A 288,358-nucleotide genomic window follows, 5' to 3' on the forward strand; every position below is an offset into this window, starting at 1 on the left:
TGTTCACCAAAAATGGGCCGGCATCTAAACTTACATTCTTGCATTTCAAATAAAGATACCAAGAGAATGAAGAAAATTTGATAATATGAGTAAATTAGAAAGTTGCTTAAAATTTCATGCTCTATCTGAATCGCAAAATAAAAATTTTGGGTTCAGTGTTCCTTTAATAAAAACGAATATCCAAATTAATGCACCAATAAGATTTAAAGAAAACAAAAAAATACTGATGAAATTCGTCTGTATTTATTTACTTTAAATTACTTTTAAAGGCTTAATACTTACCTTAACATGCTCTAGAGAGTGCGCTAACCTGATCTTGTTCTTCACAGGTCACGGCCACACTAACATGTGGCTTAGCGTTCTCAGTTTAATGCAGGTCCTAGGAGCCGGACGCACTAACGGCTAGATTTAGAGTTCGGCGGTAGCCGTCAAAACCAGCGTTAGAGGCTCCTAACGCTGGTTTTGGGCTACCGCTGGTATTTAGAGTCAGTGATTAAAGGGTCTAACGCTCACTTTACAGCCGCGACTTTTCCATACCGCAGATCCCCCTACGCCATTTGCGTAGCCTATCTTTTCAATGGGATCTTCCTAACGCCGGTATTTAGAGTCGTTTCTGCAGTGAGCGTTAGAGCTCTAACGACAAGATTCCAGCCGCCTGAAAATAGCAGGAGTTAAGAGCTTTCTGGCTAACGCCGGTTTATAAAGCTCTTAACTACTGTACCCTAAAGTACACTAACACCCATAAACTACCTATGTACCCCTAAACCGAGGTCCCCCCACATCGCCGCCACTCGATTAAAAATTTTAACCCCTAATCTGCCGACCGCCACCTACGTTATACTTATGTACCCCTAATCTGCTGCCCCTAACACCGCCGACCCCTGTATTATATCTATTAACCCCTAACTTGCCCCCCACAACGTCGCCGCAAGCTACTTAAAATAATTAACCCCTAATCTTCCGACCGCAAATCGCCGCCACCTACGTTATCCCTATGTACCCCTAATCTGCTACCCCTAACATCGCCGACCCCTATGTTATATTTATTAACCCCTAATCTGCCCCCCACAACGTCGCCGACACCTACCTACACTTATTAACCCCTAATCTGCCGAGCGGACCTGAGCGCTACTATAATAAAGTTATTAACCCCTAATCCGCCTCACTAACCCTATCATAAATAGTATTAACCCCTAATCTGCCCTCCCTAACATCGCCGACACCTACCTTCAATTATTAACCCCTAATCTTCCGATCGGAGCTCACCGCTATTCTAATAAATGTATTAACCCCTAAAGCTAAGTCTAACCCTAACACTAACACCCCCCTAAGTTAAATATAATTTTTATCTAACGAAATAAATTAACTCTTATTAAATAAATAATTCCTATTTAAAGCTAAATACTTACCTGTAAAATAAATCCTAATATAGCTACAATATAATTTATAATTATATTATAGCTATTTTAGGATTAATATTTATTTTACAGGCAACTTTGTAATTATTTTAACCAGGTACAATAGCTATTAAATAGTTAAGAACTATTTAATAGTTACCTAGTTAAAATAATAACAAATTTACCTGTAAAATAAATCCTAACCTAAGATATAATTAAACCTAACACTACCCTATCAATAAAATAATTAAATAAACTACCTACAATTACCTACAATTAACCTAACACTACACTATCAATAAATTAATTAAACACAATTGCTACAAATAAATAAAATTAAATAAACTATCTAAAGTACAAAAAATAAAAAAGAACTAAGTTACAGAAAATAATAAAATATTTACAAAGATAAGAAAAATATTACAACAATTTTAAACTAATTACACCTACTCTAAGCCCCCTAATAAAATAACAAAGCCCCCCAAAATAAAAAATTCCCTACCCTATTCTAAAATACAAATATTACAAGCTCTTTTACCTTACCAGCCCTGAACAGGGCCCTTTGCGGGGCATGCCCCAAGAATTTCAGCTCTTTTGCCTGTAAAAAAAAACATACAATACCCCCCCCCAACATTACAACCCACCACCCACATACCCCTAATCTAACCCAAACCCCCCTTAAATAAACCTAACACTACCCCCCTGATGATCTTCCTACCTTGTCTTCACCATGCCAGGTTCACCGATCCGTCCTGGCTCCAAGATCTTCATCCAACCCAAGCGGGGGCTAGACATCCACTGAAGAAGTCCAGAAGAGGGTCCAAAGTCTTCCTCCTATCCGGCAAGAAGAGGACATCCGGACCGGCAAACATCTTCTCCAAGCGGCATCTTCTATCTTCTTCCATCCGATGACGACCGGCTCCATCTTGAAGACCTCCAGCGCGGATCCATCCTCTTCTTCCGACGACTAGACGACGAATGACGGTTCCTTTAAGGGACGTCATCCAAGATGGCGTCCCTCGAATTCCGATTGGCTGATAGGATTCTATCAGCCAATCGGAATTAAGGTAGGAATTTTCTGATTGGCTGATGGAATCAGCCAATCAGAATATAGTTCAATCCGATTGGCTGATCCAATCAGCCAATCAGATTGAGCTCGCATTCTATTGGCTGTTCCGATCAGCCAATAGAATGCGAGCTCAATCTGATTGGCTGATTGGATCAGCCAATCGGATTGAACTTGATTCTGATTGGCTGATTCCATCAGCCAATCAGAAAATTCCTACCTTAATTCCGATTGGCTGATAGAATCCTATCAGCCAATCGGAATTCGAGGGACGCCATCTTGGATGACGTCCCTTAAAGGAACCGTCATTCGTCGTCTAGTCGTCGGAAGAAGAGGATGGATCCGCGCTGGAGGTCTTCAAGATGGAGCCGGTCGTCATCGGATGGAAGAAGATAGAAGATGCCGCTTGGAGAAGATGTTTGCCGGTCCGGATGTCCTCTTCTTGCCGGATAGGAGGAAGACTTTGGACCCTCTTCTGGACTTCTTCAGTGGATGTCTAGCCCCCGCTTGGGTTGGATGAAGATCTTGGAGCCAGGACGGATCGGTGAACCTGGCATGGTGAAGACAAGGTAGGAAGATCATCAGGGGGGTAGTGTTAGGTTTATTTAAGGGGGGTTTGGGTTAGATTAGGGGTATGTGGGTGGTGGGTTGTAATGTTGGGGGGGGGGTATTGTATGTTTTTTTTTACAGGCAAAAGAGCTGAAATTCTTGGGGCATGCCCCGCAAAGGGCCCTGTTCAGGGCTGGTAAGGTAAAAGAGCTTGTAATATTTGTATTTTAGAATAGGGTAGGGAATTTTTTATTTTGGGGGGCTTTGTTATTTTATTAGGGGGCTTAGAGTAGGTGTAATTAGTTTAAAATTGTTGTAATATTTTTCTTATCTTTGTAAATATTTTATTATTTTCTGTAACTTAGTTCTTTTTTATTTTTTGTACTTTAGATAGTTTATTTAATTTTATTTATTTGTAGCAATTGTGTTTAATTAATTTATTGATAGTGTAGTGTTAGGTTAATTGTAGGTAATTGTAGGTAGTTTATTTAATTATTTTATTGATAGGGTAGTGTTAGGTTTAATTATATCTTAGGTTAGGATTTATTTTACAGGTAAATTTGTTATTATTTTAACTAGGTAACTATTAAATAGTTCTTAACTATTTAATAGCTATTGTACCTGGTTAAAATAATTACAAAGTTGCCTGTAAAATAAATATTAATCCTAAAATAGCTATAATATAATTATAATTTATATTGTAGCTATATTAGGATTTATTTTACAGGTAAGTATTTAGCTTTAAATAGGAATCATTTATTTAATAAGAGTTAATTTATTTCGTTAGATAAAAATTATATTTAACTTAGGGGGGTGTTAGTGTTAGGGTTAGACTTAGCTTTAGGGGTTAATACATTTATTAGAATAGCGGTGAGCTCCGGTCGGCAGATTAGGGGTTAATAATTGAAGGTAGGTGTCGGCGATGTTAGGGAGGGCAGATTAGGGGTTAATACTATTTATGATAGGGTTAGTGAGGCGGATTAGGGGTTAATAACTTTATTATAGTAGCGCTCAGGTCCGCTCGGCAGATTAGGGGTTAATAAGTGTAGGCAGGTGTCGGCGACGTTGTGGGGGGCAGATTAGGGGTTAATAAATATAACATAGGGGTCGGCGATGTTAGGGCAGCAGATTAGGGGTACATAGGGATAACGTAGGTGGCGGCGGTTTACGGAGCGGCAGATTAGGGGTTAAAAGTGTAATGCAGGGGTCAGCGATAGCGGGGGCGGCAGATTAGGAGTTAATAAGTGTAAGGTTAGGGGTGTTTAGACTCGGGGTACATGTTAGGGTGTTAGGTGCAGACGTAGGAAGTGTTTCCCCATAGGAAACAATGGGGCTGCGTTAGGAGCTGAACGCTGCTTTTTTCCAGGTGTTAGGTTTTTTTTCAGCTCAAACAGCCCCATTGTTTCCTATGGGAGAATCGTGCACGAGCACGTTTTTGAGGCCGGCCGCGTCCGTAAGCAACTCTGGTATCGAGAGTTGCATTTGCGGTAAAAATGCTCTACGCTCCTTTTTTGGAGCCTAACGCAGCATTTGTTTGAACTCTCGATACCAGAGTTAAATTTATGGTGCGGCCAGAAAAAAACCCGCGGAGCGTTAACAGCCCTTTTACCGCCGAACTCTAAATCTAGGCCTAAGTCTCCTACTACTGTGTCCATGGCTCTAGCAAGAAGAGGATCAGGTTTTCAAACATAACGAATATTGCAGGGAATGAATATTCAGAGAAACTAATGTCCTCGAATATTCATTACAACATTTTCTTCCCTGCACATCCCTGATCTATCCATCTATCTAGCTATCTATCTATCGAAATTTCTTGAAATACATAGTGAATCTTGGGCAATTTATTTTTCTCGATGTTGGATCGGTTTAAGTGCTAATTTTGCTTATATCGTAGCTTATGTGAAGACAAGTTGTTGTTGGTCTAACCTAAAACCCAAGTAAAAAAAAATCAAGCAGTTTTGAGTTGTTGTCAACTCTTTACAGTCATTATATTGTAATAAATAAATATTCCAGTTTGTTATGACATTTTATAGTTAATAATTGAAGGTAGGTGTCGGCGATGTTAGGGAGGGCAGATTAGGGGTTAATACTATTTATGATAGGGTTAGTGAGGCGGATTAGGGGTTAATAACTTTATTATAGTAGCGCTCAGGTCCGCTCGGCAGATTAGGGGTTAATAAGTGTAGGCAGGTGTCGGCGACGTTGTGGGGGGCAGATTAGGGGTTAATAAATATAACATAGGGGTCGGCGATGTTAGGGCAGCAGATTAGGGGTACATAGGGATAACGTAGGTGGCGGCGGTTTACGGAGCGGCAGATTAGGGGTTAAAAGTGTAATGCAGGGGTCAGCGATAGCGGGGGCGGCAGATTAGGAGTTAATAAGTGTAAGGTTAGGGGTGTTTAGACTCGGGGTACATGTTAGGGTGTTAGGTGCAGACGTAGGAAGTGTTTCCCCATAGGAAACAATGGGGCTGCGTTAGGAGCTGAACGCTGCTTTTTTCCAGGTGTTAGGTTTTTTTTCAGCTCAAACAGCCCCATTGTTTCCTATGGGAGAATCGTGCACGAGCACGTTTTTGAGGCCGGCCGCGTCCGTAAGCAACTCTGGTATCGAGAGTTGCATTTGCGGTAAAAATGCTCTACGCTCCTTTTTTGGAGCCTAACGCAGCATTTGTTTGAACTCTCGATACCAGAGTTAAATTTATGGTGCGGCCAGAAAAAAACCCGCGGAGCGTTAACAGCCCTTTTACCGCCGAACTCTAAATCTAGGCCTAAGTCTCCTACTACTGTGTCCATGGCTCTAGCAAGAAGAGGATCAGGTTTTCAAACATAACGAATATTGCAGGGAATGAATATTCAGAGAAACTAATGTCCTCGAATATTCATTACAACATTTTCTTCCCTGCACATCCCTGATCTATCCATCTATCTAGCTATCTATCTATCGAAATTTCTTGAAATACATAGTGAATCTTGGGCAATTTATTTTTCTCGATGTTGGATCGGTTTAAGTGCTAATTTTGCTTATATCGTAGCTTATGTGAAGACAAGTTGTTGTTGGTCTAACCTAAAACCCAAGTAAAAAAAAATCAAGCAGTTTTGAGTTGTTGTCAACTCTTTACAGTCATTATATTGTAATAAATAAATATTCCAGTTTGTTATGACATTTTATAGTTAAACTAATGTTCTAACTCTTATTTACTATGGGCTAGATTACAAGTGAGATGCAAATGTTTTTGAGCAAGCAATATATATTACGCTAGTGCAATCGCGATTTATTTTTCAATCCTTACCACAATCTCAGAGCTGTGGTTAACGGTTTTCCAAAACTAAAAAGTTGCAGAAAACCCATTAAAAATACATTATAAAGTACAGTTACATTCATAATAACGCTGTCTAACAAAATTATTTTAAAAAAGTATTGCACAAAAAAGTTATGAGAGCTCAAAGAAAAAAAAAACAGTCAAAGTACTTAGAGATACATATACATATATTGCTAAAGATGTATTTGTATGTATATAGATATGTTTCACTGTGTATTTACTGTAAATAGTTCACATTCCAATGTTCTGCACATAGTAGAATATGTTATATGTGTATATATATATATATATGTGTGTGTATATATATATATATATATATATATATATATATATATATATACACATATAACAGGTAGATGACGGCACTCACTGGTCTTTTTAAAGTGTACTTTTAGTACTTTTATTAGAAAAAAGCGTGATGTTTCGGGGACACACTCCCCTTCCTCAGACGAGGAACATATATATATATACTTTTTTTTCAAACTTTCTTTTCTCCATAGACTTCTATGGGGGAATACATAACAGTTCACGCGATATTGGATGTTAAGATTTTTGTGCTAGTCAGGTTACCGCTTGCGCAAAATGCTTTTTTTTTTTTTTTTAACTTGTAATATCAGCGCAACCTGACTAGCGTAAAAAGCTTAACTCTAACAGTGTTTTGGCGATTGCAAAAATGCAATATACCGCACACTTGTAATCTAGCCTGATGTGTTCTGCCACTACTAATATACATGCATACAAAGATATATATATATATATATATATATATATATATATATATATATATATATATATATATATATATATATATATATAAATAATGGTACAAATATAGTTGAACTCACAAGATGCACTCCTGTTCCTTTCTATAGCAGAATGTGATTGGCAGCTTCAAGTGTATGCAATTCCTGATTGGTTCATGCCCTTTGCCTTGTTTAGGAGCGGCAAAGCACAAGATTTACTAGGTTTTAAATCCTTTTGTAGGAGTTAAAAATGAGGCAGTGAGCATTTATTTATCAATAAAATACTCATGTACTGTTTAGTGCCCCTTTAGAGCCCAGTGAATTCAGTTTGATTATTGTAAGAAGAAAAAAAAAAAGAGAACAAAAGTATTCTTCTCCCTCTGACTTCATAACCCCCTTGCTGATGTCCCCATTAACTTGTACAAACAGCTTGTTTTGTATATTTTAGTATATTTGTGCAACAGATGTTTAATGCCTTAATGTTTTATTGTTACCCAATATACAGTACGCTGCTAATGGAAACTGGATGTCAAGAGAGGTTGAGCCAAGACATTGCTTTCAACTCAGTAGGACACCACAGTCCAGTGACAGAAGCCATCCCTGGGGGTATAAGACAGTCCCTTATAATGCTGGGAATCACAGGGGTTAAATGAGATTAGAACCCTTGAATTAGCCAATTATGAACAGCAGAGATGAGGAGCCACATTCTCATTCCTCAATGGGGGGGCCCAGCACAGTAGCTTTATTTACTTATCATTTGCAAATGAACACCTTTAGGGGCTAATGATGATTTAGTTTATTTTACCCTGCTACCTGGGAATCACAGGAGCACTAAATACAGGCCCTGAATATTCACAGATTGTCACGCAACTCGGAAATTAAGCTGACTTCAAGAAGATGTATTCCCTATTTTACAAAATTTCACCCCTTGACTGCCAGGAAATCATTTACATCTTTTTCTGGTGACCAATGGGGATTAAGCCTTTCCTGTATATATCCAAATCCAGATTACATTTTGTCAGAAGCAATATGTGTGTATATATATATATATATAAATGAAAATGTCCCTTTAAAAATGTAAAACACATAAGAGCATTTTATTAATTAACACATCATGTGCTCTTCTTTTGTTTTAAGTTGTTCATGTTTACTCCTCATGAGGTTACATTTGCATATTGCACACATGTATAAATGGGTAACATATTGTTCGACAGAGAAAACTTAACACTTTCCATGCAAGATAAAAAAAGTATGATATACGTATCGAGAGTATAAAAATAGATAAAATATTGAAAGTACCATGCATTTGAATAATATAATTCAAAGTGTAATCCTTTAATTATAGACTTTTTTTTTTTTTAAACAAGATAAAACACAAATATGCAAAGCTGTTACAGCAGTAAAATGTAACCAATGTCACTTATGGGGTGGTTTATCCCCATCTCATTAATAGGGTGACCAAATAATGTTAAACTTTATTATATTCATCACATTTTATGAAGTGTGTAGGGAAGAGAGTGGATGGGGCAGGTGATTAGGGAAGGGTTGAAAGTATTGTTGGATAAACAGAAGATCTTTGCTTTGGGGATATAAAAGTAGAATACAAAGAGAGGCTGGGGGATGCAGAGGGGACCTCTAAAAGTGTAATGCAGCAGTTTACCAGTTATCAATAACATAGCCCACAATGCCATGTAAATAATGGTGGAGAATTGGTGAGTGGTTAGGAGCATGATGTAGGTGGGGATATGATCAGATCTTAGACCAGCATGCACTGCAGCTTCTGTCAGCCACACACAAACCTCTTATTATACCCCATTGCCTGCAGCCAGCCAATGATATGCCCATTCCAGACTTCAGAACATATCCACAACACTGTAGTCCCTGTAATCCATATGCATACATTAGGCCTCAGATCAGACTCAATGTCCGATTTAGGGCTAGATTACAAGTGACGCGCAAAAGTTTGTGTGAGGCTTTTTGCAATAGTTTGCGTGCCGGTTAAATTGCGCTCATATTACTAGCGCAATCTATATTTACACTGGAATCATTACTGCGATTTCAGAGCTGTGGTTAACTGTTACGCAAGTCAAAAGAGTGTCACAAAACACATCAAAAATACAATACAAAGTACAGTTACACTCATAATAACACTATCTATTAAAAATTATTTTAAAAAAAATTACAAAAAAATTATAAGGGTTCAAAGATATGAGGTCTTAGTTGCTCACAACTTGAAATCTGTATAATGAGCTGTTCTCGTCATGCACACAGAAATGGATATGCATCAGATATCAAACATTGCACTGCAAAGGATCCGCACATAAAACAAAAGTTTTAAAAGCAATGAATAGCTATTAAAGAACTCCTGCCCATATTAAGCAATTACTTAGCAGGAGGTGTGTAAAGGTTCTGAATTCCATAAAATGCACTTCAGCCTGCTTGAAGGCAATGGAAAAACTACAATTCATAATTAAATTACAGGGAAAAAAGGCAAAATACATATGAAAATGCATTGCAAAGATTTTTTTTTCGTGTGCATACTTAGTAAAGCCTCTAAATTGTTATATTTTAAACCAAACACTGCCAAAGGGTATATTGTAGTCCTAAATGTATCATCCATCTCAAATCATCAGCTTATGCAAGACCTTCACCTGCCATATCCAATTTGTTTGATTCACTGTTTTCAATATGTTTTTCTGCCTTCCCATTTGTTATCTTCTGGTAAACATTTTTAGTTTTAGTAATTTTTGTTGTTGTAAGAGGTTAAATGCATCTATGTTCGCTTGCATATTTTAAATATTTTACCCCGAGTGCAAAGTGACATTTTCTTTTCAAACGAACCTTGCCAGATGTCCTAGCCAGATGTGAAGTGCTGTATTACTATATCTACCAATAATTTCAGAGTAACAGAATAAATGTTTGGTTTTTATGTATGTATTTATTTATTTATTTATTTATAGGAATGAAATTCTCTCTGTAGCGCTGTATGGTGTTACCATGGATGGTAAACTTACTTACAAAACAAAGTTATACACAGCATATGTTTCCATGTTGCACATTTTTGCTTGCATCCAACACGGTTAAGACATTGCTGAATTGAAGAAAAAATATAAAGGGAGAAAACAGCTCATGGAAATAAAAAATGAATGAACTATATAAGTATACAAAAAGTCAGTTTAAAAGCACAACATGTTATATTGGTGTCCTGCGTTTGCTAGAATATAGTGTGAAAATGTCACATGGGATTGTGAATGATTTCACATGTCTGCAACAGCTATATTAGCAAACTTTTGCATGGTGGGGGTTATGTATTTAAGCTATTAAAAATATGATGTTGTTTCTGATGAAGGGGAAATGATGTCCTTAAAGGGACTCTCTACTTGAAAAATGTTATCACTTAAAAATATAGATAATCCCTTTATTACCCATTCCCCAGTTTTGCATAACCAACATAGTTATATTAATATACTTTTTTACCTCTGTAATTATCGTCTATCTAAGGCTCTACAGACTGCCCCTTATCTCAGTTCTTTTGACCGACTTGCAATTTAGCCAATCAGTGCTGAGTCATGAATAACTCCACGGGAGTGAGAACAGTGTTTTCTATATATGGCACACATGAACTAGTGCTGTCTAGCTGTGAAAAGCTAATGAAATGCACTGAGCTAAGAGGCAGTCCATAGTGGCTTAGAAATTGTCAGAAATGTAGTGGTTTAGAGGTTATAAAGTATTAGTTATTAATTACTATATTACTAAAACAATGTTGGTTGTGCAAAGCTGGGGAATGGGTATTAAAGTCGTTATCTATCTTTTTAAATGATAAAGCAAAATCAAGTGGACTGTCCCTTTAAAATTCTGACTTACAAATAACTGTTTACAAGCAGTGTTGAATCTGTTTGGCTATGCTGCAGAATTGGGTTTGAAATGTACACAAAGACCAATTAAAAAATGAATTATAAATTTCAATGCAGGCATTTCTTTAAATGTTTGTCCCTCCTAGGAAGTTGCCGACTTTGCCTTATAGCAAATACAGCTCTGGACACCTTATCTTCCTTTAAAAGTGAATTGCAACTAGTATGCACTTTCCCTATCACTGCATAATTCATGGAATAAAAATGATTTTACTGGCCATCATAGATCTTGATAGAAAGTTATATGTTTTCAACTTTAAACAGCCTTTATAACTTTGATATATTTTTTTATATAAGGTCTTATTATTTTAAGGTTTAGATGTGTACCTTGTACCAACAGACAATCACCTGGTTCTTGTTTACACTTAACCGCAGAATGTCGACTTGTTACCTGTTCACAGTTTGGATATGCTAAATAAATGCTGAGACTATGCAAACAGAGATCATCACGAGAAATCACATTTATGTCAGATTCATTTTAAGGGCAGCAATGTGTTGTCAAATATAATGAAATGAGGGTGGACTCCAGTTTATTTTGCCCTCCTCAAGTTTCTCTATGTAAGTAAATAGAAGCAGGAATTTTGATGGTAAATAAGAGCAAGAAATCCCATGAAGTTTGCCAATATTTATTCAGTCTACTCCATAATTATTATTGTTTAAAAAGATAGATAATCCCTTTATTACCCATTCCCCAGTTTTGCATAACCAACACGGTTATATCAATACACTTTTTACCTCTGTGACTACCTTGTATCTAAGCCTCTGCAGATTGCCCCTTAGCTCAGTTCTTTTGACAGACTTGCATTTTAAACCAATCAGGGCGGACTCAAATAACTCCACTGGAGTGAGCACAATGTTATCTATTTGACACACATGAACTAGCACTGCCTAACTGTGAGAAACTGTCAAAATGCAAGATAAGAGGTGGCCTTCAAGGGCTTAGAAATTAGCAAATGAGCCTACCTAGGTTTAGCTTTCAACAAAGAACACCAAGAGAGTACAAAGCAAATGTAATGGTAAAATTAAATTGCAAAGTTGTTTAAAATTGCATGCCCTATCTGAATCGCTAAAGCGTAATTTTGACTAGACTGTCCCTTTAAAGTGAAGGTGTAAAGAGACAGAAAATGTAGAAAAAGCATATTAAAGGGGATAGAAAGGTAAACATTGAAATGTACATCAATCGAAGCATTTTGCAATATACTACCATAAACAAAAATATTTTTAGTAAAAGTTCTGACTGTTTCCCTGGCATACAGACATATACTACATGTGATTAGAGCATCAGGATTCACACATCATGCCTGGGAGCTGGCATTAGTGTATATTGTGTTAGTGCAGACAATTTGTGTCATACAAGCCACTGATGACTCTTTGAAAAGGTGTCACTCACAGCATGAAACAGTAATAGCTTTAACTAGAAGTGTTTTTGCTAATTGAAGCTTTTTGTAAATAGTATGTATGTGAATTAGTAAAAGTTACCAAACTAACATTTTAATATTTTAGACCACCTTGGGTCAAATTTTATTCACTCTCCCCTCAAGCAGCTTTTCATTTTTTTATTATATTAAAAGATGTTCTGGATGGTAATGTCAATAACAAGTCATACTGCCAAATACATTGACACAAATAGAGACAAATATTGCTGCCTTAGTTTTCGTAAAACATCCTCTGAGGCTCCATGAGTATAGTGTCTGGCGCATGAAAATATGATTGAGATTGAAGGATGGGGAGTAGATGAATAAACGTGAATGATATGTGTCACTTTGGTAGCTGGTACTACAATGTGTATATACATTATTCAGTGTAATGCTTAAGAGACGTGTATTTTGACTATTCAGAAGCAAACAAATGGCGAATATGGCGGCCACCAGCGACATTAAGCTCTTTTCGAAGCCGGATTTCTTCTTGTGAAAGTTTAATAAACAAAAGATCTGTGCAAATCCAAATATTAGTTTGTTGTACTTGCACAAGAAAAGCCGAATACCACTGGCCATATTTGACGTTCGTTTGCTTCTGAATAGTCTGAATGCACATGCCTAAAATTAATATATGTTTGTTTATTTATTTATTTTTTTAATAGGTCTGTCTTCTCTTTAATTCTTATGCTATTCTTACTAAATTGCCTCACTGTATTTATTCCTTCCATCAGTACTGGAAGTCTATTCAACTGATCAAAGGTAATTTCTTTTTTTTTTTAAAAAAGTACGATATATGTCCAGTTAAAGGGATAGTAAAGTCCAAATTAAACTTTTATGATTCTGATAGGGCACGTATTTTTAAACAACTTTCTAATTTACTTTTGTGATCAAATTTGCTTTGTTCTCTTGGTATTCTTTTTTGAAAGCTAAACCTAGGTAGGCTCATATGCTAATTTCTAAGACCTTGAAGGCGCCTCTTATCAGAATACAATTGACTGTTTTTCACAGCTAGAGGGCGTTACTTGTGTTTCTTATAAATAACATGCACGTGGAGTTATTTAAGAGTCAGCACTAATTGTCTGAAATGCAAGTCTGTCAAAAAACCTGAGATGAGGAGGCAGTCAGCAGAAGCTTAGATAAAAGGTAATTACAGAGGTAAAAATGATATTTCTATAACAGTGTTGGATATGCAAAACTGGAATGGGTAATAAAGGGATTATCTATCTTTTTAAACAATAACATTTTTTGTGTTTACTGTCCCTTTAAACTTCTAAATCGTTAAAGGGGCATGCATTTTATTGGTATAGTATTGTAGCTATTCTCCACCTTCCTCTAGTTATGGGTGCCATAATGTTGAAATGTAGCTTCCATTGCATTCCAATGCTGACGTGTTTGCACATGTGCAGCAATTCTCCTTCAGATACCTGCAGTGAAACCTAAGCTCCAAAATGGTGACACCCATAATTTGAGGGAAGTGCATGAAATTTGTTTAGTGTCCTTTAAGAGTAAAACCTTATGAGGTTTTAGAAAGTATTCAAAAATATACTTTGGCCAACTAAAAGAATACTTTACTTACTGCATTGATAAGTGCTTAAAATATGGTAACTCTTTATTTTGGTGCATTTACTTACATAAGTTAACTAAATTCACTAAGATTATAGAAAATATAACTCACCTTGTCCAAATTTACTATCAGGGTTGGGGGTATCCAATTACATATAGCAATATGTTTGTATATGATATATATATATACCTATTTTGCGCTTACTGCTAAAAGTGTAACATGACTACACCTCACCCCTTAAAAAATACAGATATAACAATCAAATTATACCTCAAATTGAAGATTGATTTATGTTCAGTTTCAGTTGTAAATCCTTTAGAAAACAGAGGTCTACAAACATATGTGCCCCCCTCATCCAATCCTAGGAAGAGTCATACAAAAACATTGGCCTCCATTTTAGAATAAATAGAATTCCAGAGATGGGAACAGGCAGACATGTGACTGTTACATTGAAGTCCAATCTAGCCCCAATTAAAATGCAGAGTATGTTTGCATGCACTTGAATGAGAAATCCAAAGCATATTACTTGAAGGTATGATTAACTCCTAGCATCAGGTACTTGACATAATATATTATAGGTTTTTTTTCTGCATTGAGGGGTTGACATGGAATCCAAACATAGTTGTTTTCTTTATTTTTTAGTTGGAAATAACTTTGTTTCTGTGCAAATTTCAGTTTTTCACTTTTATCATTATGTAGTTAACTACTTTGCTGGTAGTTTATAAATGCTGAGATGTTGCAGATAAACATATAATTTAATATGGGCTTTTATTAACTGAAACCTATTACATCATACGCATCAGGTTAGTTTTATTTATACTGGCGCCATATTGGCACCATCCTCTACCTTTCCCATGAGGCAACAAGTGCACATTGTTGGTTTTTCCATTTTCTTTACAGCTTTATACTTGCGTACTAGATCTGTATTTGGACTATTTAGAAGAAAACAAATATGGCGGCTGCCAGGGGTCTTCAACTATATTTGAAGCTGGATTTATTCTTGTGAAAGTGCAACCAACTAAGATCTGTGCAAACAGTCTAAATGCATATGCCTATTGCTTACTACTGTTTGCTCTGCTGGTTGAGAGTCTGGCATTCAGTTGAATCCAATGTTTTTTTACAAGGTCAGATGTGTCAAATGCAAATATCTACTTGGGTTAAAAAAACCATTTTGGCACAATTGCACTCAGAAGAAATGATAACTTTGAAAATGGTGTATATTGTAAGGTGCACTGCACCAGACTCTCAAAAGAAGAAGTATGAAATAATCACTCTCGAATCATGCTCACTTGTCAATACAACCACCTGCAATAAAGGTTATTTTCTATATGGGTCGCAGTTTCTTTGCCTTTCCAACCCATAAAAACAGTTACTGTTTGACTTGGTAACAGAACTCAATTTATCTAAGAGAAATCTCATTAAACTCTAAGTAAAAAAATCAAAACAACAAAAAAACTATAAGAAACCGGTGTACTGCAAGCATGCCAAGGGGCTTTTTGCTGAAGTGTTACCAAATCCTCACTGAAGTGAATGAGAATGTAAACTGAATAACCTTTATTTACTCACTAATGTGTTTGAATGTATAATCTGCATTTAACCATTAGCAACAATCTTATATATGTGTTGAGATTGGGTACATGATTTAGTTTAAAGGGATACTAAACCCAATTTTTTTTTTATTTAATGTTTCAGATAGACCATGCAATTTTAAGAAACTTTCTAATTTACTCATATTATCAAATTTTCTTTATTCTCTTGCTATCTTTATTTGAAAAACAGGATAGTAAATCTTAGGAGCAGGCCCATTTTAGGTTCAGCACCCTGGATAGTGCTTGCTTATTGGTGGCTACATTTAGCCACCAATACGTAAGCACAACCCAGGTTCTGACCCAAAAATGGACCGGCTCCTAATCTTTACATGCCTGCTTTTTAAATACCTTGCAAATGAATTATATGAAGCTAATATTTATTACAGCTGTTATTAAAGAGTTAAAAAAAAATATGTTCTCACTTGGTAATATGTGACACACCTGATTTTAGATGTGTAAGTGTGAATAATGTATTCCCAATCTGTTCAATTACTCATGAGAAAGTTTGCAAAAGACTTATACCTATCCAGATACAGATACCACTTTAACAAACACTAGTTATTATTTCAATTGCAGAACTTACTTCCTAATTATTTATAGAAAATTTGGCAAAACCAGCAACTTACCCCAAACTTAAATCTTTATCAAAAAAGTGTTGATTTTCTTGAGGGTACTTCACTTGGAATAGAATAGAATGTATTTCTCATATTCACACAAACACACACAAGTATATGTAAATTATGCAGTTAGTGTCACTTAAGGATTAGTTCATTTTAGGATTAAACTTTGCATCTAAACTCTAAAACCCAAAGTATATACTACCTTAGGTCATGTTTTATCTTAATTATCATATTCATTATATTGACTAAATCTGTAGAATTGCGACCTAAATACTGTAGGTTATGTAATTGATCCCATAGGTATTTAAGGTAAGATTTTAGACATAACAATCTCACTAACCCATCTTACTTTGTGGAGCCTGAGAGATGGATTTACATTCAAAATTCTTATGAAATGAAGAAACATTTGCAAGATTTGTTTTCTAAAAAATAGAAGTGTACAATGACACTGTGATAAGGTTTAATTAAGGCAGAATACATTATGTATACTGTGGCAAATATAAGTTTCTGACAACCTATATATAATGTCATAAGTGCAGATGTTTTGCACCTGGCCATACTATTATTATGAAGGGGCGTATTGCATTGGTCTATTTCATTTGTCTAACACAGAAAGGTCTAATCTCTATTGAAGTTACCTTGCAACTTCCACCTCACCCTATATACTTGGGATAGTGAGTAGGGATAAATAACAATACTAATAAGAATACAGAAAATGCATATAAATACTTTTACTGCATGGCTATAGTTGAAGTTTTGGAAAAGCCTTGGCATTCCTTCCAGATTGATTAGAATATCTACCTAAAATAGACTACACGTAGAAAGAGTCAATTCACACATAATGCATATTATCTAGCACATGAAATCAGTGTAAAAATATTAATTCAGATTACCAGTATTATTCTCCTTTACACATAAATCATATTTTCTGGAGTCCTATAAGGCTCAGCGCAAGGATATTTTTCTTGGGATCTCATTACATTAGTTATATTTAAGTCTTATAATAATAAAATATTATTCTGGTAAATATCAGAGCAGGACATAGGTGACAATACATGTATTGACACTGGACTGAAGAACTTACAATTTAGCAGCTTTCAGAACTATTGAGTCAGACATTTCAAAACAAGACGTTTGTGTAAAGCTGCCACTATTTTATTAGTTTCAACGATAAAAAAAAAAGTAATTATGGCTACATTTACATTATGAGAGATTTACTGTGTGTGGTTATAAACCACTGCAATAAATGATAAAAGCAATAATTATTAATTATAGGAAATTTAAATCCAAAGCCATAAACACAGAAACTGTGTAAAAGACAAAATCAGAAAGTAATGAACTATACAATTTTGGAAGAAAGTTAAAACTCAAAAGAATATTTAAGAAAGTAAAAAATAAAAAAATTCAGTGACTTTAATACATTATAATAAAGCAAAAGCAATTTTCTTACAAAATATTAGACATCAGATCCCCTTATGATGTATTAGAGCAGATGCAGACGAACTAAAACACTTAAGTTTTGAACAAGAAATGAGATTAAACTGGATTGAAAAGGGAGGTGCAGGGGCAAGGGGGAGGAATATGCTTTCTAAGGTAGATTTCTGTCCTGCTGCTTAATGCGCATGTGCAGAGCTTTAGGGACCTTGCCCAGGTGTATCAAGCTCACACAGGTAACAGTTAAAGCTACAACTTCTGGAGTTAAATACTGCCAAACCCATCTCTCATGGCTCTACTGGGGAGATCAGACTGGCAGGTATGTTTCATCTTATTTTATTTACTTAGAATGTAAGAATTATATTATATAAACAAACTGATTTACTATAGACGGTAACTTTTTATTTTTTGCTTTTCTAAATGATCCTATACAAAGTAATCATTGCTGAGGGGATTTGGCATGGTGGCTTACTTGCAAATGCAGATCAATTTAAATGGTGTTAAATCTTTTAAGACAAAAAAATTAATTCTTTAAACATATAATATATTTTTACTATCTACTGGGAGGAGGTGGGTGAAAGTATCAAATATAAAATGCAATATATGAATCAATAACCTTTTATTTTTTGTTAATTTATATAGAGATTAACACTATTCCTATACTAGAGAGTGTGTGTATATATATATATATATATATATATATATATATATATATATATATATATATATATATATATATATATATAAATATAAAACCTGCCGCAAACTATATACATATATATATATATATATATATATATATATATATATATATATATATATATATATATATATATATATATATATAAAACCTGCCGCAAACTATATATATATATATATATATATATATATATATATATATATATATATATATATATATATATATATATATATATATATATATATATATATATATATATATCTTGCGGTGTGTGTATATATATATATATATATATATATATATATATATATATATATATATGTATATAGTTTGTGTAGTTTGCGGCAGGTTTTTTTTTTTAATATATATATATATATCGGTGTCTGTCAATGAGGCAAAAAAATATATGGACCTATTTCTGTTTCATAGACCTTTACAAAATCTGTGCAATAGATAATCACTGTACCTGTATTTTATTGTAAATGGAGGTATTTATTTGTAAAATGGAATGCACTGAGTTTTATTAGACATGAAATCCTAAATCCTATATCTTTTGTGCTAAAATCCTTCTGGTGAGTGAGTAGATGGAATGGATTTGTGTAAAGTAACTTGACTTGTGGAACCGCTTCAATTTTAAGTTCTGTTTGGTAATACAGCAAATTAATAAGGATTTATTTGTTATAATACTTTGCATTGTGAAACAAATTTGAAAAATCCCTACAGCATCTATTTCCTGGAATAATCACAGCAGTTTGGCATTTCTGCAGTTCTAACTAATAACATGATCTTGTACCGTCTATATGATATGTACTGGCAAATATATAAACTCAATCGCATATATTATGAGAAACATGTATGTGTGTGTATGTATATATGTATGTATATGTGTGTGTGTATATATATATATATATATATATGTATATATATATATATATATATATATAAGAATTGTGTGGAATATATATATATATATATATATATATATATATATATATATATATATATATATATATATATATTCCCTTTAGGGTTTTTTTTCAGAATGTGCAATGTACCACAAGTAAAAATCTTAAGAACCTAATTAAACCCATATTATTGCAAGACTAAAAGTATAAAAAACACATTTAAACTTTGTAAGGGAATTACTGTAATCCCTACATGGATATCTCCCAAGAATAGGCATAAGAAATACAAAGTAAATACAATGAAGTAAAGTTTTTGAGGATTTTCTCCTACACACCTGCTAGTAAAACAATTACAAGGAAATCATCCCTAGATTAGGGTTTCTTTATATCTCCTGTATATACTCCGGAAACTACTGACACTTTTATTCCGTTTATTATATTTGGTGCAGTGCAGCATTAGAAACCCTCCTTACTTGAGATATAGCATCAGCCCTTTATCTATGCAGTTTAATTGCTGTATTTAATTAAATGTATTGCATTACTCCTGGTTGAACTGTTATATTTTAGGGTTTGTGACAGTAATTAGGTAATCCTAAATCAAACCCACACACTATATATATATATATATATATATATATATATATATATATATATATATATATATATATATATACTATCTGCATATAGAACTACAAAGAAAATGTAACAAAAATAAAATACTATTGGCCAATTTATATATTGATCTTTCAGATGTAAAAAAGACTTTAAAAGTGGCCGTTTATTATGGCACAATCTTTTGCACTTTAATAAATCTGATATTTAAAAAAGTTCTATAAAATACACATACATTGTTGTGTGTGTGCGCCTTATAATAGAGTGCTTTATATAATACACGGGATTACAATTAAATGATTTTTCAACAATTAAAAGCACATAATGAGGTTACACTTATTTTAAGATCACATGTTCCAGTTGATATACAGAAGTAAAATTCTTACCTCTCTACAGAGATAAAAACCCAGAAAACTATGTACAATTCCTCCAATCGGATTTTATTTTGTTTGCTTAATGTTATGATTTTGCATTGACTTTTAATGTTTGTCAATTTATAAAATATATCCCTTGGGATGTATTTCTTCTCTAAAATGAGTTACCTAAAGTATGTGAAACTAAAGACTTTATTATATTGCAACATATTTCTATATATTGATCATTATTCTTCACATTGTTTTACAACCATGTTAAAAAATATTGCTATTAGAACTGTTACCTACTAGAATAACAATACATTAATAGTAACCCTGATCATTATATAACTTTGTCTGTATCACTGTAAAACGCCACAACAAAGCAGGTCTTTTTAAATGTTTGGCCAGTCCAATAGCAGGAACTACTACTTTCCGTAATACAAATTTTAAAATGGGATTTAAGGATTGCAGTGTATATATATATATATATATATATATATATATATATATATATATATATATATATATATATATATATATACACACTTTTTTTTTTAATAGAAAGTTTTATATTGATTTTTAAATTTACTGGCACATGACCAAAATGTAGGCGCTCAGGCATATTTTTCTTGACTTAGAGCTCTGAGCTACTTTTATTTCTTTAAATGTATTTATATTACTCGTCCTAATGACGCCAAACCCTTTTTGAAATCATCATCCCAATCACTTGCTGTTACAAGCAAGTCACAAAAAGCAGTCTGCATTTCAAAGACAATCTCTATAGGGGAACAACAGGGGTAATTTAAATGCAGCCCCACCAAAAATGGTAATGCAGATTAGTTAGAGGTAAGTGAAAATCTGAGGTGATTATAGGTTTAATGATACTGATGTGAATCAACACTTGGGAAGCAAAAAAACAAACAAAACTCCAGCTACTGCAAGTAACTCACTTTATCTACCCCAGTTAAACCTGTACTTTTCTTTTAAGCTTTTGTTATATAAATAAAAAAAAAAAAATCAGTAATAAAAAAACAAAGTCATTACAAATGTATTACTAATAATCTTCAACAACTTTTAGAAAGCTTTTCATAAACAATAAAATGATCCTTTGTATAAAGCAAGGATTTGAACTAGACATCTAACTATACAATTTAGTACAAACCCACAATTTGTTCCTTCAAATACAAGATCCGGGGATTCCAACGCCTTAGGTATAATAATATTATTTTATAGTTTTTTGTTGATATAAAAAAATAAAAAGCTCCTATCAGATTGTTCTGAAGTGCAAAAGAAAATGTTTATTTTTTTTTAATCTGTTTACAAACAAATAACCTGCAGAAATTTAGTAATAACATATTACTATTTCTCATGAATACCCTTCTATTTAGATTTTTATTTTAAAAAGTAGATTTATTAGTAATTGCATTCATTCAGAGGTGGTATAGGCCATTACGACAAGATAAAAACCTATAAAATTGGTTGGGATAAACCAGACCATCCTCTATTCAAAAGACTAAACTTCAAAGAGAGGGTGTGACAAACCTGCTTATCTACTCTACGTTCTATCTGGTATATGCAATTAATCGGTTATTATGGTGCTGTATATGTTAGATAGAATCAGGTAAGATATGTAATGGGAAGAAAAAAAAATAATAAAAAAAAAAATATATATATATATATATATATATAATATACACACACACACATATATATATAATTAATTGCCAGAACCTGCAACAAGTTAAAGCCCCCACCTGTCAGTGGGTTTACTGGATTACATCACAGAAGAAAATAGGTTGACAGCTTCTTTTTTTTTTTTTCTTCCTGAGGGAGCTGGAGAGATCATACCCAATGTTATATAAAATCACATTTAACAGCTCTGTGTGTTTGCTAACAGGGGCCCTATTTAAATCACCCATTATATACCCACAAATCATAATTAACTGGTGGATGAGGATATTCAATAGTAACCAGACTTGTCTCTGTAAATTGCTATACCTTTTAGATCTCACATCTTGTTGCACATATATATATATATAGTTAAATAATCTTTTGTATTTTTATAATAAAAAAAGAGTAACCTTTTTAGTTTAAGATTCGTACCTATACGTCATATCTCGCTTATCTTTAAAATAATGCAGAATTTCATTGTAATTTTTTTTTTTTTTTAATAAAATGTATAGTCATCTGCAAACTTCAATTATAATGAAAATAAAGCTTTGTCTTCCATTATGCTCCTCACCGTATTTTATCTGAAGAAATCAAAATTGTAATAATACTGCTAGAGGGTACGAAAAGTATCTACTCCACCTGCACCATATTCACACCAGAAAATAAGAAATACTTTGTAGCTATGCTGATTGTTATCAGGTGTGGCTCCATCGTTTAAATAGAGCAGAAAGTGGTTTGCGTTTAGTAAAGAGGGATCAGTCACACAGTTGTGGTCCTCAGAGCATAAGGCTCTGGCTTTGCCAGGCACTAAGAAATAGCCACCTCAGGTTCTGAAATGTTGGATGACGTTGACACATTAAAGGTCTGGTAATTTATCATTGTATAGTTTATGTGCTTAGTATTGAGACACTTGGATCTTAAATCGTATACTACAATGCAAAATAAAGTACGTTAAGCCTAAAGAAATCTGCTGTAGACTCTCACTCCTCCAGGTCCCCCATTCATAATAAAGAGATCCCTGGAACGCTAGAGAATAAAGCAATATTCGAACAGAGGCGTGGTTTATGCTCCTAGCCTTCTTATTGGCTAAGCCATGCCCAGTCTATAATTAAACCCACAACTCTGAATTCCTCCCTGGGGAGGAGTCATGTTAATACGACCATTAAGGGCGGATAGGGAGCTCGGGAAATCACTAGCAGTTATCAAACAGGAATCATTTTGGTTATGAGTCTTCATGTCTGATACCTAAGTCCTGGGGAATACACAGTGAGCTTGGATCTAATTTACTTCAGTTGGATTTTTGTTTTGGTAACTGGATACGGGACACCATGCTCTGGAAACTTGCAGATAATGTTAAATATGAAGATGAATGTGAGGTGAGATTATTCTTTTTGATAACGAAGAACCCTATATTTGCCGATGGTCAAATACTGGTGCACTCGCTCTGCAAAACCTATAGACACCGAGACAATAACCAGCAGATGTTTTGTAGATGTGATACACGGATATCATTTCGTAATTACTTTTTAAACTATTTAGTATCATCACTTTTAATAGAACAAAAACGCCAGCAAACCAGGAATTGTTATTGACTAACGTATTTATGCTAAATGTAGTTTAAAAGTTAGAATTCAAGTCTTTGTAAATATATTACGGTGTCACATGATGTCTATTAGTTTTTCTTTACACGGTATAGTTTTGATTTTTACCAAGCAGTGGTTGCAGGCAGCAGCAAAAGCATGTAGATGTTGTTCTATTCTTGACAGCTAGTGGGCGCTAAAGACAAGACTAATCATTTTCTAGGAAAGAATAGCGAGAATTAGCAATATTTAAACTTTTTTTTTTTTCTGCTCATTTCTTTGCATAACATGCATACTTCAACTTGAATACCCTTACTGTACAATTTTATATATATATATATATATATATATAATCTCAAAATAACAAGAGTATTGCATTGAGCAATGATACTTTTTTATTGGACTAACTATACATTTATAAGTTTGACAAGCTTTCGGAAGAGTTCCTTCCTTTATCAAGTCTAGAGCAATACTGACCATATCTATAGATCTAAACATACATTTTGTTTGTTATCCGTGAAGTCTTCCATGCCTTTTAAAATATATCGTTTTAGGGAACATACATTATTTATTAAATCAGGACATTATGTAGCAGCATTTGGTTTAATTTGTATTTTCTTTTTACATTTTTTTTTTTTTTTAAGAAAAATAATAAATGCTCAGAATAAAGTGTGTGGAATATCTGGCTTCTTCTCTGCTGTATTCATAGTTATTATTTGGCGTTTCTCAGCCATTATTCGGAACCACCAATTTCTGTTCATTTGTCATGGTCTGCACGGTTAGTTGCTCTGGCTCCTGTAGATTAGTCTCAGTGATCTGAAATCAATGGGAGGCATTTGACTTGAGGGAATCAGCATAGCGGACCTCATTGGGATTCTTTTCTCCTCTGATTAGTTGGCCCTGTTGTTTTAATAACCGTAACGATGTAATCTGTTAAGAAACTACAGATAAACTCATTTAAGACACTTAGCTGAGATTGTCAGGTATTGAAGAGCATGTTTCTGTACAAGTGATTTCAGTATCCTAAGCAGAACTCCCTGTATGCAGACAGGGTTTGTGTGTATAGGGCAGGCTAGATTGTCTTCAGTTCTACGGGTTGGTTTATTTCTTTTTGTAACCAGTTGTATTTGCAGCCCGTGGGTTGTTGTTTCTGTGACTAAAACACTCTGTCAATATCAGAGTTCAATGTCAACAGTAGATTTTTTTTTTTTCTTCTAAATATTCGGCGTCTTAAAATGAGTATGTTTAGTATTTTAGTTTTTGAAACTATTTTGCTTCATTGCTGTATATTAGTGAACTCGGTTTAATAAAATGTCTACAAAACGAATGCTTATCTGTTCTATAAATTATGCATGCAAACGTCATAAACTGGCATTAAAGTTTCCTTAATACTTTCTATATGATTGTGGTAATTTGGTACAGTCCATCACAAACTAAGTGTTTTTTTTTTAATGGTAAAAAAGCCAAAACATTTTAAGCTTAAACTTTTTTTTTTTTTTTGTTTGTTTTGTTTTTAGGACAGGCACGATGGAAGCAATAATGGCAACTCAAGACTACCCCATTTGTCAGCAGTCAGCCAGCACCTATACAGTCCAGCTCCCCCTCTGTCTCATTCGGGGGCTTCAGATTTCCAACCCCCCTATTTCCCACCTCCATATCAACCTTTGCCTTACTCCCAGTCTTCCGACCCTTACGCTCACCTAGGAGACCCATTCTCCATTAATAGCATCCATCCCTCTCACTCTAATCCCAACCAACAGCAGTCATGGCCCAGCAGACCAAGTCAAGATCCCACAGGGATTTCACATCATTCCAGATCTGGTCTAGTTCATCATATACCTTCTCTTGAAGCTGGAACAGCAAGGCTAGGGAGAGATTCATACAGAAGACCTGACATTCTGCTTCAACATGGACTGGATTCTTCTAATCTTTCGGACAATCTTGGACTTCCAGATATTGGCCAGCAGATGGACGATGTGGTAATGACACCTCTATATAATTTTAGTGTTTGGGGAACTAAGGATGAGCTTCCCAAGAGACATGCTCAAAGAAAGGGCCAATTTGGGAAATGGGGGGGGTTATGTTCATTTGCTTTTGATAGTGGAGGTGTTGAGCATTTATTAGGGACTTGCTGAATAAAGTGATGTTGGCTTCTTGTTTTCTACTACCTTTAGGTAGAATTTTTTTTTTTTTAATCAATGCTATATTATCATGACATTAAAATGTCTAACATTGTGTAAAAATGTGTGTGTATTAAATACAATGGACCCAGCACTCTTCATATGTGTATTTATTGGTGACGTTTCAGGGAACAATCTTCCTCAGACTTAGGGAAGGTTGTTACCCCGAAACGTCACTCGTACATAGATAAAGAGTAAGTGCTGGGTCCATTGTCTTTTTTTGAAATAATATCCACTCACGTTGTTTGGAATGTAGTGAGAGTGCACATAACTGAATCCTATTTATTTTTATGTAGTATGCATAAAATTAAGTGGACCCTATTTTATGTTTAAAATGTGTATACTAAACTGTTTCTGTAAAGCCCCCCCCCCCCACACAATTTACCCAGGCTTATACAATATGATTTTTATTTTTTGGGGGAGGGGGGAGTTCTAATCAAACAAACATGCACTTTCTCACCATTAGTTTGTGTTAATCCTCAATCTAGATGTATAGCAAGTGCAAAACCTTACTTTCCAGCTATTTTCTTTCTTATAATTTTATTAGCCTTTATTGCAGCATGGAAACTTGTAACTTTGAATCTAATAGCATGAACATATCAATATTTTTTTCCAGAGTATGGATGAACAGAATCTAATAATGCACGACCAAACAGTTATTAAAAAAGGTTAGTTTTTTTTCTAATTAATATTTAATTTTTTTTCTAATTATGTTAAAATGTGGTTTGCCCAGTGCAATTTGACACATGGATGTAAACTGTATATGTATGTACATAAAATATTTCTATTTATTGCTTGTAACTATTCATAATGTTGCTTTAAAATGGATGTTTTTGCTGTGGATATGCTTATTTTTAATTTTTCAAACTTGTACTATTTAATTTTATTCCACATTACCATTAAGTGTATAATATGTATATTCAAAATAAAATATTTTTTTATAAGGGAATAAATCATAATTTTCCTACACACACTATTATTGTGCTTTAATACTTAAATAGTATTAATTTTTATTATAGTCCGAAAAAATAGAATAGTGTTTTAAATTGCTTTTATGCTTAAAGTAATTTTGCCAAGTTTACTGCATAAAGGATTGCTTCCTTTGCTGGTTCACAGCAGAGCTTTGCTTTGTCAATACATAACGTATAAATAAAATATATACATGCACACATTTTAATAGCAAAGTTATTGTATAATGAACTAAGGATCTAAATCTTCATGTCAAATTTTATTGTGCTTTATTTAAAAGCATTAAAATATTATACAACACAATTGGTTTTTATAAAATATCCAATTGTATTTTCAGACATTTGTGCATAATACATTTTGCACGGCACACAATTGAACCTATCTTTTTTTTTTTTAAACAGTGAATATGTTGATGAGGGGAAAAAAAAATTAGATTTAAGAAGGTACTTACAATGTTCATATATTTTTATTTCCCCTATATAAATTAAATGGTTTTGGTCACATTTTCTGAAAACAAAGACAAATTGCTTTTTTTTTTTTTTTTGTTTGTTTTTGTTTTATGGTATATAACAAACTTCAGCAATTGCCATGCCAATCATACTTAGCATGTGCATCACTTTCTGCATGGATAACTTTATTATTACTCAGTTTTGATGTTGACAAGCTGCATTATCATGAAGGAAAAAAAATAATCTCCCACACCATTATGCAGATTTTAGATCTAAAAAGCTTGCCTTCACCAAATTTATACTGCGCTTGCCAATTTTTTTTTTTTTCATCAGTGCTTATTTGATTTGAGGTGAAGGGGGGGCACTGCAGTTTATTTGTACTTCATTTATATGGCTTTTGCATTCTTTGCTTAAATACACCTGTAATATTTAAATGTGTTAATTTATTTAACCTAGGGGGCTACATGTGATATTTATCACCACTTCCATGGTTAGTAGGCAGTCCTTTTTGTTATTTAAAAAATAAATAAATAACATTTATAATATATAGTTCAAACGAGTAGTGCTTTATCAATATAAATGTTGGTATTAATAAGACATAAGATAGATAGAATATATATATTTTTATATATAGCTTGCTTCCCTATAAATAAATAGGAAGTTCACATTGTGGCTTCTAGGCCGTAAGAGGGACAGCCCTGGTTTGTTAATTGTGTGAATCCAGGATGTTAAAACATATCTTAAAATGCTATATACATTTCAGTGACAGAGAAAATGACATTTGAGGTGGTAAGCTTAGAGTTTAAACCTGTATTAGATTTCAGAAAATATGTAAACAAAGGCATCTGTGTAAAAACAGCAGGGGCACATATGTAAGGAAAATAGATACCTCAAAAACTACTTTAATTTGAAGCCAAATGTAATTGAGGGTCAGATTTCATTCTCCCCCTACTTCAAATAGGTTTTAGTTTTCCAAAACATGAACCTGTTTAATAAAATACTTGCTGACAGTCAATTGGCCATCTGAGTATTTCTGTTATGAGCTGAGGCCTGAATGAGTCTATCAGAGGCAAGAGGTGTCCTAAGATGTGTTATTGTTAAAACAAAGCCAATATGTTCTGGTGATAGCCCCCATTGAAATAAATTAGAAAAAGGTGTTTTGTTTTAATAGTGAGATCTTTTTAAAACAATTTACACTAGATTGTAAATGCTGAGGTTTTAAAGTTGGTGAGAAAAAGTAGCAGATGACAATGTAATTTTATTAACTGGTGTAATTTCCGTAGGTAAACACAACCTTAATATGCCCTATCAGAAAGATGGAATGCTGGGTATGGCTATGAATCCAAATGAAGTATTTTGCTCCGTACCAGGAAGACTCTCTCTGTTAAGCTCTACTTCTAAATACAAGGTGACCGTTTCGGAGGTCCAACGCAGACTTTCTCCTCCAGAATGTTTAAATGCTTCTTTACTGGGAGGTGTTTTAAGAAGGTACGTTATGATTATTTAAATTGTTGTTTCTCAATTCTTGTTTGTCTTGCATTGCTTCCCTTTTAGTTGTTTGGCACAGGCTCCAAAATCTTTACTGTCAGCTCTTGATTGTTGTGGAAAAAACCCATCTGCACTGGATTCTTATATTTTAATCTGTAATAATAATTCAAATAAGAATACTAATTTTAAAATACAAACAATAATAAAACAAACTTTTCCCCTCAGCATTGTATCTTTTTAGCAATGCAATTTACGTTATTTATATGCAAGAAATATTTTATTTGTTGTTTATTGTCAATATATTTAGGGATAGGTGAATGTAATGAATTTTAACACGTTTGTTCATTCGTTTCGAATGTTTGTACAACATTCTAACATTAATTTAATGTAATAGTAATTTAGAAAGCTTTCTTTAAATGTAGTAATCGATTAAAAAATTTCTTGTTCGATTTGAACTATGCAATATTCAAAAAAGTTGAATCAATATATTTTTAATAGTATTTCTAATGCTCTCTTTAAATGTAATATTTGAATTATGCAATATTCGAAATAGAAACATTCAAATTGATATATTTGTAATTTATGTATCGATTTACTAAATTCCCTATTTATTAGTTATTTGTACAATAAACACCACATGAACTATTGAACAACTTCTGGATAGTATTTGTCAAATCAAATGTTACATTTGAAATTTTGAATGTGGATATTCAATCGAATTATGAACATTCAAAAACAGTAAATAATATTAGATTACCAAATCTTAATGGATTTTCATTCTTATCAACATTAGATTGTCCAAAATTAATGTCCACAGGACTATTCGTTCTACCAAACAAATTACACTTTCAGCACATTTGCCAATCCCTACCATTTAAACAGAACTGGGTGATGTTTTTTTTTTAAGCTGCTTTAGGATAACAATAGGAATATTTTTAAAACTTATCAAATACAATAGGGATTTTTTTTTTTTTTTTTTTACTCCAGTTGGGAAGTATGTTAGTTTTTCTCTATTCAAAACTTTGTGAGCATCTAATTTAAATATGGGCTCATTTGTATTAAAATGTGGTTGTGGTTTCATTTCTCTGGCTCCAGACACCTTGTTGCATGACAATACCATGAAGGCAACTATTTCTCATTAAAATGACTAAGGTCATACTTGACTTAGATTTGCTTTGATGATGTTATTTATTGTTTATAAACATCAGGCTATGCAGAGCTGTGTCTGTGTGGTGTGTTTTTATTTTTTTTATTTATTTTTTTTCTATTCATGTTTTGAGCTTTTCCTTATTTGTGTATTTTCCAACTGGTTAAAGCAAGCTTATGTATAAACACATAATTGAACCACAAGGTGCCTTTAGAACCTGTAAATATGTAGACAATAGTTTTAAAGTTTCCCAAGTGTTAGTGTATTCAGTATTCGTAGTACTATGCATACAGAGGAGCCAACACACAAGATTTGTATACACAAATAAGTTTTTTTTTTTTTACACTCCTAAACTGTAAATGTAAACATTTGAGACTCAAGGCTTTCAGTAGTGTGCATTTGTGCCCCTTCTTAATCTATATATTAAAATGATATATTTTAATTAGATTTCCAATACTTTTTTTTTTTTTTTTTTTTCTCAAGGCCTTTATAATTTGGTGTTGATTTTATTAAAGTAAAACCCGTCATTCACCTATATAAAGACACTTGAAATTGTATGGCCGGGACCATTAAACTCTGGGGTTCACAAATTTTTTTTTTTTATTTTTTTAATAGGTCATTGAAGCATCAAATTTTTCTCTGTATATTGTAAATATATTTCATGTAATGTTTTTTAACCTTTTCAGGGCAAAATCAAAAAATGGTGGCAGGTCACTACGTGAAAAACTTGAAAAAATAGGTTTAAACCTTCCAGCTGGAAGGAGAAAAGCTGCAAATGTGACTCTTCTTACATCGTTGGTGGAAGGTCAGTTTTTTCATATCACCTTTTTGTATTTTAATCACTTATTTTTTAGCATTAGGATGTTGACAGATGTGTACAGAATGTTTGCTTATTTCAGGAAGTAATTATACCCATGCCTCAGCCACCCAATTTACATTTCATTCTGTAGAGGTTAAAGAAGCTTAAAAAAAGTTGTTTCCTCATTTGTATAATCTTGTGTGTTTTTTATTTTTTTTATTTTTTTATTATACTTTAAATATAACGCAATATACCATGTATAACTCAGGGCAGTCTTTTTTTCTTTTGGGGATAGTGGGTATGCTGATGAACTCAAAGGGTAAATTGGGATATTTCCAGTTTTAGTCACTAGAGCAGGGGTGTCCAAACTTTGCTCTCCAGAGGTTTTGGAACTACATTTCCCATGATGCTCAGCTAGATAAAATGCTGGCTGAGCATCATCGGAAATGTAGTTCCAAAACCTTCTGGAGAGGAAAGTTTGGACACCCCTGCACTAGAGAGATTATTTGTCCCAGGGTGTCATTATTTTTTCCCTTTGTATAGTTGCATACAGTTATTGGTCATGAATGTGTTAAACAGATTACATGCTTCTGAGTCATTTCCTTTCTTTCCATTATAAATTCAAAGCATTTTATTTTCTATTTTATTTTTTCGATCTGGAGAATCCTAAAAGACTAGGGAAAATTCTTCCTGTTTACTGTAATTGTATTAATTAATTTGGCAGATTTATTTACCTGATCTACTATGCAACCTACTGGTCTTTCTGGCTAATTATTTAAATGTAGATATTTTTATTTTATATTTTTGTTGGGGGTGGGGGGGGCACTAAATATATTTAGAAGTTGGGAAAAATGTGTTATTGGTGGATGCTCACAAAGTCATAATTAGGTTTATAGTAACCTAGCCTCTCTAGTATTTAAAAAGAATGTGTGAATGCAGAAAATCGATATTGGAGGCACAAATTATTTTCATGGATATGTAAGAGCAGGAGTTAAATGTTCAATAGTTTTTGCTTGGACAATTAAGTTAAAGGACCAGTCAACACATTAGGTTTTGCATAATCAACAAATGCAAGATAACAAGACAATACAATAGCACTTAGTGTGAACTTCAAATGAGTAGTAGATTTTTTTTTTTTTTTTTTATAACAAATTTCAAAGTTATGTATATTTCCACTCCCCTTGTACCATGTGATAGCAATCAGCCAATCACAAATGCATATACGTATAGCCTGTGAATTCTTGCACATGCTCAGTAGGATCTGGAGACTCAAAACTTGTAAATATAAAAGACTGTGCACTTTTTTTTTTTTTTTTTTTTTTTTTTATGGAAGTAAATTGGAAAGTTGTTTAAAATTACATGCTCTATCTGAATCATGGAAATTTAATTTAACCTGAGTGTCCCTTTTAAATATGCTTGAAACATAGAATGCCTGTTTTGTTCATAACTGCTACTGTAGTATTCTTGTTCACCAACAGAATTGGTTAAAGGGACAGGGCTGGCAAGTATATTTATCTAGAGTATCTCTTGCATTTATTAAAAAAACTATTCTCTTCCCCAGGTGAAGCTGTACATCTTGCGCGTGACTTTGGCTATGTATGCGAGACAGAATTTCCTTCTAAAGCAGTAGCAGAATATTTGAGCAGACCACACATGGAGCGTAATGATATGGTGAATCGCAAGAACATGCTTCTCGCAGCAAAGTAAGACCTATGTTGTGTTTTGGGTATTTTTTTTTTTTGCACTGGTGGCTTTTGTGCTCCAAACATTGCAGAGAGACTTGCAAGTTTTGCTTCTAAGATGTGGATAATCAAACTTTGGTAGTTACCCATCTACCATTCTAATACTAAGTATTTATTTATGTATTTCACTTTTTCTTATTTGTATAATTATGTAAATTTAGAATATAAATAGATGGGGTTAAATTATGCAGTTCTTGGGTTAAACAAAAAACATTTTACATGTATAACTAAAGAGAGAAGCGCTCAACCTGGGAACGAATAATAGCTTGTTCTATGGCTAGTTACCACCCAAGAAGCAGCCTCTTTTTGCTCAACATGTGCCTTTCACAGAGAAGAACTTTCCTGTAGTAAATCAATCTGATCCTGACTAAACAGTGCAGTCTAGTCCCGATATACCAGGCAAATTCCTCTTTGAACGAGAGAAATGGCAAATGCCCAGACGTATGTTTCGGCCTAGTGTGGACCTCATCGGTGAGGTGCAGCCCTATCCCTCTAGGCACACTGAGCAATGGGTCCACGTCTGGCTTCCCAGAACAAGTCTCCCTAAGGGTCATAAGAGAAGCGCTTGTTCTATGTTTAGTTGCCACCCAAGAAGCAGCCCTTTTTTTTTTTTTTTTTTTTTTTTTTTTTTTTTTGTGTGAAAGGCACATGTTGAGCAAAAAGAGGCTGCTTCTTGTGATAGTTTATTTAACAGGAGTAAAGGAGCCAAAAAAATTTAAAATAAATTAATTAAAGGGACATTAAACGCCTTTAAAGGGACATTAAAAGGCTTGTGAGGAAATCAGTGCCTAGCAATTGGTTGCTGACCAGCATCTTTCTGGTTGCTATAGACTTTCCCAACCTTCATCCCACCTTGAAACACCAGACATTACTATCTAGTGACTGTTCTTACCCGAAATGTTGCTACAGTACTGTAGTCATTCCCGTAATCCGTTGGACTTGGTTCTCTAAGAACCACAAGTTTAAACAGTAAATATGTAAAGTCAAAATATAAATGTCCTGATTCAGACAAAGAATGTAATTATCACATTTTCTTTCTCTTGGTATTTGTTGAAAAAGCATACCTAGGTAGACCCGAGGCCCAATATTTTAAAAATAACATTTTTAAACTCTTTGTTGAATACTTGTGCTATGAAATTTGTTTTTTAATACTTAATATATTTGCTTAAAAGTAAAATACTAACACAATGATCCATAGTGCATGATATTAAATTCTTGCTTTTCCATGTTTAATCTGTAAATGTGTGTTTTTTTTTTTTTTTTGTTTTTTTTTTTTGCATTATCAAACTTGTCATGTTATAGAACTCCCTTCAAGTAGAAGAGGTAGATTTTATGTTGATTATTTACACTTTTAAATATTATTTGGGTTCTTGATATAAAAGTTATAATGGAACAAAATAGCTGATTTGTTGTGTCAACTTTTTTTATTTTTTTCCCCTTCAAGGCAAATCTGCAAAGAATTCACAGACCTCCTAACCCAGGACAGAACACCTCTTATGAACAATAGACCCAATCCCATATTGGAACCTGGAATCCAAGGGTGTTTAGCTCACTTCAGCCTCATAACACATGGATTTGGAAGTGCTGCCATCTGTGCTGCTATGACCTCCGTCCAAAACTATCTAAATGAGTCTTTGAAAATTGTAGATAAAATGTACATGAACACTGGGGATCAGAGCCCTGGAGAGAACAACAAAAATCTTGAGAAAATGGATAAGCACAGAAAATGAACTCTTGGAACTTTTTTTTTATTTTTAACAAAAAAACAAAACAAAAAAACTTAATGTTTTTAAATTTTTGTCCAATTTTCAAAGGGTTTTTATGTTTTTGTTCTGAACTTTACTTGCTTCAAATGGTTTTTCCCTGACACAAACTATCTGGATCCTGTAACCATAGGCCAGGAATTGGCCTGGGTTTCTAAAAAGCCTTTGTGGTCCTCTTCCCACCACAATCATATCTAATGGAAGCTGCATCCCTTCTTCAGCGTTCTTGGAAAGATGCTAAATATAAATTTTTTTTTTAACTTGCTCACACATTTCATGCAAAATCCTTGATCATACTTCGTGCAACCTTCCCAGGAGTTTTGCCAGCAAATATCAGATGCAGATTTGAAAGAGGATTTATTGTGAATTTTGCCAGAAATAGTTTTAATTTGTTTTTAAAACTGACTTTTATAACCCTTTTTAATTAAAAATGTTGGAGGTCTTGTCTATGCTTCCTTATATTTTTCTTTTCCTTAACTGACCAATTAAGGTAAAGAGAACACATTTCAAGCTATCAAACTCAAGGTCATATTTATAAATATTTTTTTTTTCTTTTAACATTTTATACACTGGTCAATAAAAGGGGCACTATTTCTATATAAATTAGCAGTTTAGGGCTGCCATTTTGTCACATGGTAGTTTTCTATTGACTCATTAAAGGACATTACTCCACAAATGTTAATACTTCTAAATTAATGTCTTAGAAATGTCAAACCCCCTCTCCCCAAAAGAAACTATCAATAAAATTGATAGGAAACCTATATATTTTTTTTATATTTAATTTCAATGACCTCTGCTTCGACCTCCTAACAGGTTTTTTTTTGTTTGTTTTTCGTTATACTTTGTGCCATACCAATTAATATCATATTTAACCCCTTTCAACCTTTTTGTACATTAAGTATTTGGAACTGTCATTTGAATGTTCTTAACTGTTCACTAGTATGTGTCTAGTGTGGCTGACAATGCTCTCCCCCCCCCCCCCCCCCGACCACAAAGCTGTTCAGGGAAAACTGTTTTATGAATGTACATATTTATTTATATGTAATTTAAAGGGTTTTGTACATAATGGTGAAAACTTTTTAAACCAGAGGTTATGGGGAATATTGATACATTTTTAGTCTTGTACACAGGTACAATTAGGGTATTTAACAAATGTGCCACTAAAATTATTTTCTTCTTTAACCTTTTACAAAAGATGTGTGTGCAGAAATTGTATTGGTGATGACAGAAGGTTGGGATAAATGAATATTGCACCTTTGTGGTAATTCACAGTTCTTTACTTGTATATTTCCCAATATGAATTTGTTGTGTATAACCCTACAATAAACATGTTTAATAAAATGAGGTAATTTGTTTTTGAATATATTTAGATTATACATATCATTAAATGAGGTTAATTTTAAGTATAGGAATATCTCTTGCTCTTCCGTTTTAAAAGTGTTTGTGTGTTTTTGCTTTCTATATTATTGGTTTATAAACGCATTGTTTTTTAGAAAAAATGTTCCCCCCACTTAAAGGGATACTAACCCCAATTCTTTCATGATTCAGATAGAGCATGCAATTTTAAGCAACTTTCTAATTTACTCCTATTACTATTTTTTTTTTTTTTTCTTTTTCCTCATGTTATCTTGATTTGAAAAAGCAGTTATAAAAGATTAGGAGCTGGCCCATTTTTAGTTCAGCACCTTGGTAGCGCTTGCTGATTGGTTTGCTACACAAATCAGCAAGTGCTACCCAGGTGCTGAACAAAAAATGGTCCGGCTCTAAAGCTTACAGTACTGCTTTTTCAAATCAAGATAACATGAGAACAAAGAAAATTTGATAATAGGAGTAAATTAGAAAGGTGTTTAAAATCTCATGCTCTATCTGAATCATGAAAGAAAAAAAAAAATTGGGTTTAGTATCCCTTTAAAGCCTGTATTCCTTTATCTTGATTTTTGTCCCCACAGTTCCTGCAATATGTATTTGTAAATCCTGCTTTTCAAATTTTGGTTATTTTTTAACCAAAAATGAAAACGCAGCATTTAAAGGAACAGTAAAGTCAAAATTACATTTTCCTGATTATAACCCTTTTAACAACTTTCCAATTTACTTCTATTTTTTTTTTCCAATTTTCTTTTGTTATTTAAAAAAAAAAAAAAAAAAAAAAAAAAAAACCCACCTAGGCAAGGTCAGGAGTATCAATGCACTATTGTCAGCTAGCTGCTTATTGGTGGTGGTTTATGTATGCCTCTTGTGATTTGGCTCACCCAATTTAAGCTAGCTCCCAGTAATGCATTGCTGCTCTAACAAAGGATATCGAGAGAATGATATCTAAATCATGAGAGAGAGAATTTTTAGGGGTTCATGCCCCTTTAAATATATATATTTTTATTTTATATGAACAATTTCAGCTTTTTAAATAGTTTGCATTTCCAGTAAAAAAATATATAAAAAAAAAATATATATATATAATATATATATATATATATATATATATATATATATATATATATATATATATATATATATATATATATATATATATTTATTTCTGTAGAGATAGGTGCACTCCCACTAACAAACTTCATATGCCAGGGTGCTAGGAGTGGTAAATAGAGCTAATAGACAAAGCACTCTCTGGTCTTATGAATTGTATAACACAATTTTATTACAGTGACGTTTCGGTGTATTCATCCCTTCATCAGGCTGATGAAGGGGCGAATACCCCCAAACGTGTCTGTAATAAAATTGTTATACATTTGATAAGATCAGAGAGTGCTTTGTCTATTGGCTATATAAATCTATAATTTTGTTCATTTCATAAAATTATGAATATATCTATTTTCTAAGATAAATATTAAAGGAACTTGTTAAAACGATAACTCTTAATGCTGATGGTCAAGGCACATTTGGTTTACACTTGTGTCTGAGCACTTTTCATTTGAAAATGGCATGTTTTTATGTAGGATGTTTGTGCATATTAGGACTTACTAGTTTAGCTGCAAATCGTGAAGAGAGAAAAAAGATTACAAAGGTGAAATAGAACACATCTACTGCAAATCTTTAGTGAGTTCAAACTCTGCCTTTGAGTATTTTAATTAGGAATGGGTGAATATTTTGCAACATTCAAAAAATGGAACCATTTTTAACAGTTAGTTTTGAATGTTTGTACAGCATTCTTACTTTAGTTTAATGTAGTAGCATTGGAAATACTATTACAAATATATTGATTCAAATTTGAGTATTGCATAATTCGATTCGCATTAATTGAAACATTTGAATAAAATATTACTTTTAAAGAGTATTTCTAATGCTATCTTTAAAATTCAAATTGAATTATGCAATATTCAAATTTGAATCAATAGATTTGTAATTTTTTCTAATGCTCTCTTTTTAACCTTTTAAAGCCGTTATGCCGTTCCATTCCGTCATAATTAGACTGGGCTTTAAAGCCGTTATGACGGAATGGAACGTCATAACTAACGGCTGTCCTGAAGCCTTCTGTGCTTCAGGGATTTAATCGTGGTCTGGAGGGCGTTCCTAGGATTGTAGGGACGCCCCCCAGATGCGATCCAATAATTGAAATCTCGCGATCGTATGCACGATCGCGTAGTTTCAATTTGTCTACATCGGAACAGTTGTTCCGATGTAGGCACTTTAACCCTGTCACGAAAGGGTTAAATGTAATATTCAAAATAGAAACATTCAAATTAATATATTTGTATCGATTTATCAATTTATTTTAAATTCGCTACCACATGAGCTATTGAAGTTCTGAATAGTATTTGTTAAATCGAATGTTACATTTGAAATTTTTAATGTAGATATTTAATCCAATTATTAACATTTGAAAATGATAGTAACATTTTGAAAACCGGAAAAAAATATTAGATTACCGAATTTTAATGGAGTTTCATTCTTACTAACATTCGATTGTCCAAAACAAATGTCCACGGGACTATTTGTTATCCCAGATGAATTAAACTTTCAGCACATTTGCCCATCCATAATTGTAAACAGGCCAGAATATGGCTTAACCAAATTAATACAATTATGTCTTCAAGCAGTGATTCTGGGCTTCATGTACTAAGAAGCGAAAGCTGCACTGTAGCCCTTGCAGGGCAGGTTCGCATATACTTCCCGCAATGCAAGAAGCAGCTATCATTAGACCACTGATTCTTACACTCTATGCCACCTCTGAGGTGACGAGGGAAAATCACGAGAGATCGCTTGCTGTCAGGAGTTAATGATCCCTTCTCTCAAGCGATTTGTTGCCTGAGAGAAGGGGTGTGAATTACATGCTCAATAATACATATGGGCAGCGGATCCTGTTTGTCCACTGCCTGTATGTAGCCAATGGCGAGTGGATGCGAGTTAAGAAGATTGCTCGCTTCTTCGTACATGGGGGGCCTCTGAAATGTTGATCTGCAGGCAACCTTGGATGCTGGGTTAAGAATCCATTCTCTAAAAAAGAAATATGAATCATTATTTGCCTCGTTCTATTTGTTAAAATGACCATAAAATGCTCCCTGACTTGTGTGATGGGAGAATCTAGCTTTTATGTCATACTACAAATTGAGTAGTTTCACTGTATCTAAAATACTCCAGAGATTTTTTTTTTTTTGGTCTGCTGTAACACATATTGATGGAGTTTAAAATATTGTTAAAGCAAATGCAGTTGCTGAATTTTGTATTTTACTCTGTTGCTATTTTTAATTTTTTTTTATAAATCGGTCTTATCTAGTTAGTCAAATGCTAAAATATCGGTCTTAGTAAATCTTCCCTATTTCATAAGCAGATGATTCACTAGGCTGAATAAACAGAGGTAACACATTAGCTAGAAAATGTGCATCAGTGTCTGAGCAACTTGCATTTTATGTATTTGTCTTTGTCAGCTTTGTAAATTCTTGTTTGTGTGTTTGAGCTATTGTCACATGTGGGTGTGTCTCTAGATCACATTGATGCAGGTCATGTATCTACAAGATACTTTGTGCTAACAACTTATTTGCAGGATAAATTCCTTGCTATAATTTTACTGCTTTCATAGGGTAAGGGGGCTGCTTGGACCCTCTACAGTCCATTGTATGAAAATGGCCTGATATATTTTATAAAACACATAAATATACATATTTTTATTTTCTATTAAAAGGTCAGTAAAGTCAAAATAAAAAAAATCAGATAAAGCATGTCCTTTTTAAACAAGTTTTTTTCAATTTACCTTTTATCTAATTTTCTTTTTCTCTTTGTCTGCTGATTTGTGGCTGCACATATGGCTCTTGTCATTGGTTCACCCAACATGGTTAGCTAGCTCCCAGTAGATGCTTCTTCGGCTTGGGATACAAAGAGAATAAAGCACATTAGATAATAGAAGTGCATTGAAAAGTGGTTTAAAATGATATACACTATCTGAATCAGGAAAGAAAGATTTTAGGTGTCATGTTCCTTTAAGAAGATTGCTATTTAAACATATCTTATGATAGGTATGTATTAGAAATTAGTTTTTTTGTGTCTGTTTTTTAAATTGGTACATTTTTTATTTTCCTTGTGAGTTTTCTGTTTCTTTTGCTGACAATGCAGTTTTAAATATACAAAAAAAATCTGATGTTTACTATTGAAATATCTCTACATGATAACAAATAGTAAAATATTCCGGAAGGATTTGCAAAAGCCAACTAATGTGGCAATGTGACTTGAATCATTACTTGTAATTAATGTGTGTGATGGTTATTATATTGATAAAAGTTCTCTTTCGGGTTGGATTTTGCTTATTGTTGTGATGAAATGATTATGGTGCAACTCTCATCAGTTCAGTGATCATACAAATACTGCAAATTTCATTAGAAGTTTTCGTTATGGGCTCAAATTCTAATGGATTCCAAATATTTGAAAGTTGATTAATTTCTGTCTATCTGCATATTTTTAATAAATACTGTTCCATTATGTGGCCTGTAAGTAAATTTAGTTGCGTTTTCCAAACAATATTGTCATTATTAACGTTAGAGTTTAAAAGTATCTTACTGGTTACATTTGAGATTTATTTCTTTCTCTCTGGGCCCGGCAGTCTAAAGGTCTCCGCATTCATTCACATTACGAGGGGCTGTTGCCTTAATTCCAAGAATCACTAGAAAGTCTTAGTCTTTATGTTGCACATATCAGCTTAAACATAGCACAAATATTTTGTTTTTTTACAATTTAATTACAGGGGGTGCAAAGTGTGCTAAAAATTAAGATCATATTGCCTTAAATATAAAGTGCAATATCTCTAAAAACTAAACCTGCACAACCATTTGTTTTTGCTGCACTAATCATCAAACTCAGCAAAAATACATGCTCCATTTGTATTAATAAATTAATTACATGCATATCGATTGAGAACACGTGGCTTAAAATGTGTAATATCTCAGAAACCAAACTGGCACAGATGTTAATTTACACTGCACAAACAATTATATATTTGTATTTGCAATTTAATTAAAATATAGTGCAAAGAGGACAGAGATTGTGGTCACATGGAATAGAATGTGCAATATCTTCAATACCAAACTGGCACAAACATTCAATTTTGGTGGCACAAATAAGTGGTATATTTCTATTTATGATTTTAATTACATGAGATGCAAAATGGGAGGAGATTAAGGTCACGTAATTTATTGAGAAATATCTTCCATACTAAACTGGCACAAACATCCATTTCTGAGGCAAAAATCCGCACAAATTAATGGTATATATTTTTTTTTAATATTTCCAAAATAAATCTGAAACTATCATCAGAAATGTTAGTTTGTCAGTACAAACAAATGTATTTATTTTTTTATTTACAGTTTCGGTTACATTGCATTTAATGTGTAATCTCTATAAAACTAAACCTGCATAAAAGTTTTTTGTTTTTGCGGCACAAATCAGCACGAATAAATGATATATTTTTATTTACAGTTTCATTACATGGGATGCAAAGTGGGCCAAAAAAATATTGTGCAACTTCTCCAAATCCAAACTGGCACAAGTTTGTTTTTGTGGCAGAAATCTGCACAATCGCAGCACAAACATCTGGTTTATTTGTATTCACGATTTAATTTCATGGAGTGCAAAGTTAGTGGTTATTGAAGTCACAAGGATTAAATTATAATGTATTATATCTCGGAAAACAAACCAGCACAAACCTTTTTTTTGTGTCTTAAAGGGACAGTCTAGGCCAAAAAACTTTCATGATTCAGATAGAGCATGTAATTTTAAACAATTTTCCAATTTACTTTTATCACCAATTTTGCTTTGTTCTCTTGGTATTCTTAGTTGAAAGCTTAACCTAGGAGGTTCATATGCTAATTTCTTAGACCTTGAAGGCCACCTCCTTTTCAGAATGCATTTTAACAGTTTTTCACCACTAGAGGGTGTTCATGTATTTCATATAGATAACTTCACGTGCATGAGTACAGTGTTATCTGGGAGCAGGCACTGATTGGCTAAACTGCAAGTCTGTCAAAAGAACTGAAATAAGGGGGCAGTTTGCAGAGGCTTAGATACAAGGTAATCAGAGAGGTTAAAAGTATATTAATATAACTGTGTTGGTTATGCAAAACTGGGAAATGGGTAATAAAGGGATTATCTATCTTTTAAAACAATAAAAATTCTGATGTAGACTGTCCCTTTAAATCGCCACAAATACAGGACAAACAAATGGTATATTTGTATTCACAATTTAATTACATAGGGTATTAACTTCACCCGACTAAGGCCTAGTCTCCATTGAGGTGGTAAAGTTTGGAAACTGGTGGTAACATAAAAATAATCAATAGACTTTAATGGCGATAAATGTTTTTACCACCTTAATGGAAACTAGGCCTAATTTGTTTAACATATGGTTTAGTGTAATAACTACCTAGGAATGTAACATCCTATGGGGTTTTTCTAGAACCTTTAGAGGGCTTGGTCTAGGTCATTGGTTTTCAAACCCATTCTCAGGCCTCCCTTAACAGGCCATATTTTGAGGGTATCTGAACTAGAACACAGTTGAAATAATCAGCCGATTAGTAACCATGGTTCTTTTACCTGCTCTCATCCAGGATAATCCTAAAAACCTGGCCTGTTGGGTAGGCTTGAGGACAGGTTTGAATATCAGTGGTTTTAGGGTGTGTTGGCAAAGAAGGGTGTTGTCTGAGTTAAGGCATTTTCAAGAGACATAATACCCATATGCCAAATCACTTGAAAATGATGCAGCATAACTGTAAAAAGCTGTCAAGAAAATATCACCTGAATATCTCTATGTAAAAAAAGTAAGATATTTTACCTCAAAATTTCTTCAGCTTACCAGAGTAAGCGCCCGGTGTAGAGTTATCCTTCAGGTACTGTCAGCTACATGATGGGAAAAAAAACAGCCAATCACCTACATCATTTTTACTTTACTATAATCTCATTACTTTTTTTTTTTTTTTTTAACTGAGGAGGGAAGTAACATGCTAGATGCATGCTGCCTTTAGAGTCCTGGGAATGACATCCTGATTGGCTGCTTAAAGCCCCTCTACAAAAGAATGTGACTACTGAGGAAATTTCAGGGCAGAATATCTTACTTTTTTCGGAGAGATGTTGAGGTGATATTTCCTAGTCAAATTTTTACACCTATGATGCATCACTTCCAAGTGCTTCCCTATTTGAATATATTGTCTCTTTGAGAGAAAGGGAGGGCTTATCTCTTTGACCTGTTTCCTGGATCACATCACTGACTTCATTGCAGTGTACGACGAGATCAGCAGCAGTTCCGTATCATCTCAGTTGAATCTATGCCGAAGTTAGGGCTGTTCCTCCATCTCTGCCTACTTCTGGCATCTCTTTTCATATCAGTTCTTTATCTGTGACCTCTGTTGCAGTGGGTTATTCTTCTGCTTTTTCTGTCATGGTTTCCTCTGTTTCTACTTCTAATTTTTCTTCTTTCTGCAGGCTGCAATCTTCCCACCTTTTAAATTATTCCTGTCGCCCTACAGTGTTTATGGCCCCATCTTTGCCATGTGGAGTCTGCTCCTGGCCTAGTGCTACATAACCAGCTGTAAGGGGAGTTCCTTGGAGAGTGGGATAGGTGGGTCTCCTAATGTTTCAGTTGTGGTGTGGGCAGTAGCATCAGCATTTACAAGTGTAGCTGAGGGTCCAGGAGGGTGGCAAGCACAAGATGTTGCTGCTCACATGTGGCCTGGTCAACCAGGGGTTTCCTGGCAAATAGGTTGCACCTCTTACAGTAGCAGTAATAGCCCACATCAGGGTTCCATTAGTAAGGGAGGGGCTAAGAGTTGTGGTGATACAGTGGAAGGGATAAAAACTAATTCTCCTGGGGGAAGAAAAGTATTGGGAAAGGGAAAGGTGCAGCCTCAATGCGGGGGTGCATTGGTCTCCAAAGGTTAAGCATGCAGCAACTGCTGGTAAAAAAGGGACTCAAGAAGCTCAGGTGTTAGCAGCAGCACAGGTTGCAGCAATGGCGGATACGTATCACTGAGCAATTCATTCTCTGTGTGTGCATTTACAATTAAAGTAGTGGTGGACAGGAAAATATGTTAAAATATTCAAACTGCTCAGGGTGGCTAAAAGGGACAAGGAGCAAAGCAAGAATGGTACTGGAGACAAGAAATACCCCAAATCATATTAGGGGTGGCAGAGATGTTTCCATGTCTTCACTTCTTGTTACCTAGAGGTAACAAAAAATGTGCATGGTGCCTTGGAAGGAGCCCGGCAAGTTTTGGTTAACACAGCATCTTTCTTACCCTGGGGGCCTCAGTGAATGAAATTATTATGCTCAAAGGTTCTTCGATGCAGTATCAGTCATTTATGTATGCTCTTAACCTGGAGTAGAATGTAGGCCCAGGTGTCATTATTATTAAGTTACATGGGGTACTCCATGTCTTGTGCAATCTTTGTTATTCAGCACATTCCTTCACTGCATTGGTATATGGAGTTTTTTAATTAAAATTAATTTTCATTTTGCCCTGGAATGAGCTTTACCTAGCAGCAATCAAAAATCTATCTACTGCTGATAAGTTCTAATAAGAACGAAACAGCTGTCCAGTAGTGATTTTTGTATTTTCTGCACTTAACCTATTAGGGGACTGCTGTGTGTTAACACGGTATCTGAAGCAAAAACCCTGAGCTATTGCATATCTAATTTGCATACCTTACCCAGAATCCTCTGATGCATTGGTAACACGGACAAAAATTGTTCATTTCACAAAACGGTAATATAAAAGAGAGATTTTAAGGATAATCATCCACAGTATTGATTTATTATGTCATTTGTGGCAATATATACATTTTTAATAAAACTATAAAATGAAATTGGTGTCCATATAAGATATTTATTTCCCTTCATAATGGACAAAAATTGTTCATTGCACAAAACGGTATTCTAAAAGAGTGATTTTAAAGATAATCATCCACAGTATTGATTTATTATATACAATTAAATTGGTGCCCATATAAGATATTTATTTCCCTTCATATTGGGTATTAGCTGTTAGTGCTCTTATATCTTCCCCCCATCTTGCTAAACAATGTATATGGAGTTTGTTTTGGTGAAGGCAATCGGGGATACTTGCCCAGATGTGCTAATTGCCTATGCAATAATATATGTATATGAAAAACTCCTCTCTTTTTCATAGGTTTTTCAACATGACAAAGGCCCAGGTTGGGGCCGAAACGTTGGAAAATAAATGTTAAAAAACCTATGAAAAATAGAGAAGAGTCTTTCTTGTATACCTATATTCATTTGTGACTCAGGCTCTAAGAAGTTATGGTAGAGTGCTAACCTTGCATGGAAACATATATATATAATAAAAGTATGTGAACCCTTTGGAATTATATGGATTTCTGCACAAATTGGTCATAAAATGTGATCTGATCATCATCTAAGTCACAACAATAGACAATCACAGTCTGCTTAAAGGGACACTGAACCCAATTTTTTTCTTTTGTAATTCAGAAAGAGCATGCAATTTTAAGCAACTTTCTAATTTACTCCTATTATCAATTTTTCTTTGTTCTCTTGCTATCATTATTTGAAAAAGAAGGCATCTAAGCTTTTTTTTTGTTTCAGTACTCTGGACAGCACTTTTTTATTGGTGGATGAATTTATCCACCAATCAGCAAGGACAACCCAGGTTGTTCACTAAAAATGGGCCGGCATCTAAACTTATATTCTTGCATTTCAAATAAAGATACCAAGAGAATGAAGAAAATTTGATAATAGGAGTAAATTAGAAAGTTGCTTAAAATTTCATGCTCAAGCTGAATCACGAAAGAAAATTTTTGGGTACAGTGTCCCTTTAAACTAATAACACACAAAGAATTAAATGTTGCCATGTTTTTATTGAACACACCATGTAAACATTCACAGTGCATGTGGAAAAAGTATGTGAACCCTTGGATTTAATAACTGGTTGAACCTCCTTTGGCAGCAATAACTTCAACCAAACGTTTCCTGTAGTTGCAGATCAGACGTGTACAACGGTCAGGAGTAATTCTTGACCATTCCTCTTTACAGAACTGTTTCAGTTCAGCAATATTCTTCGGATGTCTGGTGTGAATCGCTTTCTTGAGGTCATGCCACAGCATCTCTATCGGGTTGAGGTCAGGACTCTGACAGGGCCACTTCAGAAGGCGTATTTTTTCTGTTTAAGCCATTCTGTTGATGATTTACTTCTATGCTTTGGATCATTGTCCTGTTGCAACACCCATCTTCTGTTGAGCTTCAGCTGGTAGACAGATGGCCTTAAGTTCTCCTGCAAAATGTCTTGATAAACTTGGGAATTCATTTTTCCTTTGATGATAGCAATCCGTCCAGGCCCTAAGGCAGCAAAGCAGCCCCAAACCATGATGCCCCCACCACCATACTTCACAGTTGGGATGAGGTTTTGATGTTGGTGTGCTGTGCCTCTTTTTCGCCACACATTGTGTTGTGTGTTTCTTCCAAACAACTCAACTTTGGTTTCATCTGTCCACAGAATATTTTGCCAGTACTGCTGTGGAACATCCAGGTGCTCTTGTGCAAACTGTAAACGTGCAGCAATGTTTTGTTTGGACAGCAGTGGCTTCCTCTGTGGTATCCTCCCATGAAATCCAATCTTGTTTAGTGTTTTACGTATTGTAGATTCGCTAACAGGGATGTTAGCATTTGCCAGTGACTTTTGTAAGTCTTTAGCTGACACTAGGATTCTTCTTCACCTCATTGAGCAGTCTGCGCTGTGCTCTTGCAGTCATCTTTACAGGACGGCCACTTCTAGGGAGAGTAGCAGCAGTGCTGAACTTTCTCCATTTATAGACAATTTGTCTTACCGTGGACTGATGAACAGAAAGGCTTTTGGAGATACTTTTATAACCCTTTCCAGCTTTATGCAAGTCAACAATTCTTAATCGTAGGTCTTCTGAGAGCTCTTTTGTGCAAGGCATCATTCACATCAGGCAATGCTTCTTGTGAAAAGCAAACCCAGAACTGGTGTGTGTTTTTTATAGGGCAGGGCAGCTGTAACCAACACCTCCAATCTCATCTCATTGATTGGACTCCAGTTGGCTGACATCTGACTCCAATTAGCTTTTGGAGATGTCATTAGTCTAGGGGTTCACATACTTTTTCCACCTGCACTGTGAATGTTTAGATGGTGTGTTCAATAAAAACATGGCAACATTTCATTCTTTGTGTGTTATTAGTTTAAGCAGACTGTTATTGTCTATTGTTGTGACTTAGATGATGATCAGATCACATTTTATGACCAATTTGTGCAGAAATCCATATCATTCCAAAGGGTTCACATACTTTTTCTTGCAACTGTATATATAAATATATACTGTATATGCACACACACTCTCAAAGGTCACTTTGGTCTTAAAGGGACAGTCAACACCAGAATTTTTGTTGTTTAAAAGATAGTTAATACCTTTATTACCCATTACCCAGTTTTGCAAAACCAACACTGTTATATTAATACACTTTTTACTTCTGTGACTAACTTGTATCTAAGCATCTTCTGACCGCCCCTAATCACATGACTTTTAGTTATTATCTATTGACTTGCATTTTAGCCAATTAGTGCAGTGTCTGCCACGAGCATGATCACAATGCTATCTATATGGCCTACATGAGCTTGCTCTCCCCTGCTGTGAAAAGTAAATAAAATAGAGGCGGCCTTCAAGGGCTTAGAAATTATCATATGTGCCTTCCTAGGTTTGCTTTCAACTAGAATACCAAGAGAACAAAGCAAAATTGTTGATAACAGTAAATTGTAAAGTTGTTTAAAATTACATGCCCTGTTTGAAAAATGAAAGTTTTTTTTTTACTTGACTGTCCCTTTCATGACAAGCTTTGTAATATAAACTCCCGATACTGAGGTTTCAGTTTTGGAGGTTTTTGCTGCATGTTTTCAAAATAATCACAAACAGATTCAACTGATAAAAGGCACCATCCGCAAAACACAAAATCTCCCAAGAGCATGTTTGTGATTGTTAAGTTGTAGTTCATGCGATCAAAGCTGGGCACCTGAAAAAAAAGACAAATACAATAGGCATTTGGCATCTTTAACGGTTAAGATTGATCCTTTTGTACAGTGTGTAATGACAATAATCATTTACCTTTTAAAATGTATTCTAAACCATCATGATAAGAGTCAAATAATGTAAATGTCATTTATATATGAGCATAATAAGTATACTAGGTATGAGTGCTCAATATTCTTTTTTTTTTTTTTTTAAAAACTTTACCAATATTATTATTATTGTTAATATTTTGTAACTTTTGTCAGGATTTTCACCTGAAATCAAAAAGTACACTGTGAAGAATGTGGTCGCAACTTATAAAAGTTCTCATACTGTTGATTGGAAATATCACCAGAAGTTCCAAACTCAGGGCTGGATTAGGAATAAAAAGCAGCCCTGGAAAAATTGAAGACCAGCGCTATTTTCTGTTGAGTACGTAGAATGGACATTTTGCATTTATCTTAAGAGGATAACTAGGATACTCCTTTCACATTCCCCCCCCCCCTAGAATTAACCCCTTAAGGACCAGCATTGTACGCTGGTCGCTATGCCCTTAAGGACCAGTGTCGTACCCTGTATGATGCTGGTTGCTATGCACTTAAGGATCAGCAACGTACCCTGTACATCGCTGCAGTCCTAGGCTTGTCTCTGCAACGATCTTAATAAAAATAGCGAGATCACACTATTTCTGCATGCTCCATGAGTGGGGCACTGCACGAATAGATTTGCAGAGTTACCGATACAGAGAGGGCCACTCTGTAGCCCTCTCTGCATTGGACAGCGGTTGTGTCGATCGTTGGTGGGTGGGAGCCCCATTGCCGGTGCGAGTTACGGATCCTGTTAAGTGTCCATGAGCATGCAAGGAGGCGGAGCGCGCGTGCACAGTCATCAATGTTTTCACTTTTCAGCCGAAGGAGGGAGATGGGAAAGGAAAAACATTTTTGGAAAGGGATCCGGGAGGGGGAGGGGGGTAGGGTATTGATGGGAGAAAGCTACACTGCAAAATATAGGGGGTTTATATTTTTTTAGAAAAAAAGGGCAAATTTGTTAGTAAACTGGGTACTGGCAGCCAGCTGCCAGTACCTAAGATGGCGGCCAATAGGTCGAGGGGAGAGGCTTAGAGAGCTGTTGGGGGGGGGGGGTATCAGGGATGCTGGGAGGGATCAGGGATCCTACATTTCATATAAAATAAATTAAAAAAAAAAAAAAAGAAAACCCAAACACCTTTATTTTTATACTGGCAGACTTTCTGCCAGTACTTAAGATGGCGATAACAATTGTGAGGTGGGAGAGGGAAGTGAGCTGTTTGGGAGGGGTCAGGGAGGGATCAGGGGGTGGGATGTGTCAGGTGGGAGGCTGATCTCTACACTAAAGCTAAAATTAACCCTAGAAGATACCTAATTAACCCCTTCACTACTGGGCATAATACAAGTGTGGTGCACAGCAGCAATTAGCGGCCTTCTAATTACCAAAAATCAATGCCAAAGCCATATATGTCTGCTGATTCTGAACAAAGGGGATCCCAAAGAAGCATTTACAACCATTTTTGCCATAATTGCACAAGCTGTTTGTAAATAATTTCAGTGAGAAACCTAAAGTTTGTGAAAAAGTTAACAATTTTTTTTATTTGATCGCATTTGGCGGTAATATGGTGGCATGAAATATACCAAAATAGGCCTAGTTCAATATTTTGGGTTGTCTACTATACTACACTAAAGCTAAAATTAACCCTACAAGCTACCTAATTAACCCCTTCGCTGCTAGGCATAATACAAGCGTGGTGCATAGCAGCATTTAACTGTAAAACAAATATATACCCATTTCAATTATTTATTTTTACCAGTGAAACCAATATAACATCTCAACATTCACAAATATACATTTCTGACATTCAAAAACAAAACAAAAACAAATCAGTGACCAATATAGCCACCTTTCTTTGCAAGGACACTCAAAAGCCTGCCATCCATGGATTCTGTCAGTGTTTTGATCTGTTCACCATCAACATTGCGTGCAGCAGCAACCACAGCCTCCCAGACACTGTTCAGAGAGGTGTACTGTTTTCCCTCCTTGTAAATCTCACATTTGATGATGGACCACAGGTTCTCAATGGGGTTCAGATCAGGTGAACAAGGAGGCCATGTCATTAGATTTTCTTCTTTTATACCCTTTCTTGCCAGCCACGCTGTGGAGTACTTGGACGCGTGTGATGGAGCATTGTCCTGCATGAAAATTATGTTTTTCTTGAAGGATGCAGACTTCTTCCTGTACCACTGCTTGAAGAAGGTGTCTTCCAGAAACTGGCAGTAGGACTGGGAGTTGAGCTTGACTCCATCCTCAACCCGAAAAGGCCCCACAAGCTCATCTTTGATGATACCAGCCCAAACCAGTACTCCACCTCCACCTTGCTGGCGTCTGAGTCGGACTGGAGCTCTCTGCCCTTTACCAATCCAGCCACGGCCCATCCATCTGGCCCATCAAGACTCACTCTCATTTCATCAGTCCATAAAACCTTAGAAAAATCAGTCTTGAGATATTTCTTGGCCCAGTCTTGACGTTTCAGCTTGTGTGTCTTGTTCAGTGGTGGTCGTCTTTCAGCCTTTCTTACCTTGGCCATGTCTCTGAGTATTGCACACCTTGTGCTTTTGGGCACTCCAGTGATGTTGCAGCTCTGAAATATGGCCAAACTGGTGGCAAGTGGCATCTTGGCAGCTGCACGCTTGACTTTTCTCAGTTCATGGGCAGTTATTTTGCGCCTTGGTTTTTCCACACGCTTCTTGCGACCCTGTTGACTATTTTGAATGAAACGCTTGATTGTTCGATGATCACGCTTCAGAAGCTTTGCAATTTTAAGAGTGCTGCATCCCTCTGCAAGATATCTCACTATTTTTTACTTTTCTGAGCCTGTCAAGTCCTTCTTTTGACCCATTTTGCCAAAGGAAAGGAAGTTGCCTAATAATTATGCACACCTGATATAGGGTGTTGATTTCATTAGACCACACCCCTTCTCATTACAGAGATGCACATCACCTAATATGCTTAATTGGTAGTAGGCTTTCGAGCCTATGCAGCTTGGAGTAAGACAACATGCATAAAGAAGATGATGTGGTCAAAATACTCATTTGCCTAATAATTCTGCACTCCCTGTAGAAATAAATCAAAATTTGGTAATAGCATGCTACAGATAAAAACTAAATATTTTACTTTGCGATTTTATTTTGAAACTTATCAATAGATATGTGTATACAATAAATAATAAACATTAGCTATTGACAAAGAAAATATATTTGAGCAAAATCGTTGTAATAATAATAAAATTTGAAAATCCACAATACTTACTGTATCGGCTACAAGTAAACAATGAATCGATGTGCATGAAATGATTTAATTTTTACTTTGGCGTAGCCATGCAATTTTGGATAATCCTAGTACGCATGCGCAAAATAAATCATGTATGCGCATTGTGTATCAGTAAATATTTGAGATTGATGACATACGGCAAAGTAATTTAGTTTGCGCATGCGCATATGGAAGCCCGACGCTATTGCCTCCCATAATGACGTAGCCGCCCAAGCTGTAGACACGCATTTCTGTTGGACGTGTCAGAGACAATGATTTATTGCTGCGAAGAGGGCCGGCGGGGGATCGTGGGGAACAGAGTGGTAAATAATAGATTTTATAAAAATTTTAGATAGGATTGTTTAAACGAAAATATGATAATAAATTGAATGGATTACAAACTACTGATGCTATAAGGGAGTTTACCATTCCTTTAAGGGTAAGAAATTGAAAAATGGTCTGGTCCTTAAGGGGTTAAAGGGACATAAAACAGTATGAACTAACATAAGTTTCTAAATATATAATACAGCCAAAGCTTACCTGCAAAACGGTTTCTTTTTTTAACCCTCAAATTTCAACAATTACACCTAACACTACACTATAATTAAATTAATTCCCTACATTAAATTAAATTAATTACAATTAAATAAAATAAACTAAAGTACAAACCCCCCCCCACTAAATTACAGAAAATAATTAAATAATTACAAGTTTTTTAAACTAATTACACCTAATCTAATCCCCCTAACAAAATAAAAGAAGCCCCGCAAAATAATAAAAAGCTCTACCCTACACTAAATTACAAATAGCCCTTAAAAGGGCCTTTTGTGGGGCATTGCCCCAAAGTAATCAGCTCTTTTACCTCTAAAATAAAATACAATACCCCCCCAACATTAAAACCCACCACCCACACAACCAACCCCACTCTAAAACCCACCCAATCCCCCCTTAATAAAACCTAATACTAGCCCCTTGAAGATCACCCTACCTTGAGACGTCTTCACCCAACTGGGCAGAAGTGGTCCTCCAGACAGGCAAAAGTCTTCATCCAAGCCGGGAAGAAGAGGTCCTCCAGACGGGCAAAAGTCTTCATCCAGACGGCATCTTCAATCTTCATCCATCCGGAGCGGAGCGGGTCCATCTTCAAGACATCCGACGCAGAGCATCCTCTTCTGTCTTCATTCGACGACTAAATGAAGGTACCTTTAAGTGACGTCATCCAAGATGGTGTCCCTTCAATTCCGATTAGCCAATCGGAATTAAGGTAGAATTAAGGTAGAAAAAAATCCTATTGGCTGATACAATCAGCCAATAGGATTGAGCTTGCATTCTATTGGCTGATTGGAACAGCCAATAGAATGCAAGCTAAATCCTATCCAACATGATTTTTTCTACCTTAATTCCGATTGGCTGATAGAATTCAGCCAATCGGAATTGAAGGAACGCCATCTTGGATGACATCACTTAATGGTACCATCATTTAGTCGTCGGATGAAGACAGAAGAGGATGCTCCATGTCGGATGTCTTGAAGATGGACCAGCTCCACTACGGATGGATGAAGATAGAAGATGCCGTCTGGATGAAGACTTCTGCCCGTCTGGAGGACCTCTTCTTCCCGGCTTGGATGAAGACTTCTGCCCGTCTGGAGGACCACTTCTGCCCGGTTGGGTGAAGACGTCTCAAGGTAGGGTGATCTTCAAGGGGTTAGTGTTAGGTTCATTAAGGGGGGATTGGGAGGGTTTTAGAGTAGTTTTGGGTGTGTGGATGGTGGATTTTAATGTTGGGGGGTATTGTATTTTTTTTTACAGGTAAAAGAGATTATTACTTTGGGGCAATGCCCTGCAAAAAGCCCTTTTAAGGGCTATTTATAATTTAGTATAGGGTAGGGATTTTTATTATTTTGGGGGCTTTTTTTATTTTGTTAGGGGGATTAGATTAGGTGTAATTAGTTTAAAAAACTTGTAATTATTTTATTATTTTCTGTAATGTAGTGTTTGTTTTTTTTGTACTTTAGTTTATTTTATTTAATTGTAATTAATTTAATTTAATGTAGGGAATTAATTTAATTATAGCGTAGTGTTAGGTGTAATTGTAACTTAGGTTATTATTTATTTTACAGGTAAATTTGAATTTATTTTAACTAGGTAGCTATTAAATAGTTAATAACTATTTAATAACTATTGTACCTAGCTAAAATAAATACAAAGTTGCCTGTAAAATAAAAATAAACCCTAAGCTAGCTACAATGTAACTATTAGTTATATTGTAGCTAGCTTATGGTTTATTTTATAGGTAAGTATTAAGTTTTAAATAGGAATAATTTAGTTAATTGTAGTTATTTTATTTAGATGTATTTAAATTATATTTAAGTTAGGGGGGGTTGGGGTTAGACTTAGGTTTAGGGGTTAATACATTTAATATAGTGGCAGCGAAGTTGGGGGCTGCAGATTAGGGGTTAATAAATGTAGGTAGGTGGCGGCGATGTTAGGGACAGCAGATTAGGGGTTAATAATATTTAACTAGTGTTTGCGATGCAGGAGTACGGCGGTTTAGGGGTTAAAATATTCATTATAGTGGCGGCGATCTCCGGTTCGGCAGATTATAGGTTAAACATTTTTATTTAGTGTTTGCGATGTGGGGGGGCCTCGGTTTTGGGGTTAATAGGTAGTTTATTGTTGTTAGCGTACTTTTTAGCACTTTAGTTAAGAGTTTTATGTTACAGCGTTAGCCCATAAAACTCCTAACTACTGAATTTTAAATGCGGTACCAGTCTTGACAGGAGAGGCTGTACCGCTCACTTTTAGGAAGACTCGTAATACCGGCTTTATGCAAGTCCCATTGAAAATATGGGATACGCAGTTGACGTAAGTGGATTTGTGGTATTTTTAAATCGCGGAAAAAAAGTGAGCGGTACACCTGTACCTGCAAGACTCGTAATACCAGCGTTAGGAAAAAAGCAGCGTTGGGACCTCTCAACGCTGCTTTTTAAGGCTAACGCAAAACTCGTAATCTAGGCCATTGATTGCCAACAAAAAAGACTGAAGGCAAATGGTTAAATCCTGATAATGAAGGCTGGAATGCTAACAGAAAACTGTTTTAAAGAGACCAAAATACTGTAACTTAAATTCACAAAAATTTGAGTATAAAAAAAAAAAGAAAGATTTTAGGAGCTTGATTGCTAAACTCCATTTCTATTTGTTGTGCTTGTGATTCATTTCTCATGTTTCCTGTAGATCTTGTTAGTTGAACAAAATATTCTGTATTAAATACATATACAGTACATATGTAAATGAATGTCCTACCCACTACTGATGGACTATACAGTAGCAATAAATATAGGTTTAATGAATCTAGACAATGTTTTGTATTTACATCTAAAATGCACTTGCGGTACACAGTACAATTATTACAAAATTGTCTTGAAATACTCGCAAATATATAGATCAGTTTTGCATTTAGGGGTCAAATTTAGTAAGCGAAAGTCTACAGTCAAGGTGTAATGTAAATGATCCCTTTAGACCGGATTGAATGGAAATAAAGTTTACATGTGTCAACCGAAACTCAATCTCTTTTGTTACAATACAATAGTATAGTGAAAATGAGTAAGAAACTTATGTCAGTCAGGGATTGTGTGTCTATTGTACATGTGTATAGTGTTTTAGAAATATGTTTTATACTGTAAAATAGTATATTATGTATTTTAACTATGTTCGTTATTTGGCATTTTCTTTTCTTTTTTAGGAACATAATTTTGTGTACTGGATATTAAATTCCCAATAAAGACAGCAGCCGAACAACTTTTTAGTTTTACAATAGTGCGTTTTTTTTAAACATTGTTTTTAAAAAGAAGATGGCTTTTTTAACATTGTATTTTTATAGCCGCTTCAAATTCACACAGCACTGAATTTGTTTAGTTCTAATATCACGATGGCACTGTAATATTTTAATAATACGATTTGGTACAGTGCGATCGCCATAGTACAGTGTGAACTTACCACACATACCACAATATGTTACATTTCTTTAATTATCAGAGACCTTGTTGTTTCTTCTTTGTTTATTGTTGAACCTGTCCATGCAAAATATATAATATATAAATAATATGAAGTCCTCCAAAGCTTTCAATAAAATAAATCATGTCCATGTCTGGGTTTGTTTTAAATCTAAATCTGTTTTTTGGTATAAAAGGACAGGAAAACATATGTTTATATTTTATCTTGTGGCTTTGCAGTCACACATGGTTGAGAAATTTGTATATTTATACATAAAACCATACACAGTTCAGAGTGTTTGATCATTTTCCCATCCAGGGATGATGAGTGCTCATCTAATTTGTCCTGTGTCAGCTTTGAAACCAGGAATGCAGATTACATTTTTTTGGAAGAGTAAAGGCAGTTTAATAAGTTAGGTAGGTAGGAGGAGCAAAGAGATTGAATTTGTGTATTTAGTTAAAAAAAATGGAGGGGGTTAATTAAGAGAAGTGCAAACTGAAAAAAATACTAATTTCCCAATTGATGTTTTTATAGTAGGATTAAAGGACTACACTAAAGTGTTAAACGGATATAAACCCCAGTGTAATTACAAGTCTCTTATGTAGTGTTTCACTAAATTAACATGGTGTGTGACAGCTTTCTAAATACATTAAAGGGACAGTCTAGGCCAAAATAAACTTTCATGATTCAGATAGGGCATGTAATTTTAAACAATTTTCCAATTTACTTTTATCACCAATTTTTCTTTGTTCTCTTGGTATTCTTAGTTGAAAGCTTAAACTAGGAGGTTCATATGCTAATTTCTTAGACCTTGAAGGCCACCTCTTTCAGAATGCATTTTAACAGTTTTTCACCAATAGAGGGTGTTAGTTCACGTATTTCATATAGATAACACTGTGCTCGTGCACGTGAAGTTATCTGGGAGCAGGCACTGATTGGCTAAACTGCAAGTCTGTCAAAAGAACTGAAATAAAGGGGCAGTTTGCAGAGGCTTAGATACAAGATAATCACAGAGGTTAAAAGTATATTAATATAACTGCGTTGGTTATGCAAAACTGGGGAATGGGTAATAAAGGGATTATCTATCTTTTAAAACAATAACAATTCTGGTGTAGACTGTCCCTTTAACACAGTGTTTGCTGCAACAGTTTTTGAATGGCTGAAATGTTTCCTACCACTTGTCTTATTTGGAGAAGTCAAAGCAGACTGGTTAAGGGAGTAGACAAAGTTTGTCAATGTACTTTTTTTTAGTAAAACTTGCATTGTTTTGTAGAACCTTATCTAATCCCCCTGCTGAGGCTGATTAGGGGCATCTATGTAGCAGGGTTAGGCTTGAGAATTTGGCAGTATGGACTTTTCAGATCAAAATTACAGGAAAATTGGGAAAAGAAAATAAAAGGTTTTATTATTACTACCCATTGTGTTTCATGTCCCTTTAAGTTATCCAGTATATATGATCAAACTTTTAAAGCAAATATCTATTTTCTGCCTTTATGAGCTATTAGTTGAACATATCTCTCGATGTTATATCTTAAAGTGACACTCAATCAAAAATAAACTTTCATTATTCAGATAGAGCATGCCATTTTAAACAACTTTCCAATTTACTTCCATTAACAAAATGTGCACAGTCTTTTTATATTTAAACTTTTTGAGTCACCAGCTCCCACTGAGCATGTGCAAGAATACATGTGTATGCATTTGTGAATGACTGATGGCTGTCGCATGGTACGTGTATGCATTTGTAATTGGCTGATGGCTGTCACATGGTACAGGGGGAGTGGAAAAAGACATAACTTTTAAAATTGTCAGAAAAAAAATCTACTACTCATTTGAAGTTCAGACTAAGTGCTATTGCATTGTCTTGTTATCTTGCATTTGTTGATTATGCAAATCTACTGTGTTGACTGGTCCTTTAAGTGTTAAAGAACTTCCTGAAAATCAGGAAATGGAAGAGAGCACATACAAAGATGAATGCATGGATTTAACAGGGATTTTAGATTTACAACTAATCCACACAGATCTGTGATAAACCACTTGTCACAGCGATTTCAAATACAACAGTAGTATTCCAATCCATTAGAAAACAATCTTCACAGTCTTCCATTAGGTCTTCGGATTTTAAATGAAACCAAAATAGATACACATTGCTTTAATATTGTGGATGCTATTTTAGACATTTCTAGAGCATTTTCACAAGATTTCATAATATAAAACAAGGTGTTGAGTTTAATGGTCACTTCTCAAGAAAGATACAATTTCATATTTTCTAGCAATGATTATAAAATAAATCAATTCCTACCTTCTTATAAAACTTTAAATCTTATGAAATGTTTAGCTTAAATAAAATAAGAAGACGACTGAGGAAAACAACGTAACACTTTATTATTTTTGCTTAAACATTGTGAGATGCCCATTCATGTTCTCAAATGCAGAGGAAATGGTTTGTTGCATCTACAAAGAGGGTGGTGACCTGAGCTCTAATTGGTCAACAGCTACTAATGCTTTATGCATCAAATATTATTTAGCGCATTGCAAAAGATCTGCATGCAAAATAAAACAATTATAAGCATTTAAAACAAATTTTGTTAAACAAATATGCAATGATTGGGAGGCCAAGGACACAACCAATTGAAAAGCCTCTTGAATAAATATTGTTTATCATACTTCATTTGCTGTGGCTAATAAAAGGCATATATAAATAAGCTCCTGGATATATCAACCAATTACTGTGCAGCAAGAGGGTCAGGGTGGTGAATTCCACCGAATGTGCTCCACCCTCTCTGGGAGGAGTAGGAACACTACAAATTTCAGACTTAGATTACAGAAAAAGCAGATAAAATAAAATATTGACTGTGCATTGAAAAGTGTTGGTAACCATATGTAATTCCGTTTGTTGTACAATGATCCTCTTGCTGCACAGGGAATGGTCGATATGTGCAGGAGTTTGTTTATATATGTCTTTAATTGGCCACAACTGTCACTTTGTGTTTTCAACATTCTGTTTTCTTGGCTTGATTCTTTTACATAAGTGAGCTTAACTTTCACAAACAGTTTTCTGCAATTTAGGGAAATCCATTCAAATGCAGAAAATAATAAATGTTGCTTGGATAACTATTTGGGAGAAGTTTTATAATGAAATGCATATGTGTTTGTCAGGCCTGCCAAAATATGTGTAACTACCAGGGATGCAGGATCTAAGATCACAATTTGGTCCATAGCTCCAGGGATGTGTGTCTGGATAAATATTAGTAGCCATACATTTTATAAGAATGCTTTAACATCCATAGTGTGTCGTTACGATATCGAGATAGTGAGAAAGTGGAATTTATTGTCAAAACCACACAATTCAGACAAAGCAATAGTGTTACAAATTTCCATATATAAATTAAAGCAAAAAAGCAAATGAGCTGCCACTGTGTTGAAGTCAACTATATCTGTTTATTGCAAGGTTGCCATACACATTAACCTTATACAGTTATTCTCACTAATCTGACGCGTTTCACACATGCACACATGCACTTCCTCAGCTTAGACACACTCCTTCAAACCATTGTTCCCAGCACATAGGTAAATGTAGTGTACATGTGCATAAGTAACAGCTTGTTAAACAGAAGTTAGGAGTGCTGTTATTGTATATCAGATATATAATATGTGCACTGGAAGAAACAACAAATAGATTGACATAAAAATAATACCAGCATGAGCGTTGCGCATGTATAATAAAAAATTAAATAAGAAAACAGTTATGGTTAAAATTTGTGGCATTCCTTAAAAATGTTCTGTGGACCAAGGGACAGTATGTTAAACAATTGGACAATCCCATTAAAAAAGGACATCTGGTCACCCCACCTCATTGATGCACTATAAAGCTTTTCTAAGAGAGCAAATTCCACACTTTCAAATAAGGCTATGACGCAGTTGGTATGTAGTATCATTCTTAACAAGCTGTCAATTTCGAAACGTCTTTTATTAGTCAGCCTCATTTGACGTTTTTTGGTGCCTCTTCCCTTTATTCTTCCAGTTTACCAGTACTGTCGCCCAAGTATTAAGTTTACCTTGTGGGTGTGCTTTCTTTGTAAGTTTGTTGTCCAGATTCTTGAACCTATTGCCTCTTTGTTGACTACTGTGTTTCCTAACAATTCTGCTCCTGCTTTGAAGTATCTGGTTCCTTAGTTTGTCCTTTCTCCTTACTTTGCCCCTGGAATACAAATTGGTACCTTTGCTTACTGTTTGGTTTGGCCCTGGCCTGTTGACTTCACCTTGACCATTTCTATACCTGTTTCATCACTTCCTGGCATTATCTACTGACTTGAAACAGAGTTATTTCTATTTAATTTTTTCCACTGGGCTCTTGTGCTATCTTTACCTGTAAGATTTCCTACTATCATTCCACCTGACACTGGATCAGAAGACTACTGGCCAGGTTACTGATAGGAGATTTTATTATATGCCCAATACTGGACCTTCATAAAACACACTCAGCTAGATTACGAGTTTTGCGTTATGAGTGAAAAAGCATTGTTATACTTCATAACGCTGCTTTTTCCCTAACACCGCTATTACAAGTCTTGTAGGTATAGGTGTACCGCACATCTTTTTGGCCGGCACGCAACGTCAGTACTGCACTTTAAAAAAAGTCCTTTTTCAATGGGATTTTCATAGCGCCGGTATTACAAGTTTTGCTGTGAGGCCAAAAAGTGAATGGTACAGCCTATACTGACCAGATTCCTACCGCCATCTGAAATCAGTAGTTATGAGTTTTACGTTACAAATCTGTATCATAAAACTCATAACTAAAGTGTTACAAAGTACACTAAAAACCCATAAGCTACCTAATAACCCCTAAACCGAGGCCCTCCTGCATCGCAAACACTATAATAAAAATATTAACCCCTAATCTGCTGCTCTGGACATCGGCGACACTTAATTTGTTTAATTAACCCCTATTCTGCCGCTCCCCGACATCGTTGCCACTATAATAAACCTATTAACCCCTAAACCGCCACACTCCCGCATCGCAAACACTATTTAAAGATTATTAACCCCTAATTTTCCGTCCGCCCACACCATCACTATAATAAACCTATTAACCACTAAACCACAAGCACCCCCATGACGAAATATAATAAAATAAACTAATAACCCCTAAACCTCTGGCCTCCCACATCACTAACTCAAACCCTAACATAACCCTAACCCTAAGCATAACCCTAACACCCCCTAACTTAAATATAATTAAAATAAATCTAAAATAAACTTACAATTATTACCTAAATAATTACTATTTAAAACTAAATACTTACCTTTTAAAAAAAACTAACGGCTAGATTACGAGATGTGCGTTAGGGTAAAAAAAAGCAGCTTTAAGAGGTCCTAACGCTGCTTTTTTACGCCCGCTGGTATTACGAGTCTTGAAGGTTTAGGGGCACCGCACACTTTTTTGGCATTACCGCAAAATTACTTACGTAAACCTCATAAAGTCTTTTTTCTATGGGACTTCCATAGCGCCGGTATTACGAGTCTGTCCTGGGAGGCTAGAACTAACGGCTAGATTACGAGATGTGCGTTAGGGTAAAAAAAGCAGCTTTAAGAGGTCCTAACGCTGCTTTTTTACACTTCCATAGCGCCGGTATTACGAGTCTGTCCTGGGAGGCCAAAAAGTGAGTGGTACACCCTCTCCTATCAAGAACCCTAACGCATTCAAAAGTCAGTAGTTATGAGTTTTACACTACAACGCCGTAGCATAAAACACATAACTAAAGTGCTAAAAAGTACACTAACACCCATAAAATACCTATTAACCCCTAAACCCCTCCCGCATCGCAAATACTAAAATAAAATTTTTAAGTCCTTATCTGCTGCTCCGGACACCGCCGCCACATACATTATATTTATGAACCCCTAATCTGCTGACCCCAACATCGCCGATACCTACATTATATTTATTAACCCCTAATCTGCTGCCCCCAATGTCGCCGCCACCTACCTACACTTATTAACCCCTAATCTGCCGCCCCCAACATTGCCGCCACTATAATAAACATATTAACCCCTAAACCGCCGCACTCCCACCTCGCAAACATTAGTTAAATATTATTAACCCCTAATCTGCCGTCCCTAACATCGCCGCCACCTACCTACATTTTTTAACCCCTAATCTGCTGCCCCCAATGTCGCCACCAATATAATAAAGTTATTAACCCCTAAACCTAAGTCTAACCCTAAACCTAACACCCACTAACTTAAATATAATTTAAATAAATCTAAATAAATATTCCTATCATTAACTAAATAATTCCTATTTAAAACTAAATACTTACCTATAAAATAAACCCTAAGCTAGATACAATATAACTAATAGTTACATTGTAGCTAGCTTAGGATTTATTTTTATTTTACAGGCAAGTTTGTATTTATTTTAACTAGGCAGAATAGTTATTAAATAGTTATTAACTATTTAATAACTACCTAGCTAAAATAAATACAAAGTACCTGTAAAATAAAACCTAACCTAATTTACACTAACACCTAACACTACACTACAATTAAATAAATGAACTAAATTAAATACAATTACCTAAATTAAATTAGCTAAAGTACAAAAAACAAACAAACACTAAATTACAGAAAATAATAAACAAATTACAGAAATCTAAACTAATTACACCTAATCTAATAGCCCTATTAAAATAAAAAAGCCCCCCAAAATAAAAAAAACCCTAGCCTAAACTAAACTACCAATAGCCCTTAAAAGAGCCTTTTAAATAAATGTATTACCCCCTAAACCGCCGCTCCCGGAGCCCACCACAAGCTATAATAAATATGTTAACCCCTAAATCGCCGCTCCCGGTCCCCGCCGCAACTATAATATATGTATTAACCCCTAAACTGGGGCTCCCGGTGCCCGCCGCAACTATAATATATGTATTAACCGCTAAACCGCCGCTCCCGGACCCCGCCGCCACCTACATTATACCTATTAACCCCTATCCTGCCCCCCCTATACCGTCGCCACCCATAATAAAGCTATTAACCCCTATCCTGCGGATCCCAGACCTTGCGCAACTAAATAAATAGTTTAACCCCTAAACCGCCGCTCCCGGACCCCGCCGCAACCTATATTAAAGTTATTAACCCCTAAGCTGCCCCCCTTACAACGTTGCCACCTATAATAAATGTATTAACCCTATCCTGCCCCCCCTACACCGCCGCCACTGTAATAAAATTATTAACCCCTAAACCTAAGTCTAACCCTAACCCTAAAACCCCCCTAACTTAAATATTAATTAAATAAATCTAAATAATATTTCTCTTATTAAATAAATTAATCCTATTTAAAACTAAATACTTACCTTTAAAATAAACCCTAATATAGCTACAATATAAATAATAATTATATTGTAGCTATCTTAGGATTTATTTTTATTTTACAGGCAACTTTCAATTTATTTTAACTAGGTACAATAGCTATTAAATAGTTATTAACTATTTAATAGCTACCTAGCTAAAATAAAGAGAAATTTACCTGTAAAATAAAAACTAACCTAAGTTACAATTACACCTAACTCTACACTATACTTAAATAAATTAATCCTATTTAAAACTAAATACTTACCTGTAAAATAAACCCTAAGATAGCTACAATATAAATAATAATTATATTGTAGCTATTTTAGGATTTAGATTTATTTTACAGGTAACTTTGCATTTATTTTAGCTAGTTAGAATAGTTGTTAAATAGTTATTAACTATTTAATAACTACCTAGCTAAAAGAAATACAAAATTACCTGTAAAATAAATCCTAACCTAAGTTACAATTAAACCTAACACTACACTATCATTAAATTAATTAAATAAATTAGTTACAAATAACTACAATTAAGTTAAATTAAATAAAGTAACTAAAGTACAAAAAATAAAAAAGCTAAGTTACAAAAAAATAAAAAAAAAAAGTTACTAACATTTAAAAAATATTACAACAATTTTAAGCTACTTACACCTAATCTAAGCTCCCTAATAAAATAACAAAGCCCCCAAAAATAAAAAAATGCCCTACCCTATTATAAAATAAAAATTGAAAAGCTCTTTTACCTTACCAGCCCTTAAAAGGGCCTTTTGCGGGGCATGCCCCAAAGAATTCTGCTTTTTTGCCTGTAAAAAAAAATACAGCCCCCCCAACATTAAAACCCACCACCCACATACCCCTAATCTAACCCAAACCCCCCTTAAATAAACCTAACACTACCCCCTGAAGATCATCCTACCCTGAGTCGTCTTCAGCCAGCCGACCCACCGATGGAACCGAAGAGGAGATCCGGAGCGGAAGAAGTCATCATCCAGGCGGCGCTGAAGAAGTCTTCTATCCGATGAAGTCATCATCCAGGCGGCGCTGAAGAAGTCTTCCATCCGATAGAAGTCTTCATCCAGGCGGCGTCTTCAATCTTCATCCATCCGGAGCGGAGCGGAGCCATCTTCAGACGAGCCGACGCAGAGCCATCCTCTTCTTCCCGACGACTAACGACGAATGGATATTCCTTTAAGGGACGTCATCCAAGATGGCGTCCCTTCAATTCCGATTGGCTGATAGGATTCTATCAGCCAATCGGAATTAAGGTAGGAAAAATGTGATTGGCTGATTGAATCAGCCAATCAGATTGAAGTTCAATCCGATTGGCTGATCCAATCAGCCAATCAGATTGAGCTCGCATTCTGTTGGCTGATCGGAACAGCCAATAGAATGCAAGCTCAATCTGATTGGCTGATTGGATCAGCCAATCGGATTGAACTTCAATCTGATTGGTTGATTCAATCAACCAATCACATTTTTCCTACCTTAATTCCGATTGGCTGATAGAATTCTATCAGCCAATCGGAATTGAAGGGACGCCATCTTGGATGATGTCCCTTAAAGGACCAGTAAACACAGCAGATTTGCATAATCAACAAATGCAAGATAACAAGACAATACAATAGCATTTACTCTGAATTTCAAATGAGTAGTAGATTATTTTCTAACACATTTTAAAGTTATGTATATTTCCACTCCCCCTGTACCATGTGATAGCAATCAGCCAATCACAAATGCATATACGTATAGTCTGAGTTCTTGCACATGCTCAGTAGGAGCTGGTGACTCAAAAAAAGTGTAAACATAAAAGACTGTGCACATTTTTTTTAATGGAAGTAAATTGGAAGGTTGTTTAAAATTACATGCTCTATCTGAATTATGAAAATTTAATAAAGCCTGAGTGTCCCTTTAAAGGAATATCCATTAGTCGTTAGTCGTCGGGAAGAAGAGGATGGCTCCGCGTCGGCTCGTCTGAAGATGGCTCCGCTCCGGATGGATGAAGATTGAAGATGCCGCCTGGATGAAGACTTCTATCGGATGGAAGACTTCTTCAGCGCCGCCTGGATGATGACTTCATTGGATAGAAGATTTCTTCAGCGCCGCCTGGATGATGACTTCTTCCGCTCCGGATCTCCTCTTCGGTTCCATCGGTGGGTCGGCTGGCTGAAGACGACTCAAGGTAGGATGATCTTCAGGGGGGTAGTGTTAGGTTTATTTAAGGGGGGTTTGGGTTAGATTAGGGGTATGTGGGTGGTGGGTTTTAATGTTGGGGGGGTTGTATTTTTTTTTTACAGGCAAAAAAGCAGAATTCTTTGGGGCATGCCCCGCAAAAGGCCCTTTTAAGGGCTGGTAAGGTAAAAGAGCTGGTAACTTTTTAATTTAGAATAGGGTAGGGCATTTTTTTTATTTTGGGGGGCTTTGTTATTTTATTAGGGGGCTTAGATTAGGTGTAAGTAGCTTAAAATTGTTGTAATATTTTTTAAATGTTTGTAACTTATTTTTTTTATTTTTTGTAACTTAGCTTTTTTTATTTTTTGTACTTTAGTTAGTTTATTTAATTTAACTTAATTGTAGTTATTTGTAGCTAATTAATTTAATTAATTTAATGATAGTGTAGTGTTAGGTTTAATTGTAACTTAGGTTAGGATTTATTTTACAGGTAATTTTGTATTTCTTTTAGCTAGGTAGTTATTAAATAGTTAATAACTATTTAATAACTATTCTAACTAGCTAAAATAAATACAAAGTTACCTGTAAAATAAATATAAATCCTAAAATAGCTACAATGTAATTATTAATTACATTGTAGCTATCTTAGGGTTTATTTTACAGGTAAGTATTTAGTTTTAAATAGGATTCATTTTTTTAAGTATAGTGTAGTGTTAGGTGTAATTGTAACTTAGGTTAGTTTTTATTTTACAGGTAAATTTCTCTTTATTTTAGCTAGGTAGCTATTAAATAGTTAATAACTATTTAATAGCTATTGTACCTAGTAAAATAAATTGAAAGATGCCAGTAAAATTAAAAATAAATCCTAAAATAGCTATAATATAATTATTATTTATATTGTAGCTATATTAAGGTTTATTTTAAAGGTAAGTATTTAGTTTTAAATAGGATTAATTTATTTAATAAGAGAAATATTATTTAGATTTATTTAATTAATATTTAAGTTAGGGGGGTGTTAGGGTTAGTGTTAGACTTAGGTTTAGGGGTTAATAATTTTATTACAGTGGCGGCGGTGTAGGGGGGGCAGGATAGGGCTTAATAAATTTATTATAGGTTGCGGCGGTATAGGGGGGGCAGGATAGGGGTTAATAAACTTATTATAGGTGGCGACGGTGTAGGGGGGGCAGATTAGGGGTTAATAAGTTTAATATAGGTTGCGGCGGGGTCCGGGAGCGGCGGTTTAGGGGTTAAACTATTTATTTAGTTGCGGAGAGGTCCGGGATCATCAGGATAAGGGTTAATAACTTTATTATAGGTGGCGACGGTATAGGGGGAGCAGGATAGGGGTTACTAGGTATAATGTAGGTGGCGGCGGGGTCCGGGAGCGGCGGTTTAGGGGTTAAACTATTTATTTTGTTGAGGAGAGGTCCGGGATCATCAGGATAGGGGTTAATAACTTTATTATAGGTGGCGACAGTATAGGGGGGCAGGATAGGGGTTACTAGGTATAATGTAGGTGGCGGCGGGGTCCGGGAGCGGCGGTTTAGGGGTTAATACATTTTTTAAGAGTTGCGGCGGGGTCTAGGAGTGGCGGTTTAGGGGTTAATAACTTTATTGAGTTGCGGGGGGCTCCGGGGGCGCCGGTATAGGGGGTAGAACAGTGTAGTTAGTGTGGGTGCTTAGTGACAGGCTAGCAATAAAGCTGGGAAAAAGCCGAAGAGCAGCGAGATCGGATGAGTGATAACTATCACAGTCCGCTTCTCATCGCCCCGTACTTGGTGCACGGCTTTTTGACAGCTTTATTGATAACTTAGGCAAAATTTTGAAGGTCTGCGGCGGCGATGGTAGGCGAGCTTAGGCGGGCATATTGAACCGGCGAAGGCAGGTAAAGTAGATGGGTTGATAACTACCCCCCACAGCATCCACTGCAGCACTGTCACATGGGGGTCTACATTTCAGCCACACTCCTAGGTCTGGCAATAGACAAGGAGGTGGTGTTGGTATTTTACTTTCCTCTTGTTGCACCTTTCAACAAATACAGCCCTTCTCTTCAATCACATTTTCTTCATTTGAAGTACACATGATTCGGTTATTTTCTCCTCTCTCTATATGTGTTGCATTCATATACCGCCCCCTGGCTCCCCAACTCAATTCTTAGAACACTTTGCTGCCTGGCTTCCTTATTTCCTTTCCTCAGACACCCTGCCCTCATTCTTGGCGACTTTAACATCCCTCTTGACAATCCCACTGCCTCTTCTGCAAAACAACTTCTTCAACTCACTTCCTCTTCTGGCCTGTCACAATGGACTGACTCTCCTACTCACAAAGATGGTCATTCCCTTGACCTGATTTTCACCTATCGATGCACTATCTCAAATTTAACAAACTCCCCTTTTCCTCTCTCTAACCACCATCTCCTAACTTGCAACATCACTTCCCTACCTACAACTCCCCCTCCCTCTACCCCTCACACCAAACTTCACAGAAGCACTAAGTCACTAGATCTGCAACAGCTCGCTAGCTCTATCAAACGTCTTGTCTCATCCATCACCTTCTTTTCCTGCCCTGACCAATCTATCTTCCACTATAACTCCACCCTTACATCGGTCATTGACAATCTGGCCCCTCCAACCATAGCTCTGAAATCACACTTTCATCCTCAGCCCTGGCATACTCCTCTGACACAGTACTTATGCAGATGTTCCCATACTGCTGAGCGACACTGGAGGAAATCTCGGAGTTCAACTGACTTTCTTCACTACAAGCTCATCCTGAACTCCTACTACTCTGCCCTTAATCTCTATAAGCAACAATACTTCTCTAATCTCATCTCTACTCTTTCCTCTAACCCAAAATGTCTGTTCTCCACGTTCAATACTCTTCTCCGCCCACCCCCACCTCCTAATACAACCTCTCTCTCAGCTCAAGATTTTGCCAGCCACTTCAAAAACAAAATTGACTCCATTAGAAGTGAAATCAGCTCACAACATACTACCAATATCCCACCCCCTCAAAAGCTCACAATAATCCAAAACCCAAATATAAAAAAATGCAGCTCTTTTGCCCCTGTTAACAAGGATGAAGTTTCTGCCCTTATACTGTCTTACCACCTCACTACCTGTCCCCTCGACCCCATCCCCTCACAGCTACTCCCCTCCCTCTCTTCTACCCTCACCCCCATACTCACACACATTTTCAACCTCTCCCTCAGCACTGGTATATTTGCCTCATCTCTAAAACATGCACTGGTCACACCTATCCTCAAAAAACCTTCCCTCGACCCAACCTCCCCATCCAACTACCGCCCTATTTCCCTACTCCCTCTTGCCTCAAAGCTCCTAGAAAAGCTAGTATACGCATGTCTATCCCATTTCCTTACACTAAACTCTCTTCTTGACCCACTGCAATCTGGATTTCGTCCCCATCACTCTACAGAGACAGCAATTGTCAATGTTAACAACGACCTACTTACAGCAAAACCCAAAGGCCACTTCTCTCTGCTTATCCTCCTTGACCTGTCTGCAGCCTTCGACACTGTTGACCACCCTCTTTTGCTCCAAACCCTCCAATTCTTCTGCATCTGCGACACAGCTCTCTTGTGGTTCTCTTCCTATCTAACTAACCGTACATTTAGTGTAGCCTTCTCCAGAGCATCCTCTGCCCCGTTACCACTTTCTGTTGGGGTACCTCAAGGCTCTGTCCTCGGTCCCCTTCTCTTTTCTACACGTCATCATTAGGTTCCTTAATAAAATCCCATGAGTTTCAATATCATTTGTATGCCGATGACACCCAAATCTACCTCTCTGCACCAGACCTACCTCCTTCCTTACTAACCCGTGTCACTAACTGTCTTTCTCATATCTCATCTTGGATGTCCTCTCACTACCTTAAGCTAAATCTCTCCAAAACTGAACTTCTTATTTTTCCCCCTTCTTCCAATGTCTCCACCCCCAAAATTTCTATAACTGTTGATAGTTCCATCATTACTCCTACCCCGCATGCCCGATGTCTTGGGGTCACACTTGACTCAGATCTTTCCTTCACTCCTCACATTCAGTCCTTGGCTAAAGCCTGCTGCTTCCACCTTAAAAACATCGCTAAAATTAGACATTTCCTTACACAAGATACAACTAAGATTTTAATCCCCTCTCTCATCCTTTCCTGCCTCGAATACTGCAACTCCGTCCTCTCTGGTCTACCTAGCTGCCGCATAGCTCCTTTACAATCCATTATGAATGCCTCTGCCAGGCTCATCTTCCTTTCTCATTGATCTTCATCTGCTGCTCCTCTCTGCCAATACCTTAACTGGCTTCCTCTTGCCTCTAAGATTAAACACAAAATCCTCACTCATTTCAGAACTTGTCTCCAGATACTCTCCCTCCCGTCCCCTTCGATCAGCTCAGGATCTCCTCCTCTCTTGTTACTTCCTCACATTCCCGTCTACAGGACTTCTCTAGACTGGCCCCCATCTTGTGGAACTCCCTGCCTCACTCCACAAGACTCTCCCCTAGTTTTAACAGCTTCAAGCATCCCTAAAAACTCTACTATTCAGGGATGCTTACAACCAACACTAACCTTTCCTAACTCCATTGCTTTCCCCTTGAACCCCATAGAATGTAAGCCTATGAGCCCAGCTGTTTGCAGATCGCCTTCATAAGAGCCGACTACAACAATGAAACTCTCGGCAGGGCCCTCTACCCACTTGATCCCTGCAAAAGTTATCCTGTATATTGACTATGTTTACAGCACTGCAGAATCTGTTGATGCTCTATAAATACCTGATAATAATAATAATAATAATCCAGACGGCATCTTCTATCTTCATCCATCCGGCGCGGAGCGGATCCATCTTCAAGACATCCGACGCAGAGCATCCTCTTATGGCGACGACTAAAACAGAATGAAGGTACCTTTAAGTGACATCATCCAAGATGGCGTCCCTTAGATTCCGATTGGCTGATAGAATTCTATCAGCCAATCTGAATTAAGGTAGAAAAAATCCTATTGGAACAGCCAATAAATTGCGAGCTCAACTGCAAGCTCAACTGCGAGAATGCGAGCTCAACTTCTCAACTTCTGCCCGACTTGGATGAAGACTTCTGCCCGTCTGGAGGACCACTTCTGCCCGGCTTAAATGAAGACTTCTGCCCGTCTGAAGGACCACTTCGCCCGACTTGGATGAAGATGTCTTCCGGTAAGTCGATCTAACTAACTATTTAATAACTATTCTACCTAGTTAAAATAAATACAAACTTGCCTGTAAAATAAAAATAAATCCTAAACTAGCTACAATGTAACTATTAGTTATATTGTAGCTAGCTTAGGGTTTATTTTATAGGTAAGTATTTAGTTTTAAATAGGAATTATTTAGTTAATGATAGGAATATTTATTTAGATTTATTTAAATTATATTTAAGTTAGTGGGTGTTAGGTTTAGGGTTAGATTTAGGTTTAGGGGTTAATAACTTTAATATAGTGGCGGCAACTTTGGGGGCGGCAGATTAGGGGTTAATAAATGTAGGTAGGTGGCGGCGATGGTAGGGATGGCAGATTAGGGATTAATAATATTTAACTAATGTTTGTGAGGTGGGAGTTCGGCGGTTTAGGGGTTAATATGTTTATTATAGTGGCGGCGATGTTGGGGGCGGCAGATTAGGGGTTAATAAGTGTAGGTAGGTGGCTGCGACATTGGGGGTGGCAGATTAGGGGTTCATAAATATAATGTAAGTGGCGGCAATGTTGGGAGCAGCAGATTAGCGGTTCATAAGTATAATGTAGGTGGCGGCAGTGTCCGGAGCAGCAGATTAGGGGTTAATAATATAATGTAGGTGTCTGCGATGTTGGGGGCGGCAGATTAGGGGGTTAATAAGTGTAAGATTAGGGGTGTTTAGACTCGGGGTTCATGTTAGGTGTAAACATAACTTTTATTTCCCCATAGGAATCAATTGGGCTACGTTAAGTAGTTTTACGCTGCTTTTTTGCAGGTGTTAGACTTTTTTTATTGCTATGGGGAAATAGTGCACGAGCACGTTACACCAGCTCACCTCTGACTTAAGCAGCACTGGTATTGGAGTCCGGTAATTAACAAAATTTTGCTCAACGCTCACTTCTTGTCTTTTAACGACGGGTTTCTGAAAACTCGTAATACCAGCGCTGCAGGTAAGTGAGCAGTGAGGGAAAACTGCTCGTTAGCACCGCATAGCCTCTAACGCAAAAATCGTAATCTAGGTGTATGCTAGCTACAAAATAACGAATAGTTACATTGTAGCTATCTTAGGTTTTATTTTTATTTCACAGGTAATTTTGTATTTATTTTAACTACGTAGACTAGTTAGTAAATAGTTATTAACTATTTACTAACTACCTAGTTAAAATAAATACATTGTTACCTGTAAAATAAAACCTAACCTGCCTTGCAATAAAACCTAACATTACAATAAAATAAAATAAATTAATTAAATGCAATTATCTAAATAACAAAAAATAAACACTAAATTACACAAAATAAAAAACAAAATGATCAAAAATAAAAACTAATTAAACCTAATCTAATAGTCCTATCAAAATAAAAAAGCCCACCCAAAATAAAAAAAAACCCCTAGCCTACACTAAACTACCAATGTCCCTTAAAAGGGCCTTTTGCGGGGAATTGCCCCAAAGAAATCAGCTCTTTTACCTGTAAAAAAAAAATACAAACAACCCCCCAACAGTAAAACCCAGCACCCAACCAACCAAATAAAATCTAAATAAACCTAAGCTAACCATTGCCCTGAAAAGCGGGTCCATCTTTAAGACATCCGGCACAGAGCATCCTCTTCTTATAAAATCCGCTGGAAAATGAAGTTTCCTTTTAAGTGACGTCATCCAGGATGGCGTCCCTTACATTCCGATTGGCTGATAGAATTCTATCAGCCAATAGGAATTAAAGGGGAAAAATACTATTGGCTGTTGCAATCAGCCAATAGGATTGAGCTTTCATCCTATTGGCTGATCCTCTTGGCTGATTAGGTTTCTGGCCAATGTAAAATAGCTAAATGCCCTTTTAAGGGCAATGCCCATCCAAATGCCCTTTCTAGGGCAGTGCTTAGCTTAGGTTTATTTAGATAGGTTTTTATTTGAGGGGTTTGGTTGTGTGGGTGGTGGGCTATTGGCAGTTTAGTGTACGCTAAGGATTTTTTTTATTTTGGGGGGGGCTCTTTTATTTTTTTAGGGCTATTAGATTAGGAGTTATTCATTTTTATTTTGGATAATTTTGTTTTTTATTTTGTGTAATTTAGTGTTTATTTTTTTGGTAATTTATATAATTGTATTTAATTTATTTTATTTAATTTTTTTGTAATGTTAGCTTTTATTGTAAGGCAGGTTAGATTTTATTTTACAGTTGACTTTGTATTTATTTTAACTAGGTAGTTAGTAAATAGTTAATAACTACACAATACAAACTTACTGGTGAAATAATGTAACTATTAGTTATTTTGTAGCTAGCTTGTAGCTTGTAGCTAGCTTAGTTTTTTAAAAAAAAGGTAAGTATTTAGTTTTAAATAGGAATTATTTAGGTAATAATTATGAGTTTAATTTAGATTTATTTTAATTATATTTAAGTTAGGGGGTGTTAAGGTTAAGGTTAGGGTTATGCTTAGGGTTACATTAGGGTTAGGTTTAGGGGTTAATATATTTATGTAGTGTTAGTTATGTGGGAGGCCAGAGGTTTAGGGGTTATTAACTTTAGTATAGTGGCGGCGACATTGGGGGCGGCAGATTAGGGGTTAATAAGTGTAATGTAGGTGGCGGCGATGTTAGGGGCAGCAGATTAGGGGTTAATAACTTTATGTAGGTATAGGCGTTGTTAGGGGTGGCAGATTAAGGCTTAATAACTGTAATGTAGGTGGCGGCGGCGATGTTAGGGGCAGCAGATTAGGGGTGTTTAGACGTGTTTTTTATGTTAGGGTGTTAGGTTTAAACATAACTTTTTCTTTCCCCATAGACATCTATGGGGCTCCGTTACGGAGCTGTTGTTTCCGCGATCGCAGGTGTTAGGCTTCTTTTTTGCCGGCTTTCCCCATTGATATCTATGGGGAAATCGTGCACAAGCATGTCAAAGCTGCGCTTGTATTTGGGTGAGGTATAGAGCTCAATGCAACCATGTCGCCCACACAAGCCTGCTTTTTGTAAACCTGTAATAGCAGCACTATAGGGAGGTGAAATACCGCCGGTTTTGTGGCGCTCATTAATTTCTCTATAGCGCGCAAAACTCGTAATCTAGCTGACTATTAACATGTGGGTGCCAAAAGTATAAAATAGGCTAAATTCAACAACATACAGTATATTATCACTACTTCACATACAAATTAGAATATTTTATTAAACACAATATTCAGCTCATACAAATAATCTATTGTATCCAATAACCACTCCTAGTACATAAGTAAATTAAAAGTCAATATCATGCATCATATACAAAATAATTCATCAAAAATTAGTTTATAAAAATTTATTTCATTCAGACATGTAAAAATAAACATCCTCAATTAATCTGTCAAAAAAAATACGGTATCCAAATATACAAATGTGAAGTGCTCTATATTAGATTTTAAATTACTCCATTGAGTGAAATGTTTCTCAAAACATAAAGGGATAGGTTACAAGTGGAGTGCTAAAGTAGCAAGGGTCATTATTAGCAATATCAAGACCATGCTAACTTGCGCTTGTATTACAAGTTAAAAATAAATGGGTGCCCTCAAGCGCAAATGCTCATTGGGTTAGGGCGACTGAAGACTTAGCGTAAAGTGTAAGGGTTAAAAAAGTGAACCAAACACAACAATAATACATTAAAATAAAGTGTTACGCACATATATATAGTTTATGATAAAAATGAATCATATAAATATTTTTTTTATAAGGGTTAAAAGTATATGGTATATGATAAGGTGTTTGACTGGAAATGCCTATAATGTGTGAGTGTATATATATATATATATATATATATATATATATATATATATATATATGTGTGTGTTTATACATGTGTATTTATGTGCTTTCATATGTATATATATATATATATATGTATACATATATACACTTATAAAAACATATATACACATATACAAAAAGAGAGAACCGCTCAACCTGGAAATGAACAATAGTATAATAGCTTGTTCTATGGAAAGTTACCACCCCTAGGAGCAGCCTCTTTTTGTTCAACATGTGCCTTTCACAGAGATGAACTTTCCTGTAACCTATCAGTCGGATCCTGACTAAACAGTGCAGTCCAGTCCCAAAATACCAGGCAATCCCCTTCTGAAAAAGAGAAACTGCAAAACCCCAGATGTACATTTCAGAATACTGTGGTCCTAGTCATTGAGGTGCAGCCATATCCATCTAGGCACACTGATCAATGGGTCCATGTCTGGTTTCCCGCATCACCCTTAGGGAGACTTCCATCAGGGTCATAATTTGCATATGCAAAACGAGGCCCACACGTAAGTCTGGGGATTTGCAGTTTCTCTTGTTCAGAGAAGGATTGCCTTGTATTTTGCGAATGGACTGCACTGTTTAGTCAGCAATTGACACACCCACCAGCTAGGAATATGGAGTCCTGAATGGGAACAAGTTATGGCAACATGTTTCAACTCCTGATAAACCGCCTTAAGTAAAGAAGCACAGAAAAGTAATCCCTGTGTATATTTGCTGCAGTCCTGAGTAGGTGTACAAAACATCAAAGCAGTGTTCTGAGTGGGGTAGCAAGTTACATAAATTGCTGTGGAGTATTAGCGTAAAATGCTTACCCTCAGTCTTTTTTATGTTCCATCAAGCGGTTCGGGTTGCCGGTCTCACTGGGCACGTTAACTTTTGCTATAACTGCTCCAGCTGTAGTTCCCCTCGCCGGTCCTGCAAAGCCCCTTTCCTCAGCTTCACACGAAACTCACTGCCAAGCCGTTGCTGTGACCTCAATCTGGAACCGGAAATCCTCTCCGTTCATTGGCCTATTCCGCTTCACACGTCAGGATCAGGTATAGGTAGTCCCACGGACACTCCGTGTAGCTGGTTCAGCTCCTGTACTCACGGAGGTAAGCGGGCACCATCCGGTTGTGCTACACTCCGGGTAGTCAGGTTAGCAAACTTTTCAAACAGGAAATGTAAAGGAGCACCAGCCGGGAGCCTCAAATATAAACAGTTCAAATTTTATTGCAAAAGTTGAATAAAATCCTGCCTGTCACACAGACCATAATAAAGTACAATTGTGAAGTCAGCACATGAAGCACAAGCTGACGCATTTCGGCTGTTTCCATAGTCGTAGTGTCAGCCTATGGAAGTTAATCTCACCCCTGTGAAGGAGAGAAGGAATTTTAGGACCACAACTGCAGTTTAGGAGTGTTGTGAATGTATCTGTGATTCTGTATAGGTGTATGGAGGCAGCAAAGGACAGAATCATGTGATACAGTACACTTTTAATATAAGGATAGGTGTGTCAATGGCTGAGACCACAGAGCGAATAGCCCCACTCAGTATTGACAAACTGGTTCCCACAATATAACATAGATGCAATTGCAAGGTTAATAACTCTAAGAGCTAATTTCTGTAGATTATCTGTCAGCAGAATTAGTAGACCAAATCAAACAGAGAAACCCAACGACAGACCTCAGCCAAACCGGGCTGTAATCAATAAGTATGAATGGACCAGTGCAGAATCCCCGGTAATGAGTGACACTTCAAATAGCACTTATGCAATTGAGTAACTCACCCCACTCTAGCCAGTTCGATTATCCACTTGACAGTGTCGCTGCCCAAAGTACAGCCGCCTCTGTGCCGCTTCCGAAGATCCAGACTTCAATTGAGCGGCTCACAGGGCCTCAGCTGTATTCCGTGTGCTCGTCGGCTTGAGTGTGGGTGTGTAGCTATACGTCACGGGTATTCCTCCAATGGCAGGAGTTCTTTTCCGGAGGTGCTGCAAACTGTGATCCGCTCCAGGCTGTAGCATCAGCTGATGGGTCGGTAAGGACTGGAGTAATCAGCAAATTCAAAAGGAGACACCGACATCCATCTTTCTTGTAGGTAAAATCTTGTAAACTTTATTAGGCAATGTTAAAAAGAAGAGACAACACAGCAAATGTACTAAGAGTCAGACGTGGGCGCAGCACACAGGCATACGCGTTTCGGAAAGAGATTCCGTAGTCACAGCCTGACATGCTACCCCACACACCTGTTTAAAAACCCCATGGGCTAATATAATAGGTTAAAACAGGAACTACCCCCATAGACTCTAGCCAATAGGACAGTAAATAACATATACAGCAGTAATCCTAATTAACACTTCATTATCTCAGTGGCCAGCATATCTGCTATATACAACAAAAAATCATAGTAAATATAAATGCATATGAATAGAACTAAATGACAGTCACAATCCTAATGCGAAAGTGTCAATAATATTTAAGATGTAGCACAGGGGAGATGTCATAGCTACAGCATTATTTGAAAAAATGTATTAATATAGTAGTAAAATAAATAAATAAATAATAAGATTGAGAAAGAGCATAATGGGCAAATTAGTATGATGTAAATGAATCACATGAATATGTAAAGGGATTTCATCATAGGAGGAATAGATGATCATAATACAGATAAAATGAGCAAAAAATGTATACCGTCGTATACAAAAAGGGTATATAAGTGTCAGAAGGGCTCCATGTGCTTAATATATAGATACTGTCATGTGAGCTATTAGATAATAAATACAATCATTGGTGTACAGAGCAAATATTAGCAGAATATTATTCCCAGTGATTAATAATATCAAATCTGGAATTCAGACCTTTGGGTAGTCTGCTTTCAAGGGTAAATATCCAATATGCTTCCCTTCTTGCCAATATTGTATCTATATCACCACCCCTAGGGGGCCTAAGGATCTTTTCTATAGCACACCATGAGAAATATCTTAAATCGTTATTATGAAAAGAGCCAAAGTGCATTTGAATAAGAAGGCATCCTAACTAAAGGCTTGAGACATGTCAGGAAGAGAGTAACTTATGATGGTTATCGTAACTTACTGCGATATCAGAATGAAGGATGCGCAATTTGAACTTTCTACAAAAGTAATGGGTGAGCGGTGTCCCGGATACAGAGTAGTTCCCCTGCAGGCTCTGTACACAGGCAGCGTGTGCGATGGCGTGTGACGTCACCGCTTGCCGGTTCCGGTCCTGAGTGTAGCAGCGATGTGAGCGGCGTCTGTCTCTAAGATAGCAGTTGCAAGGCACTTGTGGGTGAGAAGCTGGATTCAACAATCAAGCAATTTGGTATGAGCAGGAGGGAAATTTAAACTGCCTGATGGGGAGGGGTTATGTAAGTGTGAAAAGACACAGCTATACAAAGGATAGAGCAAAGAACTGAGGCAGTCATGACAGGACCCCCCCCCCAAGGATCAACTCCGGGGATCGAGTCCAGGGCGATCAGGATATCGTTCATTCATTCATGAAACCTGGCCACCAATCGGGGGGCAGAGAGGTTGGAAGCCGGTTCCCAGGAGTCCTCAGAATCAGGGTAGCCCTTCCAATGAACCAGATACTGGAGCTGCCCTCGAAGGCGTCGGGAGTCCAACACATCTTGTACCTCATACTCCAGGGTGGTATCCTGTAGATGTGGAAGTAAAGGGATAGAAGGATCATGGTGACGAAGTTGTCTATAAGGCTTGAGAAGAGATACATGAAAGGTAGGATGGGATTTCAGATTCGCTGGTAATGCGAGGGTTACGGCATTCATATTCACAATTTTCACAATAGGGAATGGTCCAATGAAGCTGGAAGAAAGTTTCCTGGATGGAATGGGTAAATGCAGATTTCGTGTCGATAACCATACATAATCACCAACAGCATATGTAGGAGAGGGAATCCTTTTCTTGTCAAAATGAAATTTATACCGATCTTTAGCAATACGAATATTTTGAGCAGTCAATGAAAAAGATTCACTAATGGTGTTGATGAGGTCATTCACAACAGGACAAGTGTTGCCAACCACAGAATCCCATTCAAAAGAGGAATGGAAGCCGTAGTTAACAAAGAACGGTGTGGAGTTAGTAGAGGAATGAATGGAGTTGTTGAAGGCAAATTCTGCGTATGGCAAAAGTTGGGTCCAGTTCTCTTGTTTAGCTGAGATGAAACATCTTAAGTATTGTTCAATGCACTGATTTGTCCTTTCAGTCTGGCCGTTTGTCTGGGGATGAAAAGAGGTACTGAGACGTCTGGAAATACCCAGTGAGTGGCAGAGTTGTTTCCAGAAATGGCTGGTGAATTGACTACCCCTGTCGGAGGTGATACTATTCGGGAGTCCGTGTAACTTAAACACATGGTGGATCATTAAGGATATGGTTTCAGAAGAAGTCGGGAGCTTATGGTAGGGCACAAAATGTGCCATTTTACTAAATAAGTCCACGACTACTAATATGGTATTATTCTTTTCTGAGATAGGCAGGTCGACTATGTAGTCGATAGCTATGTCCCTCCAAGGACGGTCAGGAGTCGGTAAAGGGATCAATTGTCCGTACGGGGGAGTCCTCCCCTTTTTAGTAGTTTCGCAGATCATACAGGTCTTAACGTAATCGGCGATATCGGAGAGGTAAGTAGGCCACCAAAAGAATCTTGAGACTAATTCTTGAGTTTTCTTTATGCCCATGTGTCCAGCAGATGGGGAGTCATGTAACGTCTTTAAGACTCTTGGTCTGAGACTGTTGGGTACATAGATTTGTTGTTGGTGATAATACAACCCATCCGTATGTAAAACCAAGACCTGTAATGGTTTATTTGAGTCAGCCTGTTGTGCCAATTTGAACTGATTGTTTTGTTCTATGGTTAAGGCTAAGAACCTATCAAGAGGAATTAAGGGTGAGAGGTTTGGTTGTGACACTTGGTCCACCAAGTGTCTTGAGAGGGCATCAGCCTTCTTGTTCTTGTTTGTAGGACGATAGGTGATAAGATAATTAAATCTAGCCAAAAATAGGTTCCATCGGACCTGCCGAGCACTAAGAGTCCTATTTGATTTTAGATATTCCAGATTTTTGTGATCTGTGTAAATCAAGATTGGAAGAATGGTGCCCTCCAGAAGGTGTCTCCATTGTTCCAATGAAGTCTTGATGGCTAACAGTTCTTTATCCCCAATTGGGTAGTTAATTTCGGCTGAATTAAGAATTCGTGAATAGAAGGCAACAGGGTGCAAAGGGTCCTTAGGAGTCTGCCTCTGTGAGAGGATAGCTCCTAAAGCATAGTTAGATGCATCTACTTCTAAAATATACTGCAATTCAGAATTAGGGAAATGAAGGATAGGTGCCGTAGTGAAGGCCGTTTTTAAGAAATTGAATATTTGTTGTAATTCGTCGTTCCATCGAAACTGTGTATCAGATTTAGTCAAGTTAGTTAATGGTCTAGTCAAGTCGGCAAAATTTTTAATAAACTTCCTGTAGAAATTGGCGAAACCCATGAACCTTTGTATATCCTTTTTACTTTTTGGGGAAGGCCAGTTCTGGATTACCGATATCTTATCATTATCCATCTGGATACCTTGTGGTGATACAATATAACCTAGAAATTTAATCTCTTTGGAGTGAAATAAGCATTTTTCTAGTTTGACATAAAGAGAGTTCTCTCGCAAGCGTGTTAATACTAAGGTAACATGTTTGATGTGTTCAGTAAGTGAGGTAGAGAATATGAGTATATCATCCAGATAAATTACCATAAACAAATCCAAAAAATCCTTAAAAATGTCATTTATGAAGTACTGAAAAGTGGCCGGGGCATTACAGAGACCAAATGGCATCACAGTATATTCAAATAGGCCATAACGTGTACGGAATGCTGTAAGCCACTCATGACCCTCCTTGATTCGAACCAGGTTGTATGCCCCTCGGAGATCTAATTTAGTGTATATAGTAGCATCTTGTAATCTATCAAGGAGTTGGGGAATTAAAGGTAAAGGATAGCGGTTTTTAATGGTACGCTTGTTTAGTTCTCTGTAATCAATAATGGGTCTTAAGGATTGATCCTTATTCTTGACAAAAAATATACCAGCCCCAGTTGGGGAGGTGGAAGGACGTATAAAGCCTTTCTTCAAGTTGTCAGCCAAATAAGTTTTAAGGTGTTGTAACTCAGGTTCTGAGAGGGGAAAAACATGGCCGTAAGGTATGTCAACTCCTGGCAGGAGATCAATAGGGCAGTCATAGACCCTATGAGGGGGTAAATTCTCTGATTCTTTTTTATCAAAGACATCAGCGAATGTAATATATTCTTTGGGGACATGGAAAGGAACATCTAGTAATATTTGTTCCTGATGGAGACACATATTGTTACAATATGGAGAATTAAAGAGAACTTGTGAAGTTGACCATTGTATAGTGGGATCGTGTTGTTTAAACCAAGTGATACCAAGTATAATAGGATATAGAGGTGAGGGTATAACATCAAAAGTAATAAACTCTGTGTGTTGGTTATGTGTGGTGAGCCTCAAAGGTATGGTATGGTATAAGATGGGTCCTGAAGTTATTTCATTACCATCAATAAAACGAAGTACACTAGGCACCATTTTCTTAATGAGTGGTATTTTATTTACAATAGTGAATTGGTGATCTATATAATTGTGGCTCGCGCCAGAGTCAAGGATTGCTTGTGAGTTGAGTCATTGCTGATCCCACTGTAATAAGATAGGAAGGGAGCAATGATTAGACTGTATTTGTTTAGCAGATAAACATATATTTGTGATGTTCATCTTACCCTTCCTACGCTGTAATTGAGTGCAGTCCTTTACAGTGTGATCAATCCCTCCACAATACATACAGAGATCTAGAGCTTTTCTTCTTAGTTTCTCCTGTTGAGTTAATGGACCTCTGATGAAACCGAGTTCCATAGGAATTTCAGAAGCCTTTGTAGGTGGTTTAGGTGGTGGTAAGGTAGTGGTTGTATGGGTAATATGTTTAGTGGATGTTTCTGAGTGTGACCTTTCTGAGCGTCTCTCTCTGATGCGTCTATCTAAAGTGATGCTAGCATCTATTAGGAGTTCTAGGGTATCTGGGAGGGGTTGTCTGGCTAGTTCATCCTTGAGAGTATCTGAGAGGCCTAGGCGGAATTGATTGCGCAAAGAGAGGTCATTCCACTGTGTATCAGGGGACCATTTCTTGAACTCTGCGATGTAGTCCTCCACAGGCCTTTTATTTTGTCTCAGAGACCTCATTGCTGTCTCAGCAGACAGCTGTTTGTAGGGATCATCATAAAGCTGTCCCATTGCTTTAAAGAACTGATCTAATGAGTACAGCAAGGGGTCATTGGTCTCAAAAAACATATTCGCCCATATACGTGGTTCGCCACGTAGATAGGAGATTGTGGTGAGGACCTTCAAATGATCATTAAAATATGTCTTTGGTTTTAGTTGGAAGTATAAGGAACATGAGTTTCTGAATTCCCTGAATTCTGAACGAATACCACTAAATGTTTGTGGAGGATTAGGTTGAGGTTCACTAGAGCCAATACGTGTAGTGAGTGTATCAATCTTATCATTTATGTATTGCTTCAGAGCAGTGTTTTCTAACTGTAGTGTATTAAATCCTTTAGTGAGGTCATCTACAGTTTGAGTTAATTTCTCTACATGAGATAGTAGGGCTGCTGGGTCCATACTAAGGCTTGATTGTTATTGTCAGCCTATGGAAGTTAATCTCACCCCTGTGAAGGAGAGAAAGAATTTTAGGACCACAACTGCAGTTTAGGAGTGTTGTGAATGTATCTGTGATTCTGTATAGGTGTATGGAGGCAGCAAAGGACAGAATCATGTGATACAGTACACTTTTAATATAAGGATAGGTGTGTCAATGGCTGAGACCACAGAGCGAATAGCCCCACTCAGTATTGACAAACTGGTTCCCACAATATAACATAGATGTAATTGCAAGGTTAATAACTCTAAGAGCTAATTTCTGTAGATTATCTGTCAGCAGAATTAGTAGTACATATAACTTAGGCAAAACGTAGGAAAATTGGGTAAGAGCTGTTTATGGATCAAACACTGACAACTAATGTGAATCAGGTAAATATGTGAGCATTTGAATAAGAAGGCATCCTAACTAAAGGCTTGAGACATGTCAGGAAGAGAGTAACTTATGATGGTTATCGTAACTTACTGCGATATCAGAATGAAGGATGCGCAATTTGAACTTTCTACAAAAGTAATGGGTGAGTGGTGTCCCGGATACAGAGTAGTTCCCCTGCAGGCTCTGTACACAGGCAGCGTGTGCGATGGCGTGTGACGTCACCGCTTGCCGGTTCCGGTCCTGAGTGTAGCAGCGATGTGAGCGGCGTCTGTCTCTAAGATAGCAGTTGCAAGGCACTTGTGGGTGAGAAGCTGGATTCAACAATCAAGCAATTTGGTATGAGCAGGAGGGAAATTTAAACTGCCTGATGGGGAGGGGTTATGTAAGTGTGAAAAGACACAGCTATACAAAGGATAGAGCAAAGAACTGAGGCAGTCATGACACGTAGCTGCTGGTTTCAAGTTCTAAAACACCATTTTTAAAATAAACATGCTGCCTCTGATTGGTTAACCGGTAATCAGGTACTCGATCACACATTCTTCAAAATGTTAACTCTTACTGTACTGATAGAAACCTGCACTAAGGGCTAATCCTAACTAAGGATATCAAACACTTGATGCATTATATAAACACTTAAGAACTAAAAATGATTCTATTCTTGTGAACTTTATTATTGTGTATCTTAACAATACCTGGGCTTAAACCTTTTAACACATTACTTAGTGATTGCTTTTAATGATGCACTGTCAGTGGTAACTGGGTGGATTGCGTGCTAACTAATTTCTCTAACTGACCCCCAACTGGACAGACACTGACCTATTTTAAGGGTACACCACCACAGTGGATAAGATTATCCCAAAATCGCTACTGGCCAGTGTAGTCTAGCCCATTTGTTATAATAATAGATGTTTTTTTAACGATAATAGTGTTAGTGTACAACATTTGCACTAAGAGTATTTACTCTATTACTGGGGACTCAAGTTTGTTTAGCAACTCTTTTATGTAATTGACAGATAATATAAATCCTATACATGTTGTGAAATGATACAATGTCAATGATCACCACTAGTGTAGGTAATGCTTTACACACTCTTACTATGACATCACTATAGATATTCAGCTGAGTGGACCAAAGGGTGACCATGAGGAAATATATTAAGGGGAGAACACTGTACAGAATTAGTGGGGTCTCTAGGAAATGTGAATATTTAAAGACCAGAGCAATGCATTTTTTTGAAGAGATTTGAAGTACTGATGTGAAACATACTACTAGTAAGGTGGATACAACATTTTTTGATTTTTTAAATGCTTCACTGCCAAAAATTAATCAGATCGTAATCTGAATTTAGCCCCCCTGGGTATCTAGTTTTCAACTTAAATATCCAGAAAACTTCTCTTTTACCCAGGTGTGCCTCTCTATCTCCTCCCCTTTCTGGGGGTGTAACCCTCTCAATACACGTCCAGCTGAATGAATCCGAACTTTTATTGTGTTTTTGTGCAAAATGCTGCACAAGTGGAGTGCTCGCTATTCCCTTTTTAATGTTGGAAAAGTGTTCCCTAATCCGGGACCTTATCTCACGTGTCGTGAGGCCCACTAACTGTTTTTCACAAATGTTGCACGTTATCAGATAGATCACAAAAGTTGACCTACAGTTAAGACAAGAAAATTTCTTAAAGACTTGCCCTGTTATAGTGGACTTGAAATTGTCCCCTGTGTCAACTTTCGCACATGCCACACAAGATCTGTTGTGGCAGCGAAACATGCCATGCGTGGTGAGCCAAGATGATTCTCTCCTTTCCCTCGGGGGTAATTTGGTGGGTGCAATATAATTGCCAATCGTTTTTCCTCTCTTATATGCAAATTTACAACGTGACGCTGTGAAGTTTGCTAGGGCATCATCAGCCCTCAGGAGGGGGATATGTTTTCTTATTATCCTACAAATCTCATTGTATTGTTCGGAATAGTCCGTAATGAAAAGGATATTGTCTTGACCTTTTAATGGTGTTTTAGACTCCAACGCCTTTTTTCCCATCAACAAATCTGTTCTGTCCAGGGCCTCTACTGTATTAAATGCCTCCTTAATCATTTTATTTCCATAGCCCCATTTTTTTCAGGCGTTTGGACAATCCAATCGCCTGTTGTCTGTAAGTGGACTGGTCTGAACAGTTTCATTTCAGACGAATGAGTTGGCCTTTGGCCACCCCTTTAAAAACACTTTTGGGGTGGTTACTCTTGGCGTGCAGCAGTGTATTACCAGTAATTGGTTTCCTATACACATTGGTTACAACTGCCTTGCCATGACTTCCAGACAGAGTCATGTCCAAATAATTAATCTGTTCCTCATTCCACTCATGTGTAAAACCCAAATTTAAATCATTTGAGTTTAAATAGTCCAAAAAAGAGTCATCCTGATCACCTCGCCAGATGATCAGCAGGTCATCGATGAACCTTTTATACAGCACAATACTCGAGCCGAAGGGATTTCCACCTCCATAAATGCGGCACTGCTCCCACCAACCCATGAACAGGTTGGCGTAGGATGGGGCAAACGTAGCCCCCATCGCAGTGTCGCAAATCTGTTCGAGGGGGTGTTCTTCCTCCAGATTTGCGGCACTGCGATGGGGGCTAAGTTTGCCCCATCCTACGCCAACCTGCTCATGGGTTGGTGGGAGCATGGGTTCGGCTCGAGTATTGTGCTGTATAAAAGGTTCATCGATGACCTGCTGATCATCTGGCGAGGCGATCAGGATGACTCTTTTTTGGACTATTTAAACTCAAATGATTTAAATTTGGGTTTTACACATGAGTGGAATGAGGAACAGATTAATTATTTGGACATGACTCTGTCTGGAAGTCATGGCAAGGCAGTTGTAACCAATGTATATAGGAAACCAATTACTGGTAATACACTGCTGCACGCCAAGAGTAACCACCCCAAAAGTGTTTTTAAAGGGGTGGCCAAAGGCCAATTCATTCGTCTGAAACGAAACTGTTCAGACCAGTCCACTTACAGACAACAGGCTATTGGATTGTCCAAACGCCTGAAAGAACGGGGCTATGGAAATAAAATGATTAAGGAGGCATTTAATACAGTAGAGGCCCTGGACAGAACAGATTTGTTGATGGGAAAAAAGGCGTTGGAGTCTAAAACACCATTAAAAGGTCAAGACAATATCCTTTTCATTACGGACTATTCCGAACAATACAATGAGATTTGTAGGATAATAAGAAAACATATCCCCCTCCTGAGGGCTGATGATGCCCTAGCAAACTTCACAGCGTCACGTTGTAAATTTGCATATAAGAGAGGAAAAACGATTGGCAATTATATTGCACCCACCAAATTACCCCCGAGGGAAAGGAGAGAATCATCTTGGCTCACTACGCATGGCATGTTTCGCTGCCACAACAGATCTTGTGTGGCATGTGCGAAAGTTGACACAGGGGACAATTTCAAGTCCACTGTAACAGGGCAAGTCTTTAAGAAATTTTCTTGTCTTAACTGTAGGTCGACTTTTGTGATCTATCTGATAACGTGCAACATTTGTGAAAAACAGTATGTGGGCCTCACGACACGTGAGATAAGGTCCCGGATTAGGGAACACCTTTGCAACATTAAAAAGGGAATAGCGAGCACTCCACTTGTGCAGCATTTTGCACAAAAACACAATAAAAGTTCGGATTCATTCAGCTGGACGTGTATTGAGAGGGTTACACCCCCAGAAAGGGGAGGAGATCGAGAGGCACTCCTGGGTAAAAGAGAAATTTTCTGGATATTTAAGTTGAAAACTAGATACCCAGGGGGGCTAAATTCAGATTACGATCTGATTAATTTTTGGAAGTGAAGCATTTAAAAAATCAAAAAATGTTGTATCCACCTTACTAGTAGTATGTTTCACATCAGTACTTCAAATCTCTTCAAAAAAATGCATTGCTCTGGTCTTTAAGTATTCACATTTCCTAGAGACTCCACTAATTCTGTACAGTGTTCTCCCCTTAATATATTTCCTCATGGTCACCCTTTGGTCCACTCAGCTGAATATCTATAGTGATGTCATAGTAAGAGTGTGTAAAGCATTACCTACACTAGCGGTGATCATTGACATTGTATCATTTCACGACATGTATAGGATTTATATTATCTGTCAATTACATAAAAGAGTTGCTAAACAAACTTGAGTCCCCAGTAATAGAGTAAATACTCTTAGTGCACATGTTGTACACTAACACTATTATCGTTAAAAAACCATCTATTATTATAACAAAAGGGGTTGACTACACAGACCAGTAGCGATTTTGGGATAATCTTATCCACTGTGGTGGTGTACCCTTAAAATAGGTCAGTGTCTGTCCAGTTGGGGGTCAGTTAGAGAAATTAGTTAGCACGCAATCCACCCAGTTACCACTGACAGTGCATCATTAAAAGCAATCACTAAGTTATGTGTTAAAAGGTTTAAGCCCAGGTATTGTTAAGATACACAATAATAAAGTTCTCAAGAATAGCATCATTTTTAATTCTTAAGTGTTTATATAATGCATCAAGTGTTTGATATCCTTAGTTAGGATTAGCCCTTAGTGCAGGTTTCTATCAGTACAGTAAGAGTTAACATTTTGAAGAATATGTGATCGAGTACCTGATTACTGGTTAACCAATCAGAGGCAGCATGTTTATTTTAAAAATGGTGTTTTAGAACTTGAAGCCAGCAGCTACGACTACAGCAACAGCCGAAACGCGTCAGCTTGTGCTTCATGTGCTGACTTCACAATTGTACTTTATTATGGTCTGTGTGACAGGCCCGGATTTTATTCAACTTTTGCAATAAAATTTGAACTTTTTATATTTGAGGCTCCCGGCTGGTACTCCTTTACATTTCCTGTTTGACAAGTCAACTCCTGATAGCCTTTATCAATCCTTATTGGATTTAGTGATAATAGTCATTTTATACTTCCTTTGCAACTTATTCATTGGATCGCCATTTTACTATTTAAACATACACGGTCCACTTTAAAAAATGCTAAATATTTATTTTTTTAATAATTATACAAAACACATATGTATAAAGAGTGTTATAAAATATTGATCTATTAAAAAGGTGTATCAAAACAATTAACATACTACCAAATATACTTAAAGGAACAGTCTACACCAGAATTGTTATTGTTGAAAAAGATAGGCCTAGATTACGAGTTGTGCGTTAGGGTTAAAAAGCAGTGTTGGCCAGTCCCAACACTGCTTTTTAACGCCCGCTGGTATTACGAGTCTTGCATGTACAGGTGTACCGCTCACTTTTTGGCCACACTCAGAAATACCGCAAATCCACTTACGTCAATTGCGTATCCAATATTTTCAATGGGACTTGCATAGCGCCGGTATTACGAGTCTGACAAAAAGTGAGCGGTAGACCCTCTCCTGTCAAGCCTGGTACCGCATTTAAAAGTCAATAGTTAAGAGTTGTACACTATAACGCCGTAGCATAAAAGTCTTAACTTAAGTGATAAAAAGTACACTAACACCCATAAACTACCTATTAACCCCTAAACCGAGGCCCCCCACATCGGAAACACTAAAATAAATATTTTAACCCCTAATCTGCCGCACTCCCGCATCACAAACACTAGTTAAATATTATTAACCCCTAATCTGCCATCCCTAGCATCGCCGCCACTTAACTACATTTATTAACCCCTAATCTGCCACCCCCAACATCGCCACCACTATATTAAATGTATTAACCCCTAAACCTAAGTCTAACCCTAAACCTAGCCCCCCCTAACAAATATAATTTAAATAAATCTAAATAAAATTACTACAATTAACTAAATAATTCCTATTTAAAACTAAATACCTATAAAATAAACCCTTAGCTAGCTACAATATAACTAATAGTTACATTGTATCTAGCTTAGGGTTTATTTTTATTTTACAGGCAACTTTGTATTTATTTTAACTAGGTAGAATAGTTATTAAATAGTTATTAACTATTTAATAACTACCTAGTTAAAATAAAGACAAATTTACCTGTAAAATAAAACCTAACCTAAGTTACAATTACACCTAACACTACACTATCATTAAATTAATTAACTAAATTAAATACAATTAATTACAATTAAATAAAATTATCTAAAGTACGAAAACAAACAAACACTAAATTACAGAAAATAATAAAGAAATTACAAGATTTTTAAACTAATTACACCTAATCTAATCCGCCTAACAAAATTAAAAAGCCCCCCCAAAATAAAAAAGTCCTACCCTACACTAAATTACAAATAGCCCTTAAAAGGGCCTTTTGCGGGGCATTGCCCCAAAGTAATCAGCTCTCAACATTAATACCCACCACCCATACAACCAACCCTACTCTAAAACCCACCCAATCCCCCTTAAAAAAAACTAACACTAACCCCCTGAAGATCACCTTACTGGGAGATGTCTTCACCCAACCGGGCCGAAGTCCTCAACGAAGCCGGGAGAAGTCTTCATCTAACCAGGCTGAAGTGGTCCTCCAGACGGGCAGAAGTCTTCATCCAGATGGCATCTTCTATCTTCATCCAGACAGCATCTTCTATCTTCATCCATCCGGCGCAGAGCGGATCCATCTTCAAGACATCTGACGCGGAGCATCCTCTTCTTTCCACGGCCGACGACTGAATGGAGGTTCCTTTAAATGATGTCATCCAAGATGACGTCCCTTCAATTCCGATTGGCTGATAGAATTCTATCAGCCAATCGGAATTAAGGTAGAGAAAATCCTATTGGCTGATGCAATCAGCCAATAGGATTGAAGTTCAATCCTTTTGGCTGATCCAATCAGCCAATAAGATTGAGCTGGCATTCTATTGGCTGTTCCAATCAGCCAATAGAATGCCAGTTCAATCCTATTGGCTGATTGCATCAGCCAATAGGATTTTTTCTACCTTAATTCCGATTGACTGAATTCTATCAGCCAATCGGAATTGAAGGGACGCCATCTTGGATGACGTCATTTAAAAGAACCTTCATTCAGTCGTCGGCCGTGGAAAGAAGAGGATGCTCCACGTCGGATGTCTTGAAGATGGACCCGCTCCACGCCGAATGGATGAAGATAGAAGATGCCATCTGGATGAAGACTTCTGCCCATCTAGAGGACCACTTCTGCCCGGTTGGATGAAGACGTCTCCTGGTAAGGTGATCTTCAAGGGGTTAGTGTTAGGTTTTTTTAAGGTGGTATTGGGTGGGTTTTAGAGTAGGGTTGGTTGTGTGGGTGGTGGGTTTTAATGTTGGGGGGGGAATTGTATTTTTTTTTCAGGTAAAAGAGCTGATTACTTTGGGGCAATGCCCCGCAAAAGGCCCTTTTAAGAGCTATTTGTAATTTAGTATAGGGTAGGTTTTTTCTGGGGGGGGGGAGGGCTTTTTTTAATTTTGTTAGAGGGATTAGATTAGGTGTAATTAGTTTAAAAATCTTGTAATTTCTTTATTATTTTCTGTAATTTCATGTTTTTCTGTACTTTAGATAATTTTATTTAATTGTAATTAATTGTATTTAAATTAGGTAATTAATTTAATTGTAGTGTAGTGTTAGGTGTAATTGTAACTTAGGTTAGGTTTTATTTTACAGGTATATTTGTCTTTGTTTTAACTAGGTAGTTATTAAATAGTTAATAACTATTTAATAACTATTCTACCTAGTTAAAATAAATACAAATTTACCTGTAAAATAAAAATAAACCCTAAGCTAGCTACAATGTAACTATTAGTTATATTGTAGCTAGCTTAGGGTTTATTTTATAGGTAAGTATTTAGTTTTAAATAGGAATTATTTAGTTAATGATAGTAATTTTATTTAGATTTATTTAAATGATATTTAAGTTAGGGGGGGTTAGGGTTAGACTTAGGTTTAGGGGTTAATATGTTTATTATAGTGGCTGCGACATTGTGGGCGGCAGATTAGGGGTTAAAGGATTACTTTCTGTTATAATTTGTAAGCTAAACAACTAACATATTAAAGTTAATAAACATTAATTAAAACCTACTGACCTATATTATCTCCAAAACGAAGTTTCATAACGTTCTAAAAGTTATATCTTTTATTCGCCGATGATGTCACGTTATCCTGCCCACTATTTTCAGCACTGAGTGTTCAAAATACTTAAACCAATAACTTTGCGTTTAAAGCGCCATTTTGAAACCTAGGTATTGTAAACGGATTGGTACAGAGCAAAGGATACCCACAGAGTGGGTTTGGAAAACAATTAAATTTGCAGACAAGATTTCTGATATACGGTAGAGATATGTTAATGAAATGCTATTGATAAAAAGCGTATTTGGGGTAGTTAGTTAGTAACAGGCATAGAAAATATTTACTTACAGTGGCCCTTTAATAAGTGTAGTTAGGTTGCGGCGACATTAGGGACGGCAGATTAGGTGTTAATAAATATAATGTATGTGTCGGCGATGTTGGGGGCAGCAGATTAGGGGTTCATAAGTATAATGTAAGTGGCGGCGGTGTCCGTAGCAGCAGATTAGGGGTTAATAATATAATGTAGGTGTCAGCGATGTTGGGGCGGCAGATTAGGGGTTAATAAGTGTAAAATTAGGGGTGTTTAGACTCGGGGTTCATGTTAGGGTGTTAGGTGTAGACATAAATGTATTTCCCCATAGGAATCAATGGGGCTGCGTTAGGAGCTAAATGCTGCTTTTTTGCAGGTGTTAGTTTTTTTTTCAGCCGGCTCTCCCCGTTAATTCCTATGGGGAAATCGTGCACGAGCACGTTACACCAGCTCACCGCTAATGTAAGCAGCGCTGGTATTGAGGTTAGATGTGGAGCAAAATTTTGCTCTTCGCTCACTTTTTTGCGGTTAACGCTGGGTTTCTAAAAACCCGTAATACCAGCGCTGTCTGTAAGTGAGCAGTGAGCAGAAACTGCTTGTTAGCAACGCACAGCCTCTAACGCAAAACTCGTAATCTAGCCGATAGATAACACCCATTCCCCAGCTTTGCACAACCAACATAATTATATAACTATACTTTAGAACCTTTAAACCTCATAATGTCTTCTTGTTTCTAAGCCACTAAAGCCAGCCTCTTATCACATGCTTTTTTATTTGCTTTTCACAACAGGGGAGTGCTAGTTCACGTGGGTCATATAGATAATATTGTGATCTCTCCCGTGGAGTTGTGGCTGACACTGCACTAATTGGCTAAAATGCAAGTCAATAGATAATAAATAAATAACCATGTGATCAGTGGGCTGTCAAAATACTGTATGCTTAGATACAAGGTAATCATGTTGGCTATGCAAAACTGGGGAATAGGTAATAAAAGGATTATCTATTTTTTTTTCTATTTTTTAATTTTTATTTAATTACATTTTTATTAAAGGTACACTGAACCCAATTTTTTTCTTTCGTAATTCAGATAGAGCATGTAATTTTAAGCAACTTTCTAATTTACTCCTATTATTATTTTTTCTTTGTTCTCTTGCTATCTTTATTTGAAAAAGAAGGCAGCTAAGCTTTTTTCTTGGTGAATTTATCCACCAATCAGCAAGGGCAACCCAAGTTGTTCACCAAAAATGGGCCGGCATCTAAACTTACATTCTTGCATTTCAAATAAAGATACCAAGAGAATGAAGAAAATTTGATAATAGGAGTAAATTAGAAAGTTGCTTAAAATTGCATGCTCTATCTGAATCACAAAGTGTCCTTAAGGTAATAGTTGCTTAAAATGTCATGCTCTATCTGAATAACAAAGTGTCCCTTTAAGGTAATAGGCATATAAAACACATAAACAATTAGAGTATACGAGTCATAGAAAAATATTACAATGATAAGAGCAACATATGAAATACATCTGAAAGAAACCATAAGTCATGTAACTCCTATAATGTCGCTCAAATATTCAACATAGTCGTCAGCTGTGATACCTTTTTTTTTTTTTATATAGAAATAATATTGGAACCTCCTGACTAAGTAGTTCACCAACTAGAGAGATATAACAAATTAAAACATTGAGAACCAGCGTATGAAGTAGATTGCCATTTATATGTCAGAGCTGGCTATCATGATGGGGAATTCTACGTAGAGAGTATAGGGATAATGTTAACAACCTTTATAGTAGTCTAAACTAAATAGCTAGCTTCTTATTATATAGCAAATTTCCTCAATGGGGCTGCTTTAAAGGACATGGAAATCAAAATGCAGAAGATTATCTTTTCTTTAAAGGGATATAAAATGCATTTTTATTATGCACTATTGTTTGCATTTAAATGTGTGTTCAAAACGTATAGTTAAAGTGAAGTCCATTACAGCAATGCACTACAGGGAGCCAATGACAAGAAGCATATGTGTGTAACCACCAATCACCAGATAGCTACTACTAGTAAATTGCTGCTCCTGAACCTATCTATATAGACCTTTTTCAAAAAATAATACCAAGAGTACAATGTAAATTTGATGAGAGCAGTACATTGAAAAATCTCTTGGGAGGAAATTGGTCAATCTTTTACCTGTGTAGAGAATTTGTAGGATTTTTACGGAGATAGTAGATAATTTCAGAACAATTTATAAGCAGTAGCCCTTAGTCTTTCAATGCTGGGGAATGTGGCCTCACTAGAGGCCTGAGTATAAAGGTCGGATTTCAAACACATATTTTAACAGAATATTAAAGGGACACTGAACCCAAATTTTTTCTTTTGTGATTCAGATAGAGCATGCAATTTTTTTTTTTTTTAATTTTTATTTATTATCACAGCAAACAATGTTACAACACATAAGAGAAAAAAGGAATATGATTAATTTTTACAAAAAGCAAAGAGAAGTTTGTTTACATCCTTTTAACTTACTGACAAAAATACATAGAAAATCGAATTGCTGATTTTTCATATTATCAAGCCAAGTCTACCTACTACCTGTATGGAGACCTGACTTCATAAAAAAGGAAAAAAATAAAAAGGAGAGAAGAAAAGAAGAAGAAAGAAAATTTTTTTTTTTTTTTTTAAAAAACAAAGGGGGACCACACACCCTCTCAAGAGGTTCCTCCCTCCCCCCCCCTCCCTACCACAATTCCAATTGAACCAATTCAGAATTCCTAAATGGAAAAATCAGATTCTCTATTTCGTTTTCTGGGTAGCTTTTTATGAAAGCTGCCCATTTCTTAAAAAATATTTTTATATCCGCCTCATTGTTTATATTAGTATCTCTTTGCTCTAATATGCATTGTTTCTTGAGGCAATTTTTGATTTCTGACAGCCCTGGGGCTTTATGGCTTTTCCAGGCTTTAATAATTGAGTATCTAGCTGCCAGGATTGAAAGAGTTATTAATTTTTCCTGGGGATGTTGCCCTTCCCCTTGTTTAATACAAAACACAATTTGTATAAATGTGAGATCCAGAGGGGGAACCTCCAATGTGTTATTAAGCCAGTATTGTATTTTCAGCCACATTTGCTTGATTTTCGGGCAGCTCCAAATCATATGTTTTAAATCTGCCGCTGGGAGGGCACATTTTGGACATTTGTTAAAGTTTAAATTATTTATTTTATAACCCTTTTCTGGCGTAAAATATACTTTATGTAGGATTTTAATGTGTGCCTCTCTCCAGGTGGCTGAGAGTGTGGCCTGGTAAACTTTACTGATAGATTTTTGGATAAACTTTGGATCTATGCTATTAGAAGCGACTGATCTATTCCATCCTAATGCTAGCTGCTCTAAAATAGGAGTTCCCTTAGTACCGACTAAGGAATTATAGCAATAGGTAATTGAAGTGTATCCACCCTTTGTTAATGACAACCAGTTTTCTATTTTACCCATGTCCCAATCCCAGCCCAGCGTCCTGACTAATTCTGAGGTGTAATGTCTTATTTGTAGGTACGCGAAAAATTGGTTATTAGCTAGCTTGAACTCACATTTTAATTCCTCAAAAGATTTTAAACAATTTGTGTCAAATCTAATAAGCTGTTGCACTCTCTTTAAGTCTAGATCAGCCCATTTATCAAAGATTGCTGAGTTCAATCCTGGATAGAATTCGGGGTTCCCTCTAATTGGGAGAAATTGTGAGGCTTTACAATTAACTTTAAAAAGTTTAGCAATTTTCCACCATGCCTTGATAGGGTTAAGGTAAGTTTTAAGTTTCTTAATTTCTGTTGGTAGTGTTTTTGGTTCGCAATGGATCAATCCTATCGGAAGGAAAGGGAAGCATATATTTTCATCTAATATATTATTAGTTACGTAGTTTTTAATACAGACCCAGTCTGTTACTGTACGCGCCAGAAATGCTAAGTTATACAATCTTATGTCCGGAAGAGCTAATCCTCCGGATTCTTTCCCTATTGAAAGTTTAGATATAGAGATCCTAGATCTTTTCTCTTGCCATATGAAATTTCTGATTGCCGAATTGAGAGACCGAATGTCTTTTTCAGAGATAAAAATGGGGATGTTCTGTAACACATACAGAAGTTTCGGTAGGAGAATCATCTTATATAATGCGATTCTCCCAGATAATGAAATTGGGAGATTTTGCCAAGTTATCAATTTTTCACGTATAAGCGACATTATTGGTGTTATATTGAGCCTATAGAGATCTGATGGTTTGACTGGGACATTGATGCCCAAGTATTTGAATGATTTTGTTACCTCTTTAAACGGGCAATTGCTTATTGAGTCAGACCCTTTTCTAAGCCAGAGAATCTCTGACTTAGAAGCATTCATTTTATATCCCGAAAAGGTTCCAAAGTTTTCTATTATATGTATTAGTTTGGGAATGTTAGTTTTTGTATTCGCGACATAAAGAAGAATATCATCAGCGTATAATGCAATTTTTATTTCATACTTGGATATTCTAACCCCTTGCAGGGACTGCCTAATCATAATTGCCAGAGGTTCTATAGCTATATTAAATAGAAGAGGGGATAATGGGCATCCCTGCCTCGTTCCTCTCTGAATTTCAATTGGTGTTGATGTGAGGTTATTGACTATTAGATTTGTACGAGGTGTTTTATAAAGATTTTCTATGAAATTGCAGAACTTACCCGAGAATCCAAATTTCTCTAACAATGAAAAAATATGAGAAAAATACACTGAGTCAAATGCTTTTTCTCCGTCAATTGTAACTATGGCAAGGTCGGGGTCTCCTATCTTTTCTTCCTCATTGTCTGGCTTATTGAAGAAAAATTCAGATATAGTCAATACTTCTCTAATTTTTGAGGCAGAATTACGATTCTTCAAGAACCCTGCTTGATCTTTGTGTATAATGTGTGTTAAGCTACCTTGAAGTCTTTCTGCCAGTATTGAAGCCAGAATTTTATATTCTGAATTTAGGAGCGCGATAGGGCGATAGGACTCTTTTTGAGTTGGGTCTTTGCCCGGTTTCAATATTAATGTTGTATATGAGGCTGTAAAGCTTGCTGGGACAATTTTACCTTTAACATAAAAGTCGTTAAATAAATCACATAGATAAGGGACTACTTCTGGGGTTAAGATTTTGTAAACCTCATTAGGTAATCCGTCTGGACCTGCAGCTTTGTTAGGGGACATCCCAGATATCACTTTACTTACTTCTTCTTGTGAAATTGGCTCATTTAATTTAGTGATTAATTCCTCCGACACTATGGGGCAATTAATTTTGCTCCAAAATTCCCGGGACTGGTCTATATCTATTTTTCTTAAAGAATATATATCTTTATAATAATTTGTAATGGTCTCTAATATATCTTCTGACTTAGTGCATATCCTCTCATTTTGTTGTAACTTATCTATTAGTGGGGACTTTTTTTCACCTTTAACTAAGTTAGCTAATAATTTACCTGATTTGTTTCCAAAGCGGTACATTTTTGCCCGAAATCTAAGGTCTTTTTGAGTTTCTGTAAGAAGTATTAGGGCATCTCTTCCTTTTTTAGCTTTAATATATTTGGCCCAATTAAAAGATGACTTTTTTAGGAGGAACCGATTATAGGAGTTTATCACGAAGTTGGTGGCTTCTTTCTCTCTGTTTTTTAATATTTTGGTTAACTTAGCTGCATAGGCTGTAATTTCCCCTCTAATGACTGCTTTTGCAGCCCCCCAGAAAATTTCCGGTCTGTCAATGTATTCTAGATTAAATTGGATATACTCTTTAAATTTGTCATTTAAGTGTTTTTTAAATTTTAGATCGTTGGCCAGATAATAGGGAAATCTGAATCTCAGGAGTGCTTTGCTTGGAGGGTTTAATTGAATCTCAAGAAAGATGGGGGAATGGTCTGAAATAACAATAGGAGTAATTCCTGCTTTTACTTTTCTTGTACAAAGTCTCTCATCTATTAAAAATAGGTCTATTCTAGAGAGTGTTTTATGCACTCTAGATAGACAAGTATATTCCCTCAAATCGGGATTCTGGACCCGCCATATGTCTCTAACTGATAGATTCTGAGATAAATTTTTAAATATTTTTGTTTCCAATTTATCTTTTTTACATTTAAGTTGTATACTGTTGTGTCTCATTCTGTCCAGCGGGGATTGTGGGGCCATGTTAAAGTCCCCTCCTATAATCAAAAAACCTTCTGAGTGTAGCAAGGCCATAGATTGCATTGCGATCCAAAAGTCATAATCCAGTTCATTGGGTGCATATATATTAAGTAAAGTGTAAATTTGTTTAAAGATTCGAATTTTCACCATTAAAAATCTCCCCTCTGGATCTCTTCTAGTGTGTAGTATTTCAGCATCTACCCTTTTGCCCATCAGTATTGCTACTCCCCTCTTCCTTCTAACACTGGGTGAGGCTTCTACCTCTTTAATCCAGGACCCCCTTAGTTTCATTGTTTCTTCCATGCTCAAGTGCGTTTCCTGTAGAAACATTATGTCAGCTTGCATCTTGCGCATGTGAGAGACAATAGCTTTCCTTTTGATAGGAGTTGTTATTCCTCCGATGTTCCATGAAATTATCTTAATCTTGTCTATTGGTTTTGTCATCTACCTTTAATTTGTTGGGGGATGCTCGTAAATATAAAAAAGGGAGGAGGGGACGGAGGAGGGGGGGGGGGAGGAGGAGGGAGGAGAGGAGGAGGAGGAGGAAAAGAAAAAAAAAATTAAATAAATAAAAAAGGATTAATAATAAGGGTAGTTGTAGAGTCTCAACTAAATGAAAGGAGGGGGAAACCTGCCCCCCCCCTTTTTTTGTTTCCCCTGGCTTCAAGGGGATTCCATACTGATATTTGCAAAGTTATTCTTACATTCATACCGTGCCTGCATACTAAATGATAACATAAGTTTTTACAAATTATTCTGCCCTACAGTCCCTCGAATGAAAGAGATCTCATCTTTCTGTTTCTAATTCAGTGAGGAAACTCTCTGCATCTTTTGCATTATCAAAAAAGTGAGTGTTATCAGTGGTAGTGACTTTAAGTTTAGATGGATAAACTAACATTGCCCTGTACCCTTTTTGTATTAATTTTGTGCATATGGGTGCAAGTTCTCTCCTTTTTAAGGAGGTTTCGGCTGAAAAGTCTTGGAACATAAATATTTTGGCTCCCTCTATGATGATAGGTTGTTTCTTCCTATATTGTTGCATCATGTTAGTTTTATCTAAGAAATTCAAAAAACGTGCTATAACTGGCCTTGGTCTGTTTTTGGATTTGTTATCAGCTTGTAATGGGCCAATTCTATGGGCTCTTTCAATTATTATTTGTGTGTCTGTAATTTCTAGGATTTGGGCTAAGGTTTCTGTTATAAATAGTGTTAAATTTTCAAATTTCTTTCCTTCGGGAATTCCTATTATCCTAATATTATTCCTCCGGGACTGATTCTCAGAATCCTCTAGTCTAGATTGTATTTTCTGGAGTTTGTCCTCTGCTTCTTTTAGTCTAGAGTCATGGGTTACTGAAAAATCCTCTAAATCTGAAATCCTTTGCTCTGCCTCTTGCAGTCTGTTCGAGAACTGTCTGACTTCCTGTGATAGCATTGCTATGTCTTGCTTTATTTCTGCTCTCAGACTGTCAAATTTGGGCGTTAGGGCTTCTGATATACTGGAAACCAGGTTTTGCATACTAAAAATCTCATTTGTTAAATTTACATTTGATGCAGAATGTACATCTACTATGCTTTCTGGTACTCCTTTGGACTTTTTGTCTCTGAGTTTACCTGCCATACTTGAAGGGGGAGTTTTATGTGAGGGGTTAAGAAATTTATCCATGTGCTGTGTGGGAAAAAAATAAAAACAATGAAGGAAGAGGTGGTGTATGTGAAGGGGAAATCCTGAGTGCTTAAAAGGAAAGTTTTTCCCTTTTTTTTTTTTTTTTTTTTTTGGGCTAGGCGAGTGTTTTGGGGGGAAAGGTGGTTAAAGAAGAAAAAAACAAAAATTTGTGATTGGTGTGTGTTGTAGGTAATTTAAGGGGGATTTACCCCAGGAAAAACAGCCGTGAATTTTTTTTTTTTTTTAAAGGTGTAGTGCCAAGCTTTGGCAGTTTTTGCTCAGAATATATAAAAAAAAGGAAACCAAGAGAGAAAAAAAATGCGATTTAAATAGGTGTTTTTCTTCTATCCTTAAGGTTTAAGGCTTCCTGCTTTTCTAAGTTACTAAATTTTTACCCTTTCACCCTGTATAAGATTACTTATTTTCTTTTATCCTGAGTCAGTGACAGGGATAGAGTTCAGAAAAAGCTAACTACGAGAGCAGATCTCAAATTGATATATAACGTGACATTGTATTGTTCACCAGTATTTGTTATTGATATTCAGTAAACCATGAGAAAAAAAAAAAAAAAAAACACCAGGAAGACTACCAAGATATATTCAGCTGTAACCTTTAAGTCTCTGCCTAAAGAGATAAGACTCCGCATGAGAGAGATTTAAGATCAGACTTTCTCACTGACCAGGCTTAATTACTCTCTCAAAGCTGAGCCGGTGTGGTCTATAGACTTATGTAAATAATTATTAGAGAAATGGTTAATTGTCCACAGTGCTTAAAAAAAAAAAAAAAACATTCAGGGAAACAGTTTTTTTTTCTATGCCTTTAAACAACAGGTTTTTCTGAAAAGACCTATTATATTAATAACATAAAGCAAGTCCTTCTCACTTAAATGATTTTGTGAGTTTATAGTACTTTATATTCTTTTGTCTTAGTTCTTTGGGTTTTCTTTCTTATTTCTGCTTCTTTTGTTGCAGCTTAAGATTAATTAGAGATCTTAAGGAAGATCCTGGTGTTTATACACCTTGTTAATTGAAGGGAAATCTTTTCTTATCTAAGATATATTTTCTCAATAATGGAAGTTCTTTTCCTTTCTTATTTTACTTGTTCCCTTCCAAGTCTTTTCCCTTTAGCCTTTTCGTTATGTATCCAATGTACTCACCCTACCCATCTCCGGCATTTTCAAGTGTATTACTTCTTGCAGGCGAAGTCTAGGCTATGGACTCCTCTCTCACCGTCCAGAAAAGGTAACACCGTGCGGGTTTGCAGGGCACTAGAGCGTAGCTTTTCCTCGGCCCACCTCCTCCCACGCAGCACCGGTGGGGGGGGAGGGGGTCTATTGATAGATTTTCGTGTCGGGTCCTAGAGCCGGTCTGGTGGAGTGAAAAGGAAAAAAAAGCAAAGACCAAACACTAACCCTCTTACCGGGCTTACGGTCTCTGGTACAGCATTCAATCTTTCCACCAGACTCTGGAGCAGCACTCACCTGCTATCGCCTCCTCCCACGCAGCTCCGGTGGGGGAGGAGGGTGTCCTTTCAGTTCCTTCGGTTCCTCCTTCAGGTTTGCTCAGTGCGGTCAGGTGTATGTTAGTCTCGCACAGGTGAAATATTCAATGAGTCCGCAGAGTTTTCGCCAGGAGGGAGGGTGAGTATCCAAACAAAATCCTAGGAAAGGAATAACAGCTTGTTATAGGCAAACATAACTTTTCCGTTGCAGGCTTTGCAGTGAAGTAATCTTAGATTTAATCAAGCCGTTGCAGCCACTTGTTATAGGCTGTTGGTATACTTTACCACAGTCTTGTTTTTGCAATCTTTACTTGCTGAGGTAGCGATTTGGTGGCAATAAGGGATTTGAATAAAACCACTGTCTCTTTTTTTCTTTTTGTTTATTCTCTTCCGATGTTGCAACACAGGTTATTAGACGTACAATCCCTTCAAAGCCAGGGGGGTCACAACCAGCAGGCTGGATTCTGCTGGAGGTTCCGGCAGCGTGTGTACTTTGCTGGCTAGGTAGCAGCCCTTCACCTCAGGGCTTGGTGCATGGGAAACATCACCAGGTGCTTAGAGCTGGAGAACAATCACTCAGCCACCTGTGCTGAGCTCCTCCTCCGGAACAGGTGTCTAGAGGATGCAATTTTAAGCAACTTTCTAATTTACTCCTATTATCAAATGTTCTTCATGCTCTTAATATTTTTATTTGAAAAGCAAGAATGTAAGTTTAGATGCCGTCCCATTTTTGATGAACAACCTGGGTTGTCCTTGCTGATTAGTGGATAAATTCATCCACCAATAAACAAGTGCTGTCCAGGGTCTGGACTTTCGTTTTTAAATAAAGATAGCAAGAGAATGAAGAAAAAATGATAAAAGGAGTAAATTATAAAGTTGCTTAAAATCGCATGCTCTATCTGAATCACGAAAGAAAAAATTTGGGTTCAGTGTCCCTTTAAAGAAATATGGATAAGTTGTATTTTAGAAAACAAATGATTGATAGCTCAGCCATTTTATTTAATTTCTGTCATCTTGTCTTATACCCTTTCATGTTAACATCTCCAGATTATTTTAGTATCTTTCCATTGGCTTAAGTGGCTGTAGTGCCCAAATAATTTCAATAATTGTGTGATTACATTTTACCTTCACCACTTTACAAAATAAATACAGTAAGTTAAGAAAAAAAGAAAGAAAAATGGAAGGAAAATCTACTGTCAATATTTGAGAAAGGGCTGACTCATGACATCTTTCCTTTTCAATGAAGCTGAAAGAAATGTTTTTAATAGCAAAAACGACACACAAATGCAGGATTAAAATGGCAATGTCTAAAAAAACCATTCAGTAATAGCAACCTACACATGAACTGGCTGTTTTCTGTAACAGTGCTTGGATAAAGAAAGTCTCGAGCTGCAACTGCAGCAATTAGTGATTCATGTAAATGAACAGTTATCACATTGTCAAATATTTCTGCTGGAATAATCTTACAAAACTATTGACAGGACACAATGTTGGGCCTTTAAATCCATTAAGCATTGCAGATATCATTGCAGCAACTTGACATTGGTGCTTTAACACTTTAGCAACATTGGAATGGGGCAGGGGGGCAATAAAAAAAAGGTAAAGGGCTAGAGATAGGGCTATTCCCTTGTATGATAGAAAGAATTGAAATGGATTCTGTAATAATGCATTGTAGCCCTCTCTAGCATAGGAGTCCTGAGGGAGTGGAAGATGCGGAAACACCCCGGCGTGAGAGTCTGATCCTGGGGATAGACAATAAAAGCACATCACTTTTTCCTTGTACATCTTATAGGGGCATGTGACTTCTCGATGGAAAGAGAAATATATCCTTGGCTACCAGTGGTTAATGTAAATGTGGCAGTTGCTTACACACCAGATTTGGAGTAATAAAAGTGGAAGGGGGATGATACTATGTCTCATTCTCTGCAAACATTGAATCCATACACACAAGAGACCTCTAATATACATATCATATGGATATATTACCTCCGTGGTTCTCCCTAGTTTTTAACATTTTCTTGCAGGATCTTTTTTTGTTTGAATGTCTGCAACTTCCTTTCTGTTTTATCTCAAGATCTCTAACATTTTGCATCTTTAAGATGACTGTGCCAATCTTGACATAGATATGTTTGGCATTCATTTGCCTTTAAATATTGCCAAAATTGCAGTCTTTATGCCAAGTATAGTGTGGTTTTTCTGCAAGTATTTTTATATCACTGACCCTCTTTGTTTGAGTTTCTTGGACTTCTGATGTATTATACTTTTATTGGACTTGACTGCTCTTTGTCTTTGAGGCCTATCCAGCCTTTTTCTCTCTCTTCTTTTGACCCCAAAATCCCGTGGTTACCAGCCATTTACCTGACTTCAGCTACAACTCTCTGGGTCCACACACACCTACACACATGCTCAGACACAATGTATTCAAGTGTTAGAGTCCCAAATGAGAAGAGACTTATATGTCAAATTAGTTGTATGAACGCACTGTTACCCTTTATGTATCACAGGGTTAATAAATAAAAAAATGTGGTACATATTTAGTCCACTAGACACTATATTCAGAGAAATAAAATAGGTTGGTAAAAAAAGACTGCATCACCCTTCCTATTAAAGAAAAAAAAGATAAAACCTAGTTGAGACCTCACATTATAAGGAGTTGAGTCTCTTTTCTTCAAATTATGGGTCACAAGACCACTTAGGTATCATATGTTTGATGTAAAAATACAAGTTGCTTATCTTACTATATACTAGAGCAAGAGATTATTACTGTCCAAATAAGAGTAACAAAATTCCTCTAAATACTCTATATGTGACAGCTTAACTTTATACAAAATAAAACAAATGTTTAAGCCTTAGCAGTAATGTACATACTGAGAGTGACTTATGAGATAAAGTCTTCTTTATTATTTTCTGTGTTAGATATTTTAATTGTAGCTTTTTTAAATTGTTCTCCAACAAATGCCTCAGATCTCTTGTGCTATGGTTGGTCTTCCTCCATGTATGTTATCTCTCATGTAACAAGAAGTCAGGGTGGGATATATATATGCAAACTTATAGTAAATCTGTATTGCAGTCATAAATCTGTATTGCAGTCATACATGCTAATAAAACTAATGATGCAGATGTAATAGCATTTCAATAGGCTAAGGGCCTCATTTATCAAAACCTGGACGGACAAGGTTTGCTTTTGCTAAGCTGTCCGCCCAGGATCACAGAAAGTGCCACCTGCACACACAGTAGCCAAATGGCGCGCGAGTAGGGGTTGTCAATCATCCCAGGTGTGATTTTAATCTACAAAAGCAACAGTTCCAGTGCACCCGGTAGCAGTGAGACACAACACAGAAAGTGAATGCAAGGTAGATACCTGTTTATTTAGATCATGTTAGGATTACTTCATACGCTATAAATATCAAAAAGGCTAAATCTCCAACAAGTTAACAGCAAAAGACAGGCAGCAGAACAGGGAATAAGAAAGGTCAGACGCGTTTCCTTATGTTACTACATAATCATCCTCATTGACCATGCCTATTACCCACAATACCATGCTTTATATACAAATCTGCTGATCAATCACAGCAATTAAAGGCTAATTAATATAAAGCCAATCCCCAAAAAAAAAGTAGGATAATGTGTAAACTGTGCATATATAATACAAATAAATGCGGCACTATAATAAAAAACAACAACATAGTTAATATGTGTACAAACTCATTAAAGACATATCTTCCTGTCAAAATAAAATAAAATGACAGGTACATATATGTGTAAATTTAAATACACTACTTATTATTTATGTTAATATAGTACCACAATAGAATAAATCTGAAATTTGAACTAATGCACAAAAAACAAAAAGCAGAAGAATTGAATAAAAATAAATATGAAAATAAAAATATATTGAAACTCTATTGATCTACAAAAAGTTTAACGTCCCAATCAAAATTTAAACCTGCTGGCACCCTAGTGCCCAACTGAAAAATCCAATATACCTCTCTTTTACTGAGTGCAATGCCTCTGTTACCACCTCTTGGGTGTCTGGGAATCAGTTGGATCGCTTGGAATGTCAGCAGTGAGCTATCGGAATTGTGATGCTTTTTGAAATGCAGGGAGATGGGAGTAGTGGACTCTGGATCATCAATTAAGCGTAAATGCTCAAGAAAACGATCTTTTAGCGCACGTGTCGTTTGTCCTACATACTGTCTGAAACACCCCGTGGAGGTCAAAAGATATATAACATAGCAAGAATTGCATGTCATATATTCACAAATGTCAAACATCTTTTGGTTGTTAGTAGATGTAAAACTAGTGCCAAAAGACGCATAGGCACAAGACTTACATCTACTGCTTCCACATTTGAAAAAAACAGGTTTAATAGAGAGCCAGTTTCTTTGTGGTTGTTGCCTTGACAACATAGAGGGAGACAGTATGTTCCCAAGGGTCTGTGCCCTACGAGACACGGAACAAACACCCTCTTTGACAATATCAACCAAGCTGTCATCAGTGGTCAGAATAGGAATTGCCTTCCTAATTATATCACAAATTTTCCCATACTCCATGCTATAGGAAGTGATAAATTTCAATTGTTTAAATTTATCAATATCCTTTGATCTACCTGACACGAAAAGGTCTTTTCTGTCTAATAGATCAACCTCAAGTTTAGTTTGTTTTAAAATATCAAGTGAATACCCTCTCTGGGCTAATCTTTCAGTTAATTCACTGGAATGCCTCTCATAGCTCATATGACTTGTGCAATTACGCTTCACCCTCATGTACTGACTTTTTGGGATAGACTTGATGGTATGCTTAGGATGACAAGATTTGGCATTCAGAATTGTATTGCCAGCTTTGGGTTTATGGAACAATTCTATGTCAATACATGATTTCTGAACATTAGAATGTAATTCAATGTCCAAAAATGGAATCGAATTTTTACTACTTTCCATAGTAAATTCAAGATTCAATGAATTGTTCTGTAGATACGCTAGAAACGAGTCAAGGAGATCCACTGGACCTTTCCAAATCAACAGAATATCGTCGATATAGCGACCAAAATAATGTATATAATCTCTGAAGGGGTTCCCATCTCCATAGACGTGGGACAACTCCCACCAACCCAAATATAGGTTGGCATAGGAGGGGGCAAACTTCGCCCCCATCGCTATCCCACGCCTCTGGAGATAGAATTCCCCCTCAAAAAGAAAATAATTGTGGGTCAGCAAATAGTCAACTGAGACCTCTATGAAACGTTTAAGAGCGATATCATATGAAGAAAATGTATCCAAAAAAACCTTAATAGCCAAACCACCTTTGTCATGAGGGATACAAGTATATAAAGAGACCACGTCAATTGTGACAAAAACAAAATTTTCCTTCCAAACTATGCTTTCAACCTGTGTAATAACATCAGACCTGTCTCTAATATAACTCATAAGACCCATAACAAAGGGTTGCAAATACCCATCTATCAGTTCAGAAAGAGGCTCATTTAATGAGCCTATTCCTGCCACTATGGGTCTACAATTTTAATCTACCAGCTAGGAGCTGGCATACAGGTAGGTTCGGAAGCATGACTACTGCTTCTTCAGTATCAATTTCAGGTTCGCTCATGTGAGGCTGCAGCAAAGGGCTTCCAAAGTGCATGCAGGTTGATAAACAGAACCCTAACTAACTATATATTCAGATAAGCAATGTTGTTTTATATCCACTTTCTTAATGTTATTTAAAATTGGTTTAATTGGCAGAAGATGGGTGAATATCTTCATTGTCTAGTTCTAAAAAATTCCATAATATTCCCCATGTCATTTGTTTAACACCCTTAAAGAGACACTGAACCCAAATTTTTTCTTTTGTGATTCAGATAGAGCATGCAATTTTAAGCACCTTTCTAATTGACTCCTATCAATTTTTCTTCGTTCTCTTGCTATCTTTATTTGAAAAAGAAGGCATCTAAGCAATTTTTTGGTTCACTACACTGGGCGGCACTTGTTTATTGGTGGATGAATTTATCCACCAATCAGCAAGAACAACCCAGGTTGTTCACCAAAAATAGGCCGGCATCTAAACTAACATTCTTGCATTTCAAATAAGAGAATGAAGAAAATTTGATAATAGAGTTGCTTAAAATTGCATGCTCTATCTGAATCACGAAAGAAAAAATTTGGGTTCAGTGTCCCTTTAAATGTATAATTATGCTTCTTTAACTAAATATTTTATCAGATATTTTGAATGTGTAGATATCTCAGAATTTTTTATATATTACAATTGAGTCATATTGTATACCATATTCAAATATTTGTTTTGGATTTTTAAATTTTTAAAGTAGAACTAATATATAAATATTTAATTTTGCTACTATGAATTAATATTATTTTCATTTAAATTGCACATCCAAATTCTGTTAAAAGTGATGCCAAATTAAAAAAAATAAATAATAAAATCTAAATAAATCTTAAAATATTTGCCTGCCATTCTAAATCAGTTTGAAACAAACCTAAATTTAAGGCTTTTTTGAACATTTTCAAAATATTCACCAATGCAAAAAGCATGCACATCAATAGACCACTCAATCTTCTTTGTTAAAATTTTTGTTGTAAATGTGGTTCTTGTTTTCCCTTTCTGTCTAGTTGAAACAACATTTGAACATTCATTATGAATCAAATAACAAAAAATCATGGCAAAAACAATAGCTCAAGAGATCAACATTTCCAAACGCCCTAGAGATTAATAATGTAATGTATACGAACAATAAACGTTAAAGAAATTTTGAACACATCAACAATTACTCAATAGTATTTAATAATTAAATAATAAAAAATATAGTATACAGTACATGTCATCTGATATTGTGTTTTAAGTCAAATAGCATAACAACTTCCTGTTTAACAACCATAAGTTAATGTACTTTTTTTGCTAAATATCAGTGTTATAGAAACCACACTTATAAAAGAGATGGCAGGTATACTATATCACATCTTTGCTTGTATTGAGATACAGCTAAAATGACCTTTTTTATGCAATGTATAACCCACCCCATAACAATCAAATACGTGCAATTCAATATCTATTATCCCAACTTGTATTTTTTTTATTAACAGTAAAATGTACTATTACACTATTTGCATGGCACAATATCCAGTCTATTGTAAATTTAATAATACTCGCCAGTACTTCTATTTCCTTGGTGAAATTATCTAAAGCCACTTTTTACCCTGCAAACAGGGTCTGGTTAAGGGGCGTATAATGACATTTTTTATGAATGGTTTATTTATTCATTTTTTTATGATTTTTAAAATTACGATTTTCATTGTGCACTTTTGTAATGTATGTATCACCTTCCCATACAAAAATGCAGTTTACACAACTAAGCGAGACACCCTGTTTTAATGGTTAAAAGAAGCACTGGCGAGCATTCTCACCAGCCCAGAGACCTTTAGATCACTGGGCCCTTAGTCTTAAACTGATTTACTGGATATTCATTCATAGGGTTTGGGCCGCAAAAGAGCTAACTGCCCTTTTAAGGGCAATGCCCATCCAAATGCCCTTTTCAGGGCAATGGGGAGCTTAGTTTTTTTTAGATAGTATTTTATTTGGGGGGTTGGTTGTATGAGTGGTGGGTTTTACTGTTGGGGGGGTTGTTTGTATTTTTTTTTACTTGTAAAACTATTTAATAACTATTCTACCTAGTTAAAATAAATACAAACTTGCCTGTAAAATAAAACCTAAGCCAGATACAATGTAACTATTAGTTATATTATAGCTAGCTTAGGGTTTATTTTATAGGTAAGTATTTAGTTTTAAATAGGAATAATTTAGTTAATTATAGGAATTTTTATTTAGATTTCTTTTAATTCTATTTAAGTTAGGGGTGTTAGGGTTAGGGTTAGACTTAGGTTTAGGGGTTAATACATTTAGTGTAGAGGCGGCGACGTTGGGGGCGGCAGATTTAGGGTTAATAAATATAGGTAGGTGGCGGCGATGTTAGGGACGGCAGATTAAGGGTTAATAATATTTAACTAATGTTTGCGAGGCGGGAGTGTGGCGGTTTAGGGGTTAATATGTTTATTATAGTGGCGGCAACATTGGGGGTGGCAGAATAGGGGTTAATAAGTGTAGGTAGGTTGCGGCGACATTGAGGGCAGCAGATTAGGGGTTAATAAATATAATGTAGGTGGCGGTGGTGTCCGGAGCGGCAGATTAGGGGTTAAAATTTTTATTTTACTGTTTGCAATGCGGGAGGGCCTCGGTTTAGGGGTTAATAGGTAGTTTATGGGTGTTAGTGTACTTTTTAGCACTTTAGTTATGAGTTTTATGTTACGGCGTTGTACCATAAAACTCTTAACTACTGACTTTAGAATGCGTTAGGTCTCTTGACAGGCCTCCCAGGACAGACGCGTAATATCAGCGCTATGGAAGTCCCATAGAAAAAAGACTTTACGAAGTTTACATAAGTCGTTTTGCGGTAATGCCAAAAAAGTGTGCGGTGACCCTAAACCTGCAAGACTCGTAATAGCAGCGGGCGTAAAAAAGCAGCGTTAGGACCTCTCAATGCTGCTTTTTTACCTTAACGCACAACTCGTAATCTAGCCGTTAATTTCCAGACCATTCTTTAGTCAAATTTGAGGTTCTTCACCTTTTCTAAGTTTCAAACTCATTTTAAAATTTGATAACAGAATCCCTTCCATAATTACATAATTCCAAGAACATTTAAAAAAAATAATTGCACTGAAATTAATTTATCGATGAATTATGTCTGGAAATATATATTGCAAAATGTAGTTATAGCAATGTATTAATTATATGATAAGAATATTAAGAAAAAAAGAAATAACTTCCATTTTCATGATTCAATAATTAGATGTTACTAAAGATAAAATAAATTATGCAAATATAATCTTAAAACATGATAATAAGAAATGTTATCTATGGAATATATGTGATTGATAGTCTTTATATGGATTTATTGGAAGTCTCTTTCCTTTTACTTGTTTTTCATTTTTACCTTTTGCTGCTACTATTGTGGGTTTAATCGATTTAACACTTTAATACTTAAATTGTATTTCTGAATGTTTATTTGTATTTTTGGTAATAAATACAAAAATCATAAAAAATCTGGAACCTGTATTAATTTTGTTTGCCAAGTATATAATTGATGAATACATAGGCCTACCCTGTTGGGATATTTTGGGAAACTTTGACCTGTCCCCAAACGTAAATCCCCTTCTTTTAGGGGAATTACTAAAATTCTAATATAATTGATGAATAGCTGTCAAGGTGCGTTCCATTAGTATTTTTGGTTTTTATTATAACAAATACTAAAAAGTGAGCTTTGCAAACGTAGCAAATGAAATTGTTGTTTTTATAACATGCTTAACAATACATGGGTAGATTTGTGTAAAAGATAGAACACCCAAATATCTCCCCATTGTTTAAGTTAAATGTCATATAAATGAGGTCATCTTTCACGGGATCTGCCTCATTGATGCTGTCAAAATCAATAAGGAATTTTAAAGTCCGCTAATCAGAAGTAGCCATTAAAATAACGCTGCTGTGTTTTCTTGCAGAACATTGACAGTGAATTGTTACTCTATCGTTCACTTTGCAAAACTCTTCTTACAATGGAAATGTTGCATATTTATCTAATCCTTGTCTTCTCTTGCGTTTTGACTGCTTTACCAAAAAATAAAATAAAAAAAAAAATCCAAATTTTTGCGAAGCATTTATAATTGTTACTGAAATTAAAGTTCCCATCATATGGCCAAAAATAATAGTCAAACAGCCAATCTGTGAATGAACTCTTTTCTGAAAGTAGCTTTTTCTCAAAAAGCCTAAAGTTAATTTAGAATCTTTTAATACGTGTCCTCTTAAAATGTAACAGACATATTTTAAAGAAGACATCAAATTATTTTCTATTGTCTTGAGAAAACTCATTGGAAGGTAGTGATTAAATGTTCTTGGATTGATGTAGTTGACCGACAACACTTATACCAATGAATGACTATAAACAGATTAATAAGTGACTATGGCATGGTGAGTTTTTTTCTTAATTGAGTCAGCAAAACCAGATGTTTTGCCAAACTTGGCAGGTGCTCCATGAGTTTAGATACTTTCAAATTGTTCCCTACTCTTAAAGTTTTCTTTTGCAAATAAACTGTCTATTATGTCAATTTCAATAACTTGTTTAATTAAAGTGGGATGATATTATCATTGTATATGTGACACAAAAACAACAAGAGCTCTCGGCATTGAGAGATGATGGCTGTTTTATCAAGCTACATGGTGAAAGGAAATGACATTGCTGCAAATTCCACCATGACCAGATTAAAATATTACAATACTTTAGAATGGAAAACTTAATTTGACAGATACAAGACTTCAGCTTTCTTCTACTTCAAACAACAAAGTACCATGCTTTCCTGGAAATATATCTTAAGGCAAATTCTTGTAATCTTGTAATCTGTGGCTATTTTTGTTTGGCAATGTGGAATACAACTCCTTTATGATGCTTCAAATCAAGGGTTTTATACTGGGATCAAATTCAATTTTCAAATTGAGCCTTACTTAAAGATCCACTATATCAGCTGTATTGTTTGGTTATTCAGACATATAGTTGCTGTTTAACTTTGGTGTTTTAAGATAACATTTGGAACAACTTTGACACACAAAAAGATATTTGGCTTTTGTGTGCTATAGTGTTAAGCCGGAAAAGTGAACCCTAATGAAACAATCTACACTGTACTTGCTTTTCTGTTTTATTTTCTAATGTGTAATTTTCAGATTACAGGTGTGTAATGTATACAAAAAATGGAATAAGTAATTCATACGTATCACAACTTACTATAGAGATTACTACAGAGATTTTCTGATATATTGTTGATACACGAGGTAATTAATGATTTCCTGTCATTTGCCTCTATTACCTCTGTGATTACCTTGTATCTAAGCCTCTGCTGACTGCCCTCTTATTTCAGTTCTTTGACAGACTTGCATTTTAGCCAGTCAGTGCCTCTCATAAGTAACTCCACAGGCGTGAGCCCAATTCTATCTATATGGCACATATGAACTAACACCATCTAGCTGTGAAAAACTGTCAAATGCTTTCATCTGATATTCTTTCTTTCTTTCTTTTTTCTTTTTTTTTTTTTCTAACCGAAGTCAAGGGGGCCGATTTATCAAGCTTTGTATGATGCCCTTGTTTCTGTGCGAGCCTTCAGGCTCGCCGGAAACAGAAGTTATGAAGCAGTGGTCTAAAGACCGCTGCTCCATAATTTGTCCACCTGCTCCGAGGCCTCGGACTGAAATCAACCCGATCGAATATGATCGAGTTGATTAACACCCCCTGCTAGAGGCTAATTGGCCGTGAATCTGCAGGGGGCAGCAGTTCACAAGAACTGCTTGGGCAATAATAAATGCTGACAGTGTATGCTGTCGGCATTTATCGATGTGCGGCGGACATGATACGCTACATCGTATCATGTCCACTCGCATTATGATAAATTGGCCCCAAGAAATGAGATTGGCAAAGTTAAACACTTCTGTAATATCATATCCAATATCAATAAAATGACCGCTGCAAATTTGGACACTGTATAAACATATTTATTCTTATTCAATCCTTAAAATTTATTAATGAGGAAAAGGAAGAAAAAATATTCAGGCAAAAACATGCTGAGAAATGTTAATTTTATAAAGAATGCAAAACATATCTAATCACTCACATAGCATCTTCTGTATCATTCTCACTGTATCTTCCTATACAAACAAATAACCACAAATATAATTGTATTGTTTATCATCACTGGAGGTTTTTCTGTATAAATATGAATGCACAAACTTTTCACATGTCTGCTTTGTGTCTAACAAACACAAGGGAAGGCATTTGAGTAACCTCATCTGCTCTTTCTCAGATTAACTATCACAATACAACTGTATGTGTTAGAAGTAAAATAAAATGACAAATATATGTCTGATAAATACAGTGATATGATCTGCATGTAACAAAATATTTATCTCTTCACAGATGTGCTTGTTTTTTTATTGCAGTCACCTGACATCATATATCATCTTGCATTGCACACACTACAAAGTGAATTAGGTTAATGATTGTCAGTAGATCTAGCGCACGTTTATACACCTACTGCTTCCTTCAGTAGGTCTCCTAGTAAACCTTATGTTAATCAGTTATATAAGTGGGTGAAGCGAGCGCCAGAAAGGCTGAGGTGAGTGTGTAAAAAAAAAAAATCACAATTTAATTGTACACATTATTAATATAAAACACAAATATTGCTCAAATTCATGGATCCATGAATCACAAATAAAGATTGTCAACAAAATTTGCATAAATTTAAAATATGGTTGGACATAAGCAGTATATAAGAATGACAGCAACAACCTGTGAAAAATATAACAACTATCTTCACATAGAAATGGAGATAAAAGTGGCTAGTGCATATATTGTTGAAAAAATGTCCCAAAGTCAATTAAACCATGTAGAATTTACTGTAGCAATTTACAACTAATCTGGAATCCTAATAATTGAGAAACTGAATAATAATTTCAAAAATACTGAAATTAGATTGTATATAACAACAAATGATGATTACATTACAGTTAAAGGATTACTTTCTGTTATAATTTTTAAGCTAAACAACTAACATATTAAAGTTAATAAACATTAATTAAAACCTACTGACCTATATTTTCTCCAAAACGAAGTTTCATAACGTTCTAAAAGTTATATCTTTTATTCGCCAATGTCACGTTATCCTGCCCACTATTTTCAGCACTGCGTGTTCAAAATACTTAAACCAATAACTTTGTGTTTAAAGCGCCATTTTGAAACCTAGGTATTGTAAACGGATTGGTACAGAGCAAAGGATACCCACGGAGTGGGTTTGGAAAATAATTAAATTTGCAGACAAGATTTCTGATATACGGTAGAGATATGTTAATGAAATGCTATTGATAAAAAGCGTATTTGGGGTAGTTAGTTAGTAACAGGCATAGAAAATATTTACTTACAGTGGCCCTTTAATACATATGGTGGCATGTGTCAGTTTTCCTAAGGCACAAAATCTCAATTTTTCACTCACTACTTTATATATGGATCGTGGGACTAGCCTGCCTGGCAGTGAAGTGGTTAAGCAAACTGTATGCGCACATTTCCAAGAAACAGTTGCATCGTCATATGTTTATCATACAAGGAAACATACTGTTGAACATCTTTATTTATCCCAACCACAGAGGGTAGAAATCCCAAGGCAGCTTCATTCTTTGCTCTGTTTTTTGTCTCAAGACACTTCCCCAGATGAGGCGTATTTTCATTTTTTTGTTTTAACTTTTGCTGATTAATTTGTTTTTTCTAAACTAACAATTGTTCATCTTTTCATAATTGTTGACAATGCCTCAAAAAATAAAATAAAAATATAGCTGTGTTCTACCATATTGTGATCACTCCAGTGGATACTAGAGAGGTGAAAGACATGTAGTATAAAGGTTCCACATTCTAAATTAAAAATAGTATAATAATTACTACTATGCAATGCATCTGGGGAGAAAAGTCCACTGGTGTCGTGGAACTATCAGTAAGCTATGGGTCCAACTTTAAAACAAGCATTGCAGGCTATACAAACAAAATACCGTTTGAAAAATCTTTTGATTAAAGAGACTCTCGGTTTGGGATAAAATAATCAAATCTAAATTGCAAATCTCCACTATACTATCTGCTTTACTAAACAATATGAAATAATCTCTTTGAAATAATACCTTTTGGAGCGCCCCCACTAATAATAGAACTCAATAGCTGAAATTTAGCTGCTGGCAGCTATAGGCTGCCTGCATATAATATTGCACAAGCTGCTGCTTGTGAAATGACACCCCTGTGATTGGCCCACACAAGCAGGAGATGTCAATCGTCATGGTTGGACTTGTCCGGGGTGAGCTTTTATATATATATATATATATATATATATATATACTGTATATATATGTATTTACAATACAAATAACATATTCCTGTATGTGAAGAACATTGGTATGTGAAATATCGCGCAAGCGATCAGAGTTAGGTTACTCTCTCCATTGAAGTCTATGGGGTGAATGAGTTAGCGCGGTCACAATATCTGAAGTCCTCAAATTAGCTTGCGTCAGGTTTCCCTTGTGCGCACACTTTTTACTTTCAACTTGTAATACATGCGCAAAAAGCTTACTTCTTGTAACGTTTACGCTTGAGCGGGAGCACTAAATAGAGTGCCACTTGTAATCTAGCCCTAACTATTTCACTGATATATATATATATATATATATATATATATATATATATATATATATATATATATATATATATATATATATATATATATATATATATATATATATATATATACTGGCATTCAAAAGTTTGGGGTCACTTAGACATTTCCTTATTTTTCATGAAAACATAGATGTAATGAGTTTGAATAGGAAAAATAGTCATTGACAATGTTAGAAATAAGGATTTTTTAGTGAAAGGTGCTGAGCCCTAAAAACTGATGTAAAATTGTATCTTCAGATGTAATATTTATTTTTACTATTCTTTGTGTGCACAAGAAATCTGGCCTTTTTGATTACACAATTAGCTTATGATGTACAAGGACTCACTTCCGTTAAATAACATGCAGCTTGTCTCTGTTTATTAATGTTTTTGGGCTAGATTACAAGTGGCGCAGTTTAATGCATTTTCGTGCTAGTCGGGTTGTGCTTGTATTTAAAAGTTAAAAAAACACATGCTCTCTCGTGCAAACACGATTGCATTTTCGTAATTGCTCTAACCCAACATGAAAATATAAATATTTCATATTACAATGTTCTTAACATAAAGGAATATGTTCTATTTATTCATAAATAAATATTTCTACATATATATATATATTTTTTTTATATATCATTTTTATTAGATAGTGTTATTATGAGTGTACTTTGTAATGTATATTGATGGGTTTTGTGCAAATTTTAAGTTTAGGAAAACAGTTAACCACCGCTCTGAGATTGCGGTAAGAATTGAAGAGTAAATCGCGCAACTAATATCAGCACAATTTAAAATGCTTGCAAAAACACAATATCACTTGCGCAAAATGTTTGCGCCTCACTTGAAATCTAGCACTTAATGGGCTATTTTAACACTTTAGGTCTCAAGCTTTTCATTCACAAACACTTCAACTTTGGTTTTGTTTAAAAGAAGCACCTTTAAATGTGGATGTTAATATCATTTTAATGTTTTCAGTTAGCATTAAAGTAAAATGATTATGTACTGGATTAAGATGTTTCAATACAGTAAAATATACATTTATATGAACAACACATATCTAGTTAATTAAACTATTTGCCATTTATACTGCTAACATTTTGCATTTTAACTCTGTATTGAGTGAATCTATAACTTATTGCTATGTGTCAGGTAGTGCAGGAGTTAATCCTGTAAATAACCCACCAATTACAGTTACATATAATGTGCAGCAATGCTCATCATAGGCAACAGATATTTGGACATTTCACAAGAGGAACAGATGGGGGAAGGACTGTTCTTTATTTTGAAATGGTAAACACAGGCCAACTTGGTTCTACTTGGATCAGGAATAAATTGGCAGGCTCAATACGGTGAAACTTCTGTCCGTGCATCTGAGGGACTGAGGACGAGCAGATGACAAATGGTACAAACAATTCAGCGTCAGATAACGACAGTTTCTGTTTTGATTATAATTTTTAAAGGCAGTTTCAGACTCGAGTGTATTTTTAGGAACTGGAAAACTGTCACCCAAAGTTAATATAATTGTTCAACACATGTAATAGGGAGGTTTGAGTTTCCTAACCTGAAAATTTCCCTTGATGGCACCTCTCATTTGTATGACATAAATGGAACAAGTTAATCTTAGATGTTAATTCCAATATCTATCTGTAATGAAAGATTCTAATTTAAACAGACAACTAAAATACAAACACTACTGATATACAAGACACATAATATGACATCTAAAATATCACCGCATAACACATAATGAATTGCAGAGTAAGTTCGACATAAGCATAGTTCAACCTTTTTATATCTCATTTCATCTGTGTTTTGCTTGTTTAGGCAAAGGAAGTAAACTCTACTGTGAAAAATGTGTTTTATTTCTTAATGGGGAATATAAATTAACCTTTAACCACAAATAGTGGAAGATAACTTTATGGAACATTTGACTGCATTTGATATGTTAGTGGTATGCATTGAATTCAATGCTACAAATTGAAGCCAATAATAAGTCCCAGTTCGACAATGGGACCCAATCTGCATTTGACAGGTTAAAGGGACAGTCTATTAAAAATTAAACTTTCATGATTCAGATAGGGCATGCGATTTTAAACAACTTTCAATTTACTTTTATCATCAAATTTTCTAGGTAGGCTCATATGCTATTTATAAGCCATTGAAGGCCTACTCTTATCTCAGTGCATTTTGACAGTTTTTTTTTATATTTTATTATTTTTTATTGAGGTACATTTCAGACAAAAGAAATGTAAAAAAAATTGGTATGATGACATACTGTACATCAGCAAAATCACAGGAAAAAAGAAATAAAGAGTAAAAATGATATACATTAAATGCTTACCTAACATATTTCCAGCATAACATGAATTGCCTATTGGAATATATACCTTCTAGTTAATTTATGTGGCCACTTTTGGACCACCTAGAACTAAGGGGAATGTAGGAGTTCAGAAGGTAAACTAAATCAAAAGGAGACCACTCTTGAGTCTCAATTGGTGTACCTCTTTTTCTTTTTTTCTTTCTATGCTAACACACTGTAAAACAAATCAAATATTTGATCCAACATAAATATATAAGGAACTCAACTGAACTAATCATCGGATGCAGGCAATCACTAAACAGACCACTCAAAAGAAGACTTCACTTTTTTTTATAATATGAAAACATTTAACATCATATGCTTATATTGAGCTGTGCATGAATTTAACAACTCTCCCATGTGGGAATGTGCTTTTCTTGGTTCCCCTGGAATTTGTCTATCTTTATGCTTCTGTTTACAGGCAGATAATACATACTAGAAGTGCAAAATGATCTTCAGTGTCATGTTTACTAAAAGTTATTATAAAATTATTTTATGGAGAGGGTCTACATGCAAATTAAGCAACACAGAACAGTGCCCGACCCGCTGTCTTGGCCGCCGACAGCCGGTCTAGAGCAACACTGTGTAAACTAGCGCCTAATAAATTATATTGAGTGGCACCTCACTGAGTAGAGCATGGTGAATAATTTGTTATATATATCAGTAATCCCCATGAACATTGTATAATACTATACCAACAATACAAATTTTCCTAAGGTTATGTGTACCAGCACATGAAATAGTAATGCTTAAGGCTTAATACTGACCATCTAGAGAGAACAATGGAAAGCAACAAAGGAAAAAGAGAAGCTCTAAACTAGCGCCTATTAATTACATTTTGATGCATGGCCTCTTAATGATGTAGTAAGAGTATTATAGATAATTTGTTATGCAAATATACCAGTAGCCCCTGGATGCAATCTAGAAAAATGCACATGGACATAATACTATAACAGCTATCTTAATTTTCTTAAGATTGTATATAACTACAGCTGCAGATGTATAGCTCGTGTCTTAATACTGAACATCCAGAGAGATTTTTTTTTTCTTTTTTGCACAGTCCCCTAAATGCAACAACAACAAAAAATGTACATGGACCTTGTATAATACTATAACAGCAGTTTAAATTTTCCTAAGGTTATACATAATAAAACATGAAATAATAAGGCTTATGGCATAATACAGGACATCTAAAAAGAATAATGGAAACTATAAAAGAGAAGCATTATGGAACCTTGGAGTTCAGGTGTATATGTCCAGGTCTTAACCGTGTCATCCTCCAGGACTAAGCGTGAGTGCTGCAATTTAACCAACTCCTTCTCTCTGGGTGCCCAATGTGTATAGGCTGTAGCGGTTATCCATAAGAGCAATGCTGGCACAAGCTAGATGTGATGTAAGCATCCCTCTCAAAACTGTGAAGGAAAATGCCCTACAGATTAAATAAAGATGCAGGGGTAGTTCCACATCTCCCTTTACTACGTGAGGAGCTAACGTCTGGTTCTGGGAAAGGTTGTTGGGGCCACCCGTAGGTAAAGTGGCATGAGAGTCATAAGGCCAGACCATGCTGGCGTTGTAGATTGTAAAGTCAGTTTGCGCATCTTGCTGGGCTCTCTCTGTTTGAAATGTAGCTAATACATCTTCCTCCATAGTAGCAGAGCGTTTAGTGTGACTATTTGTAGAGCCCATATACGCCACTGTATCGGGACTTGTAGCGCTGTTGTTGTTAACCCAAAGCTCCATGGCGTCTGTAGTGCCTCCCTCATACTCGGCTTGCTGTTTCTCCGATGGACATCTAGGTGATCTCTTAGATGATAAAGTTTGCAAGGTTGCCACAAGTATTCGTTTCAGCTCAAGGAAATGTTCATCAAGGAGCTCTAGAATTTTTACTTCCCACGCGGTACTCGCCATCTTGAGTGCCTGCCTCCGATAGCGAAATAGCAATTATCTTTAGTTCCAGTTTATTTACGGGTGCTTATGGTCAATGCTATGATTACATAGCTTAAGGTAGCATGACTGGGTTGACCAGTAGATCTGGGGGGTATCCGCAGACTAGTTTTCAATGCTAGAGGTATCTGCCACCATGGTTCTGTTTCTGGCCTGCTTCATTCAGGAGACTTAGCTGCAATATTCTCCCGGAATGCTTCTCAATTAGTTCCAAACAGGATTCTCTGTTAGAGAAATGTTAAGGATCAAGTATCTGTATTGTAACTTATAAATTGATTTTGCAATAAATCTGTTTTTTCTCCTGTTAGCCTCGGGAGCTCTTCAAAAACACGTCTTCTTGCTCTGGCAGCTAGCCCCGCCCCCCGGCATTTTGACAGTTTTTTATTGCTAGGTGGTGCTAGTTCATGTGTACATATTGATAACATTGTGCTCTCTTCCGTTGGGTTATTTATGAGTAAGCACTGACTGGCAAGTGTAAGTCTGTCAAAAGAACTGAGAACTAAGTCTGCAGAAGCTAAGATACAAGGTAATCACAGAGGTAAAATGTATATTAATATAACTGTGTTGGTTATGCAAAACCTTTAAGCACATATAGAAAATTGTACATATGAAATGAAGTTGAGGATAGTCATTGCTATGCTGTACAGCACCCTCTAATATCTGGGACGCTCATTGACCAACTTCTCTATAGCATATACCCAGTGTACACATTACTCTGCATGAACTTGAGCAGGGATAGAACACTGACATCTCTTTTAGAAGTTGGCCAGTTGCTTAACTCACTTTATAAAAAAAGTCAACTCAAGCGGCAAATAGCAAGTTATGTTCTGAATCCTTCAGTGCTGCACAATTTTTTTTGTATGTGTTGATATCTTCAGCTTATGACTAATTGTACTTTTAAAGAAATATTTTTTCTCAACTTTAAAAGGACTAGATTACAAGTGGAGTATTAGTTAACCCTCCCGCTTGAGCGTTAACTGCACTAGAAGTAAGCTTTTTGTGTATGTTGGGTTGTATTATGAGTTGAAAGTAAACTGTTTTCCCTTGGGTACAAACCCAAAGCGTGTAAAAAGCCGAACTTAGAATATTGCACGCATAATAACCTATTAGAAGTTAATGGAGCAAAAAAGTGGTAAAAAACCCCAACACCCATTTCATGCGCAAAAACAATGGCATATTCTCAAATGCGCTTACCGTCATAAAAATATTAATATTTCACATTCCAATGTTCTTCACATAGCAGAATATGTTCTATTTATTCATAAATACATATTTCTACATATATCTAATGTTTTTTGCATAAATATATATTTATACCTATATATATATATATATATATATATACATATATAGATATATACAGATATATTTAGGAATATCTATTTAGAAATACACAAAACATATTCTGCTATGTGCAGAACATTGTAATGTGAAATATTTACAGTAAATACACACTATAACACATTATTAAATATACAGTAAATATTGCATAAATATGTTTTTACATGTTTTCATCTACTTAGTTGCAAAGGGCTCCAATGCACTTATATATATGTCCATATATGTGTACATCTATATTTATGTGTTTCTATGTGTATATATGTCTGTAAATATATATATTTATACACACATATAAATACATATGTACACACAAATAGACATATTTGTGACTGCAAAATAAATGTCTAGCAATATTTGGTGATTAATGACATTTGATACCAGCTCAGGCATTGTGTATATATTGAGATGTGAATGTGGGTCTTTATATGTCATAGGAAATGTTAACATAAAGAAAATGCTTATTATTGTGTATTCACTTTATATGTATTGGCACAGATACCAGATCACCAAGGCTACCCCCACCCACCCTTCTGCCTGGCTGACTCCTTTCTACATTAGATTTGGCCATTTCATGACTTACGGGATCTGACTAACTCTTGCTATATGTTGTTTTTGCTGTGTGTACTTGGTCAGGAAAGAGATGATCTGTGAGCGGGAAAACCCTTATAGATTGGCCGGGCTCCTGAAACTACTGGCCGGCCGCACTGCACCGGATACCCGCCTAACCCTTCTCTGGCTGGCCGGGCTCCTTGAACTCCTGGTCGGCTGCATCACACCGAACATCTGCTAACTTTAAACTATTCGCTCCAGCGGCCCTTTGCCCCAGAGCTCCGCTCTTTTGGTAATTGGTTGCCCCTAGGGAGGACAAGAGGTGGGGAAATTGCTGGAGGGGAGGTGTTTTGGGAACTGGGGGTTTTGGACACCCCTACCCCCCTATCTTTACCGGGCTGTAACTCTGGTCCACCAGTAACAAATCATTCCGCTTTTTGGACTGTGGCATCTGGTGACCGAGAGCTTTCAAATGACATGGAAGTGCTGCCGCTCCCCCAGGATCACCCCGAAACCACCACCTCTGTGTCCTGGGACTCTGTGGGACTGTGGCTGCTATGGCAGGTGCCAGCCTGTATGGAGGGGCGGGAATGGCGGGAGATTTGGGAGTAAGATAAGACCTTGGTGTGTGTATATAAGCAGGGTGTGTTTCCTCAATAAAGTGTACTTCTTGTTTCACCTGAATGCTAGTCTGTCTAGTTATTTGGGTGGGCTCTGCTATAATCACTTTCTTCGCTACATAGTGGCCTGTTCCAGGTATAGGAAGGATCCTTTTGGTGGAGATACCCAGTCGGAGTAGCTGGGGTCCGTCACATGTATGATACGAATGCAAGGAAGCTTCCTTTGAAAAATAAGTAAACTGAATTGGTTGGAAAAGATGCCAAATCAAATGTCCTTAAAATCTATTGGTAATTATAACAAAGAAGGGTGCCTATGTAATTGCTTAAAATGCGAGTGGATGTCACTTGAAATGCGTTGTAGATTTAGCCGATAAACAGTCTGGCCAGGCAAGTACTGCAACTTTATCCTTTTAAGCATTTTATGATTTGTTATTTTTTGCCAATACCGATCTTTTATGTTATTTGCTTTTATACAAATTGGTTTCATTATTCTGACTTGTGTTGATACCTAGCAAGGTTCTCAAACTCATTTGAGTCGCTGGACATTTTCCATACAAGTACAACTCACGTGGGCTGCACACTACCTACATATCTTCTCATTACTAAACAAAGCAGTGGCATTTTCTATAACTGCATACATTTCAAAAGATTGTGTTTTGTACCTCCTAATTAACTTACTCTGACTTGATGAAACATGCTCTAATGCTTTTAAGAAGGTGACACACACGCTCCATCGGGTTGCTCTTCCATAGAGTCTGTGCTATTTTTTTCTATAGCATCCCTGTTCCGGGCACATTTACATTTTAGCATACGCATGCGCATAGTATAAAATTTCCTCTGCATTATAAATAGTGGATCACAATGCTGTTGGCATAGCAACCCACTGTCTATATAGTGATAGACATATACCTGTTGTATAGAATATAAAATAAATATATATAAAATATAAATTTATCAAATATAAAGTAAGTGATTTTAGTAAAAGAGAAAATTATGGAAAGGAATGGACAGAAATGATGCGTGAAATTAGTGCTGCCATAGTAATGAACACATATGAAGAAGTGCTGCATGTGTCAAATAAATCATTATGCACTTATCTGTGTTTGTGTTTGCCTTTTTCTTTTTAATAACAATGTTACTCGTTGAAGACTGAGGGGTTTTAACGTATGCGCATCCCTAACAGTAAACACACTCGCTCTTTAAGTAATAAGCATATTATAATTATTATTTTTCATGGAGGTGGCGTGTGCTGCACAACATTAGGCCGAGGGCCGTATGAGGCCCGTGGGCTGCCAGTTTGACACCCCTGATACCTAGTATATTTACTTTCAACACACACTTACAGAAATACTCACACACACACTGAAATAACACACTAACAGAAAATCTTACTCTCATAGAAACAGACACACTCACAAAAATACACTCACAGAGAGAAACACACACTTACAGAAATACTCACACACACACTGAAATAACACACTAACAGAAAATCTTACTCTCATAGAAACAGACAAACTCACAAAAACACACTCACAGAGAGAAACACACACTTACAGAAATACTCACACAAACACTGAAATAACACACTCACAGAAACTCTTACTCTCATAGAAACAGACACACTCACAAAAACACACTCACAGAAATAAACAAACTTATATAAATACACACAAAAGCAGTCACAGACACTCATGAACTCTGACAAACACACACACATATACACCCAGTAAACCTGGTGTTGCAATCCCTTGGGTCACCAGTGGTTTGAAGTACTCTGCTCTAAATTACTCACTTACTTACTTCTATGGGGGTGCACTGAAAAACTTATTTAAGCTATTGCTTGAGCACTAAGCCAAATGTGCTTTAACCCAAAGGTGTGGGAAACCAAGTGTTTACTTAACCAAAGATCAAATAGTAGAGTTCTTCACTAAGTTTTAGACTATGCTTATATATATAATTCAAATAAATGTTTTAACAATGGATATGGTATATGACAAGGTGTTGGACTGCAAAGGGCTCACACAAAGGTGTATATGTATGTGTGTGTATTTGTATGTGTGCAGATTTTGTGATCTATGTACTGCATTAGTTAAAAACAAACGAAAAAATATATATTCCAATCAAATCAAATCACTAATTGATTTCCAAAAAGTTGAAATTAGCAAATGATATTGGAACAAAATGTATTCAAAAAGAAGAAAATCTAATGAACACATAAAAAAACAGACATGGTTCAGATTTTTTTTAAATAAGGGATTCAAGGATTTCAGCAACCTTGATGGAAGCAAAAATATTAGTGGCCAAAGTTAACATAAAACATATAATAAATGTAATAATGATGATGACTGTGTCTAATTTGTTCAGTGCAGTTTTTCCACTTAAACATTAATATTAATTCATGACGTATAAAAATAATAATTTTATTTTGAGTCATTTTACAATTAACAATTTTGTTTTTAATTACAAACACATTGGCCTAGTTTCCATTGAGGTGGTAAAGTTTAGAAACTGGTGGTAACATAATAATTCTCTATAGACTTTAATGGAGATAAATATTTTTACCACCAGTTTCCAAACTTTACCACCTCAATGGAAACTAGCCCTTTATCTGCAAACATAAATTAACATTTAGATTGTGTATACTAATTTTAGTTAACCCTTTTAGTGTGGATAACAACCATGTGTTGTCATTCGGAGGGTGCGCTTTAGGAGCTCATTGCGCCCCCTGCACTTACCCCTACATAAAAGGTGGCCAAGTGTACGGCATCACCGGGGGAATCTGGGAATTCCAGTATAGGCTGTAGCTTGGATCTTAAAGAAACTGGATTTTAAATATACAAACTCAGCTCCCTAAAGCCCTAGAAACACCCAGAATTGCCTGCTCATTCAAATGATGTGTTTCTTGATTATGTGAAATGAAAAAATGATTTAATAAAAGAAAACACATATGCAAATACACATATTCTTATAATAGGCCATCAAAAAGGCCTAGAGACCCCTCATGACATCTTGTTATAAAGTCCATGAGCCCCTCTTTATAATAAAGCCTGTATATAATTTTAATTGCTAGGTGATCACCTGGTGTGAATAAATATGCATAATTTTAATATAATTGGAATCCCTACCTGCAAAGCAGAGTAATATAAATACACCCAAAGGCATTGAATTATATGAGGATAACCCCTTCTTGATTGTCTATAGAGTTTGGAATAAAAAACATTGCTTGTAACCTTGATGTTAAATAGTCAGTTTCATTGTTGTAATAACAAAGCACTAGGCAGTGGTATTTTACTAGAAATCATCACAATGTGTATAATTCATCTTTTTAAATGGGTTTTACCTTTTATTTTATTTTATTTTAACTTAATTTGCAGTGTCTATTACTTGCTCTCACAGTCCTACAAGGAGGCAGTGGTCTCTACAAGAAGCTTATCTAGCATGATGTCATAAAACTTGGTTTACAGACTAGATAAACAGGGAGTCGGATTTTCTCATGCTCAGAACTGGCAGAATCAAACTTAAGTTTCAAAAATGTTCCACTCTTATCACATTGGAGAAAGGGCAGAGGCTTAACTAGAAACCCCAGGGCCGAGGTGCAATAATTTAAGAACCCCCCCCCCCCCAAAAAAAAAGTGAATTGGATTCATATCTATTTTTTTTTATATTTAACACAGAAAAAATATGTTAATCAGATTACATGTCTGCAAAAGGAGGTACCCTGTGCCCACAGTCTGTGAGATGGTCTGACCCCCTATTACTGTCTATTGTGACACTGTTTAACCCACCAGTACTGTATATAGTGAGTTAGTGACACAGTCTGTAATCTGCTGGTGAGATGGCTGGCCTGACCCTACCTGCCCCAGTACTTTATAAAGTGATCACAGTAGTCTGTGACATGGACCAGCCCCCCCCCCCGTACTGTATATAGTGGTACTGTAGAGTGACACTGTTTACCCCCTCCCCCATGCTGTAGTAACAAGGTCTGTAATTTGTTAATTTGCTGGTTTAACAAACATACACATACATGCATAAATACACACACAGTCACATACATACATACACACATACACATGCACACACATAAACACCAATGGGTAAAACAGAAAGACTAACCCCTGTAGTCAGAGACACTAGTGAAGCATCATGTCACACTCACATGATATCAGTGCAGGCAGTGGCAGGTCAACGTTTTTTATTAAAAAAATAAATTAAAAAAATTTAAGCTTGGCCCCTACCCTTGGGGGCCCAGTCGCAATTGCGACCTCTGCACCACCTGTAGTTTCACCCCTGAGAAAGGGTCTACAGTGAGAAATTCTAAGTGGTAATTTTGCAAGGAAACAAGTTGTTTGTTATTTTTACACAATCTGTTTCTTTTAATGTTTACTTCAATTTAACATATTTGTTTTTACCAAAGGAGCACTGTTCAATATCCCTTTAAAAGTGTATTAAGCACTTATAATATGCCTTTAAAAAGGTATAAAGACTGCCAAGACCCCTTGATTTAAAGGCCCTCTTTAAAAAAAAAAAGATCCCTACTTAGGTTTTAATAGCCAGATGATTACCATGGTAATAGGGATCTCTGTGTGGGTATAAATGTCCATTTTTTGAGTATAGGCTCATGGGAGCACTTATGTCCACATCAAAGTTATATAAACATAACTTTTTAAAAAATAATCCAAGCACTCCAGAGGCGAAGGGCTAAAACATTTTTTTATTAATGCATATTAAAAATACAAACATGCAGAAGTACATGGGTGAACCCCCTGACGTGTTTCACGCTGCACTAGGGCTTAATCATAGGTCATATATATATATATATATATATATATATAATCATAACCTAAGGCCCCTATTTATATGAGGATAACTCATTCTTTTAACTAAACTGTTTAGATACATACACACAATTGTTTACAACCTTCTTTTTTACAATTTTAATGAAAATATACATTTTTTTCACACATTTTGTTGTTGAGTTCTTACATGACATGATATATACATAAAACAATGGTATAATTGGTTCCTCTTTAATAAATATATTCTTTATAATTCTGGCCTCTTTGACAGGATGGAGCCCAATGGCAGGGTTAACAGCAAATAGCAAGTAATGTCATGAAATAGTTTATACTGGGGAACAAGTACAAGAAAGAGTTAACAGAAGAAAACTCTACAACCCAGTATAACTGATGTTCAGTTGCAGGCTGAGACAGAAAAAAAGCCAAGTACTGGAAGATCCACATAAGTGCCAAGGACTGTAGTACCCACTTCTGGGCTAAATAAAGGAAACGCTACTCCTGGGCAAAGCGAAGCGAAGGAAATGCCTGCTTCTGGGCTAAGCATAGGAAAGGGACCATTCTGGGCAAAGCAAAGTAAACACCTGCTTCTGGGCTAAGCAAAGGAAATATAAGGTGCTGAATACAATCTGCAAGCAGGGGCAATGTCACCAGCAGCAACAAACAGGAAGCAGGAACAGGAAAGACCCCAATGCCAAAGCAAGGAGTAAAGGCATAGGTTGCTCAATGTGTGATTAGAGAGCACTTCCCTAGTTGGCTAGCATAAAGAGGGGTGTAGCTGAGAGACACACATACTGATAAACAAACCCCTGTAAGTAAACATCCTTCAGTGGCACAGACAGAGTAAGCTGAACTCTGAACTTGGAGTCCCTGGTTCAATCCCATGCACGGCCCCGCAAAGGGAGTTTGCATTTTAGTATAATCAGAGCTTATGTGATCCTAACAGTAACGACACCCAATGGGTGACCTCCAGGCACCCAAAGCCTTTTCACAGCAGGCAAAGTCTTCAATGGGAATGCAGGTGCCATCTGATGCCTTCACACAACCAGAAGAGGATATGCCCTAGAACTAAGTGGCACAGTAAACCAATAGCAGGTGGTTAAAATGTGATGAGTGCAGAGAGCTATTAGAAACATAGAAAAATAAAGTTTGATGGTAGATAAGAACCAAAAAGGCCCATCAAGTCTACCAATATCACATGTTACTTTTTCTTAGGATAGCCTTATGCATGTCCCAGGCATTTTTGAATTCCTTTACAGTCTTTGTGTTTACCACCTCAAATGGAAGTTTATTCCATGAATCCACCACCCTTTCTGTAAAAAAAAATGCTTCTATGTCCACTTTGACAGGGTCTTCTCTAAAGGAAAAACCATCATCTGTCAATTCCTTTGTCAATGCAGCTTCATCAGGGAATGTTACAAAACAAGATCTTTCTTGTGCCAGCTTTCTCACAAGGAAATTGACTCGAGTAACGTTTTACTCACACAAAATATAATGAATATCTTCCTCAATAATGTCAGGGAGTAACTGTGAAACACAAACAGTTTAAGGAGGATCAACAGAGCAGTTCAGAATTTTTGAAGTAGTTTGAGTAGATTGATCATAAGAGCTGGCAAAGGTAAGTGTTCTTAGGTGTGACAGATAAACAGGAACTAGTAGTCTGTAAGTTTTCCTCTTCCATTTTCTCATCAGTGGAGTAAGATTCATTGTCAGGATCCAAAAAGTTAACCCCAGGATTAACGTCACATTCTCCATCCTGTCTCTCATTTACTTCACAGCTGTCAGTCTGTGACATCGCCTTAGCCAGCTGCTCAGACTGCTGTGGCAAGGAATGGGTGTCAGGTGTGATTTGATCTTTATATGATGTAGCAGCTTTTACAGTTATCCTTTCATTAGTCTGCTGCATTGAAGATATTCTTGGTTTATTTAGGTCTTTTCTCTCAGATGAAGCAGCAGAGTTGGTTGTCGTCATTATTTTGGCCTTTTGATCTGGCAGCCGTGAATTGGGTATTTTAGTAGGCCTAGCTCTAGCTTCACTCTTAGGTGCTGTAGCAGGTTTAATAAAGTACTCTTGTTTGTGATTCTTTGGAGGTTGAATAGGGTAGGCCTGGATGAAGTGTCCTAAACCCCCACAGTAAAAACAAAGTGATTTGAACCTCCTCTGAGATATTTCTCCTTTAGAAATGGAGGAGTGTTTGCTACCAGGTGACATTGGTGATGTGTTTTCACATCAGCAATGTGCTTGGCTTAACTCAGGTGCTGAGACTGTCCTGTATAGTCTGTCTGTAAATGGGTAACATTGTTGCTCAACTTAACTGTCTGGGAAGCAGTTGGCGCAAAGGCTGTATCATAGAAGATATCTTGAGAGATAAGTCCTGAATACTTTTAGCGAACATTGCCTTTTGCTGATTGATGGTTGGAACCAACAGAAACTGTCATAGCTTGAGCCACCCCTGCAAGCTCCATAAGTTGTTTGCTTTGGCATTCTGTCATGATTCTGGCCTCTTTAAGAGGATGGAGCATGGTTAGAAGGAACCTGGGCAGATTACATAGCAATAGACTGGAGACTCAAATATATACAACAGTCCTGTTTATTAGGAGAATGTTAAACAGGCAAATAGCAAGCAATGTCCTGAAATAGTTTCTAACAGGTACAAGTAAGAGTTAACAGAAGAAAACTGAGCAACCTAGTATAGATGATCAGTTGTAAGCTCAGGCAAACAAAAGCCAAGTATTGGAAGTTGCACTTAAGGGCCAAGGACTGTAATACCCTCTTCTGGGCTAAACAAAGGAAATGCTGCTCCTGGGAAAAGTAAAGTAAACGCCTGCTTCTGGGCTAAGCAAAGGAAATACAAGGTACTGAATACAAGCTGCAAGCAGCAGCAAAGGCAGTGCTGGAGACAGTGCAAACAAATAGGCAAAGCAGGCAATAAGGTACTGGAGCTGGGAAACTGCAACAGGGAAAGTCCAAGCAATAGTACTAACTCCAAATGCAGAGACAAGGTCAGGACAGTTAGGTTCAAAGGTAGGCAGCAAGAATCCAAACTTAACAAATGTCACCAGCAGAAAGTCCAGCAACAAGCAGGAAGCAGGAAAGGTTCCAATGACCAAAGCACAAAGTGAAGGCATAGGTTGCTCAATATGTAGTCAGTGAGCACTTCCCTGATTGAATAGCATCCAGAGGGGGTAGAGCTGAGAGACACACATACTGATGATAATAGTCTTCCACAAACCCTTGTAGTAAACATCTTCTGGTGGTACAGGCAGAGCAAGCTGTACTATGAACCTTGTATCCCGGGTTCAATTCCAGGCAGGACCCAGCAAGGGAGTCACCAGTGGTGTCCCCATTATGCAGTTTGCATTTTAGTATTAACAGAACTTATGGGATCCTGACACTATGCTACTGTATCACTCCACAGCAAGTCCATACTGCTTGATCTCTCCCAAGTAAACCTGTGTTACTTGGTCTCTCTGTATCAAGCTTGTATTTCCTGATTTGTCAACATTAAACCTGTGCTACATTATTTCACCACAAATCTTTGCTACTTTTTTCATGACAAACATTTCTACAGCTAGATCATGCTATCTCAGCTCTCTATATTAGACCTGAACATATACAGCACTCTCTCTAAATAACAGATCTGTGAATATGATCTTGTCCTAACATGAAACGGCTTTGAAAAATCTGCGTTCACTAGATGTTTTTTCTTCTTTCCATTATGGCTTTCTATATATCAATTAACATACCTGTAGGGTTAAGACCAATTTTTTTGCAAGTCAGTAATAATGTGAAGAGTATTTTATGCTTAATTAATCATGTCTAAATTTGTATCCATATTCATCTATCTAATAATATTAATTTATATCTTTATCTATCAATCATCTATTTATCTATCGATCTATCTATCTATCATCTATTTATCTATCTTTCTTTCTATCTATCATCTATGTATCCATCCATCATCTATCTATCTATCTATCTATCTATCTATCTATCTATCTATCTATCTATCTATCTATCTATCTATCTATCTACATAACATTCTGGATACTGAGTTATAGAGCAATGTAAATAAACTGGAACTCATCCAAACAAGAACTAATAAAATACTCTCAATTTTAATAATAACACAGAAGAATTTATTGACATAGTAAAGTTCAGATGGCTAAGGGGGTTCTGAACTATTACTATTGTTTGCATATTTAGGTCCAGATTACAAGTGGAGTGCTCATTTATTGCGTGCCTGCAAACGAGCAAATTTGCCTGTTTACGGGTGTGTGATAAATATCCAGCCATTACCAGTTGTTGGTTATTGCTACTGCAAGCTTGCAGTAGCAATTAGCACTCAAAAATTAACCAGAGATCAGACCTCTATTTCATTTCTTAAAGGTGCCCCAATTGGCTCCAAATTAAAGTACAGTGCCTTGCAAAAGTATTAACCCCCTTTGCATTTTTCCTTTTTTGTTGCATTACAAACTGGAATAAAAATGGATTTTTATTTAGATTACATTTAATGGACATACACAAAATAGTCCAAAATTGCGAAGTGAAATAAAGAAAATAACTTGTTTTAAAAAATTATAAAAAATTAAAAATGGAAAAGTGATGTGTGTGTATATGTATTCACCCCCTTTGTTACCAATTACCTTCAGAAGTCACATAATTAGTTAAATAAAGTCAACCTGAAAGGTCCCAAAGTTTGCAACACCACTGGTCAAGCAGTACCATGAAGACCAATGAGCTCTCCAAATAGGTCAGGTACAAAGTTGTGGAGAAGTACAGATCAGGGTTGGGTTATAAAAAATCATCTGAAACTTTGAACATCCCACGGAGCACCATTAAATGCATTATTAAAACATGAAAAAAATGGACCACAACAAACCTGGCAAGAGAGGGCCGCCCACCAAAACTCCCAGACCAGGCAAGGAGGGCATTAATTAGAGAGGCAACAAAGAAACCAAAAGATAACCCTGAGGGAGATGCAAAGCTCCACAGCCGAGACTGGAGTATCTGTTCATAGGAACACTTTAAGCCGTACACTCCAGAGAGCTGGGCTTCATGGAAGAGTGTCCAGAAAAAAAGCCATTGCTTAATGAAAAAAATAAGCAAACACATTTGCTGTTCACCAAAAGGCATGTGAGAGACTCCCCCAAACATATGGAATAAGGTACTCTGGTCAAATGAGACTTAAATTGAGCTTTTTGGCGACTTCCGGTCAGGGTGCGGAGTGAAGTGGTTGGTGTAACTTCGCAATCTGAACTAATGGTGCATGCCAACTTTCCCGAAGCACAGATTTCCTTGTTCTGGATGCGGTATCACCATGTCGGATACTTGGCATGAGACACCAGTGCTACGGTAGTCCGCAAGATGACATTGGCTTCATGGTTGAAGCACTACCGCCTTTGAGCGGCATTCTCGAGTGCACTGATCTGGTAAATCAGTTGTGCAGTGCAAAGCTACTGACACGCCGCGAATCCACGAGCATGAAACGAGGGACAGGCAACTCCCGTGGCCTTCGTGCTTCCAGAGATTCAACAGATCCAAAGTGGCCAGACGCTCTGTTTGCTGAGGTAGCAATGTGACGGCCTTGACAGGTATGCAAAAAGACATTGAAATGGACTAAAGTGAGTTCGAAAAAGCTTTTATTCTGTTCCTTGCTGTCTGCTGGTGTCCGTGCTATATACTGCAGAGCAATAAGACAAGCTTGAATAAAGTGGATACCTCAGTGGCTCATAGATTTACTATTCTTGAACTAAACATTATAGTAAAGACCCTATAGTCTCTCAAGACCCTTTCGCAGGGTAGGAGTAGTATCTTGAAATTTGCTGCCTCCTTTCTGGCTTATCTAACTGGGTGTTGATTAAAGCACACCGACTATCCATTAAGTTGGAACTGTTCCTTCTACCACTGATTCAAGTTCACCTTATACATTCCTACATGAGTAATGAAGAAAAGTAATGCCTTTAGAATTACAAAGGGGCGCTGAATAGGTCCCCCACAAGCCTCTTTTATTGAATGGCATTACGAAAGAGCAGTTGAACTGATCAGTATAATAAGAGATCAACATCTGTCTGGAGGCCCTATAAACAGTTGACTTTACAAAAAATTTTAACAATATGCACAATATTTGCGATATCACGTATCTAACCTAAAAGTGTAACTGAGACCTTTTTACTCTCGATGTTAGGAGAAAGATCACCCTTCACCAGCTGGGAGATTAGACAGTCACTCTATATTGATCTGTTTAATTAATACAGAATCTCATGTTGAATTTAATTTTTTCTGTTTTTGTCTAGCAAATTGCTCACTTGTGGAAGTGAGACTCTAACTACTCCCTCTTACATCATTGTTATATTACAGTCATAAATGATGGTTATTGCATGAAGGTATAGGAATCAATATACGCTATTATATGAGATGTAAAGGTTAACATCTGATTTGAGGCCCTAAAATACAAACAACGATATAAGGATAAGAGCACTTCTAGTAATAATTGCTGTATTGTATACTTGAGCCTCTGTTTTTTTTCTACTATTATCAGTGTTTGTGCCATTGTTACACTATAGTTATAAATTATGGCGACTGCTTGAAGGTATAGGAACCAATTTATTCTATTACAGTAGAGCTAAAGGTTAATAATTGATTTTTGGCTCTATATACAAACAATGACATAAGGACAAGAGCATCTCTAATAATAATTGCTGTGTTATATACGTGGGCACCTAACTGTTTCTTCTACCACTACCAGTGTTTGTACCATTGTTACACCATAATCACAAATGATGGCTGTTGCTTGAAGGTATAGGAATTAACACATACTATTATATCAGATTTAAAGGTTAATATTTGATTTTAGGCTCTGTATATATACAATGATATAAGGATAAGAGCATTTTACTAATAATTGCTGTATTGTTTTTTAGCCAAGATTGTGGCACAGATCTATGCCATCGTTGACATAAAGAAAAGAGCAGTATATAAGTATTAGAACACCAGCTCAGAATTTAGTGATATTTTGGATAACGAATTTACCATACACTGAAATGCATTGTGGAGGCAGTGTATTATTTGCTGATCTTTTTTCTATATAATACACTCTACAGTTTTCTCTTATTTTGGGTCATAGGTTTTAATGACTATTATTGTCACTACTTTTAACACTTTATTGTCACACAGGAGGAATATTGTATGAAGGTGTTGAACACAGAATACGAAAAGAAAGGAAAGTTTCCTTTTTTGTCCCACTGTTGTATTCTATAAACACTATTCACTTTATCACTTTTTTTCTCTTTCACTGTTGCTTTTGGTAATTACTACAAAACATATGGAAATATTTATTTCACAAAACAAAAGCAACTCTCCTGCCATGTCGCCCATTTTAAAGAGAAAAAAACTGCTAAATTGTCTGAGACTATTATAGCAACCTCCCAATAACAACAAGAAGCTAACAGTTTAAATTATGGTATACAGTACCTGAACTGGTTGCTCAGATTCCAGGATGATTATTCTCCAACTAGATTGTGTAAAGCAATAGATTAAGCAAGACATCAATGGTTTAACCATTGAGGTGAGACAATTTGCAGCAAGAATAGATGAACTAGAAACTAGAGTTTCTGATGCTGAAGGTAGACTTAACATGTGTGAACAGTCTTGTCAGGGCCATAAGAACAAAATTTCACTATTGCAAACCAGGATAGAAGACCTAGAAGACGGATCTAGGCGCTATAATCTCAGAATTATTGGTCTACCAGAGAATCCTGAATACCTAGATTTAATACAATTTATATCAGATAAACTACCTCGACTACTAAAGAGGCCAGTTTCATCTCAACTAATATTAGTGGAAAGGGCCCATAGAGTAGGGCAGATACATAAAAACCCAGATGGTTCCAACAAAGCCAGGCCTACTGTGGCAAAATTTCCAAGACAAACATCAACTTTCTGAGATATTATAGAAAAGTAAACCTTTTTCTGATAGACCAATATAAGATTTTAATCTTCCAAGATTTTTTGGTTGAAACCACAAATAAGAGAAAATAAATGTCTCCTTTTTGTTCTAGATTGATGAAAGCAAATTTTAATGTGAAACTTTTCTACTCTGCTAAGCTGATCTTGGTTGTAGATGGGGCAACTAAACTATAAACAATGCTGCGGAGGCTCAAACCTTTTGAAAGGATAATGTAATATATATGGCCCGAATGCAGTGGATACTAAGTTCTGGGATGACCTGTCTTTGAAATTAATGATATATAGAGTACAAAATGTATTAATTGGAGGTGACTTAAACTTAATAGCCCTACCTAATTTGGCTAAGAGAGATAGGAAAACCTGTTTCCTTCAAAGATTTTTCAACAAAGTAGGGGTACATGACATTTTGCGGGTCTGAGCAGGCGGACAGGAATCGCCGGAATTCAACCCGATCGAGTAAGATCGGGTTGATTGACACCTCCCTGCTGGCGGCCCATTGGCCACGAGTCTGCAGGGGGTGGCGTTGCACCAGCAGCTCTTGCGAGCTGCTGGTGCAATGCTGAATATGGAGAGCGTATTGCTCTCCGCATTCAGCGATGTCTTGCTGACCTGATCCACACTGGAAAAATCAGATTTAAGCAATAAAATCTGGGAAAGACAGATTTATATCTAATCCAGATATTCAAAGAATTTTATTTTAAATTCTTCCAGAACCTTTATAAAGCCGATTTCCCTGATTTAAAACTTAAAACTGAATTTTGGGATAAGTTAACTATCCCACTGTGAGATTTGAACTGGGATCTTAGACCTCAGCTGCAGATTTGTTTTAGATAAGTGGTTGTTGTTTCACTTTCTTTAGGAGCGTAGCTATTGCTCAGGTACGCTCAGGTAATAAAGTGAATATAATCATTAGGTGGTAAATACTCAGGTCTGCTATTTGTCAGATGGTATAGAGTTCTGAGGTAGTACTAAAGGTAGTACCTGAGGTTATTGGATGTCAAATTAGTACAGAGGAGGAATGGTAGTAAAGTATATGCTAAGTTAACACAAGTCCAGCACTGTAGGGGTTACTGGAGAGACTGTAGAAACAGTGCGCAGCTCCTACCTCTGAATACACAGTGTGTATCTGCCTGTCAGTACTTGCTAGCATGATGGCTGTGTGCGCAGCTCCTACCTCTGAATACACAGTGTGATTCTGTCTTATGCAAGGAAGAGGTGGAACAGCTGAAACCGCAGTTGGAAGCTGCACAGAGGTTATATCTGATAAGTTATCTTTGCAAAGGTTAGAATAGTAGATAAATCCTTTAGAATCTGAGGCTCAGAGTAATTTGTAAAATAGGACGTCCTATACTTGTAATCCAAGTTAGGGAAAAGAGGAAAACTAAGTTAATCCAAATGCACAGCATGCAATTCAGTAACTAACAAATTACCAAGCACTTGTCTGCAGGTGTGCTGGTGCTGATATAGGGAAAAGGGGTGGAGTTACTAGGTGAGCAGAAGTTTAACCCTTACAGGACCCCCCTCTCAGGCAAGCCGTCCCACGGCTTGCGGACGGGGGCGATCAGGATGCCTCTGATGGAACAAGGCAACCAATCTCGGTGCATGAATGTTAACCGAGGGTTCCCAAGAATCGTCCTGACTGGTGTAGCCCTTCCAGCGAACCAGGTACTGTATGCCACCGTTATGATGTCTGGAATCTACGAGTGCTTCAACTTCAAATTCATCAGGTAAATCTTGAATTGGGTCAGAAGGAAGTACAACACTGGTGTCCCTCATCGGTCTAGCAGGTTTTATCAGTGAGACATGGAATGTGGAATGGATGTGCAAACTAGGAGGTAGACCCAGAGTGACAGCATTTTCGTTTACCAATCTAGTTATGGGAAATGGTCCTTTGAACTTCCTGGCAAGTTTCTTAGCTGGAATGTTCAAACGTAGATTTTTGGTTGAAAGCCAAACGAAATCCCCAACAGAGTATACTGGAGATGGCCTTCTCCTCTGGTCATAATATTTCTTTTGAGAATCTTGAGCCTGTTTGATGTTATCTTGAAGAGTCCTAAAGACCTCCAGCATGGAGTTAGTCAGCTGATCTACCTGTGGAGAATCTGAGACAACACCTGGGGCTAATGAAAATGTAGGGTGGAACCCATGATTGGCGTAGAAAGGTGACATCTTAGTACTGGCATTGCTTGCATCATTATAGGCATATTCGGTGAGTGGTAAATATTCCTCCCAATCATGTTGATGTTGTGAACAGTAACACCGGAGGTACTGCTCAAGCCATTGGTTTGTTCTTTCCACCTGTCTGTTCGTCTGTGGATGATAGGAAGACGAGAAACGATGGTCGATGTGAAGGATTCTGCAAAGATGTCTCCAGAAATTAGACGTGAACTGTGTCCCTCTGTCCGAATACAGTGTTGAAGGGATTCCATGTAGTTTGATTATATGCTTGACAAATAGAGTTGCTGTCTCTGATGCTGTAGGGAGTTCTTTGTCACCAATGGGATAGTTTCTCTCAGCAGGTGACATGACTTTGGACAGGTAAGCTACTGGATGGAGTGGGGTGGCTGGTGTCTCTCGTTGTGACAGTACAGCTCCGATGGCGTAATCAGAGGAATCCACCTCGAGAGTGTAAGGTAGATCAGGATTGGGAAACTTCAAGATTGGAGCTGTAGTGAAGCGGGACTTCAATTCTAGGAATGCATTATTTGCTTGAGGAGTCCAGCGGAATTGCGTAGATCCGGATAGTGTTGAGAGAGGTTTTGCGATTTTCGAGAAATTCTTAATAAATTTGCGATAATAATTCGCAAAACCTAGGAAGCATTGGAGCTCCTTTTTTGTTTTGGGCTTTTTCCATTCAATGACTGTCTGTACTTTATTTTGTTCCATCTCAATTCCTGCAGGAGAGATATGGTAACCTAAGAATGATATTTGGTTAGTGTGGGACACACATTTCTCCGGCTTGGCGTACAGATGATGTGTACGTAAACGGGAGAGGACCCAACGGACATGTTTAATAAGTTCGGATATATTTTTTGAATAGATTAAGATGTCGTCTAAATATATCACGATACATACGTCAAGGAGATCCCTAAAAATATCATTGATAAAAAATTGGAACGTTGCTGGGGCATTGCAAAGCCCAAATGGCATCACAAGATATTCGTAGAGGCCGTACCTGGTACGGAACGCAGTGAGCCATTCATCACCATCTCTAATGTGGACTAAATTATAGGCTCCACGTAGATCAAGCTTTGTAAAAACAGTAGCGTAATGCAATCTTTCTATAAGTTCGGGAATTAACGGCAGAGGGTACCTATTTTTAATAGTCCTCTTATTAAGTTCCCGATAGTCTATTATGGGACGTAGAGATGAATCTTTGTTTTTAACAAAAAAAAATCCCTGCACCAGCTGGGGAGGTGGATGGTCGTATAAACCCCTTACATATGTTTTCATCCAAATATGTTTTCAGGTAATCCAATTCTGGCTTACTTAAAGGGTACAAATGACCGTAAGGAACTACTGCTCCAGGCTGGAGATCTATCGGGCAGTCATAGACTCGATGCGGCGGTAGTGCCTAAGCCTCTTTTTTACGGAATACGTCAATGAAATCGGTATATTCTTTGGGTAGTGTGTGTTCATTTTCCTGTAGATGTAAGAGTATACCCTGATGCGGATAGCAGGTTGTCTTGCAATATGTGGATGTGAGATCGAAGGACAAGTCCTTCCAATTAATGTGTGGCTGATGTTGTTGCAGCCAATTTAGGCCTAAAATTATAGGGAACATTGGAGAGGGTAGAATATCGAATGAAAGATATTTGGTGTGCCCTGAAGGTGTTTGTACCTGTAAAGGTATCGTCTGCTGTGTAATGGGACCTGTGGAGATATTGGTACCATCAATAAGGCGAATAGACACAGGTTGTTGCTTGCACACAAAAGGAATTTTATTGACAGCTACAACATCCTTATCTATATAATTGCCATAGGCTCCGCAGTCTACTAAGGCATTAGTCGTCAGTCTGTTTTGGTCCCACTGTAAATGGAGAGAGAGATAACAATAAGTGGAATTGCTCTGACAGGTATGTGCAGTGTGAATGTGATGGAACTTACTTTTTCTTGGTTTTTGAAGTACTGGACACTCTTTTACGGTGTGACTGGGATTTGCGCAGTACATACAGAGGTACTGTGATCTCCTTCGGTTCCGTTCTTCTGAGGTAAGAGGACCTCTAATCACACCTATGTCCATAGGTTCGACTGAATTCTTGCAGGAAGTTGCTGGTCTTACATAATTCGAGGGTTTAGATGAGCTTTCTGGCGTACCCCTCTCACTTCTCCTTTCTCACAGCCTACGATCTATTTGTATCATTAGCTTAATTAATCCTTCCAAGGTATCGGGAAGCTCTACTCGGGCTAGCTCATCCTTAATAGGATCTGAGAGACCAATCCTGTATTGATTTTTTAGTGCGATGGCGTTCCACTGCGAGTTGGTTGAATACAGTTTGAATTCCGTGATATAATCTTCAACCTGTCTTCGGCCTTGTTTGAGGCCTCTCATATTGGATTCTGCAGTTAACTGTAAGTTAGAATCAACATAAAGTTCATCCATTGTAGCAAGAAACTGAGGGAGGGAGGATAGGACTGGTTCATTGGCCTCATACAGTGTATCCGCCCACACCCTAGGTTCGCCACGTAGGAAAGGTATCATAGTTAACACTTTGATTTTATCTGTACTGTAGGTTTTTGGCTTCAATTGAAATAACAGAGTGCAAGCAATTTTGAAATGTCTGTAATTCTTGCGATTACCTGAGAAGGTATCAGGCAGCGAGACTTGAGGTTCTATGATAGACACTAAAGTGGATGCTTTTTGAGTGAGGGAGTCCCTTATTATTCCTCTTAAGGTCTGGTTCTCAACTTGAAGCTCCCTGAGCCCTTGTGAGAGCTGGTCCACTCTCTGAGAAAGATTATACACCACTTGTGGCAATTCTGCTGGGTCCATCTTTATTTGGCTTGGTAATATGTGAGATTTGAACTGGGATCTTAGACCTCAGCTGCAGATTTGTTTTAGATTAGTGATTGTTGTTTCACTTTCTTTAGGAGCGTAGCTATTGCTCAGGTACGCTCAGGTAATAAAGTGAATATAATCATTAGGTGGTAAATACTCAGGTCTGCTATTTGTCAGATGGTATAGAGTTCTGAGGTAGTACTAAAGGTAGTACCTGAGGTGATTGGATGTCAAATTAGTACAGAGGAGGAATGGTAGTAAAGTATATGCTAAGTTAACACAAGTCCAGCACTGTAGGGGTTACTGGAGAGACTGTAGAAACAGTGCGCAGCTCCTACCTCTGAATACACAGTGTGTATCTGCCTGTCAGCACTTGCTAGCGTGATGGCTGTGTGCGCAGCTCCTACCTCTGAATACACAGTGTGATTCTGTCTTGTGCAAGGAAGAGGGGGAACAGTTGAAACCGCAGTTGGAAGCTGCACAGAGGTTATATCTGATAAGTTCTCTTTGCAAAGGTTAGAATAGTAGATAAATCCTTTAGAATCTGAGGCTCAGAGTAATTTGTAAAATAGGACGTCCTATACTTGTAATCCAAGTTAGGGAAAAGAGGCAAACTAAGTTAATCCAAACGCACAGCGTGCAATTCAGTAACTAACAAATTACCAAGCACTTGTCTGCAGGTGTGCTGGTGCTGATATAGGGAAAAGGGGTGGAGTTACTAGGTGAGCAGAAGTTTAACCCTTACACCCACAGATGCCACGAGAAGTAATCCAACAACTAATTCTCCCAATCCCAATGCAGGAAATCGTAGATGGGATTAAGTTTTCTAAACTAAATAAAGCGTCTGGTCCAGACTTGCTGCCAGCTGAATTTTATAGAATCCTGCAAAGCCAAATTTCACTGACACTACACAAATTATTTAATTTCTACTATACAGCAGATACATCTTGTTCACCAAAGTTTGTGGCCTCAAATATCTCACTGATCCTTAAAATAGAGAAGGATCGTAAAGATCCGACCTCATATAGGCCAATTTCTTTATTACATTTTGATTATAAATTGCTTACTTCAATAATTGCAAAGCGACTGATGCCACACCTCTATAATATTATCAATGAAAATCAGGCAGGTTTCATGACTATTAGGAAACCAGTGAAAAATATTCAAAAAGTTATGCTCACATTAGATTATTTTTTGGAATAAGACTATACATAAAAAAGAGCCCAAAGCTTTTGACGAGGTTATTCTTACAGTGGATGCCGAAACAGCTTTTGATTATATTTGCTGGGATCATTTGTTTTGTGCCTTAGAAAAATTCAGATTTTCAGATCTTTCACTAATCTCATTCATTTAATTTATAGGAATCCAACTTCTTCTATGATAATTAATGGTGTAACTACTAAAACGACTGCAGTTACAAAGAGATACAAGGAAAGGGTGTCCTTTATCTTCCATTCTTTTTAATATCTCTCTAGAACCCTTGGCAATTCTCCTTAGAATATCACTTAACAGGCATTCAACTTGGAAATCAGAACTTTGTTCTAGCTCTATATACAGAGGATCTGTTACTATTTCTTAGTAATCTACAGGTTAGTCTACCGAAATTGTTAAAGGACATTAAAATTTTTGCTGCATTTTCCAGATATAAAATTAATTTGAGGAAGTCAGAGCTGTTATGGTTAAAAAAACTGCCACACTATGATATAGACCACCCATTTAGAGAAGTTAATCAAATCAAATATTTGGGAATTATACTTTCAAGGAATCCCCAAGAGTGGTATGAGCTATATTTTCCAAAATTTTGCATGGAATGTAGAATTAAATTAGGAGATTGGATGAACTTGACAATATAACCCTCATCATGTATTATGTTGGTGAAAATTATATTACTGCCAAAGCTACTATACTTACTTCAGAATATTCCGTTATTCCTACATAAATCGGATATATGCCTTTTTAATCAAGAATGCTCTAAATTTATTTGGAAAGGGAAGAGACCCCGAATTGCAGTAAAGAAATGAATGTCCCCCAAAGAATGAGTCGAATTAGCCATCCCAAATATTAAATATTATAATCCTAGCTAAATTTGCTGTTGACTGGATCTCTGAAAGGGAATATGTCACATTCCTACTCTGTGAATCCAGTTTAATTATTCCATTCAATTTGAAAGCTATTCTGCATTGCCCAACCTCTAAATTGCCTGCACAAGTGACTAAGCTGGTAACAATCAAAAATATTGTGCTGGCTTGGCAGAAATTATGTAAGGAGATAGATATATCTCCCTTTGTATCCAAATTTATACCGATTAAAGGTATTCCTGAATTTAATCCTGTGTTTACATATAAGGTATTTGAAAGATGGAAGGGGAAAGGATTGATTTGGATTAAACAATTGGTCACATTGGATGCTTCAATTAAATCCTTCCATGACATTGCAGTACAATATGGGCTTCCCAAAGAGGACCATTTTGCGTATTTACAAATCAGGCATTATATTACAGAGCTCAAAGGGAAATATGGAAGGGACTGGTCTTCTGGCCCCTTGAGAAGTTTAATTAACCAATGTCAGGAGGGGTCATTGTCTATCTCTCCATTCTACCGCCTCCTGAATTCTACGGGTAATACACCTCAGATGGAGAAAATATTAAATAAATGGCAAAACTTTTTTTGCGAGAAGCACATTTAAAAATGATCCATGCCATTTATATTACTCCTTCCAATCTGTCCAAATGGTATAGAAAGCCGATCTATTGCTGGAAATGTAATGCCAATCAAGATGATTTATTACACTGCTAAATAAAGTAATAGAGGCTGAGGTAACTAGGAGCACAACATGTAGCCTTCCTAGTCAAATACTAGTCAAATACTCTGAACAATGTAAAAATTATAAACTACTCAACACTATATTATTACTTGCACAAAATCTTATACTGAAGAATTGGAAAGCAACTTGTGCCCCAAAATTTGCTGGTTTTAAAAAAATTCTTACCACCCAATGTATGGTGAAACAATATGCCCTTCAAAACCCTAATGACTTGCAATTACATTTTTTTTTTTCAATAAATGGCTCCTGGTTATTCAATCTATGCCTTTGACTATCCAAAAGCAATAAATAAGACCTATTAGCAAAACAGCCTTTGTACTGCAGAATATTTATGCTGGGCATTTCCCTCAATAGAGTCCAGAATAGGACTAAATATGATGCCAAGGGATATCAGAACCTTAAGATGCTTTATATTATTTAAAGGTATATATACTCAAGAAATTTTAATAAAAACCTTTGAAACCCAAACAAACCAAAAAAAATTGAGCTTTTTGGCCATCAAGGAAAACGCTATGTCTGGCGCAAACCCAACACCTCTCATCACCTGAGAATACCATCCCCACAGTAAAGCATGGTGATAGCAGCATCATGCTGTGGGGATGTTTTTCATTGGACTGGAAAACTGGTCAGTATTGAAGGAATGGTGGATGGAGTTAAATACAGGGAAATTCTTGAAAGAAACCTGTTTTAGTCTTCCATAGATTTGAGACTAGGATGGAGGTTCACCTTCCAGAAGGCAAATGACCCTAAGCAATCCTTTTGAGAATCTGTGGTATGAGTTAAAGATTGCTGTACACCATCAGAACCCATCTAACTTAAAAGAACTGAAGCAGTTTTGCCTTGAAGAATAGGCAAAAATCCCAGTGGCTAGATGCCAAAATTTTAAAGATGTACCCCAAGAGACTTGCAGCAAAGTATTCACTTTGGTGGGTGAATAATGCACTCTCAAGTTTTCTGTTGTTTTTTTTTGGTCTTATTTCTTGTTTGTACCACAATAAAAATGTTTTGCATCTTCAAAGTGGTGGGCACGTTGTGTAAATCAAATTATACAAACCACCCAAAATCCTTTTTTACTCCAGGCTGTAATGCAACAAAATAGGAAAAATACTTTTGCAAGGCACTGTATAGTTTATTTTTTTATGCAGTTTTTGGGGGCTAAAGTTGGTGGCGTGGGTGTTTGGGAAAAAAAAAAGCACTGAAAAGTGCATTTACATTGCAGTCTATGGAATCTGTGTGCTCCCTGTAATTACATATGTATATGCTTATTAACACATAAATATATACGTATATAATCATATACATATACATTTATATTTGCTGCCCATTGCTACACAACTTACCCCCTTTGCTGCCTATGGTTGCACGCTTTCGAGAGCGCAATGCTTCCGTGCACCTCTCTTGTAATACCAGCGCACATTTGCGTACTTTGGTTTTACTAAGTTGAGCACAAATATCAATTTCGTGGATATTTTGCACTCAACTTGTAATAAAGCCCTTAAAGGGACAGTCAACGCCAGCATTTGTATTGTGTAAAAAGATAGATAATCCCTTTATCAGCCATTCCCTAGTTTTGCATAACCAACACAGTTATAAAAATACACATTTTACCTCTGTGATTACCTTGTATCTAAGCCTCTGCAAACTGCCCCCTTATTTCAGTTCTTTTGACAGACTTGCATTCTAGCTAATTAGTGCTGACTCCTAGGTAACTTCACGTGCGTGAGCTCAATGTTATCTATATATAATTGGTGATAAAAGTAAATTGGAAAGTTGTTTAAAATTACATGCCCTATTTGAATCACGAAAGTTTATTTTGGACTTTGGACAAACATATTTGGTCTGCAGTATGTGACTCACCTTATTGTATTTGAAGAAGGAATGCTCATCTGAACAGAAAAGAATTGCTATACCAAGTTTGAATCAGGAGTGTTAGGAGCTGATAAATAGGAAAAACTACCAGAACCTCTGTTTAGTGGTATTTAATGGCCATTCTCTTGTTTGGTAGCACTAGAGGTACATTTGACCTGTAGCTAACAAAGTGTAAGATTTTCAAACTGGAGAGCGCATTTGGTATAGGTGATGCAGTCGTACTGTAGGCTCTAAAATACCCGGTTTATGCACAATGTGAAAAAAGAAGCTAATGAAAACCTCACAATTAGCAATCAAGCGCTCCTAATCCAGTGCTAATGAAAGTGCAAGCCTCTATAATCTTACACAAGGGAACTCACCCAGCACTGATGTCTCTCTTTATGTGCTATATAAACACCCATATGTTAGTGACTTAGAGGAGTAGGGACAGGGACTCCCTGCAATGTGATTGACCACAGAAATGGAGCAGATGCTGATGTTCCCACTCTCTGACCTCTTTGTTATATGAGGGCTCCAGCTGCCAAGGGGTTAAACAGAATTTTTTTTATTACAACATCCAATTAATTTATCAAAGGTTTATGAAATTTATAGGGATACCTTAATCTGATATTATCTATAATGCTTATTTTAGTACCAGAATTAGTACTTGTCATTTTTTCCCAAGACATTAATTTCCCTGCCTAATTCCTGTTATATTCCTTGACATCTCAATTTAAATGTAATTCTATTAATCTTCTGCTACCAGTTGCCAGATTATTATTATTAGTGCAGAAGTACTGTTGATCTATCACTATAATGCACCATACAATTTGCATGTATCCTTTTCAAATTGTTATGATATATTGTTTAAAAAAGATGGTCAAATGACTAATTCCAATGAGATATGATCATTTGCTTTATATTTTCCATTTATAGTGTAGTGATTTTTCCACTTTTCCCTGAACACACGGCAATTTTTTACCTTCATTTTTTTCCTTTGAAGTCTGTAGATGTACAAACCCATATTTGACTAAATGTACATTTCTATATTTGATAATATTGTTTTTCAGTTTTAATTTAAATGTAGTGCTTAGTAACAAATACTTCAACTAACTTATTCTTTGTCTACCATTAACCTTAAAAAAATCAATTTTAGCCTCTGAATTTCCTATATGATTCCCATATAGTAGTCTTTTATCTATTGTTAAACCTCTTCTGCCATTTCTGGGCCTATTTTTATATTTTCATTTTTAAAAATGCCATTTATAGAGAATGTATAATTTGGTAGGATTTTTATAAATGTTAATCAGTAATGGAGCTGGAACTGTTTAATCTTAAATCATAGTTTATATTAAAATAATTTGATTGAGGAAACTTGCTATTTTTTCTATTTTACACTCAGATTTAATTTTCATGGTAGTAATGTATATTGCTGAGAGGACTTACTGTGAAAATTAAGTATTTTTATTTCATAGATATGGAAGGTATTTTGTATAGTAAATTTGTAGGGGCCTATTTATTATGTGTCTGTCCAACATGATCCGATCAGTGGGTCATGTCCGACAGACATCGCTGAATGCGGAGAACAATATGCTCTCCGTATTCAGCATTGCACCAGCAGCTCTTGTGAATATATTGACATAATGGCAATGTCAGACGGACAGGTTATGGAGCAGCGGTCTTTAGACCGCTGCTTCATAACTGGTGTTTCTGGAGAGCCTGAAGGAGCTTGATAAATGGACCCGTAGTCTTTATTTTTGCAGAGCACATTTAAAATTGATCTCGAATTAGAGATGTGCAGCCATAATTTACTGCCTGTGAGTAAATGCCTAACTACCGAAAGTGTGTGGAAAAGTGTTTAAATATGCTAGAAGATTTTCTTTTTATTCCCAATTCAAACAAATAATCAACATATGTGATTAACCACTTCCAGGCTTTAACTCTATAAGAATATTTATGTAAGAGTCTGCTTGCCTTTTGACTAGGCCTATTGGATACTGCTCTGAGTTGAGTCCCTTCTTGCCTGAATAGCTGCGTATCGTGAAAGATATATAATGGACCTGCGCCAGACAACCCCCTATAAGCCTTAAGGGTGGTGGCACCTAGTAGCCACCGAGAATGTATACTAAGATAAAAGGTGGTCCCTCAGGCGCCTCTAGACGGAGGCAAGGGGTATAGGAATAGTGATTAGGACAATTCAGTGAGAAAGTTACTTAACACTCAAGATGAAAGTTACTTCATGTAAAACTTATGGTGAAAGTTACTTCATATACTATTTATTAGAAACTTGTTAAGCACGATTAAAATGGTTAATGAACACTGAGATAAAATTGGGAACAAATGGTCACAAATAAATGAAAGTACACAAATAAACAAATTTAGGTATTACAGTACAATAGTAAACTTCTAAAATCACATAAAAATAACATAAAAAAACCTTCATGGATCCATGAGGAAAAAATGGATGATAAAACCATATAAAAAATATACAGAGTACAACCCCAAACAGTGATGGGTTGAAATATGAACTGTCTTGGTAAACCAACATTTGGACAGATATATAAAGGCAGGAAAAAACCTAAATGTCACTCAAAGGTGAAGGGTACGGCTGTATGGTACAGAGCAAATTCACAATATGACATACAAAATAGCATACATAATCCGTGAAGAGTGTATAATCTGTGAAAAATTGACCAATATGAATACAAAATGGAAAAAATGGAAAAAAACACACAGTCCGCTGGAAGTAAAAATATATAGAGATGTCAGTGAGTGATATCCAATGAAATAAAAAATATCCAAATAGGTTAAAATGTGAAAAACAAGTCCGCTGGAAGTAAAAAACAAGTCCGCTGGAAGTAAGAAAATATATTTAAAAAAAAGTGTCAGTGAGTGATGTCCAATAAAGTAAATAAATATCCAAATAGGTTAAAAAAGTGAAAAACAAAAATAGACACGTAATGTGGAGTGATATCCAAAAAATGTCAATATGTGAGATCCGGGATGAAAAAAGTGTGAACACCACAAAAAGTTTAAACACTCAAAACCTCAAAAAACAAGTGATGTGCGCATACTGTGGAGCAAAGTGTATCTAAATATATAGATAGGTTTTCGGTGCTTGTAATCCTGGATTAGGGTACAGACTCCCTATATATTGCAAGTAGAAGGTAGAAAATATGTAGGAGCGATGTGCATCAACCTAGAAGGAAATAAAAAACAACATAGCGCAATAACGTCTCAAATGAAAAATATTGAAGGAATATTCAAATTTAATCATTTGAGACGTTATTGCGCTATGTTGTTTTTTATTTCCTTCTAGGTTGATGCACATCGCTCCTACATATTTTCTACCTTCTACTTGCAATATATAGGGAGTCTGTACCCTAATCCAGGATTACAAGCACCGAAAACCTATCTATATATTTAGATACACTTTGCTCCACAGTATGCGCACATCACTTGTTTTTTGAGGTTTTGAGTGTTTAAACTTTTTGTGGTGTTCACACTTTTTTCATTCCGGATCTCACATATTGACATTTTTTGGATATCACTCCACATTACGTGTCTATTTTTGTTTTTCACTTTTTTAACCTATTTGGATATCACTCACTGACACTTTTTTTTTATATATTTTCTTACTTCCAGCGGACTTGTTTTTTACTTCCAGCGGACTTGTTTTTCACATTTTAACCTATTTGGATATTTTTTATTTCATTGGATATCACTCACTGACATCTCTATATATTTTTACTTTCAGCGGACTGTGTTTTTTTTCCATTTTTTCCATTTTGTATTCATATTGGTCAATTTTTCACAGATTATACACTCTTCACGGATTATGTATGCTATTTTGTATGTCATATTGTGAATTTGCTCTGTACCATACAGCCGTACCCTTCACCTTTGAGTGACATTTAGGTTTTTTCCTGCCTTTATATATCTGTCCAAACGTTGGTTTACCAAGACAGTTCATATTTCAACCCATCACTGTTTGGGGTTGTACTCTGTATATTTTTTATATGGTTTTATCACCCATTTTTTCCTCATGGATCCATGAAGGTTTTTTTATGTGATTTTTATGTGATTTTAGAAGTTTACTATTGTACTGTAATACCTAAATTTGTTTATTTGTGTACTTTCATTTATTTGTGACCATTTGTTCCCAATTTTATCTCAGTGTTCATTAACCATTTTAATCGTGCTTAACAAGTTTCTAATAAATAGTATATGAAGTAACTTTCACCATAAGTTTTACATGAAGTAACTTTCATCTTGAGTGTTAAGTAACTTTCTCACTGAATTGTCCTAATCACTATTCCTATACCCCTTGCCTCCGTCTAGAGGCGCCTGAGGGACCACCTTTTATCTTTGAATAGCTGCGTATTACCTGGTTTTGCTTGCTGAGTTGGGCTTCTAGCAGTTGGAAACACTTTTCCCAGACTAGCAGTACTGGACTGTGTTTATAAAATCTGACTGTTCTAGCAATGCAGTACCACTTGATACTTGGTTGTGCATTTATGTAACTAGATTGCTCCATCATTGTAGAATTTCACGCTCCTGATAACCTGTTATTAATTTCCTGAACAAAGATTAAAGGGACAGTCTACTCCAGAATTACATTTTTAAAAGATAGATAATCCCTTTTTTTTAACCCATTCCCCAGTTTTGCATAATCAACACTGTTATATTAATATACTTTTTTATCTCTGTGAATACCTTGCATCTAAGCCTCTGCAGAGTGCCCTTTATCTCAGTTCTTTTCACAGATTTGCATTTTATCAATGCTGACTCATAAATAACTCCACAGGAGTGAGCACAATATTATCTATATGACACACATGAACTAGCGCTGTCTAGCTGTGAAAAACTGTAAAAATACACTGACATAAGAGGCGCCCTTCAAGGGCTTAGAAATTAGCATATGAGCCTACCTAGGTTTAGCTTGCAATAATGAATACCACGAGAACAAAGCAAATTTGATGATAAAGTATATTGGAAAAGTTGTTTAAAATGTTATACCCTATCTGAATCATGAAAGGTTAAAGGGACACATCAACTCCAACATTTTTATTGTTTAAAATGATAGATAATCCCTTTATTACCTATTCCCCAATTTTGCACAGTCAACATGGTTATATTAATATAATATTAACCTCTGTGATTACCTTGTATCTAAGTCTATTTTGACAGCTTCCTGATCACATGGCTATTTATTTATAATCTATTGATTTGCATTTTAGCCAATTAGTGCAGTGTCATCCACACCCCATGGAGGTGAGCACAATGTTATCTATATGGCCCACATAGTCTTCTGTTGTGAAAAGCTAATAAAAAGCATGTGATAAGAGGCTGTCTGTAGTGGCTTGCAATTTAACATGCAGAAATGTAGAGGTTTTAATGTTATAAACTATATTAATATAACAATGTTGGTTGTGCAAAGCTGAAGAATGGGTAGTAAAGGTGTTATCTATCGTTTTAAACAATAACAATTTTGGTGTTGACTGTCCCTTTAATCTTGACCTTTAAAGGGACAGTTTATCTTAAATGTTATCCCCTTTAATTTGTTCCCAATGATCCATTTTACCTGCTTGGGTGTATTAAATTGAGTACAAATACTAAAGTATTGGACTTTGGTATACAGACACAAGATTAGGAAGCATGTGTCTGTGCAGAAGGTGATAAAATACAGAAATCTGATTTCCCTGCACATTCAACCCAGTTAGGGCCATATTAAAAGTGGAGTGGTATTTAACACTCCCACTCGAGCGCTAACCCCCCTAGAAGTAAGTTCGTATTACAAGTTGAAAGTAAACAGTTTTTGCTTGTGCACTAACCCGATGTGCTTAAAAAGCCAAACTTAGAATATTGTGTGCATGATAATGTATTTCCCCATATAAATCAATGGAGCAAAAAAAGTGGGAAAAAACCCTAACACCCGATAGTGCGCAAGCACAATTAGATTTTCTCAAGTGCACTAACCCGATATGAAAATATTAATATTTTGCATTCCAATGTTCTTCACATAACCGGATATGTTTTATTTATTCATAAATACATATTTCTACATATATCTGATGGTATTTTGGTACAATATATATCTATACCTATGTGTGTATATATATATATATATATATATATATATATATATATATATATATATATATATATATATATATATATATATGATTATATATAGGTATAGATACAGTCGTATGCAAAAGTTTAGGCACCCCTGACAATTTCCATGATTTTCATTTATAAATTGGGTGTTTGGATCAGCAATTTCATTTTGATCTATCAAATAACTGAAGGACACAGTCATATTTCAGTAGTGAAATGAGGTTTATTGGATTTACAGAAAATGTGCAATATGCATCAAAACGAAATTAGACAGGTGCATACATTTGGGCACCTTTGTCATTTTGTTGATTTGAATACCTGTAACTACCTAGCACTGATTAATTGGAACACACAATTGGTTTGGTGAGCCAATTAAGCCTTGAACTTCATAGACAGGTGCATCCAATCATGAGAAAAGGTATTTAAGGTGGCCAATTGCAAGTTGTTGTTCTCTTTGACTCTCCTCTGAAGAGTGGCAACATGGGGGCCTCATAACAACTCTCAAATGACCTGAAAACAAAGATTGTTCAGCATTATGGCTTAGGGGAAGGCTACAAAAAGCTATTGCAGAGATTTAAGCTGTCAGTGTCCACTGTGAGGAACATAGTGAGGAAATGGAAGACCACAGGCACAGTTCTTGTTAAGGTCAGAAGTAAAATATCAGAGAGGCAAAGGCAAAGGATGGTGAGAACGGTCAAAAACAGCCCACAGACCACCTCCAAAGACCTACAACATCATCTTGCTGCAGATTGTGTCACTGTGCATTGTTCAACAATTCAGCATATGGGAGAGTGATGCGGAAGAAGCCTTTTCTGCACACATGCCACAAACAGAGTCGCTTGAGGTATGCAAACGCACATTTGCACAAGCCAGCTTCATTTTGGAAGAAGGTTCTGTGGACTGATGAAACAAAGATTGATTTATTTGGTCATAACAAGGGGCGTTATGCATATCAGCAAAAAAACACAGCTTTCCAAGACAAACACTTGCTACCCACAGTAAAATTTGGTGGATGTTCCATCATGTTGTGTGGCCAGTGCCGGTACTGGGAATCTTGTTAAAGTTGAGGGTCGTATGGATTCTACTCAATATCAGCAGATACTTGAAAATAATGTTGAGGAATCAGTCACAAAGTTGAAGTTACGCCAGAGCTGGATATTTCAACAAGACAACAACCCAAAACACTGATTAAAATCTACTCTGGCCTTAATATCATTGAAAATCTGTGGGGTGATTTGAAGCGGGCTGTCCATACTCGCCAACCATCAAACCTAACTGAACTGGAGATGTTTTGCAAGGAGGAATGGTCTAAAATACCTTCATCCAGAATCCAGACACTCATTACAGGCTATAGGAAGCGTCTAGAGGCTGTTATTTCTGCTAAAGGAGGCTCTACTAAATATTATTGTGATATTTCTGTTGGGGTGCCCAAATTTATGCACCTGTCTAATTTCGTTTTGATGCATATTGCACATTTTCTGTTAATCCAATAAACCTAATTTCACTACTGAAATATTACTGTGTCCTTCAGTTATTTGATAGATCAAAATGAAATTGTTGATCCAAACACCCAATTATTTATAAATGAAAATCATTGAAATTGTCAGGGGTGCCTAAACTTTTGCATACGACTGTATATACAGATATATATTGGAATATCTATTTAAAAATACAAAGAACATATTCTACTATGTGCAGAACTATGTGGAATGTGAAATATTTACAGTAAATGCACAGTAGAACACTTTATTAAATACTAGTACTAAAGCCCGTGTACACGGGCCATTTTTTTCAGAACAGCGGTCCCACCCCTTGCTCTCTCCCCCCTTTCTTTTGCTCTCTCTTCCCCCCTCTCTTTTGCTTTCTTTCCCCCCTCTCTTTTGCTTTCTCTCCCCCCTCTCCTTTGTTCTCTCTCTCCCCTCTTTTGCTCTCTCTCTCCCCTCTTTTGCTCTCTCTCTCCCCTCTTTGGCTCTCTCCATCCTTTCTTTTGCTCTCTCTCCCCCCTCTTTGGCTCCCCCCCTCTTTGGCTCCCCCCCCCCCTCTTTGGCTCTCTCCCCTCTTTTGCTCTCTCTCCTCTTTGGCTCTCTTTCTCCCCTCTTTGGCTCCCCCCCCCTTTGGCTCTCTCTCCCCCCTCTTTGGCTCTCTCTCCTCTTTGGCTCTCTCTCTCCCCCCTCTTTGGCTCTCCCCTCCCCTTTGGCTCCCCCCCTCTTTGGCTCTCCCCCCCCTCTTTTGCTCTCCCCTCCCCTCTTTGGCTCTCTCCCCCCTCTTTTGTTCTCTCCCCCCTCTTTGGTGCTCTCCCCCCCTCTTTGGCTCTCTCCCCCCCTCTTTGGCTCTCCCCCCCCTCTTTGGCTCTGCCCCCCCCTCTTTGGCTCTCTCTCCCCCCTCTTTGTCTCTCTCTTTGGCTCTCTTTCCTCTTTGGCTCTCTCTCTCCCCCCTCTTTGGCTCTCCCCCCCTTTAGCTCTCTCCCCCCCCCTTTGGCTCTCCCCCCCCCCCCCTCTTTGGCTCTCTCTCCCCCCTCTTTGGCTCTCTCTCCTTTTTGGCTCTTTTTCCTCTTTGGCTCTCTCTCTCCCCCCTCTTTGGCTCTCCCCCCTTCTCTTTGGCTCTCCCCCCCTTCTCTTTGGCTCTCTTCCCCCCCTTCTCTTTGGCTCTCTCTCCCCCCCTTCTCTTTGGCTCTCTCCCCCCCCCCCTTCTCTTTGGCTCTCTGCCCCCCCCTTCTCTTTGGCTCTCTGCCCCCCCTTCTCTTTGGCTCTCTGCCCCCCCCTTCTCTTTGGCTCTCTGCCCCCCCTTCTCTTTGGCTCTCTGCCCCCCCTTCTCTTTGGCTCTCTGCCCCCCCCTTCTCTTTGGCTCTCTGCCCCCCTTCTCTTTGGCTCTCTGCCCCCCCCCCTTCTCTTTGGCTCTCTGCCCCCCCCTTCTCTTTGGCTCTCTGCCCCCCCTTCTCTTTGGCTCTCTGCCCCCCCCCCTTCTCTTTGGCTCTCTGCCCCCCCTTCTCTTTGGCTCTCTGCCCCCCCCGCCTTCTCTTTGGCTCTCTGCCCCCCCTTCTCTTTGGCTCTCTGCCCCCCCCCCTTCTCTTTGGCTCTCTGCCCCCCCTTCTCTTTGGCTCTCTGCCCGCCCCTTCTCTTTGGCTCTCTGCCCCCCCCTTCTCTTTGGCTCTCTGCCCCCCCTTCTCTTTGGCTCTCTGCCCCCCCTTCTCTTTGGCTCTCTGCCCCCCCCTTCTCTTTGGCTCTCTGCCCCCCCCTTCTCTTTGGCTCTCTGCCCCCCCCTTCTCTTTGGCTCTCTGCCCCCCCCCCCCTTCTCTTTGGCTCTCTGCCCCCCCTTCTCTTTGGCTCTCTGCCCCCCCCTTCTCTTTGGCTCTCTGCCCCCCCCCCTTCTCTTTGGCTCTCTGCCCCCCCCCTTCTCTTTGGCTCTCTGCCCCCACTTCTCTTTGGCTCTCTGCCCCCCCCTTCTCTTTGGCTCTCTGCCCCCCCCCTTCTCTTTGGCTCTCTGCCCCCCCCCTTCTCTTTGGCTCTCTGCCCCCCCCTTCTCTTTGGCTCTCTGCCCCCCCCCTTCTCTTTGGCTCTCTGCCCCCCCCCTTCTCTTTGGCTCTCTGCCCCCCCTTCTCTTTGGCTCTCTGCCCCCCCCCTCCTGCTCCCTCTCTGGCTCTGTCTTCGCGGGACCCCGCCCGGCCACGCCCCATCGCGGCAACACCCGCCCGGCCACGCCCCTTGCGACGCCCGGTCACGCCCCCGTGATGCCCGGTCACGCCCCTTGCGACGCTCCCGTCGGCCACAAACAGCTGTGAGGTCTGGGGAGCGCATTGCCGCTTCTCACGCAGCAGACCTCACAGCTGTTGAGTAGCTCGCGCTCCCTATCTCACAGCTGCTTGTATGCTGTGTACCTCGCGCTCCCAATCTGTCAGCTGTCAGCTATGCCGAGGTGCGCGAGAATAGAATCTAAGGCCAAGTGTTTGTCTGTACTGCGCATGACGGCTTCAGACAAACACTTGTCTTTTATAATATAGGATTAATATTGCATAAATATGATTTTATATGTTTTCATCTACTTGACAGCAAAGGGCTCCAATGCATTCATATATTTGTCTATATATGTGTACATATGTATTTATGTGTTTAGATGTGTATATAAGTCTGTAAATACATAAATACACATATAAATACATCTATTCACACACACACACACATATATATATATATATATATATTTATACATACATATCTATCTTTAGACATACAGTATATGCATGTATCTCTATGTTAAAGCCCTTTGCCTGCCTTTTTTTTCTAACACCTGAGACCTCATATCTTTGAGCTCATATAACTTTTTTGTACAATTTTTCTTAATTTTTTTTTTATTAGATAGTGTTAATATGGATGTGACTTTACTCTGTAATGTATTTTTGATGTGTTTTGTGACACTTTTTTGTTTTGTGAAATAGTTAACCAGAGGTCTGAGGACACAGTAATCATTCTAGCGTAAATCGCTATTGTGCTCAAGTGATCGCCTTTAATTTCCGCTTGCATGTAACTGTTAACGTGCCACTTGTTATCTTGCCCTTAATGGGTTGTGGTTTTAAAGAACAAATCTAGCTATTTCATATACAAAAATAAACACAAACAAGTAATTTCTCATACATTTATACTATTCAGTTGGTATAACAAGTCATTGGAGACACATTAAGGGAAAACAATGTTATAGTATACTGTCCCTTTAAGTAGCCAGACTAGGAAGACCATTTTTTGGTTTCCACTTATTACTCCTAAGGTGACTACATTTTAAGTTATTTGCATCTGCACAAATAAAATAGAGCAACACACTCAGCTGGCAATACACCTCCTTAATCATGTGCATAGAGGGATGTAATGGCACCTCTGAAAGGCCAAAATGTAGGTCTGGGCTTGGTTGCCTTCCCTTATTTTAGTGGAGATTTGCCTGGCATTTTGGGTCCAGATTGTTTTTCAGGGCAGAGTTAACCTGATATGTTTCCCTCATGTGAAAGGCACAGTGAGCTGACTGCCTCCTAACTGGCAAACGTTCTTAGCTGAGTGTGGGCTAGATTACAAGTGGCACACTATAGTTAGCTAACTTGTGCGCATATTAGAAGTTTAAAGTAAATGCGTTCACTCAAGTGCAAACTAAATTTGCGCATGTCGGGTTACCATAAGTAGAGACCTAGCGTAAAGAGTAAGAGTAAAAAAAACGTGCACCAAACACAACATAAATATGTGTGTTACGCTCATATATGCACTTTCTGATAAAATTATTTATATAAATATTAATATATTTTTTATAACGATGAAAAGGTATATGGCATATGACAAGGTGTTTGAATCGAAAGGGCTATATTGTATATATGTCTAAATATTTGCATGTGTGCGTGTGTATATATATATATATATATATATAAATATGTATTTATGCATTTATGTTTGTATATATGTATATACATACACATATAACAATATAAACACATGTATTTTTTATTCAGTTTTAATATTTAATAATGTGTTTTACTGTGTATTTACTGTAAATATTTTACATTCCAATGTTCTTCACATAGTAGAAAAATTATTTGTATTTTTAAATATTGTAACAAGAATATTTGGCAACCACTGTCTTCTAGGGTTTAAATGCAATAGAGGACAATCCAGTTAAAGTTTTCAAAACTTTATTTTCTTCCAAAACACCAAGGTGACTTTAACAGCAGCATACAGTTTGTTCACAAGTAAGGCAAAAGGACAAGCTTCTCTGCACAAGCTTCCAAAACAGCAAATCTCTGTCTGCATTGTCTGCAGCAACACAAATGTCCTTTACAGAATGTAGCAGCAAACAGAAATCCAGCAAAACGTTTAGTACATAATATTTCTCACAACACATCAGGCCTCCTTCCTGACTGTAATCTATGTAGCTAGAGAAATGCTTCCCTTTTAAACCCTAGGAGCAGTAACCATGAGCCACACCTGAGTTTAATTGTCTTTAACAGCTGTAAGGTATTCACAACTAAAAAACACTAATCACTTCCCTGGGGTTTCTTAGCAAAATGGTAAAGTGAAATGTATTAAACTTGGTCTAATATATACTCCCTATATCACCAAACCAGACTTTGTGTCACAATATATATATATATATATATATATATATATATATATATATATATATATATATATATATATATATATATATATATATACAGGTAGCCCTCAGTTTACGCCGGGGTTAGGTTCCAGAAGGAATGGCTGTAAATCGAAACCGTTGTAAATAGAAACCCAGTTTATAATGTAAGTCAATCCCTCTCAAAATTGTCATAAGTAACACCTAAAACATTATTTTAAAAGCTTTAGAATGAAGACTTTAAATGCTAGACAGCATTATAAACCTAAAAAAATAATCACACAACACAGAATATATAATTAAACTAAGTTAAATGAACAAAAACATTTGCTAAACAGCATTATAAACCTAATAAAATAATCACAAACACATACTTCACTTGCATTTTTCTGCAAACAGTTCTTTCTATGCATTCCAATCTGGACTGAGTTATAGACAGGAAGATCTTGTTCCTTTGGAATCTGCTTTAACTGATTAATTTCAGCTTGCTTGGCTTTGCTGCAACACAAGCAGACAGATCCACCTACTGGCTATTTTAATAAATGCACTGCTTCTCAATGCTTTTCAATAGCAGTCACATGACTGGGAAAAAATGTTGTTATTCTAAAGCCAAAACATTGACACTCTATAAGATGGATTTATAATAAAAAATATTTTGGTTAAAGTCATGTGAGTACCCTCCAATCAACTGACTTTTTATAAGTATTTCTGGGGAAGCACACAGCAATTAAGCAGTGAAGTTGGAAGTGAGCACATGCCAATCAAATAATTATATATAAATATATATATATATATATATATATATATATATATATATATATATATATATATATATATATATATATATATATATAAATATATATATATATATATATATAAATATATATTTAAAAACTAAAAAGAACATATTCTTCTATGTGAAGAACATTGGAATGTAAAATATAAATAACTACCTTTAGATTTAGAGCTGTAGGTCTAACGCTGTTTCGGCTTAGCGCTTGACCATTTAAATTTATGGGGAGAAGAAGTTAACATAGTTGTGATATCCAAAGTCCTGAAGTTAGCGCACGTTGGGTTTATTTATATTCTACTTGCAATACGTGCACTAACCCGGGCGTAAAAAAGTTTACTTCCAGCAGTGTTTGTTCACAAGTGAAAGTGCTAATTAGCGTTCCATTTGTAATCTGGCCCTGTGTGTTGCTATTTTTTTCCTTTCTGCATGTTTTAGATATACAACAATAAAAATAGGCCTGCCATATTTAGTCTACTGTAAAAACAAAACACATTTGCCTAGATTACAAGTTTTGGGCTAAACAGGGTGCGAAAATAACGCAAAAAAATTGCATTATTTCACTCTCCATAGCACTGCCATTACGAGTTACTGAAAAACCTCCTTGTGCTGTGCGTTATGGTGCGTTAAGCTCAATACTGCACAAAAGCCAAGGGCTGAGTTTACGTGGTTGTGCGCGCTTTCCCCCATAGACGTCAATGGGGAGAAAGTGTAAGAAAAAACCTAAACCTGAAGTGCGGAATGGCAATCGCCGTAACGCAACCCCATTGATGTTTATGGGGAAAAGAAAGTTACATTTAAACCTAACACCCTAACATAAACCCCTAGTCTAAACAACCCCAATCCGTCGCTCCCTGACATCGGCCCCACTAAAAAAAGCTATTAAACCCTAATCCTCCGCTCCCCGACATCGCCACCACTAAATACAGTTATTAACCCCTAATCCGCTGTTCCCTGACATTGCTGACACCTAAATAAAACTATAAATCCCTAAACCGCCGCCCCCCACATCGTAAAACACTAAATTAAACTATTAACCCCTAAACCTAACACCCCCTAACTTTAAATTAAAATTACAATATAACTATCTTAAAATAAATAAAAACTTACCTGTGAAATAAAAAAAACAATTAAGGTTAAACTATAAATTAACCTAACATAACTATTCTAATAAAATTTAAAAAACTACCAATTAAAAAATCTAAATTACAAATTTAAAAAACACTACAAAAAAATTAAAAAAAATCTAAAATTGCAAAAATTAATAAACACTAAATTACGAAAAATAAAAAACACTAAGATTACAAAAATAATAAACAAAATGATAAAAAATAAAAACAATTACACCTTATCTAATAGCCCTATAAAAATATACAAGCCCCCACAAAATAAAAACACCCCCTAACATATAATAAACTACCAATAGCCCTTAAAAGGGCCTTTTGTATGGCATTGCCCTAAGTTCAACAGCTTATTTACCTGTAAAAAATACAAAGTTCCCCCAACAGTAAAACCCACCACCCAACCAAAATACTTAACACTAACCCCCAGAATATCTACTCACGGTTCCTAAAGTCTGGACATCCATCTCCATCTAGGCGGCGAGAAGTCTTCATCCAGGCGGCGACATCTGTATCCATCACCGGGGCGTCTTCTATCTTCATCCCTGCGGCATGGAGCGGAGCCATCCTGGACCAGCGATGACATCCTGCGTGGAGCGTCCTCTTTATATGTTCACCGCCGTACACTGAAGTTGAATGCAAGGTACCCATTTCAAAATGGTGTACCTTCCATTCCTGTTGGCTGATTTGATTCTTCAAATTCAAATCAGCCAATAGGATGAGAGCTTCTGAAATCCTATTTGCTGTTCAAAACAGCAAATAGGATGAGAGCTACTGAAATCCTATTGGCTGTTCAAATCAGTAGTGTTGGCGATACAGGTAGGCGGCAAATTGAGTGCGGAATGGACGTTGCGTTACAGGCTAAAATGCTTGCGTTACAGCTATTCCTCCATGACTCATAATATGCATTCCTGGCCATTCCACGCGCGATGGCCAATTTTTCAGCGGTATAGCTGTACCGCAAAACTCGTAATCTAGCCGATTGTGCTTCCCCTTCTCTGTTACTGATGACATTATTTGTACCAGCACAACTGTGCATGCGCACCCATATTTTTATGGAACTTTTAGAAGATCCAGTGGCTGTAGGCATAGTCCCCAAGTAAGCATGCTTTGTTAGTTTTCCTAAGTTACCATCAGCTAAAGAGTATTATGTTGTTTACAAGTTGCACATTTACTTTTATTTTGTTATTTGAAATAGCTGCAGTAATGACTATAGAAAAGCTATGTTAAAAAGAATCAGCAGCAGATATCAACCTCCCAGCAGGGGATGTTAGAGAGAAAGTCAATTAAGTTTCAGCATCAAATCTGAATACAATTAAAGGGACAGGCAAAACCAAAATTGTTATTGTTTAAAAAGATAGATAATGCCTTTACTACTTATTCCCCAGCTTTGCACAACCAACATTGTTATATTAATATACTTTATAACATTTAAACTTTTTAATTCCTGCGTGTTTCTAAGCCACTACAGACAACCTCTTATCACATGCATTTCTATTAGCTTTTCACAAGTAAACACTGTTATTTCATGTGGGCCATATAAATAACATTGTGCTTTCTCCCGTGTAGTTGTGGCTCATACTGTACTAATTGGTTAAAATGCAAGTCAATAGATAATAAACAAATAGCCATGTGATCAGGGGGCTGTCAAAATAAGCTTAGGCACAAGGTAATCACAGAGGTAAAAGTATATGTTGGTTATGCAACTGGGGAATGGGTAATAAAGGGTTTATCTATCTTTTTAAACAATAAGAATTTTGGAGTTGACTGTCCCTTTAACTCAAATCAACTGCTTTCCTGAGTACAATGTTCTTACTATACATGACTGATGCCCGGTGTAAATATTTATAATGTACTGAATGGTGTTTTCCATTTACATTCAAAAAGAAAAAAAGATTCACTTTCCATTTGATTGATGTTCTTGATTATCAGTTCTATGCTACAGTCCCTAAAATCTGAGCATGCTTCACCTTGCTTTGTATACACTGTGTGCGTTTTGACAATCGTAACCAATAAATTATGTAAAATGTTACTAATTTATCTACTAACAACTTTCTTTGCTGTGAGACATTTTCCAAAATAGTCAATTTATTCAGTGTCTGCAAAGTTTTAATTTCTCTTAATGCCTTGTACAACATATTCATGTGAAACTGTTAATTAGTCACTTGCAGCAACCTTAATCTCTCTTCCTTTATCCTCCGTTTTACAAGCATGCAGAAATATTATATATTATATAATAATATAGAATAATATAGAATTCATGCTCGGTTGTGATATTTATATTCCAACATTTTGACCTTCTATACCTGATTTCTTCTCTCTCTTTTTTAAAAAATATTTTATTAAGAAAATATCATATTAATGAAATTTAATAATTAAAATAACAATTCCAGTAAATAGAAACCCAAAATTCCTTATCCCCCCAAATATTTTTTTCTCTGTAACAAAATCATTTTCGGAATGAGGGATACATTCTGCACATTGCTTTAATTATTAACGGCTAGATTTAGAATTTGGCGTTAGCCGTCAAAACCAGCGTTAGAGGCTCCTAACGCTGGTTTTGGGCTACCGCTGGTATTTAGAGTCAGTCAGGAAAGGGTCTAACGCTCACTTTGCAGCCGCGACTTTTCCATACCGCAGATCCCCTTACGTCAATTGCGTATCCTATCTTTTCAATGGGATCTTTCTAACGCCGGTATTTAGAGTCGTGGCTGAAGTGAGCGTTAGAAATCTAACGACAAAACTCCAGCCGCAGAAAAAAGTCAGTAGCTCTTAACTACTGTGCCATAAAGTACACTAACACCCATAAACTACCTATGTACCCCTAAACCGAGGCCCCCCCACATCGCCGCCACTCTATTAAAATTTTTTAACCCCTAATCTGCCACTCCGTACACCACCGCCACCTACGTTATCCCTATGTACCCCTAATCTGCTGCCCCTAATACCGCTGACACCTACATAATATTTATTAACCCCTAATCTGCCGCCCCCGCTATCACTGACACCTGCATATTTTTTTTAACTCCTAATCTGCCGCTCCGTACACCGCCGCAACCTACATTATATCTATGTACCCCTAATCTGCTGCCCCTAACACAGCCGGCCCCTATATTATATTTATTAACCCCTAATCTGCCGCCCCCAACGTCGCCTCCACCTACCTACAATTATTAACCCCTAATCTGCCGACCGGACCACACCAATGTATTAACCCCTAAAGCTAAGTCTAACCCTAACCCTAACACCCCCCTAACTTAAATATAATTGAAATCTAACAAAATAAATTAACTATTATTAAATAAATTATTCCTATTTAAAGCTAAATACTTACCTGTAAAATAAATCCTAATATAGCTACAATATAAATTATAATTATATTGTAGCTATTTTAGGATTAATATTTATTTTACAGGCAACTTTGTAATTATTTTAACCAGGTACAATAGCTATTAAATAGTTAATAACTATTTAATAGCTACCTAGTTAAAATAATTACAAAATTACCTGTAAAATAAATCCTAACCTAAGTTACAATTAAACCTAACACTACACTATCAATAAATAAATTAAATAAAATACCTACAATTATCTACAATTAAACCTAACACTACACTATCAATAAATAAATTAAATAAAATACCTACAATTACCTACAATTAAACCTAATACTACACTATCAATAAATTAATTAAATACAATACCTACAAATAAATACAATTAAATAAACTAACTAAAGTACAAAAAATAAAAAAGAACTAAGTTACAAAAAATAAAAAATATTTACAAACATTAGAAAAATATTACAACAATTTTAAACTAATTACACCTACTCTAAGCCCCCTAATAAAATAACAAAGACCCCCAAAATAAAAAAATGCCCTACCCTATTCTAAAATTAAAATAGAAAAGCTCTTTTACCTTACCAGCCCTGAAAAGGGCCCTTTGCGGGGCATGCCCCAAATAATTCAGCTCTTTTGCCTGTAAAAAAAACATACAATACCCCCCCCAACATTACAACCCACCACCCACATACCCCTAATCTAACCCAAACCCCCCTTAAATAAACCTTAACACTAAGCCCCTGAAGATCATCCTACCTTGTCTTCACCACACCGGGTCCCAATCTGTCCAGAAGAGCCTCCGAAATCTTCATCCAAGCCCAAGCGGGGGCTGAAGAGTGACGTCCATCCTCCGGCTGAAGTTTGGATCCAAGCGGCGGCTAAAGAATTCCATCTTCGGGCAGAAGTCTTCATCCTATCCGGGCAGAAGAGTCGATCCGGACCGGCAAACATCTTCATCCAAGCCGCATCTTCTCTGTTTTTCCATCCGATGACGACCGGCTCCATCCTCCTCTTGCGACGTCCTAAGTCCGAATGAAGGTTCCTTTAAATGACGTCATCCAAGATGGCGTCCCTCGAATTCCGATTGGCTGATAGGATTCTATCAGCCAATCGGAATTAAGGTAGGAAAATTCTGATTGGCTGATGGAATCAGCCAATCAGAATCAAGTTCAATCCGATTGGCTGATCCGATCAGCCAATTAGATTGAGCTCGCATTCTATTGGCTGATCGGAACAGCCAATAGAATGGGGTCTTTGTTATTTTATTAGGGGGCTTAGAGTAGGTGTAATTAGTTTAAAATTGTTGTAATATTTTTCTAATGTTTGTAAATATTTTTTTATTTTTTGTAACTTAGTTCTTTTTTATTTTTTGTACTTTAGTTAGTTTATTTCATTGTATTTATTTGTAGGTATTGTATTTAATTAATTTATTGCTAGTGTAGTGTTAGGTTTAATTGTAGATAATTGTAGGTATTTTATTTAATTTATTTATTGATAGTGTAGTGTTAGGTTTAATTGTAACTTAGGTTAGGATTTATTTTACAGGTAATTTTGTAATTATTTTAACTAGGTAACTATTAAATAGTTATTAACTATTTAATAGCTATTGTACCTGGTTAAAATAATTACAAAGTTGCCTGCAGATTAGGGGTTAATAAATATAATATAGGGGTCAGCTGTGTTAGGGGCAGCAGATTAGGGGTACATAGGGATAATGTAGGTTGCTGCGGTGTACAGAGCGGCAGATTAGGGGTTAATAATAATATGCAGGGGTCAGCGATAGCGGGGGCGGCAGATTAGGGGTTAATAAATATAATATAAGGGTCGGCGGTGTTAGGGGCAGCAGATTAGGGGTACATAGGGATAATGTAGGTTGCGGCGGTGTACGGAGCGGCAGATTAGGGGTTAATAATAATATGCAGGGGTCAGCGATAGCGGGGGCGGCAGATTAGGGGTTAATAAGTGTAAGGTTAGGGGTGTTTAGACTTGGGGTACATGTTAGGGTGTTAGGTGCAGACTTAGGAAGTGTTTCCCCATAGGAAACAATGGGGCTGCGTTAGGAGCTGAACGCTGCTTTTTTGCAGGTGTTTTTTTTTTTTTCAGCTCAAACTGTCCCATTGTTTCCTATGGGGGAATCAAGCACGAGCACGTTTTTGAAGCTGGCCGCATCCGTAAGCACCGCTGGTATTGAGAGTTGAAGTGGCGGTAAATATGCTCTACGCTCCCTTTTTTGGAGCCTAACGCAGCCCTTCTGTGAACTCTAAATACCAGCGGTATTTAAAAGGTGCGGGGGGAAAAAAGCATGCGTAGCTAACGCACACCTTTGGCCGCAGAACTCTAAATCTAGCCGTTGGTTAGTTATTTAGTTATGTATTTATTTGTTTTATTGTTTGCTCTGTATAAGAAATATTCTACAATACTTTCTACATTACTTTATATGATTTTCTGGTTTAAAATTATTTTGTATAGTTTTAAAATTGAACAAAAAAAAATACCCTTTCAAGAGAAAAAGTATCAACAATATAAAATAAATGATAACTATAAAATGCAATCTGGCCCTAAAAATGGTCCCTCAAATCTTATTTAACACTAACCTTCACTAAGCCCTATGTATGGCCACAGAAATGTTTCCCAGGTTGGGCAAAAAATAAATAAATCTCCAAACAATGTAATTGCAGTGGCAATCTATGCAGCAGGAGAGTTTTGCTTGTGGTTGATCTGAGCTGCACATCATTTAAAAAAAGTAGGCCTAGATTTGGAGTTCGGCGGTAGCCGTCAAAACCAGCGTTAGAGGCTCCTAACGCTGGTTTTGGCCGCCCGCTGGTATTTGGAGTCAGTGATTAAAGGGTCTAACGCTCACTTTTCAGCCGCGACTTTTCCATACCGCAGATCCCCCTACGCCATTTGCGTAGCCTATCTTTTCAATGGGATCTTTCTAACGGTGGTATTTAGAGTCGTTTCTGAAGTGAGCGTTAGAGCTCTAACGACAAAATTCCAGCCGCCTGAAAATAGCAGGAGTTAAGAGCTTTCTGGCTAACGCCGGTTTATAAAGCTCTTAACTACTGTACCCTAAAGTACACTAACACCCATAAACTACCTATGTACCCCTAAACCGAGGTCCCCCCACATCGCCGCCACTCGATTAAAATTTTTAACCCCTAATCTGCCGACCGCCACCTACGTTATACTTATGTACCCCTAATCTGCTGCCCCTAACCCCGCCCACCCCTATATTATATTTCTTAACCCCTAACTTGCCCCCCACAACGTCGCCGCAAGCTACTTAAAATAATTAACCCCTAATCTTCCGACCGCAAATCGCCGCCACCTACGTTATCCCTATGTACCCCTAATCTGCTACCCCTAACATCGCCGACCCCTATATTATATTTATTAACCCCTAATCTGCCCCCCTCAACGTCGCCGACACCTGCCTACACTTATTAACCCCTAATCTGCCGAGCGGACCTGAGCGCTACTATAATAAAGTTATGAACCCCTAACCCGCCTCACTAACCCTATCATAAATAGTATTAACCCCTAATCTGCCCTCCCTAACATCGCCGACACCTAACTTCAATTATTAACCCCTAATCTGCCGACCGGAGCTCACCGCTATTCTAATAAATGTATTAACCCCTAAAGCTAAGTCTAACCCTAACACTAACACCCCCCTAAGTTAAATATAATTTTTATCTAACGAAATAAATTAACTCTTATTAAATAAATGAATCCTATTTAAAGCTAAATACTTACCTGTAAAATAAATCCTAATATAGCTACAATATAAATTATAATTATATTATAGCTATTTTAGGATTAATATTTATTTTACAGGTAACTTTGTAATTATTTTAACCAGGTACAATAGCTATTAAATAGTTAAGAACTATTTAATAGTTACCTAGTTAAAATAATAACAAAATTACCTGTAAAATAAGTCCTAACCTAAGATATAATTAAACCTAACACTACCCTATCAATAAAATAATTAAATAAACTACCTACAATTACCTACAATTAACCTAACACTACACTATCAATAAATTAATTAAACACAATTCCTACAAATAAATACAATTAAATAAACTAGCTAAAGTACAAAAAATAAAAAAGATCTAAGTTACAGAAAATAAAAAAATATTTACAAACATAATAAAAATATTACAACAATTTTAAACTAATTACACCTACTCTAAGCCCCCTAATAAAATAACAAAGCCCCCCAAAATAAAAAATTCCCTACCCTATTCTAAATTAAAAAAGTTACAAGCTCTTTTACCTTACCAGCCCTGAACAGGGCCCTTTGCGGGGCATGCCCCAAGAATTTCAGCTCTTTTGCCTGTAAAAGAATAAATACAATACCCCCCCCCCCAACATTACAACCCACCACCCACATACCCCTAATCTAACCCAAACCCCCCTTAAATAAACCTAACACTAAGCCCCTGAAGATCTTCCTACCTTGTCTTCACCATACCAGGTTCACCGATCCGTCCTGAAGAGCTCCTCCGATGTCCTGATCCAAGCCCAAGCGGGGGCTGAAGAGGTCCATGATCCGGTCAAAGTCTTCATCCAAGCGGGGCAGAAGAGGATCTTCCATCCGATTGAAGTCATCATCCAGGCGGCATCTTCGATCTTCTTCCATCCGGAGCGAAGCGGCAGGATCCTGAAGACATCCAGCGCGGAACATCCATCCGGACCGACGACTGAACGACGAATGACTGTTCCTTTAAGGGACGTCATCCAAGATGGCGTCCCTCGAATTCCGATTGGCTGATAGGATTCTATCAGCCAATCGGAATTAAGGTAGGAATTTTCTGATTGGCTGATGGAATCAGCCAATCAGAATCAAGTTCAATCCGATTGGCTGATCCAATCAGCCAATCAGATTGAGCTCGCATTCTATTGGCTGATCGGAACAGCCAATAGAATGCGAGCTCAATCTGATTGGCTGATTGGATCAGCCAATCGGATTGAACTTGATTCTGATTGGCTGATTCCATCAGCCAATCAGAAAATTCCTACCTTAATTCCGATTGGCTGATAGAATCCTATCAGCCAATCGGAATTCGAGGGACGCCATCTTGGATGACGTCCCTTAAAGGAACAGTCATTCGTCGTTCAGTCGTCGGTCCGGATGGATGTTCCGCGCTGGATGTCTTCAGGATCCTGCCGCTTCGCTCCGGATGGAAGAAGATCGAAGATGCCGCCTGGATGATGACTTCAATCGGATGGAAGATCCTCTTCTGCCCCGCTTGGATGAAGACTTTGACCGGATCATGGACCTCTTCAGCCCCCGCTTGGGCTTGGATCAGGACATCGGAGGAGCTCTTCAGGACGGATCGGTGAACCTGGTATGGTGAAGACAAGGTAGGAAGATCTTCAGGGGCTTAGTGTTAGGTTTATTTAAGGGGGGTTTGGGTTAGATTAGGGGTATGTGGGTGGTGGGTTGTAATGTTGGGGGGGGGGTATTGTATTTATTCTTTTACAGGCAAAAGAGCTGAAATTCTTGGGGCATGCCCCGCAAAGGGCCCTGTTCAGGGCTGGTAAGGTAAAAGAGCTTGTAACTTTTTTAATTTAGAATAGGGTAGGGAATTTTTTATTTTGGGGGGCTTTGTTATTTTATTAGGGGGCTTAGAGTAGGTGTAATTAGTTTAAAATTGTTGTAATATTTTTATTATGTTTGTAAATATTTTTTTATTTTCTGTAACTTAGATCTTTTTTATTTTTTGTACTTTAGCTAGTTTATTTAATTGTATTTATTTGTAGGAATTGTGTTTAATTAATTTATTGATAGTGTAGTGTTAGGTTAATTGTAGGTAATTGTAGGTAGTTTATTTAATTATTTTATTGATAGGGTAGTGTTAGGTTTAATTATATCTTAGGTTAGGACTTATTTTACAGGTAATTTTGTTATTATTTTAACTAGGTAACTATTAAATAGTTCTTAACTATTTAATAGCTATTGTAACTGGTTAAAATAATTACAAAGTTACCTGTAAAATAAATATTAATCCTATAATAGCTATAATATAATTATAATTTATATTGTAGCTATATTAGGATGTATTTTACAGGTAAGTATTTAGCTTTAAATAGGAATCATTTATTTAATAAGAGTTAATTTATTTCGTTAGATAAAAATTATATTTAACTTAGGGGGGTGTTAGTGTTAGGGTTAGACTTAGCTTTAGGGGTTAATACATTTATTAGAATAGCGGTGAGCTCCGGTCGTCAGATTAGGGGTTAATAATTGAAGTTAGGTGTCGGCGATGTTAGGGAGGGCAGATTAGGGGTTAATACTATTTATGATAGGGTTAGTGAGGCGGATTAGGGGTTAATAACTTTATTATAGTAGCGCTCAGGTCCGCTCGGCAGATTAGGGGTTAATAAGTGTAGGCAGGTGTCGGCGACGTTGAGGGGGGCAGATTAGGGGTTAATAAATATAATATAGGGGTCGGCGATGTTAGGGCAGCAGATTAGGGGTACATAGGGATAACGTAGGTTGCGGCGGTTTACAGAGCGGGAAATTAGGGGTTTAAAAAAATATGCAGGGGTCAGCGATAGCGGGGGCGGCAGATTAGGGGTTAATAAGTGTAAGTTAGGGGTGTTTAGACTCGGGGTACATGTTAGAGTGTTAGGTGCAGACGTAGGAAGTGTTTCCCCATAGGAAACAATGGGGCTGCGTTAGGAGCTGAACGCTGCTTTTTTGCAGGTGTTAGGTTTTTTTTCAGCTCAAACAGCCCCATTGTTTCCTATGGGGGAATCGTGCACGAGCACGTTTTTGAGGCCGGCCGCGTCCGTAAGCAACTCTGGTATCGAGAGTTGCATTTGCGGTAAAAATGCTCTACGCTCCTTTTTTGGAGCCTAACGCAGCATTTGATTAAACTCTCGATACCAGAGTTAAATTTATGGTGCGGCCAGAAAAAAGCCCGCGGAGCGTTAGCAGCCCTTTTACCGCCGAACTCCAAATCTAGGCCGTAGTTTCTTTGGCATTATATGAGTGAATCAAATGGATGATTATGATTAGATAAAATGATCAAAATTCAAGGATACTTTTACTCCTTCTACCGCACTACAGATGACTAGGCTAAAACTGGGCCAACACTATGACTCCACTTTTTACTTTTTCAGATACCTTCAGAATCATTTTCCTCCATCATCTTCTTGCCCATACAAAAAATATAGCTTCCCATGGATCCTGCTACTACTCAGATCAAACTAGTCATTTGTACATCACCCTAGATTTAACTTCATTCATACTACACAAACCAAACCTAATCATCTCAAAATGTAATCATGTCCTATCAGAAACATTCTAGTAAGTGCTTCCTGCACATCATTACCATACATCAATCCCAAAACCATATTCTCAGTCTCACCACATCCATCCCTTGAGCACTGATCATTATTTGCTAGAGTCCTCCTCCTATGAAACACCCATGCACTTCTTCCTGCCTAGTCACTAAACTCTTATCATTCACATTTCTTATTCAACAAAGGAAGTGCAATCTAATACATCAAATCATGTCAATCACCTGCCTCTCATTTTTCTCAAAAACCCATTAATACAGTGACAAAAATCTTCACTAATCACATTTCAGTATTTATACTAAGGGGCCAATTTATTAAAGTGCGGACGGACATGATACAATGTAGCGTATTATGTCCGTTGCACATCGATAAATGCCAATGGCATACGCTGTCGGCATTTATCATTGCACAAGCAGTTCTTGTGAACTGCTTGTGCAATGCAGCCCCCTGCAGATTCGCAGCCATTCTACCAGGGGGTGTCAATCAGCCCGATTGTATAGGATCGGGCGGATTGATGTCCGCAGCCTCAGATCAGGCAGACCAGTTATGGAGCACCTGTCTATAGACCGCTGCTTCATAACTGCTTAAGGCTCGCGCAGAAACGGAGCTTGATAATTCGACCTCTATGGCCTCTATTTATCAAGGTCTGGCGGACCTGATCCGACACTGCGGATCAGGTCCGCCAGACCTCGCTGAATACGGCGAGCAATACACTCGCCATATTTAGCATTGCACCAGCAGCTCACAAGAGCTGCTGGTGCAACGCCGCACCCTGCAGACTCGCGGCCAACGGACCGCCAGCAGGGGGGTGTCAATCAACCCGATCGTACTCGATCGGGTTGATTTTCGGCGATGTCTGTCCGCCTGCTCAGAGCAGTCGGACAGGTTATGGAGCAGAGGTCTTTGTGACCGCTGCTTCATAACTTGTGTTTCTGGCGAGTCTGAAGACTCGCCAGAAACACGGGCCTTCAAGCTCCATACGGAGCTTGATAAATATGGACCTGTATGTCTACAGAAAAGCTGGTGTTTTGAACATTTTCATCTTACCTAAAATGTCTTCTAATTTCTCAGACACACTTCCCTTTTCAAAAATAAAAAAAATCCCATGTCTCCACTTTCACCTCAATCTCATTCAATAAATCATTCATCCCAGCAATATCCTCATTTTCTCTCCAGATAGATCAGCATAAAAGTTCCAAATATCATTCAAAATCTTATTCTTCCCACTAACTTTCTTTTCTATCTCAAACACACTATCCCAACAAACACTTTCTTAAAAAAATGCCTAGAACATTTCTCATCTTTCTTGTGCACTTGTATTATTTATTCCATACACCTTTACCATGTTCTGTTTTGCTACATTCACTTCAATGTTCCTTGAATGAATTATAGAACAAAGAGGAGACTTAACAGATCGACTATTGCTAATGTAGGTAAAAACGTTATTGCCACTCTGACAGCATCTCTATGGTCAGAAATCACCCTCAAACAAAACACAAATAAAATCCCCCACTATAACATCCTTAATAAGCAAAAACAAAACAAAGAAAATAAGGGCCAGATTTCAAGTGGTGTGCAATTTAACGCTTTCGCTCAAGAGTAAACTTCTCTAGAAGTGAGCCATTTGCACACGTCAGGTAGCATGTGTATTACAAGTTGAAAGTAAAAAGTTTGAGTGTGACTGAAACTTGATGCACACTAACCAAAGGACTTTGAGATATTGCGGCCTTGTTAACATTCTCCCCATAGACCTTAATAGAGAGCGCAGAAGAAAAAAAACTAACACTTATTGCTCATGCACTAACCGGACAAAAGTTATTAATAATTTACATTCCAATGTTCTTCACATACAGGATTTTTTTTTAATTGTAAATACAAAATACATATTACTATATATATATATATATATATATATGTATATACCCATACCTGTATATTTATTCCTATAGATATATAGGTATAGATATCTATTTTACAATTACGATATCATATATATACAGAAATAGATATTTAATAACAAACATTTAAAAAAAAATGATATTTGAAGAATAAAGGAATGTAAAAAATGTGGAACATGATTTGTGTTTTGCGCTTTAGTTCTAACGCGGTTAGCCAACATGAAGAATTACTTATCTTCAAACACATTCTTGAAATATTAAATATAGAATATTAAAAAATATTAATAATAATTATTGAAAATTATTATACAGGTATATACTGTAACAAATATATTTAATCTACGGATTATTTAGAATTTTTTACATTAACTATAATAATTTTTAATAATTATTAATATAATTGTCTGCATTGCTTGCTTAAAGCTTTAAGGTAATAAGGTAATTACCTGAGCAGAAGGCTGGAAACATGAAACCAGAAGATGTGTTGCAAGAGCAAGAAAGAGCCAAGTAGCAGATCTCTCTTTATGAGTTACAGGATACACAGGTATGCTTTAGCAAAGTAGAAGAGCATGCAGAAGGAAAGCCAAAACTCAGCACCAGGTTATCCTTCAGGTTATACTTCAGAACATGAGGAGATATTAAAATTGTAAGCCAGGCCACAGTTCCAAACGTCTTTAGCCAGATAATCAGTCCTTAAGCAAAAAAGCAGGTAAGGGTCAGGTGGTTAGCAGGGTCCAAATAACTTGCCAGGGTCAATAATGGGAGAGCAGGCTAGTAACAAGATTACCAGGGTCTTTGGGCCTGATGATCTAAAGCTCTCTGCTCAGGTGAGATGATCTAAAATGATCTTCCAGCACTGTGAGATCCCTAGTGAAATTATTAAAATGCAAATTTTGCTATACTTCACCAAGGGGCATTCCCTGCATTTCTGTAAGTGAAGGAGAGACAAGTACAGTGCAATATAACATTGTATGACATGACAGTTCTGCTACATTTACACTTTGGGCTTTGTATTTTAAATTACTTTCAACTTCAGATTAAGTTTTATGATATTTTATCTAGTGCAGACTTCACAGGGGCTGAACTCACTTAATTCTAAAAGAAAAAGGGTGGAACATGAAAGTCCCAGAGAGATGACAGATGCCTTCCATAGAAAGTAATGAAGATCTCTGGGATAAAGAAAATCACAGGGGAGTAGAAGGAAACTGGAAAACACCTTGGGCTAATATAAAGGCTCAGTTTGCATCAATTACAATTTAAACTGGAATGTTTTACTACAATTTAACTTGCTTTTGCCTATAGACAAAATAGTGTGCCTTCTTTCATGCTCCAGGACCTGACTCCTTGTAAGTGTAGCACTGTCCTTACTGTGCCTTAGGACATGACAAAAAGCAAAGTGTAACTAGCTGCTCTCTAAGAAAGGACACAAAAGGAAATTCTTTGCTGCACAGCCTGGACACAAACGGCTCACGTCTGTTGTGCGTGATATCAAGTAGGGCTTTTAACAAAATATATACTTTAATGGCGGTAATCTAGAAAATATTGGTAAAATGAGCTTCAGTTAATTTTGAACATGATAGCACCTCAGCAACAAGACACCTTAGCAACATTATGAACATATATGAATTTAGCTGATTAAATGTATTCACATTCATTTCAGCCATGAGATTCATATTTAGCCATGAGACTAAAATTCTTATTCATTAAAAAAGAAAAAAAATGAATAGAAAAAAATAATAAAACCCCCCAAAACTATTTTCATACCAGAGTTGAGTTCTCACTCAAATTGGAACAGATCAGTATATTTATGGTATCAAAACACCAATAAACCTGGTTCCCAAAAACTATATTTTGTTAAATGAAGAGTTCATTTAAAAGGTGGTATTTTTTCTCATTGCACTTGCATTCTGTGCATTAAAGAAAGTGCAAAGTCTTAGGACCTGATCATCAAAAACGTGCGGCCATGGAGAAAAATCACAAAGAAACTTTTTTAGCATTATATTGTAATGTAGACGTCTCTCCTTCACATACATAACCCTTCATAGAACAAAAGCTCTCAAATTAAAATTTACCTTTCAAAATTGTTTTTAGGGACCTTAAAGTATGAGCCCTCTTAGAAAATCTCACCAGACTAGAGAGTTTTAGAGAATAGGTTAGTGAGAACTGAGAATTTAATTTTCTTTTAAGAGATAGATTAAACCAGTTTCATTTTTAGTCAATAGTAAATAGCAATTGGCTATATCATAATAATCCTTTCAATTTAAATGTTACTTGAGAACCAGTCCCTCAGTTGTTTGCCCTTTCTCTTTGGTGTGGGTCTGCACAGCTTTTGGGTGTTTTGCATTCCTTTGAGTGCACATCAATTGCAGAGAGTAACTTATGTGGTGGGTATGACCATACCAAGGAGACCAGCTGTTGATCTCCCTAGCACAGGCCATTTGTACATTAGCAAAGAGAGGCAAAAGAGCTGTGCATTACTGCACCTTCAGATCATAATGGTTGAAAAAGTCCTTAAGATGGCCTGTGTCTGTCACACAAATTGTAAAGCTGCACAATAATGTACTTTCTTATCGGAGGAAAATGTCGTAATTAAGCAGCTTTATTTTGTCAAATGAGCAAATTTTTCTTTCACTGATTTCCCTGTCCCCTAGAACAAAAGAACCCTTACTGACCAATCACAAACTAATACACATAAATAGCATGAACTGTTTGCACATGTGCAGTTAAGGGTCAGGGGTAGCCTGTCCTTATCTCTGATTCAGCTTATTACTAATAATAACTTTTTTTAACAGGTATTTAAGAAAACATACATATATTCCTTTCTAACCTCCATCTAATAGCTATATGTAAATATATATTTATATATGCACAATACTGTTAACACTTACACTACCTAGTTTGTCCATTATTTATTATTATTTATTCCATACACCGTTACCATGTTCTGTTTTACTACATTCACTGCATTCATAATCTCTAAAAGGGATCTTAATGGATTTATACATTTTGACTTTGAATGAATTATAGAACAAAGAGGAGACTTAACAGATCATGTATTGCTAATGTAGGTAAAAACGTTATCGCCACTCTGACGGCATCTCTATGGTCAGAAATCACCCTCAAACAAAACACAAATAAAATCCCCCATTATAACATCCTTTATAAGCAAAAACAAAACAAAGAAAATTAGGGCCAGATTTCAAGTGGTGTGCAATTTAACGCTTTCGCTCAAGAGTAAACTTCTCTAGAAGTGAGCCATTTGCACACGTCAGGTAGCATGTGTATTACAAGTTGAAAGTAAAAAGTCAGGTGCTTGCCCTTTCTCTTTGGCGTGGGTCTGCACAGGTTTTGGGTGTTTTGCATTCCTTTGAGTGCACATCAATTGCAGAGAGTAACTTATGTGGTGGGTATGACCATACCAAGGAGACCAGCTGTTGATCTCCCTAGCACAGGCCATTTGTACATTAGCAAAGAGAGGCAAAAGAGCTGTGCATTACTGCACCTTCAGATCATAATGGTTGAAAAAGTCCTCAAGATAGCTTTTATGTAAATAGCTATATGTAAATATATATTTATATATGCACAATACTGTTAACACTTACACTACCTAGTTTGTCCACTGATATTGCAAAGAATGCTTTTCAGTGCCTTTTTTTTCCTAACACCCCACAACCGCCAACTTTCAGCCCTCATAACTGCTTCTTGCAGTTATTTCATTAAAAAAAAATATTTTTATTTTTTAATAAACTACACATCACTGTATTTTGGGGCCAATACAGTGACATTTATAAAATTCACCAGAGATCTGATTTCTGGTTAATTGTATGAGCTATTCTCTAATTGCTACCGTGAGCTTGCGGTAGCAATAACCAGCTGCTTGTAATGGCTAGTTATTTATCACGTGCCCGTAAACAGGCAAATTTGCCCGCTTACGGGTGAGCAGTAAATTAGAGCTCCACTTGTAATCTAGCCCATTATCTTTTATCCAAGATAAATGAAATGCTAATAGAATAATTTATCTGTCAGCATTACAATCTCTTTTAATCTAAATCTTCATTATCATGTCACTTCCACAGTCCTGTAGATCATTATATCACACTGCATGCACGGATAAAGAGGGAAACATTTCCAAGTGCACAGGGAAAATACAGTATGTTCATTCCAAATCCACCCAAAAAAATGACTGCTTGATCTTGTGGTTAATTCATTTAAACAGCAAATATAAATAATCTTTTGTTATGTAAAAATAAATAAAAATTCTTTGCTTGTCCCTCTAATGATATTATTTGTCACATTTTTTAATGTTGGCTTTAAACACAAATTCAGAATTTATTGTTATGTTAAAACTAATGGGGACGGACAAGTGACCAATCTAAAAGGACAATTGTTGCACAAATACACAGACTCAGCTCTTACACCTAAATTACAAGTTTTGCAGTATGGTGCGGTATGGCTATACCGCTGAAAATTGACCTTTGCGTGCGGAATATGCAGGTCTCCCATATTACAAGTCGCTGCGGTACAGCTATACCGCACACATTTTAGCCTTTACGCAACTCTCCATTCCGCACTCAAAAAATGGCTTTTGAGTGGGGAATTTTAATAGTACCTGTATTACAGGTTGTGCGGTCTTGTTAAAATGCTTGCGTTATAGTGTATACCGCCGCAATCCATTCCGCTATCTAAGACCAGTAGTTATGGATTAACTAAAATGTTACAAAGTACACTAATACCTATAAACTACCTATTAACCCCTAAACCTATATACTATATATATATATATATATATATATACTATATTACACCTATTAACCCCTAATGCGCCACCCAACCACATCGCCAACACTAAATAAACCTATTGACCCCTAAACCACCGACCCCCACATCACCAACCCTAAAAGTAAACCCCCTAAAGGGACATTTGTATGCGCATTGCCCTTAAAATAGCATTCAGCTCTTTTTCACCCATAAAAATAAAAAAGCCCTTATCTAAAAAAACAAACCAAAAAACAAAAAATTACCTAAATCTAACCCCCAAATAGGTACTCACCGTTACTGAAGTCCGGCGGAGAATGTCTTCTTCCAGGCGGTGAAGGTCTTCTTCCAAGTGGCAACATCTTCATCCAGTGCGGGGACCTCTTCTATCTTCATCCAGGGTGGAGTGGAGGCGACCGCGGAGCCATCCAGTGTGGAGGATCCTCTTTGTAACATCGTCACCGCACACTGAGGATTGAATGCAAGGTACTCCTTTTATATTGGGGTACCGTTGCATTCCTATTGGCTAAAAAATTCAAATCAGCCAATAGGATGAGAGCTGCTTAAATCCTATTGGCCAATAGGAATGCAATGGTACTCCAATATAAAAGGGATACCTTGCATTCAATCCTCAATGTGCGGCGACGATCGTACGAAGAGGATCCTCCATGCTGGATGGCTCTGCAGTCGCCGGTCCTGTTCCGTGGTCACTTCCGCTACGTGCCGCCTTCTCCCTTGATGAAGATAGAAGAGGTTCCCGCACTGAATGAAGATGTTGCCGCCTGAAAGAAAACCTTCATAAACTCACAGTGATACAGCTCCAAGTGGTGAGTGCTCGTGTAGACCTGGGGGTAGATGACAAACTCCCCAAATAACTTGTATGCAATTACTGGTTGGTCCACAGCACGTAATTAAAAGTTCACTTTATTAGATACAGATAAGAACAAAAAAGTGACGTTTCAGGGTTTAAATTAAAGGGGCAACCCTGAAACGTCACTTTTATGTTCTTATCTGTATCTAATAAAGTGAACTTTTAATTAAGTGCTGTGGACCGACCATTGATTGGATGGAAGAAAACCTTTACCACCTGGAAGAAGAGCTGAATGCCCTTTTAAGGGCAATACTTCATACAAATGCCCCATTAGGGGCAAAGGGTAACTGATTTTTTTTTTAGACTTAGGTTTTTTATTTTGGGGGGTTGGTTGGGTGTGGGGGGGTTACTTTTAGGGGGGACTTTGTAGTTATTTTAGGTAAAAGAGCTGTTTAACTTAGGGCAATGCCATACAAAAGGCCCTTTTAAGGACTATTGGTAGTTTATTGATAGTTTTTTTGTTGTTATAGGGCTATTAGATTAGGTTTAATTTTTATTATTTTGGATAATTTCGTTTATTATTTTTTGCAATCTTAGATTTTTTTTCGTAATGTTAGTGTTTCTTTTTAGTAATGTTAGATTTTTTTATTTTTCCGTAGTGTTAGGTTTTTTAATCTTGTAATTTAGTTTTTTTTATTTTTCGTTTATTTTCTTTTCTTAAAATAGTTATGTTTGGTTAATTTAAGTTAATCTTATTTTTTTTTATTTCACAGGCAAGTTTTTATTTATTTTAAGATAGTTATAGTGTAAATATAATTTAAAGTATAGGGGATAGTTATGTTTAGGGGTTATTAGTTTAATTTTGTCTTTGCGATGTGGGGGGCTGGCGGTTTAGGTGGTAATGCTTTATTATAGTAGTAGCGATGTGAGGGGTCGGTGTTTTAGGGGTTAATAACTTAATTATAGTTGTAGAGATGTGGGAGCCCAGCGTTTTATGGGTTAATAGGTTTATTTAGATGTTAGCAATGCAGGGGGCAGTGGTTTAGTGGTTATTCAATTTATTTAGTGTCGGGGCGGTGGATTAGGGCTATTTAGACTAGGGGTTTATGTAAGGGTGTTAAGTTTTAACGTAGCTTTCTTTTCCCCATAGACATCAAAGGGGATTGCGTTATGGCGATCGCCAATCCGTGATCGCAGGTGTTAGTTTTTTCTAACACTTTCTCTCCATTGATGTCTATGGGGGAAAATGAGCACGAGCACGTCAAGTCAGGCCTTGGGTATTGTGCGATATGGAGCTTAACGCACCATACCGCACAGCAAAAATTTGTAATGGCAGCGCTATGGAGAGTGCGATACCGCTATTTTTTTGCGTTACTTACGCACCCGGTTTAGCGCATAACTTGTAATCTTGTGGACCCTGTGCATCAGTAGTAGAGTTGCTACCTTTTCATTAGCATAAATTTGCATCAATATTTTAACAGCATAACTAAAGTTGCTAGGACTGATATTAAATACTCATTGGTTTACAATCAGATTCTAACACACTTAAAAGTTACCCCCATGATATCATCGTAATTTCTATATTTATTCTTCATTTTCAACTTTAAACTGAGCCTTAAAAATTCCAGCATGTTGGTAAACTACTGGGTGGTAGCCAACTTGTCTCTGGGTTCTTACCGCCATTACTCATGGACAAACACTTCCAATGGACGAGTAACTCTATATAGGACAATGTACTGTTAAAGGGATATGAAACTCAAAAATGTACTTTTATTATCAAATGGCAGTAAATAGCGCTGTCATCTAGTGCTGTCTTGCAAATGGATAACATTCTCGCAAACCTGCTGCCATATAGTGCTCCAGAAATGGGCTGGCTCCTAAGCTTACATCCCTGTTTTTCAACAAAAGATACCAAGAGAAATAAGAAAAAATTGATAATAAAAGTAAATAAGAAAGTTGTTTAAAATCTCATGCCCTATCTGAGTCATGTAATAAAAACATTTGGGTTTCATGTCCCTTTGATGCAGGCCAAGTGGTGGACTCACCAGAAAGACTAATTGTTAGATAATGACTTTGGTTTATAGACACAGGTTGGCTAGTGTGTAAATTATGCCTACTACAATAACCTAATTTGCTGTTCACTGTGTGTATTTACAAATCTTAAATTTAAAAAAAGAGTTCAATTACATTTGAAATGGTTAATTTGAACATCCTTTTGCATATTGCAATATATTATAGACTTATTGCACAAGGTACACAATAGTGTAAATCTGCTCTCTATACAGATAACATCACCTCCTCCTCTCTTTCATGGAGTACACAACAAATAGAAGCTTATGCTTTGTGTTGCTGGAATAAGTTTCATTTAATGTATGGTTTACGGTAAGCTCTTTTTATTAGCTTGGGAAATGCTAAAGAAAATGGACATGTAAGCAGATGTTTCTGCATTGAGTCAGTTTCACAAACATCACATTGATGAAGCTGAAATTAGGTTAGTTTTTAATTATTAAATTATTATTATTTTATGATAGCATTTCTGCAAGCCAATGAGCAGCCTGTTTTCCAAGTCACATGCCCTCAAAATGATATCAGGCTATAGCACTATGCTGCTAGAGTGGGGACTTTTATCATAAATAAACACAATAAACATGCAGGAAATATGTGAGAAATCCCCTGACATTCACATTATTAGAAAAATCCATTTTAAAAAAACTTCACAGTTATACACTAAACTGAGCACAAATGAATTGGCATTAGGTTACCTGGAAGAGTTGTAAAAATTATTGTAAAGGACATTTTCTTAATGTTTTAAGAGGACATTTACTCTTAAAGGGATATGAAACCCAAATTATCAATTTTGCTTTGTTCCTGTGATATTCTGTGTTGATACCTAGGTAGGCATCTGGAGCACTTTTAAGGGAATTGTTTGTTAAACTGGTAAGGTAGTCTTCAAACCATTATCCATTCGTAACCTGTAAAGTATATGTCCTTGCCTTTCTTTATCTTATCTATTTTGTCATCATTCCAACAATCAACAGCTCAACTCTCAGTGATTGAAATGATGCTGGCATACTTCTTGTTCTCTTTATATTGGGGTAATTGCCCTCTCAAAGGTTCTTCTTAGTGGTTCAATCTATATTTTGAGGTCCCTTTTTAAGGGAATTGTTTGAGAAACTGGTCAGGTAGTCTTTGAAACCATTTTATTTATCTATCTATTTTACTGTCAAAGAGTAGACCATAAATGTTATTATAATAAAGGTTAGATTCAAATGTAATATCAAACTGAAGTTTTGTCATGTAACCTTAGTATTATGATTATTATCAAGAAAGCTGTTAAAAAGGTGCGATGAGCAGCGGACTGTTGTTAACTAACAGTCATTGATTTTGCTGCTCATCGGCTTATTCGCAGCTTTCTTGGTACCCTGTCACTAAGCACCCACACTAAACTATACTGTTTACCCCCTATACCACCGCTCCCGGACCCCCCCCGCAACTAAATAAAGTTATTAACCCCTAAACCACCACTCCCGGAGCCCACCGCCACCTACGTTATATGTTAACCCCTAAACTGCTGCTCCCGGACCCCGCCGCAACTCTAATAAAGTGTTTAACCCCTAAACCGCCGCTCCCGGAGCCTACCGCCACCTACATTATATGTATTAACCCCTAAACTGTCGCTCCCGGACCCCGCCACAACGAAATAAGCGGCTCCATCTTGAAAACATCCGATGTGGAGCATCCATCCAGACCGACGACTACTCGACGAATGAATATTCCTTTAAATGACGTCATCCAAGATGGCGTCCCTTGAATTCCGATTGGCTGATAGAATTCTATCAGCCAATCGGAATTAAGGTAGGAAAAATCCTATTGGCTGATGCAATCAGCCAATAGGATTGAGCTCACATTCTATTGGCTGCTCCAATCAGCCAATAGAATGCAAGCTCAATCCTATTGGCTGATGGGATCAGCCAATAGGATTGAACTTCAATCCTATTGGCTGATTGCATCAGCCAATAGGATTTTTCCTACCTTAATTCCGATTGGCTGATAGAATTCTATCAGCCAATCGGAATTCAAGGGACGCCATCTTGGATGACGTCATTTAAAGGAATATTCATTCATCGGGTAGTCGTCGGTCTGGATGGATGCTCCACGTCGGATGTCTTCAAGATGGACCCGCTCCTCGCCAGATGGATGAAGATAGAAGATGCCGCCTGGATGAAGACTTCTGCCTGTCTGGAGGTCCTCTTCTGCCCAGATCGGATGAAGACTTCTGCCCCTCTGGAGGACCACTTGTGCCCAGCTGGGTGAAGGCGTCTCAAGATAGGGTGATCTTCAAGGGGGTAGTGTTAGGTTTTATTAAGGGGGGATTGGGTGGGTTTTAGAGTAGGGTTGGGTGTGTGGGTGGTGGGTTGTAATGTTGGGGGGGATTGTATTTTTTTTTACAGGTAAAAGAGCTGATTACTTTGGGGCAATGCCCCGCAAAAGGCCCTTTTAAGGGCAATTTGTAATTTAGTATAGGGTAGGGATTTTTATTATTTTGGGGGACTTTTTTATTAGGGAGATTAGATTAGGTGTAATTAGTTTAAAATTCTTGTAATTATTTTATTATTTTTGTAATTTAGTGTTTGCTTTTTTTTGTACTTTAGATAATTTTATTTAATTGTAATTAATTTATTTTAATTTAGGTAATTAATTTAATGATAGTGTAGTGTTAGGTGTAATTGTAACTTAGGTTAGGATTTATTTTACAGGTACTTTTGTCTTTATTTTAGCTAGGTAGTTTATTAAATAGTTAATAACTATTTAATAACTATTGTACCTAGTTAAAATAAATACAAACTTGCCTGTAAAGTAAAAATAAACCCTAAGATGGCTACAATGTAACTATTAGTTATATTGTAGCTAGCTTAGGGTTTATTTTATAGGTAAGAATTTAGTTTTAAATAGGAATAATTTATTTAATGCTAGGAATATTTATTTAGATTTTTTTAAGATTTATTTAAATTATCTTTAAGTTAGGGGGTGTTAGGGTTAGGGTTAAACTTAGGTTTAGGGGTTAATAAATTTAATGTAGGTGGTGGCGGGGTCCAGGAGCGGCGGTTTAGGGGTTAATAAGTATATTGTAGGTGGCAGCAGTGTAGGAGGGGCAGATTAGGGGTTAAACACTTTATTATAGTTGCGGTGGGCTCCGGGAGCGGCGGTTTAGGGGTTAATACATTTATTAGAGTTGCGGCGGTATAGGGGGGACAGATTAGGGGTTAATAAGTATAATGTAGGTGACGGCGGTGTAGGGGGGGCAGATTAGGAGTTAAACACTTTATTACAATTGCGGTGGGCTCCGGGAGCGGCGGTTTAGGGGTTAATACATTTATTATAGTTACGGCGGTATGGGGGGGGGCAGATTAGGGGTTAATAGGTGACGGCGGGCTCGAATAGTGGTGAGCGTACCTGGTAGTTTTTTGATAACTACCAAAAGTAGTCAGATTGTGCCGAACTTGCGTTCGTAACATCTGTAGTGACGTAAGCATCGATCTGTGTTGGACTGAGTCTGCCGGATCGTATGTTACGTCACTATATTCTACTTTTGCGGTCTGTAGGGTTTGATAACTACGGTGAATCAGGCTCGCCACAAAAACGCTGTGGAATTCCAGCGTATTTGCGGTTGACAGCTTGATAAATAGAGGCCATCATATCTATCTAAGGTTTTATTTTTATTTTACAGGCAAGTTTGTATTTATTTTAACTAGGTAGAATAGTTATGAAATAGTTATTAACTATTTAATAACTACCTAGCTAAAATAAATACAGTTACCTGTAAAATAAAACCTAACCTATGTTACACTAACCCCTAACACTACACTACAATTAAATCAATTCCCTAAATTAAAATCACACAAAACCCCCCACTAAATTACAGAAAATAAAAACAAATTACAGATCTTTAAACTAATTACACGTAATCTAATAGCCCTATCAAAATAAAAAAAGCCCCCCCCAAAATAAAAAAAACCCTAGCCTAAACTAAACTATCAATAGCCCTTAAAAGGGCCTTTTGTGGGGCGTTTCCCCAAAGAAATCAGCTCTTTTACCTGAAAAAAAAAATACAAAACACCCCCCAACAGTAAAACCCACCACCCACACAACCAACCCCCCAAATAAAAGCCTAACTAAAATAACCTAAGCTCCCCATTGTCCTGAAAAGTGCATTTGGATGGGCATTGCCCTTAAAAGGGCATTTAGCTCTATTGCAGGGGGGACCCTAACCTAAAAAAATAAACCCACCCAATACACCCTTAAAAAAATCCTAACACTAACCCCCAAAGATTCACTTACCGGGAGAAGTCTTCATCCAAGCGGCAAGATGTCCTCAACGTAGCTGGCAGAAGTGGTCCTCTAGATGGGCAGAAGTGGTCCTCCAGATGGGCAGAAGTCTTCATCCAGACGGCATCTTCTATCTTCATCCGGCGCGGAGCAGGTCCATCTTCAAGACATCCGACGTGGAGCATCCTCTTCTTGTGATGGATTAACGACAAATGAAGGTACCTTTAAATTATGTCATCCAAGATGGTGTCCCTTAGATTCTGATTGGCTGATAGAATTCTATCAGCCAATCGAATTAAGGTAGAAAAAATCCTATTGGCTGATTGGATCAGCCAATAGGATTGAGCTTGCATTCCATTGGCTGATTGGAATAGCCAATAGAATGCAAGCTCAATCCTATTGGCTTATTGGATCAGGCAATAGGATTGAAGTTCAATCCTATTGGCTGATCCAATCAGTCAATAGGATTTTTTCTACCTTATTTCCGATTGGCTGATAGAATTCTATCAGCCATTCGGAATCTAAGGGACGCCATCTTGGATGACGTAATTTAAGGTACCTTCATTCATCATTAGTCAGTCGGAAGAAGAGGATGCTCCGCGTCGGATGTCTTGAAGATGGACCCACTCCGCGCTGGAAGGATGAAGATAGAAGATGCCATCTGGATGAAGACTTCTGCCCGTCTCGAGGACCACTTTTGCCTGTCTGGAGGACCACTACTGCCTGTCTGGAGGACCACTTCTGCTCGTCTGGAGGACCACTTCTGCCAGTCTGGAGGACCACTTCTGCCGGCTTTCTTGAGGACATCTTGCCGCTTGGATGAAGACTTCGGGGTTAGTGTTAGAATTTTTTTAAGGATGTATTGGGTTGGTTTATTTTTTAGGTTAGGGCTTTGGGCCTGCAATAGAGCTAAATGCCCTTTTAAGGGCAATGCCCATCCAAATGCCCTTTTAAGGGCAATGGGGAGCTTAGGTTTTTTTAGTTAGGCTTTTATTTGGGGGGTTGGTTGTGTGGGTGGTGGATTTATTGTTGGGGGATTGTTTGTATTCATATTTAAAGGTAAAAGAGCTGATTTCTTTGGGGCAATGCCCCGCAAAAGGCCCTTTTAAGGGCTATTGATAGTTTAGTTTAGGCTACGGTTTTTATTTTTATTTTGGGGGGCATTTTTTATTTTGATAGGGCTATTAGATTAGGTGTAATTAGTTTAAATATCTTGTAATTTGTTTTTTATTTTCTGGAATTTAGTGTTTTTTGTTGTTGTAATTTAGCTAATTTAATTTAATTTATTTAATTGTATTTAATTTAGGGAATTAATTTTAACTAGGTAGAATAGTTACTAAATAGTTATTAACTATTTAATAACTACCTAGCTAAAATAAATACAAATTTACTTGTAAAATTAAACCTAACCTAAGTTACAGCCAATAGGATTGAGCTTGCATTCCATTGGCTGATTGGAATAGCCAATAGAATGCAAGCTCAATCCTATTGGCTTATTGGATCAGGCAATAGGATTGAAGTTCAATCCTATTGGCTGATCCAATCAGTCAATAGGATTTTTTCTACCTTATTTCCGATTGGCTGATAGAATACTATCAGCCATTCGGAATCTAAGGGACGCCATCTTGGATGACGTAATTTAAGGTACCTTCATTCATCATTAGTCCGTCGGAAGAAGAGGATGCTCCGCGTCGGATGTCTTGAAGATGGACCCACTCCGCGCTGGAAGGATGAAGATAGAAGATGCCATCTGGATGAAGACTTCTGCCCGTCTCGAGGACCACTTTTGCCTGTCTGGAGGACCACTACTGCCTGTCTGGAGGACCACTTCTGCCCGTCTGGAGGACCACTTCTGCCAGTCTGGAGGACCACTTCTGCCGGCTTTCTTGAGGACATCTTGCTGCTTGGATGAAGACTTCTCCCGGTAAGTGAATCTTCGGGGTTAGTGTTAGAATTTTTTTAAGGGTGTATTGGGTTGGTTTATTTTTTAGGTTAGGGCTTTGGGCCTGCAATAGAGCTAAATGCCCTTTTAAGGGCAATGCCCATCCAAATGCCCTTTTAAGGGCAATGGGGAGCTTAGGTTTTTTTAGTTAGGCTTTTATTTGGGGGGTTGGTTGTGTGGGTGGTGGGTTTATTGTTGGGGGATTGTTTGTATTCATATTTAAAGGTAAAAGAGCTGATTTCTTTGGGGCAATGCCCCGCAAAAGGTCCTTTTAAGGGCTATTGATAGTTTAGTTTAGGCTACGGTTTTTATTTTTATTTTGGGGGGCTTTTTTTATTTTGATAGGGCTATTAGATTAGGTGTAATTAGTTTAAATATCTTGTAATTTGTTTTTTATTTTCTGGAATTTAGTGTTTTTTTTGTTGTTGTAATTTAGCTAATTTAATTTAATTTATTTAATTGTATTTAATTTAGGGAATTAATTTAGTTGTAGTGTAAGGTTAGGTGTTAGTGTAACTTAGGTTAGGTTTAATTTTACAAGTAAATTTGTATTTATTTTAGCTAGGTAGTTATTAAATAGTTAATAACTATTTAGTAACTATTCTACCTAGTTAAAATCAATGCAAACTTGCCTGTAAAATAAAAATAAACCCTAAGCTAGATACTATGTAACTATTAGTTATATTGTAGCTAGCTTAGGGTTTATTTTATAGGTAAGTATTTAGTTTTAAATAGGAATAATTTAGTTAATGATAGTAATTTTATTTAGATTTATTTAAATTATATTTAAGTTAGGGGGTGTTAGGGTTAGGGTTAGACTTTTAGGGGTTAATAAATATAGAATAGTGGCTGCGACGTTGGGGGCGGCAGATTAGGGGTTAATAAGTGTAGGTAGGTTGCGGCGACATTGGGGGCGGCAGATTAGGAGTTAATAAATATAATGTAGGTGTTGGCGATGTTGGGGCAGCAGATTAGGGGTTAATAAGTATAATGTAGGTGGCGGCGATGTCCTGAGCGGCAGATTAGGGGTTAATAAGTAAAGTGCAGGTGTCAGCGATGTCGGGGGCGGCAGATTAGTGGTTAATAAGTGTAAGATTAGGGGTGTTTAGACTCTGGGTTCATGTTAGGGTGTTAGGTGTAAACATAAAATGTGTTTCCTGATAGGAATCAATGGGGCTGCGTTACTGAGTTTTACGCTGCTTTTTGGCAGGTGTTAGACTTTTTCTCAGCCGGCTCTCCCCATTGATGTCTATGGGGAAATCGTGCACGAGCACGTACGACCAGCTCACCGCTGACTTAAGCAGCGCTGGTATTGAAGTGCGGTATGGAGCACAATTTTGCTCTATGCTCACTTCTTGCCTTTTAACGCCGGGTTTGTAAAAAACTGTAATACCAGCGCTGCAGGTAAGTGAGCGGTGAGAAAAAACTGCACGGTAGCACCGCACAGCTCATAACGCAAAACTCGTAATCTCGCCGTTTGTAATTAACATTTTTCTGTATCGTCCAATAGATTAAGATTTCAGCAAAGTCTGAATGTATTAGAATTGATTAACACCTTGTTTGCTGCAATTGTTTTTTAATGGTCAAACCCCACCCCCCTCTTTCCTTAGTTAGAGGAGCCAATCTGGAGTCTGGACATTGCAGGGCTTGCCACTGCTATTGTGTTAAAAAATCTCCATAGGGTATTACACTATAAATTAGGGGCACATATGTGTTAAGATTAGCCTGTCATTGCTCTTCCAGGTTTCAGGACTAAAAAATCCACATTTTTACAATTAAATTACAGGCCAGGGAAAAATAAATAATGGACGTATGTTAAAGAGTTATTTTACTATACATAGTTAAAGGGACATTGTACATTAGATTTTTCTTTGCATAAATATTTTGTAGATGATCCATTTACATAGCCCATCTGGGAGTGGGTTTTTTTTAACAAGTTTTGCTGATTTTTAAATAACATTGTGCTTATTTTCAGACTTCTAACCAAGCCCCAAACTATTAGATGTATAATGATGTCTACAGACTCCAGCTTGCTTCTGTTTGTGTAATGGGTCTTTTTATATGCATGGGAGGAGGAAGGGAGTGTCTGCTCTTCCTGCTTTCTCAACCCATTTCACTTGGTGTCCCAGACTAATCTCATCAACAGTGCTAAATTGGGAGCTTTATACTGGATTTTTATGTTTGTATCTGTGCATATTATTCTTTATAGTAGTGTCTATTGCATGTAGTTATATGAAAATGGTGTATACTGTCCCTTTAAGCATTTTATATTACAATCTCAATTCTCAACATGTTCATGCCATAATTTTTCTAAACCTCTTTTTTTTTTAATACTTCTATGAAATTAAACATTTTTATTCATCTATTATTTTATAGATTATGCTCCCCTGCCGGCCCCCTTGCTCTGTTCTATTTTTTCACTTTTTTCTGCCCAATCAAAAGCTTGGCCATCTGGTTCATTAAATGATATGTACAGTATTACATTACAAGCATGCATAGTAGTAACGGTCTGTCAGTGCTTGTCGTCACAAATTGTATGCTTGTTACTTTTGTGCACAAGTGGCACAAGAAAGGTGATTCCTTATTTGCCTAAAGTAAATATTGAATCACAGCTGTGGATTTATGCTTATCTCTCTCTCTCTATATTTATTTTTTGCAAATGCTTTATTTATTTTTTCCATGAGCAAAGCACAATATTTTTTTTTTAAATTTTACTTCACAATAAATGTTCTTTTCGCCCACACATATTATCACTGATCAGCAACATCTCCCGCCCGCTGTTCACAAGCACCTTATATTCTACCTGTTCTGCAAAGTAAACAAATAATCTTCTAATCCTCTGATTACTTTGCAGAATGGGTAGAATATAAGGCGCTTGTGAACACCTCTTACTAGGCGAGCTTGATCGCTCCGTGTAGTAACAGGTGATTAGTTGGTCAGAAATGCTTCAGTCAGTTTAGGGCAGAGCCGATTGGACTACGTATGTGCAATTTTAAAAAAAACGCACACGCTAGCATAGTGACAAGTGTTCAGTAGCCGTGAACGCTCTACCCATAGTGATGTGTATAGCGGGCGGGACTGATGTTCATGTCACTGCACTTCTGAAGGAATACGTTTTGGAGGGGAGGAGCAAATAATATAATTCAGAAGGTATAAGAAAGCGTTCAGTTGATGGGAACGGTCTGCTGTATGTGTAACTACACTGTGTAATAGCGCACACGCTAATATATTGAAAAGGCTACAGTTGATGGAAACCTGTAAATTGATTGAAAAGCCTAAAAGTAAAGGATTAAAGTTGATTGGATTGCTCTACCTATAATAAAATATTCAGTGGGAGGGACTGCTGAGAAGAGACACTGGGGGCGGAGCAAATAAAATGATTGACAAAATAAGATAAAAAGAAAAATTAATTATATACTAAAGTAAGATTTTTTTTTTTATGTAAATGTGGTTTGCTTCTGCAACATGACATAAAGCATTTGCCAAATGACATTAATAATACACTTTGCAATCCCTTTAAGTATATATGACTGCATTTCACATAAATCCAATAAAATAAATGTTTTTATAGTTACATAATGTAATGGAAAACTTAGTATATTTCCCTTTAATTGTTTGTTGGATTTTTTTTTAATATTTAGTATATACTTATGCCCTTTCTAGTATTAATTATTTTTATATTTTTAGCAATTAACAGTTCTTCTAGTAAGCTAAAACATGAATAAAGGATTCTTAAAAAAAAAAAAAAAACTTTATCAACTCACTGATGAGCACTATTTGGTATCCAAATTGTAATTTTTCTTCAGATATTTTTCTGATTTAAAAATTATTGTCATAAGAATAATACATTTTTTTTATAATGATTTGTGTTTCACAATAATAATACTTTTTAATGGTACCTTATAAGGGACTGAAAATCCTTAATGTAGATCTGTATCAAAGTTGATTTTTTTTTCATTATAACACACAAGTAGTAATGACTGAACATTGCAAGTCTCTCTCACACAGAAATGCTTTATAATAATAGCTTCGCTGCACTGGAAAATCTAATGCTATTTGGGTGCTTGCTATGAAATGTGCAAACCATTAAGACATCTGCCTGAAGGCTGAATCTACACAGCTACAGGCAAGCTCCCTCCGGGCACAGCTATTGAGCATTTATGCAGAACTAAAAAGTGGAACAGCTGAACAGCAGATATGTGGGTAACAAGCATGCCCCACAGCACAGAGAACAACGTATCTAAAGCAGAACACCCGGATTCGTTCTGACATCTTGTATGTCAAGACTGTGTCATCTTGCTGCCTGCTCCTTCCATATTTCTTGTTTAAAAAAAAAAATAAAAAAAAATATTATGATAAAATCCTATTATTGTGATTAGTCTCCCTGAGAAGATTTGGTTGCTTTTTAAATTATTTCTTTATAACCTATGGAAAAAAAACATGAATGGCATCAAGACTTCTTTAAAAATTAAAGGGATATCATACTCAAAGCTCCAGATTACAAGTGGTGCGCTAACAGTTGCACGCGAGCGAAAAGGGGTTTGTCGCAATTGTTAGCATGCATCAGGTATCGCGCTCATATTACAAGTTTACAGTAAAGTCAATCGCTTGAGTGCAATTGAAGTTAACGTGCATCGGGTTAGCGCAACCTCAGGGTTCTGGTTAACTGTTACGCTCAAATAAAAAGTTGCACAAAACACTTTAAAAATACAGTACAAAGTACAGTTAAACTCATAGTACCATCTATTAAAAAATATTGCATACAAACGTTATAAAGGCTCAAATATGAGATCTCAGGTGTTAAAAAAAAGGCAGGCAAAGGGCTTTAACATAGAGATGCATACATATACATATATAAAATGTATATGTTTGTATGTATATATATATATATATATATATATATATATATATATATATATGTTTGTATGTGTGTACATACTGTATGTTTTTTATATGTGTATTTATGTATTTACAGACATACATAAACATATAAGCACAGAAATATATATATGTGCATTGGAGCCATTGCAATTAAGTAGATGAAAACATGTTAAAGCATATTTATGCAATATTCATATGTAATAAAGTGTTATACTGTGTATTTACTGTAAATATTTCACATTTCAATGTTCTGCATATAGCAGAATATGTTCTAAGTGTTTCAAAATAGATATTCCTATATATTTTGTATATATCTATAACCTATATGCTATATATAATCATATATATATATATATATATATATATATATATATATATATATCAGCCAAAAAAAATGCACTCTCAGGACTTTCACAATCAAGTTACTTTATTCCTATAACGTTTTCGGAGGTCTTGCCTCCTTCATCAGCATAGTTAAAATAAAACATAAACATCATTTAAATAGTGACATACTCAAACCACTTCAAACAATTTCACTCCCTGGCGCCAAACAATCAGTGTTGGACCGCATACTGCGTTCCAATTACGCTATGTGCCGGAAGCTGTGCGCCACTACACTTCCGGTTGTCAAATTCTAAATTGTAATCACTCAGCATAAAAGAAAAAAGAACATCAAAGAAAAATTTGTGATATGCTAAGTGTTGTTGATACAAATAAACTTAATAGTAATGTGCAAAACAAGTGTACATATAGAACGAGTATTCTACAGAAACGGCCGCCCATCGTCATGGCAACCAATTAAACAACATACCCCTGTCATTATGCGGGGAAAAAAATAATAATCAAGTGATCTTCAATTACATGCCATAGTGTGCTGACTTTGGTATTGCGATCTGCTAGATCACATATATACCTGTTGTCTAGAAATAAAGTACAAATAAAGACAAACTAATCTTAAGAGCTGCTTGGCAGTGAAGCAAGGTAATGCGCTGCGGTGTAACAGCCTCCATACGTGTGAAGTGAACACACGGCAACCATAAATCTTGACTTTCTTATTTTAAATTCCAAGTGCTAAGTGTCACATTTAATTACTTATCTGCGATGTGTTGCCCTCAGTGTGTAATTTATATTTATGCTCAAACCATGTATTGGTGATTTCCATACTATCACAGACTGATCAAATTAATGCTGCTCACCAAACTGGGTAATAAAAAGGACATACCCCTCTATGGTACCCCCCTGTATCTTGGGGGAATACCTACTGTTGCAACCCCCCTATTCTATGGGGGCCACATATTATGAGCATAATCTGTTTCTATAATTAGACCACCAGCGCTCCCATACTGACACCACTTTCACTACCAATCGCACAAAGTACTTGTAGACATACTACATTGAAAACCAAACCAAAAAAACATTTAAAAACAATTGTTATAAAGGTCCTTCTATTCACTGCTGTAATACCCCAAAGGGGAATCATATAACTCTAACAGTCCCAGGTTCGCATAAACAGACTTCCAAGAGCATCACTTGGGGTATCTTCTTTCTCCCTCAGACCTTCTTCACAATGGCTTGTTCTTTATTCTTTTCTCTGTACTCTTCAGTTTCTTCGGTCACTTTCTCCTCTATTTTCGATTCAAATGGCATGTAGCTCAAATGCCTTTTGTATACTGTAATCCCATGGATAACCAGCGACCCAGAGTGCCATTCCTGCTGAGGTGCTCCTTATTGATCCTGTTCGGGTATTTTCTCCCCCTTCTTTAGATATTTTTGAACCTAATGCTCAAAATGTTGATTACTATCCAACCTCAAGTGTTTTGTAATTACTTATTGGCTATGTGTGTTAGAGAACTGGTAACTCAAAGGTACCACTACCTGACCCACACAGATATTAGAAATACCAAAGCCTCCCATACCTGGTGCTGTACATCAACATGGTTAGGAGGTCCCCTATGTCAGGGCACACCCACCATTTGACCCACAGAGTCATGGTAGTCTAGGCACCGTACCCTAAGATTGTGTCGCACCTTGCAGCCACATTACATCAAAGCCTTGAAATCAGGAATAGTGTTAAGCCCACCTGGGTACACTGTACCCAGTCGATACATCCACTGAGCCTCCCTTTGTAGGAGTATTTTACTTCTATCACCTCCCCTATCCAGTGGGGGTACATGATCAATGAGTGTATATCTTATTGATGCCACTGGTTGGTCCGAGTCCCCGGACTTAAGAGCCGACCGAATGGCGTGGCGGTGATTAGCCATTCTTTCCCTGAGGGTGCCTGTCGTCTTGCCAACATAACAACGCGAAAATGGACACACCAATAAATAAATGACAAATGTGGTTGTGCAGGTGATCGAGTGTCGGATACCAAACTGCCTGTTGGTATGTGGGTGATGGAATGTTTTCGTACTAATGAGCCCATTGCAGGTAGTACACCCTAGGCACCGATAGGATCCTCTGATGTTTATGTGTGTCCTAGGTTTGTAGCTTGCCCTTGAGTCATTCCTGACCAATAAGTCCCGCAAATTTGTGCCCCTCCTGTAGCCAACCATGGGTGTGAGATGTTTACTGAAGTGTAGTTTTGGGTCAGTGGAAATAATAGGCCAATGTGTCCTTAGGAACAGTCCAGCATTTCTGGTACTAGGGGAAAATGTAGTGGCCAATATCAATTTGTCATCGTTGGTCTGTCTAGGTTTCTTTGCCAGTAATTGTGCCTGTGTGACTTGTGATACTTCATTCATCATCTGATTGATATGTTGTGTCTTGTATCCCCTCTCTGCAAACTTTTCGCCCATTTCGGACAACTGGGAGGCTCCCACACTAGGATCAGAATTGTTCCTCACTGTTCTGATTAACTGCGACTTCAGTAAACCTTTCAATAGTGCTGGGGGATGGCAACTATCTGATCTCAGCAGGGAATTCCTATCTGTAGGTTTGTTAAATAATGTACACCCCAAGCCTTGTGTGGTTTTGTACACCTTGAGGTCAAGAAAATTAATAGACTGCAGATCGGCAGAAATCTTAAACCGAACCGTAGTCTGTGTACTGTTGAACAACTCAAACCAGTTATGTAGGTTATCCATGCCCCCTCTCCAAATTAAAAAGATATCATCTATGTACCTACGGTAAAAAGTGATAGATGAATCACATTTACTCCATAGGTAAAGATTTTCAAAATGGGACATAAAGATGTTTGCGTAGGAGGGGGCCATGGATGACCCCATAGCTGTACCTGCTATCTGCAGAAAGAATTTAATGTGGCTGCAAGGTGTGACACAATCTTAGGGTACGGTGCCTAGACTACCATGACTCTGTGGGTCAAATGGTGGGTGTGCCCTGACATAGGGGACCTCCTAACCATGTTGGTGTACAGCACCAGGTATGGGAGGCTTTTGTATTTCTAATACCTGTGTGGAAGTCAGGTAGTGGTACCTTTGAGTTACCAGTTCTTTAACACACATAGCCAATAAGTCATTACAAAACACTTGAGGTTGGATAGTAATCAACATTTTGAGCATTAGGTCCAAAAATATCTAAAGAAGGGGGAGAAAATACCCGAACAGGATCAATAAGGAGCACCTCAGCAGGAATGGCACTCTGGGTTGCTGGTTATCCATGGGATTACAGTATACAAAGGCATTTGAGCTACATGCCATCTGAATCGAAAATAGAGGAGAAAGTGACCGAAGAAACTGAAGAGTACAGAGAAAAGAATAAAGAACAAGCCATTATGAAGAAGGTCTGAGGGAGAAAGAAGATACCCCAAGTGATGCTCTTGGAAGTCTGTTTATGCGAACCTGGGACTGTTAGAGTTATATGATTCCCCTTTGGGGTATTACAGCAGTGAATAGAAGGACCTTTATAACAATTGTTTTTAAATGTTTTTTTGGTTTGGTTTTCAATGTAGTATGTCTACAAGTACTTTGTGCGATTGGTAGTGAAAGTGGTGTCAGTATGGGAGCGCTGGTGGTCTAATTATAGAAACAGATTATGCTCATAATATGTGGCCCCCATAGAATAGGGGGGTCGCAACAGTAGGTATTCCCCCAAGATACAAGGGGGTACCATAGAGGGGTATGTCCTTTTTATTACCCAGTTTGGTGAGCAGCATTAATTTGATCAGTCTGTGATAGTATGGAAATCACCAATACATGGTTTGAGCATAAATATAAATTACACACTGAGGGCAACACATCGCAGATAAGTAATTAAATGTGACACTTAGCACTTGGAATTTAAAATAAGAAAGTCAAGATTTATGGTTGCCGTGTGTTCACTTCACACTTTAACGTATGGAGGCTGTTACACCGCAGCGCATTACCTTGCTTCACTGCCAAGCAGCTCTTAAGATTAGTTTGTCTTTTATTTGTACTTTATTTCTAGACAACAGGTATATATGTGATCTAGCAGGTTGCAATACCAAAGTCAGCACACTATGGCATGTAATTGAAGATCACTTGATTATTATTTTTTTCCCCGCATAATGACAGGGGTATGTTGTTTAATTGGTTGCCATGACGATGGGCGGCCGTTATGTAGAATACTCGTTCTATATGTACACTTGTTTTGCACATTACTATTAAGTTTATTTGTATCAACAACACTTAGCATATCACAAATTTTTCTTTGATGTTCTTTTTTCTTTTATGCTGAGTGATTACAATTTAGAATTTGACAACCGGAAGTGTAGTGGCGCACAGCTTCCGGCACATAGCGTAATTGGAACGCAGTATGCGGTCCAACACTGATTGTTTGGCGCCAGGGAGTGAAATTGTTTGAAGTGGTTTGAGTGAGTATGTCACTATTTAAATGATGTTTATGTTTTATTTTAACTATGCTGATGAAGGAGGCAAGACCTCCGAAAACGTTACAGGAATAAAGTAACTTGATTGTGAAAGTCCTGAGAGTGCATTTTTTTGGCTACTATCTTTTGCAAAGTTGCACCCAGGCAGTTTTCCTCTGAGGGCAAGATCTGGTGTTTTGGATACCTATATATATATATTATATATATATATAATAAAGTGGAAAAAGCGCACTCCCACTTAAATGGCATCCACCAGGGTGCAGGCAAAAAATTGTACTGAGAAAAAGGTGCTTTATTCAGCAAAAAAAGTGACGTTTCGGGGATCAATCACCCCTTCATCAGACCAAACAAATAGTGAGCAAACAGTGTATAAATAGGATGTTATCCCCTCCCCCAGCTCAGAATAGGACAGCCCCAAAAGGTCATGTATAATCTGACCCATATTAAATATACATCAAAATGACATTTCTACTACATAAATAATATCATGTCTCATATTAACCTGTGTATGACAACATATTGACAGTGAATAAAACAAACAAAATATCTCATATTATAGGGGGCTGAAATGGTGCACAATTCAATAAAGTGAAACCATGAAATATAACCAATTACATGTCGGTAGCAGAGCGACCAGATAGACCCCACCATGATCGCATCTCATCAAAGTTAAAACATATGAAGGGCAATAGAGTAAACAAATGTGAGAACTTACATTGTATAACTGCAAACAATCATACCGCCATTACAGTTATCAGGAAGGCCAAAAGCCATTATCAAGCAGTAACAAGGAAAACAACGTCATCCAACTTCCACCAATAGGAGAGAGGACTGGCAGGCTTAGTAAGTGTAAGGGCAAGCAGCAGTAATGGTATAACGGACATAGATAACAGAATGCAATGTCAAAATCATATGTCTTATGTGTAACAATGTCATCCCATTAGCCAACTTACGCATGGAGCACAGATAATAAAAGAAATGGGTATAACTTAGAATGTGTTCCGAGATGACATCACTCTCCATGTACATATAGACCCTGACATCCAGCTGGCACTGTACAATTCATCAACAGATAAATGCAACTAACAGATAAATGAATGCAATAAGGATATGACTACAGTAAAAAAAATAGCAATAAACAAGATGAAACCTACAGAAATTGTCTTTGTCTGTGGTAAGTGATATACATAACAACAGGAAAATGCTCAATACAAGCTAAGACACCAACATAAGAGGTGTAATCTGTGCTGAGTATCACTAGCCAAATCCAAATAATTTACAAACACATCCTAGTGCATCAGAATATAAACATGTGAAATTAAATTAATGGACAATATAACATATAAAAAAGAGCATAAATATAACAAAACATGAACATAAAAATAACAAAGAATGAGCAATAAGAATAGCAAGAATGAAAAGTCCCATATAGGTGCCGCTAAATGACTGGATCAATTTCTCAGAAGCATCAGCAACTTGAGAACGAAGGGCCCAACCAGCAGTAAATCAACTTGATGCAGGGAGGTAGTACTATATAATTGAAGGGACCAAATGATGTTGATCAGCTTATCTATCTACTACAAAGGTTCTAAAAAAGAGAAAATGGCATGGAAATTAGAGCACAATGGTCATTTAAAGAACACAATAGTGAACGTAACATCTAAATTCCATAAATACATCATTGCCTACGGTAAAACCGTAACGTTAAGGGGACCCTCATAAACCTAAAAGAGGGTAACATATACTGGTAAATAACAAAGTTATATAGAAATAATAGACCAGTGTGCTCACCACTTCACATTTCCATATAATTAGTTGGTATGGATAAAAGGATTTTTTTGTTTCACCCACAACACACAAAATGGTCATGATCATCTAGTGGATCATCACAGCACCGAAACCGTACAATAATATACAAGAGGTATAGATATATGATAAATCTACTGGTACCAATAAGGACAACAGATCAAAGCAAAGCAAAACAAAAGGAACAATACCAAAACCATGGCTACAGATAGCATTGCCCATCCAATTGGTGTTTTAGACCATGGGGATGTAAAGTTCTTAATTTGAAGATCCAATTGGATTCCACCTGTAATAGGCGCTGATTCCTATCACCTCCATGCTTCAGTGGTGGCACATGATCGATCAGAATAAATCTGAGATCACTCACACCATGTTTCATCTGTATGAAATGTTTCGCCACTGGTTGATAGGATTCCTGATTCTTAATGGCCTCACAAATTGAGTGCCTGTGGTTTGCCATCCTCGTCCTTATTGTATCGCTCATTTTTCTGACATAAAAACGGCCACAGGTACAGTTCAACAAGTACACCACATGTGTGGTAGTGCAAGTTAAATAAAACTTGATGTTAATAGTTTGATTGGTATGAGGATGTCGGAAACGTGACCCCTGTATCATTGAACTGCAGGTAGTGCATCTTGAGCATCTATAACAGCCTTTCCTCTTGCTCTTGATCCAATTCTTACTGTAACAGTGTTAAGGATCAGTCAACATAATTTGGTCTCTTAAAGACCTACTCTTCTTAAAGGCGATCATAGGTGGATCAAATTCATTAAAGGGAAGGGCTGGATCTAAGTTGACAATTGCCCAATGTTTTTTCAAATCTGCTGCAAAGCCTCTTTTGTCCGGAGAATATTCGGTAGTGAAGAGAATTCTCTTAGTGTCACCCAACAACTCTCTGTTCTCTTGTTTCAATTTCTGTGCTGATAGAACTTCCTTCTGTGTCATGTGTTCCATTTCTTGGCACACTTTTCTTATCATGGGATGAGAGTACCCCCTCTGGACAAAACAAAGGCCCACCTCTTCCAACTGAGCCAATTTATTTAAGGGGTCAGTATTATTGCATACAGTTCTTATCATTTGGGCCCTTGGGATTGACTTCACCAGACTCTTCAGATGAGCACTAGAAGCACATAAAATGGAATTCGGATCAGTCGGCTTAGTATACAGTGTTATCATCAGATGATCCATTTCCTTATAGATCAATAGATCTAGAAATTCAATTGATGTGGGATGATATTTCAATTTGAATTTGACCGGATGCTCTAGGTCATTCAATTCCTGAAACCACTTTTCAAGGTCAACGGCAGTGCCATTCCAAATAAAAAACAAATCATCTATGTAGCGTCGATACATGGATATCTGTGGTCTCTCTGCAATTTTCATGATGTTAACCTCATAATCTTCGATGAAAATATTGGCGTAGGATGGGGCCATATTCTACCCCATCGCCGTGTCCGATATTTGCAGATAACAGTTGGTTTCAAATTTGAAAAAGTTCAACTCAAGACAACATCTTACCAGCTCAATAAGGATATCAACAGGGGACCCACATATTGTGTCTTTAAAAGTGCCTTCTGTAATGCCATAATACCCATATCATGGGGAATAACCGTATATAGGTTATTCACATCTGCCGTGACAAAAAGACAGTCAGGATCCAAATGATATAGCCCACTCATTATTTCTTCAATGAGTTGTGAGGAATCTCATAGGAAGGAAGACATTCTGATGACTCAAGGTTGTAGATAAAAGTCTACATATTTTGCCAAAGGTGATAGCAAAGAGTTTCTGGCCGACACGATAAGGCATCCTGGTGGCTTCTCAAGTGACTTATGAATTTTTGGCAACGTGTACAGAATAGGACACTTCGGGTCCCCAGTTGTCAGATATTGGTAAATTTGCTCATCAATGGCATCCTGTTGTAGTGCGTTCTTTAATAGTACATCAATACTTTTTTGGAAGAGCAGAGTCAGATTCCTATCCAGTTTCCTATAAACTAGTGGATCAGCCAATTGTTCAAGGATTTCTTTCTTGTAGTCATCGTAATTCATAATGACCACTGCACCACCCTTATCTGCAGGGCGAATGACAATCATGGGGTCATTCGCTAGAACAGAAATAGCTTTTCTCTCTTCATAGCCTAAATTGTGTCGAAATCTGGGTTTATCAGATACTAATAAATCAGCAGAAACTAAACGTGTATATGTCTTCAAACTGGCATTATTGTTAGCCGGATCAAATCTACTTTTAGGTCTGAAAGGTGATGTTGTCCCTTCATAAGTAGATCCTTTAAAGTGGTCCTTGAGGTGTAAAAGACGTAGGTGTTTCTGAATATCCACATATGTTTTAAAATCGTCTGAGGCCTGTGAGGGAACAAAAGATAATCCTCGGTTCAACAAAGTTTTTTCAACATCAGAGAGGGGTCTATCACTAAGGTTGACAATAATGTCATTATCCTATGTTATCTTGGGGGAAGAGGTGGTCTGTGAGCCGTGCCACCCACACCTCCTGGGGTGCAGTCTTCGGAGCCTCTGTGTTGTCTGGCACAAGTCTGGACCCCGTGAAAAACCTGTTGTTGGGTTAAAGGAACAGAGAGCTGTCCCTGTGATGTTGTCTGATCCGAATTGGATCCTGAACTGGTGTCAACAGTTTGAAGATTACGCCTAGCATGTTGGCGTTGGCGTCTAGGTCTGTTGAAAAATGGTCTTCGTCTCTCTTCAGGTCCTGTGAGCCATCTATATACTCTCTTCTCTTTGTAATCATCATTCACATAGTCCAGCTTTCCATTTTTGAACTTAATCAGTTCTTGTTTGTATTCATTAACCTGAGTGTTCAACTTCTCAAACCATTTTTCAGTTGAATCAGCGTCTAATACCATCTTTTTTGGTGTCCTCAAAATGTGTGATTTCATCCGTAATCTTAGTTAACAGAGCTCTTACTTCATCTGTTACCAGGAGTATAAGGTCCATCGAACATTTGTTCAGGATAGCACACCAGCGGTGACAGAGATCTTGGTTATTTCTTCCTATTGTAGGGTTATTCTTAAATCTGAAGCCGCGTGGTATGAATCGTTCGCGGTGATAATCAGAAAGATATAGGACATTTAATTTAAGGTCTACTTCCTTCTTTTTTAATTTGAGTAAGGAAAGGTAAAGATTTTTAGCTGATTCAACTTCAGTTCGATCGTCATCAGGTTCAAATAGGATCCTATTTGCATCCTCATTGGTAAAGGCCAAAGTAGCTGTGTCATCATTATCACCCTCCATAATAACAGAAAAAACTGAGTCAAGCAGCTACTGCTAACACACCAATGTGAGTGCTACCACAGTGATATTGTGTACAAAAGTGAAGTGCAAACGTGAAGTGCAAATGCACTAGGAATTCTGATGGCTGGATAGTTAACTCCAAATCCGCAATGTGGGTGCAGCAATTGGAATATGCAATAAAGTAGAAAAAGCGCACTCTCACTTAAATGGCATCCACCAGGGTGCAGGCAAAAAATTGTACAGAGAAAAAGGAGCTTGCACTCACTGGATTTTTTTAAAAAGGTGCTTTATTCAGCAAAAAAAAGTGACGTTTCGGGGATCAATCACCCCTTCATCAGACCAAACAAATAGTGAGCAAACAGTGTATAAATAGGATGTATTTATGGAATTTAGATGTTACGTTCACTATTGTGTTCTTTAAATGACCATTGTGCTCTAATTTCCATGCCATTTTCTCTTTCTTAGAACCTTTATAGTAGATAGATAAACTGATCCACATCATTTGGTCCCTTCAATTGTATAGTACTACCTCCCTGCATCGAGTTGATTTACTGCTGGTTGGGCCCTTCGTTCTCAAGTTGCTGATGCTTCTGAGAAATTGATCCAGTCATTTACCGGCACCTCTATGGGAATTTTCATGTTGCTATTCGTATTGCTCATTCTTTGTTATTTTTATGTTCATGTTTTGTTATATTTATGCTCTTTTTTATATGTTATATTTTCCATTAATTTAATTTCACAGGTTTGTATTCTGATGCACTAGGATGTGTTTGTAAATTATTTGGATTTGGCTAGTGATACTCAGCACAGATTACACCCCTTATGTTGGTGTCTTAGCTTGTATTGAGTGTTTTTCCTGTTGTTATGTATATTACTTACCACAGACAAAGACAATTTCTGTAGGTTTCATCTTGTTTATTGCTATTTTTTTTACTGTAGTCATATCCTTATTACATTCATTTATCTGTTAGTTGCATTTATCTGTTGATGAATTGTACAGTGCCAGCTGGATGTCAGGGTCTATATGTACATGGAGAGCGATGTCATCTCGGAACACATTCTAAGTTATACCCATTTCTTTTATTATCTGTGCTCCATCCGTAAGTTGGCTAATGGGATGACATTGTTACACATAAGACATATGATTTTGACATTGCGTTTTGTTATCTATGTCCGTTATACCATTACTGCTGCTTGCCCTTACACTTACTAAGCCTGCCAGTCCTCTCTCCTATTGGTGGAAGTTGGATGACGTTGTTTTCCTTGTTACTGCATGCGGCCACGCCAACTCTTGACGGCTTTTGGCGGTCCTGATAACTGTAATGGCGGTACGATTGTTTGCAGTTATACAATGTAAGTTCTCACATTTGTTTACTCTATTGCCCTTCATATGTTTTAACTTTGATCAGATGCGATCATGGTGGGGTCTATCTGGTCGCTCTGCTACCGACATGTAATTGGTTATATTTCATGGTTTCACTTTATTGAATTGTGCACCATTTCAGCCTCCTATAATATGAGATATTTTGTTTGTTTTATTCACTGTCAATATGTTGTTATACACAGCTTAATATGAGACATGATATTATTTATGTAGTAGAAATGTCATTTTTATATATATTTAATATGGGTCAGATTATACATGACCTTTTGGGGCTGTCCTATTCTGAGCTGGGGGAGGGGTTAACATCCTATTTATACACTGTTTGCTCACTATTTGGTCTGATGAAGGGGTGATTGATCCCTAAAACGTCACTTTTTTTGCTGAATAAAGCACCTATTTAAAAAATCCAGTGAGTGCAAGCTCCTTTTTCTCTCTCTCTTTCTCTCTCTATATATATAGGTATAGATATATATTGTACCAAAATACCATAAGATATATGTAGAAATATGTATTTATGAATAAATAGAACATGTTCTGCTATTTGATGAATATTGCAATGTGAAATATTCATATTTTCACGTCGGGTTAGTGCAGTGAGGTTTCCCCCCCCCCCACTTTTTTCTCCATTGACTTCTATAGGGGAAAAGGTTTTCGTGCGCATGATATTCTAACTTTTGCGTTTGTTGGGTTAGTGTGCTAATGAAAACTTTTTATTTTCAACTCGTAATACGAAAGCTACCCAACGCATGCAAAAAGCTTACTTCTAGCGAGGTTAACGCTCAAGCAAAAGCGCTTAATAGCGCTCCACTCATAATCTAGGCCAAAATGTTTAATGTACTGTATATGAAAAAGCAGCAATGAAAAGTGGTAAACGTATTTTTGTATGAAAACAGTTAAAGGACCTTTTAAATACAGTAAAACGGCATTAATGAAAGTTTTTATGTCATGCTCTGTCTGAATCATTAAATTTTAATTTTGACTTTCTGTGTCCCTAATCTACCAAGAATTACATGTTGATGTGGAAACTATAACTGTATACCTATTGCTTATTGACTATTAAAGGGACAGTCTACACCAGAATTTTAATATTTAAAAGATAGTTATATTGCGCTCATACTACAAGTTGAAAGTAAATACGAACATGTGAGTGCAGTCATGATTTACGCTAGAATGATTACCGCAACCTCAGGACTGGTTATCTGTTTTGCGAAACTATCTATCTATCTATCATCTATCTATCTATCTATCTATCTATCTATCTATCTATCTATCTATCTATCTATCTATCTATCTATCTATCTATCTATCTATTGGGTACTTATAGAGTGCAAACTAATCAACTGTGAGGGTCTCAAAGCACTAAGGGAAGTGGATAGGGGGATGGGGGGAGGGGATGGGCGTTCAGTCGAAAAGCCAGGTTTTGAGGTCCTTTCTGAACTTTGTAAGGGAGGTGGATTGTCTGAGGTGCAGCGGGAGGGTGTTTCATGTCTTTGCTGTCATGTGGGAGAAGGATCTTCTACCCGCTGTGGATTTGCTGATGCGGGGGATGATTGCGAGTGCTTGGTCGGTCGATCAGAGTTGTCTGGCGGGGGTGTAGAAATTTTTGCGGTGGTTGATGTATTCAGGTCCGATGTCATGTAGGGCCTTGAACACGTAGGTAAGGAACTTGAAGGTGATTCTCTTGTTGATGGGGAGCCAGTGAAGGTTCCTTAGGTTTTCAGATATGTGGCATTGGTGAGAGATGTCGAGAATGAGTCTGGCTGAGGCGTTCTGGATACGTTAGGGTCTCTTTTGGAGTTTGATGGTGGCACCGGCGTAGAGTGCTTTGCCGTAGTCCAACCGACTGCTGACGAGGGTGTGGGTGACTGTTTTCTTGGTTTCGGTAGGGATCCACTTGAAAATTTTCCATAGCAGGTGGAGAATGTGGAACAGTGGCGTATTTAGGTTTTGTGCTGCCCTAGGCCCTCAGGAGCACTGCCTGTCAAGAGCGACCTTAATCAGCGCACGTGCCTTGTCTTCTCTGTAAAAGCCTGCACTTTATCGCTCACTGTACTGTGTGCTGGCTTTTAGAGAGAGGATAGGGCAGATGTGCTGCCCCTCCCCAATCTGCTGCCCTAGGCACCAGCCTTGTTGGCCTAGGCCTAAAATACACCCCTGACGTGGAAGCATGTTGAGGTGATGGCATTGATTTCTCGGTCCATGGAGAGTGAAGAGTCCAGGATGAAGATTAGATTTTGTGCGTGGTCGGTTGGGGTTGAAGGGTAACCGAGGGCTGTGGGCCACCAGGAGTCGTACCATGCGGATTTATTGGGTCTGAGGAGGAGGACTTCAGTTTTGTCTGTGTTCAGTTTGAGCTGGTTGTCATTCATCTAGGCGCGACAGCTGTCAGGTCTTTGTGGACGTTCTTTTTGGCGGTGGTGGGATCTCTGGTGAGTGAGATGATTAACTGGGTGTCATCTGCGAAACTAAAAAGTGTCACAAAATACATCAAAAATACATTGTAAAGTAGAGTGACACTCATAATAACACCATCTAATAAAAAATATTCTTAATAAATATTGCACACAAAAGTTATAAGGGCTCAAAGATATGAGGTGTCATATCTCAGTGTATATGAGGTGTATATCTCAGGTGTCAGAAAAAAAAAAGGCAGGCAAAGGGCTTTAACTAGACATGTGCATGGCGAAAAAATTTGGTTCTGTTCGGATCGATTCGGATTTTTTCGAATTTCGGTTCGGAGCGATTCGAATTCGGAAAAATTTGAATCAATTCGGTTCGGATTTGTTTTGGATTCATTCGGATTCGAATAAATTCAGTTCGGATTTGTTTCGGATTCATTCGGATTCGAATAAATTCGGCTGGATTCGGTTCGATTCGGAAATTCGGAATTTCGGTAATTGTTAGGTGGGATTAGACTAGTATTATGTACTGTATATTAGGTGTAACCCATAGCAGAGTGATATAACCTAATATAATGTACAATACTAGTGTAATCCATGGCCATCCGAATATACCGAATAAATCCGAATAAATCCGAAGTTATTCGGATTTATTCGGTAGATTCGACACTATTTTAATTCGGAGATTCGGTTCGATCCAAATCTCCGAATTTGCAGAATTTTCCGAATTTCCGAATCGAACCGAACCAAATCGCACATGTCTAGCTTTAACTTAGAGATACATTCATATACATGTCTAAGGATTTATATGTATGTATGTATGTATATATATATATATATATATATATATATATATATATATATATATATATATATATATATATATACTGTATATATATATATATATATATATATATATATATATATATATATATATACATATGTATTTAAAGACATATATACACACATATGCAGCAGCACCAGTACAGTAATTTCAATGCATTGTTTGTTGCACTTGAATAAACTTTGAAATTACTACACTGGTGTTGCTGCATTTTTGCATTTTTGAACTATGATTATTTCTGGGGCCTTAGGGGTCGAATTATCAAGCTCCAAATGGAGCTTGATGCCCCTGTTTCCGCGCGAGCCTTCAGGCTCGCCAGAAACAGCAGTTATGAAGCAGCGGTCTAAAGACCGCTGCTCCAAACTTGTCCGTCTGCTCTGAGGCTGTAGCCATCAATCCACCCGATCCTATACAATCAGACTGATTGACACCCCCTGCTAGCGGATCTGCAGGGGGCAGCATTGCAGGGGGCAGCATTGCACAAGAAGTTTACAAGAACTGCTTGTGCAATGATAAATGTCGACAGCGTATGCTGTCGGCATTTATCGATGTGCGGCGGACATGATACGCTACATCGTAACATGTCCGCACGCACTTTTTATAAATCGGCACCTTAGTGTGAAGCCCAGCAGCTAGCACAGGTAACACTGATGCTGAATTATATTGTTTATATAGACACACATAAACACACGAATACATACTGTATATACAGTATATAAAGTTCATTGGAGCCCTAGTAGATGAAAACATGAAAAAAGCATATTTATGCAATATTTATATTTAATAAAGTTTTATGGTGTGTACTTACTGTAAATATTTAATATTCCACTGTTCTGCACATAGCAGAATATGTTCTATGTGTTTCTAAATAGATATTCCTATATATATATATATATATATATATATATATATATATATATATATATATATATATATCTGTATATATATATATATATCTGTATATATATATATATACCTATGAATAAAGATATAGATATATAGGTATAGATAAATATTTTACTAAAATACCATCAGATATATATAGAAATATGTATTTAAGAATAAATAGAACATTTTATTCTATGTGAAGAACATCGGAATGTGAACTATTCATATTTTTATGTCGAGTTAGTGAATTTAAGAATATGCGTTCAGGCTAGCGCGCAAGTGGGGTGTTTTTTCCCCACTTTTTTTTGCATCGTTGACTTCTATGGGGAAATATCGTTTGTGCAATATTATAACTTCTGCTTTTTGCGTGTATCGGGTTAGCACATGAGCGATAACTTTTTACTTTCAACTTGTAATATGAGCGCAACCCGACACATGCAAATAGTCAAAAAGTTTACTTCTAGCACAAATAGTGCTCGAGTAAAAGCGCTAAATAGTTGGACCTTTATATTTGATACATTTTGAGTTTAATCTACTATCTTGCGTTTAAAGTAACCTTGTGTAAATTACCTATAAATCTTACATATTCTTGTTTTATATTAACCCTTAAAGGGACATTTTACACTAGATTTTTCTTTGCATAATTTTTTTGTAGATGATCCATTTATATTGACCATCTGGTAGTGTGCTTATAAAAATGTATAGTTTTGCTTATTTTTTAAGAATGTTGCTGATTTTCAGACTCCTAACCAAGCCCTACAGTGCCAGATGTATACGCGCATTTACAGACTCTTGCAAGCTCCTGTTTATGTTATCTGTGTTTTCTTAGGCAGGGAAGGGGGGAGGTGGGAAGTGTCTGCTCTTTTTGTTTACTCAGCCCCTTTCACTGGGTATCCCAGACTTCCTCATCAACAGTGCTAAACTGGGAACATCTAAGTGAGTTTTTAAAATGTTTTATACTGGATTTTTAGATCAGTATCTGCATATTCTTCTTTATAGTAGTGTCTATTACATGCACTTATATGAAAATTGGTGTATACTGTCCCTTTAATAATTTGGCAATTGTCTTTGAGTTTTACCCAGTTCACTTTTTTTCTCCCAATACATTAATGTAATATTTTAAATACATTTTATGTTCTTCTTCTTCTATACAAATACATACATATTTATTGATATAATTTAACCTGATGATATTAGTTGGTATACTGCAACATAATTTAATTTATTTAAATATGCAGGTTCACAAACAGTTCCTCATTGTACAGATCAATAGAGATTGAATACAAATATCAGAGAAGCAACTGAAAATAGAGAAACAATACAAAATAAAAAGGGAAAATAAAATATGTTCCCTAGTTAAGAGAGTGGGAAAATGTCCACATGAACAATATACTGTACACATTTCTACCTAGATGTTTGACCTTTAATAGCTTCGCTAGAGCTGAAACATTTACAAAAATAAAAATAAACAAGATCCAATTTCAACCAATGTACAGATTTATTAAAATGTATTTTATTTTTTAAGTCAATAGCTTCCCAGCAAACTTCATGAAGATGATTTATCTTGATGTCTAACTTCTGCCACAGCGTTAAAGGGATGTAAAACAGTCTGTTTCATTGTTGTATTAAAAAAAACACTAAACAGGGAGTTATGCTTATTGCTTAATAGAACTCATTGCAATTTGTATTACTTATCATTTTAAAATTATTTTGCCCTTAATTTAACTAAATTTGTGCAGTGTCCATTACTTCCTGTCACAGCCCCACAAGGGGGCTGGGTTCTCTACCGAAAGGCATATATAGCGTAATGTCATAAATCTTCTAGAGCAGCTTGAGCTGGCTAGTAAATGCTAGAGAAACAGGAAGTCAGTAGTTGCCCATGCTCAGAAGATTAGAATGCAACATAAGTTCTTAACATGTCAGCTTTCCTTATGTCACAATAAGCATTGGCTACACTGAGAATTACTAGGTGTTAATTTTGAAAAAATAAAGTAAGTTATTTGCTGTTTCTTTTTACACAGTTTTCTTTTATGTTCAGGCTCCCCGGAAACAGCAGTTATGAAGCATCGGTCTAAAGACCGCTGCTCCATAACTGGTCCGGCTGCTCTGAGGCTGCGGACATCAATCCGCCCAATCTTATTCGATGATTGACAGGGCGGCATTGTGCAAAGAACTGCTTGTGCAATAATAAATGCCGACAGCGTATGCTGTTTGCATTTATCGATGTGCGGCGGACATGATACACTACATCGTATCATGTCTGTCCGCACCTTAATAAAACAGCCCCTTATACAGTATATATTACTAAAGGAGCACTGTTTCACATCCCTTTAACTTTTTATGAATTTTGCTAACAAGGTTTAAAGGGATTTAAATTAAAAACAGGATCTTAAAGAAGGAGAAGGAGGCAGTATGACTATACAGCCTTAGGAATAGGTACGAACTCTAAGAATTTATATATAATTCATTATATATAATAATATATAATAATCTTAAGGTGGTGGCAGCAGAGATAGTTTAGTGTAGGTGGCATTAAAGGGGAGTATGGGCATTTTTCTGGGTCTAATACAGACAAGAGAGCTTTTGTTAACCCTTTCACTCACTGAATTAAGTTACAGGCTTGCCTGTAGGAGCTAGACTGTGAGAAACTGGTTAAGGTGGAAAGGGTCGGTTAACCCTTTCTGTGACAAACTTGTGACTGCTTAATGGGTGGGTTAACCCTGTATATCACAGAGAATACATGTCACACTGATTGTCAGATACATATTTTCTTATTGCAGGGACATTGTAATGCAAAAAAAAAAAGGATAAGCGTGTTATTTTTGCACTAGTGTCCTCACAAAGGGGTTAAACACATTTCTAAAGTTCCTCTCTAGGGGCTACTTCACCTTACAGCAATACAAGGCATGTGATTGGTAGCTACATGGATATCCTGCTCCTGTTTGGTTCATTGCAACAATGCATTTGTTTGTTTAAGGGACACTAAACACTAAATACATTTCATGCCCCTCTCTCTAACAATAGGTGTTGCCATTATGGAACTTAGGTTACACTGCAGATAGGAAAGTCAGGTCAGTACTGCAATGTAGTGAAGTAAAGATTTTCAGCATGGCCAAAACTACAGGAAGGAGGGGAATAACTTCAATACAATGCTCGGTTTGCACAAGCAAAAAGGAGTTTATTGCGGCGGTATTTGCGCACATCGTGAGACATGTGCAATTCGTTTCAGTCGAATTTCATTTTCGGAAGAATTTTGTAGTAAGGATGAATCTGAATTTCCGAATCAGCACCATAACTAAAATCCTGAAAACGAATAAATCAGTTTCCGAATTTTCGGATCCATTCTTTATTCATTTTCGGATTTTTTCATTGTTCATCTAAACCACCGCCCCCCACGTCGCCAACACTAAATAAAACACTACATAAAGCTATTAACCCCTAAGCTGCCATCTCCCCACATCGCCAACACTAAATAAAGCTATTAACCTTTAAACCGCCGTCCCCTCACATCGTCAACACTAACTAAACCTATTAACCTCTAAACCGCCGCCCCCCACATCGCCAACAATAAATAAAACACTACATAAAGCTATTAACCCCTAAACTGCCGTCCCCCACATCACCAACACTAAATAAACCTATTAACCTCTAAACCATCATCCCTCCATATCGCCAACACTAAATAAAATCCTATTAACCTCTAAACCACCGTCCCCCCACATCGCCAACACTAACTAAACCAATTAACCTCTAAACCGCCGTCCCCCCATATCGCCAACACTAAATACAATCCTATTAACCTCTAAACCACTGCCCCCCACATTGCGACTCCCTAAATAAAAATATTAACCCCTAAACCGCCATCCCCCCACATTGCAACTAGCTAAATAAAACTATTAACCCCTAAACTGCCGCCCCCCCCCCACATCGCAACTAGCTAAATTAAACTAGTAACCCTAAACCTAACACCTTCTAACTTTAACATAATTAAAATAGACCTAAAGTAAAGTTAACTAACTATTTAAAAATAAATACAAACTCACCTGTGAAATAAAAATAAAACCTAAGCTTAAACTAAAAAAAAATTAATATTACGTTTTAATTTTTTTTAAATAATAATATATCAAATAAAAATCCTAACATTACTAATAAAACCTAACATTACAAAATAATTAAAACTACAATTGCAAAAAAAATAATAAAGAGCAGGAGCGAGCTGCACTTAGTCTTATAGCGTGGTCGGGCCAGTTTGTGACTATACAGCTGGCCCGATGCGCTGTGTGAATATAACAGACCCGCTCAGCAGAGTACAGAGAGCGGGTCTGTAAAATGGCGTTTTTTAAAAAAATTAAAAGGGTACATTAGGTTTTATAAAGTTTGGCTAATATAATGTTATATAATTCTGCACTATGTGCAGAATTATATAACATTATTTTTAAGGTTTACTGACACTTTAAGAACATATGGGCTTACATTTTAAAAAGCACAAAATGAAAAATCATAAGGAAAAGATTAAGGGCTAGATTACAAGTGGCGTGCTAACGGACTTATGTGCGCAAACCCATCAGGAGTACACTAATTCTTCATGTGTTATCTTAAGGTGTGTTGTGTATTTATTAAATATAAAATATTGAAAAATATTAACAATTGATGTAAATAATAATTATAGATGTACTAAAATATTCTAAAAAATACATACAGTATATATGTATATTTTACAGTACCTATAATAATTTCATAGTAAATAGTTTAATAATGCGCCTTAAGATAACTAATTCTATCATGTGCTCTAACCTGATACTTTACATTCCTATGTTCTTCACATAGAAAAAAAATGTAATTTTTATTATTAAATATTTATTTATCTATATATATGATAATGTTTTTTAATATATATATATATATATATATATATATATATATATATATATATATATATATATATATATATATATATTTATGAAAGAAAAGAGAATATGATAGAAAAGGTAGGGCGCAAATAATATAAATGTTTATAATATATATTCAATTGGCTATTATTCTGCAAAACAATATATAGAGAGTCAATTATTAAGAACAATCTAATATGTCCAATATCCTTATGGTAAATATATAGTTGCTGAACACAAATTCAATGCAATAAAATAAAATAGTAGGAGACAGTAAGTAGTTAGCCTATTTAGCTAATAATACACAGTCAGTATTATAAAACACACAATACAATCTAAACACTTCGTACAAAACACATATTAAAGGTTTGTATAATATACAGTGGTTTAAAATAAAGATAAAAAGATAATGAAAATAAAAAGTATATGCTATATATGAGAGATGAATTATATCACAAAAAAAAACAAAAAAAAACAAAAACTGCCTTTAATCCAATATATATATAAAATCAATGTAAATAGTTGCATAGGAAATTAGCACATCTATTTCATATGCAAATATTTACATTGATTTAATTTTGAGACATGGAGGATTTTAATTTCAGTTTTTTATCTCCCCCCATAATTTTAATGAATTTATATATATATATATATATATATATATATATATATATACACAAAGAGAAGTGCACTCACAGAAACGAACAACCAGTTCAATACTATTGTTAGCCGTTCTATGACAATTTTAGCCCAGTAATGCTTTTCACAGAGTAGAACTTTCCTGTAGTATATCAGTCTGATTCCGCCTATTACGTTTGGTCCAGCGCCGAAATACCAGGCAATTCCTCTCTTAACAAGGAACACAGCAACCCCAAATGATCGTTTCGGCCTTCATTGGGCCTTGTCAGTGAGGTGTAGCTGTATTCCTCTAAGCACATTGAGCAAGGAGTCCACGTCTGGTTGCCCCTTTTTTCCATAGGGAGACTAAATTCATACAACAGACTCAATACCATTGCTAGCCTGTTCTATGGTGATTTACCGCCTGGGTGCAGCTTTGTAGCCCAGTAATGCTTTTCACAGAGTAGAACTTTCCTGCCATATATATATGTTAAAAAAAGAGAGTTGTAAACCAAAAGCACAGAATATGCTAAATACTCCAATAAATTCTGATAGTTAGAAAATCTAATATATCACAATAAATTAATATTGATGGCCAGAAACATACATTTTATTTAAAATAAAAATACAAATTATCCTGTATATGAAAAACATTGGAATACGAAATATTGATAACTCCTGTCGGGTTAGCGCGCAAGTGATGTGTTTTTTATCCTCCGCTCTCCGCTGAAGTCTATAGGGAGAAAAAGTTAGCGCAGTATCTGAGGTCCTAAAGTTAGTGCTGGTCGGGTTTCACTCACGTGCAAAACTTTTACTTTCAAATTGTCATAAAGATATAATTATGAATAAAAGAAATGTTTTGGTTAAAAATCTGGAATTTTACTTAAAAAATATTCGTAATGTATTAATTAAAATAATATTAATCAACCTACCAACTCCAATGTGTGGAAAAAAAGAACTGGGAAAATGCATATAAACATCAGAAATATATTAAAATTAAATCCTGAAATGTATTTTTGTTTAACCTTTTATGGATTTTGCATGATATAGAAAGGGAAATCCTCTATTGTTTTACAATCTGGAATTTATTAAAAATATCCACATAGTGCAAAAATGACTGAGAAAAGCAGCCGTGAAAGTCAAACCCCCCCAATGCTTAAACATATCCTCTTCATTACAATAATCTTTGTTTTTCTACATTTCTGTTGTACAAACTTGTGTAACAACTATTAATCATAGTGAAGAGTTATTATAAAGCAACACTGAGATGGCATGTTCCGAGACTTTTTTTATAACTTCTATTTTCAGTTTTCTTCTTTTTTTGTTGAAAGCCATACTTAGGTAGGCTCTCATGCACTCATGGGAGGTAACCTATGGTACCTATAAATACAAGTAAGTAAAACCCACCCACCCACAACAATGTAACATAGTTGCAAACACACACACACCTAACCATGTATGTAAGTTTATTTCAGGCTGATGAGCAGCTTTGCACTTGCATTTTCTTTGGTAATGGAAGGTAAACGTGAATGTTGAGTCTCATAAGGATATTTTTTATCATGCTCATTTGATTTTATTTTGATACATTGTTGTTTGTGCAACAGTATTTTTTGAGCAACATAACACTGTTCTTAATTGGGTTAGTGTGGCTGAAATAAGGTAGAGAGAACTTTCTTTTCAAAGATATGTATAACTTAAAGGGACGTGAAACTCTGTTTTTTATTTTATTTATTCATATAGAACAAGCGATTTTAAACAACTTTCCAATTTACTTCTATTATCTATTTTGTTTTGTTCTCTTGATATTATTTGCTGAAAATTACACCTAGGTAGACTCAAGAGCTGCTGATTGGTTTCTGCACATATATACCTCTTGCAATTGGCTGATCAATGTGTTCAGCTAGCTCCCAGTAGTGCATTGCTGCTCCTTCAACAAAGGATACCAAGAGAATGAAGCAAATTAGATCATAGTAGTAAATTAAAAAGTTGTTTGAAATCGTATGCTCTATCTGAATCATATGGTTTAATGTCCCTTTAATAATGACTGGTATTTAGATGTAGAAAAAGTCTGAGGTTTCTAAGATCACCTAAACATAAAAAAGGTAAAATGAGCGTCAAATGTATAGAATGGAGTAGTGATTAAACTCTCATATCACTCTGACACCATAGTTTACATTCAAAGCAGTTAAATGTTTTTTTTTTTTCAGATTACATTTCGAATAGCTATACTAATTCATTGGTAACTTGGAACAAATATTATTTAAAAATTTCAGTTTTACTTAATATTTAACCTTCAAAATGTGAAGGGCTTGTCATTCTTCATGTTCCTTTACCATTGTGAAAGACAGCAAAGTATCATCTTCCTGCACAAGAAGGGTTTGCTCATTCTACATAGTCTTGTTATCTAGACACTAGTCAGTGTTTGCTAACCGAGAGAGGGAGCTTAGAAAAGACTCAAATATCAAGTGTTCCCTGTCACAATGGATGGTTACACCAGAGAAGTACAGAGCTAGACAGCCAATCAGGAGTGGCATAGTTATACCCACTAGTCACCTGACATGTCCTCTTCAGGGATCCCACAAAACTGTACATGATGCACAACTTTTACACATAATTAAAACAGGGATTTTATTTGAAAAGATATACGTTAGTGTTGTCATGTATAAAAAGCCAGAACATGTCATATAATTTAGATTTATCATTCCTGAAATATAAGTACTTGGCAATCAGGATTTCTAGTATAAGCTCTATTACATCACACACATATGCACACACATATACTTCAAAATAATCTTAATGCTGCCCTTTGCCCCCCCCCCTAGTTTTTACTTTTCCAATATATGATTTAATTTAAAGAGTAAGCATTACACTAAGAACCCTGGGAAATCTGCCATCAGATACAGGGCAGCCCTAGTTTACCATTCCCTGTACCAACAGTGTAGTTCTCCCATCTACCTTCACTCTCCTAATGAGGGAGCAGCACAGCATTTCCCAGACCCTGTGATGTGCTCATGTGTGCCCCGGCCCATCCCATATGCTGCTTCTCACAGATATAATTACTTAGTATTGTGTGTAGGATCCAGGTCACGCCTTGAATCCTGCTGCCTGTACGCTACATGGAAGCCAAATTAATAAGCCAGGAAGGTGACATCTTGCAATATTGGTCATCCATGTGTCATAATATTGTGTCACTGGAGATTTCAGTAAACCATAACAACGATCATCTTACTTTACCATTTTTAACCCTTTCTGCTTGAGGATCCTGCAGCAAATTGCAGGCAGGTTTCTGATTTAGGAAATGAGTTACATTTTAAAAACGATAGGACCACATATTTTAATCAAAACAACATTTTGTCTTGTGTTTTTTGGTGCATAACATTTTGTTTTTATAGTGAAAATGTCCATATTTAAAGAGACTGGCTTCTATGTGGTAGCATGCTTGTGATCTTCCCTAGATATTGTCATCAATTAACCTCTTCGATTAGGCTGTGATAAATAGATTTCAAAGCATTTTAAAGGGACAATATACTCCAGAATTTTTATTGTTTAATAAGATAGATATCCCTTTATTACAAATTCCCCAGTTTTTTTTTATAACTAACACTGTTATATTAATATACTTTTTACCTCTGTGATGACCTTGTATGTAAGCCTCTGCAGACTGAACCCTTATTTCAGTTCTTTTGACAGACTTGCATTTAAGCCAATCAGTGCTGAATCATAAATAACTCCATGGAAGTGAGCACAGTGTTATCCATATGGCACACACGAACTATTGCTGTATTAAGGACTTAAAAATCCGCATATGAGCCTACCTAAGTTTAGCTTTTAACAAAGAATGCCAAGAGAACAAAGCAAATTTGAGGATAAAAGTAAATTGGAAAGTATTTTAAAATTGCAAGTCCTATCTGAATCATGCAAGTTTAATTTTGACTAGACTGTCCCCTAAAAGTGTGTAATCATTAATTTAATTTGCATTATTAGGCAAAATGTATCTATCTATCTATCTATCTATCTATCTATCTATCTATCTATCTATCATCTATCTATGTATCTATCTGTCAATCATCTTCATCTATCTATCTATCTGTTATCTATCTTTCTATCTGTATATCTATCTATCTATCTATCTATCTATCTATCTATCTATCTATCTATCTATCTATCTATCTATCTATCTATCTATCTTCTGTCTTCTGTCAATCATCGATCTATCATCTATCTATCTATCTATCTATCTATCTATCATCTATCTATGTATCTATCTGTCAATCATCTTCATCTATCTATCTATCTGTTATCTATCTTTCTATCTGTATATCTATCTATCTATCTATCTATCTATCTATCTATCTATCTATCTATCTATCTATCTATCTATCTATCTATCTATCTATCTATCTTCTGTCTTCTGTCAATCATCGATCTATCATCTATCTATCTATCTATCTATCTATCTATCTATCTATCTATCTATCTATCTATCTATCTATCTATCTATCTATTATAATAGTTTCATGGGTTTATGGTACAGATCCTCATCCTGTTGCTACTTTTTAAAATCCCCACACTTCTTCATTTACCCCTCTTCTTGGTATGTGTAGAGAAGTGGATATTTAAAGGGACATAATACTCCAAAAAAATGTTTTCTCTGCTTAACCTAAAAAAAGAATGTTTCAAAATGTATTAGAGTGCTTTGTTCCCCCCCCCCCAAACCAATTGTACACAATCATTCAGTTTCTTTTACACTTTGATATTACATTTCAAACAATTTTATTTAACTTCGTAATGAAAAAAATTTGCTTTTTCATACACATAAAAGAAAGATTTTGAGTAACACATCCCTTTAACAACTGTAAAATTATAGAACATTTTTGAGTATTATGTCCCTTTAAGAACTTTGACTGCCTGGCTGTCTATCTACATAGCTATCTGTCTGTCTGCCTGTAAACCTTTCTATTTAACAAATATGTGTTTTATTTATTATCATCTTTCTAGTCTGTGCAGTATCATTTATATTTCAAAACCATGAAAAAAGATTCAATTATTTTGTTGCTATAAAGAACCTTTGCTAGCAGCTGATTATCACAGGGTGAAAATGATCACTATTATTTACTAGTTAACGGGAAAAGTAACCAGTCCTAGGAAGAAGTCAAAAGTCTTTTCTAGTCCTTGTTTCATTTATTATTAGTCCAGGACTAGATGATAAGTGAAAATTTGCACCCCTGATCAATATTACCTTTGGATAAATGTGTTAATCAGAGCAGCCATATAAGATAGCAGTTCTAGTCTGAAATACTTTATTAGGGAGTCATTTAATTTCCAAATTATGATAAACATAAATATTTAAATGGCTTCAGAGTGTTTTTTTTTATTTTAATTTGTAACCCTTTACAGGTGCTGGGTGGTGATGCAGTGCATCGTCATATTCCTGTATCTTGCACCCAGACCCGTGATGTTGCTGGCCACTTCAAATATGTATTATGCACTTCAGTTAAACGCACAGAATTCAGTGTGTGATGTTTACATGTTTGCAGTTTTGTATGCACAGTTTAAAAGTTACATATATAAAAAAGTCAAATGATTAATATAAATAATAACAGCCATTGCAAATATGTAAACCTCATGAATTGTATTTTGTCAGTGTACAATGCAGATGTCAAAAAGCAGGTAACTTTAATGTTCTGTAATAGTTAAAGGAACAGTTTACTGTGTTTTTTTTGTTTCCTTTAATGTGTTCCCAATGATACATTTTACTTGCTGGAGTGTATTAAATTGGTTACAGTTAGCTCATTTATCTTTATTTTGCTATTTGAAATAGCTGATCTTGCTTGTTGTATCCCTGCTGTTGGAATTGTTTTCATAGCCTCAATACATTTAAAAAACGAATGAGAAAAGCCCATGAAAAGTCATACAAAGCACTTTGCAAGAGAATTTTTATTCACTGGAATTTGTATATCCCTGTTTTGTCTTCATTAACTAATTTATTTAATTAATTAATTAATTAATTTATTTATAATTAGAATAATAATAAAATAATAATAATATTTCTACCCACTAGCCAGCAGTAATTACTGACTGACGTAGTAGCTCTCAATAAAATAACATCAAAAAGCTCCCACTATTCAAAATCAAAAGCTTTACAAAAATAAATAAAAGTTTTATTTTATTCAATGTTTGATTCCTAGTGGTCAGTTTTGTGTGTATATTCAGTCTCATTTTGTTCTTCAGCATTAACCAAAAATGAGTTGTAGTATCAACCGATGTCCCTCGTTAGTATGGTAAACATTATTGCTAATTACACAACAGGATGTACACGAGAAGCGTCAGCAGACCAGAGACAAGGCTCATTTTAGCCCCTCTGACTCATCATGTGGGAATGTTAAGATCAGACATTTATTAACCACTTCAAGGTGGAGAGATCGACGGACAAGCTTTGCAATGGCAGAAGGACCTGATGTGTCTAACTGACATAACAACTATTTTACTGACTTAATACAATGCAAAAGCAAACAACAGTGCTAAGATTTTAAAGGGACGTGAAACCCAAAATTGTTCTTTCATGTTTCAGATAGAGAATACAATTTTAAACAACTTTCCAATGTACTTCTATTATTTGATTAGCTTCCTTCTCTTGTTATCCTTTGCTGAAAGGTTGATCTAGGAAAGCTCAGGAGCAGCAAAGAACCTATGTTCTAGCTGCTGATTGGTGGCTGAATATACAGTATATACCGATTGTCATTGGTTCACTCATGTGTTTAGTTAGAAACCAGTAGTGCATTGCTGCTCATTCAACAAATGATACCAAGAGAAGGGAACAAATTAGATAATATAAGTAAATTAGAAAGTTGTTTAAAATCATATTCTCTATCTGAATCATGAACTATATTTTTTGGGTTTCATGGCCCTTTAAGTAAATTAAAGGGTCAGTCAACACTAAAATTGTTATTATTTAAAAAGTTAGATAACGCCTTTACTACGCATTCCCCAGCTTTCCACAACCAACATTGTTATATTAATATACTTTATAACATTTAAACCTCTAAATTTCTGCCTGTTTCTAAGCCACTACAGACATCCTCTTATCACATGCTTTTGTATTTGCTTTTCACAACTGCTAGTTCATGTGGGCCATATAGATAACGTTGTGTTCACGTCGGAGGAGTTATTTAGGAGTCAACACAACACAGCACTCATTGGCTAAAATTAATAAATTAAAGTCAATAGATAATAAATAAAAAAATCATGTGATTAGGGGCTGTCAGAAGATGATTAGATACAAGGTAATCACAGAGGTAAAAAGTATATTAATATAACTGTGTTGGTTATGAAATACTTGGGAATGGGTAATAAAGAGATTATCTATCTTTTAAAACAATAAAAATTCTATTGTAGACTATCCCTTTAAATGCAATAAAATCGAAACAAATCCAAAGATAATTTTAAGTTCATAATGTCAAATGCAATTATAGTTATCTTGGATTTAGAAAGTGTGTCACGCATATGCTATACAAACAATTTTATGAAATAAGTTTTATTAACCTACCACTTTAACAGTGCCACCAAACTTTAGTTCATATTTTATGTCTGTCCATTAAAGGAAAGAAAACTCTAAAAAAGTATATCATGATTATCATTATGAAATAGCAAATTGTGTTTTTCTCAGTACAGGAAGATATTTTTTAAAAACAAACAAACAGAATGGTTTTAGATGCAACAAAGATAAATGTATTTTTATATCACTTTAACCTTAGTTAGTCCCGTTCTTGATGACATGCATGTTTCTTTCATGTAAGTGGCAAGAGTCCATGAGCTAGTGACATATGGGATATACATTCCTACCAGGAGGGGGCAAAGTTTCCCAAACTTCAAAATGCCTATAAATACACCTCCCACCTCACTCACACCTTAGTTTTTACAAACTTTGCCCTCGGTGGAAGATGGTGAAGCAAGTTGTTCTTGATTTCTTCTGTGAAAGGCGCTTCTAAGCATTTTGAAGCCCAATTCCTCTCAGAGTACAGTGTTTGAGGGATGTGAAAAGAGTATTGCCTGTTGATTTTATGGTTTCACCCATGGAAAATATATTCAAAGGCTCTCTGTTATCGGTCGCAGGGATTCATCCCCGGCCTCCCTTCAGATCGACGTTATACTTCTATGCCATTACCTCTGCTGATATTTTTCAGTAATGGTTTGGCTGTCTGCTATATGTCTTCAGGTAAGTATATATATTAATTTAAAACACTCTCAGCTATGATTGGTACTTTATATTTTTAACGTTTTTAAATATATATTGCATATCTTTGCCATGAATCAGGTCTATGTTTATTTCCCTTTGAGTTAGTTGTAACTTCGGTCTTGTTTTCAAATTTTCACAGGCAAATTTGGCTCGCGATGACGCAAAATGATTATATTTATTGTGTCATTTTTGTAGTAAATTTTTTGGTGCGAAGATTGCGTTTGTTGTGACGCGAGTCCCGTCTTTTCTTGATTTCTTGCGTCTTTGTTAACGCAATTTTTTTGGGCGGAAAGTCACGCCTGTTATGTCGCGAATCATGTCATTTCCTGTTAGCCTTGGCGCCAAAAGTTTTTTTCCTTAGCATTTGCGTCATCTTTGTGTCATTTTTGGCGGCAATTTTTATTTTTATTTTAAGTCTCTCCCTCTTTTTGCTCTCTGTTTTCATTTTGTACAGAGGGATATGTTACTTGCTTTTGTTTTTCATATAAGCATTTTTTTCCCATTCCTGAAACTGCTATTTTGAGGAAATTGGATATTTTGTGTAAATGTTATTTTTTTCTTTATATTTTGCAAGATGTCTCAAACTGATCCTGCCTCTGATGTTTCTGTAGAAATAATACTGCCTGTACACAATTTCTACCAAAGCTAAATGTGTATATTGTTTATTTAGCTGATTTTATTTCTTCAGCTTCAATATGTGGCACTTGTTTTATTATTCATACTGATAATGTTTCTATAGTACATATACATCTACTGTTTTACCTTCACAGTCTAATGTACTTGATATTACTGTTGATATAAAGGATTATATTGCAAATGATATAGAGATGGCTATGACTGCTATTCCGCCTTCAAATTATCGTAAACTATCTCTCCTAACTTCTCATATACCTATGACGTTTGTATTGATCAACAGCATACTGTAGTATTTCTGCTCATGTGGTTTTCTCTGACTCAGAGGATCCTATTTCAGAGATTAATTTTTTTCAATTGAATGTATTCATTCTTTATTAAGGAAGTATTGTTTACTTTGAGTATTGAGGAATCTAGTCCTATTTATAACAAGAATAGCAAATGTTTGAATTCTGTTTTTTTTAAGCTTTTGAGGTAACTCTTGAAGTTTTTCTTATTCCAGATGCTATTTATCATATGTTTAGCAAGAATTCTAAACTTAGTTCTTCTTTTTACCTTTCTTCTTTGTTTAAAAAGCTGTATCCTTTTCCTATGGATATTTCTTCTCTTGCTAAATATATATCTATCCTATGGAAGATATTTCTTCTTTTAGGGGTCCTTTAGTTAGGAGGTTTGTTTCCTATCTTAAGAGAAGCATATTTACATATTGGCCATATTTTTTAGCCTGCCATTTCTATGGCTTATGTTGCTGCTGTTTCAACTTTTTTTGTTGGTCAATTCAGTTATCAGGGGCGCGATCCGATATAGATCGCAGTTTTCGGCGTAAGCGAGGGAACCGGCGTCGCCCGCAGTTTCAGCTCGCAACTCGAGCTATCCCATATAAGTCGCCGTCAGATGCTAACGTGCCGTAAGTCTGACAAACCAGCGATGTCCAGAAATCTGCGCAAGTACAAATTTCTGGCGTCGCCAGTGACTTGCGGCACGTTAGAAACTGCCGGCGCCTATAAAACCTGACTAAAGTCTAAAACACCCGCACTGTCTAACACGCCTCCCTAACATAGCCCGACAAGTCTAACACGCCTCCCTAACATAGCGCGACACGTCTAACCCTCTATCCGCTATCCCCCCTCACTAGCCTAACAATAAAAAAGCTATTAACCCCTAAACCGCCGCTCCCGTACCCCGCCGCAACCTAATAAAGTTATTAACCCCTAAACCGCCGCTCCCGTACCCCGCCGCCAGCTATATTATATCTATAACCCCCTAAAGTGAGCCCCTAACACCGCCGCCATCTATATTAAAATTATTAACCCCTAATGTAAGCCCCTTACACCGCCGCCATCTCTATTAAAATGATTAACCCCTAATTTAATCTACCTACCCCGCCGCCAGCTATATTATCTATATTAACCCTAAGTATATTATAGTTAATATAGGTATTACATTATATATATTAACTATATTAACCCTAATTATATTAGGGTTAATATAGTTAATATAGTTACTATAGTATTTATATTAACTATATTAACTCTATCTAACCCTAACTAAATTTATATTAAATTAATCTAATTCATTTATAAACTAAAATATTCCTATTTAAATCTAAATACTTACCTATAAAATAAACCCTAAGATAGCTACAATATAATTAATAATTACATTGTAGCTATGTTAGGGTTAATATTTATTTTACAGGTAAATTGTTAATTATTTTAACTAGGTATAATAGCTATTAAATAGTTATTAACTATTTAATATCTACCTAGTTAAAATAATTACACAAACATCTATCTAAAAATACAATTAAATTAACTAAACTGCAAAAAAAAACAAACACTAAATTACCAAAAAATAAAAAAAAGATTACAAGATTTTTAAGCTAATTACACCTATTCTAAGCCCCCTAATAAAATAATAAACCCCCAAAATAAAAAAAATTCCCTGCCCTATTCTAAATTAAACAAATTTCAAAGCTCTTTACCTTACCAGCCCTTAAAAGGGCCTTTTGTGGGGCATGCCCCAAAGAATTCAGCTCTTTTGCATACAAATACAATACCCCCCCCCCCATTACAACCCACCACCCACATACCCCTATTCTAAAACCACCCAAACCCCCCTTAAAAAAGCCTAACACTACCCCCCTGAAGATCTCCCTACCTTGTCTTCACCACACCGGGCCGAACTCCTGATCCGATCCGTGCGATGTCTTCCTCCAAGCGGCAAAGAAGAATTCTTCCTCCGGCGATGTCTTCCTCCAAGCGGCAAAGAAGAATTCTTCCTCCGGCGACGTCTTCCTCCAAGCGGCAGCAAAGTCTTCATTCTTCCGGCGGCATCTTCAATCTTCTTTCTTCGCTCCGCCGCCGCGGAGCATCCATCCCGGCCGACTGCTGAACTACGAATGAGGTACCTTTAAATGACGTCATCCAAGATGGCGTCCGCCGAATTCCGATTGGCTGATAGGATTCTATCAGCCAATCGGAATTAAGTTAGAAAAATCTGATTGGCTGATCGGAACAGCCAATAGAATGCGAGCTCAATCTGATTGGCTGTTCGGATCAGCCAATCGGATTGAACTTGAATCTGATTGGCTGATTCAATTAGCCAATCAGATTTTTCTAACTTAATTCCGATTGGCTGATAGAATCCTATCAGCCAATTGGAATTCGGCGGACGCCATCTTGGATGACGTCATTTAAAGGTACCTCATTCGTAGTTCAGCAGTCGGCCGGGATGGATGCTCCGCGGCGGCGGAGCGAAGAAAGAAGATTGAAGATGCCGCCGGAAGAATGAAGACTTTGCTGCCGCTTGGAGGAAGACATCGCCGGAGGAAGAATTCTTCTTTGCCGTTTGGAGGAAGACATCGCACGGATCGGATCAGGAGTTCGGCCCGGTGTGGTGAAGACAAGGTAGGGAGATCTTCAGGGGGGTAGTGTTAGGCTTTTTTAAGGGGGGTTTGGGTGGTTTTAGAATAGGGGTATGTGGGTGGTGGGTTGTAATGGGGGGGGTATTGTATTTGTATGCAAAAGAGCTGAATTCTTTGGGGCATGCCCCACAAAAGGCCCTTTTAAGGGCTGGTAAGGTAAAGAGCTTTGAAATTTGTTTAATTTAGAATAGGGCAGGGAATTTTTTTTATTTTGGGGGTTTATTATTTTATTAGGGGGCTTAGAATAGGTGTAATTAGCTTAAAAATCTTGTAATCTTTTTTTTATTTTGTGTAATTTAGTGTTTGGTTTTTTTTGCAGTTTAGTTAATTTAATTGTATTTTTAGATAGATGTTTGTAGTTTATTAAATTTATTGATAGTGTAGGTGTATTTGTAACTTAGGTTAGGATTTATTTTACAGGTAATTGGGTAATTATTTTAACTAGGTAGATATTAAATAGTTAATAACTATTTAATAGCTATTATACCTAGTTAAAATAATTAACAATTTACCTGTAAAATAAATATTAACCCTAACATAGCTACAATGTAATTATTAATTATATTGTAGCTATCTTAGGGTTTATTTTATAGGTAAGTATTTAGATTTAAATAGGAATATTTTAGTTTATAAATGAATTAGATTAATTTTAATATAAATTTAGTTAGGGGTGTTAGGGTTAGATAGAGTTAATATAGTTAATATAAATACTATAGTAACTATATTAACTATATTAACCCTAATATAATTAGGGTTAATATAGTTAATATATATAATGTAATACCTATATTAACTATAATATACTTAGGGTTAATATAGATAATATAGCTGGCGGCGGGGTAGGTAGATTAAATAAGGGATTAATCATTTTAATAGAGATGGCGGCGGTGTAAGTGGCTTACATTAGGGGTTAATAATATTAATATAGCTGGCGGCGGTATAGGGGGATTAGATTAGGGGTTAATAATTTTTATATAGGTGGCGGCGGTGTAAGGGGTTCACAGTAGGGGATAGATAAGGTAGATGGCGGCGGTTTTAGGGGCTCACAGTAGGGGGTTAGTTTATGTAGATGGCGGCGAGGTCCGGGAGCGGCGGTTTAGGGGTTAATAACTTTATTAGGGATTTCGGGGGGGGGGGGGGATCGCGGTTGACAGGTAGATAGACATTGCGCATGCGTTAGGTGTTAGGTTTATTTTAGCAGATCGCGGTTGACAGGGAGATAGACATTGCGCATGCGTTAGGTGTTAGGTTTATTTTAGCAGCCAGTTTAGGAAGTTACGGGGCTCCAATAGTCAGCGTAAGGCTTCTTACGGCTGCTTTTTGTGGCGAGGTGAAAATGGAGTACGTTTTCTCCATTTTCGCCACGTAAGTCCTTACGCTGCATATTGGATACCAAACTGCGCGGGTTTGGTATACCTGCCTATAGCCCAAAAAACTACGGGCGACGGCAGAAATATACGCGCGTAACTTCTAGGTTACGCCGTATATGTGATACCAAACCCGCGCAAATATTGGCGTCGCCGGCTTTTGCGGGCGACGATTTTTATCGGATGGACCCCCAGATCTTGATTTGTCTAAGCATTGTTCCTTTACTTCAATATGCTAATCATTTCATTTATGATGGTGTATTTTATGTAATTTTATCTGATATTAAATCTTTGTTTTTAGCCATTTTTACTAGAAAAGTTTTATGGCTTAAATCTCTGATATGGTGTTTATATTTAGATTACTATCTTATTATTTTAGGATAGTAATTTTTAAAGGTTTTCTATTGGATTTTGTTATCTCCTCTATTACTGGAGGAAAGGGAGTCTTTTCTGTCCCAAGTTTAGAAATCTAAGGGTAATTTTTAAACCTCTTATTGTTTTTTTCATTCCCTTAAGGCCTCTGACTTTGATTTATATTTTTTTTCTGAATTTGATTAATTCCAAGCCTTATAATTAAACTAATTTCAGCCCCTAAGACTGCATGGAGGTGCAGTCTTGTATTCAGTTATTCTGGTAGGGGGGAGATTGTATTTATTTTTAACACTTTTGGACAGTTTCTGTTAAAATCAGTGGATTCAGAACATTATTTTTCTCAGGATAAAAACCTTACATGGGAAGATTTTTGTCCATGTTATAACAAACTCTGTGAAAGCTCAGGTTTTTTTGAAATGTGTTTCAGATTTAGAGTTTTCAGGGGTGATGATTCCAGTTCCTCTACAGGAACGGAGTTTTGGTTTTCTATTCAAATCTATTCTTTGTCCTTAAAGGGACATGAAATCCAATTTTTTTATTTCATGATTCAGAAAGAGCATGTAATGTTAAACAACTTTCTATTTTACTTCTATTATCTAATTTTCTTAATTCTCTTAATATCCTGTGCTGAAAAGCATATCTAGATAGGCTCAGTAGCTGCTGATTGGTGGCTACACATAGATTCCTTGTGTGATTGGCTCACCCATGTGCATAGCTTTTTCTTCAACAAAGGATATCTGAAGAATGAAGCAAATTAGATAATAGAAGTAAATTGGGATGCTGTTTATAATTGTATTCTCTATCTGAATCATGAAAGAAATATTTTGGGTTTAATGTCCCTTTAAGGAAAAATTTGTTCAGACCAATTTTGGATCTGAAGTTTTTATATCGTTTTGTAAGAGTCCCAGCTTTCAAGATGGTGACTATAGGGACTATTCTGCCTTTCTGTTTAGCAAGGTTACTTCATGTCCACAATAGACTTACAGAACGCTTATTATTTGTTCTTTCAGACCACTATTGTTTTCTGAGATTCTTTTTTCTAGATAAGCATTACCAATTTGTCGTCTGTCCTTTTGGGCTAGCGGCAGCTCAGAGATTATTTTCAAAGATTCTTGGTGCCCTTCTATCTGTATTCAGAGAGCAGGGTATTGCTGTGTTTCTTGATCTGGATGATATTTGGTACTAGCTTTAATCTTTTCATTCAGCAGATTCTCACTTGAGACAAATAGTGTGGTTTCTTCAAGACATGGATGGAGGATCAATTTACAATAATGTTTTTTGATTCCTTAGACAACGGTCACCTTTTTAGGTTTCCAGATAGATTTTAGTATCTCTGGTTCTTTCTCTAATAGCCTAGAGACGAATTAAGTTATTTTTAGTTTGTCTAAAACCTTCAGTCTCTATTATTTCCTTCAGTGGTTATGTGTATGGAAGTTTTAGGTTTTATGACTGCAGCATCAGATGCGATCCTCTTTGCTTGTTTTCTTTTGAGGCCTCTATAGCTTTTCATGTTGCATTATAGGTGCAGGGATTATTTTCAGATATCCCAACTGATATACTTAAATCCCAACACTCTTTCCCCTCTGATTTGGTGGTTGGTCTATCACCATATTGTTCAGGGGGCCTCATTTGTTCATTCTACCTGGTCTGTATTCTCAACAGATGCAAGTTTTTTTCTGGTGGGGGAGCTGTCTGAGAGTTTCTGACAGCATTAGTGGTTTGGAAACCTCAGGAGGCGAGGTTACCAATCAATATCTTAGAACTCCATGCTATTTTCAGGGCTCTTCGGGCATGGTCTCTATGGAAGAGACAACTTTTACATTTGTTTTTAAACAGACAATATCACAACAGTGGTATATGTCAATCATTAAGGAGGGACTCTCAGTCCTTCAGTTATGGAGGAAGTATATTGGATACTTTCTTGGGCGGAATCCAACTCTTGTCTAATTTCTGCGATTCATATCCCAGGTGTAGACAATTGGGAAGGGGATTATCTCAGCCGTCAGACTTTATATTCGGGGGAGTGCTCTCCATCCAGATATGTTTTTTCATCTTGTACAGATGTGGGGTCTTCCAGCAATAGATCTGATGGTCTCTCGTCTAAATGAGAAGCTTTCCAGCTACTTTTCTAGGTCCAAGGATTTTTAGGCGGAGATGGTGGATGTTCTAGCAGTTCCTTGGATTTTACCAACCTGCTTACATTTTTTCGCCTGTGGTTCTTTTTCCAAGGGTGATCTCCAAGATCATAATGGTACAATTTAATGTGTTTCTGATAGCACCAGCTTGGTATTTCAGGTTTCGGTATGCGGACCTTGTCAGAATGTCCAGTTGCCAGCCTTGGCTGCTTCCTTTAATGCCAGACCTTCTGTATCAGGGGCTGTTTTTTTTTCCATCAGGATCTTAAATCTCTAAATTTGAAGGTATGGAAATTGATCGCTTAAGTGATTAGTCATAGAGGTTTCTCTGACTCAGTTATAAGCACTATGATACAGGCTTGTAAGTCTGTTTCAAGGAGAATTTATTTTCGGGTTTGGAAAATCTATATTTCATGATGTCCAACTCATGGTTATTCTTGGCATTCTTTTAGAATTCCTAGGATTTTACAGTTTCTTTAGGATGGTTTGGATAAGGTTTTGTCTGCAAATATTTTTAAAGGACAAATTTCTGCTCCTTCTGTTTTATTTCATAGAAAGATTGCTAAACTTCCTGATATTCACTGTTTTGTACAGGCTTTAATTTATATTAAACCTGTTTTTTATTCTATTTCTCCTCCTTGGAGTCTTAATTTTGGTTTTAAGATTTTACAGGCTCCTCCTCTTGAGCCTATACATTCTCTGGACATTAATTACTTTCTTGGAAAGTGTTATTTCTTTTTTGGCTATCTCTTGTGAATTATATCAACATCAATAAGGAAATTGATGTTCCTTTTTTTGTGTCCTAATCCTAAGAATTCTTTTGAAGGGTCTTTACATCTTCGTATGTGGTAAGATCTTTAAAATATTATGTTGAGGCTACTTAAGATTTCAGAAGATTTTAATCTATTTGTTATTTTTTCTGGCTTCAGGAAAAGTCAGAAAGCCTCTGTTATTTCTCAGTTTTTTTTGGTTAAGTCTTTAGATTCACAAAGCTTCTCTGGGGGCGGGCAGCCTCCACCTCAGAGAGTTACAGCTCATTCTACTAAATCAGTTGCCATTTCTTGGCCTTTCAAGAATGAAGCTTCAGTTGATCAAATTTGCAAAGCAGCAACTTGGTCTTCTTTGCATATTTTTTCTAATTTTAACATTTTTTTGTGTTTGCTTCATCGGAAGCAGCCTTTGGTAGAAAGGTTCTTCGGGCAGTTGTCTCAGCTTGATTCTAATGCCTTTGATTTGAGTTTTTTTTAAATGTTTAAGAAAACTCAATTATTTTTTGGGTTTTAATTTCTCAGCGGAAATAGCTGTTTTTATGTATCCCTCCCTCTCTAGTGACTCTGTGGATTTCCACATCTTGGGTATTTTATCCCATACGTCACTAGCTCATGGACTCTTGCCACTTACATGAAAGAAAACATCATTTATGTAAGAACTTACCTGATAAATTAATTTCTTTCATAGTGGCAAGAGTCCATGAGACCCACCCTATATTTTGTGGTTATGTTTTTTTTGTATAAAGCACATTATTTTTTCCAGTTCCTCTTTTTGTATGTTTTTTACACCTCACTTCTTGGCTATTCATGAAACTAAGGTGTGAGTGAGGTGGGAGGTGTATTTATAGGCATTTTGAGGTTTGGGAAACTTTTCCCCCTCCTGGTAGGAATGTATATCCTATACGCCACTAGCTCATGGACTCTTGCCACTATGAAATAAATGAATTTATCAGGTAAGTTCTTACATAAATTATGTTTTTCTAATCAGGACTTGTAGGTTTCAGCATCAACAGTTTGCTCATGCATCTCAAGTCTGCCTCTTCAGATTTAGGGTCAGATTACGAGTGGAGCGCAAATGCGTGCACCCAAGCGATATCTGTTTTTGGTGTTTGTTGCGCGCAAATTCAATTGCGCTCAGATTACAAGTTTAAAGTAAACGTGATCGCTTGAGCATATTTATGTAATATTCATATTTAATAAAGTGTTATAGTGTGTATTTACTGTAAATATGTCACACTCCAATGTTCTGCACATAGTAGAATATGTTCTATGTATTTATAAATAAATATTCCTATATATATCTGTATATCATAATCATGCATATATATATATATATATATATATATATATATATATATATATATAAATATATATTGTACCAAAATACCATCTGATATATATATGTAGAAATGTGTATTTATGAAAAAATAGAACATAGTCTGCTATGTGACGAACATTGGAATATGAAATAGTCATATTTTCGTGACGGTTTTGCGCACATGAGAATATGGCTTTGCGCAAGTGTGGTGTTAAGGTTTTTACCTCTTTTTTTGCTCCATTGACTTCTAAGGAATATCGCGTGTCTGATATTCTAGTTCGGCCTTTTGGGTGCGTCGGGTTAGCGCAAGAGCAATAACTTTTTACTTTCAACTAGCACTTTTAATTTGCACTCTTGCAAAAGCGCTAAATAGTGCTCCACTCGTAATCTGGCCTTGCTGTCTTTGCAACCTATTGTCTTCTCCTACTTTTGTCCATCATTAAATGCTTCTTCCATACTCATCTCTCTTACTCAAAACTGATCTCCTGCTTCGCTCTGTTGGTCCCTCAATTAACTTGCCGTATCCTTCAGAATAAGATTAAAGGGACAGTCTACTTGAAATTTTTAACCAACACTGTTATATTAATACACTTTTTACTGTGTGAATAACGTGTATCTAAGCCTCTACAAACTACCCCCTTATCTCAGTGCTTTTTAAAAACTTGCATTTCAGCAAATAAGTGCTGACTCATGTATAACTCCGTGGGAGTGAGCACAATTTTATCTCTATGGCACACATGAACTAGCAGTGTCTAGCTGTGAAATGTTAATACAATGCACTGAGATAAGAGGTGGCCTCCAAGGGCTTGGAAATTATCCAAAAGTGGTTTCTGCTTTTCTGCACTTACCCCATAGGGGGATTCTGTGGTCAGACCCAGTACAGAAGCAAAAACTGTGAGATATTGTATATTTAATTTGCATATCTTACCCAGAGTTCGCTGGAGCATTGGTAACAACGTCTACAGACTACATTTATTGGATCCTTGCCCAGATGAGCTGATTGGCTTTATAATGATTTGTATGGTTCTTACTTTTATGCAATGGAGGATTTTAATCAGTTTTATCTCTTCCATAACTTAAATGAATATTGGTTGATCCTTAACCCCTTAACAACCAAGGACATGCCAGGAACGTCCTACAAAAAACACCCTTAACGAACAAGGACATTCCTGGCACATCCTCTGGGGTTTGAAGCTCTGGAAGCAATCCTAATCACTTCCAGCTGCTTTGTGGGTATTGCAGTGATACCTCGATATTCAGGCATCACTGAAATATACATTTTACCCCACCGATGCAGAGAGAGCCACTCTGTGGCCCTCCCTGCATCGGCCATCGATGGGGCCGATCATTGGTGGGTGGGAACTGCAGTTGGGAGGCGGGTGGGCGGCCCTTCGATTGGTCACATCCGTGTTTGATGTTGGTGACCGGATCCGTATGTGACGTGGTTGCGGCGCGGGGGGGGGGGCGGTGTGTGTGTGTGCCACATTTAACTGGCAATCAGTTTAATTCTATTGGAAGGAGGAAGAGGGAGGGTGGGATAAAATGTCCTGGGGAAGGGATCTGGGAGTGGGAGGGTGGTTAGGGTATTGATGGGGGCAGCTACACTACAGAAAATATAATTATTTACTTTTCAAAATAAAAAAAACTCATTTTTGGGGCAAATGGGTACTGGCAGTGAAATGGTGGCATGAAATATACCAAAATGGTCCTAGATCAATACTTTGGGTTGTCTACTACACTACAGAAAAGCTAAAATTAACCCTACAAGCTCCCTAATTAACCCCTTTACTGCTGGGCATAATACACGTGTGGTGCGCAGTGGCTTTTAGCGGCCTTCTAATTACCAAAAAGCAACGCCAAAGCCATATATGTCTGCTATTTTTTAACAAAGGCGATCCCAGAGAAGCATTTACAACCATTTGTGCCATAATTGCACAAGCTGTTTGTAAATAATTTCAGTGAGAAACCTAAAATTGTGAAAAATGTAACATTTTTTTTTAGTTGTGACAACTGTTAGAATTTATCTTTTTGTTTTGGTGATGTGAACAGAAGGCATTATTGGTATAGTGGGCATGTGTGTTTATTGGCTTATGGATTTGGTTAATGTTATTTCTGATGTTGGTTCTTAATGTCCCCCAATAGGGCAGCAAGTAATGCAGTGGCGCACACACAAAACCAATGTGCCATTCTCAAACAGGGTAATAATAAGTAGAAAAGGGTTATCAATACATTTTGAAAAATAGCCCTGTAAATATGAAACCCAACATTTTTCTTTTGTGATTCAGACAGTGCATACAAATTTAAACAACTTTTTAATTTATTTCTATTATAATTTTTTCTTCATTCTCTTGGTATCTTTATTGAAAAGCAGGTATGTATGCTCAGGAGCGTGCACATGTTGGAAGCACTATATGGCGGCAGTTTTGCAAGAATGTTATCTATTTGCAAAAGCACTAGGTGGCAGCACTATTTCCAGCCATGTAATGTTCTAGACACCTACCTAGGGATCTCTTCAACAAAGAATACCATAGGAACAAAGTAAATTTGATAATAGAAGTAAATTGGAAACTTTTTTAAAAACTGTAAGTCCGGTCTGAATCACCAATTTTTTTCCCTTTATGTGTCAAGAGTTTGGTTTGGTTTAAGAAAACAGGACTGGCACATTTTATATAGGGCCATATATCACTGAACCGATAATGTAAAAGTGTAATTAATAATGACTAGTTATGATAGTGTTAACATCGAAAATGGATCATCTGGAGCAATTAAAGGGACAGTATACACCAATTTTATTTAACTGCATGTAATAGACACTACTATAAAGAATAATATGCACAGATCCAGTATAAAACCATTTAAACACTTACTTAGAAGCTTCCAGTTTAGCACAGTTGATGAGGTTAGGCTGGGACATCCACTGGAAGGGGCTGCTAGCAGAACCTCCCTTGTATTTGAATAGACCCATCACCCATTATACAAACAGAAGCAGTCTGAAGTCTGTATACATCAGTAAACATCTAAAACATTGGGGCTTGGTTAGGAGTCTGAAAATCAGCACGTTATTTAAAAATATGCAAAACTATACATTTTTATACAAACACACCCAGATGGGTTATATAAATGGATCATCTACAAAACATTTATGCAAAGAAAAATCTAATGTACAATGTCCCTTTAACCAGCTGATAATTATCAAACACTATAATGTGATCATCCCCTTTGTTTAATTATTTGACTCTCAAACAATCTCTCTCCAATGCAAATCTATATCCATATTATACCCACATTATTTATTCTCCAGATATCTCACCACCTCTTGAAGAAAATGGTTGTCATTGAATAGTGACAGTATTTAGTTTGACTGTCTATTTGCCAGAAAAGATCCCTATGGTTATAACAGAAGCCACATTCTGTCATAGCTGGAAATCAGGCCAGAGAGCAAAAACAATGATTAATAAAACTCACATCTTGTTCCCAATATAAATGACCCTGTTTGTAGCCAGATAATGATCTTGTAAGGAGCCACAGTTTGCCAGGAAACAATCCTCTGATACATCACAAAGGATATTGTATGGACCCCAGGCATAAAACATTCACACAATATTTTGCTAGAATGTGTAACCAACCTATTTCCAAAGTGTATTGTTATCTTGGGCAAAATACATATCCAGTCAAAAAACAACAACAAGCATTCAGACTTGAGAGCAATACATACTAAGGTCACACAAACCAGCTATTATGAACACTAAGGCAGTAGGAATTATACATTGCGTGTTGGCACTACAGTAAAACCATCATGTTGGCGCTTGTTTTACTGTTTAGCTAAGGTTTATGCTAATAGCACAGAATAATAACTTATAGTTATTTAATGTATTCAGAGAGCCACGTGCGTTCCGCATATTTGACTGGAATTAGCATCTGATTTTAGATTTTTTTGTACATCTACCAGTAAAATTTCTTATTACCAGCACTAATTCTGTCAACTCTTTTAAAACTGGACTGTTAACAAGAAGGTAATATAAATATTGTGTTTTTTTTTTTTTTAATATAAAATCATAAAAAAAAACTGTATTTAGTGAAAAAGGCATTACAATATCCATTAGGAATGACAAAATAAACAAAAACAGAATTTATGCTTACCTGATAAATTACTTTCTCCAACGGTGTGTCCGGTCCACGGCGTCATCCATTACTTGTGGGATATTCTCCTCCCCCACAGGGAAAGGCAAGGAGAGCACACAGCAAGAGCTGTCCATATAGTCCCTCCCAGGCTCCGCCCCCCCAGTCATTCGACCGACGGTTAGGAGAAAAAAAGGAGAAACTATAGGGTGCCGTGGTGACTGTAGTGTATAGAGAGAGAAATTTTTCAAACCTGATTAAAAAACCAGGGCGGGCCGTGGACCGGACACACAGTTGGAGAAAGTAATTTATCAGGTAAGCATAAATTCTGTTTTCTCCAACATTGGTGTGTCCGGTCCACGGCGTCATCCATTACTTGTGGGAACCAATACCAAAGCTTTAGGACACGGATGAAGGGAGGGAGCAAATCAGGTTACCTAAACAGAAGGCACCACGGCTTGCAAAACCTTTCTCCCAAAAATAGCCTCCGAAGAAGCAAAAAGTATCAAATTTGTAGAATTTGGCAAAAGTGTGCAGAGAAGACCAAGTTGCTGCCTCACATATCTGATCAACAGAAGCCTCGTTCTTGAAGGCCCATGTGGAAGCCACAGCCCTAGTAGAGTGAGCTGTGATTCGTTCAGGAGGCTGCCGTCCGGCAGTCTCATAAGCCAATCGGATAATGCTTTTCAGCCAGAAAGAAAGAGAGGTAGCAGTAGCTTTTTGTCCTCTCCTCTTACCAGAATAAACGACAAACAAAAAAGAAGTTTTGTCTGAAATCCTTTGTTGCTTCTAAATAGAACTTTAAAGCACGGACTACATCTAAATGGTGTAACAAATGTTCCTTCTTTGAAACTGGATTCGGACACAAAGAAGGGACAACTATTTCCTGGTTAATATTCTTGTTGGAAACAACTTTTGGAAGAAAACCAGGCTTGATACGCAAAACAACCTTATCTGAATGGAACACCAGATAGGGTGGATCACACTGCAAAGCAGATAGTTCAGAAACTCTTCTAGCAGAAGAAATAGCAACCAAAAACAGAACTTTCCAAGATAGTAACTTGATATCTATGGAATGTAAGGGTTCAAATGGAACCCCTTGAAGAACTGAAAAAACTAAATTTAGACTCCAGGGAGGAGTCAAAGGTCTGTAAACAGGTTTGATTCTGACCAAAGCCTGTACAAAAGCTTGTACATCTGGCACAGCTGCCAGTCGTCTGTGTAACAAGACAGATAAAGCAGATCTCTGTCCTTTTAGAGAACTCGCTGACAATCCCTTATCCAAACCTTCTTGTTAGAAAGGAGAGGATCCTGGGAATATTAATCCATGAGAATCCCTTGGATTCACACCAACAGATATATGCTTTCCATATTTTATGGTAAATCCTTCTAGTCACAGGTTTTCTGGCTTGGACCAGAGTATCTATCACTGAATCTGAAAACCCGCGCTTGGATAAAATCAAGCGTTCAATTTCCAAGCAGTCAGCTGGAGAGAAACTAGATTTGGATGTTCGAATGGACTTTGCACTAGAAGATCCTGTCTCAAAGGTAGCTTCCATGGTGGAGCCGATGACATATTCACCAGGTCTGCATACCAAGTCCTGCGTGGCCACGCAGGAGCTATCAGTATCACCAAGGCCTTCTCCTGTTTGATCCTGGCTACAAGCCTGGGAAGGAGAGGGAACGGTGGAAATGCATAAGCTAGGTTGAACGACCAAGGCGTCACTAATGCATCCACTAGAGTCGCCTTGGGATCCCTGGATCTGGACCCGTAGCAAGGAACCTTGAAGTTCTGACGAGACGCCATCAGATCCATGTCTGGAATGTCCCATAATTGAGTCAACTGGGCAAAAACCTCCGGGTGGAGTTCCCACTCCCCCGGATGGAAAGTCTGACGACTCAGATAATCCGCCTCCCAGTTGTCTACTCCTGGGATGTGAATTGCAGATAGATGGCAGGAGTGATCCTCCGCCCATTTGATGATCTTGGATACCTCTCTCATCGCCAAGGAACTCTTTGTTCCTCCCTGATGGTTGATGTAAGCTACAGTCGTCATGTTGTCTGACTGGAATCTTATGAATCCGGCCTTCGCTAGTTGAGGCCAAGCCCGGAGAGCATTGAATATCGCTCTCAGTTCCAGGATGTTTATCGGGAGAAGAGACTCTTCCCGAGACCATAGACCCTGAGCTTTCAGGGAATCCCAGACCGCGCCCCAGCCTAATAGACTGGCGTCGGTCGTGACAATGACCCACTCTGGTCTGTGGAAACTCATTCCCTGAGACAGGTGATCCTGTGACAACCACCAACGGAGTGAGTCTCTGGTCATCTGGTCTACTTGAATCTTTGGAGACAAGTCTGTATAGTCCCCATTCCACTGCTTGAGCATGCACAGTTGTAATGGTCTTAGATGAATTTGAGCAAAAGGAACTATGTCCATTGCTGCAACCATCAACCCTACTACTACCATGCACTGAGCTATGGAAGGCTGCAGAATAGAGTGAAGAACTTGACAAGCTTTAGAAGCTTTGACTTTCTGACTTTTGTCAGGAAGATCTTCATTTTTAAAGAATCTATTATCGTTCCCAAGAAGGGAACTCTTGTCGACGGAGACAGGGAACTCTTTTTTACGTTCACCTTCCACCCGTGAGATATGAGAAAGGCTAGAACAATGTCTGTATGAGCCTTTGCTTTGGAAAGAGACGACGTTTGGATTAGAATGTCGTCCAGATAAGGTGCCACTGCAATACCCCTTGGTCTTAGAACCTCTAGAAGGGACCCTAGCACCTTTGTGAAAATCCTTGGATGATCTTTGTGGATAGGAATATGTAGATACGCATCCTTTAAATCCACGGTAGTCATAAATTGACCCTCCTGGATTGTAGATAAAATTGTTCGAATGGTTTCCATTTGAACGATGGAACTCTGAGAAATTTGTTTAGAATTTTTAAATCCAGAATTGGTCTGAAAATTCCCTCTTTTTTGGGAACTACAAACAGGTTTGAGTAAAACCCCCGACCTTGTTCCACAGTTGGAACTGGGTGTATCACTCCCATCTTTAACAGGTCTTCTACACAATGTAAGAATGCCTGTCTCTTTATTTGGTTTGAAGATAAGTTAGACATGTGGAACCTTCCCCTTGAGGGTAGTTCCTTGAACTCCAGAAGAAAACCCTGAGAGACTATTTCTAGTGTCCAGGGATCCTGAACATCTCTTGCCTAAGCCTGAGCAAAGAGAGAGATTCTGCCCCCTACTAGATCCGGTCCAGGATCGGGGGCTACCCCTTCATGCTGTTTTGGTAGCAGCAGCAGGCTTCTTGGCCTGTTTACCCTTGTTCCAGCCTTGCATTGATTTCCAAGCTGGTTTAGTCTGGGAAGCGTTACCCTCTTGTCTAGAGGCTGCCGAGTTGGAAGCCGGTCCGTTCCTGAAATTGCGAATGGAACGAAAATTGGACTTATTCTTAGCCTTGAAAGGTTTATCTTGTGGGAGGGCATGGCCCTTTCCCTCAGTGATGTCTGAAATAATCTCTTTCAATTCTGGCCCAAAAAGGGTCTTACCTTTGAAAGGGGTATTAAGCAATTTTGTCTTGGAAGATACATCCGCCGACCAAGACTTTAGCCAGAGCGCTCTACGTGCCCCAATTGTAAACCCTGAATTTTTCACCGCTAACCTCGCTAACTGCAAAGCGGTGTCTAAAATAAAGGAATTAGCTAACTTCAGTGCGTGAATTCTGTCCATGACTTCCTCATACGGAGTCTCCCTACTGAGCGACTTTTCCAGTTCCTCGAACAAGAACCACGCCGCTGTAGTGACAGGAATAATGCACGAAATAGGTTAAAGGAGGTAACCTTGCTGTACAAAAATCTTTTTAAGCAAACCCTCCAATTTTTTATCCATAGGATCTTTGAAAGCACAATCGTCCTCAATAGGAATGGTCGTGCGCTTGGCTAGAGTAGAAACCGCCCCCTCGACCTTAGGGACTGTTTGCCATGTGTCCTTCCTAGGGTCGACCATAGGGAACAATTTCTTAAATATAGGAGGAGGGACAAAAGGTATGCCTGGCTTCTCCCACTCCTTATTCACTATGTCCGCCACCCGTTTAGGTATCGGAAAAGCATCAGGGTGCACCGGGACCTCAAATAACTTGTCCATCTTGCACAATTTTTCTGGGTTGACCAGATTGTCACAATCATCCAGAGTAGATAGCACCTCCTTAAGTAATGCGCGGAGATGCTCTAATTTTGATTTAAATGTCACAACATCAGGTTCTGCCTGCTGAGAAATTCTTAGTGTATCAGAAATTTCACCATCTGACAAACCCTCCCTCACTGCCACTTCAGATTGGTGTGAGGGTATGACAGAAAAAATATCATCAGCGCCCTCCTGCTCTACAGTGTTTAAAACAGAGCAATCGCGCTTTCTCTGAAATGCTGGCATTTTGGATAAAATATTAGCTATGGAGTTATCCATTACTGCCGTCAATTGCTGCATAGTAACAAGCATTGGCGCGCTAGAAGTACTAGGGGTCGCCTGCGCGGGCATAACTGGTATAGACACAGAAGGAGATGATGTAGAACTATCTCTACTTCCTTCATCTGAGGAATCATCCTGGGCAACTTTACAATTTGTGACAGTACTGTCCTTACTTTGTTTGGACGCTATGGCACAATTATCACACATATTTGAAGGGGGAACCACATTGGCTACCATACATACAGAACATGATCTATCTGAAGGTACAGACATGTTAAACAGGCTTAAACTGGTTAATAAAGCACAAAAACCGTTTTAAAACAAAACCGTTACTGTCTCTTTAAATGTTAAACAGGGCACACTTTATTACTGAATATGTGAAAAACTATGAAGGAATTATCCAATCTTTACCAAATTTTCACCACAGTGTCTTAATGCATTCAAAGTATTGCACCCCAATTTTCAAGCTGTTAACCCTTAAAATGTGGAAACCGGAGCCGTTTTTAATTTTAACCCCCTTACAGTCCCAGCTACAGCCTTTGCTGTGACTTCACCAATCCCAGGGGGGTATATGATATCAAATGTAGCCTTCTAGGAACGTTTTTAGTGGATTCCAGACCCACACACATGCAGCTGCATGTACTGTACTCAAAAGTAACTGCACAGTAATGGCGCGAAAATGAGGCTCTGCCTACTACAGAGAAAGACCCTTCCTGACTGGGAAGGTGTCTTAACAAGTGCCTGGTGCTAAAAAACGTTCCCCAATGTTATAAAAGTGTGAAATTCAACTTCAAACTGCATATAATACTTAAATAAAGCAATCGATTTAGCCCTTAAGAGTGTCTACCAGTGTATAGCCCATAATAAGCCCTTTATTCTGTTTGAGACTAGGAAAATGGCTTACCAATCCCCATGAGGGAAAATGACAGCCTTCCAGCATTACACAGTCTTGTTAGAAATATGGCTAGTCATACCTTGAGCAGAAAAGTCTGCAAACTGTTCCCCCCAACTGAAGTTCTCTCATCTCAACAGTCCTGTGTGGGAACAGCAACTGATTTTAGTTACTGTCTGCTAAAATCATAATCCTCTTTTAAACAGAACTCTTCATCTCTTTCTGTTTCAGAGTAAATAGTACATACCAGCACTATTTTAAAATAACAAACTCTTGATAGAAGAATAAAAAACTACAACTAAACACCACAAACTCCTCACCATCCCCGAGGAGATGCTACTTGTTCAGAGCGGCAAGGAGAATGACTGGGGGGGCGGAGCCTGGGAGGGACTATATGGACAGCTCTTGCTGTGTGCTCTCCTTGCCTTTCCCTGTGGGGGAGGAGAATATCCCACAAGTAATGGATGACGCCGTGGACCGGACACACCAATGTTGGAGAAATAAAATTACAATATAGGAGACAGGAAATAAAAAGTACAATCAAATACCCCAAATAAAAATAAACACTACGATATGTGGAGTCATAAAAACTTCATTGAACCATGATGGGCCAGATTACAAGTGGTGTGCTACTGTTAGCGCAGGCGCAATATTGCATTAACGTTTGCACTTATCAGAAGTTGAGACTAAACGCTATTGCTCAAGCTCAAACAAAATTATCACTTCCGGTAAGCGCGACTAAAGGCATTGTGTAAAGGCTAAGGGGTCATTTTGTTATAGTGCGAGCGGACATGAACCGCTGTAGCGGGTCATGTCTGCCGCACATCGATAAATGGCGACAGCATACGCTGTCGGCACTTATCATTGCACATGCATTTCTTGTGAAATGCTTGTGCAATGCCAGTCCCTGCACATTAGCAGGCAATCGGCCGCTAGCCGTGGTTGTTAATCAACCCAATCGTAAATGATTGTGCAGATTGCTGTCCGCCGCCTCATATGTGGCGGACGAGTTAAGGAGCAGAGGGTCGGAAACCGCTGATTCATAAATCAACCCCTAAGACTTTAAAAAAAATGTGCACCAAACACAAAATAAATAAATTCAAATAAACAGTTACACTCATATATATACTCTATCTGCTCTAGTTCATGATTTTTGCATGTGTTGGGTTTTGCTTACGCACAAATAATTTACTTTCAACTTCTTATATACACGCTAACCCGGCATCGTTAAAACATTACTTTGAGTGTTGTTTGCGAATGATTGAAGCGCAAAATACCGCTGGCTGATATATTTTTGTTTTACAGGCCCATTTCACACTTTCGGTTAGATTACGAGTTTTGCGGTAAGAGCTGCTTGGTGCTAACTTGCAAGTTATTGTCACCGCTCACCTCCCTATAGCGCTGCTATTATAGGTTTGCAAAAACCCGGCATTAGCAGGCAAGAAGCGAGTGTAGAGCACAATTGAGCTCCATGTCGCACTCCAATACCAGCGCCGCGGTGAACTGGTTTTACGTGCTCGTGCACGATTTCCCCATAGACATCAATGGGGAGAGCTGGCTGAAAAAAAGTCTGACACCTGCAATAAAGCAGCATAAAGCTCCGTAATGCAGCCCCATTCATTCCTATGGGGAAATAAAAAGTTATGTTTACACCTAACACCCTAACATAAACCCCGAGTTTAAACACCCCTAATCTGCCGCCCCCGACACCGCCGACACCTACATTATACTTGTTAACATTATACTTGTTAACTCCTAATCTGCTGCCGCCGACATCGCCACCACTTACATTACACTTATTAACCCCTAATCTGCTGCCCCCAATGTCGCTGCCACCTACATTATGCTTATTAACCCCTAATCTGCCGCCCCAATGTCGCTGTCACCTACATTACACTTATTGACCCCTAATCTGCCGCCCCGACATCGCCGCCACATACATTACACTTATTGACCCCTAAACTGCCGCCCCGACATCGCCGCCACATACATTACACTTATTGACCCCTAATCTGCCGCCCCCAACGTTGCCGCCACCTACCTAAAGTTATTAACCCCTAATCTGCCGCCTCTAACATCGCCGCCACCTACCTACATTTATTAACCCCTAATCTGCCGCCCCCAACGTCGCCACCACCTACCTACATTTATTAACCCCTAATCTGCCGCCCCCAACGTCGCCACCACTATACTAAAGTTATAAACCCCTAAACCTAACCCTAATTAAAATAAATCTAATAAAAAATTCCTATCATTAACTAAATAATTCCTATTTAAAACTAAATACTTACCTATAAAATAAACCCTAAGCTAGCTACAATATAACTAATATATACATTGTAGCTATCTTAGGTTTTATTTTTATTTCACAGATAAGTTTGTATTTATTTTAACTAGGTAGACTAGTTAGTAAATAGTTATTAACTATTTACTAACTACCTAGTTAAAATAAATACAAAGTTACCTGTAAAATAAAACCTAACCTGTCTTACACTAACACCTAACCTTACACTACAATTAAATAAATTACATTAATTAAATACAATTAACTAAATTACAAAAACAAACAAACACTAAATTACACAAAATAAAAAAAGAAATTATCAAATATTTAAACTAATTACACCTAACATAATAGCCCTATCAAAATAAAAAAGCCCCCCCAAAATAAAAAAAAAACCCTAGTCTACAATAAACTACCAATAGCCCTTAAAAGGGCCTTTTGTGGGGCATTGCCCCAAATAAATCAGCTCTTTTACCTGTAAAAAAAAAAAATACAAACAACCCCCTTACAGTAAAACCCACCACCCACACAACCTACCCCCCAAATAAAATCCTAACTAAAAAACCTAAGCTCCCCATTGCCCTGAAAAGGGCATTTGCATGGACATGGCCCTTAAAAGGGCATTTAGCTCTTTTTCGGTGCCCAAAAGCCCTAATCTAAAAATAAAACCCACCCAATAAAACCTTAAAAAGAACCTAACAACCTAGGCTGTACCGGTCACTTTTTGGCCTCCCAGGCAGACTCGTAATACAAAGGAAGTCCCATTGAAAAATAACTTTTTGAAAGTTGCGGTAGTTACGTTGCGTTCCGGCCAAATGTGTGCGGTGCAGCTAAACCTGCAAGACTCGTAATACCAGCTGCTTTTTCACTCATACCGCAAAACTCGTAATCTAGCTGTTTATTGGTAAAGATTTACTACACATATTATCGTCTAGTATACCCACACTCAAGCACACATGCAGAACTTTTTACCCTTTTCTGAACTTTGAGAACTTTGTATAAATGTTGCTGGTATGGTTTAGTATAAGAATTTTGTGTTGGTGTATAATGCTGGGTGTTTTTTTTTAAAAAGACCATTAAACTTAAAATTTCAACAACGTATAAAGGGCTAGATTATGAGTGGAGCGCTATCTTAACATGAGCCATAAAGGGCCAAATTTACAGATACACTTTAAATAACCAGCCATTACAAGTGGCAAGTTAATGCTCCTGCAATCTCGCGGTTTCACTTTGCACTAAGCGCAATTAACCAGATGTCAGACCTCTGGTTAATGAAAAAAATTGCCGCAATTGGCCACCAAGTAAACAGGACAGCACTGTACAAATAAAAAAAAAAAATATAAGCATCTTATTTAAAAAATATATAAAAAATATATATATATAAGCATCTTACAAATATAAAAAAAATATAAGCATCTTATTTAAAAAACAAAACAAAAAAAACCTGCAGTAACTTATAATGGGTTAAAGTGAGGCGATGTGGGGTGTCAGAAAAAAAGACATTGATATCTATGGGGGGGGCTGTGCTTCTATGCTTATATACATATATTTTTATGTGTTAATATGTGTACTGTATATAAATATATACTATATATATATATATATATATATATATATATAGCAATATCCGTTCAACCCCTCAAGGTAGAAAAACGCTTCACTCTCCGGTCTTATTCAAAAATCCTTTATTAGGTATCCAGCATCAAATGACAAAGTTCCCAAACGTTTCGATACCAATTGGTATCTTTTTCAATGGGTAATCAGAACATATCTATCCCAAAAGAAGGTTCCTAATACTAACCACAAACCACTCACCTATATACACCTGTAAAGCATCCCTGTCACTTCCGGTGTATCAGAAGCCGCACCACCACGCGCATGCGTACAGGAGTTAGCCAACAGCATGGCTAATTAGCATATTCAATCACGTAATGACGTTTGCGTTCCAACCACGCATAATTACTCCTGCTAATGCGCATGCCCGGGTGGCTGAAGTTCCAATGACACCGGACTAACTATTACAAGTATAACTACTCTAAAGTGTAAAAAAACTATCTATACCAAATTAAAATCTATAAAAATAATATGACTACCTGAGTTCTCAAAACAGACTTTGTTCCTTATATTTATAGCATCTTAAGTAAGATACTTTGCATCTTTATATACAGTTTGCTAAGCTAATCACTGCCCCTTAATTATCCTATCCACAATCTCCAAAAATGTCTATTTCCTAGATAAAGTATGTTATACTATAATTATCAATAAAACATATAGCTTCTATGCCAATTGGAGTGCAGTAAGAAACTTAGTTGTGGCTACCGCAATACACTGAACACCATACTTTCAGAGACTTTATGAACCCATATATTCTGGACCAGTCCATCTTCCTAGGTGTTGATGACCTAGACTGATAAATCATGGACATTTCACTTAAAGGAAGACACCAAAGTCCATCTGTACATTCAGACCCTTGGGAGCCACTGTGTCTAAACGATAAATCCAGGAGGTCTCAACTTGGAGTAGTTTCGTGTTCCTATCTCCGCCCCTTCGTAAGGGGGGCACATGATCAATCAGCATAGTCCTTAAACTAGCCGCTGTGTGCCCAGCTTGAAGAAAATGTCTGGCGACCGGTTGATCAGATGTTTTCTTGTCTATCGCTTGTCTAATCGCATGGCGATGATTGGCCATTCTATCACGAAATGTAGTAGAGGTCTTCCCCACATAGACCAGCGAACATGGACACATTAGTATGTATACAACATACGTACTCATACATGACAATCTGTGCAAAATCTTGTATTTTCTCCCAGTGTGTGGGTGGTGAAAGAACATCCCTGTTAACATACTATTGCACGTAGTGCAATCCCCACATCTATAGCAGCCAACTTTTTTCCTGTTATCGAGCCAAGTACTTTTTTCATAGCACTTCACAGGGTCATTATGGACAAGTAAATCCTTCAAATTGGGTGCTCTCTTATAAGCCATCCGTGGGGCTGATGTGTGCAGGAATGGTAGTGATTTGTCAGTATTAATAATGTCCCAGTTCTTCTTGACAGACTCAGATAATATCTTGGACACGGGGTTGAACGTGGTAACAAAGTTAATGATATCGCTATTGTTTTCCACCTTATCAGTAGGATCATGTGGTTGTAGCAAAGATACTTGATCATCCCCGGCCAGGTTGGTTTGCACCTGTGTTATCAAATTTCTTGCATATCCTCGTTGCTCCAATTTCATAATCATTTCATCCTCCTGTACTTTTCTAGTCTCTCTTAATGTGTTATTGCGGGCCACCCGCGTGAGTTGAGAGGATACCACACTCTTTTTTTGATGTTCAGGGTGAAAACTTGTGGATAGCAACAATGAGTTTCTATCCGTCGGTTTTGAATATAAGGAGGTAGAAAATTTGTAACAATCATCTTCTGTATAAACAGATATATTTAGATCTAGGAATGGTATGCTCACCCTGTTATGGGCAACCTTAAATCGAATAGTTGACTCAAGCTGATTTAAGCTGTCAACCCACTGTTCTAGGGATTCCTCTGACCCTCTCCATACCAAAAACACATCGTCAATATATCTGACGTACAGTTTAATTTTATCAATTGTGCGAATGTGCATGACCATAGTCTCATACCAAGACATATACAGATTGGCGTATGCGGGAGCCATATTTGAACCCATTGCAGTTCCTAATATTTGTAAGAAGAACTCCTTCTCAAATTTGAAAAAGTTTTTTTCCAGACAAAACCTCAATAGTTCCAATAGGAACTCAATGGGTGGTCCCGCATACGCCAATGACTCACTTAACATGGATCTGACTGCCTGTACACCACCATCATGCGGGATGACAGTGTATAAGCTGTCAACATCCATTGTAACAAGTAGGTCATCTGGGCCAAGTTCATTCCAAGCAAGTAACCTCCGAATGAGTGAGGGAGAATCCAGTATAAAGGAATATGACTCCTTTACAACTGGCTGTAGGTGATGATCTATAAAAATGGCCACATTAGAACACAAAGAATCCCTGGCAGACACAATAGGTCTGCCAGGCGGTTTAATCAGAGTCTTGTGTACTTTGGGCAATAGATATAATACCGGAATAACCGGAAATGCAGTAGTCATATATTCAAATTCATTTTCATCAATCATACCTGATTCTAGCCCATATTTCAATATAAGATCCAATTCCTTCTTAAATGTATTTATTGGATTTCCTCTTAGTTTACAATAGATGCGATTATCAGTCAGCTGTCTATAGGCTTCCTCTCTATAGTCAACATAATTTTAAACCACTATAGAGCCTCCTTTATCCGCCGCATGAATAATGATCGTGTTATCATTCTTTAAACTCTTTAGAGCCTCCTTTTCCCCTTTAGTGAGGTTAGGGAACAAATTTTCCACTTTTGCTCGTTCACACGTATCATTAATCATGCGTGAAAAACTACGGATAGAAGGGTTTAAGTTGATTGGATCAAACTTGCTCTGACTTTTGAACTTGCTGACACTATTTTGTTCACTATTTTTAAAAAAATCCTTGATCCTAAGCTGTCTCTGCAATTTGTAGGTTTCAACATTCATTTTGAATTTGTCCACAGCTGGAGTGGGGACAAAGGACAGGCCCTTATTTAGCAAACTTTTCTCATCTATACTTAGAGCTCTATCACTTAAATTGTAGATAATATCTACTTTTTCTTGCCTGTTTTTTTCTTTGAATCCTCCCCTCCTCGTGTGCACACGAGGAGGGGAGGATTCAAAGAAAAAAGCAGGCAAGAAAAAGTAGATATTATCTACAATTTAAGTGATAGAGCTCTAAGTATAGATGAGAAAAGTTTGCTAAATAAGGGCCTGTCCTTTGTCCCCACTCCAGCTGTGGACAAATTCAAAATGAATGTTGAAACCTACAAATTGCAGAGACAGCTTAGGATCAAGGATTTTTTTAAAAATAGTGAACAAAATAGTGTCAGCAAGTTCAAAAGTCAGAGCAAGTTTGATCCAATCAACTTAAACCCTTCTATCCGTAGTTTTTCACGCATGATTAATGATACGTGTGAACGAGCAAAAGTGGAAAATTTGTTCCCTAACCTCACTAAAGGGGAAAAGGAGGCTCTAAAGAGTTTAAAGAATGATAAAACGATCATTATTCATGCGGCGGATAAAGGAGGCTCTATAGTGGTTCAAAATTATGTTGACTATAGAGAGGAAGCCTATAGACAGCTGACTGATAATCGCATCTATTGTAAACTAAGAGGAAATCCAATAAATACATTTAAGAAGGAATTGGATCTTATATTGAAATATGGGCTAGAATCAGGTATGATTGATGAAAATGAATTTGAATATATGACTACTGCATTTCCGGTTATTCCGGTATTATATCTATTGCCCAAAGTACACAAGACTCTGATTAAACCGCCTGGCAGACCTATTGTGTCTGCCAGGGATTCTTTGTGTTCTAATGTGGCCATTTTTATAGATCATCACCTACAGCCAGTTGTAAAGGAGTCATATTCCTTTATACTGGATTCTCCCTCACTCATTCGGAGGTTACTTGCTTGGAATGAACTTGGCCCAGATGACCTACTTGTTACAATGGATGTTGACAGCTTATACACTGTCATCCCGCATGATGGTGGTGTACAGGCAGTCAGATCCATGTTAAGTGAGTCATTGGCGTATGCGGGACCACCCATTGAGTTCCTATTGGAACTATTGAGGTTTTGTCTGGAAAAAAACTTTTTCAAATTTGAGAAGGAGTTCTTCTTACAAATATCAGGAACTGCAATGGGTTCAAATATGGCTCCCGCATACGCCAATCTGTATATGTCTTGGTATGAGACTATGGTCATGCACATTCGCACAATTGATAAAATTAAACTGTACGTCAGATATATTGACGATGTGTTTTTGGTATGGAGAGGGTCAGAGGAATCCCTAGAACAGTGGGTTGACAGCTTAAATCAGCTTGAGTCAACTATTCGATTTAAGGTTGCCCATAACAGGGTGAGCATACCATTCCTAGATCTAAATATATCTGTTTATACAGAAGATGATTGTTACAAATTTTCTACCTCCTTATATTCAAAACCGACGGATAGAAACTCATTGTTGCTATCCACAAGTTTTCACCCTGAACATCAAAAAAAGAGTGTGGTATCCTCTCAACTCACGCGGGTGGCCCGCAATAACACATTAAGAGAGACTAGAAAAGTACAGGAGGATGAAATGATTATGAAATTGGAGCAACGAGGATATGCAAGAAATTTGATAACACAGGTGCAAACCAACCTGGCCGGGGATGATCAAGTATCTTTGCTACAACCACATGATCCTACTGATAAGGTGGAAAACAATAGCGATATCATTAACTTTGTTACCACGTTCAACCCCGTGTCCAAGATATTATCTGAGTCTGTCAAGAAGAACTGGGACATTATTAATACTGACAAATCACTACCATTCCTGCACACATCAGCCCCACGGATGGCTTATAAGAGAGCACCCAATTTGAAGGATTTACTTGTCCATAATGACCCTGTGAAGTGCTATGAAAAAAGTACTTGGCTCGATAACAGGAAAAAAGTTGGCTGCTATAGATGTGGGGATTGCACTACGTGCAATAGTATGTTAACAGGGATGTTCTTTCACCACCCACACACTGGGAGAAAATACAAGATTTTGCACAGATTGTCATGTATGAGTACGTATGTTGTATACATACTAATGTGTCCATGTTCGCTGGTCTATGTGGGGAAGACCTCTACTACATTTCGTGATAGAATGGCCAATCATCGCCATGCGATTAGACAAGCGATAGACAAGAAAACATCTGATCAACCGGTCGCCAGACATTTTCTTCAAGCTGGGCACACAGCGGCTAGTTTAAGGACTATGCTGATTGATCATGTGCCCCCCTTACGAAGGGGCGGAGATAGGAACACGAAACTACTCCAAGTTGAGACCTCCTGGATTTATCGTTTAGACACAGTGGCTCCCAAGGGTCTGAATGTACAGATGGACTTTGGTGTCTTCCTTTAAGTGAAATGTCCATGATTTATCAGTCTAGGTCATCAACACCTAGGAAGATGGACTGGTCCAGAATATATGGGTTCATAAAGTCTCTGAAAGTATGGTGTTCAGTGTATTGCGGTAGCCACAACTAAGTTTCTTACTGCACTCCAATTGGCATAGAAGCTATATGTTTTATTGATAATTATAGTATAACATACTTTATCTAGGAAATAGACATTTTTGGAGATTGTGGATAGGATAATTAAGGGGCAGTGATTAGCTTAGCAAACTGTATATAAAGATGCAAAGTATCTTACTTAAGATGCTATAAATATAAGGAACAAAGTCTGTTTTGAGAACTCAGGTAGTCATATTATTTTTATAGATTTTAATTTGGTATAGATAGTTTTTTTACACTTTAGAGTAGTTATACTTGTAATAGTTAGTCCGGTGTCATTGGAACTTCAGCCACCCGGGCATGCGCATTAGCAGGAGTAATTATGCGTGGTTGGAACGCAAACGTCATTACGTGATTGAATATGCTAATTAGCCATGCTGTTGGCTAACTCCTGTACGCATGCGCGTGGTGGTGCGGCTTCTGATACACCGGAAGTGACAGGGATGCTTTACAGGTGTATATAGGTGAGTGGTTTGTGGTTAGTATTAGGAACCTTCTTTTGGGATAGATATGTTCTGATTACCCATTGAAAAAGATACCAATTGGTATCGAAACGTTTGGGAACTTTGTCATTTGATGCTGGATACCTAATAAAGGATTTTTGAATAAGACCGGAGAGTGAAGCGTTTTTCTACCTTGAGGGGTTGAACGGATATTGCTATATGTTTTCAACGCAGCACCCCGGCGGATGTCTTATGTCACAGTGAGTGCACCTGTTTGGATATTTATATATATATATATATATATATATATATATATATATATATATATAAAAGTCTAAATATGTATGTGTGTGTGTATATATATACGTGACAGTCTGGAGATGCCGTGGAGAACGTTCTGCTGCCTGCAACATCCTCCAGCATGGCCAGTTTGGCAGTAGGTCAGTAATGGTGTGGGGTGGCATTTCTTTGAGGGGCCGAACAGCCCTCCATGTGCTCTCCAGAGGTAGCCTGACTGCCATTAGGTATCGAGATGAGATCCTCAGACCCCTTGTGAGACCATATGCTGGTGCAGTTGGCCCTGGGTTCCTCCTAATGCAAGACAATGCTAGACCTCATGTGGCTGGAGTGTGTCAGCAGTTCCTGCAAGACGAAGGCATTGATGCTATGGACTGGCCCACCCGTTCCCCAGACCTGAATCCAATTGAGCACATCTGGGACATCATGTCTCGCTCCATCCACCAACTTCACGTTGCACCACAGACTGTCCAGGAGTTGGTGGATGCTTTAGTCCAGGTCTGGGAGGAGATCCCTCAGGAGACCATCCGCCACCTCATCAGGAGCATGCACAGGCGTTGTAGGGAGGTCATACAGGCACGTGGAGGCCACACACACTACTGAGCCTCATTTTGACTTGTTTTAAGGACATTACATCAAAGTTGGATCCGCCTGTAGTGTGTTTTTCCACTTTAATTTTGAGTGTGACTCCAAATCCAGACCTCCATGGGTTAAAAAATTTGATTTCCATTTTTTAATTTTTGTGTGATTTTGTTGTCAGCACATTCAACTATGTAAAGAACAAAGTATTTAATTAGAATATTTAATTCATTCAGATCTAGGATGTGTTATTTTAGTGTTCCCTTTATTTTTTTGAGCAGTGTATATATATATATATATATATATATATATATATATATATATATATATATATATATATATAAATAGGTATAGATGTATATTTTATAAAAAATATTCATATATATTTATATATATGTGTACAAGGGTATAACAGCGCTTAAAAGTTCCTCATCTAAAACATAAAACATAAAATGGTAGCTAGATAGATAAGATTTAAAAATCAGTAATAAAACGTACGTAAGTCATCAAGTGCAGAATAATGCAAAATAGTGAATGTCCACTTAAATATTCTCTTGTGATGTGAATCCCCTTACCAGAATTTACCTTAATCTAATGAGGTAAGTTGCTGCACTGAAAGGGGTACTCAGGTACTGGTACAGGTAGGTCCGGTGTAGCAAGGGATGCCTTAAAGATCTCATCCACCTTTTGGAGTATGTAGTAACGAAATGATCCACATCCAGTAGTTTCCTCCCCGGATATTCAAATATGCCATCCACCTCTTGGAGTATATAGCTTTACTTTTGCACGAACCCATGAAAGAGAAGAATCATATATAGTGTAATACCGTTTTTAATAAGTAATTATAAACAAAACAAGCAATCATTAAACTCACATGAAGTAACCTCAAACACTGTGAGGTATGTTTATAGCATGAATGTGGATAACTCCATTTAATTAAAATGCAGAGGACAGTGTGACCAAAGTTCCAAACTCCGCATACAACAATAGGTTTAGGCAATACAAACAGTCCGGTAGCAGGTACTAAGTAATAACATAAAGTATTTAAAATATAGTAAAAACAATTCAGTCATTGCTTGACTGAATTGTTTTTACTATATGTTAATTGAATGGAGTTATCCACATTCATGCTATAAACATACCTCACAGTGTTTGAGGTTACCTCATGTGAGTTTAATGATTGCTTGTTTTGTTAATAATTACTTATTAAAAACGGTATTACACTATATATGATTCTTCTCTTTCATGGGTTCGTGCAAAAGTAAAGCTATATACTCCAAGAGGTGGATGGCATATTTGAATATCCGGGGAGGAAACTACTGGATGTGAATCATTTCGTTACTACATACTCCAAAAGGTGGATGAGATCTTTAAGGCATCCCTTGCTACACCGGACCTACCTGTACCAGTACCTGAGTACCCCTTTCAGTGCTGCAACTTACCTCATTAGATTGAGGTAAATTCTGGTAAGGGGATTCATATCACAAGAGAATATTTAAGTGGACAGTCACTATTTTGCATTATTCTGCACTTGATGACTTACAAGACTGTATAATTACATTTTATTACTGATTTTCTATCTTATCTATCTAGCTACCATTTTATGTTTTATGTTTTAGATGAGGAACTTTAAAGCGCTGTTATATCCTTGTACACATTTTAAACCCTTACATTTGTTGGGGAGTTTGTACTACCCTCTGATGTATTTGTCTTTTAACGCCTGCTAAAGACTCTCCTCCCCCTGATCAGCGCAACCTTGAGTGCTGCTTGTTTACAGATCAGCTCCCTGACCTGTTACATTCTACTTGTATGTATATATTTTTATATATATATATATATATATATATATATATATATATATATATATATATATATATATATATATATATATATGGAGAAAAGTGTTTCCATTCAGTCATATAAACAGATTACAAATAAAAAATGTGTAACAGTCTATAGCAAACACAAAGTGTTTTAAAATCCAGTGCTTGGTCCTTGAACTACTTATTGTATTACACTTACAAGAGAATACCTCAATCCAATATGAGGTAAGTGCAGCATGAGATAGGTGGCCTGGGTTGTTGTCCTGCATGGAGATATTGTATAGTGTGTGTCTTCTTCAGTGCCTCTTGGAGTCTGGCTCTCTTGTAAGCTCCGTGTATTGAATATCCTGTGTGGATAATAGAAAGATAAGAAGACAGAGGAAAAAGAGATAGTGTAATATTGTTTTAATGAAGTATATACAGTTTTTCCGAAGATAGAACCGCACTCACACAGATTAACCTTAGTTAAAGGGACAGTCAAGTATAAATTAAACTTTCATTATTCAGATAGGACTTTTAATTTTAATCAACTTTCCAATTTACTTTTATCATCAAATTTGCTTTTTTCTCTTGGTATTCTTAGTTTAAACTAAACATAGGTAGGCTCATATGCTAATTTCTAAGCATTTGAGGGCTGCCTCTAATCACATGCTTTTTAAATCTCTTTTCAACACAACACAAAGAGACAGAAAGTACACGTGGGCCATATAGATAACACTGTGTTCAGGCACAGAAAGTTATTTAAGATTTAGCACAAAACAATGCTAAATGCAAGTCAATAGATAATAAACAGTCACAGTCATGTGATTAGAGGGCTGGAAGAAGGTTCCTAGATACAAGGTAATCACAGAGGTAAAAAGCATATTAATATAATTGTGTTGGTTATGCAAAACTGGGGAATGGGTAATAAATGGATTATCTATCTTTTAAAACAATAACAATTCTATGGTTGACTGTCCCTTTAAGTATGAGGTATTAGGAAGCAGTTGGTGGCAGTTCACTAGATAAAGTTCATAAACAGTTCATATCAAAATCATATACAGGAAGAAAGTTGGCTCACTGATCTTTATATAAAATTCATGTATATCATAAAGTTGTTTCAAGTCACATTCAAGCCCCAGAATTAAGGGCAGGCACAGAACACCATAGCAGTTTGGAAGGTTAGGTATGAAAGATACGGCAGCAGTCACGGACTGCTGTGAAGATTGGTAAGACTACTATCCATGAGATCATAAATGCAAGGGTCCCTTAGGCGAGGGTGACACCCTCAGTAGGTAGTACCCTGACAAATTGAAAAATTTGGACACGAATATACTTACCACTGACTGATACATTACTACGGATGGATACCTTCCTTGTCTGCAAATACTGCTTTATTTATTTATATGTTTCTATTGCCCGGACTAACTAATTTATTGAATGTTCTATGATATGATGAATTGGATTACTAACTTTATGCTCAACAACACAGGAATATATCAGTGGAAATTATGACAAGTACATCCTAACTGGGAGATATTATAATCATCTTCATAGATGGATGGTTTTTAACAGGCTTATTAGGAGATTCTCTTTTGGATTTTCTCCATATATTTGGCTTCTGGCTAGATCATTGATTGCAATGGAAGCACTTTGACATGGATGACACTTATTCATAACTTTAGAGATTTCTTACTTTTCTACATTTGCCTTTTTAAGTATTCAATGGCCATTGGAGTTTATATATGTTTAGATATAGGCACGTACTCTATTGATCTTAATATGTATATATGTATTAAATTTACTGTTTAATAAATTCTTTATGCACCTTTATAAGTGTTGATTGTAGACACCACTATAAATCTATGGGAAATTAGCCTGCCTACTTGGGAGATGACATAGTGCCTCTAGGCTTAGACCTTATTGCTTAAAGTAAAGGGTTATGCTGGCTAGGGCATACTTGATTCTTATCTTGACTTTTTCTGTCCCCCCCTTTTTTTTCTTTTTCTTATATAATTCATAATTATTCTATGCCTCCTTGCACCCCTGGATATAACATATTTAAGTATCCAAGGTGTACCTTTTAGCTATTGACAGATTGGATGAGCTGGTATTCCGCTAGCTATATATATATATAAATATATATATATATATATATATATATATATATATATATATATATATATATATATATATAAATATATATATACATGTGTGTGTATATATATATATATATATATATATATATATATATATATATATATATATATGACTAAATATGTGTGTGTATGTGTAACATTTGTGGGAAAAATATCTTTATCAGACCAATTCTGGCCAGTAGTCTTCTTATCCTGGCCTCAAGTGGAAAGATAAATAAGTATCCCAGAGCTAAATTTAATGGTTAAAATGAATGAGGTAGGACAGGCACAGCAGCAAATAGGTAGTTCAGACCTCCGAGAAATAAGCGGCAAGGCAAAGAAGTAAGCCACACGGCAAAGCAGGAGTCAGCAGCAGAAAGCCAAACAAAGAATTCAGAGCACCAAGGGGTTACGTAATATAGAAGGTCACTTAAGCAGAGCAGGGTTCAGCAGGAGTCAGTCCAAACTTTCAGAGTACCAAAGGGTTAAGCAATAGACTAGTGACTTAGGCAGAGCAGGGTTCAGCAGCAGGCAAAACGTCCAAACTTTATACAATAGTATAAAAGCACCAAGGAGTACACACAGCACAACCTATACTAGGGCAACTAAGGATTGAAGTAGGTTAACTTATATAGGTGCAGGCTTGAGCCAAGGAGGGTCCACAGGTGTGCACCGCTGCAGCACAACAACATCAAATGGAGCCGGCAGAACTAGGGAGTAGAGGCTTTGGTATGACAGTATGTATATATACTGTATATATATATATATATATATATATATATATATATATATATATATATATATATATATATATATATATATATGTGTGTGTGTGTGTGTGTGTACATATGTATTTAAGTATTTATGTGTTTAACTGTATATGTACTGTACATATTTAACATTCCAATGTCCTTCACTTATAGGCAGGGGTCAAGTCTTACATACACACTCATACACACTGTGTTTATATTTATATAATCTATACATTTTGGTTAATGAAAGCAAATTAAGTGAAGGGTTGAATGGTTGCCTGTGGGTCTGAGAATCCTCCTCTGTCACAGAGTCTCACCCACTTAAGGAGCAATAGTTCTATTTCTGCTGAGGGGAGCTAAATAACCCCACTGCAAACCACACATAAATTTGAGCACCATGTGTTACACACAGTGAGGGGTGATCACACAGCAGGACCGCTGACAGGCTTGCATTTAGTGCATTGTATGAAGTGTTACTTCTGATTACTAGAGGATCTCACTATCCCTTTAACCAGACTATGCTCCATCTCCTCCCACCAGCAGCAACAGTGTTTACAGAAGCGTTTCTGTTCTCTGTCTAGAGGGGACTTAGTTCCTCCTGCAAAAATAATGCAGTAACTCCGTTCCCATGTGTCCCCGCTCGACTTAACCCTTGCTTACAGGATAATGTACTTTTTAATGTAAATACATATACTCTTTTTTTCTTTTAGAATGGCTGGACATTAAGTCATTTTTTTAACCCATGAGAGTGAAATTCAGATTTACCTACAATGTAAATTTTGTGTTGTTCAATTTTTTTAACCAGTACTTTTTTCAAGTAAAAATAAAATAAAAAATACAGTTGTATACCTACATCACCAACATAAAAGCATAACAAGAACCAAAATAATATGAAACATTTCTTCCAATAAGAGACACTTGAATTATAAAAAGACCAGTGTTTTACCTGTGTATACATAGCCAGTAGCAAACCTCGAGGGCTATGGTGCAAAATTGTTTTTGGAACCTCTAGAAGCTAACACACTATAATAATATACTTGCTGCTCTGTATAATTATTTTTAGGATAGATAGATAGATAGATAAGATAGATAGATAGATAGATAGATAGATAGATAGATAGATAGATAGATCGATAGATAGATAGATAGATGGATAGATAGATAAGATAGATAAGATAGATAAATAGATAGATGATAGATAGATAGATAGATAGATAGATAGATAGATAGATAGATAGATAGATGATAGATAGATAGATAGATAGATAGATGATAGATGGTAGATAGATATATGATATATAGATTATATATATATATAGATAGATAGATAGATAATTAGATGATAGATAGATAGATAGATAGATAGATAGATAGATAGATGATAGATAGATAAGATAGACCTGCATCCTGCTCTAATACAAATTTCCCTTGCATCAGGATTGTTTATCTTCTACACAAACCTATGTATAGACTGGCTACTATGGGCCCCCCAGCACTTGGGCCCTGGTGCCACTGCACCTGCTGCACGAATGGTAGTTCTGCCCCTGTACATAGCACCATAACTAGGTTATAGGACAAAAGAGCTCACAAACTATTAAAGGGACATAAAGGAGCAATAATACAATTATTTAACATTCTACAGCATTTTATTATTGCTCTGTTGTTTGTACTTAACTATGTTTTCAACCCCTGCAAAGGGTCTGACACAGTTAAAAAAAATCAGCTCTGAAGCAGCAAAGCACCGCCCATCCTTAGCTGAACATGGCCAGTGATTGGTGGATACACACTGATGTGTTCAGTGGCAAATTTCAACTTCAGACCAGTAGTACATTGCATGGGTGATAAGCACGTAGGCTTAAGGCTGTGACGCACTGCAAGCAGAGCGGTGTGCAACGTGTACATGCGACTGTGTGCACTCAGTGTGTCCTGCCTTTTCATCTCTGGGCACTCTGCTGCATCAGGTCGCGTAGCTGAGCGCTCAGAGATGAAAAATTTGATCTTCAGAAGTGATGCGACGCGGAGCGCAGCAGTTGCTTTGCCTCGCGCCGCATCGCTTGCAGTGTGTCACAGCCTTTAGATTAAATGGAGCACAGAAATATTAGCATTGTGTGTTAATATCGCTCTAGCAATTCTATTTTTACGCTCATATGGAATAGAAATACATTTTTTAATGTTCGTGTTACAGGACGTTCTAACATTTGCATGTTGGATAGCACAGGTGCACTAACTCCCTCACATAAAATACATCTATGTGAAATTTACATTGGGTACCACTCAAGCGCTAAACCAATGGTTTGCTATGCTGATGGTAGCAGAAATCATCATGTAGTTCTGTGCTATACTATTAATAATATAATGGTCCACTTCAGGTCTTAAAAAGCACTACATTTTGGATTACAATCAAGCACAATGCTTAACTCACCTCTTGTAATACAAGAGCAATAAGTGCTAAAAGAGCTCCCTAATCTACCTATTAAAAATATTATGAATTTGTGCCCTACTAATCTAGACTACAAAAATGGAAAAAAATTGCCAAACACCTTTTTTTAAAAATAAAAAAATACTTTATTAGTTATGAAGTTTAAAATTCATATTTAGAGAGTAGGATAAACCCCTGGAAATCAGTGTTAATTTTGACGGCAAATTTCAATTTAGTCTTAGTTTTAGTCTTTTGACTAAAATGCCATTTTAGTTTTAGTCGTATTTTAGTCATCTGAATTGTTTTAGTTTTAGTCTAGTTTTAGTCGACTGAATCTCCAGTAGATTTTAGTCGACTAAATCTCCTGTAGATTTTAGTCAACTAAAATCTAAGGGGTTTAGTTAAAGTGTAATGCTTTATTTAAGCATTTCTCTATAATTTGCAAACTGATTATATACTCCAGGAGTAAACATAACACCTGTTAATATTTATGGTATTAAGGTTTAAACATGCAATACAGACACAGATTTAGCCGTTGTGATATATAACATCTTAATTAAACTTAAAATTAAATAAAACCAAGTTTCATAAACAAACAGAAGTGCAACTTTAAAATATAAAAAAACAAAACTGTAAACTGTATTGGCTGTATTGCATATATTACCCAATATAAAAACTTTAACAGTTCTCTGTTAATAATTAAAACAAGAATCAAGTAACTCAACACAACAAAAAGTTTCTGCAGCTAGCACAGGCACAGCATAACTTAAACCCATATTCGTGGGTTATGCTTATTTCTATAGGAAGAATCAATTGATTGTTCACAGATTCGAAAAAGTTTTGGCAACAATATTAGCACTGCTCTAGAACTTCCAAACTCATTATATACTCCTGGAGTAAAGGTTTATTAACCTGTTTTTATTTATGGTATTAAGGTTTGAACATGCAATACAGATTTAACTGTTGTGGTATATAACGTCTTTATTTATCTTAAAATTTAATCAAATTAAGTTTTGTAAATTTTACAAAAGAGCAGTAATTGCATATGGATTGATTAGAACAACTTGCTTAAAATGTTTTTGTCAGCAAATTTTGATTTAGTTTTAGTCATAGTCTTTTGACTAAAATGTCATTTTAGTTTTAGTCGTATTTTAGTCATCAGAATTTCTTTAGATTTATAGTCATTTTAGTCTAGTTTTAGTCGACGAAATTAACACTGCTGGAAATAGACTAATGCGTTTCGGCTTGGAGAGCCGTACTCATAGTCCCTAAGATTGTGAATAACAATCTAGCTTAAAAACCAACTGTTGCAATCTCATTGGCTGAATCAGTACTCAACATTTAAAGGTACAGGGGTATATACATAGCAAAAAGGTGTACATTTGTTCTGTGTTAGCAATATGATCTATTTATAAAAAAAATCTATATTAGCTTTACACACCTAACGATTCAATTAATCATAACAACAATTCCTATACATAAACTTAACACGCAACTTCAAAGAATATAGATGTATAAATATGTTAAGTATATTTAAGTAAAACCGCTGTTCGTTCAAACCGTATGTTTATGACTCTATCATAGTAATTATTCATACAAACCAAAAATTAAGGCATGAACCTACATAATAAATGCTATATGAATGAATGGTTAACGTAAAAACACACATATAAATATTTATTTAGTGAGTTGGACACTAGTCATAGAATATTATTTCTTACATTTCATTATGAGCACCGGTGTAAACCTAACTGGATAAATGCTGTAGATAACTTCATAGAGCCTTAAGGGGCAAGAAGACTTTAAAAGATTAACCATAATCATAGATAATTTCATGACCAATAATTAATAAAATCGTATTCAGAATTCAGGCCCAGCGGTCTCTTTGTCTGGAGCCTGAATATCCAGTACATTTCTTGTCTTGAGAGAGTTTTATATCGATCACCTCCTCTTTTTTGGGGTTGTATTTTCTCTATAATCATCCATCTAAGAAAATGGCAATCTTTATCATGTTTTTGTACAAAATGGGTCACAAGGGGTGTAGTACTCGTACCCACTCGGATAGTGGACAAATGCTCACGTATACTCGAGCGGACATCCCTAGTGGTCAAGCCTATGTACTGAAGGTCACAGGCCGTGCACTAAAGTAGGTAAATACAATAGGTAGACTTGCAATTAAGGCAAGAGGAGATCTCTAAGGTCTCACCTGTTACTGCCGAAGAAAAGGCAGTCCCCACTTCAACATGTTCACATGCCTTACATTGCAAGTAACCACATTTATATGTACCTTTGTATCTCAGCCAAGAGGATGCTGAGACTATTGCAGAGCTTGGTTTCTTTAATTGAGAAGGGGAGATTAAGTTACCTATGGATTTATTTCTCCTACAGGAAAATCTATAACCCTTTCTTGCCATCTCTGCAAGAGCATCATCAGCCACCAGCAGATGAAAATGGTTGCGAATCACATCACAGATTTCTCTGTATTGGGCCGAATAGTCTGTTACAAAAGTTAACACATTCTCTGAATTTTTGCAGGGGGGCTTTTTATCTTCCAAAAGGCGTTCTCTAGGAATAAGGTTTACCTCATTCCTAGCTCTCTTTATAACCCTTTAATTGTAACCACGTTCCTGCAGATGTATCTCCAAATCATTTGCATGTTTATCATAACTCTGTGGCAAAGTACAATTCCTCTTAAGCTGTACAAATTGGCCTTTAGCCACAGAGTGTGGCATATGTCTTGGATGACAGCTCCTTGCATGCAGGAGACTGTTTCAAGATATAGGCTTTCTATATACCTCTGAGGGGACCCTACCTAAGAGCCACCCTCTGAGTTCCAAATCTAACAAATGCATCACATCTCTGTTGTATTCAAAAGTGAACCGCAAGTTCACATCATTGGCTCCAAGGTAATCCAAAAAGTTTCTCACTAAATCTCCATCACCCTGCCAGATGAACAGCAGGTCATCAATATAGCGGAGATATAGTTTAATAGCAGGCCTGTAGGGGTTTCTACCTGCATAGATGTAGGACCGCTCCCACCAACCTATAAACAGGTTGGCGTACGTGGGAGCGAATTTCGCTCCCATGGCAGTCCCACATCTCTGCAGGTAGAATTCACCCTCAAATTGAAAATAATTATGGGACAAGAAGAACCGTGTAACCTCAAGTATAAAGTTTCTGAGTGGCTCACTGTGTGCGGTCCCATTTTCCAAAAAGTAAGTTATTGCTTTTAGGCCCCATTCGTGTGGTATAGAGGAGTATAATGAGGCCACATCCACAGCGAGCCATCCAAAATCATGTGACCGCTGTATCTTTTCAACTAAACTCAAAACATGCTTAGAATCTAGCCCATAGTTTTCTACAAGCAACGTTGCAATAGGAAAATAATTTAAAGCATTAGAGCATTTTTTTTGTCCCCTTTAACAGGCTATGAAACTTTTACATTTACTGTATATCACAGTATCTAGTAAATGCAAAGTAGTATGTGCTCAATGTATTAAACAGCGTAAGCTAGGGGTGTGCAATGTGCTGAAAGTGTACAATCGTTTGGTAGAATGAATTGTCCTGTGGACATTAGTTTTGGACAATTGAATGTTGATAAGAAGGGAAATCCTTTAAAACTCTGGGATCAAATGTAATTTCCCGTTTTCAGATGTTCACAATTAGATTGAATATCCACATTTAAAATTTTTAATGTAACATCTGATTTAACAAATACTATTCATACTATATACGTATACATATGTATTTATGTGTGTATATATGTCTGTAAATACATATATACACACACATATGTCTATATACATACATATACTGTACATCTTTAGACATGTATGTGTATGTATCGCTATGTTAAAGCCCTTTCCAGACTTTTTATTTTCTAATGCTTGAGACCTCATATCTTTGAGCCCTTATAACTTTTTCTTTCTTTTTTTAAGAATTTTTTTATTAGATGATGTTATTATGAGTGTAACTATATTTTTTAATGTATTTTTTATATGTTTTGTGACACTTTGTTGTTTCGCGTAACAGTTAACCACAGCTCTGAGGTCACTCTAACCCAAAATGCGTTATCTTCAATTGCGTTCAATCAATGGCGTTTTATTTCAACTTGTAATATGAGCAAAAAAAGCCTGCGATTAACACCTTATTGCTTATGCGTAATTGTTTGCGATCCACTTGTAATCTAGCCGTAAATCAGTACTAACCTAAGTCTGGGTTATGCTTAGTGATAGGCCAATGTGCTGAAAGTATAATTTGAATGTTTTTATTTCAAATATTGCATAACTCAAATTCAAAATTGGTCTGTGGGTGTTTCAGGGCAGTTTGTAGGTGTTTCTGGGTGTTCTTTGGTTGAGGTTAAGGTAAATTCTCTAAAGAGAGACATATGGCTGTTTCAGAAGGACAGAGTGGCAGAGCTCAGAATCAGGGACTGTCCCTCCCAAATAGGGACAGTTGGGAGGTTAGGTTTTGTAATAAGAAGGCATTAGATAGTTGTTGCAGATAAAAGAAGGGAAAACAAGAATACACAAATGTATTTCATAATGATTGAGTGACTGGACAACCCCATATGGGAAATATGTAAACTCTGACATGTTACTACTACTATGTTACTATCAGAAAAGGGTGACCAGATGATAATTTAATTATGAGAATAGATTCATATTCAAAATTTAAATTATGGATGTTACGTGGTAAGACTGGATACTTCTCCAAGGTGGAGTAGCATAAAATGAAAGACAAGTGAATAAGAAATAAGTTCCACCGACACCAAACTACCTATGTTATCACAACCAAAAGAAACAACTCAAGCCGCATCGGAAATCCATCTTTGAAGATTTTCAGTATTTGCCTGAGATTTAATCTCCAAACATGAAATGCACTTTGGGGATAAAAAGCACGACAACCTAACAACAACCTAATGAAAATAAACTCTGTTATTGAAGGAAGAGATTAGGGAAAACCTTGGGTGCCAAAATAATGGTATACAATTTCCATTCTCACTGCACAAGAGTAAAGAGAGTTTTCAAGCCTGGGCTGTTGAAAGATGACGGATTTAAGATGAAGCTGTTGGATTCTTGCCTGTATCTGGCCTGAGTGTTTATTATATTAATTGTAATAGGTGCTTAAGTTATTCCTAGTTTGGTTTAAACACAAGAAGCAGTTCTGCAGCTGTGAGTACATGTCTGCCAGTGATTAATCACTGATGCTGTTATGAAACGCTTTATCAGCTATGCATACTCCATAGTAACTTTGTTCCTTTAAATTTAAGTCTTAAAGGGAAAGTAAACACTCTGTGATTATAATTTAAAGTGCAAGATTACAAGTGGCGCTCTTACATTTTTATATGAGCGATATCAGACTATTGCGGGTGCATTTATTTTTTTTCTCTTACAGCTGAGACCTCATATCTTTGAGCCCTTATAACTTGTGTGCGCAATATTTTTCCCCCCAATCATTTGTATTAGATAGTATTATTATTAGTGTAAGCATACATTGTAATGTATTTTTGATGTGTTTTGTGCAACTTTTATGTTTCGCAAAACAGTTAACCAGAGCTCTGTCGCGGTAATCATTCTAGCCTAAATCGCAATTACACTCACGCAATCGCATTTACTTTCAACTCGAAATACGAGCGTAAGCACAATGAGCGCGTACTCCCACGATAAACCCCCTTATCGCTTGGATCAAGCGTTTGCACTCCACTCGTAATCTAGACCTAAATAGTGTTCCACTTGTAATCTAGCCCAAAATGCTTAATTATGTGTGGTAAAATAACTTTTACAATATACTTCTATTATTTATTTTGCCCCCTTTTACTGTAATTTAAGTTTGAAAATGAACAATTAGAAGTGTACATGTCATGTTTCACAAGCCTAACTTTACTACATATCTCTACCTTCAGCAGTGATAACCAGATAAGGTACAGCAAGACAATGACATTTTTGCTAACAAAATGACACTTGTTAAGCTGTATCTTCTCCGAATTGTGGGTGGAATTTGGATATTGAAAAAATAAATGCTGCAACAAAGGTGTTAGTTCATTCAGAACATTTTCAGACTAGCAAACTCAATTATGACTGAAGAAAAAAGTTTTGAATTACAAAGTTTTTACTGTCCTTTTAATAACTTGTTATCACAACTGCTGAGTAATTAAATTTTTCACAGTTGTGGATTCAGTGAACTGTTTCTCAGCAAAAATGGAAGAACTTGGTGCCCTAAGAAATTAAATATATTTTCAGAAATACGGCTCCAAAAAGGAAATGGAATTCCCTAGTCAAAAAGGATGATCTTCTTGGAGTCCTAATCGATTACTCCAGACTAGTCATCAGAAAACATCATGAAGTATGCCCACAGGCCAAAATATGTAAATTAAATGCCTGTAGAGTCATTCATTGGCTGTTGATGCTTGGGAAGTAATCAGTAAAGTAATCTGCTAATCATTCTAAAGTCATCACCCAGAATGTTTTACTTAAGCTGATGACTTTACAAGCCTGATGATGGCTGATGATTTGCAAATGACTTCTAAAGTAGTCTGATGATCATCAAATGACTCCATTATGGTCTCTAAAGTAATCCTGTTTGTCTTGGTTTAGGGGAATAGGTCAGAGCTTAATAAGGTTTTATAATCGATTTTTTAGAATTTGATCTCAATGGCATCTATTTATAAAGCCGTCAACTGACTTGCATTCGACGGCACCAATACGCTCGCCTAAGATCGCCTAACATCGCAGCCGCGGACCTGAATACGTTCTCCAAAATTATCAAAAAAGCTGTCAAAAAGCTGCGCACCAAGTACGGTGCGATGAGCAGCGGACTATTGTTAACTAACAGTCATCGATCTCGCTGCTCTTCGGCTTTTTTACAGCTTTCTTGGTACCCTGTCACTAAATACCCATACTATACTATACTGTTTACCCCCTAAATCACCGCTCCCGGACCCCGCCCCAACTCTAATAAAGGTATTAACCCCTAAACCGCCGCTCCCAGACCCCACCGCAAACTAATTAAACTTATTAACCCCTAAACCACCGCTCCCGGACCCCACCGCAACTAAATAAACTTATTAACCCCTAAACCACCGCTCCCTAAGCCCACCACAACCTACATTATACTTATTAACCCCTAATCTGCTTCCCCCTACACCGCCGCCACCTACATTATATTTATTAACCCCTAATCTGGCCCCCTACACTGCTGCCACCTACATTATATTTATTAACCCCTAATCTGCCGCCCCCAAAGTTGCCGCCACTATATTAAATTTATTAACCCCTAAACCTAAGTCTAACCCTAGCCCTAACACCCCCTAACTTAAATATAATTTAAATAAATATTACTATCACTAAATAAATTATTCCTATTTAAAACTAAATACTTACCTGTAAAATTAACCCTAAGATAGCTACAATATAACTAATAATTACATTGTAGCTATCTTAGGGTTTATATTTATTTTACAGGCAACTTTGTATTTATTTTAACTAGGTAGAATAGTTATTAAATAGTTATTAACTATTTAATAACTTCCTAGTTAAAATAAATACAAATATACCTGCAAAATAAAATCTAACCTACGTTACAATTACACCTAACACTACACTATAACTAAATTAATTCCCTAAACTAAATACAATTAAATACAATTAAAAAAATATCTAAAGTACAAAAAAACAAACACTAACTTACAGAAAATAATAAACAAAGTACAAGATTTTTAAACTAATTACACCTAATCTAATCACCCTAACAAAATAAAAAGCCTCCCCAAAATAAAAAAAAGCCCTACCCTACCTACTTAAAAGGACCTTTTGTGGGTCATTGCCCCAAAGTAATCAGCTCTTTTACCTGTAAATTTTTTTTTACAAGCCCCCCAACATTAAAACCCACCACCCACACAACCAACCCTACTCTAAAACCCACCCAATCCCCCCTTAAAAAACCTAACATTAACCCCTTGAAGATCACCCTACCTTGAGAAGTCTTCACCCAACTGGGCAGAAGTCCTTAACGAAGCCGGCAGAAGTGGTCCTCCAGACGGGAAGAAGTGGTCCTCCAGACAGGCAGTCTTCATCCAGGCGGCATCTTCTATCTTCATCCATCTGTCGCGGAGCGGGTCTATCTTCAAGACATCCGACATGGATCATCCTCTTCTTTCGACGGCGACTGAAGAATGAAGGTTCCTTTAAGTGACGTCATCCAAGATGGCATCCCTTCAATTCCGATTGGCTGATAGAATTCTATCAGCCAATCGGAATTAAGGTAGGAAAAATCCTATTGGCTGATGTAATCAACCAATAGGATTGAAGTTCAATCCTATTGGTTGATCCAATTAGCCAATAGGATTGAGATCGCATTCTATTGGCTGATTGGAACAGCCAATAGAATGCAAGCTCAATCCTATTGGCTGATTGCATCAGCCAATAGGATTTTTCCTACCTTAATTCTGATTGGCTGATAGAATTCTATCAGGAAATCGGAATTGAAGGGACGCCATCTTGGATGACTTCACTTAAAGGAACCTTCATTCTTCAGTTGCCGTTGAAAGAAGAGAATGCTCCACATCGGATGTCTTGAAGATGGACCCGCTCCGCGCTGGATGGATGAAGATAGAAGATGCCGCCTGGTTGAAGACTTCTGCCCATCTGGAGGATCACTTTTGCCCGTCTGGAGGACCACTTCTGCTGGCTTTGTTGAGGACTTCGGCCCGGTTGGGTGAAGACTTCTCAAGGTAGGGTGATCTTCAAGGGGTTAGTGTCAGGTTTTTCTAAGGGGGGATTGGGTGGGTTTTAGAGTAGGGTTAGGTTGTGTGGGTGGTGGGTTTTAATGTTGGAGGGGTTGTAATTTTTTTTTACAGGTAAAAGAGTTGATTACTTTGGGGCAATGCCCCGCAAAAGGCCCTTTTAAGGGCTATTTGTAATTTAGTGTAGGATAGGGCTTTTTTATTTTTGGGGGGGCTTTTTTATTTTGTTAGGGGGATTAGATTAGGTGTAATTAGTTTAAAAACCTGGTACTTTGTTTATTATTTTCTGTAATTTAGTGTTTGTTTGTTTTTGTACTTTAGATATTTTTTTTTAATTGTATTTAATTGTATTTAGTTTAGGGAATTTATTTAATTATACAGGGAGTGCAGAATTATTAGGCAAGTTGTATTTTTGAGGATTAATTTTGTTATTGGACAACAACCATGTTCTCAATGAACCCAAAAAACTCATTAATATCAAAGCTGAATAGTTTTGGAAGTAGTTTTTAGTTTGTTTTTAGTTATAGCTATTTTAGGGGGATATCTGTGTGTGCAGGTGACTATTACTGTGCATAATTATTAGGCAACTTAACAAAAAACAAATATATACCCATTTCAATTATTTATTTTTACCAGTGAAACCAATATAACATCTCAACATTCACAAATATATATTTCTGACATTCAAAAACAAAACAAAAACAAATCAGTGACCAATATAGCCACCTTTCTTTGCAAGGACACTCAAAAGCCTGCCATCCATGGATTCTGTCAGTGTTTTGATCTGTTCACCATCAACATTGCGTGCAGCAGCAACCACAGCCTCCCTGTTCAGAGAGGTGTACTGTTTTCCCTCCTTGTAAATCTCACATTTGATGATGGACCACAGGTTCTCAATGGGGTTCAGATCAGGTGAACAAGGAGGCCATGTCATTAGATTTTCTTCTTTTATACCCTTTCTTGCCAGCCACGCTGTGGAGTACTTGGACGCATGTGATGGAGCATTGTCCTGCATGAAAATCATGTTTTTCTTGAAGGATGCAGACTTCTTCCTGTACCACTGCTTGAAGAAGGTGTCTTCCAAAAACTGGCAGTAGGACTGGGAGTTGAGCTTGACTCCATCCTCAACCTGAAAAGGCCCCACAAGCTCATCTTTGATGATACCAGCCCAAACCAGTACTCCACCTCCACCTTGCTGGCGTCTGAGTCGGACTGGAGCTCTCTGCCCTTTACCAATCCAACCACGGGCCCATCCATCTGGCCCATCAAGACTCACTCTCATTTCATCAGTCCATAAAACCTTAGAAAAATCAGTCTTGAGATATTTCTTGGCCCAGTCTTGACGTTTCAGCTTGTGTGTCTTGTTCAGTGGTGGTCGTCTTTCAGCCTTTCTTACCTTGGCCATGTCTCTGAGTATTGCACACCTTGTGCTTTTGGGCACTCCAGTGATGTTGCAGCTCTGAAATATGGCCAAACTGGTGGCAAGTGGCATCTTGGCAGCTGCACGCTTGACTTTTCTCAGTTCATGGGCAGTTATTTTGCGCCTTGGTTTTTCCACACGCTTCTTGCGACCCTGTTGACTATTTTGAATGAAACGCTTGATTGTTCGATGATCACGCTTCAGAAGCTTTGCAATTTTAAGAGTGCTGCATCCCTCTGCAAGATATCTCACTATTTTTTACTTTTCTGAGCCTGTCAAGTCCTTCTTTTGACCCATTTTGCCAAAGGAAAGGAAGTTGCCTAATAATTATGTACACCTGATATAGGGTGTTGATGTTATTAGACCACACCCCTTCTCATTATAGAGATGCACATCACCTAATATGCTTAATTGGTAGTAGGCTTTCGAGCCTATACAGCTTGGAGTAAGACAACATGCATAAAGAGGATGATGTGGTCAAAATACTCATTTGCCTAATAATTCTGCACTCCCTGTAGTGTAGTGTTAGGTGTAATTGTAACTTAGGTTAGGTTTTATGGTTAGGTTGTGGCGGGACCTTAAGAAAACTGTACATAAACTATTTAATAACTATTCTACCTAGTTAAAATAAATACAAAGTTGCCTGTAAAATAAAAATAAACCCTAAGCTATCTACAATGTAACTATTAGTTATATTGTAGCTATCTTAGGGTTTATTTTACAGGTAAGTATTTAGTTTTAAATAGGAATCATTTATTTAATGATAGTAATATTTATTTAGATTTATTTAAATTATATTTAAGTTAGGGGGTGTTAGGGTTAGGGTAAGACTTAGGTTTAGGGGTTAATAAATTTAATATAATGGCGGCGACGTTGGGGGCAGCAGATTAGGGGTTAATAAATGTAGGTAGGTAGCGGCGGTGTAGGGTGGGCAGATTAGGGGTTAATAAATATAATGTAGGTGGTGACGGTGTAGGGGGGAGGCAGATTAGGGGTTAATAAATATAATGTAGGTGGCAGCGGTGTAGGGGGCGGCAGATTAGGAGTTAATAAGTATAATGTAGGTGGCGGTGGGCTCCGGGAGCGGTGGTTCAGGGGTTAATAAGTTTATTTAGTTGCGGCTGGGTCTGGGAGCGGCGGGATAGGGGGTAATAACTTTTATTTAGGTGGTGGCTGTGTAGGGACGGCAGATTAGGGGTTAATAAGTATAATGTAGGTGGCGGCGGTGTAGGGACGGCATATTAGGGGTTAATAAGTATAATGTAGGTGGTGGCGGTGTAGGGACGGCATATTAGGAGTTAATAAGTATAATGTAGGTGGCGGCGGTGTAGGGGGGGCAGATTAGGGGTGTTTAGACTCCGGGTACATGTTAGGGTGTTAGGTGTAAACGTTCCCATAGGAATCAATGGGATATCGGGCAGCAGCGAACATGAGCTTTCGCTGCTTTCAGACTCCCATTGATTCCTATGGCATCCACCACCTCCAGGGCGGCGGATTGAAAACCAGGTACGCTGGGCCGGAATAGTGGCGAGCGTACCTGGTAGTTATTTGATAACTAACAAAAGTAGTCAGATTGTGCCGAACTTGCATTCGGAACATCTGTAATGACGTAAGCATCGATCTGTGTCGGACTGAGTCCGGCGGATCGTATGTTACGTCATAAATTTCTACTTTTGCCGGTCTGTAGGGTTTGATAACTAAGGCGAATCAGGCTCGCCACAAATATGCTGCGGAATTCCAGCATATTTGCAGTTGACAGCTTGATAAATAGATGCCTATGAGTGAAAAAGTAGGCTTTTTCCTTTTATCACTGATTGTAGTTTCATTTCAATTCTTTTTTTGGCAAAATTAAGTGATGTTTTTCATTTTTTTCTTTCTTTCACCTATCTATCTATCTATCTATCTATCTATCTATCTATCTATCTATCTATCTATCTATCTATCTATCTATCTATCTATCTATCTATCTATCTATCTATCTATCTATCTATCTATCTATCTATCAATCTATCTATCTAAAGTCATGCGAAAAAGAAAGTACACCCTCTTTGAATTTTATGGTTTTATGTATCAGGGCACAATAACAGTCATCTGGTCCTTAGAAGGTCTTAAAATTAGGTGAATACAACATCAGATGAACAACACATGACATATTATACCATGTCATGATTTATTTTACAAAATTAAAGCCAAAATGAAAAAGCCATGTGTGAAAAACTAAGTACACCCTTACTGCTTCCATAGGATATAAGAAGCTAAGTAGCAGCCAGGTGCTGCTAACCAAATGCCCTTGATTAATTGATAATCAGTAAGTGTGACCACCTCTATAAAAGCCAAAGTTTTAGCAATTTGCTGGTCCAGAGCATTCTTGTGTATGTTAACACAATGCCGAGGAGGAAAAACCTCAGCAATGATCTTAGAGAACCAAATGTTGCTGCCCATCAATCTGGGAAGGGTTATAGGACCATTTCCAAACAATTTAGTCCATCATTCTACAGTGAGAAAGATTATTCACATGGAAAACATTCAAGACAGTTGCCAATCTTCCCAGGAGTGGACGTCCCAGCAAATTCACCCCAAGGTGCAATGCTCAGAGAAATTGAAAAAAAACCAAGGGTTACATCAGACCTTATAGATTTCAGTTAGCATGTTAAATCTTAGAGTTCATGACAGTACAATTAGAAAAAGACTGAACAAGAATAGTGTGTATGGAAGGGTTGCCAGGAGAAAGCCTCTTCTCTCTAAAAAGAACATGGCAGCATGGCTTAGGTTTGCAAAGTTGCATCTAAACAAACCACAAGACTTCTGAACAGATGAGACCAAAGTAGAGATGTTTGGCCATAATGCACAGTGCCACATTTGTCAAAAACCAAACACAGCATATCATCACAAACACCTCATACCAACTGTCAAGCACGGTAGTGGAAGGTTGATGATTTGGGCTTGCTTTGCAGCAACAGGACCTAAGCACCTTGCAATCCTTGAGGCGATCATGAACTCCTCTGTATACCAAGGTATTCTAGAGTCAAATGTGAGGTCATCTGTCCGACAGCTAAAGCTTGGCCGAAATTGGGTCATGCAACAGGACAATGATCCTAAGCACACCAGCAAATATACAACAGAATGGCTGAAAAAGAAAAGAACCAAGGTGTGCAATGGCCCAGTTAAAGTCCAGACCTCAACCCGATTGAAATGCTGTGGCGGGACCTTAAGAAAACTGTACATAAACGAATGCCCAAAAATCTCAATGAACTGAAGCAACGTTGTAAAGAAGAGTGGGCCAAAATTCCTCCACAACAATGTTAGAGACTGATAAAGCCATACAGAAAATTATTACTTCAAGTTATTGCTGCTAAAGGTGGTTCTACAAGCTATTGAATCATAAGGTGTACTTAGTTTTTCACACATGGCTTCTCCATTTTGGCTTTGTTTTTGTTAAATAAATCATGTAATATGCCATGTGTTGTTGTTCATCTGAGGTTGTGTTTACCTAATTTTAAGACCTGCTAAGGACCAGATGATTGTTATTATGTTCTGATACGTAAAACCATATAATTCAAAGAGGGTGTACTTTCTTTTTCACATGATTGTATCTATCTATCTATCTATCTATCTATCTATAATCTATCTATCATTTATCTATCATTCAATCTAACTAGCTATCTAGCTAGCTATCATCTATCATCTATCATCTATCTATCTATCTATCTATCTATCTATCTATCTATCTATCTATCTATTTATCTATCATCTATCTATCATCTAACTATCAATCATCTATCTAGCTATCTAGCTATAATCTATCTATTCTCTATCTATCTATCTATCTATCATTTATCTATCATCTGTCTATCATCTATCTATCCATCTATTATCTATCTATCATCTATCTATCTATCTGTAAACTATATATTATCTATCTACAGGGAGTGCAGAATTATTAGGCAAATTAGTATTTTGACCACATCATCCTCTTTATGCATGTTGTCTTACTCCAAGCTGTATAGGCTCGAAAGCCTACTACCAATTAAGCATATTAGGTGATGTGCATCTCTGTAATGAGAAGGGGTGTGGGCTAATGACATCAACACCCTATATCAGGTGTGCATAATTATTAGGCAACTTCCTTTCCTTTGGCAAAATGGGTCAAAAGAAGGACTTGACAGGCTCAGAAAAGTAAAATATAGTGAGATATCTTGCAGAGGGATGCAGCACTCTTAAAATTGCAAAGCTTCTGAAGCGTGATCATCGAACAATCAAGCGTTTCATTCAAAATAGTCAACAGGGTCGCAAGAAGCGTGTGGAAAAACCATGGCGCAAAATAACTGCCCATGAACTGAGAAAAGTCAAGCGTGCAGCTGCCAAGATGCCACTTGCCACCAGTTTGGCCATATTTCAGAGCTGCAACATCACTGGAGTGCCCAAAAGCACAAGGTGTGCAATACTCAGAGACATGGCCAAGGTAAGAAAGGCTGAAAGACGACCACCACTGAACAAGACACACAAGCTGAAACGTCAAGACTGGGCCAAGAAATATCTCAAGACTGATTTTTCTAAGGTTTTATGGACTGATGAAATGAGAGTGAGTTTTGATGGGCCAGATGGATGGGCCCGTGGCTGGATTGGTAAAGGGCAGAGAGCTCCAGTCCGACTCAGACGCCAGCAAGGTGGAGGTGGAGTACTGGTTTGGGCTGGTATCATCAAAGATGAGCTTGTGGGGCCTTTTCGGGTTGAGGATGGAGTCAAGCTCAACTCCCAGTCCTACTGCCAGTTTCTGGAAGACACCTTCTTCAAGCAGTGGTACAGGAAGAAGTCTGCATCCTTCAAGAAAAACATGATTTTCATGCAGGACAATGCTCCATCACACGCGTCCAAGTACTCCACAGCGTGGCTGACAAGAAAGGGTATAAAAGAAGAAAATCTAATGACATGGCCTCCTTGTTCACCTGATCTGAACCCCATTGAGAACCTTTGGTCCATCATCAAATGTGAGATTTACAAGGAGGGAAAACAGTACACCTCTCTGAACAGTGTCTGGGAGGCTGTGGTTGCTGCTGCACGCAATGTTGATGGTGAACAGATCAAAACACTGACAGAATCCATGGATGGCAGGCTTTTGAGTGTCCTTGCAAAGAAAGGTGGCTATATTGGTCACTGATTTGTTTTTGTTTTGTTTTTGAATGTCAGAAATGTATATTTGTGAATGTTGAGATGTTATATTGGTTTCACTGGTAAAAATAAATAATTGAAATGGGTATATATTTGTTTTTTGTTAAGTTGCCTAATAATTATGCACAGTAATAGTCACCTGCACACACAGATATCCCCCTAAAATAGCTATAACTAAAAACAAACTAAAAACGACTTCCAAAAATATTCAGCTTTGATATTAATGAGTTTTTTGGGTTCATTGAGAACATGGTTGTTGTTCAATAATAAAATTAATCCTCAAAAATACAACTTGCCTAATAATTCTGCACTCCCTGTATAATCTATCTATTATTTTTCAATCCATCTATATATCTATCTATCATTTATCTATCATCTATCTATCTATCTATCTATCTATCTATCTATCTATCATCTATCTATCATCTATCTATCTATATATCTATTATCTATCTATCTATCTATCTATCTATCTATCTATCTATCTATCTATCTATCTATCTATCTATCTATCTATCTATCTATCTATCTATCTATCTATCATCTATATATCTATCATCTATCAATCATCTATCTATAATCTATCTATTATTATATCTATAATCTATCTATTCGCTTTCTATCTATCTATCTATCTATCTATCTATCTATCTATCTATCTATCTATCTATCTATCTATCTATCTATCTATCTATCTATGTATCATCTATCTATATATCTATTATCTATTTATCTGTAACCTATCTATAATCTATCTATTATTTGTCAATCTATCTATATATCTATCTATCTATCATATATCTATCTATTTATCATCTATCTATCTATGTATCTATCTATCTATCTATCATCTATCTATCATCATCTATCATCCATCTATCGATCTATAATCTATCTATCTATTTATCTATCTATGTAGCTATCTATCTATATCTTTCTGCATCTGTATGCCTGCCTGCTTGCCTGTCTGTCTTTCTGTCTGCACACACACAAGACCCTTGATTCCCAACAAATGTTGACACAGCACAAACCTTGTGCAGAAAGTCACAAAATACTGCATTCCCTCTCTGTCCCTCTCAGTTTAGTCGCAGTGACAGCTATATTTCAGATGCCATTGGGCACAGAATCTGCCACACATTCCCAGGGATCTGATGTGTCACAGTGAGAATGATTGACATGCCATGTGAGTGCTCATTCTCTCAAATCCTTGGGTTGTCATCAGCTGTCAGGGCTATGCACAGTGCCAGAGCACCTGACAAATTATCCTTGATGCTGTCTTTTTTGTTATTCCTGGGTAGTTTGGCTTGTCAGCTCCACTTAAGAACATCCGTTGTACCTGGGGCCGCAAGAGTCACACGTTTCTAGCTACTGGATGAAGGCTTCTCAGTGGTAAAATGAACAGTGGCACACTACTTTTTATTTCTTTTAAATCAAGTAAAAGTTAAAACAACATGTATGGAAAACAGTATGTCCCTGTTGTTTTTTTCTAAAGACACACTTGACCTACTTCTGAATTTTCATAGGACAATTGTAATTTAATTTCTATACCACTGGGGCTCCATTAGTTTATAAGTGAATTGAAATCAAAATACTTGCATTACAAAATACACACAACATTATCACACACAGTAAGTCATTAAAACATTTGCATGATTAGGGGTTTTAGTTTCTAAAAAGTACTTTAGTTTCTAGTAATAGTAGTAAGTAATGCGTGCTGCTATGTTGAAACTTAGGTTTCCCTTATTGAATCTCTTCTGCTGAGGACAATGAGGGACAGATGTAGCGTGCAAACACAAACAATATGTGGAATAATGCAATCTTAAAAAAAAATATTGAACAGGGTTCAGAGTCCCTTTAATATTTGTTATATGACATACAGCCATTGTTTGCACACTGCATCCCAAATTGTCTTCAGCTTCCATAAATTTAAAGAAACTCAGAAAAATTGGAAATTTGAAAAGTTAAATTACAGAAAATTGGGCAAAAGAAGTAATGAAATTATATTGCAAAGTTGTTTTTTTGTAAATAACTAAACATTTTATTTTGCAATCGCAAAGTGTTTAACATCACTTTAATTCTATTATTATTATTTATTTGTACAGCACTGCAAAATTCTGTAGCGCTGGGTAAAATGATAGGGGTATACAATGACAAGGATTTGTGATAAAATACAAAACATAACAAACTAAACAAATCTAGTACAGGAGGAGGAGGGCCCTGCTCTGGAGAGCTCACAGTCTATAGGTTGTGAGAGCAGAGACATAAGGTTTGGGGTAGCTTGTCACATGGATTTGAGTTGCAGCAGTGAGTCAGGCAGTTCAATAATTATTTTGGTTTGGATGAAAAACAGAGGAGAGATGGTAAGTCTCTCTGAATAGGTGGGTTTTCAAGGAGCGTCTGAAGCTATACAAGGTTGTAGACAGTCTTATGGAGCGGGGTAGAGAGTTCCAGGGAACATGAGCAGCATGATGAGTCTAGCTTAAGCATTCATAATAGATTGGAGGGAGGAGAAGATGCAGTGATTTGGAAGGCCATTTAGAAGTAGATTGCAATAGTCAATGTATGACAAAATGAGGGAATTAATTAGTATTTTTGTAGGTTTTTTTAGTAAGGAAGGTACGAATTCTGAAAATGTTGCGCAGTTGGGCATGGCAGGATTTGTATTTGTGGGGTGAGGGTGAGTAAAGAGTCAAAGGTGACCCCAAGACAGCGGATCTGGGGTGAGGTGTTGAGAACAGAGTCTCTGACCGTCAGAGAAATGTCAGGTGTCGGATGTCTCAAAGAGGGAGGAATAGAGGGAGGAATAAGAAGCAGCTCAGTTTTAGACAGATTGAGTTGGAGGTATTGTGAGGAAATTGCAGAGAGAGAGTTGGAAATCTGGTTAAGTAAAGAGGAAGAGATTTCAGGAGAGGAAAGATAGATTTGGGTATCATCAGCATATAAGTGGTACTGGAACCCAAAGGAGGATATAAGTATTCCAAGGGTGGATGTATAGAGAGAAAGGCAAGGCAGAGCCTTGCGGTACTCTAACTAGAGAGGCAAAGGATCAGAAGATATGCTGTTAAAAGAAACGGAAAATGAGCAGTTTAAGAGAAATGAAGCAAACCAGGAGAGGGCTGTGATTTTTAGGAGGAGAGGATAGTCAACTGAGTCGAAAGCAGTGGATAGGTTAAGAAGAATTAGTAAGGAATAGTGGCCTTTTGCTTTAGCTGATAACAGGTAATTTGTTACTTTAGTGAGAGCAGTTTCTGTTGAGTGTTTAGGGTTAAAACCAGATTGTAGTGGATCAAGTAAGGAGTTAGTTGTGAGAAATAGAGCTAGGCAATTATAGATCAGTCATTCTAATAATTTTGAAGTAAAGGGAAGTAAGGAGACCGGTCAATAGTTAGAAGGGGTTGAGGGGTCAAGCGAGGGCTTTTTTAAGATTGGTATGATTGACACATGCTTGAATGTATCAGGAAATGTGCCAGCGGTGAGAGACTGGTTAAAAAGGTGAATTGAATAGGGGTTAGTGAAGCAGAGAGAGAAGGAAGTTGTGAAAGAATAGGATCAAGTGGGCAGGTTGTGATATGTGCCAAAGATAGGAGTACGGAGACTTCTTCTTCTGTTACAGGAGAAAAGTAGCAGAAAGTTTTGTTAATAGAAGGGGTGAGTGGGAGGGTTGGGTTTGAGGGGTGTGAGTAGGGATGGGCGAATGTTTCTAAAAATACGAAATTTAAAACAAATTTTTATACATTCGTTCGTTCGAATCGAATTTCAAATGTTTATATAACATTCTAACATTCTATTTTTGAATTTTCGTTTTCGAATTTTTCAATAAAATTCGAAAATATTTGTTCGAATAACAGAATGTTTAGCTATGTATTCATTCAATTTCGAAATGTAATATTCGAATTCGAATGTGACATTCAAATTTGAAATAGTATTTCTACTCTACAACTGTGTTTAATAAATGTAATATTCGAATTTGAATGCTACATTCGAATTTGAATGTCACATTCGAATTTGAAATAGTATTTCTAGTCTAATACTGTGTTTTAAATGTGATATTCGATTCGAATGGGACATTCGAATTAGAAATAGTATTTCTAATCTAATTCTGTGTTTTATAAATGTAATATTCAAATTCGAATGTGACATTCGATTCGAATGTGATATTCGATTCGAATGTGACATTCGAAAAAGTGTTTTTAGTCTAAAATTTTGTTTTATAAATGTAATATTCAAGTGGGATATTAGAATGTAACATTCAAATTCGAATGTGACATTCGAATTCGAATGTGACATTCGAAAACTGTAAATAACATTCGAAAATCGAATTTTTAAGAATATTCGTTCTTATCAACATTCTATTATGTAAATCGAATTTCTACAATAACATTCGTTCTAACATTCTAATTCGGATATAAACACATTCGCCCATCCCTAGGTGTGAGGTGTAGATTTTGAAGTGTGTCTCTTGGACACAGTTTTGTGTGCACACTCATGTACATACATACACACACATGTACACACATACACACACATGTACACGCACACACATATACACACATGCACATACATACACACACATGTACACACATACACACACATGTACATACATACACACACATGTACACACATACACACACATGTACATACATACACACACATGTACACACATACACACACATGTACATACATACACTTATACACACATGTACATACATACACACACATGTACACACATACACACACATGTAGATACACACACATATACACACATGTACATACATACACATATACACACATGTACATACATACACACACATGTACACACAAACACACACATGTACATACACACACATACACACACATGTACATACATACACATATACACACATGTACATACATACACACACATGTACACACATCTACATACACACACATATACACACATGTACGTACATACACACACATGTACACACATACACACACATGTACATACATACACACACATGTACACACATACACACACATGTACATGCATACACACACATGTACACACATACACACACATGTACATACATACACATATACACACACGTACAAATACACACACATATACACACACACATGTACACACATACAGTTGCACATATACACATATACATATACACATATGAACATACACACACATGTACACATATACACACGTGCACATATACACACATTTACACACACATGTACACACATGTACACATACACACACATATACACACGCACATATACACACACATTTGCACACATATACATGCACATATACACATACGTACATGTACACACATACACACACATATACACACAAGCACATATACACACATGCACACACACACATATACACACACGTACAAATACACACATATATATATACACACACATGTACACACATACAGATGTACATATACACATTTGCACATATACATACACATGTACACACATGTACACACACACACATATACACACGTGCACATATATACACATACACACATTTACACACATACACACACACACATACATGCACATATACACACACATGTACGTATGCACACACATGTACACATGCACATATACACAGACACACATGCACCTATACACATATACTGGCTTAGCCCTCATCATACAACTTATTTCTTCAATCTCTCCCCAAAACCTTTTTCTAAATTAACCCTTTGTTTTACATTTATTAAACCTTAATTTGTGTCCATTTATTTCTACGGCACATGAAAGGTATAGCAAACTAAATTAAACTTTAATGATTAAGATAGAACTTGTAATTTAAAAAAAAAAATCAATTTACTTCTATAACCAAATGTGCTAGATAGGCTGATAGGAGCTCAGGAGTGTGCACGTGTCTTTAGCCGTCTATAGTAGCAGTGTTTGCAACTATGTATAACACTGCTATAAACAATGTTACCGCACTGCTGCCAGATGGCTAGAGAAACCTACACATTTCTGAGCTCACCTAGGATTGCGCCTTAAAAAAGGATAACAAGGGAACTAAGAGAAAATTGATAATAGTAAATTGGAAAGTTGTTTAAAACATCATGATCTATCAAATCCATTTAAAGGGACAGTCTACTCCTGAATTGTTATTGTTTTAAAAGATAGATGATCCCTTTATTACCCATTCACCAGTTTTGCATAACCAACACAGTTATATTAATACACTTTTTACCTCTGTTATTACCTTGTAATTAAGCCTCTGCAGACTGCCCCCTTATTTCAGTTCTTTTGTCAGACATGAATTTTAGCTAATCTGTGCTGACTTATAAATAACTCCACAGGAGAAAGCACAATGTTATCTATATGGTAAACATGAACTAGCACTGTCTATCTTTGAAAAACTGTCAAAATGCACTCAGATAAAAGGCGTCTTTCAAGAGCTTAGAAATTAGCATATGAGCCTACCTAGGTTTTGCTTTGAACAAAAAAAGAGAACAAAGTAAATTTCATGATAAAAGTAAATTGGAAAGTTGTTTAAAATTGCATGCCCTATCTGAATCATGAAAGTTAAATTTTGACTAGACTGTCCCTTTAAGTTTAATTTTGATTTTACAGTCGCTTTAATGCACAATACTTAAGCCCAACATTTAACCAATGGGCTTGTAATATGAGTGAATTAAACATAATACTACTACTTGCCATTGAAAGTATAAGGCATATGATATATAGTACAAAATACATAGGTAAAGTTCCACTCATGAGCCTTTAGCTTCTTAGCACCTACCCAGGAGCTGCAAAGTCATTTCAAACAATCTCAAAAAACAGTTTTTTTAAAATACTTTGGCATCTATTTATCAAGCTGTCAACCGCAAATACGCTGGAATTCCGCAGCGTATTTGTGGCGAGCCTGATTCGCCTTAGTTATCAAACCCTACAGACTGGCAAACGTAGAAATTTATGACGTAACATACAATCTGCTGGACTCAGTCCAACACAGATCGATGCTTACGTCACTAACAGATGTTCCGAATGCAAGTTCGGCACAATCTGACTACTTTTGTTAGTTATCAAATAACTACCAGGTACACTCGCCACTATTCCGGCCCAGCGTACCTGGTTTTCAATCTGCCGTCCCTACACCGCCGCCACCTACATTATACTTATTAACCCCTAATCTGCCGTCCCTACACCGCCGCCACCTAAATAAAAGTTATTAACCCCTATCCCGCCGCTCCCGCACCCCGCCACAACTAAATACACTTATTAACCCCTAAACCACCGCTCCCGGAGCCCACCCCCACCTACATTATACTTATTAACCCCTAATCTGCCGCCCCCTACACCGCTGCCACCTACATTATATTTATTTACCCCTAATCTGCCCCTCCGTACACCGCCGCCACCTACATTATATTTATTAACCCCTAATCTGCCCCCCCTACACCGCCGCTACCAACCTACATTTATTAACCCCTAATCTGCCGCCTCCAACGTCGCCACCACTATATTAAATTTATTAACCCCTAAACCTAAGTCTAACCCTAACCCTAACACCCCCTAACTTAAATATAATTTAAATAAATCTAAATAAAATTACTATCATTAAATAAATTATTCCTATTTAAAACTAAATACTTACCTGTAAAATAAACCCTAAGGCCTAGATTTAGAGTTGGGCGGTAGCCGTCAAAACCAGCGTTAGAGGCTCCTAACGCTGGTTTTTACCGCCCTCTGGTATTTGGAGCCAGTCCTTAAAGGGTCTAACGCTCACTTTCCAGCCGCGACTTTTCCATACCGCAGATCCCCTTACGTCAATTGCGTATCCTATCTTTTCAATGGGATCTTTCTAACGCCGGTATTTAGAGTCGTGGCTGAAGTGAGCGTTAGAAATCTAACGACAAATCTCCAGCCGCAGAAAAGTCAGTAGTTAAGAGCTTTCTGGGCTAACGCCAGTTTATAAAGCTCTTAACTACTGTGCTCTAAAGTACACTAACACCCATAAACTACCTATATACCCCTAAACCGAGGTCCCCCCACATCGCCGCCACTCTATTAAAATGTTTTAACCCCTAATCTGCCGACCGCACGCTGCTGCCACCTACGTTATCCCTATGAACCCCTAATCTGCTGCCCCTAACACCGCCGACCCCTATATTATATTTATTAACCCCTAATCTGCCCCCCTCACCTCCACCTGCCTACACTTATTAACCCCTAATCTGCAGAGCGGACCGCACCGCTACTATAATAAAGTTATTAACCCCTAATCCGCCTCACTCCCGCCTCAATAACCCTATAATAAATAGTATTAATCCCTAATCTGCCCTCCCTAACATCGCCGACACCTAACTTCAATTATTAACCCCTAATCTGCCGACCGAATCTCGCCGCTACTGTAATAAATGGATTAACCCCTAAAGCTAAGTCTAACCCTAACACTAACACCCCCCTAAATTAAATATAATTTTTATCTAACGAAATAAATTAACTCTTATTAAATAAATTATTCCTATTTAAAGCTAAATACTTACCTGTAAAATAAACCCTAATATAGCTACAATATAAATTATAATTATATTATAGCTATTTTAGGATTAATATTTATTTTACAGGCAACTTTGTATTTATTTTAACCAGGTACAATAGCTATTAAATAGTTAATAACTATTTAATAGCTAAAAAAGTTAAAATAATTACAAAATTACCTGTAAAATAAATCCTAACCTAAGTTACAATTAAACCTAACACTACACTATCAATAAATTAATTAAATACAATACCTACAATTATCTACAATTAAACCTAACACTACACTATCAATAAATTAATTAAATAAAATACCTACAAATAAATACAATTAAATAAACTAACTAAAGTACAAAAAATAAAAAAGAACTAAGTTACAAAAAATAAAAAAATATTTACAAACATTAGAAAAATATTACAACAATTTTAAACTAATTACACCTACTCTAAGCCCCCTAATAAAATAACAAAGCCCCCCAAAATAAAAAAATGCCCTACCCTATTCTAAATTAAAAAAGTTCAAAGCTCTTTTACCTTACCAGCCCTGAAAAGGGCCCTTTGCGGGGCATGCCCCAAAGAATTCAGCTCTTTTGCCTGTAAAAAAAAAACATACAATACCCCCCCAACATTACAACCCACCACCCACATACCCCTAATCTAACCCAAACCCCCCTTAAATAAACCTAACAATAAGCCCCTGAAGATCTCCCTACCTTGTCTTCACCTCACCGGTTCCCGATCTGTCAAGAAGAGCCTCCGATGTCTTGATCCAAGCCCAAGCGGGGGGCTGAAGAGTGACGTCCATCCTCGGGCTGAAGTCTGGATCCAAGCGGCGGCTGAAGAAATCCCTCATCGGGCTGAAGTCGGAAGTCCATCATCGTGATGAAGTCTTCTATCAAGCCGCATCTTCAATCTTCTTTCTTCCGGAGCGGAGCCATCTTCTTCCAAGCCGACACGGAACATCCTCTTCAACCGACGCCTACTAGCCGAATGACGGTTCCTTTAAATGACGTCATCCAAGATGGCGTCCCTCGAATTCCGATTGGCTGATAGGATTCTATCAGCCAATCGGAATTAAGGTAGGAATATTCTGATTGGCTGATGGAATCAGCCAATCAGATTCAAGTTCAATCCGATTGGCTGATCCAATCAGCCAATCAGATTGAGCTTGCATTCTATTGGCTGTTCCGATCAAAATAAAAAAGCCCCCCAAAATAAAAAAGTAATCAGCTCTTTTACCTGTAAAAAAAAACTACAAACCCACCACCCACACAACCAACCCTACTCTAAAACCCACCCAATCCCCCCTTAAAAAAACCTAACACTAACCCTTGAAGATCACCCTACCTTGAGAAGTCTTCATCCAACCATGCCGAAGTCCTAAACGAAGTTGGCAGAAGTGGTGCTCCAGACGGGCAGAAGTGGTCCTCCAGATGGGCAGAAGTCTTCATCCAGGTGGCATCTTCTATCTTCATCCATCCGGCACGGAGCAGGTCCATCTTCAAAACATCCGATGCAGAGCATCCGTTTCTTTCGACGGCGACTGAAGAATGAAGGTTCCTTTAAGTGACATCATCCAAGATGGCGTCCCTTCAATTCCGATTGGCTGATAGAATTCTATCAGCCAATCGGAATTAAGGTAGGAAAAATCCTATTGGCTGATGCAATCAGCCAATAGGGTTGAAGTTCAAACCTATTGGCTGATCCAATCAGCCAATAGGATTGAGCTTGCATTCTATTGGCTGTTCCAATTTCCATAGAACAGGCTAACAATAGTATTGAGCCAGTTGTTCGTTCCTGTGAGTGTGCTTCTCTCTGTGTGTATTTAGTCTCCCTATGGGAAAAAGGGGAAACCAGACGTGGACTCCTTGCTCAGTGTGCTTAGAGGAATATGGCTACACCTCACTGACAAGGCACAATGAAGGCCGAAACGATCGTCTGGGGTTGCTGTGTTCCTTGTTCAGAGAGGAATTGGTATTGGTATTTCGGCTCTGGACTGACCGTAATAGGCGGGATCAGACTGATATACTACAGGAAAGTTCTTTTCTGTGAAAAGCATTACTGGGCTAAAAGAAGCTGCACCCAGGTGGTAAATCGCCATAGAACAGGCTAACAATAGTATTGAGTAAGTTGTTCATTCCGGTGAGTGTGCTTCTCTCTGTGTGTGTGTGTGTATATATATATATATATATATATATATATATATATATATATATACATGGCCATATACCATATACCTTTGAGCCCTTATTAATCATTTTTATTAATATTTATATGAATAATTTTTATCAGATAGTGTCTATATGAGAGTTTATTTTAATGTATTTATTTTGTGTTTAGTGATACTTTTATTTTAGCCCTAAACCTTTACACAAGGTCTTCAGTCGTGCTAACCCACCACATGTTAAATTCTACTGCTCTTGATCAAAATAATTTACTTTCTACTTGTAATATGCGCGCAAATTAACTCGACGGCAATATTTCAATATTGTGCTTGCTAATGTTAGCGTGCCCCTTGTAATCTAACCCTATGCAATTTGTCTGTGCATTGACATTTTATGTGAGTGCATTTCTGTGGGTAAGAGGGGTGAGGGGATTTCCTAGCAGAAGTATTATGCTAGTAGAATGTATTTTATGGAAAGCTTCCAAGGCAGGATATCATGAGGAAATGCAAGATGACATGAGAGTTCTCATACAATTTTTAATTGATGTCAGCCCTTGCTGTGGTTTCAGTACAGTGCTATAAACATGCTCGGCCGCCACTGACATCAGTGCTCATGTGTTGTGCCACACACAGATAATGCTTTCATAAATATAGCTGATTTACTGATTGCAGAATGCGCCCAGAATAAACAGCTGGAAATAAAGCTTCCTAATGGATAACCCTTTTGTTGTCAGGCATTGGAGGAATTTAGTTACATCCATTGGACTAAAGTCACTTCTTCAGATGCTATCCTGAATTTCTTGTGTTTCCTCAGTCAGTAATTTACCTGTTTACTCACTTTTAGATGTGCAAAATATATCACACAGACTTGTGATTCGACTATCTGGTCCATCTAATGGTCTGTGCACTTTTTAACATACAGTTCTTTAGAAGGCCAGGCGGTTCCTCACTGCTAAGTTTAAAATACATGCAGCCAATTGATTGACTCTCATTGTATTCCATGCGCAGTCCCACTGAACCAGTTAGAGTCTGTAACACAAAACAGCTTGTTGAAGACCAGGGTAAAACTTTGTTTTGTTTTCTGATCTGAAAAATATGCACAGTAGTTAAGGGATGAATATATAATTATCTATGAGATTTCATTCATATATATAGTTTTATATATATATATATATATTTTTATATATATACAGGGAGTGCAGAATTATTAGGCAAGTTGTATTTTTGAGGATTAATTTTAATATTGAACAACAACCATGTTCTCAATGAACCCAAAATACTCATTAATATCAAAGCTGAATATTTTTGGAAGTAGTTTTTAGTTTGTTTTTAGTTTTAGCTATTTTAGGGGGATATCTGTGTGTGCAGGTGACTATTACTGTGCATAATTATTAGGCAACTTAACAAAAAACAAATATATACCCATTTCAATTATTTATTTTTACCAGTGAAACCAATATAACATCTCAACATTCACAAATATACATTTCTGACATTCAAAAACAAAACAAAAACAAATCAGTGACCAATATAGCCACCTTTCTTTGCAAGGACACTCAAAAGCCTGCCATCCATGGATTCTGTCAGTGTTTTGATCTGTTCACCATCAACATTGCGTGCAGCAGCAACCACAGCCTCCCAGACACTGTTCAGAGAGGTGTACTGTTTTCCCTCCTTGTAAATCTCACATTTGATGATGGACCACAGGTTCTCAATGGGGTTCAGATCAGGTGAACAAGGAGGCCATGTCATTAGATTTTCTTCTTTTATACCCTTTCTTGCCAGCTACGCTGTGGAGTACTTGGACATGTGTGATGGAGCATTGTCCTGCATGAAAATCATGTTTTTCTTGAAGGATGCAGACTTCTTCCTGTACCACTGCTTGAAGAAGGTGTCTTCCAGAAACTGGCAGTAGGACTGGGAGTTGAGCTTGACTCCATCCTCAACCCGAAAAGGCCCCACAAGCTCATCTTTGATGATACCAGCCCAAACCAGTACTCCATCTCCACCTTGCTGGCGTCTGAGTCAGACTGGAGCTCTCTGCCCTTTACCAATCCAGCCATGGGCCCATCCATCTGGCCCATCAAGACTCACTCTCATTTCATCAGTCCATAAAACCTTAGAAAAATCAGTCTTGAGATATCTCTTGGCCCAGTCTTGACGTTTCAGCTTGTGTGTCTTGTTCAGTGGTGGTCGTCTTTCAGCCTTTCTTACCTTGGCCATGTCTCTGAGTATTGCACACCTTGTGCTTTTGGGCACTCCAGTGATGTTGCAGCTCTGAAATATGGCCAAACTGGTGGCAAGTGGCATCTTGGCAGCTGCACGCTTGACTTTTCTCAGTTCATGGGCAGTTATTTTGCGCCTTGGTTTTTCCACACTCTTCTTGCGACCCTGTTGACTATTTTGAATGAAACGCTTGATTGTTCGATGATCAAGCTTCAGAAGCTTTGCAATTTTAAGAGAGCTGCATCCCTCTGCAAGATATCTCACTATTTTTTACTTTTCTGAGCCTGTCAAGTCCTTCTTTCGACCCATTTTGCCAAAGGAAAGGAAGTTGCCTAATAATTATGCACACCTGATATAGGGTGTTGATGTCATTAGACCACACCCCTTCTCATTACAGAGATGCACATCACCTAATATGCTTAATTGGTAGTAGGCTTTCGAGCCTATACAGCTTGGAGTAAGACAACATGCATAAAGAGGATGATGTGGTCAAAATATTTATTTGCCTAATAATTCTGCACTCCCTGTATATATATATATATATATATATATATATATATATATATTATTTATATATTTTTTCATCATCTCTTACCTTATATAGGGCTATATTACCTATATATCCTGGCATTGGATCACAGAAGCACATGTGACCAACCAGGAAGTAAGCACACAGTCCTACCATGCTGCAGTCTCAGCGTGCAGCATTCAACTGGCTCAGCAAACTGTTTCATGGGACTCAATTACAAGGCAGTATTTCAGGAGGCAACCGATAACAAACAGAGGACCTCAATTGTGGACACCTCCAGAATCAGATAAGTGCATGCTTATGGTTTAACACAGGAATATAGCTGCTTTCACTTGCAATATGGGGGGTTAGCCTGGACTGACTCCCACTGCTCATTTGGCTTGTTTGCTGCTTTTACACAACATCTTCAGCAATAAGAAGTACTATGCTTTACTAACACGCATGCAGCTTTGGCAGCACTTATCCCATTTTGCTAAAGTCTGGCTGAAGACAATACCGCTATATGTGGAAAATCATCCTGGTGTGATTTGGTTGTTTTCTTCAGCAATACACTCTTGTGAGAATTTTATCTCAATATATGCAGGCATCTCTATGTAAACTGCTGTGTCTCTATGTAACTGCTGTACTGAGGCAATTCATTATGGAGGATGTATTACTATGTTCCACTATCTATCTTATTGCTAATAACCATTGCAATAGTTATTCTTCATACTTGCATGTAACTCACTATCTATCTTATTGCTAATAACCATTGCAATAGCTATTCTTCATACTTGTATGTAATTCTTTGTAATTGTTGCTATACTGCCATTATTGTTGTTCCTGAAATCTTTACAAAGCACCTATCACTACTTAGATCCCTAAAAATGTACCTGTCCGGTAATTATCCCTTGTATTGACTTGGGTACCGTGTACAGCTTGGGTAGTACTAGTTGTCTTTGGATTGTATTTTTGCCAATATTATGATTATGATGTGCACATCTTCAGGGTTTTAATTGGCCACATGTACTATATTGTTTGTTCAACATACTTTACTTTGTGTTGCTAACATATACCCGAGGCCAGCACACAACTGGCCTATTGCTATGTTTAGACAGTTAGGATTTACTTCTTTCTGTACTATTAATAAATTATTTTTTGTTCTCAGTGATTGTACTGGTCAGAGATTCATTCCAATTGTTTAATTTAGCTACACTTTTGAGCTATTTTTTATAAAAAAAGAGTGCTTGATTCCCTATCTATACAGGGCCTTAAGAAATGTTTGATGGTCCTTGTTCTCCTCTTGTAGTTTGTTGAAGAATATATATATATATATATATATATATATACAGGTGAAACTCGAAAAATTTGAATATTGTGCAAAAGTTCATTTATTTCACTAATGCAACTTAAAAGGTGAAACTAATATATGAGATAGACTCATTACATGCAAAGCAAGATAGTTCAAGCCGTGATTTGTCATAATTGTGATGATTATGGCTTACAGCTCATGAAAACCCCAAATCCACAATCTCAGAAAATTAAATGCAATCAATAAAACAGGATTGTACATTCAACAATATCGGACCTCTGAAAGTATAAGCATGCATACTGTATGTACTCAGTACTTGGTTTGGGCCCCTTTTGCAGCAATTACTGCCTCAATGCGGCGTGGCATGGAAGCTATCAGCCTGTGGCACTGCTGAGGTGTTATGGAAGACCAGGATGCCACAATAGCGGCCTTCAGCTCTTCTGCATTGTTCGGTCTCATGTCTCTCACCTTTCTCTTGGCAATGCCCCATAGATTCTCTATGGGGTTCAGGTAAGGTGAGTTTGCTGGCCAATCAAGCACAGTAATCCCACGGTCATTGAACCAGGTTTTGGTGCTTTTGGCAGTGTGGGCAGGTGCCAAGTCCTGCTGGAAAATGAAGTCAGCATCCCCATAGAGCTCGTCTGTGGAAGGAAGCATGAAGTGCTCCAAAATCTCCTGGTAGATGGATGCGTTGACCCTGGACTTAATGAAGCACAGTGGACCAACACCAGCAGATGACATGGCTCCCCAAATCAACACAGACTGTGGAAACTTCACACTGGACTTCAAGCATCTTGCAGTGTGTGCCTCTCCATTCTTCCTCCATACTCTGGGTCCTTGGTTTCCAAATGAGATGCAAAATTTGCTCTTATCAGTAAAGAGGACTTTGGACCACTGAGCAACAGACCAGGTCTGTTTTTCTTTAGCCCAGGTAAGACGCTTCTGACGTTGTTTGTTGTTCAGGAGTGGCTTGACAAGAGGAATACGACATTTGATGCCCATGTCCACGATCCGTCTGTGTGTGGTGGCTCTTGATGCACTGACTCCAGCCTCAGTCCACTCATTGTGAAAGTCCCCAACACTTTTGAATGGCCTTTTCCTGACAATCCTCTCCATGCTGCTTGTGCACCTTTTTCTTCCATACTTTTCCCTTCCACATAACTTTCTATTAATGTGCTTTGATACAGCACTTTGGGAACATACAACTTCTTTTGCAATTACCTTTTGAGGCTTTCCCTCCTTATGGAGGGTGTCAATGATGGTTTTCTGCACAACTGTCAGGTCAGCAGTCTTTCCCATGATTGTGATTCCTACTGAACCAGACTGAGTGACCATTTAAACCACCCAGGTGGTAAATCGCCATAGAACAGGCTAACAATAGTATTGAGTCAGTTGTTCGTTCCTGTGAGTGTGCTTCTCTCTGTGTATATTTAGTCTCCCTATGGGAAAAAGCCGCGGACTCCTTGCTCAGTGTGCTTAGAGGAATATGGCTACACCTCACTGACGAGGCCCAATGAAGGCCGAAACGATCGTCTGGGGTTGCTGTGTTCCTTGTTCAGAGAGGAATTGCCTGGTATTTCTGCGCTGGACTGAACGTAATAGGCAGGATCAGACTGATATACTACAGGAAAGTTCTTCTCTGTGAAAAGCATTACTGGGCTAAAAGAAGCTGCACCCAGGTGGTAAATCACCATAGAACAGGCTAACAATAGTATTGAGCCAGTTGTTCGTTCCTGTGAGTGTGCTTCTCTCTGTGTGTATATATATATATATTTCTCTTACATGGTGTATCCAGTCCACGGATTCATCCTTACTTGTGGGATATTCTCATTCCCTACAGGAAGTTCAAAGAGAGCACACAGCAGAGCTGTCCATATAGCTCCCCCTCAGGTTCCGCCCCCCCAGTCATTCTCTTTGCAGCTCTAACAAGTAGCATCTCCACGGGAGAAAAAGTTTGTTATTTTAAAATAGTGCCGGTTTGTACTATTTACTCTGAGGCAGAAAGTGAAGAAGATTTCTGCTGAGAGGAAAACGATTTTAGCATGTTGTAACTAAAATCCATTGCTGTTCCCACGCATGACTGTTGAGTACCAGAAAACTTCAGTTGCGGGGAACAGTTTGCAGGCTTAACTGCTTTAAGGTATGTTTCAGTCAATTTTTTCTAGTCAAGAATTAGTAATGCTAGAAGACTGACAAGAATCCCCATGTGGGAAAGGTAAGCCATATTCTAAGACTTAGTATAGAAGGAAGGCTTATTGGAAGGGCTCAAAACACTGGTGGACACTGTTAAGGGGCAATCGATTATTTTTTAACATAAATCTGACTTTAATACAAGTTTTATTACATTTGAAACACTCTTTTGGGGTTTATTCTGCATGGCATATATTTAGACACCTATTTTGGCTTGGGAAGGCCCCACAACTCCAGAGTGAAGATGGAGGGGGCCTGAATTTCGTGCCTCAGTTGCGCAGTTGATTTTACAGACAGCTTCATGCAGATCCATGTGAAGGGTCCAAAGATTACTTGAGGACTTCAGAGAGGCTTATTTTCGGTCAAAACTAATCCCCAAGGAAGGTAGGGCAACAGCAAGGCTGTGGCATGGTTAATTTGCTCCGGTTTGGGCAGTAGGGGGTTAATTGACTTGAAATTTACTGTACAATCATTTCAAAGCATTAGGATCATATGGTGAAAATTTCATAAAGATTCGATGATTTTTGGAGGTTTAGTAAAGGCACGGTACCGTTTTTTCAAAAATTGTATTTTACTGTATTTGAGTGCTGTCTAAGTCTGTTTAACATGTCTGAGCCTACAGATAGACCTTGTTCTATGTGTTTAATAGCCATGCCGGTACCCCCTTTACATTTGTGTTTAAAGTGTGCTAAGGTATCTAAACATTTTAAAGACCATGCAGTGACACTTAAAAATGTAGCCCAAGATGATTCTTTAACGGAAGGTAACGAGGATAGTCCTCCTTCCTCTCCCCATGTGTTGACACCAGTTACGCCCGCGCAAGCGATGCCTAGTACCTCTAGCGCATTGGCCCCTATTACATTACAACAATTAGCAGCAGTCATGGATAATTCCCTTGCGGCATTTCTATCCAAACTGCCAGTTTTTCCTAAAAAGCGTGATAGCTCAGTTTTAAGAACAGAGGATGAGCAATCAGAAGTTTTGGATGATTTATCTGTTGTACCCTCACAACCCTCTGAAGTGGCAGTGAGGGATGTACTGTCTGAGGAAGAAATTTCTGACACAGGAAAAATTTCTCAGCGGGCAGAATCAGATTCCTTAGCGTTTAAATTTAAGCTGGAACACCTCCGCGTACTGCTTAAGGAGGTTTTAGCTATGCTGGTTGATTGTGACCCCATGGTGGTCCCAGAAAAATTGTGTAAAATGGACAAGTTTCTAGAAGTCCCTGTATACACTGATGCATTTCCGATCCCGAAGAGGGTGGCGGATAATGTGACTAGGGAGTGGGAGAGACCAGGTGTACCTTTTGTCCCCCCCCCCTATCTTTAAGAAAATGTTCCCCATAACTGACCCCAGGCGGGACGCACGGAAGACGGTCCCTAAGGTAGAGGGAGCAGTTTCAACACTAGCCAAGCGTACAACCATACCAGTAGAAGACAGTTGTGCTTTCAAAGATCCTATGGATAAAAAATTAGAAGGTTTACTAAAGAAAATATTTGTTCAACAAGGTTTCCTTCTTCAACCGATTGCCTGCATTATTCCTGTAACTACTGCAGCGGCATTTTGGTTTGAGGCGCTGGAGGAGCCGCTCCAGAGGGAGACTTCATATGACGAAGTCATGGATAGAATTCATGCTCTAAAGCTGGCTAATTCTTTTATCACAGATGCCGCTTTACAATTAGCTAAGTTAGCGGCGAAAGATTCTGGTTTTGCCATTATGGCGCGAAGAGCGCTTTGGCTCAAATCGTGGTCGGCTGACGTGTCGTCCAAAACAAAATTACTAAATATTCCTTTCAAGGGAAAGACCCTATTCAGCCCCGAGTTGAAAGAAATTATTTCGGATATCACTGGGGGAAAGGGCCATGCCCTCCCGCAAGATAGACCGTTTAAGGCCAAAAACAAGGCTAATTTTCGCTCCTTTCGCAACTTCAGGAGCGGACCTGCTTCAACCTCTGCAACCGCAAAGCAAGAGGGTAACACTTCCCAGCCCAAAGCAACCTGGAAGCCTTTGCAGGGCTGGAACAAGGGTAAACAGTGCAAGAAGCCTGCTGCTGATACCAAGTCAGCATGAAAGGGTAGCCCCCGATCCGGGACCGGATCTAGTAGGGGCAGACTTTCTCTCTTTGCT

The 288,358-nt window shown here is 37.1% G+C and overlaps 1 protein-coding gene and 1 long non-coding RNA gene across 3 annotated transcripts; one reads left to right on the top strand and one right to left on the bottom strand.

Moving 5' to 3' along the window:
* The first annotated feature begins 17,804 nt into the window (after positions 1 to 17,804).
* TFAP2C (transcription factor AP-2 gamma) lies at positions 17,805 to 35,315 on the top strand. 2 transcript variants are annotated; one of them, XM_053703533.1, is made up of 7 exons: positions 17,805 to 17,929; positions 24,952 to 25,413; positions 26,231 to 26,282; positions 28,316 to 28,520; positions 30,354 to 30,472; positions 32,028 to 32,169; positions 33,653 to 35,315. In XM_053703533.1, the coding sequence occupies exons 1-7, from the start codon at positions 17,900 to 17,902 to the stop codon at positions 33,936 to 33,938; spliced, it is 1,296 nt and encodes a 431-aa protein (XP_053559508.1). In that variant the 5' UTR covers positions 17,805 to 17,899; the 3' UTR covers positions 33,939 to 35,315. The 2 variants fall into 2 exon arrangements, with proteins under 2 accessions (XP_053559508.1, XP_053559429.1); XM_053703454.1 differs by lacking the exon at positions 17,805 to 17,929 and adding an exon at positions 23,037 to 23,230.
* A 2,859-nt stretch (positions 35,316 to 38,174) lies between these two features.
* Positions 38,175 to 236,271, bottom strand: LOC128650045 (uncharacterized). Its single transcript, XR_008400722.1, has 3 exons — positions 236,167 to 236,271; positions 39,172 to 39,283; positions 38,175 to 38,417 (listed from the first exon to the last, which is right to left on the bottom strand). It is a non-coding gene; the product is annotated as an uncharacterized LOC128650045 (long non-coding RNA).
* Positions 236,272 to 288,358: the final 52,087 nt, after the last annotated feature.

This window comes from Bombina bombina, chromosome 1 (assembly GCF_027579735.1).
Source record: "Bombina bombina isolate aBomBom1 chromosome 1, aBomBom1.pri, whole genome shotgun sequence".
In the NCBI taxonomy this organism is placed as follows: Eukaryota; Metazoa; Chordata; class Amphibia; order Anura; family Bombinatoridae; genus Bombina; species Bombina bombina.

Coding starts and splice junctions, on each gene's coding strand:
- TFAP2C (XM_053703454.1), top strand. CDS start 23,183: ATGCTCTGGAAACTTGCAGATAATGTTAAATATGAAGATGAATGTGAG. Junction 26,283..28,315: donor CCAAACAGTTATTAAAAAAG/GTTAGTTTTTTT, acceptor TAATTTCCGTAG/GTAAACACAACCTTAATATG. Junction 32,170..33,652: donor AACATGCTTCTCGCAGCAAA/GTAAGACCTATG, acceptor TTCCCCTTCAAG/GCAAATCTGCAAAGAATTCA.